Source organism: Thalassophryne amazonica, chromosome 1, assembly GCF_902500255.1.
Source record: "Thalassophryne amazonica chromosome 1, fThaAma1.1, whole genome shotgun sequence".
Classification (NCBI taxonomy): Eukaryota; Metazoa; Chordata; class Actinopteri; order Batrachoidiformes; family Batrachoididae; genus Thalassophryne; species Thalassophryne amazonica.
In genome coordinates this window covers 50,043,345-50,331,702 of record NC_047103.1, presented here as the reverse complement: position 1 = coordinate 50,331,702, position 288,358 = coordinate 50,043,345, and the positions used below count along the sequence as shown (strand labels likewise).

At 41.1% G+C, this 288,358-nt stretch overlaps 5 protein-coding genes, 1 long non-coding RNA gene and 1 other non-coding gene across 12 annotated transcripts; 4 read left to right on the top strand and 3 right to left on the bottom strand.

The window, feature by feature from the left end:
* Positions 1-23,107: 23,107 nt before the first annotated feature.
* On the top strand, positions 23,108-38,544 carry LOC117519369. The gene is made up of 3 exons (XR_004563265.1): positions 23,108-23,188; positions 27,351-27,353; positions 38,534-38,544. It is a non-coding gene; the product is annotated as an uncharacterized LOC117519369 (long non-coding RNA).
* Positions 38,545-76,163: 37,619 nt separating this feature from the next.
* On the top strand, positions 76,164-77,484 carry crhb (corticotropin releasing hormone b). Its single transcript, XM_034169691.1, has 2 exons — positions 76,164-76,368; positions 76,730-77,484. The coding sequence occupies exon 2, from the start codon at positions 76,753-76,755 to the stop codon at positions 77,239-77,241; it is 489 nt and encodes a 162-aa protein (XP_034025582.1). The 5' UTR covers positions 76,164-76,368; positions 76,730-76,752; the 3' UTR covers positions 77,242-77,484.
* A 1,515-nt stretch (positions 77,485-78,999) lies between these two features.
* trim55b (tripartite motif containing 55b) lies at positions 79,000-98,969 on the bottom strand. Of its 3 annotated transcripts, none has more exons than XM_034169669.1 (8): positions 98,474-98,969; positions 97,892-98,061; positions 93,857-94,034; positions 87,443-87,538; positions 82,173-82,406; positions 82,042-82,064; positions 79,855-79,979; positions 79,000-79,748 (listed from the first exon to the last, which is right to left on the bottom strand). In XM_034169669.1, exons 1-8 carry the CDS (start codon positions 98,600-98,602, stop codon positions 79,588-79,590), a joined length of 1,116 nt encoding a protein of 371 aa, XP_034025560.1. In that variant the 5' UTR covers positions 98,603-98,969; the 3' UTR covers positions 79,000-79,587. The 3 variants fall into 3 exon arrangements, with proteins under 3 accessions (XP_034025560.1, XP_034025572.1, XP_034025564.1); XM_034169681.1 differs by having other exon boundaries at positions 93,857-94,031; XM_034169673.1 differs by having other exon boundaries at positions 79,858-79,979; positions 98,474-98,602.
* Positions 98,970-102,808: 3,839 nt separating this feature from the next.
* trnay-gua lies at positions 102,809-102,894 on the bottom strand. Its single transcript is given in 2 exon segments — positions 102,809-102,844; positions 102,858-102,894. It is a non-coding gene; the product is annotated as a tRNA-Tyr (tRNA).
* Positions 102,895-111,854: 8,960 nt separating this feature from the next.
* pde7a (phosphodiesterase 7A) lies at positions 111,855-195,837 on the top strand. Its single transcript, XM_034169656.1, is given in 13 exon segments — positions 111,855-112,190; positions 172,589-172,649; positions 178,933-179,022; positions 180,950-181,107; positions 181,216-181,279; positions 189,442-189,638; positions 189,766-189,834; positions 189,836-189,898; positions 191,784-191,875; positions 192,043-192,187; positions 192,300-192,396; positions 193,758-193,863; positions 193,938-195,837. Coding segments are annotated over 13 exon segments (1,554 nt in total). The 5' UTR covers positions 111,855-112,052; the 3' UTR covers positions 194,212-195,837.
* Positions 195,838-200,063: 4,226 nt separating this feature from the next.
* mtfr1 (mitochondrial fission regulator 1) lies at positions 200,064-219,687 on the bottom strand. 3 transcript variants are annotated; one of them, XM_034169637.1, is made up of 8 exons: positions 219,621-219,687; positions 219,267-219,367; positions 210,133-210,231; positions 207,622-207,755; positions 207,255-207,493; positions 206,722-206,968; positions 201,447-201,630; positions 200,064-201,275 (listed from the first exon to the last, which is right to left on the bottom strand). In XM_034169637.1, exons 2-8 carry the CDS (start codon positions 219,348-219,350, stop codon positions 201,228-201,230), a joined length of 1,035 nt encoding a protein of 344 aa, XP_034025528.1. In that variant the 5' UTR covers positions 219,351-219,367; positions 219,621-219,687; the 3' UTR covers positions 200,064-201,227. The 3 variants fall into 3 exon arrangements, with proteins under 3 accessions (XP_034025528.1, XP_034025522.1, XP_034025535.1); XM_034169631.1 differs by having other exon boundaries at positions 219,625-219,687; XM_034169644.1 differs by having other exon boundaries at positions 207,255-207,490; positions 219,625-219,687.
* Positions 219,688-220,022: 335 nt separating this feature from the next.
* On the top strand, positions 220,023-263,986 carry armc1 (armadillo repeat containing 1). 2 transcript variants are annotated; one of them, XM_034169615.1, is made up of 7 exons: positions 220,023-220,173; positions 231,845-232,051; positions 237,951-238,042; positions 250,961-251,153; positions 252,543-252,659; positions 259,633-259,707; positions 262,024-263,986. In XM_034169615.1, exons 2-7 carry the CDS (start codon positions 231,890-231,892, stop codon positions 262,213-262,215), a joined length of 831 nt encoding a protein of 276 aa, XP_034025506.1. In that variant the 5' UTR covers positions 220,023-220,173; positions 231,845-231,889; the 3' UTR covers positions 262,216-263,986. The 2 variants fall into 2 exon arrangements, with proteins under 2 accessions (XP_034025506.1, XP_034025514.1); XM_034169623.1 differs by lacking the exon at positions 220,023-220,173 and adding an exon at positions 222,306-222,482.
* The last annotated feature ends 24,372 nt before the right edge of the window (positions 263,987-288,358 follow it).

Here is a 288,358-nt window from a genome sequence, read left to right as displayed (position 1 = left end):
TTCACAACATTTTCCCTGACATTTAAGTTACAACTCTTGGTCAGTGTTAGAAGGTGCCATGTTGGAAGTATGACTGTTTATCAATGTTTATCAAAATAAAGGTTTCAAAATAAAGGTTTTGAAAATTAATTCCACAAATTTTCAGAATAAAGGTTGCACATCATCGTGCCATGTGCAAGCCATGTCCGAAAGCTGAGGTCAGTCTGACAAATAGAGAGATAGCAGAAATACCATTTGGTTAGAATGCACAATGCAAAAGTCAAGTCTAAGAGCATGCACTGGTGCTGCGCTTTGCCGCATCCACAACACCATGGAACCGCCCCGGGTCCTGGGTGGCAACCACCCAGGCAGACAACTGGTCCATTCCAACATCTCTAAAATAACCATCTATCTGCCACAGCCATGTGACACGTGCAAAAGATTAAAAACAAAATGTAAAAGATTTAAAAAACAAATAAATGCACTGGCCATATTATATTAGTCCGAGAATGTTTTTTCTTTTTCTTTTTTTTTTAAAAACTGTAAATTCTGGCCATGAGTGCTACCATTTTTGTGCAAAAAGAATGGTTACTGTCATCATCTTTGAATGCATTGTTGCACAATTCTCTGCTAAAGCAAGCTGAAAAAGAAAACAACTTAGATCAAAATACATGTAAAATCAAAGCCATTGGTATAATTTAAATATGAATTTATTGTCTTTCAGACATCATGTTCACTATCACGTTTACTATGCAACAAAGCCCAGTTATCCGAACGCATTAGGGGGTGTGGCCACTTTGAGTGACAGCTTCTGTCTGTGTTGTTGCTGCAGTTGGTCGGAGACTGCTGGCTGTGGGTGCTGTGAAGGCCATTTTATTTCAAATACCTGTACTAATATGGCTTGTTGTGTGGTTAATTGTCCAAACAAATCTAAGGGCCCCTTCACACATAGTGCAAAGTTTGGACGAAGTGCACACTTAGTGCCAATGACGCAGGAATCGTGTGCAAACCGTGTAATGTCGTCCCTGCCTCCAAAGCGTCGTACACCTGTTGCTACAACTATTTGCACACACAAGTGCCTCAAAGACAAAGTGTGCACTGTGTGAACCCATCACACCCTCTTGCGGCAGGTGCCAGCCAAATTGCAGGTGACACGCACGAACATGTAAAACCGTTTGCATGGCACGTAGAAAATGTGTAGCCAGTCACACTCGTCACATGACAACAGACTGCAGATGCAATCCAAAAGTTCGCACTATGTGTGAAGTGGCTATAAGATGCGAGTGTGCCAATATTTATGTTGAGTGAAATTGATGTGTGTTGTAATTTTGGCTGCAAATGGTGTTAGCATTTGTATCAGCTACTGGTAGTTGAATGATGTTAGGTCTTTCATCCATGATTACTGAGGAAATCATCATTTTGAGCTACTAGCGTAGCCACAGCTAGGGCAAACTGACAGAAGCGTGGCTGCCATTCTGCGCCTACGGCCCTCCTCCGACCACCACTCATTCATTCACAGGCAAGGTGGGTTAAGTGTCTTGCCCAAGGACACAAAGGCAACATGCAGATTTTTTGATTGGTTGGGAGCTGGATTCAAATCACCAACCCGTCGGTCACAAGACGGCTCGCTCTACCAACTGAGCTATTTCCGCCCATATATTTACCCATATATGGTTTGGCCCTGTGAAAACACACACACACACACACACACACACACACACACACACACACACACACACACACACACACACACACACACACACACACACACACACACACACACACACACACAGAGGCAACATGGTGACCAAGTAGCTAGTAATGCAGTTGTTTCTGGAGCAGAAGGTTCCTGGTTCAAGACCACCCCTACCTGTTCTCCATGTAATGTGAACTTGCGCCAGGAAGGGCTTCTGGTGTAAAATGTGTGAAACTGTGGTGACCCCAAGTGAAAAGAGGGAGAAGATGAAAGAACTTAAAAGAATGAGTGCTTAAGAAAATGTTCAAATGCCTTGGTGGTCTGAACACGTGTTTCTGTGTACATCAGGCTGTAACTGAGGCATTTTGAAGCAGAACTGATAGTCTGAAGTCTTTAATTTCGCATCTTTCTTCCTGAAAACTGTGTCGGTGTTTTTCTGTATTCGAGGTCTTTACAGTGATTGAATAATCTGTACCGCTCTGTGTAGCAAATCCCTTAACATTTACAAATGATAATACAGGCGCCACAACAGTTTGCATACCTTTGGCAAATGGCAAATCTAATGAATGTTTTTTTTTTCTTTGTTTGTTTTCTGTGATGACAGGATGACTGTGTTGGTCTTTATTTTCTGCTGTTTAGAAATAGGTATTGTGGACAATGCAGTTCGGTGGTCATAAAAGAATTAAGTCCTATATCGGCCCTGAGGCACTTTGGTGGTGGTGCTTATCAATAACTCCACCTGGACAGGGGGGCCAGCTCATTGCAGGTTACTTCCCCAGTTCAGGTTTGTATCCATTTACAGCTGGGTTGACTGGGACAACATAGATTAAGTGTCTTGTTCAAGCACACGGACAGGACGCATGACAGAGATTTGAATCTAAATCTAAATATTGGCAGGCCACCTCCTTATCCACTCAGCTACCTGCCCTTCTGTGGTCTTACAAGCAATTTAAAAATAAAATTGGTTGAAATGAACCAATCCTTTGCGGTAATGTGTGTCCAACCAAGTTCTTTTAGAAACTAACCAACCCAGATTGTTAACACTGCACTCTAAAACCAGACTGGTTAAACTCTCTGACAATATAATTGGTTGGTCCGTTATCGATAGGTTTCAACAGACACACTGGCCAGCCTGTGACAAGTCCAATGGGCTTCTCCATTACCACTCCACTGGGTCAGTGTGATTTATTTATTCTGATTTTGGGAAATGATAGGCTTCTCAGTATGTTGGACTTTGAGTAGGCCAAAGTTACGGATGTTTTTGGGTCATGAAATTGAAAAATATAAACCTTTACTCCAGTGTTAACAATATGGATTGATGTCATGATTACAGACTGAACAAAGCAGGACACAAACTCAAAAACAGGAATGATTGTTCAAAAGGCTTTAGTCATTGTCCAGGCTGGATTCGGTACAACAAGCAGCACAAAGTAACAGTGTCCAAAACATGAGACAATATGCAAGGTCAGTAGACTGGCCAGAGGTCAGTACATAGCTTGACAAAAATGAGGGACAAGGACACATGAGAGCTAGAAACGCAGGCATAGAGCATAAACGATCAGGCAGACACGTGCAGGAAATGAGAGACTTAAGAACAGGAGTAATCAGGTATAATGAGAAGTAGATGAGGAAGAAGTGAGCAGGAAGAAGGCATGACCAAGCAAATGGGAACCAGACACACCCACACCAAGACACACTGAGGGACAAGAGAGTGCCAACAAAAAAAAAAACAGCCAAAACTGCACAGAAAACCCCCACACAAGAATTAACTATAAAATAAAGCTAACAAAATACCTACAACCCCACATCATGACAATTGGTTGCTTTGAACAAGACCTTGATTGGACACATATCAATGCAGAGAATTGGTTAATTTAAAAAAATTAGTTTTTTAAGTGAACAGGCAAAGCTTTTTATCAGCTCGATGTCTTTGTTTGCAGACTCTAAAACTCAAAAAGTGGTTACAGTGGGATTTTTATAATAATGATGATGACGATAATAATAATAATAACAATAATAATAATAATAACAATAATAATAATAGACCCTTCACATATAGTATATTACATGATATAATTACAGGAGGAAAATGCAGTTAAAACAAATTGTTTTAAATAAAGCAATTAAGAAAACAATATTAATAAAAATTATTTTATTACATTAAACCATTAGACCATTGTGAATTAAATAAATAAAATCCCAGCATTATAGAGTGTCAGCAGGTGATAACAAACCTGTGTTGATTCTTGCTTTAAAAATCTTAATGTAACTCAACTTCCTAATTTCTTGGTGTTCTGATGAAGAAAGAATTTAGCAAACTTTTGTGGTGATTTGAATCTGCCCCCCGGTCTCTCAATGAAAAACTAAAAAAAATTCCATCTCACTTATTTATTTTCATTTATTAGTATAAGTATAAAAAACAGCTCAGAATGAACTTTTTTGATGTTTCAAAAAATTTTCAGTGACCAGTATAGCCACACTTTTTTCAACAGCTATCAGGCTTGAAAGGTAGGACAGGCTGGATGCAAATGCACAACGCAGGTACACAGCTCTGTGGAGGAAAAACGTTTACTTGATAAGCAGGCTTAGGTCGGTACAGGGATAGGTAGTCCAAACAAAGCAACAGGATCCAGAACGTCAGGCAAAACGCGTGGTCAAAATGCAAGCAGGTTCTCTTCATAAACCGAGACACGAGGCACAAAAAGCAAGGCAAGAGTACAAGAACAGAGCTGGTAAGAAGGCACGAGGCACATCGAACTGGCAAAGCAGACTGGATCAAACTGGTTTAAGCTGGCTGACGTAAAAAGTGGGGTGGACCTTCATAGACAGAGGAAGAGACAGACGGACAGAGACAGGATTAATGACCTTAGCTATCGGAAAGGGACCAACAAACCTGGGAGCCATCTTATGAGGAACACCCCGTAGCGGCAGATGACGCGTGGATAACCAAACCCGTTGTCCAGCAGAGTAGGAGGGTGCAATGGACCATCTGCGGTCCGCCGCTGCTTTATAGCTTACGGAGAACCGCAATAGGGCCCTCCGGGCCCGGTTCCAAGTTCGCTGGCAACTCATCACAAGACTGAGTGCAGAAGGAACAGATGAATGAAAATCCGTGGAGGGAAAAAGAGAAGGTAGATGAACAAAGACAACGTGAAACGGAGAGAAGCCGGAGGAAACAGTTGGCAAACAGTTGTGAGCGAGTTCGATCCAGGGCAGCTGGGTGGACCAGGAGGTGGGAAATTATGAAGAAAAGATACGCAAGCCCTTCTCTAACTCCTGATTCACGCGTTCAGCCTGACCATTGGCCTGAGGGTGGTAACCAGAGGTGAGACTTGACGTGACCCCAAGAAGCTGACAGAATTCCCTCCAGAAATGGGAAACAAGCTGAGGCCCCCGGTCTGAGACTTTATCTTGAGGTAACCCATGCAACTTGAACACATACTTTAACAAGGATTCTGCTGTTTCCTTAGCAGACAGGAGTTTAGGCAGTGGTACGAAGTGAACCATTTTGGATACGATCAACAACTGTCATGATTACAGTGTGGCGCTTAGAGGATGGTAACCCAGTCACAAAGTCCACGGATATATGAGTCCAAGGCCTAACCGGAATCGACAAAAGTAAAAGAGCACCTGCGGGTGGACGTGTAGAGGTTTTATGCATGGCACAAACAGAACATGCATTAACATAATCCTTGATGTCAGCTAACATCTTTGGCTACCAGAACCGCTGTGAAAGTAAGTACCTTGTTCTCTTAGCACTCGGGTGACACAAAAAACAGCTATCATGTCCCCATTGAATGACTTTCCCCCTTAGTGAAGCTGGAACAAACAACTTGCTAGCTTCGATGTTCCAAGTTAGTGCAGACACAAAACATTTGTCAGGCAGAATCGGCTCGGGAGTGGAATTAGAGGTGACGGAATCATCTAACCGGGAGAGCATGTCAGGCTTGCCATTTTAGACCCTGGATGTATGATAAAACAAAACTGAAACAGCTGAAAAAGATGTCCCACCTAGCCTGGTGCGCGTTTAGACGTTTAGCGGAGCGGAGATATGCTAGATTCTTATGATCTGTCCAGACTAAAAAAGGCAACTGTGCCCCCTCCAACCAGTGCCGCCACTCCTCCAAAGCCACTTTAACCACCAGCAGTTCGCGATCGCCGATGCCGTAGTTGCACTTGGCGGCAGTGAGTTTCTTCGACAAGAAGGCGCACGGGTGTAACCTGTTATCTTGGGGCCCTGTTTGAGAAAGCACTGCCCCGATACCGGCATCAGATGCATCGACCTCAACCACGAACTGCTGGGTGGGGTCAGGAAGGAGCAACACTGGGCCATTGTAAAATGATTCTTTAGGTTCCGGAATGCCTCGTCGCACTCCGGGGTCCGTACAAACTGACGAAGCGAGGAGGTTATGTTATGTAATGGAGCTGCGATAGTACTGAAATTTCGAATGAACTTACGATAAAAGTTGGCAAAGCCCAAGAACCATTGAACATCTTTGCGACTTTTCGGAACCGCCCAATCGCGAACTGCGGCAACTTTCGCCGGGTCCATCTGTATGAGCTCTTCTGAAATCACGAAACCTAAGAAAGACACCGTGGAACAATGGAATTCACATTTTTCAGCTTTGACATAGAGATTATTTTGTAATAAGGTTGATAAAATGGATCGTACCTGTTTAACGTGCGTCTCTAGATTTGGGGAATAAATCAGTATATCATCGAGATAAACAAAAATACACCTATTGAGGTATTTGCGTAATACGTCATTCACTAGATTTTGAAATACCGCGGGAGCATTAGTGAGGCCAAATGACATGACTATATACTCATAATGACCCGTGGGAGTATTAAAGGCAGTTTTCCATTCATCCCCGGCACAAATGTGAACCAAGTGATACGCATTCCACAAGTCCAACTTTGTAAAGATTTTAGCTCCCTCCAAAAGCTCGAAGGCTACTGAGATCAGCGACAAGGGATATCGGTTCTTGACTGTGACGTCATTAAGGCCTCGATAATCAATACAGGGATGGAGTGTTTTGTCCTTCTTTTCTACAAAGAAGAATCCAGCCCCAGCAGGCAAGGATGATGGATGAATTAGCCCAGCCACTAATGATTCTTGAATTTAAGTGTTCATGGCCTTGCGTTCGGGGGCTGAGAGTGAAAATAACTTTCCCCGGGGAGGCATAGCCCTTGGGAGAAGATCAATCGCACAATCATACTCACGATGAGGAGGTAGTGATTTAGCTTTTGACTTACTAAACACATCAGCAAGATCATGGTAACATGTAGGAATTCCCTCCAGATCTGAGTTATGTAAACCAGAAGTTTTAACAGGCTTAGTTAAACAAACATTTGTACAAGCTGGTTCCCAGGACTCTATCCTCCCGAGCGACCAGTCCAGGCGGGGTTTGTGGCGCTGCAGCCAGGGATGCCCCAGGATAACCGGGTGAGTCATTTTATCAAAGATATGGAAACTAATGCTTTCTGAATGATTATCCGGTATGGTCATTTGAACTGACTGCGCCCAGAATATTACTTGGCCCAGCGGGCTGCCATCCACCGCATGGACCACCAAAGGCCATGAGAGGATCTGGCAAGAGAAGATTGCATGAGATTAGAATCAGCACCAGAATCAATAAATACTGGGCAAACTAGGGAGGACGAATCAGACTTAAGTTCAGCATTAATCATATTCTGAGATGAGGGGAGAATTGAGCTCTGACTCACCCACACTACTGTTCTCAGCTGCACTGGAGCACCCCTAACTGGGCAATGTACAAGCAAATGAACGTGTTGATCACAGTAGTAGCACAGTCCTTCCACGCGGCGGTGCTCCTTCTCTTTGTTGGTGAATCGGGCCCTCCCCACCTGCATGGGCTCCTCGGTGGAATTGGAAGGGAGGGCGCTTGGATGACCGGAAGTGGGTGGCCGGTCCATCGTGGTCCCGAGGTGATGGCGTTCCGACAAGGGTGCTCCGACAGTCGGCCATCGGTGCAGATGGCCAAGGCTATTAGGTCGTCTAAGTCTTCCGGCAAATCTGTCGCAATGAGCTGGCTCCTGATGCTTTCATTTAATCCTTGAAAAAACACGTCTTGGAGGGCAGCGGAGTTCCACTTGCTCTTCACGGCCAGAATGCTGAAGTCGATAGCGTAGTCAGCCGCGCGGCGATGGCCTTGCTTCAGCCTCAACAGTTCACGTGCTGCCTCACGTCCAGGAGAGGAGCGCTGGAAAACCTGCTGGTAAAGGCTGCCAGGGAGGAGCAGGATTGCGAGTCTCAGCTCCATTCAGCCATAGCCCACCCTGCTGCCCGACCGGTAAGGTGCATGATGAAAAATGCTTTCTTCGACCGCTCGGTCAGAAACATTGGTGCCATCAATTCAAAGTGCAATTCATATTGTGTAATAAAGGGTTTGACATCCCCTGAGTCACCAGAAACTCTTTCGGGTTGCAAAAGTTGATTGCAGACCTCTGGTACAGGAATGGGAGCTGGTGGGGCAGCTGATACTCCTGGATGTGCTGAAGTTGCGGGAGTCGTTCGGGTCGTAGCCTGATGTTTTACAGCAATTAGTAGCTGCTCCATCCGAGCACTTACTGTGTCCATGAACATACCTTGTCTTTTCACTAGCGCATTGAGACCAGAATTCAGAGCAGCGAGTTGGTCCTCCTGTTGCGGTAATTGTTGGCTGTGGTGGCGAACCACCCGCTGGAACAAATCTGCGTCTGCTGCGTCCATCATGGGCCAGTTCGATCTATTAGGCTTGAAAGGCAGGACAGGCTGGATGCAAATGCACAGCGCAGGTACACAGCTCTGTGGAGGAAAAATGTTTACTTGATAAGCAGGCTTAGGTCGGTACACAGATAGGCAGTCCAAACAAAGCAACAGGATCCAGAACATCAGGCAAAAAGCGTGGTCAAAATGCAAGCAGGTTGTCGTCAGAAACCGATGAGGCACAAAAAGCAAGGCAAGAGTACAAGAACAGAGCTGGTAAGAAGGCACTAGGCACATCGAACTGGCAAAGGACAGATTCAAACCGAGCAGCTTATAAAGCATCCAAGTGATTAACCGAAACACAGAACAGGTGTGTAGGGAAACACCCAAAACCGGGGCGTGGACAGACGGACGGAGACACCTACCACCAAGAACCAAGAGAAAAAGGCAAGAGACAAAAGGACAGAGTAAACCCAAGTAGAAAAGCAGAAAAAGAGACAAACCAAACACCAAAACCACCCCCCACAACCCAGGAGCCTGACAACAGCTGCCATGAGTCTTCCATCCATGGAGTCTGTCAGTTTCGTGATCTGTTGATGATCAACTTTTCATGCAGCAGTGACCACAGCCTCTCAAATGCTGTTCAAAGAGGTATACGAGTATGTATTCATGTTTAAGAAGGGCTCACAAGTCCTCAATAGGGTTTAAGTCAGGTGAGCAAAGGGGCCATATCATTTTTCTGTCATCTCTGAGGTCTTTGCTGGCTGGCCAAGTAGTGGAGTACTTGGAAATGTGATGAAGCTTTGTCCTGCAGAAAAATGATGGTCTTCTTGAACAATGCAGAATTTTTTTCCTGTCCCACTGCTTGAAGAAAGTATCTTCTAAAAAGTGGTAGTAGATTTGAAAGTTGATTTTAAAACCCATTTCCAACCCAAAAAAAAGCCCAAAAGGTATTTCTTGACCTAATCTCGATGTTTGGACTTGTGAGCCTTGTTCAGTGGTGGTCATGTTTCAGCCTTCCTGACCTTGGCCACACCCTCTCTAATTACACAAATACATATCACTTGAGAATGCTTAAATCCAATAAGGATAGATTTAATACAGCTTGAAGTTGAAAAATATGCTTAGAAATGATAAGTTCAAATACTCACTCACCTGAAGGTTGTGCATGCAGTGTAATTTGCATGACTTAGTGTCATTCTTCTTTTTTAATCTAACAGTAAAATGTGTTTCTGTACAAAAACATGGAAATAAAAAATTTTAAGTTTGACCTCTGATGGTACTGTGTCACAATATGCAATAGTTCCAGTTCTTGCTTCTTCTTGCACAAACACATCTGACTTCACTGCATCATGACATATTTCCTAATGTGACAGAGCATCCATTATACGTGCTACTGCGCAAACGCCCCGTGCAGTCATCTGAAAGAACTTGGGTTTTGTGCACATGGCGTCAAAAGGAGGCAGAACATGACTTATAATATGGCAGAACTGTAACTTATTGCCACTGAAAAGTTCCATCAGACATGGCTGACTGAAGAAAGGAAGACTGTGTTTGCTTCACTGATGGCTTTATCTGATTAGTTGTCTACTTTACAATGAATACATCAAAACCCAGGACACACATTATAATATTACATAAGGGCTTTTTGTGGTGGTGGTGGTGGTGGGTGTTTAAAGCTTACATAAATGCAGGAATACCTTTTAAATTGCATATTGGCGACATACTTGATGACGTACTTCAATTTAAATCAAAAAATTCTGTGTGAGTTGAGTGGGCTGTAAGACAGACCTACATGATAGACTTTCACATAGATTTGAGGGGGAAAACAAATTTGATGTCAGCCGCTGGTGTTGTGATTGTTAAATGAAAATTGGGGCGCTGTGGAAAGCTCAAAGATAGACTGAAATTAAAGAAAGACATTTTAAAATTTTCAACAATTGCTAGGGCGTGCCCTTGCTGCTGCTGATAGGTTCTTCTCTTCCAAACATCCTCATCCACAATGAAACTTTGCCTTGTGCTAAATCATCAAGAGCTGACAGAATATGTTGAAAATAGCCTTATAGCACAAATGCACCAAGCATTTTAAAGGGACATATTGTTTCTGTTGACGTTTTATAGTTAAATATGATTAGAGTTACATGTTAAACATCCACAAAGTCTGGCAATTTTACAACACTCTGTGCAGGACCTACCTGGTTGTAAGCAGGGTTTAATTTCAATTTTCATTTTATTTTCATTTATATAGTGCCAAATCACAAAAAAGTTGCCCCAAGGCGCTTCACACAAGTAAGGTCTAACCTTACCAACCCCAAGAGCAAGCCCTGAAACTGCTTGTTTTACACTTATTTGGCATATGTCGCACAAGTCCATATGTACACAGTGGAACCTCGGTTTTAGAACTTAATTGGTTCATAAATGTTGTTCTTAAACCGAGTTGTTCTTAAACAAAAAACAATTTTCCCATAAGAAACAATGTAAAATGGATTAATCTATTACTGGCCCCAAAAAGAACACTGTTTTTACCTTCTTTTTTTTTAACAGTATTTCATGCATAAAAGGCAGACAAAATACAAATAATATGCATAATATCTTAATAATATCATTATAATAATTATAATAAAACAGACAATTTAATTTCACCTTACCTGTACAGAAGAGACCATAAGAACATCAGGTAACTGAACTTCTGAAGGGATCAGATGCCTCTGTTGCAGTGAAACTGGTTGGATTTAATGTTGTATGCTAACAGCATTAGCACTTTTAGCAGCTCTTGGTAGCTTCACCCGTTAGCTCCACTTAATGTGTGATTACTGTAAAAAAAAAAAAATGCAGCCTATAACTTTTAATGTCCACAACAAGGTAAACCATTAGGAGAACCACCACGCAGTCCCCAAAAATATGATTTAATAAACACCCGAAGATGGACTGTCTTGCTTCTTCTTCTGTGGAGTTTATTGGTGGATTGCAAACCAATATGGTGCATTACCACCACCTACTGTGGTGGAGGTGTTTGTGAACCAAGACTTTGTTTGAAATGAGATGCATTTCTCATTAACAAAATATGTTTGTGAACTGATTTGTTTGTAAAGAGAGCCGTTCTAAAACCAAGGTTTCACTGTACTTGTATTTGCTCTGGGTGAAATGTTACTTATCTATGTATGTAGTATGTGGCATGGTTTGTGTTCGCTATGCACAGCCACAGTAAATAAACAATCAGCACCAAATTTGGTATGGTGACTGGTCACCGAATTAAATATCTGTGCCATTGAAAGAATGTAAAAACATTCATTGTTTGTTTTATATAACGGCTAAAATAGATCGTCATTTGATATTTTATTAATTTGTGAACAACAGAAAAGGGACTTACATTTTGGTGTTCTGCTGTGACGTGTAGTCCAGTGATGCTGTGCATTGACTTCGGACTTCCATAAAAAAAAGACTTTGTGTAGTTCCTCAGTCCAGCCAAAAATCAGATCAGCGTTTCATGTAAACAGCTCTTCATGCATCCAGACGGCTTACAGCAGAGTGGATTTTGTGTGTGTGTAGCAGTGTCAGTTAACTCAATCAAACCATCATGTCACTGTCCTGCGCGCGCACGTGCGCGCACGCAACTGGCTCAGTCGAGCTGTGTACCTGTAGGGCTGTAGGAACCAGACTAGAGGTGCCACCTCTCCGAAATGAGGGGGCGTGGCTAACAGCAGCTTCTTTGTATTTAAAGCAACAGGCACAGAGAAAGACTATTTTAAAGACATGAAAATCTATTTTTTAAATGAGGTATCACCTCATTGTCTGTCATATTCTTGGCTACAAATGTTTTATCTGTTTTTAAAATACAAATATTTACTTTCTAATCTGATTTATCTCAGAGGGCAGCTTAGTCACTGAGATCTTCTGCCTTGGGTTTAACATTCAAAGAGGTTCTAACATTAGTTTTTGAGTTATGACACTGTGAATGCCCCCTGACTGCTTTCCGGTGTGGCAGTGGGTATAACTGTCAATGTGGATGATTAGGATGTCTGTCAGTCATTTTAGACTTGCTTAATTATCACTTGGTGAAATATTCAAACTTTTGCATCACATCACATGTCACATTTGAAGCCAGTGTCAGGATTGTATATTCATAATGGTCAGTCTGAGCTTTTAAACAGCAAGAAAACTGGGTACACTTTTCTTGCAATGGCTTTGACCTAGATTTCTTATGAAAAAGCATTTTCCTGTCACATTCTAAACCAATTCCACCAAGTCGCACAGACGATGTCTGTCGCCTATTATATTTTATAACACATTACTCCATCAAAAATGTCTGACAAAAGAAAAGTTATTTTAACAACCGCAAATTATGCACAGAAGCAGAACATTTATTACCATGCACACTGGCTATAAAAATGCTAAATATTTAAAGTGGACATAATGTTAAAAGCATTCATTCAAAATGGGTAAAATACAGAAAATAGGCTTATTCTGAAAAAAACATGTTTCACTACAGTACAAATCAGTACAAATATGATGCCTGATCAAATGTTGAACACAACAGATATATGTTTAGAAAATGACAAGTAACATTTATATTTAGTGAGCTACATAATCTGTGTCAGTACCGAACGGCATAGAACATTTTCTTTTCTTCTTCTTCTTATTTTACATAAAGTAGCACTACAGCAATCAGATGGTCTGTCCAACAGTCCAGGATTCTGGTATGGCTCCAAGGTTTGACTGTGATATAAACTTCTGAAGGTTACTACATCCTCTTATCCTATAGAACTGGTAGCGCGTTCCGTACCTTTTCCCTTTCCAGGTTTGTGTTTTCAATCGGCTAGCTTACTTTCTGTATTATAGGTGAAAAAGAAGTCAGCAGGCTGCAGGGCTTTCTCCACTATGGTCCATTTACATGAACTAATCTTCTGAGGTTCAAATTCAGTGAAGCCTTTTGAAATTAGATTTAAAGTTCATCTCTTCTCCATTATTAATATCTCATGTTTGTTATTGTGTTTTTGCATGGACCTATCCTTAATGTTCCAAATACAACTCTATGCCCTGGCTTTATTCATTTTTTATAATGAGTTTCATGAATGTGATTTAGAAAGCCCCTTTCTTGTTTAGAATTTTTCTTAAATGTATGTGGTAAAGACCTTTGTGACAGTTGGTGGGAAACACTATATTAATTAATAAATAAAGAAATATTACTTTGACTTTGTTCAAATTACCAGCTGACCTACATCTGATTGTTTATGTTTGCAGGAAGGTTTGTATCATATGAAAAAAAAATCCTATTTGCATTTGACTACAAAAACATATGCAAGGTTTGTAATTTTATGTAGATAATATAAGAGTGAGGCTGGTTTTGGGCTACCAGTGTTTAAGATCTGGGTTTGATTCCCGGTCATGCTACCTGTCTGTGCCCTTGGACAACACACTTCACCTGCATCGCCTCAGTTCACTCATCCGTAAATGAGCACTGGCCTTGGCTAGGAAGCAACCTGAGTCAGACTGGTATCCTGTATAGGGGGAGTCATAGACTCTCATTTGCTTTATGTTACAGAATCTGGGGATAAGCACAGATACCAGCGGGCCTCAGGGTCTATATAGGACTTCTTCTGTGTCTTGGGCGCACACACACACACACACACACACGCACACACGCACACACACACACACACACACACACACACACACACACACACACACACACACACACACACACACACACACACACACACACACACATGCAATCCAGTGGATGTAAATCTGTGATAGACTGTCAGCCTGTCCAGGGTGTACCCCACCTCTTGTCCAGTGACCGTTGGGATAGAATTGATTAAGAATTGGACTATTTGTTCGCCTGCAAAGATATCGGCATTGCCAAACACTTCTGTGCAGTGACCTCATGACTCCATAAGCTCTTCACGGGCACCTCTCGATCTCAAAGGCCAAGGACCTGGAGACGTGTTTGTCACTGCCGAGGTTCAATTGCTTCTCCACATGAAGAGTTCAGGTGCAAAACCCTGTATCGCCACCAAACCACTCTTGTTTTAAATAAGGATATTTAAGGTGGATTGATTGAATTGATGGAAGTTGTACATCTCCATGAATCATTCTTTCTTGTTATGAAATGGTTATGGTGCACCGAACAAAATAGCAGAATCTCAAAAATCAACCTTTATGCAGAAATGTGTTAATTAGCAATCTTTAATATATTTGGCTGCAAAACCTGGTATTTCCACCTTCAGTTTGTTTGCAAAACTCAGTAAGTCCATCATTTTAATGTACGCTAAGACAGAGACGCCAAGTCGGCTAAAAGTTTCGTTCCAATGCTCCTCAGTGCGCTCCTACAGGTGTTCCACCTGCTGCTACGCCTGATGTTTGGGAAAACGAGTGAGACGAGAGCCGCATGAGGCCACACATCTGGCTCTCTCTGTCTCCTCCTCCTCTCTGCGCCACTCCATGGCACAGAGCCCAACTAAGCATGCAGTCACAAAGTTCTTCTGGTGTGGATTTAAAGGAGCAAACTGGAGCGATCTGAATTGTTCATCAGCTGGTGGATGAATATGGGTGTGTGTGTGTGGAGACAGTTTGCCTCATTCACAATGTGACAGAACTTAACGATGCGCTGTTACATGGTAACAGCTGACACCTCTGCCTCAAGTCATCACATTCGTGATCAGCGGCCAAGAATGTATACTTCATGGCATTTGTGACGTCCCGTTGTTATGTGTAAACCCAGCATCAGAGAAGCACTTGTGGGCGCCACAATCTTTGCGTCACATGACCAAGATACATGCCAGTGAGTGGTGTGCTGTTCACGGTGTAGTTTTGCACACAGACTGGGATAGCGCTTATGAGGTTCTGCATACAAACCGCATCTTGACTTGCATTTACCACAGGATTTATGGGGTGTTGCAGCAGAATTGATTTTGTTATCAGATACGAGCCTCTGTAAGCTTTCACTTGCAATGCTTATCTCATTTTCTGTGGACGTGGCGTTTACGGGGTTTTGCGCCTCAACTTTTCACATACAGACACACTTGTGATGGCTGAGCCCAGGAAGTTGTTAAAAGCCTTAGTCTTAGTCTTTATCCAGGACATTTGCAAACCAAGACACTCTGATTCCTCATTCAGCTTCTCACGTGCTGCAATCAGAGCATCCACTGACTCCACGTAGATCACTGCATCTTCTGCTAAGTCAAGGTCAGTAAACCTTTCCTCATTAATAACAGCACCCAAGTCACTGGTTTCCACAACCCATTCCATGCAAGCATAGAACAGTGTAGGAGCCAGAAAATGCCCCTGAAGAATGGGGAAAAAAAGAAGAAAGAATCTTGTTTCCGCTCCCCATGGAGGTAACTCTGCCACTACCTTTTGTTGGAAGGTAGCACTCATTATGAAGAGGATGGACAATTTGCTCATCTGACACAGAATCACTGTGAACCACCATGTTTGCAGTGCTTGCAACTTTACACCTGCACACATATTAATCTCTGCCGTTCATGTTTTTCAGTAATTTCTGCTTCTAAGAGGCAGATCAGTTTTAAAGGTTGCATTTAAGTGTAAGCATCTCATTCCCCTACCTCCAGAGGAATCATTAAAAATTTATCAGCTCTAATCATCTAAGAGACTCACCCCCAAACAAAGGGATAATAATTTATGCCTGAACCTCTTCCGGTGCAGCATCACAGGAGAGGATTTCTCCCACAGTGATCAGGTTAGGGACAGTGATTTGTAAATGAGGTGACACGAGTTAACCACAAGCAGTCTCTCGCTCATTTGATGGGTGTTTTCTATTTGTATCAGCGAACATGTGTTTCTCATGATGGGACCTGACACCTCCCCTGGAGCAGCATGCAGGATGAGCAACAAAGAGGAGAGGCTGCAGGAAAAAAAAGAAAAAAAAATCACACCAACGGCAAACTGCATCCTCACCCACTAAAATGGAGTGATGGGAACAGGGGATGATGTCAGATATTCTTATGTTGGATTCTAATCCATGAGTGCAAAATTGATTTCATCAACACCTTTCTCTCTTAAATGGCCAGTTTTTACTTTAGCCATTTTGACTTGTGAGCACTGTCTGTCTGAAATGGATTTACTATTAAGAATTAATGAAAGGAGTTTTAACACCTTGTGTGAGGTGACTTAACAAATGTGTGCCAAAATGGGAAAGTGCCATTTTTGGTAATCATGATTATTTGACAGGATTTCTTTTTTTGTTTTTTTTGTTTTTTTGTGCTCTGCAATAATCAGTCTTTTCACTGGGTGTTTGAGCAAGTGTGCAAATGAAAAAGTAACATTTAAAGGTAGTAAACATACACTTTTTTTTTTTACCTGAGGCCATCAAATATGGCCATTGGGTATTGCGAAGGCTTTGCGTCTGTCCATCCGTCTGTCTGTCTGTGGCTCTCTGCTCAGCATAAGTCCAGTCTTATCACTGCCAGACTGTTGAGACACAGACCTTGGACAAGTTCAAAGATGGCTAACCTTGACCTATTTTAAAAGGTATTTTAAGTGGTTAAAAAGTGACATTCTATTTGAATCTGTTCAGTTTTGTTTTTGAGTGGCAGGCGTGACAGCCAGTCAGAGTAGAGCTGCACCATGACATCAGTGTCTGCACTCTCCAAAATTGCTTCATTATGTGTGTTTATATACATGTTTCTCATATATTATGTAAACACTAGTGAGAAATAAACACTTCTAAGACTGAAAACGCTGTTTATGGAACCTAGTAACACCTCTGAACTTATTTCGCGAACATTAGCATGGTGACATCACTAGGCTGGTCTTCTTCTTCTTTGTCTTTCGGCTGTTCCTGTTAGGGCTCGCCACAGCAGATCAATCGTTTCCATCTCACCCTGTCCTCTGTATCTTCCTCTGTCACATCAACCACCTGCATGTCCTCCCTCAGCACATTCATAAACCTCCTCTTTGGCCTCCCTCTTCTCCTCCTGCCTGGTGGCTCCATCCTCAGCATCCTTCTCCCTATATACCCTGGGTCCTTCCTCTGCACATGTCCAAACCATCTCAATCTCACCTCTCTGACTTTGTCTCCAAACCGTCCCACCTGAGCTGTCCCTCTGATATGTTCATTCCTAATCTTGTCTATTCTCGTCACTTCCAAAGAGAATCTCAACATCTTCAGCTCTGCCACCTCCAGCTCTGCCTCCTGTGTTTTTCTTAGTGCCACCGTCTCTAAGCCGTACAACAGGGGTGGTCAAGTTCGGTCCTCGAAAGCTACCTTCCTGATACTCTTAGTTGTCTCCCTGCTCCAACACACCTGAATTCAATGAAAGACTCGTTAGGAGGCTTTTAATGAGTCTCTACTGGTGGTTGGCTCTCACTGCGGTATTGTATCACTTCCTGTTCCGGAGCACAGTGGTGTTTTGCTGTATCTGTTAGCTGTTTAATCTGCGCAGTTAGATTGATCTAGTTAACTAGATAACGATTTGTTTCACAGTGTAATCTTCACGTGCCTTAACTAAAGCACTCCCTCTGCTGAATCACCTCTAAATTATTTACACATTATTCACTTTGTGTGTTTTTAGGAATCCGCTAGCTTAGCGTAGCTACTAGCTCTTAGCCGGTTTAGCATGGCGGCTTCTCCTGTCTCTCCCGCACTTTTCTGCTCTGGGTGTGAAATGTTTAGTTATTCCTCGGCCTCCTTTAGCAGTAATGGTACTTGTAATAAGTGTAGCTTATTCGTAGCTTTGGAGGCCAGGCTGGGCGAATTGGAGACTCGGCTCCGCACTGTGGAAAATTCTACAGCTAGCCAGGCCCCTGTAGTCGGTGCGGACCAAGGTAGCTTAGCCGCCGTTAGTTTCCCTCTGGCAGATCCCGAGCAGCCGGGAAAGCAGGCCGACTGGGTGACTGTGAGGAGGAAGCGTAGCCCTAAACAGAAGCCCCATGTACACCACCAACCCGTTCACATTTCTAACCGTTTTTCCCCACTCGGCGACACACCCACCGAGGATCAAACTCTGGTTATTGGCGACTCTGTTTTGAGAAATGTGAAGTTAGTGACACCAGCAACCATAGTCAATTGTCTTCCGGGGGCCAGAGCAGGCGACATTGAAGGAAATTTGAAACTGCTGGCTAAGGCTAAGCGTAAATTTGGTAAGATTGTAATTCACATCGGCAGTAATGACACCCGGTTACGCCAACTGGAGGTCACTAAAATTAACATTGAATCGGTGTGTAACTTTGCAAAAACAATGTCGGACTCTGTAGTTTTCTCTGGGCCCCTCCCCAATCGGACCGGGAGTGACATGTTTAGCCGCATGGTCTCCTTGAATTGCTGGCTGTCTGAGTGGTGTCCAAAAAATGAGGTGGGCTTCATAGATAATTGGCAAAGCTTCTGGGGAAAACCTGGTCTTGTTAGGAGAGACGGCATCCATCCCACTTTGGATGGAGCAGCTCTCATTTCTAGAAATCTGGCCAATTTTCTTAAATCCTCCAAACCGTGACTATACAGGGTTGGGACCAGGAAGCAGAGTTGTAGTCTTACACACCTCTCTGCAGCTTCTCTCCCCCTGCCATCCCCCTCATTACCCCATCCCCGTAGAGACGGTGCCTGCTCCCAGACCACCAATAACCAGCAAAAATCTATTTAAGCATAAAAATTCAAAAAGAAAAAATAATATAGCACCTTCAACTGCACCACAGACTAAAACAGTTAAATGTGGTCTATTAAACATTAGGTCTCTCTCTTCTAAGTCCCTGTTAGTAAATGATATAATAATTGATCAACATATTGATTTATTCTGCCTTACAGAAACCTGGTTACAGCAGGATGAATATGTTAGTTTAAATGAGTCAACACCCCCGAGTCACACTAACTGCCAGAATGCTTATAGCACGGGCCGAGGCGGAGGATTAGCAGCAATCTTCCATTCCAGCTTATTAATTAATCAAAAACCCAGACAGAGCTTTAATTCATTTGAAAGCTTGACTCTTAGTCTTGTCCATCCAAATTGGAAATCCCAAAAAACAGTTTTATTTGTTATTATCTGTCGTCCACCTGGTCGTTACTGTGAGTTTCTCTGTGAATTTTCAGACCTTTTGTCTGACTTAGTGCTTAGCTCAGATAAGATAATTATAGTGGGCGATTTTAACATCCACACAGATGCTGAGAATGACAGCCTCAACACTGCATTTAATCTATTATTAGACTCAATTGGCTTTGCTCAAAATGTAAATGAGTCCACCCACCACTTTAATCATATCTTAGATCTTGTTCTGACTTATGGTATGGAAATTGAAGACTTAACAGTATTCCCTGAAAACTCCCTTCTGTCTGATCATTTCTTAATAACATTTACATTTACTCTGATGGACTACCCAGCAGTGGGGAATAAGTTTCATTACACTAGAAGTCTTTCAGAAAGCGCTGTAACTAGGTTTAAGGATATGATTCCTTCTTTATGTTCTCTAATGCCATATACCAACACAGTACAGAGTAGCTACCTAAACTCTGTAAGTGAGATAGAGTATCTGGTCAATAGTTTTACATCCTCATTGAAGACAACTTTGGATGCTGTAGCTCCTCTGTAAAAGAGAGCTTTAAATCAGAAGTGCCTGACTCCGTGGTATAACTCACAAACTTGCAGCTTAAAGCAGATAACCCGTAAGTTGGAGAGGAAATGGCGTCTCACTAATTTAGAAGATCTTCACTTAGCCTGGAAAAAGAGTCTGTTGCTCTATAAAAAAGCTCTCCATAAAGCTAGGACATCTTACTACTCATCACTAATTGAAGAAAATAAGAACAACCCCAGGTTTCTTTTCAGCACTGTAGCCAGGCTGACAAAGAGTCAGAGCTCTATTGAGCCGAGTATTCCTTTAACTTTAACTAGTAATGACTTCATGACTTTCTTTGCTAATAAAATTTTAACTATTAGAGAAAAAATTACTCATAACCATCCCAAAGACGTATCGTTATCTTTGGCTGCTTTCAGTGATGCCGGTATTTGGTTAGAGTCTTTCTCTCCGATTGTTCTGTCTGAGTTATTTTCATTAGTTACTTCATCCAAACCATCAACATGTCTATTAGACCCCATTCCTACCAGGCTGCTCAAGGAAGCCCTACCATTATTTAATGCTTCGATCTTAAATATGATCAATCTATCTTTATTAGTTGGCTATGTACCACAGGCTTTTAAGGTGGCAGTAATTAAACCATTACTTAAAAGCCTTCACTTGACCCAGCTATCTTAGCTAATTATAGGCCAATCTCCAACCTTCCTTTTCTCTCAAAAATTCTTGAAAGGGTAGTTGTAAAACAGCTAACTGATCATCTGCAGAGGAATGGTCTATTTGAAGAGTTTCAGTCAGGTTTTAGAATTCATCATAGTACAGAAACAGCATTAGTGAAGGTTACAAATGATCTTCTTATGGCCTCAGACAGTGGACTCATCTCTGTGCTTGTTCTGTTAGACCTCAGTGCTGCTTTTGATACTGTTGACCATAAAATTTTATTACAGAGATTAGAGCATGCCATAGGTATTAAAGGCACTGCGCTGCGGTGGTTTGAATCATATTTATCTAATAGATTACAATTTGTTCATGTAAATGGGGAATCTTCTTCACAGACTAAGGTTAATTATGGAGTTCCACAAGGTTCTGTGCTAGGACCAATTTTATTCACTTTATACATGGTTCCCTTAGGCAGTATTATTAGACAGCATTGCTTAAATTTTCATTGTTACGCAGATGATACCCAGCTTTATCTATCCATGAAGCCAGAGGACACACACCAATTAGCTAAACTGCAGGATTGTCTTACAGACATAAAGACATGGATGACCTCTAATTTCCTGCTTTTAACTCAGATAAAACTGAAGTTATTGTACTTGGCCCCACAAATCTTAGAAACATGGTGTCTAACCAGATCCTTACTCTGGATGGCATTATCCTGACCTCCAGTAATACTGTGAGAAATCTTGGAGTCATTTTTGATCAGGATATGTCATTCAATGTGCATATTAAACAAATATGTAGGACTGCTTTTTTGCATTTGCGCAATATCTCTAAAATTAGAAAGGTCTTGTCTCAGAGTGATGCTGAAAAACTAATTCATGCATTTATTTCCTCTAGGCTGGACTATTGTAATTCATTATTATCAGGTTGTCCTAAAAGTTCCCTGAAAAGCCTTCAGTTAATTCAAAATGCTGCAGCTAGAGTACTAACGGGGACTAGAAGCAGGATCAGGGAGACAGACACCCTCTCTACTTTTAAGATTAGGCTTAAAACTTTCCTTTTTGCTAAAGCTTATAGTTAGGGCTGGATCAGGTGACCCTGAACCATCCCTTAGTTATGCTGCTATAGACTTAGACTGCTGGGGGGTTCCCATGATGCACTGAGTGTTTCTTTCTCTTTTGCTCTGTATGCACCACTCTGCATTTAATCATTAGTGATTGATCTCTGCTCTCTTCCACAGCATGTCTTTTTCCTGGTTCTCTCCCTCAGTCCCAACCAGTCCCAGCAGAAGACTGCCCCTCCCTGAGCCTGGTTCTGCTGGAGGTTTCTTCCTGTTAAAAGGGAGTTTTTCCTTCCCACTGTCGCCAAGTGCTTGCTCACAGGGGGTCGTTTTGACCGTTGGGGTTTTTATGTAATTATTGTATGGCCTTGCCGTACAATATAAAGCGCCTTGGGGCAACTGTTTGTTGTGATTTGGCGCTACATAAATAAAATTGATTGATTGATTGATTGATTGATTGATTGATTGATTGATTGATTGATTGATTGATTGATTGAGAGAGGGGCTTTATTGAACATGTGCAAATTGTACATAAGACAACAGGATCTTAATAATTAATTAAACAACTGCAAATTATAAGGAACACGATGCTCATACAGCTGAGGGTATTTTAGCATTGCGTGATATTTACATCTATAAAGCTGCATTTACACTACAATGCATAATTCCGATTTTCTGCCTCAATCTGTTTTGAACACCACATTTGCTTTTTTTAAGTGGCCCTCATCTAACACATTTACAGGTACATCTAAAAAAAAATCTGAATGTTGTTGTTCATTCGGCTGCTCCCGGTTTTGTTCAGGGTCGCCACAGCGGATACAGCCACATCCGCAATGGTAATTGGCACAAGTTTTACGCCGGATGCCCTTCCTGACGCAACTCCAGTTTTACCTGGAGAAACACACACAGCCGCTGGTGTTCCAAAGAGGTCTCCCATCCAAGTACTAACCAGATCCTGCTCTGCTTAGCTTCTGAGATCTGACGGGATCAGGCTGACACAGAGCAGATTGGCTGATAAAATAAAACTTGAATGTTTTTTGTCAGTTATTTCAGACTCATTACATATAAACTAAAATGTTTCAAGCACACAAAAATTCAAACCATATCTCCAAATATTGCAAAATTTCATAAGATTAATCCAAAAAGGATTTATAATACAGAAATGTCAAGCTTCTGAAAAGTAAGTTTATTTATGCACTCAATACTTGGTTGAGGCTCCTTTTACACCAATTACTACGTTAATGCAGTGTGGCATGGAGGCAGTCAGCCTGTGGCCCTGCTGACGTGTTATGGAAGCCCAGATTGCTTTGATAGCTGCCTTCAACTCATCTGAGTCTGGTACCTCTCATTTTCCTCTTGACAGTACCTCATACATTCTCTGTGGGGTTCAGGTCAGGAGTGTTGAGTGGCCAATCAAGTCCAGTAATACCTTGGACAGTGAAGTAGTTACTAGTAGTTTTAATACTCTGGGCAGCATCCTGTGCTCTAAAATCTCCTGGTAGATAGCTGTGTTGACTTTGGACTTGATAAAACACAGTGGATTAACACCAGCAGATGACGTGTTCTTTTTGTCTTTAGTCCACGTGAGATGTTTCTGACGTTGTCTCTGGTTCAGGAGTAGCTTGACATGAGGGATACGCAACAGATGTAGTCCATTTCTTGGATACATCGCTGCCTCTTGATTCACTGAGAAAGGTGTGGGTGCAGTACATGCACGCTTACACTTACATGCTCTGCCTCTGCCGTCACATGGACTGCCACAGAGCTTTTCCAATGAATTAGGCTGTAACTAACCCTAACCCTATTTTTCAATCAGGAACTGATTCTGTGGTTACATTTCCCATTTCGACAGAGCATGCACATGTTGTCAGAGGCAGAGTGTGCAACTTGCACACTTTGGTTCCTGTAGCCAGACACTGCATTTGGTTAGCATTGATACATTACATCAAATGAAAAAGAAACTTTGTTTACCTATGTAATATCCCATAGATGGATCTGCCACCTGCTGGATGGTTAATGGATGCTGGTAAATTATGTATAATTACAAACAGTTGTGGCTTAACTCACATATGGTTTGCCTGCTACCTTACACTAGGGTTGCCAACCGTCCCTTGAAAAACGGAATTGTCCCTTATTTGGAAATAAAAGTGTGCGTTCCGTATTGACCTGAAACGGGACGCAGTTTGTCCCGTATTTCTGTGAGAATCAAAAAGTCTGTAAAATGTCAATGGAATTGACTTGCGCTTTATATGGAAACTTACGGTAAATTTGATCCCAGCCTCTCTCCTGCTCTTCACCAATGAGCTGACAGACACGAGTTGACGATACAGAATCACTCTTATCTCATTGGTTGAGGGACATCTGCTCGCAAGAAGATCCCGGACGAGAATCATGAGCCAACGACATCGGACGACCATAACAAATCCGCATGGCTGATACCGACACAGACACCGACACTGGCACTGCAGATACGCCTACGAACAGCAATGTCTGTAACTTCGTTACTCCTCCTCGAAAAAACAAAAAAACAAAAAAAGAAAGCAAAAATACATGGGCAAATGGGAAAAGGAAAATGGCTGGGTGGAAAAGGTGCGCGACAACAGCTATACGAGGTCTGTCCGTAAAGTATCGTACCTTTTTATTTTTTTCAAAAACTATATGGATTTCATTCATATGTTTTTACGTCAGACATGCTTGAACCCTCGTGCGCATGCGTGAGTTTTTCCACGCCTGTCGGTGACGTCATTCGCCTGTGAGCACTCCTTGTGGAAGGAGTGGTCCCGACCCCTCGTCGGATTTTCATTGTCTGGAAATGGCGGAATGAAAAGGACTTTTTTTTCCATCAGAATTTTTTCAGTAGCTGTTAGAGACTGGCACCTAGAAACCATTCGAAAAATTTATCTGGCTTTCAGTGAAAATTTTACGGGCTTCACAGAGAATAAGGACTTTAACTACAGGTTTAAGGACCCTTTAAAGGACGATGCGGCACAAACCACTGGATCATTTCTAAGCTGATGACTCTGTGGATACGAGACCGTCATGTGCTCTTTCTCTGGTTATCACAAGACCTGGACATCAGCCATTTCCGGCAGATTTCACTTTTAACAAGAGATTTTGTCATGGAAAGCCGCGCGGAGGCTTCGCGCGGCACGACCGATTCGCTGATGAAGCGAGACAAAGGAACACCTCCGTTTCAGAGTGTTAGAGGACAAGTTGGGACGTGTCTATCTCGGCTTTCAGTGCTTACCAGTCGAGTGAGTATAAAAGAACTTGTGGAGAGCTGGTCAGTTGGCCGGTCCATGGAGACTGGAATTGACGTCACGTGACTAGCGGCGTGCCCCACGGCGGCCGTTACTGAGGGTGGAGAGAGACCTTGATCCTGTTAACAGAAGCGATGAGGAGAAAAAAGGCAACCAGTGCTTCATCATCAACTGCACGAACCACAAAAACAAATTCTCCAATACTAAAATGAACTGTACAAGAGCCTTAATGTAATTATGTAAAACAAATGTCTATTTTAAAGTCGTTATGCCGCAATTTAATGTCAGTATACTGAGACTATAACTCAACGCCATAAGTTCTTTTCATTAAGCTGCGTTCACATGCAGAAACAAAAATGTTTAAATATATTTATGTCTATATATACTTGCAGCTGTTGTTTAATATGATATGTACATGCTGGTCACAGGAGGCATTTAAATTTGAACAGTGTGGTTGGAGGGGATGGAGGAGGTACTTTTTACCCTGACTGAGGGTCAAAAGTCATAAATTCTGAATGGCTTTATATCTACTTGTAATAAATGTTAGTAAAAATCATATATATGTTGTTGTCATTAAAGACTAGCAGTAATATTACAGTGGAAAAAGCAGCAAGATAAATTAGCACAATGGCAAGGCATACTCAGATTAATATTTTAATACATAAGGATTTTTTATCCAGACATGTATGGGTTCGTTAGACCTTTTAATTAGCATGAATACAACTTACAAGCGTCATTTATAAAAATCCATCGAGAATTATGATGACAGGAAAAAAAAAGTCACAGTAAATGACAGAATGGAATATTTCTCACCAAATTTCCACACTTTACATAAACATTTTTTTCTACCTAGACATGTATGGGTTCATTAGAAAGAGCAATTAAAGGGCTTTAAAACAAGCCTACTTTTATTAAAATCTGTTAACAAATAGTGACAATAAAGTGAGAAAAGCAGCACAGTTTGTTGTAATTTCCCCAGATTTCTGCATTTTACATAAAAGTTTTGTTTTTTCACCCACACATGCATAGGTGCATTGGAAAGAGCTTTCAAAGGGCTTTGAAACAAGCCTACATTTATTCAAATCCATTAAGAAATAGTGATGCTAGTGCAAAAAAAGCAGTCAGTTTATTATTGATGAGCTGCACATTTCCACCCTTAGTAATGGCGCCTTCCTCTCCTGAGTGACGCTAATAGATAGAGGCGCGCATGTCCATTCCAGTCTATATTTCCATGGGCCGGTCAGCCCTGCCAGTGAGGTGTCCCTTATTTATTTTTCAGAGAGTTGGCAACCCTACCTTACACTGAACATGTCATGTGCTCTTTGCTGTGCTCCACCCAGCTGACAGTGGGGAGAAACATGATGGCACGACATGGGCAAATAGTGGATGAGATACACAACTGAAAGGAAAGTAAAACTAGAATTAAAGAACATATAGAAATATAACAAATATAAGAAAATACAAAGTGCGGCTGAGGATGGTGCAAAAACCATTTTGTTGGACCGGCAAATTTGTAATGGCTAATGTGAAACCCTACTTTGAAACATTTAGGTACATTGAAACATTGTTTCAAACCATTGTTTCGAACATTGTTCCAAAGTCTGTAACAAATGGAATGCATGATGAGCTGTGCTAAATGGGTCCTCATGCAACATCAATTGTTTTGAAACACAGACACACACACACACACCACACACACACACACACACACACACACACACACACACACACACACACACACACACACACACACACACTCTCATCTTCAACTGCTTATCCAAGATCGGCTTGCAGGAAGCTGGAGCCTATCCCAGCGTGGTATTGATGCCTTACAGTGACAAATCTCACGCGTAATCACATTCTCACTGGGGAGGCTGAGATTTCGTTGTCAGTGTAAACAATCATTTGCGGGTGATGGAGTGGACAAGCAACAAGCAACTTGTTTGCAACATTGCGTCGTTATGAAGGTGAGTTCAACCAAATATGTATTTAGGTGTTTAAGATAATCATGAGTCTTTAATGTGAGTTTTATAAAAAAAAAAAAAAAAAAAAAAAAGTGCGTTGCTGTTAGGTTGTGTGTCAGGAACCGGTTCTTTTCAGGTATCATTAAGAAATGATTCGATCCATCGACATCAATGGCCTTTTTGCTTAACAATTCCCTTATCGGCCTTCAGAGTGGCCATTGTTTTTGAGGGTGTTTGTCAGGAAAATGATCATTTCTCTACACTGATTACAGACCCTGCAGCAGGTCTTATAATCAACCATTTCTGCAGCATGGTTTGCTTTGAACGTTGAACCAATGAAGCAGTGCTTTGATCTTAATTTTTCCCCACGAAAACCCTAAAGAGCATATGTCTGTGAGTAATATTAACCTTTTTATGTTAAACCGACCGGTTACGCTCTTCTGAAACAGTTGATAGATATATTTATAACTTCAAAATGGGACCAATGCTAATGCCTTAGCATGTATATGACATTTTCAGTGTTAAAGTTAGCATTAATCTGAGCCATTATCAAGCCTCCCTCCCCAGTGCGCAAAAGATTCTGGGATACTCTAAAACCATGAATAGGATGTGAGGCAGGGTTGCTTCGAAACAACATTTCCAAATGTTCCTTTAATTTGCCCCCTCTGGTGTCACCCATCACAAGAAGTCAACCGTCAACCACATGCTAGCTTTACTAGCCCTCATTGACACAAGCAACACTATGAGCAGTGCTTCCATGCATCCTATAATGATTCTCATCAAAATGTTTGACTCAGTTGATTGGGTTGTACTCTGGGACAATAGCTGATAGCTGATAGCTCGTCTCAGACTCCGTCTGCGGAACCTCCCCTCTACAACAGGGTAAAGAGGGCATGTAGCTTTAACGTCATGAGGCTGAAGATCCCTGCAATTCGGAAGACTACTCCAATCATTTCACAGGGCTTCTCAGTCATGCTCCACCATCGGTACATCAGCAAGATTCAGTAGAAGCAGACTGGTCCTTCTCTGTGGCACCATCAGTAAGGTTGCAGAGGACGTAGTTGGCTACTCGAGTCATTTCCATCAAGACTGGTTTGAGCAAATGAGGCCGAATATCCGAAAACTGATTGACCACAAGAGATCTGCTCACCTTGCATGGGAGAAACACTCTACCCGTGCCAGCTTGCGACGATTCCAAAATGCAAAGCAGAAGTGCCAGTGAAAAATCAGAGAAATGCAGAACCTGTGGTGGCAAGAAAAATCAAAGGAGAGCCAGTCAATACGCTGACAGCAGAGACCTCCGGTGCTTCTACGGCTGCAACAAAGGAAATCTTTGGTCCCCGTCGTGGTGGTACAAACATCCTCCAGTCTGCTGACGGGGCAACTACCCTTACAGATGATCAAGCCATCCTTCAAAGGTGGAAGGAACACTTTCAGATGCTTCTGAATCGTTCATCTACCACATCTGAGGAACTTGCTCTGTAAGGTACCCCAACACCCTGTCAGGCATTGGATTTCACTCCCTCCCTCCTACAACTGAGTTTCAGAAGGCATTGAAGTGCATGAAGGCATGGAAGTCCCCCGGGCCCGACAACATCCCCTTGGAACTCATTTCTCATGGGGGCAGAGCCGTGAAGACCAGGCTTTTCATGTTGATCCTGCGCATATGGGAGACAAAAGCCATACCTGCAGACCTGAAGGATGCTACCATCATTACCATCGTCAAGAAGGGGGATCGCTCCATCTGTGGAAATTACCGTGGCATCTCCCTCCTTCAGTAGTGCCGGAAAGATCTTGGGGGCATGGATTCTGCTTGACAGGCTCCTGACCATCGCTGAAGAGGTCCTTCCAGAGTCACAGTGCGGCTTCCAGCCATCTCGTGGCACCACTGACATGATCTTCTGTGCCCGCCTGCTACAGGAGAAGTCCCGTGAACAGCAAAGACCTCTCCTTTTCCTCTTCTGGGACTTGGAGAAGGCTTTCAATAGTGTCCCAAGACCAGCTATGTGGGCAACCTTGAGACATTTTGGCTGCTCTGACCACTTCACGGACCTTGTACAGGCCCTTCACGATGGGATGACTGGCCGCGTTGTGGACAAGAACAGCATCTCTGACTCCTTCCCTATCACCACTGGTTTGAAGCAGGGCTGTGTTCCGGCCCCCACCCTCTTTTCTCTCTACCTTGGGGCCATGATCCACGAACTTCCCGACACGGCCCCTGGCATCCGACTTCGCTGCAGAATGGATGGAGGTCTCTTCAACACTGGGCGCTTTCGTGCCCGCCACCTTAGTTACAGTACGGGAGCTACAGTACGCTGATGACAATGCGACCCCTGCGGACACAGTCGCTGCGCTCCAGGCCACTGTAGATCTCTTTGATGGTGCCTACTCTCACTTTGGGCTTACCTCCAATACTGGAAAGACCAAAATCCTTGTACAGGGAGTCCCAGGCCATCCTCCTCCAGACACCAGCAACGTACGACTCCATGGTGAAGTCCTTGAGACCGTGGAAGCCTTCCCCTACCTAGGAAGCTACCTCTCTAATGACTGCACTATGCACAAAGACATTGATAACAGGATTCGTGCTTCACATGCAGCATTTGGGAAGCTCTCCAACGGGTATTTCTGAACCACAATCTCAGTCTCCAGACAAAAATCATGGTGTTCGAGCCATTGTTCTTTCCATCCTCCTCTATGATTCTGAGTTGTGGGTCCTGTATAAGAGTGATATAAAAAGCTGGAGCATTTCCAACAGCAGAAAATTGTGCAATCTTGAAGATCAAATGGCAAGACCATGTCTCCAATGAATCTGTGCTTCTCCGAGCCAACTTTCTAGCATCAAGACCACGATGGCCCAAAATTGCCTCCGCTGGGCAGGGTACGTCAGAAGAATGCCCGCAACCCGACTCCCCCCCAGATCCTCTTCTCACAGCTGAGAGCCAGACCAACTGAGGGCGACGCTTCATCGCTGTAACATCGACTATGCCAAATGGGAGACCCTTGCCGAAAACCGCACTGAGTGGAAATGCACCATCATTAAGGGAACAGCCCACATGGAGAAACAACAATGCTGTGAAGTAGAGTACAAGAGACAGCAATGTAAAGAGCGGCTTCTCCTTCCTCGCTCACCACCCACTGTTCCCTGCACAAAGTGTTCCCAACTCTTCCATTCTGCTCTGGATCTGAGCAGCCACATACAACATCGTCAACCCTTGAACAACTGAGGTTGATCTGACATGGTCCTTTAGTGCTCGAAAACGAGATTATGCCGATGACGATGATGATGACTCTGGGACATCTTGAAAATTGGCAGGATCCCTAACAACTTCAAAGCTTAGCTACACACAGGTATTGTGACTGTTATTTGGCACTGGTTCGGTGTCTCTGACCACTTCCCAATTAATTCCGGCATTCCTCATGGCTGTTTTCTGGTTCCTATTCTATTAAATTTATGAACTGGATGTTGGGTAAGGTCATGGAGAACAGCGGCTTAGGTGCCTCTGTCAGTGAGGAAACGTTTACTCTTCTTGAATTCATGGCAAGGGACGATGCTGTAATCTTTGAGGAATCTTTGGATACCCTTATTGCAGCACTTCAGAAGCTCAGTGAGGAGTGCTTGGAATTGAATTTGTCCTAGATCAAGATTAAGATCCAGGGCTCATATTGACAAAGAATCTGAGTCCTCTCAGAGAGCTCCCAACTTAGCCTAAAGATTCCTAGCAAGGAATCTTAGCCTAAGAGCGATCCAGGAAGTGTCTGAGAGTAACTCTGAGCAAGGAGTGGACAGAGCTGTGATTGGGTGTCACAAAAAGGGAAAGAGAAAAAAAATGCGCTCCATGCTCCTAGTTATGGATGGACAGTAAATTCAACCTGAACTGTATGAAGAAATGTGTAATTGTGAAAATAATTTTATGTCATGATGAGAAACACGCAAAATTAAATGAATTGTTACACAGCTGCAAAATGTTTGAACATACCTCATTTACATGGCGATATTAATTACCTTATTGTTATGTTTACTCTCTATGCTGGCAATTGTGCACAAGCGATGAGTGTGACATGCTGGTACGTGCTGTAATCCAAGGTGAGAGCAGAGATTGCAGCACACAAGCGAAGTTCTCAAACAGGTGAGTTTAGGCTACGGCTGTTGACATCACTTACTTTAATATTAATAAATGTATGAATGTTATAGAATTTACATGCAATTTATTTTTCCCATAGCCAGGTACCACAATGTTGTGATGACCTTCATCTCAGGCGTTATTGCGTTACTACACTGGGTGGGAAAAGTAAGCTCATTCCTGCTGAGGTCAACCACAAACATTAAATCTGCACAATCAAGCCAGTAGTGTGTTACTGAATCACTGCCATTCAACATATGGAGAATGTCTCTCCTTCCTCTGTCTTTCTGCTGTCTTGTCTGTTTAAGACACTCTGAGGCTTCTTAAAAGTCCTCCTCCCACCTTTTAATAGTTTTCACATTTGGAGCTCTCTTAAGGTCTAAGGTCTTAAATGTTTTAGAATTTGAGTAATTCTAAGATTTTTCTTAGAATGACATCACTAGCACATCACCCTGCCCAGCATGTCTTTTTCCTGGTTCTCTCCCTCAGCCCCAACCAGTCCCAGCAGAAGACTGCCCCTCCCTGAGCCTGGTTCTGCTGGAGGTTTCTTCCTGTTAAAAGGGAGTTTTTCCTTCCCACTGTAGCCAAGTGCTTGCTCACAGGGGGTCGTTTTGACCGTTGGGGTTTTACATAATTATTGTATGGCCTTGCCTTACAATATAAAGCGCCTTGGGGCAACTGTTTGTTGTGATTTGGCGCTATATAAAAAAAAATTGATTGATTGATTGACTAGGCTACTTTTAGCCTTCGTGAATATGTGCCCAAGTCTTTAGGGTGCTGGCGGTTCCTGTCTTAATTTATGATTGTGAGCCAGATACTAACCAGTGACCTAAGGTAATGAGTGGATGACTTTGGTATTTGGTTTCTTTAGATAATCCTTGGGTTCCGCTGGGATGGATTAAATACTCTTCACCAAGCCACTTCAGGATGGGATTGGACTGCTTCTGCTACTCCTGCAGGTAGGATTGGATTTGGGGAGCTGCCACGTGCAGTTAGGGTTGCCAACCGTCCCTTGAAAAACGGAATCGTCCCTTATTTGGAAATAAAAGTGTGCGTTCCGTATTGACCTGAAACGGGACGCAGTTTGTCCCGTATTTCTGTGAGAATCAAAAGTCTGTAAATGTCAATGGAATTGACTGGCGCTTTATATGGAAACTTACGGTAAATTTGATCCCAGCCTCTCTCCTGCTTTTCACCAATGAGCTGACAGACACGAGTTGACAATACAGAATCACTCTTATCTCATTGGTCGAGGGACATCTGCTCGCAAGAAGATACCGATGTCATGAGCCGACAACGGTCGCTGGACGACAATAACAAAGCAGAATGTTCAAATGCCTTGGTGGTCTGAACACGTGTTTCTGTGTACATCAGGCTGTAACTGAGGCATTTTGAAGCAGAACTGATAGTCTGAAGTCTTTAATTTCGCATCTTTCTTCCTGAAAACTGTGTCGGTGTTTTTCTGTATTCGATCTTTACAGTGATTGAATAATCTGTACCGCTCTGTGTAGCAAATCCCTTAACATTTACAAATGATAATACAGGCGCCACAACAGTTTGCATACCTTTGGCAAATGGCAAATCTAATGAATGTTTTTTTTTTTCTTTGTTTGTTTTCTGTGATGACAGGATGACTGTGTTGGTCTTTATTTTCTGCTGTTTAGAAATAGGTATTGTGGACAATGCAGTTCGGTGGTCATAAAAGAATTAAGTCCATATCGGCCCTGAGGCACTTTGGTGGTGGTGCTTATCAATAACTCCACCTGGACAGGGGGGCCAGCTCATTGCAGGTTACTTCCCCAGTTCAGGTTTGTATCCATTTACAGCTGGGTTGACTGGGACAACATAGATTAAGTGTCTTGTTCAAGCACACGGACAGGACGCATGACAGAGATTTGAATCTAAATCTAAATATTGGCAGGCCACCCCTTATCCACTCAGCTACCTGCCCTTCTGTGGTCTTACAAGCAATTTAAAAATAAAATTGGTTGAAATGAACCAATCCTTTGCGGTAATGTGTGTCCAACCAAGTTCTTTTAGAAACTAACCAACCCAGATTGTTAACACTGCACTCTAAAACCAGACTGGTTAAACTCTCTGACAATATAATTGGTTGGTCCGTTATCGATTGGTTTCAACAGACACACTGGCCAGCCTGTGACAAGTCCAATGGGCTTCTCCATTACCACTCCACTGGGTCAGTGTGATTTATTTATTCTGATTTTGGGAAATGATAGGCTTCTCAGTATGTTGGACTTTGAGTAGGCCAAAGTTACGGATGTTTTTGGGTCATGAAATTGAAAAATAAACCTTTACTCCAGTGTTAACAATATGGATTGATGTCATGATTACAGACTGAACAAAGCAGGACACAAACTCAAAAACAGGAATGATTGTTCAAAAGCTTTAGTCATTGTCCAGGCTGGATTCGGTACAACAAGCAGCACAAAGTAACAGTGTCCAAAACATGAGACAATATGCAAGGTCAGTAGACTGGCCAGAGGTCAGTACATAGCTTGACAAAAATGAGGGACAAGGACACATGAGAGCTAGAAACGCAGGCATAGAGCATAAACGATCAGGCAGACACGTGCAGGAAATGAGAGACTTAAGAACAGGAGTAATCAGGTATAATGAGAAGTAGATGAGGAAGAAGTGAGCAGGAAGGCATGACCAAGCAAATGGGAACCAGACACACCCACACCAAGACACACTGAGGGACAAGAGAGTGCCAACAAAAAAAAAAAGCCAAAACTGCACAGAAAACCCCCACACAAGAATTAACTATAAAATAAAGCTAACAAAATACCTACAACCCCACATCATGACAATTGGTTGCTTTGAACAAGACCTTGATTGGACACATATCAATGCAGAGAATTGGTTAATTTAAAAAAATTAGTTTTTTAAGTGAACAGGCAAAGCTTTTTATCAGCTCGATGTCTTTGTTTGCAGACTCTAAAACTCAAAAAGTGGTTACAGTGGGATTTTTATAATAATGATGATGACGATAATAATAATAATAACAATAATAATAATAACAATAATAATAGACCCTTCACATATAGTATATTACATGATATAATTACAGGAGGAAAATGCAGTTAAAACAAATTGTTTTAAATAAAGCAATTAAGAAAACAATATTAATAAAAATTATTTTATTACATTAAACCATTAGACCATTGTGAATTAAATAAATAAATCCCAGCATTATGAGTGTCAGCAGGTGATAACAAACCTGTGTTGATTCTTGCTTTAAAAATCTTAATGTAACTCAACTTCCTAATTTCTTGGTGTTCTGATGAAGAAAGAATTTAGCAAACTTTTGTGGTGATTTGAATCTGCCCCCCGGTCTCTCAATGAAAAACTAAAAAAAATTCCATCTCACTTATTTATTTTCATTATTAGTATAAGTATAAAAAAGCTCAGAATGAACTTTTTTGATGTTTCAAAAAATTTTCAGTGACCAGTATAGCCACACTTTTTTCAACAGCTATCAGGCTTGAAAGGTAGGACAGGCTGGATGCAAATGCACAACGCAGGTACACAGCTCTGTGGAGGAAAAACGTTTACTTGATAAGCAGGCTTAGGTCGGTACAGGGATAGGTAGTCCAAACAAAGCAACAGGATCCAGAACGTCAGGCAAAACGCGTGGTCAAAATGCAAGCAGGTTCTCTTCATAAACCGAGACACGAGGCACAAAAAGCAAGGCAAGAGTACAAGAACAGAGCTGGTAAGAAGGCACGAGGCACATCGAACTGGCAAAGCAGACTGGATCAAACTGGTTTAAGCTGGCTGACGTAAAAAGTGGGGTGGACCTTCATAGACAGAGGAAGAGACAGACGGACAGAGACAGGATTAATGACCTTAGCTATCGGAAAGGGACCAACAAACCTGGGAGCCATCTTATGAGGAACACCCCGTAGCGGCAGATGACGCGTGGATAACCAAACCCGTTGTCCAGCAGAGTAGGAGGGTGCAATGGACCATCTGCGTCCGCCGCTGCTTTATAGCTTACGGAGAACCGCAATAGGCCCTCCGGGCCCGGTTCCAAGTTCGCTGGCAACTCATCACAAGACTGAGTGCAGAAGGAACAGATGAATGAAAATCCGTGGAGGGAAAAAGAGAAGGTAGATGAACAAAGACAACGTGAAACGGAGAGCCGGAGGAAACAGTTGGCAAACAGTTGTGAGCGAGTTCGATCCAGGGCAGCTGGGTGGACCAGGAGGTGGAAATTATGAAGAAAAGATACGCAAGCCCTTCTCTAACTCCTGATTCACGCGTTCAGCCTGACCATTGGCCTGAGGGTGGTAACCAGAGTGAGACTTGACGTGACCCCAAGAAGCTGACAGAATTCCCTCCAGAAATGGGAAACAAGCTGAGGCCCCCGGTCTGAGACTTTATCTTGAGGTAACCCATGCAACTTGAACACATACTTTAACAAGGATTCTGCTGTTTCCTTAGCAGACAGGAGTTTAGGCAGTGGTACGAAGTGAACCATTTTGGATACGATCAACAACTGTCATGATTACAGTGTGGCGCTTAGAGGATGGTAACCCAGTCACAAAGTCCACGGATATATGAGTCCAAGGCCTAACCGGAATCGACAAAAGTAAAGAGCACCTGCGGGTGGACGTGTAGAGGTTTTATGCATGGCACAAACAGAACATGCATTAACATAATCCTTGATGTCAGCTAACATCTTTGGCTACCAGAACCGCTGTGAAAGTAAGTACCTTGTTCTCTTAGCACTCGGGTGACACAAAAAACAGCTATCATGTCCCCATTGAATGACTTTCCCCTTAGTGAAGCTGGAACAAACAACTTGCTAGCTTCGATGTTCCAAGTTAGTGCAGACACAAAACATTTGTCAGGCAGAATCGGCTCGGGAGTGGAATTAGAGGTGACGGAATCATCTAACCGGAGAGCATGTCAGGCTTGCCATTTTAGACCCTGTATGATAAAACAAAACTGAAACAGCTGAAAAAGATGTCCCACCTAGCCTGGTGCGCGTTTAGACGTTTAGCGGAGCGGAGATATGCTAGATTCTTATGATCTGTCCAGACTAAAAAAGGCAACTGTGCCCCCTCCAACCAGTGCCGCCACTCCTCCAAAGCCACTTTAACCACCAGCAGTTCGCGATCGCCGATGCCGTAGTTGCACTTGGCGGCAGTGAGTTTCTTCGACAAGAAGGCGCACGGGTGTAACCTGTTATCTTGGGGCCCTGTTTGAGAAAGCACTGCCCCGATACCGGCATCAGATGCATCGACCTCAACCACGAACTGCTGGGTGGGGTCAGGAAGGAGCAACACTGGGCCATTGTAAATGATTCTTTAGGTTCCGGAATGCCTCGTCGCACTCCGGGGTCCGTACAAACTGACGAAGCGAGGAGGTTATGTTATGTAATGGAGCTGCGATAGTACTGAAATTTCGAATGAACTTACGATAAAAGTTGGCAAAGCCCAAGAACCATTGAACATCTTTGCGACTTTTCGGAACCGCCCAATCGCGAACTGCGGCAACTTTCGCCGGGTCCATCTGTATGAGCTCTTCTGAAATCACGAAACCTAAGAAAGACACCGTGGAACAATGGAATTCACATTTTTCAGCTTTGACATAGAGATTATTTTGTAATAAGGTTGATAAAATGGATCGTACCTGTTTAACGTGCGTCTCTAGATTTGGGGAATAAATCAGTATATCATCGAGATAAACAAAAATACACCTATTGAGGTATTTGCGTAATACGTCATTCACTAGATTTTGAAATACCGCGGGAGCATTAGTGAGGCCAAATGACATGACTATACTCATAATGACCCGTGGGAGTATTAAAGGCAGTTTTCCATTCATCCCCGGCACAAATGTGAACCAAGTGATACGCATTCCACAAGTCCAACTTTGTAAAGATTTTAGCTCCCTCCAAAAGCTCGAAGGCTACTGAGATCAGCGACAAGGGATAGTTCTTGACTGTGACGTCATTAAGGCCTCGATAATCAATACAGGGAGGAGTGTTTTGTCCTTCTTTTCTACAAAGAAGAATCCAGCCCCAGCAGGCAAGGATGATGGATGAATTAGCCCAGCCACTAATGATTCTTGAATTTAAGTGTTCATGGCCTTGCGTTCGGGGGCTGAGAGTGAAAATAACTTTCCCCGGGGAGGCATAGCCCTTGGAGAAGATCAATCGCACAATCATACTCACGATGAGGAGGTAGTGATTTAGCTTTTGACTTACTAAACACATCAGCAAGATCATGGTAACATGTAGGAATTCCCTCCAGATCTGAGTTATGTAAACCAGAAGTTTTAACAGGCTTAGTTAAACAACATTTGTACAGCTGGTTCCCAGGACTCTATCCTCCCGAGCGACCAGTCCAGGCGGGGTTTGTGGCGCTGCAGCCAGGGATGCCCCAGGATAACCGGGTGAGTCATTTTATCAAAGATATGGAAACTAATGCTTTCTGAATGATTATCCGGTATGGTCATTTGAACTGACTGCGCCCAGAATATTACTTGGCCCAGCGGGCTGCCATCCACCGCATGGACCACCAAAGGCCATGAGAGGATCTGGCAAGAGAAGATTGCATGAGATTAGAATCAGCACCAGAATCAATAAATACTGGGCAAACTAGGGAGGACGAATCAGACTTAAGTTCAGCATTAATCATATCTGAGATGAGGGGAGAATTGAGCTCTGACTCACCCACACTACTGTTCTCAGCTGCACTGGAGCACCCCTAACTGGGCAATGTACAAGCAAATGAACGTGTTGATCACAGTAGTAGCACAGTCCTTCCACGCGCGGTGCTCCTTCTCTTTGTTGGTGAATCGGGCCCTCCCCACCTGCATGGGCTCCTCGGTGGAATTGGAAGGGAGGGCGCTTGGATGACCGGAAGTGGGTGGCCGGTCCATCGTGGTCCCGAGGTGATGGCGTTCCGACAAGGGTGCTCCGACAGTCGGCCATCGGTGCAGATGGCCAAGGCTATTAGGTCGTCTAAGTCTTCCGGCAAATCTGTCGCAATGAGCTGGCTCCTGATGCTTTCATTTAATCCTTGAAAAAACACGTCTTGGAGGGCAGCGGAGTTCCACTTGCTCTTCACGGCCAGAATGCTGAAGTCGATAGCGTAGTCAGCCGCGCGGCGATGGCCTTGCTTCAGCCTCAACAGTTCACGTGCTGCCTCACGTCCAGGAGAGGAGCGCTGGAAAACCTGCTGGTAAAGGCTGCCAGGGAGGCAGGATTGCGAGTCTCAGCTCCATTCAGCCATAGCCCACCCTGCTGCCCGACCGGTAAGGTGCATGATGAAAAATGCTTTCTTCGACCGCTCGGTCAGAAACATTGGTGCCATCAATTCAAAGTGCAATTCATATTGTGTAATAAAGGGTTTGACATCCCCTGAGTCACCAGAAACTCTTTCGGGTTGCAAAAGTTGATTGCAGACCTCTGGTACAGGAATGGGAGCTGGTGGGGCAGCTGATACTCCTGGATGTGCTGAAGTTGCGGGAGTCGTTCGGGTCGTAGCCTGATGTTTTACAGCAATTAGTAGCTGCTCCATCCGAGCACTTACTGTGTCCATGAACATACCTTGTCTTTTCACTAGCGCATTGAGACCAGAATTCAGAGCAGCGAGTTGGTCCTCCTGTTGCGGTAATTGTTGGCTGTGGTGGCGAACCACCCGCTGGAACAAATCTGCGTCTGCTGCGTCCATCATGGGCCAGTTCGATCTATTAGGCTTGAAAGGCAGGACAGGCTGGATGCAAATGCACAGCGCAGGTACACAGCTCTGTGGAGGAAAAATGTTTACTTGATAAGCAGGCTTAGGTCGGTACACAGATAGGCAGTCCAAACAAAGCAACAGGATCCAGAACATCAGGCAAAAAGCGTGGTCAAAATGCAAGCAGGTTGTCGTCAGAAACCGATGAGGCACAAAAAGCAAGGCAAGAGTACAAGAACAGAGCTGGTAAGAAGGCACTAGGCACATCGAACTGGCAAAGGACAGATTCAAACCGAGCAGCTTATAAAGCATCCAAGTGATTAACCGAAACACAGAACAGGTGTGTAGGGAAACACCCAAAACCGGGGCGTGGACAGACGGACGGAGACACCTACCACCAAGAACCAAGAGAAAAAGGCAAGAGACAAAAGGACAGAGTAAACCCAAGTAGAAAAGCAGAAAAAGAGACAAACCAAACCCAAAACCACCCCCCACAACCCAGGAGCCTGACAACAGCTGCCATGAGTCTTCCATCCATGGAGTCTGTCAGTTTCGTGATCTGTTGATGATCAACTTTTCATGCAGCAGTGACCACAGCCTCTCAAATGCTGTTCAAAGAGGTATACGAGTATGTATTCATGTTTAAGAAGGGCTCACAAGTCCTCAATAGGGTTTAAGTCAGGTGAGCAAAGGGGCCATATCATTTTTCTGTCATCTCTGAGGTCTTTGCTGGCTGGCCAAGTAGTGGAGTACTTGGAAATGTGATGAAGCTTTGTCCTGCAGAAAAATGATGGTCTTCTTGAACAATGCAGAATTTTTTTCCTGTCCCACTGCTTGAAGAAAGTATCTTCTAAAAAGTGGTAGTAGATTTGAAAGTTGATTTTAAAACCCATTTCCAACCCAAAAAAAGCCCAAAAGGTATTTCTTGACCTAATCTCGATGTTTGGACTTGTGAGCCTTGTTCAGTGGTGGTCATGTTTCAGCCTTCCTGACCTTGGCCACACCCTCTCTAATTACACAAATACATATCACTTGAGAATGCTTAAATCCAATAAGGATAGATTTAATACAGCTTGAAGTTGAAAAATATGCTTAGAAATGATAAGTTCAAATACTCACTCACCTGAAGGTTGTGCATGCAGTGTAATTTGCATGACTTAGTGTCATTCTTCTTTTTTAATCTAACAGTAAAATGTGTTTTGTACAAAAACATGGAAATAAAAAATTTTAAGTTTGACCTCTGATGGTACTGTGTCACAATATGCAATAGTTCCAGTTCTTGCTTCTTCTTGCACAAACACATCTGACTTCACTGCATCATGACATATTTCCTAATGTGACAGAGCATCCATTATACGTGCTACTGCGCAAACGCCCCGTGCAGTCATCTGAAAGAACTTGGGTTTTGTGCACATGGCGTCAAAAGGAGGCAGAACATGACTTATAATATGGCAGAACTGTAACTTATTGCCACTGAAAAGTTCCATCAGACATGGCTGACTGAAGAAAGGAAGACTGTGTTTGCTTCACTGATGGCTTTATCTGATTAGTTGTCTACTTTACAATGAATACATCAAAACCCAGGACACACATTATAATTACATAAGGGCTTTTTGTGGTGGTGGTGGTGGTGGGTGTTTAAAGCTTACATAAATGCAGGAATACCTTTTAAATTGCATATTGGCGACATACTTGATGACGTACTTCAATTTAAATCAAAAAATTCTGTGTGAGTTGAGTGGGCTGTAAGACAGACCTACATGATAGACTTTCACATAGATTTGAGGGGGAAAACAAATTTGATGTCAGCCGCTGGTGTTGTGATTGTTAAATGAAAATTGGGGCGCTGTGGAAAGCTCAAAGATAGACTGAAATTAAGAAAGACATTTTAAAATTTTCAACAATTGCTAGGGCGTGCCCTTGCTGCTGCTGATAGGTTCTTCTCTTCCAAACATCCTCATCCACAATGAAACTTTGCCTTGTGCTAAATCATCAAGAGCTGACAGAATATGTTGAAAATAGCCTTATAGCACAAATGCACCAAGCATTTTAAAGGGACATATTGTTTCTGTTGACGTTTTATAGTTAATATGATTAGAGTTACATGTTAAACATCCACAAAGTCTGGCAATTTTACAACACTCTGTGCAGGACCTACCTGGTTGTAAGCAGGGTTTAATTTCAATTTTCATTTTATTTTCATTTATATAGTGCCAAATCACAAAAAAGTTGCCCCAAGGCGCTTCACACAAGTAAGGTCTAACCTTACCAACCCCAAGAGCAAGCCCTGAAACTGCTTGTTTTACACTTATTTGGCATATGTCGCACAAGTCCATATGTACACAGTGGAACCTCGGTTTTAGAACTTAATTGGTTCATAAATGTTGTTCTTAAACCGAGTTGTTCTTAAACAAAAACAATTTTCCCATAAGAAACAATGTAAAATGGATTAATCTATTACTGGCCCCAAAAAGAACACTGTTTTTACCTTTTTTTTTTTAACAGTATTTCATGCATAAAAGGCAGACAAAATACAAATAATATGCATAATATCTTAATAATCATTAATAATTATAATAAAACAGACAATTTAATTTCACCTTACCTGTACAGAAGAGACCATAAGAACATCAGGTAACTGAACTTCTGAGGGATCAGATGCCTCTGTTGCAGTGAAACTGGTTGGATTTAATGTTGTATGCTAACAGCATTAGCACTTTTAGCAGCTCTTGGTAGCTTCACCCGTTAGCTCCACTTAATGTGTGATTACTGTAAAAAAAAAAAATGCAGCCTATAACTTTTAATGTCCACAACAAGGTAAACCATTAGGAAACCACCACGCAGTCCCCAAAATATGATTTAATAAACACCCGAAGATGGACTGTCTTGCTTTCTTCTTCTGTGGAGTTTATTGGTGGATTGCAAACCAATATGGTGCATTACCACCACCTACTGTGGTGGAGGTGTTTGTGAACCAAGACTTTGTTTGAAATGAGATGCATTTCTCATTAACAAATATGTTTGTGAACTGATTTGTTTGTAAAGAGAGCCGTTCTAAAACCAAGGTTTCACTGTACTTGTATTTGCTCTGGGTGAAATGTTACTTATCTATGTATGTAGTATGTGGCATGGTTTGTGTTCGCTATGCACAGCCACAGTAAATAAACAATCAGCACCAAATTTGGTATGGTGACTGGTCACCGAATTAATATCTGTGCCATTGAAAGAATGTAAAACATTCATTGTTTGTTTTATATAACGGCTAAAATAGATCGTCATTTGATATTTTATTAATTTGTGAACAACAGAAAAGGGACTTACATTTTGGTGTTCTGCTGTGACGTGTAGTCCAGTGATGCTGTGCATTGACTTCGGACTTCCATAAAAAAAAGACTTTGTGTAGTTCCTCAGTCCAGCCAAAATCAGATCAGCGTTTCATGTAAACAGCTCTTCATGCATCCAGACGGCTTACAGCAGAGTGGATTTTGTGTGTGTGTAGCAGTGTCAGTTAACTCAATCAAACCATCATGTCACTGTCCTGCGCGCGCACGTGCGCGCACGCAACTGGCTCAGTCGAGCTGTGTACCTGTAGGGCTGTAGGAACCAGACTAGAGGTGCCACCTCTCCGAAATGAGGGCGTGGCTAACAGCAGCTTCTTTGTATTTAAAGCAACAGGCACAGAGAAAGACTATTTTAAAGACATGAAAATCTATTTTTTAAATGAGGTATCACCTCATTGTCTGTCATATTCTTGGCTACAAATGTTTTATCTGTTTTTAAAATACAAATATTTACTTTCTAATCTGATTTATCTCAGAGGGCAGCTTAGTCACTGAGATCTTCTGCCTTGGGTTTAACATTCAAAGAGGTTCTAACATTAGTTTTTGAGTTATGACACTGTGAATGCCCCCTGACTGCTTTCCGGTGTGGCAGTGGGTATAACTGTCAATGTGGATGATTAGGATGTCTGTCAGTCATTTTAGACTTGCTTAATTATCACTTGGTGAAATATTCAAACTTTTGCATCACATCACATGTCACATTTGAAGCCAGTGTCAGGATTGTATATCATAATGGTCAGTCTGAGCTTTTAAACAGCAAGAAAACTGGGTACACTTTTCTTGCAATGGCTTTGACCTAGATTTCTTATGAAAAGCATTTTCCTGTCACATTCTAAACCAATTCCACCAAGTCGCACAGACGATGTCTGTCGCCTATTATATTTTATAACACATTACTCCATCAAAAATGTCTGACAAAAGAAAAGTTCTTTTAACAACCGCAAATTATGCACAGAAGCAGAACATTTATTACCATGCACACTGGCTATAAAAATGCTAAATATTTAAGTGGACATAAGGTTAAAAGCATTCATTCAAAATGGGTAAATACAGAAAATAGGCTTATTCTGAAAAAAACATGTTCACTACAGTACAAATCAGTACAAATATGATGCCTGATCAAATGTTGAACACAACAGATAGTATTTTAGAAATGACAAGTAACATTTATATTTAGTGAGCTACATAATCTGTGTCAGTACCGACGGCATAGAACATTTTCTTTTCTTCTTCTTCTTATTTTACATAAAGTAGCACTACAGCAATCAGATGGTCTGTCCAACAGTCCAGGATTCTGGTATGGCTCCAAGGTTTGACTGTGATATAAACTTCTGAAGGTTACTACATCCTCTTATCCTATAGAACTGGTAGCGCGTTCCGTACCTTTTCCCTTTCCAGGTTTGTGTTTTCAATCGGCTAGCTTACTTTCTGTATTATAGGTGAAAAAGAAGTCAGCAGGCTGCAGGGCTTTCCTCCACTATGGTCCATTTACATGAACTAATCTTCTGAGGTTCAAATTCAGTGAAGCCTTTTGAAATTAGATTTAAAGTTCATCTCTTCTCCATTATTAATATCTCAATGTTTGTTATTGTGTTTTTTGCATGGACCTATCCTTAATGTTCCAAATACAACTCTATGCCCTGGCTTTATTCATTTTTTATAATGAGTTTCATGAATGTGATTTAGAAAGCCCCTTTCTTGTTTAGAATTTTTCTTAAATGTATGTGGTAAAGACCTTGGTGACAGTTGGTGGGAAACACTATATTAATTAATAAAATAAAGAAATATTACTTTGACTTTGTTCAAATACCAGCTGACCTACATCTGATTGTTTATGTTTGCAGGAAGGTTTGTATCATATGAAAAAAAAAATCCTATTTGCATTTGACTACAAAAACATATGCAAGGTTTGTAATTTTATGTAGATAATATAAGAGTGAGGCTGGTTTTGGGCTACCAGTGTTTAAGATCTGGGTTTGATTCCCGGTCATGCTACCTGTCTGTGCCCTTGACAACACACTTCACCTGCATCGCCTCAGTTCACTCATCCGTAAATGAGCACTGGCCTTGGCTAGGAAGCAACCTGAGTCAGACTGGTATCCTGTATAGGGGGAGTCATAGACTCTCATTTGCTTTATGTTACAGAATCTGGGGATAAGCACAGAGACCAGCTGGCCTCAGGGTCTATATAGGACTTCTTCTGTGTCTTGGGCGCACACACACACACACACACACGCACACACGCACACACACAACACACACCAACACACACCACCACAACACACACACACACACACACACACATGCAATCCAGTGGATGTAAATCTGTGATAGACTGTCAGCCTGTCCAGGGTGTACCCCACCTCTTGTCCAGTGACCGTTGGGATAGAATTGATTAAGAATTGGACTATTTGTTCGCCTGCAAAGATATCGGCATTGCCAAACACTTCTGTGCAGTGACCTCATGACTCCATAAGCCTCTTCACGGGCACCTCTCGATCTCAAAGGCCAAGGACCTGGAGACGTGTTTGTCACTGCCGAGGTTCAATTGCTTCTCCACCATGAAGAGTTCAGGTGCAAAACCCTGTATCGCCACCAAACCACCTCTTGTTTTAAATAAGGATATTTAAGGTGGATTGATTGAATTGATGGAAGTTGTACATCTCCATGAATCATTCTTTCTTGTTATGAAATGGTTATGGTGCACCGAACAAAATAGCAGAATCTCAAAAATCAACCTTTATGCAGAAATTGTTAATTAGCAATCTTTAATATATTTGGCTGCAAAAACCTGGTATTTCCACCTTCAGTTTGTTTGCAAAACTCAGTAAGTCCATCATTTTAATGTACGCTAAGACAGAGACGCCAAGTCGGCTAAAAGGTTCGTTCCAATGCTCCTCAGTGCGCTCCTACAGGTGTTCCACCTGCTGCTACGCCTGATGTTGGGAAAACGAGTGAGACGAGAGCCGCATGAGGCCACACATCTGGCTCTCTCTGTCTCCTCCTCCTCTCTGCGCCACTCCATGGCACAGAGCCCAACTAAGCATGCAGTCACAAAGTTCTTCTGGTGTGGATTTAAAGGAGCAAACTGGAGCGATCTGAATTGTTCATCAGCTGTGGATGAATATGGGTGTGTGTGTGTGGAGACAGTTTGCCTCATTCACAATGTGACAGAACTTAACGATGCGCTGTTACATGGTAACAGCTGACACCTCTGCCTCAAGTCATCACATTCGTGATCAGCGGCCAAGAATGTATACTTCATGGCATTTGTGACGTCCCGTTGTTATGTGTAAACCCAGCATCAGAGAAGCACTTGTGGGCGCCACAATCTTTGCGTCACATGACCAAGATACATGCCAGTGAGTGGTGTGCTGTTCACGGTGTAGTTTTGCACACAGACTGGGATAGCGCTTATGAGGTTCTGCATACAAACCGCATCTTGACTTGCATTTACCACAGGATTTATGGGGTGTTGCAGCAGAATTGATTTTGTTATCAGATACGAGCCTCTGTAAGCTTTCACTTGCAATGCTTATCTCATTTTCTGTGGACGTGGCGTTTTACGGGGTTTTGCGCCTCAACTTTTCACATACAGACACACTTGTGATGGCTGAGCCCAGGAAGTTGTTAAAAGCCTTAGTCTTAGTCTTTATCCAGGACATTTGCAAACCAAGACACTCTGATTCCTCATTCAGCTTCTCACGTGCTGCAATCAGAGCATCCACTGACTCCACGTAGATCACTGCATCTTCTGCTAAGTCAAGGTCAGTAAACCTTTCCTCATTAATAACAGCACCCAAGTCACTGGTTTCCACAACCCATTCCATGCAAGCATAGAACAGTGTAGGAGCCAGAAAATGCCCCTGAAGAATGGGGAAAAAAGAAGAAAGAATCTTGTTTCCGCTCCCCATGGAGGTAACTCTGCCACTACCTTTTGTTGGAAGGTAGCACTCATTATGAAGAGGATGGACAATTTGCTCATCTGACACAGAATCACTGTGAACCACCATGTTTGCAGTGCTTGCAACTTTACACCTGCACACATATTAATCTCTGCCGTTCATGTTTTTCAGTAATTTCTGCTTCTAAGAGGCAGATCAGTTTTAAAGGTTGCATTTAAGTGTAAGCATCTCATTCCCCTACCTCCAGAGGAATCATTAAAATTTATCAGCTCTAATCATCTAAGAGACTCACCCCCAAACAAAGGGATAATAATTTATGCCTGAACCTCTTCCGGTGCAGCATCACAGGAGAGGATTCTCCCACAGTGATCAGGTTAGGGACAGTGATTTGTAAATGAGGTGACACGAGTTAACCACAAGCAGTCTCTCGCTCATTTGATGGGTGTTTTTCTATTTGTATCAGCGAACATGTGTTTCTCATGATGGGACCTGACACCTCCCCTGGAGCAGCATGCAGGATGAGCAACAAAGAGGAGAGGCTGCAGGAAAAAAAAAGAAAAAAAAATCACACCAACGGCAAACTGCATCCTCACCCACTAAAATGGAGTGATGGGAACAGGGGATGATGTCAGATATTCTTATGTTGGATTCTAATCCATGAGTGCAAAATTGATTTCATCAACACCTTTCTCTCTTAAATGGCCAGTTTTTACTTTAGCCATTTTGACTTGTGAGCACTGTCTGTCTGAAATGGATTTACTATTAAGAATTAATGAAAGGAGTTTTAACACCTTGTGTGAGGTGACTTAACAAATGTGTGCCAAAATGGGAAAGTGCCATTTTTGGTAATCATGATTATTTGACAGGATTTCTTTTTTTGTTTTTTTTGTTTTTTTGTGCTCTGCAATAATCAGTCTTTTCACTGGGTGTTTGAGCAAGTGTGCAAATGAAAAAGTAACATTTAAAGGTAGTAAACATACACTTTTTTTTTTTACCTGAGGCCATCAAATATGGCCATTGGGTATTGCGAAGGCTTTGCGTCTGTCCATCCGTCTGTCTGTCTGTGGCTCTCTGCTCAGCATAAGTCCAGTCTTATCACTGCCAGACTGTTGAGACACAGACCTTGGACAAGTTCAAAGATGGCTAACCTTGACCTATTTTAAAAGGTATTTTAAGTGGTTAAAAGTGACATTCTATTTGAATCTGTTCAGTTTTGTTTTTGAGTGGCAGGCGTGACAGCCAGTCAGAGTAGAGCTGCACCATGACATCAGTGTCTGCACTCTCCAAAATTGCTTCATTATGTGTGTTTATATACATGTTTCTCATATATTATGTAAACACTAGTGAGAAATAAACACTTCTAAGACTGAAAACGCTGTTTATGGAACCTAGTAACACTCTGAACTTATTTCGCGAACATTAGCATGGTGACATCACTAGGCTGGTCTTCTTCTTCTTTGTCTTTCGGCTGTTCCTGTTAGGGCTCGCCACAGCAGATCAATCGTTTCCATCTCACCCTGTCCTCTGTATCTTCCTCTGTCACATCAACCACCTGCATGTCCTCCCTCAGCACATTCATAAACCTCCTCTTTGGCCTCCCTCTTCTCCTCCTGCCTGGTGGCTCCATCCTCAGCATCCTTCTCCCTATATACCCTGGGTCCTTCCTCTGCACATGTCCAAACCATCTCAATCTCACCTCTCTGACTTTGTCTCCAAACCGTCCCACCTGAGCTGTCCCTCTGATATGTTCATTCCTAATCTTGTCTATTCTCGTCACTTCCAAAGAGAATCTCAACATCTTCAGCTCTGCCACCTCCAGCTCTGCCTCCTGTGTTTTTCTTAGTGCCACCGTCTCTAAGCCGTACAACAGGGGTGGTCAAGTTCGGTCCTCGAAAGCTACCTTCCTGATACTCTTAGTTGTCTCCCTGCTCCAACACACCTGAATTCAATGAAAGACTCGTTAGGAGGCTTTTAATGAGTCTCTACTGGTGGTTGGCTCTCACTGCGGTATTGTATCACTTCCTGTTCCGGAGCACAGTGGTGTTTTGCTGTATCTGTTAGCTGTTTAATCTGCGCAGTTAGATTGATCTAGTTAACTAGATAACGATTTGTTTCACAGTGTAATCTTCACGTGCCTTAACTAAAGCACTCCCTCTGCTGAATCACCTCTAAATTATTTTACACATTATTCACTTTGTGTGTTTTTAGGAATCCGCTAGCTTAGCGTAGCTACTAGCTCTTAGCCGGTTTAGCATGGCGGCTTCTCCTGTCTCTCCCGCACTTTTCTGCTCTGGGTGTGAAATGTTTAGTTATTCCTCGGCCTCCTTTAGCAGTAATGGTACTTGTAATAAGTGTAGCTTATTCGTAGCTTTGGAGGCCAGGCTGGGCGAATTGGAGACTCGGCTCCGCACTGTGGAAAATTCTACAGCTAGCCAGGCCCTGTAGTCGGTGCGGACCAAGGTAGCTTAGCCGCCGTTAGTTTCCCTCTGGCAGATCCCGAGCAGCCGGGAAAGCAGGCCGACTGGGTGACTGTGAGGAGGAAGCGTAGCCCTAAACAGAAGCCCCATGTACACCACCAACCCGTTTCACATTTCTAACCGTTTTTCCCCACTCGGCGACACACCCACCGAGGATCAAACTCTGGTTATTGGCGACTCTGTTTTGAGAAATGTGAAGTTAGTGACACCAGCAACCATAGTCAATTGTCTTCCGGGGGCCAGAGCAGGCGACATTGAAGGAAATTTGAAACTGCTGGCTAAGGCTAAGCGTAAATTTGGTAAGATTGTAATTCACATCGGCAGTAATGACACCCGGTTACGCCAACTGGAGGTCACTAAAATTAACATTGAATCGGTGTGTAACTTTGCAAAAACAATGTCGGACTCTGTAGTTTTTCTCTGGGCCCCTCCCCAATCGGACCGGGAGTGACATGTTAGCCGCATGGTCTCCTTGAATTGCTGGCTGTCTGAGTGGTGTCCAAAAAATGAGGTGGGCTTCATAGATAATGGCAAAGCTTCTGGGGAAAACCTGGTCTTGTTAGGAGAGACGGCATCCATCCCACTTTGGATGGAGCAGCTCTCATTTCTAGAAATCTGGCCAATTTTCTTAAATCCTCCAAACCGTGACTATACAGGGTTGGGACCAGGAAGCAGAGTTGTAGTCTTACACACCTCTCTGCAGCTTCTCTCCCCCTGCCATCCCCCTCATTACCCCATCCCCGTAGAGACGGTGCCTGCTCCCAGACCACCAATAACCAGCAAAAATCTATTTAAGCATAAAAATTCAAAAAAGAAAAAATAATATAGCACCTTCAACTGCACCACAGACTAAAACAGTTAAATGTGGTCTATTAAACATTAGGTCTCTCTCTTCTAAGTCCCTGTTAGTAAATGATATAATAATTGATCAACATATTGATTTATTCTGCCTTACAGAAACCTGGTTACAGCAGGATGAATATGTTAGTTTAAATGAGTCAACACCCCCGAGTCACACTAACTGCCAGAATGCTTATAGCACGGGCCGAGGCGGAGGATTAGCAGCAATCTTCCATTCCAGCTTATTAATTAATCCAAAACCCAGACAGAGCTTTAATTCATTTGAAAGCTTGACTCTTAGTCTTGTCCATCCAAATTGGAAATCCCAAAAACCAGTTTTATTTGTTATTATCTATCGTCCACCTGGTCGTTACGTGAGTTTCTCTGTGAATTTTCAGACCTTTTGTCTGACTTAGTGCTTAGCTCAGATAAGATAATTATAGTGGGCGATTTTAACATCCACACAGATGCTGAGAATGACAGCCTCAACACTGCATTTAATCTATTATTAGACTCAATTGGCTTTGCTCAAAATGTAAATGAGTCCACCCACCACTTTAATCATATCTTAGATCTTGTTCTGACTTATGGTATGGAAATTGAAGCCTTAACAGTATTCCCTGAAAACTCCCTTCTGTCTGATCATTTCTTAATAACATTTACATTTACTCTGATGGACTACCAGCAGTGGGGAATAAGTTTCATTACACTAGAAGTCTTTCAGAAAGCGCTGTAACTAGGTTTAAGGATATGATTCCTTCTTTATGTTCTCTAATGCCATATACCAACACAGTACAGAGTAGCTACCTAAACTCTGTAAGTGAGATAGAGTATCTGGTCAATAGTTTTACATCCTCATTGAAGACAACTTTGGATGCTGTAGCTCCTCTGTAAAAGAGAGCTTTAAATCAGAAGTGCCTGACTCCGTGGTATAACTCACAAACTTGCAGCTTAAAGCAGATAACCCGTAAGTTGGAGAGGAAATGGCGTCTCACTAATTTAGAAGATCTTCACTTAGCCTGGAAAAAGAGTCTGTTGCTCTATAAAAAAGCTCTCCATAAAGCTAGGACATCTTACTACTCATCACTAATTGAAGAAAATAAGAACAACCCCAGGTTTCTTTTCAGCACTGTAGCCAGGCTGACAAAGAGTCAGAGCTCTATTGAGCCGAGTATTCTTTAACTTTAACTAGTAATGACTTCATGACTTTCTTTGCTAATAAAATTTTAACTATTAGAGAAAAAATTACTCTAACCATCCCAAAGACGTATCGTTATCTTTGGCTGCTTTCAGTGATGCCGGTATTTGGTTAGAGTCTTTCTCTCCGATTGTTCTGTCTGAGTTATTTTCATTAGTTACTTCATCCAAACCATCAACATGTCTATTAGACCCCATTCCTACCAGGCTGCTCAAGGAAGCCCTACCATTATTTAATGCTTCGATCTTAAATATGATCAATCTATCTTTATTAGTTGGCTATGTACCACAGGCTTTTAAGGTGGCAGTAATTAAACCATTACTTAAAAAGCCTTCACTTGACCCAGCTATCTTAGCTAATTATAGGCCAATCTCCAACCTTCCTTTTCTCTCAAAAATTCTTGAAAGGGTAGTTGTAAAACAGCTAACTGATCATCTGCAGAGGAATGGTCTATTTGAAGAGTTTCAGTCAGGTTTTAGAATTCATCATAGTACAGAAACAGCATTAGTGAAGGTTACAAATGATCTTCTTATGGCCTCAGACAGTGGACTCATCTCTGTGCTTGTTCTGTTAGACCTCAGTGCTGCTTTTGATACTGTTGACCATAAAATTTTATTACAGAGATTAGAGCATGCCATAGGTATTAAAGGCACTGCGCTGCGGTGGTTTGAATCATATTTATCTAATAGATTACAATTTGTTCATGTAAATGGGGAATCTTCTTCACAGACTAAGGTTAATTATGGAGTTCCACAAGGTTCTGTGCTAGGACCAATTTTATTCACTTTATACATGGTTCCCTTAGGCAGTATTATTAGACAGCATTGCTTAAATTTTCATTGTTACGCAGATGATACCCAGCTTTATCTATCCATGAAGCCAGAGGACACACACCAATTAGCTAAACTGCAGGATTGTCTTACAGACATAAAGACATGGATGACCTCTAATTTCCTGCTTTTTAAACTCAGATAAAACTGAAGTTATTGTACTTGGCCCCACAAATCTTAGAAACATGGTGTCTAACCAGATCCTTACTCTGGATGGCATTATCCTGACCTCCAGTAATACTGTGAGAAATCTTGGAGTCATTTTTGATCAGGATATGTCATTCAATGTGCATATTAAACAAATATGTAGGACTGCTTTTTTGCATTTGCGCAATATCTCTAAAATTAGAAAGGTCTTGTCTCAGAGTGATGCTGAAAAACTAATTCATGCATTTATTTCCTCTAGGCTGGACTATTGTAATTCATTATTATCAGGTTGTCCTAAAAGTTCCCTGAAAAGCCTTCAGTTAATTCAAAATGCTGCAGCTAGAGTACTAACGGGGACTAGAAGCAGGATCAGGGAGACAGGACACCCTCTCTACTTTTAAGATTAGGCTTAAAACTTTCCTTTTTGCTAAAGCTTATAGTTAGGGCTGGATCAGGTGACCCTGAACCATCCCTTAGTTATGCTGCTATAGACTTAGACTGCTGGGGGGTTCCCATGATGCACTGAGTGTTTCTTTCTCTTTTTGCTCTGTATGCACCACTCTGCATTTAATCATTAGTGATTGATCTCTGCTCTCTTCCACAGCATGTCTTTTTCCTGGTTCTCTCCCTCAGTCCCAACCAGTCCCAGCAGAAGACTGCCCCTCCCTGAGCCTGGTTCTGCTGGAGGTTTCTTCCTGTTAAAAGGGAGTTTTTCCTTCCCACTGTCGCCAAGTGCTTGCTCACAGGGGGGTCGTTTTGACCGTTGGGGTTTTTATGTAATTATTGTATGGCCTTGCCGTACAATATAAAGCGCCTTGGGGCAACTGTTTGTTGTGATTTGGCGCTACATAAATAAAATTGATTGATTGATTGATTGATTGATTGATTGATTGATTGATTGATTGATTGATTGATTGATTGAGAGAGGGGCTTTATTGAACATGTGCAAATTGTACATAAGACAACAGGATCTTAATAATTAATTAAACAACTGCAAATTATAAGGAACACGATGCTCATACAGCTGAGGGTATTTTAGCATTGCGTGATATTTACATCTATAAAGCTGCATTTACACTACAATGCATAATTCCGATTTTCTGCCTCAATCTGTTTTTGAACACCACATTTGCTTTTTTTAAGTGGCCCTCATCTAACACATTTACAGGTACATCTAAAAAAAAATCTGAATGTTGTTGTTCATTCGGCTGCTCCCGGTTTTGTTCAGGGTCGCCACAGCGGATACAGCCACATCCGCAATGGTAATTGGCACAAGTTTTACGCCGGATGCCCTTCCTGACGCAACTCCAGTTTACCTGGAGAAACACACACAGCCGCTGGTGTTCCAAAGAGGTCTCCCATCCAAGTACTAACCAGATCCTGCTCTGCTTAGCTTCTGAGATCTGACGGGATCAGGCTGACACAGAGCAGATTGGCTGATAAAATAAAACTTGAATGTTTTTTGTCAGTTATTTCAGACTCATTACATATAAACTAAAATGTTTCAAGCACACAAAAATTCAAACCATATCTCCAAATATTGCAAAATTTCATAAGATTAATCCAAAAAAGGATTTATAATACAGAAATGTCAAGCTTCTGAAAAGTAAGTTATTTATGCACTCAATACTTGGTTGAGGCTCCTTTTACACCAATTACTACGTTAATGCAGTGTGGCATGGAGGCAGTCAGCCTGTGGCCCTGCTGACGTGTTATGGAAGCCCAGATTGCTTTGATAGCTGCCTTCAACTCATCTGAGTCTGGTACCTCTCATTTTCCTCTTGACAGTACCTCATACATTCTCTGTGGGGTTCAGGTCAGGAGTGTTGAGTGGCCAATCAAGTCCAGTAATACCTTGGACAGTGAAGTAGTTACTAGTAGTTTTAATACTCTGGGCAGCATCCTGTGCTCTAAAATCTCCTGGTAGATAGCTGTGTTGACTTTGGACTTGATAAAACACAGTGGATTAACACCAGCAGATGACGTGTTCTTTTTGTCTTTAGTCCACGTGAGATGTTTCTGACGTTGTCTCTGGTTCAGGAGTAGCTTGACATGAGGGATACGCAACAGATGTAGTCCATTTCTTGGATACATCGCTGCCTCTTGATTCACTGAGAAAGGTGTGGGTGCAGTACATGCACGCTTACACTTACATGCTCTGCCTCTGCCGTCACATGGACTGCCACAGAGCTTTTCCAATGAATTAGGCTGTAACTAACCCTAACCCTATTTTTCAATCAGGAACTGATTCTGTGGTTACATTTCCCATTTCGACAGAGCATGCACATGTTGTCAGAGGCAGAGTGTGCAACTTGCACACTTTGGTTCCTGTAGCCAGACACTGCATTTGGTTAGCATTGATACATTACATCAAATGAAAAAGAAACTTTGTTTTACCTATGTAATATCCCATAGATGGATCTGCCACCTGCTGGATGGTTAATGGATGCTGGTAAATTATGTATAATTACAAACAGTTGTGGCTTAACTCACATATGGTTTGCCTGCTACCTTACACTAGGGTTGCCAACCGTCCCTTGAAAAACGGAATTGTCCCTTATTTGGAAATAAAAGTGTGCGTTCCGTATTGACCTGAAACGGGACGCAGTTTGTCCCGTATTTCTGTGAGAATCAAAAAGTCTGTAAAATGTCAATGGAATTGACTTGCGCTTTATATGGAAACTTACGGTAAATTTGATCCCAGCCTCTCTCCTGCTCTTCACCAATGAGCTGACAGACACGAGTTGACGATACAGAATCACTCTTATCTCATTGGTTGAGGGACATCTGCTCGCAAGAAGATCCCGGACGAGAATCATGAGCCAACGACATCGGACGACCATAACAAATCCGCATGGCTGATACCGACACAGACACCGACACTGGCACTGCAGATACGCCTACGAACAGCAATGTCTGTAACTTCGTTACTCCTCCTCGAAAAAACAAAAAAACAAAAAAGAAAGCAAAAATACATGGGCAAATGGGAAAAGGAAAATGGCTGGGTGGAAAAGGTGCGCGACAACAGCTATACGAGGTCTGTCCGTAAAGTATCGTACCTTTTTATTTTTTTCAAAAACTATATGGATTTCATTCATATGTTTTTACGTCAGACATGCTTGAACCCTCGTGCGCATGCGTGAGTTTTTCCACGCCTGTCGGTGACGTCATTCGCCTGTGAGCACTCCTTGTGGAAGGAGTGGTCCCGACCCCTCGTCGGATTTTCATTGTCTGGAAATGGCGGAATGAAAAGGACTTTTTTTCCATCAGAATTTTTTCAGTAGCTGTTAGAGACTGGCACCTAGAAACCATTCGAAAAATTTATCTGGCTTTCAGTGAAAATTTTACGGGCTTCACAGAGAATAAGGACTTTAACTACAGGTTTAAGGACCCCTTTAAAGGACGATGCGGCACAAACCACTGGATCATTTCTAAGCTGATGACTCTGTGGATACGAGACCGTCATGTGCTCTTTCTCTGGTTATCACAAGACCTGGACATCAGCCATTTTCCGGCAGATTTCACTTTTAACAAGAGATTTTGTCATGGAAAGCCGCGCGGAGGCTTCGCGCGTCACGACCGATTCGCTGATGAAGCGAGACAAAGGAACACCTCCGTTTCAGAGTGTTAGAGGACAAGTTGGGACGTGTCTATCTCGGCTTTCAGTGCTTACCAGTCGAGTGAGTATAAAAGAACTTGTGGAGAGCTGGTCAGTTGGCCGGTCCATGGAGACTGGAATTGACGTCACGTGACTAGCGGCGTGCCCCACGGCGGCCGTTACTGAGGGTGGAGAGAGACCTTGATCCTGTTAAACAGAAGCGATGAGGAGAAAAAAGGCAACCAGTGCTTCATCATCAACTGCACGAACCACAAAAACAAATTCTCCAATACTAAAATGAACTGTACAAGAGCCTTAATGTAATTATGTAAAACAAATGTCTATTTTAAAGTCGTTATGCCGCAATTTAATGTCAGTATACTGAGACTATAACTCAACGCCATAAGTTCTTTTCATTAAGCTGCGTTCACATGCAGAAACAAAAATGTTTAAATATATTTATGTCTATATATACTTGCAGCTGTTGTTTAATATGATATGTACATGCTGGTCACAGGAGGCATTTAAATTTGAACAGTGTGGTTGGAGGGGATGGAGGAGGTACTTTTTACCCTGACTGAGGGTCAAAAGTCATAAATTCTGAATGGCTTTATATCTACTTGTAATAAAATGTTAGTAAAAATCATATATATGTTGTTGTCATTAAAAGACTAGCAGTAATATTACAGTGGAAAAAGCAGCAAGATAAATTAGCACAATGGCAAGGCATACTTCAGATTAATATTTTAATACATAAGGATTTTTTATCCAGACATGTATGGGTTCGTTAGACCTTTTAATTAGCATGAATACAACTTACAAGCGTCATTTATAAAAATCCATCGAGAATTATGATGACAGGAAAAAAAAAGTCACAGTAAATGAACAGAATGGAATATTTTCCACAAATTTCCACACTTTACATAAAACATTTTTTTCTACCTAGACATGTATGGGTTCATTAGAAAGAGCAATTAAAGGGCTTTAAAACAAGCCTACTTTTATTAAAATCTGTTAACAAATAGTGACAATAAAGTGAGAAAAGCAGCACAGTTTGTTGTAATTTCCCCAGATTTCTGCATTTTACATAAAAGTTTTGTTTTTTCACCCACACATGCATAGGTGCATTGGAAAGAGCTTTCAAAGGGCTTTGAAACAAGCCTACATTTATTCAAATCCATTAAGAAATAGTGATGCTAGTGCAAAAAAAGCAGTCAGTTTATTATTGATGAGCTGCACATTTCCACCCTTAGTAATGGCGCCTTCCTCTCCTGAGTGACGCTAATAGATAGAGGCGCGCATGTCCATTCCAGTCTATATTTCCATGGGCCGGTCAGCCCTGCCAGTGAGGTGTCCCTTATTTATTTTTCAGAGAGTTGGCAACCCTACCTTACACTGAACATGTCATGTGCTCTTTGCTGTGCTCCACCCAGCTGACAGTGGGGAGAAACATGATGGCACGACATGGGCAAATAGTGGATGAGATACACAACTGAAAGGGAAAGTAAAACTAGAATTAAAGAACATATAGAAATATAACAAATATAAGAAAATACAAAGTGCGGCTGAGGATGGTGCAAAAACCATTTTGTTGGACCGGCAAATTTGTAATGGCTAATGTGAAACCCTACTTTGAAACATTTAGGTACATTGAAACATTGTTTCAAACCATTGTTTCGAACATTGTTCCAAAGTCTGTAACAAATGGAATGCATGATGAGCTGTGCTAAATGGGTCCTCAATGCAACATCAATTGTTTTGAAACACAGACACACACACACACACACACACACACACACACACACACACACACACACACACACACACACACACACACACACACACACACACTCTCATCTTCAACTGCTTATCCAAGATCGGCTTGCAGGAAGCTGGAGCCTATCCCAGCGTGGTATTGATGCCTTTACAGTGACAAATCTCACGCGTAATCACATTCTCACTGGGGAGGCTGAGATTTCGTTGTCAGTGTAAACAATCATTTGCGGGTGATGGAGTGGACAAGCAACAAGCAACTTGTTTGCAACATTGCGTCGTTATGAAGGTGAGTTCAACCAAAATATGTATTTAGGTGTTTAAGATAATCATGAGTCTTTAATGTGAGTTTTATAAAAAAAAAAAAAAAAAAAAAAAAAAGTGCGTTGCTGTTAGGGTTGTGTGTCAGGAACCGGTTCTTTTCAGGTATCATTAAGAAATGATTCGATCCATCGACATCAATGGCCTTTTTGCTTAACAATTCCCTTATCGGCCCTTCAGAGTGGCCATTGTTTTTGAGGGTGTTTGTCAGGAAAATGATCATTTCTCTACACTGATTACAGACCCTGCAGCAGGTCTTTATAATCAACCATTTCTGCAGCATGGTTTGCTTTGAACGTTGAACCAATGAAGCAGTGCTTTGATCTTAATTTTTCCCCACGAAAACCCTAAAGAGCATATGTCTGTGAGTAATATTAACCTTTTTATGTTAAACCGACCGGTTACGCTCTTCTGAAACAGTTGATAGATATATTTTATAACTTCAAAATGGGACCAATGCTAATGCCTTAGCATGTATATGACATTTTCAGTGTTAAAGTTAGCATTAATCTGAGCCATTATCAAGCCTCCCTCCCCAGTGCGCAAAAGATTCTGGGATACTCTAAAACCATGAATAGGATGTGAGGCAGGGTTGCTTCGAAACAACATTTCCAAATGTTCCTTTTAATTTGCCCCCTCTGGTGTCACCCATCACAAGAAGTCAACCGTCAACCACATGCTAGCTTTACTAGCCCTCATTGAACACAAGCAACACTATGAGCAGTGCTTCCATGCATCCTATAATGATTCTCTCAAAATGTTTGACTCAGTTGATTGGGTTGTACTCTGGGACAATAGCTGATAGCTGATAGCTCGTCTCAGACTCCGTCTGCGGAACCTCCCCCTCTACAACAGGGTAAAGAGGGCATGTAGCTTTAACGTCATGAGGCTGAAGATCCCTGCAATTCAGGAAGACTACTCCAATCATTTCACAGGGCTTCTCAGTCATGCTCCACCATCGGTACATCAGCAAGATTCAGTAGAAGCAGACTGGTCCATTCTCTGTGGCACCATCAGTAAGGTTGCAGAGGACGTAGTTGGCTACTCGAGTCATTTCCATCAAGACTGGTTTGAGCAAAATGATGCCGATATCCGAAAACTGATTGACCACAAGAGATCTGCTCACCTTGCATGGGAGAAACACTCTACCCGTGCCAGCTTGCGACGATTCCAAAATGCAAAGCAGAAGTGCCAGTGAAAAATCAGAGAAATGCAGAACCTGTGGTGGCAAGAAAAATCAAAGGAGATCCAGTCATACGCTGACAGCAGAGACCTCCGGTGCTTCTACGCTGCAACAAAGGAAATCTTTGGTCCCCGTCGTGGTGGTACAAACATCCTCCAGTCTGCTGACGGGGCAACTACCCTTACAGATGATCAAGCCATCCTTCAAAGGTGGAAGGAACACTTTCAGATGCTTCTGAATCGTTCATCTACCACATCTGAGGACTTGCTCTGTAAGGTACCCCAACACCCTGTCAGGCATTGGATGTCACTCCCTCCCTCCTACACTGAGTTTCAGAAGGCATTGAAGTGCATGAAGGCATGGAAGTCCCCCGGGCCCGACAACATCCCCTTGGAACTCATTTCTCATGGGGGCAGAGCCGTGAAGACCAGGCTTTTCATGTTGATCCTGCGCATATGGGAGACAAAAGCCATACCTGCAGACCTGAAGGATGCTACCATCATTACCATCTTCAAGAAGGGGGATCGCTCCATCTGTGGAAATTACCGTGGCATCTCCCTCCTCAGTAGTGCCGGAAAGATCTTTGCATGGATTCTGCTTGACAGGCTCCTGACCATCGCTGAAGAGGTCCTTCCAGAGTCACAGTGCGGCTTCCAGCCATCTCGTGGCACCACTGACATGATCTTCTGTGCCCGCCTGCTACAGGAGAAGTCCCGTGAACAGCAAAGACCTCTCCTTTTCCTCTTCTGGGACTTGGAGAAGGCTTTCAATAGTGTCCCAAGACCAGCTATGTGGGCAACCTTGAGACATTTTGGCTGCTCTGACCACTTCACGGACCTTGTACAGGCCCTTCACGATGGGATGACTGGCCGCGTTGTGGACAAGAACAGCATCTCTGACTCCTTCCCTATCACCACTGGTTTGAAGCAGGGCTGTGTTCCGGCCCCCACCCTCTTTTCTCTCTACCTTGGGGCCATGATCCACGAACTTCCCGACACGGCCCCTGGCATCCGACTTCGCTGCAGAATGGATGGAGGTCTCTTCAACACTGGGCGCTTTCGTGCCCGCCACCTTAGTTACAGTACGGGAGCTACAGTACGCTGATGACAATGCGACCCCTGCGGACACAGTCGCTGCGCTCCAGGCCACTGTAGATCTCTTTGATGGTGCCTACTCTCACTTTGGGCTTACCTCCAATACTGGAAAGACCAAAATCCTTGTACAGGGAGTCCCAGGCCATCCTCCTCCAGACACCAGCAACGTACGACTCCATGGTGAAGTCCTTGAGACCGTGGAAGCCTTCCCCTACCTAGGAAGCTACCTCTCTAATGACTGCACTATGCACAAAGACATTGATAACAGGATTCGTGCTTCACATGCAGCATTTGGGAAGCTCTCCAAACGGGTATTTCTGAACCACAATCTCAGTCTCCAGACAAAAATCATGGTGTTTCGAGCCATTGTTCTTTCCATCCTCCTCTATGATTCTGAGTTGTGGGTCCTGTATAAGAGTGATATAAAAAAGCTGGAGCATTTCCAACAGCAGAAAATTTGTGCAATCTTGAAGATCAAATGGCAAGACCATGTCTCCAATGAATCTGTGCTTCTCCGAGCCAATCTTTCTAGCATCAAGACCACGATGGCCCAAAATTGCCTCCGCTGGGCAGGGTACGTCAGAAGAATGCCCGCAACCCGACTCCCCCTCCAGATCCTCTTCTCACAGCTGAGAGCCAGACCAACTGAGGGCGACGCTTCATCGCTGTAACATCGACTATGCCAAATGGGAGACCCTTGCCGAAAACCGCACTGAGTGGAAATGCACCATCATTAAGGGAACAGCCCACATGGAGAAACAACAATGCTGTGAAGTAGAGTACAAGAGACAGCAATGTAAAGAGCGGCTTCTCCTTCCTCGCTCACCACCCACTGTTCCCTGCACAAAGTGTTCCCAACTCTTCCATTCTGCTCTGGATCTGAGCAGCCACATACAACATCGTCAACCCTTGAACAACTGAGGTTGATCTGACATGGTCCTTTAGTGCTCGAAAACGAGATTATGCCGATGACGATGATGATGACTCTGGGACATCTTGAAAATTGGCAGGATCCCTAACAACTTCAAAGCTTAGCTACACACAGGTATTGTGACTGTTATTTGGCACTGGTTCGGTGTCTCTGACCACTTCCCAATTAATTCCGGCATTCCTCATGGCTGTTTTCTGGTTCCTATTCTATTAAATTTATGAACTGGATGTTGGGTAAGGTCATGGAGAACAGCGGCTTAGGTGCCTCTGTCAGTGAGGAAACGTTTACTCTTCTTGAATTCATGGCAAGGGACGATGCTGTAATCTTTGAGGAATCTTTGGATACCCTTATTGCAGCACTTCAGAAGCTCAGTGAGGAGTGCTTGGAATTGAATTTGTCCTAGATCAAGATTAAGATCCAGGGCTCATATTGACAAAGAATCTGAGTCCTCTCAGAGAGCTCCCAACTTAGCCTAAAGATTCCTAGCAAGGAATCTTAGCCTAAGAGCGATCCAGGAAGTGTCTGAGAGTAACTCTGAGCAAGGAGTGGACAGAGCTGTGATTGGGTGTCACAAAAAGGGAAAGAGAAAAAAAAATGCGCTCCATGCTCCTAGTTATGGATGGACAGTAAATTCAACCTGAACTGTATGAAGAAATGTGTAATTGTGAAAATAATTTTATGTCATGATGATGAAACACAGCAAAATTAAATGAATTGTTACACAGCTGCAAAATGTTTGAACATACCTCATTTACATGGCGATATTAATTACCTTATTGTTATGTTTACTCTCTATGCTGGCAATTGTGCACAAGCGATGAGTGTGAGACATGCTGGTACGTGCTGTAATCCAAGGTGAGAGCAGAGATTGCAGCACACAAGCGAAGTTCTCAAACAGGTGAGTTTAGGCTACGGCTGTTGACATCACTTACTTTAATATTAATAAATGTATGAATGTTATAGAATTTACATGCAATTTATATTTTTCCCATAGCCAGGTACCACAATGTTGTGATGACCTTCATCTCAGGCGTTATTGCGTTACTACACTGGGTGGGAAAAGTAAGCTCATTCCTGCTGAGGTCAACCACAAACATTAAATCTGCACAATCAAGCCAGTAGTGTGTTACTGAATCACTGCCATTCAACATATGGAGAATGTCTCTCCTTCCTCTGTCTTTCTGCTGTCTTGTCTGTTTAAGACACTCTGAGGCTTCTTAAAAGTCCTCCTCCCACCTTTTAATAGTTTTCACATTTGGAGCTCTCTTAAGGTCTAAGGTCTTAAATGTTTTAGAATTTGAGTAATTCTAAGATTTTTCTTAGAATGACATCACTAGCACATCACCCTGCCCAGCATGTCTTTTTCCTGGTTCTCTCCCTCAGCCCCAACCAGTCCCAGCAGAAGACTGCCCCTCCCTGAGCCTGGTTCTGCTGGAGGTTTCTTCCTGTTAAAAGGGAGTTTTTCCTTCCCACTGTAGCCAAGTGCTTGCTCACAGGGGGTCGTTTTGACCGTTGGGGTTTTACATAATTATTGTATGGCCTTGCCTTACAATATAAAGCGCCTTGGGGCAACTGTTTGTTGTGATTTGGCGCTATATAAAAAAAAAATTGATTGATTGATTGATTGACTAGGAGCTACTTTTAGCCTTCGTGAATATGTGCCCAAGTCTTTAGGGTGCTGGCGGTTCCTGTCTTAATTTATGATTGTGAGCCAGATACTAACCAGTGACCTAAGGTAATGAGTGGATGACTTTGGTATTTGGTTTCTTTAGATAATCCTTGGGTTCCGCTGGGATGGATTAAATACTCTTCACCAAGCCACTTCAGGATGGGATTGGACTGCTTCTGCTACTCCTGCAGGTAGGATTGGATTTGGGGAGCTGCCACGTGCAGTTAGGGTTGCCAACCGTCCCTTGAAAAACGGAATCGTCCCTTATTTGGAAATAAAAGTGTGCGTTCCGTATTGACCTGAAACGGGACGCAGTTTGTCCCGTATTTCTGTGAGAATCAAAAAGTCTGTAAAATGTCAACGGAATTGACTGGCGCTTTATATGGAAACTTACGGTAAATTTGATCCCAGCCTCTCTCCTGCTTTTCACCAATGAGCTGACAGACACGAGTTGACAATACAGAATCACTCTTATCTCATTGGTCGAGGGACATCTGCTCGCAAGAAGATACCGATGTCATGAGCCGACAACGGTCGCTGGACGACAATAACAAAGCAGCATGGCTGATATCGATACGGACACCGACACTACGGACAGCAATGTCTGTAACGTCGTTACTAGTCCTCCTAAAAAAAAAAAATCAACCAAAAAGAATGCAAAAATACAGGGGAGAATGAGAAAAGGAAAATGGCTGGGTGGAAAAGGTGCACGACAACAGCTAAGTATTGTAAGTATTGTTTACTTTTCAGACTTTATTTTTTGCACTTTTTATTACACTAAATATGTAAATGTGCACTGTTACATTGTTTTGCACTGTTACATTGTTTTGGATGATGCAAATTTTCTATTGTTTTTTTGTTAATTCATACAATTTTAAGTTAAGCACTACAAAGAAAGATTTATTTTTAAAGATTTTTTTTTATTATTTTATGCTTTGAAGCAGGACAGAATGCTCATATTGAAATTGTGAGTGAAAATTTATTTTGCACTAAAAATAAATTGCTAAATAATCATTTCCACGTGTTCATATCAGAACAAATGCATGTATGCATCTACTTAAATTCAGGGTCAAGTCAACAGTCAAATGGTTAAAAATCATTTCACACAGACGCTGGGAAGGGTGAAGGCAATGGTCGGTCGGCCCTGGCGGTGAGGTGTCCCTTATTTATTTTTGAGAGAGTTGGCAACCCTACGTGCAGTCGACAACCAGGACTTGCATAGTAACCATTTATCGAATGTAGCAGGAGGAGTGTCCTCCTTCTCTCCCATGATTGTCATTTGGTTCACCCAATCCTCGCTAGGGGTGCACTTTAAAACCAGGAGTAGTGCCTTAGTGGCTGTTTCCCTCCTGGCTCTGTAAGGCATTGAGCAGGCACCTTTAGCCGCTCCACTTCCACCACCTGGTTGTTTGCGTCACTCTCTGTGCAGGTACTGTATGTAATAGTGCTACGCTGCTTATCAACCTCATTGTTTTTGTGTTAGCTGCTAATGATTTCATTCTGCAGCACTCCATCGGGCAGCTAGCTGCCAGCCTCCTTCCCTGCACCACCTGGCTATGCGCCTCGCTTTCCGCAGTTCAGGTATGTTGCTGTAATCACACTGCCTAGGGTAAAAGAGGCTATAGCTCAGTATCATATTTGAAACTTTAAAGAATATGGGAAACCCGTATTATTGTGTCATGGGGAAACGTAATCCGCAGGTTGTTACGGCAGCATCATCAGCTGTGGCGCTCCTCCCTCCCTTCCTGTGACAAAACAGCTCTCTTACCAGTATGTAGCTCTACACGTTAGCAATGCACATATTATGGCCTCGCAGCAATTTAATAACTTGTAATGTCATGGAAGATTCCTGGGGTGGACAGCAGCTCCGTGATTGGCTGCACAGGACCGCTGCTGCTTTGCCTTACTTTGCTTCAGCGTGTGTTTGGTACTGCATCTGACTGTGCTAATGTTAGCATACCCTCTGGTGGCTAACTTAGACACCCTCAACATACCCAGGTCTTCTGGTGCTTGTGAGTGCTAGGTTTAGAGGGGTTTTTTTTATTACCTCCGCCAAAGAGGTTATGTTTTCGGTTGTGTCCGTTTGTTTGTTGGTTAGTTTGTTAGCAGGATTACTCAAAAAATCCTCAACGGATGTCAATGAAATTTTTACCAGGGGTGTATCTTGGCCTAACTTAGAAGTTCTTAAATTCTGGTAATGATCTGGAACACGATCCGGATCCAGTAATTTTTTTAAGGATTCTTTATCATTGCAGGATAGGGCCAATTTCAACATTTTTGCATCTAACTTCATGAAGACGGGTCACAAAGTTTGAACAAAAATTAATTTACGACACAACAATAATTTAGTATTTGTTTCTCCTCATTGAATAAACTTATTAGAAAATAAAAAACTTGTGTAGTTCATGCAGTTTCTCTTTATAATACATTTGCTGAAGATCTAAGGCTTTAACCACTGAATCTGAAACATGACGGTAGATGAGTGAAACAACGTGGAATAAGTCTCTTTGCCAAAGGGTATTCCATGTGACGTCAGTGCCCCTATGGCCTTGGCGGAGGTTTGCGCTCTCCGAGTGCTTCTTGTTAATTTTATTGTTCTTTTTTTTAACTGTTTTGTGTTTGTTTTTATTTGTTATTTGTTTGTTTGTATGTTTTTAGCTCAGTTTGTTGGTGGTTAATTTTAAGTTTCTTTTTCGTGAATTAGGTTTCATTTGAGGGATTCCCCTGATAATTGTTTTTTAATTTTTATTTATTTATTTATTTATTTTCAGTAGTTGGGCAACGGTGGTGGTGTAGGGGCCCAGGGTGTTGGATCCCCTCTTTTGGTGTGTTGTGTTTCACCCCCCGCAGGATTGGCCCTTCACAGTGTGAGTGTACATGTGTGTGTCACATGTGACTGGGGTGCTTTTATTTTCTTTAAGGGACCATCACTGCTGGTGTCTCCTCCTCCTTTCCACCGGTAAGCCCTCGCTTCTGAATAACCCCTCTTTTCTTTTGTGTTGATTATTTGTTAATCATTTTTAACCACAAAACTGTCTTTTAATTTTATATATTTAGAAATAAAACCCTGAATTATTGCAACTTGGAACCACGTGTCTGCCTGTCTTTTTTTTACCCTAGTTTGAGAATCTCTCCTTGGTGCCCTGTTATGTAGCAAGATGAAGTCCGGGTTGAAAAGACATTCCCACTAGCTTGGCTAATGGGGAATTCCCCTTTGGCTGATCTGGTAGTTCTGGTCTTTAGTGCGAGCAGTCAGGGGTTCTATCCCACTGCCGTCCCGGCCACAAAGGTCCTACGGTCACAATTGCCGTTGTCGTCAGGATGTGGGTAGTCACAGAACATGCTTAAATGCACCCGTGACTTCGGGACAAAGTCAAAAATGGTGGGGAGATCAGTTCAGTTTATTTGCCATTTGCAGTAAAACTACATTGGAAAAAACGTTGCAAGAGCTTAGTGTGCATAAACATACATTTTAAAAACATGGACACAAAGACATAATAAATAATAAATGAATAAATAGATAACACTTGCCACAATAAAAGCAATAAGAGCAATAAGAGATAATAAAAATAGTAAAGTGCTTGTCAGTCAGTGTGCACAGTTCAAAGCCATCACAGCTTGTGGAAAGAAGCTGTTTACATGGCGAGACGTGGTGCATTTAATAGAACGATAGCGTCTCCCAGAAGGAAGAAGCTCAAATATATTCTTAGCAGGATGGGTGGGGTCATTAATGATCAGTAATGCCCGTGAAAGAAGCCTGCCTTTAAAAATGTCCTCCAGGGCTGGCAGCTCACAGCCTATTACCCTGCGAGCAGAACGCACCACTCTGTTTAAAACTTTTTTTCTTTACATGTAAGATTTCCAAACCATACAGAGATACAGTTTATAAGGAGACTTTCAACAGCACAGTGATAAAAATTTAAAAGAATGTGCTTATTGAGAGTAAACTCCTTAAGTTTACGTAGAAAATAGAGCCACTGTCTGGACTTTTTGGCAATAGTTTGAGTGTTAGCATGCCAGCTCAAATCATTAGAAAGGGTCACACCAAGAAATTTCACACTGTCAACCCTCTGTACCTCTGTGTTGTTAATAATAATAGGCAAGTGAACATTGCTTTTCCCAAAATCAATAATCAGTTCATTTGTTTTGGAAGTATTAAGAACTAAATGATTTTGTTCACTCCACTGGACTACATACTGAACCTCTGACCGATAGTTAGAGTCAGCACCATCTGAATTAACAAGACCAATAATAGTAGTATCATCTGCATATTTGACGGTCATATTATTGGGAAAAGACGCAACACAATCATATGTGTACAAAGTGTAGAGCAGAGGACTTAGAATACATCCTTGCGGAGAACCTGTATTCACAAGAAGTACATTTGAAAAACAGTTGTTAATTTTAACCCTCTGTGGTCTACCAGTTAAAAAGTTTAAAATCCACTTGCAAATGGCATCACATAAGCCAAGAGTTTTACATTTGTGAATGAGCTGCACTGGAACAAGAGAATTAAAAGCAGAGCTGTAGTCTATGAAAAGCATACGGACATAAGATTTTCCTTTGTCCAAGTGCTTATACACAGAGTTCAGCGTGAAGGAGATGGCATCTTCGACACTCCTGTTGCGTCTGTAAGCAAATTGGAGCGGGTCCACAGACACTGGTATTTGATTTTAATATAGTCCAACACCAGACGCTCAAAAGTCTTCATTAAAACAGAGGTTAAGGCCACAGGCCGATAGTCATTAAAACAGGTCACAGGCATCTTCTTAGGTACTGGTATTATGTCTGACTTTTTAAAAGATAAAGGGACAGTACAGTACCGCAGTGACAAGTTAAAAAGGTCTGTTAAAACAGGAGCTAGTTGCTCTGCACACAGTTTGATCACCCGGGGTGGGATTCTGTCTGCTCCAGGGGCCTTCCTCACCTTGGTCCTGGACAAAACCCTTTGGACTTCTTCCAGAGTGATGGTAAGTCCACTCTGCTCAAATGAAAAGACAACAGGCTCAGTGTTCCTAGTTTCAAATCTACAATAAAACTGATTAAGATCATTTGGCAATGAGGGATCAAAGTCAGTAATGTTCGCTCCTTTAGGTTTCCATGTGGTTGCAGCATTCAGTCCCTCCCACATTAGATGTGGGTCATCTGCATTGAGGTAACCTTCCATTTTGTCACCCCAGGAGCATTTTGCGGCTCTAATAGACCGCTCCAAAGAGTATCTGGCTTGCTTGCAAGCAGCATGGTCACCAGATTTAAAAGCCTCAGCACGCTCCTTTAATTTTTGTCTCACATCAGCATTAATCCAAGGTTTCTGACTAGGATGATGTGTGATAACCCGCTGCGAGACACATATATCGATGCAAAAATTAATATATCCAGTAATAGCATTGCAGTATTCGTCCAGATCCTCTGACTGGAGGACAGACCAATCTGTCGCATCAAAGCAGCCTTGGAGTTGAACCTCACTGTCCCTGGTCCAACACTGTACAGTGCGGGTTATTGGCTTCAGTTGTCTACTCCTCTGAATGTATGAAGGAAGCAGAAGAATGGAGGAGTGATCTGACTTGCCGAAGGGGGAGGTCTAAGTAGGGACTTATAAGCTGATTTGACGTTACTGTAACAGTGGTCTAAAATATGTGCCCCCCTTGTGGGGAGTTTCACATGCTGATAATAGTTAGGTGAGACCGTTTTAAAATTACTTTTATTAAAGTCCCCAGCCACAATAATCACTGAGTTTGGGTGAGAGTTTTCATAAGTATGTATGATGTCACTCAAATCACTAAGAGCATCAGAAGTGTCAGCCCGTGGATGAATGTAGACAGCGCATAAAAACATTACAGAAAACTCTCGGGGGAGATAAAAGGGGCGACATTTGATGACAAGGCACTCCAGGTTAGCTGTGCAAGTTTGATTCATTATAACGGTGTCCGTGCACCAGCGTTCATTAATAAAAAAAACACACACCTCCTCCTTTTGACTTCCCGTTGCGTTCTCTCACTCTGTCGGAGCGGTAAATAGAGAAGCCTGGCGGCTGAATGGCAGAGGCTGGCACCTCACTGCAGAGCCATGTCTCCGACAGGCAGTACACGGAGCAATCTCTGGCCTCGCGCTGGGTCTGGATGCGGTTCAGCAGGTCATCCATCTTGTTTGGCAGAGACTGGACATTCGCCAAATAAATAGACGGCAGCGGGACTTTGCAGGGGCATCCACGGAGTTTAACGAGCAGACCTCCTCGCTTTCCCCTGTGCTTACGCTTCCTACGCTGATGGCTGTAGGCGTCCCCATCGTGGAGCTCAGGTCGGCGGCGTACACGGCATTGGCTGTAGGTGTCCCCATCGTGGAGCTCAGGTCGGCGGCGTACACGGCGTTGGCTCCGCCCGGTCCCCTCACTCTGCTCTCGGCTTCCCTGACTTGACTCTTGGCCCCTGTAGCCTCGCATGGGGCAAACATTAAAGTCAGCACACCTCAGTTCAGGGATTATATGGGATAGGCCACCAACTTTATCCCGGATCTGAATAAGTAATTCACGATCATACGTGACAGTGGCAAGTGTTCCAAAAATGAATAAAAACAACATAAAACACACAGCACACAAGTGAGCTCTTGATCTTGCGACGACGCCTTCCCTCGGCGCCATCTTGACACACCAAAACCGCAGCACGTCAGCAGATATGTAGCAAGGTGAAGTCCGGGTTGAAAAGACGTTCCCGCTAGCTTGGCTAACGGGAAATTCCCCTTTGGCTGACCTGGTAGTTCTGGTCTTTAGTGCGAGCAGTCCGGGGTTCTATCCCACTGCCGTCCCGGCCACAAAGGTCCTACGGTCACAATTGCCATTGACGGCAGGATGTGGATAGTCACAGAACATGCTTAAATGCACCTGTGACTTCGGGACGAAGTCAAAAATGGTGGGGATATATGTAGCAAGGTGAAGTCCGGGTTGAAAAGACGTTCCCACTAGCTTGGCTAACGGGAAATTACCCTTTGGCTGACCTGGTAGTTCTGGTCTTTAGTGCGAGCAGTCTGCGGTTCTATCCCACTGCTGTCCAAGGCACAAAGGTCTTACGGTCACACAAAGGTAACCATCTATTGCACTATTCCTTATTTAAAGGCTACAGTTAGCACAGGGTTAGATTAGATTAGATAGAACTTTATTGATCCCTTGGGAAGACTCCCTCAGAGAAATAGAGGTTCCAGCAGTATTGTATAGTAGCACACAAGATAAGAAGTACACAGTTTGTATGTGTTTGTATGTATGTATAACACACGGTTTGTATGTGCAGTGGCATATATGTTGCTTGTTTGGCTATTTACAAGGTGCAGTGCTGAGATAACCTCACATAGGCAGGTTGTCAAAGTGCATATGCTCTACCTTTATGCACACAGCTTCACATTAGTGCAACATACTACAACCCCTGGCAAAAATTATGGAATCACCGGCCTCGGAGGATGTTCATTCAGTTGTTTAATTTTGTAGAAAAAAAGCATATCACAGACATGACACAAAACTAAAGTCATTTCAAATGGCAACTTTCTGGCTTTAAGAAACACTATAAGAAATCAAGAAAAAAAATTGTGGCAGTCAGTAACGGTTACTTTTTTAGACCAAGCAGAGGGAAAAAAAATATGGACTCACTCAATTCTGAGGAATAAATTATGGAATCACCCTGTAAATTTTCATCCCCAAAACTAAAACCTGCATCAAATCAGATCTGCTCATTAGTTTGCATCTAAAAAGGAGTGATCACATCTTGGAGAGCTGTTGCACCAAGTGGACTGACAGGAGAGGATTATCAAACTCTTAAAAGAGGGTAAATCATCACGCAATGTTGCAAAAGATGTTGGTTGTTCACAGTCAGCTGTGTCTAAACTCTGGACCAAATACAAACAACATGGGAAGGTTGTTAAAGGCAAACATACTGGTAGACCAAGGAAGACATCAAAGTGTCAAGACAGAAAACTTAAAGCAATATGTCTCAAAAATCGAAAATGCACAACAAAACAAATGAGGAACGAATGGGAGGAAACTGGAGTCAACGTCTGTGACCGAACTGTAAGAAACCGCCTAAAGGAAATGGGATTTACGTACAGAAAAGCTAAATGAAAGCCATCATTAACACCTAAACAGAAAAAAACAAGGTTACAATGGGCTAAGGAAAATGCAATCGTGGACTGTGGATGACTGGATCAAAGTCATATTCAGTGATGAATCTCAAATCTGCATTGGGCAAGGTGATGATGCTGGAACTTTTGTTTGGTGCTGTTCCAATGAGACTTATAAAGATGACTGCCTGAAGAGAACATGTAAATTTCCACAGTCATTGATGATATGGGGCTGCATGTCAGGTAAAGGCACTGGGGAGATGGCTGTCATTACATCATCAATAAATGCACATGTTTACGTTGATATTTTGGACACTTTTCTTATCCCATCAATTGAAAGGATGTTTGGGGATGATGAAATCATTTTTCAAGATGATAATGCATCTTGCCATAGAGTGAAAACTATGAAAACATTCCTTGCAAAAAGACACATAGGGTCAATGTTATGGCCTGCAAATAGTCCGGATCTTAATCCAATTGAAAATCTTTGGAAGTTGAAGAAAATGGTCCATGACAAGGCTCCAACCTGCAAAGCTGATCTGGCAACAGCAATCAGAGAAAGTTGGAGCCAGATTGATGAAGAGTACTGTTTGTCACTCATTAAGTCCATGCCTCAGAGACTGCAAGCTGTTATAAAAGCCAGAGGTGGTGCAACAAAATACTAGTGATGTGTTGGAGCGTTCTTTTGTTTTTCATGATTCCATATTTTTTTCCCTCTGCTTGGTCTAAAAAAGTAACCGTTACTGACTGCCACAATTTCTTTTCCTGATTTCTTATAGTGTTTCTTAAAGCCAGAAAGTTGCCATTTGAAATGACTTTAGTTTTGTGTCATGTCTGTGATCCGCTTTTTTTTCTACAAAATTAAACAACTGAATGAACATCCTCCGAGGCCGGTAATTCCATAAATTTTGCCAGGGGTTGTACTATAAAGCTGAACTATGAAGAAAACTTCATAACAAAATCAACGTAAAACAGGATGAAAAACATGTAATAACTCTGGGTTGTGTGATATTTTACACCGACTTTCTTTCTCACCAGGTTGGTTGCTTGGTGGACAACACTAAGACAGCGCTGGCAAAAGCAGGGGCTGTCTGATAATCAGGTGAATGGAATCGTAATGGAAGAGGAGCTCAGGAATGAGGCAGCCAACTGCCTCACCTCAGAGAAGTTGTGGTGGATGACATACTTCTCAGCTCGGAGTTAGAATAAACCAAAGTGGAAATTGTGTTGTGACAGTTTGGCCAAAAAAAAACAAAAAAAAAAAAAAACATAGAGTGCTGACACATCATTAAACTACCAATGCTTTGACACAAGAACACATTACAAACAGTAATTGCACACTCAAGCCTTATCAGAAAAAGTAAAACTCACTCACTCTTTGTGAGCGTCACTTTGCAACACACAGCATTTTCTGTTTTACTAGGAATGAACAGTTTTTATCTTACTGTTGAAAGTGCTGCAGAAACCACATTTTGGTGGAATCTCCTGAGGAAGTTATCCTTCCACTTATTCAAGAATGTGAGATTTCTCTCAAAGCCCAGATGAACTCTGCCTTATGTGAATGGCACATGCACCGCCAGTGGTCTGTGAAGGTATCGAGACAATTGAAGTCAGTGTGCTTTTTAAACCATTTTCTTATTCAATATGCATATCTACTATGTACCAGAGATGGATGGATGGATGGATGGATGGATGGATGGATGGATGGATGGATGGATGGATGGATGGATGGATGGATGGATGGATGGATGAGATTTATTGCCATTGTCATTACACGAGTGCAACAACAACAAGATTACGTCCACACTCAAATTACCACAGACAAGATACAGCAATTAATCCACAATTATTACTTGTTTACTGTAATAATTGCACACATCAGAATTAAGACAACACATATACATTTTACATTGTTTATGTGCACTAAACTTGAAACAGTCCATTTTCCAAATTGAGGCGATGTGAGTGTCGGGGAGCCGCAGCAACATGTAGTCGCGCTGCCGCCAGCTTGGGGGGGAATGGGGACCTACAGCAGCTAAAGCTGCGCAGCACCCCGGAGGCGGTAGAGAGTGGGGAGCCGGGATGGGGTGTGGGATTAGGATAGGAGGGGGTGGGGGGAGGTGGGAGCATGCTTTCAGTCTCTGTCAATGTGTGAGTCAAATGAATCAGTTTCTGTTCGTGTCAACTGGAGTTGGAAAGATAAGAAGAAGGAAGCTGAATGTTCACCAAGGCCGTAGAAAGTCTTCTGGAGGAAAACAACGGGGCATTTTGTCCTTAACAACGGGGCATTTTGCCAAGCAGGTCGCTTGTACATGGTGGTGCAAATGTAGTCTAAGATACAACCTGTTTATGTGCACGCCTGTTTATGTGCCCCTGTCCTATAGAGCACTGGTATCTCTGTCACTTCAACAGAATATGTGGATGTCTTACACAGAGGAGAGACCAGCTCAGCGAGTGTGCCTCACAATGCAATCAGGATATCTGTGATGTACGAGGGCTGTCAATAAAGTAACGGTCCTTTTTATTTTTTTCAAAAACTATATGGATTTCATTCATATGTTTTTACGTCAGACATGCTTGAACCCTCGTGCGCATGCGTGAGTTTTTCTACGCCTGTCGGTGACGTCATTCGCCTGTGAGCACTCCTTGTGGGAGGAGTCGTCCAGCCCCTCGTCGGAATTCCTTTGTCTGAGAAGTTGCTGAGAGACTGGCGCGTTGTTTGATCAAAATTTTTTCTAAACCTGTGAGACACATCGAAGTGGACACGGTTCGAAAAATTAAGCTGGTTTTCAGTGAAAATTTTAACGGCTGATGAGAGATTTTGAGGTGAGACTGTCGCTTTAAGGACTTTTCACGGTGCGAGACGTCGCGCAGCACTCTCAGGCGGCGTCATCAGCCTGTTCAAGCTGAAAACCTCCACATTTCAGGCTCTATTGATCCAGGACGTCGTGAGAGAACAGAGAAGTTTGAGAAGAAGTCGGTTTCAGCATTTTATCCGGATATTCCACTGTTAAAGGAGATTTTTTTAATGAAAGACGTGCGGACGGGTCCGCGCGTCGGGACGCAGCCGCCGCGACGCTCCGCCACAGGAAAAACACCTCTGTTGAAAGCCTTAAGGACAAGTTGGAACATGTCCTGCCTGTTAAACAATTTCTCATATACTCACTCCACTGAAAGCCATCAAAAGCCGCCTGGATTTTACAAATGGTTATCAACACGGAGGTGTTTTTCCTGTGCCGCCGCACCGCGTCGGCTGCGTCCCGATGCGCGAATCCGTCCGCACGTCTTTCATTAAAAAAATCTCCTTTAACAGTGGAATATCCGGATAAAATGCTGAAACTGACTTCTTCTGAAACTTCTCTGTTCTCTCACGACGTCCTGGATCAATAGAGCCTGAAATGTGGAGGTTTTCAGCTTGAACAGGCTGATGACGCCGCCTGAGAGCGCTGCGCGACGTCTCGTACCGTGAAAAGTCCTTAAAGCGACAGAATCACCTCAAAATCTCTCATCAGCCGTTAAAATTTTCACTGAAAACCAGCTTAATTTTTCGAACCGTGTCCACTTCGATGTGTCTCACAGGTTTAGAAAAACTTTTGATCAAACAACGCGCCAGTCTCTCAGCAACTTCTCAGACAAAGGAATTCCGACGAGGGGCTGGATAACTCCTCCCACAAGGAGTGCTCACAGGCGAATGACGTCACCGACAGGCGTGGAAAAACTCACGCATGGGCACAAGGGTTCAAGCATGTCTGACGTAAAAACATATGAATGAAATCCATATAGTTTTTGAAAAAAATAAAAAGGACCGTTACTTTATTGACAGCCCTCGTATGTCACAAAAGTCTTAAAACATACTATACAGTTTCAGGCCAAAATGCCACTTACAATAGGGGGAGGTTTCAGGGGCGCAGGTTTGCATATGGACCATAGGGACAAGTCACAACCAATATTTTGGGATGGCAAAATAGTCCCTACCAATATTTAGCATTTTTTGATATAACAAAATCATTCAATATTTTTTTGCGAACTCGATACTAAATTTTAGTCGTCACGTTTTGTGTTTTCGACTTGCCAGAGTGACATGTTGCAATTTCATTGGCTCACGTTCTTCTCACATGAACGTAAACAAAGCGCATCTAGTGGTGGCAGTCAGTGCTTAATTTGTAAAGTGGGAGGTCCAGGAGCGCAGAGGATGGGTGGCTCCGATGCAGAAAAACAAGAAGGGCGGGGCTTGTGAACAATGCTGTGCACCACACTTAAAATAAACTGCACACCCACACAAACACGCACACACACCTTCACAAATGACACTAACACCCTGCCTTTTCCTCAAAAATTACTACATTTATGTTTGCTGTCTGTCTCTGTACTTTTCTGTCACTTTTGCACTCTTTTTCATACTTTTCCCTCGTTTCAAAAGTCACCGAACGCACTTTACCGTAATATATTCAACATATAGCACACTGTTGGAAAGCACGGGTTCTTGGCTTGCTGTCAGTGTTGAAATTTTTCAGAGTGAGGGCTTACATGAGAACTTACGGTAATGAGAATCAGCGGCGCACTAGTGTGAAGCTTCCGTGTTTTTCCTCTGCGTTATGACATCACAGGCTTACGTTTACCGTAATACACCATATATCATTGGAAAGCCCTTTTTTTTTCTTTTCTTTTTTTTTTTCTTTGGCAAATTAGGTTGCCAGATACCTATAACTGCATTATTGATGAAGAGAATAGATTATACATCTTGGTTGCAAAAACTTTTTTTTTTTTTTGTTAGGTCCACAAGTATTTTTTTTGTTGTTGTCTTGTTCTCTCAGGTGTAGGCCTATAGAATAGATTTGTGATTTTGGGTGCAGTTTTGTTATTTAAGCTATTTGTTTGTTTGCCTACACACTTAATAATGTAAATAAAGTGTTAAATTATTCAGCATTATGTCGTCATATGTTATGTATTATGCTGTACTTGTGCGTCTAATGGTATGAGTGGGTTAGGGGGTGGTGGTGGTGGGCAGGGGGGCCGGGGGGGTGGTATTGTCCCTATCAAAGCTGAGACCAAACCTACGCCCTTGGGAGGTTTACATGCACACACAAAACTGTGACATTTTAAGGATATTTAATCAAAAATCCCAACTGCATTTAACTGTAAAAGGCACATTTAATACAATATAACCCCTATAAAGAAAAACATCTACTTTTAAACAACTGATTAACATTCTAACAGCTAGCCTGAAATGGAATAGAAAGTGTGGCTTGATGATAGGCCCCTCCATCAGGAGGTTAGGCTCAGACACCCGCAGCGGAGGTAGTGACGTACAAATATGCAGCAGTAATGAATCACTGGCGACAATGCCATTCTATGAGAATGAGCTGATTGCAGATGAACATACTGAACGTAATACTGGTCAGATGGGAAAGTGCTGTGAAACTGGATACAGCAAGACAGTCTGTCTGCACTAAATTTCATCTGCTCCATTTGCATCTGCACTCTTGTCACTTTTGCACAGTTTCTGACAATAAGTCACACACACACACACACACACACACACACACACATACACACACACACACACACACACACGTTGCACTGTTGCACCAGTCTGTTTTTTTTTTCATGCTCCTGTGACGAAATTAGTCAAATTTTCATGCCGGGGCTTCTTTAAGCTCACTATTCCTAACCCTACTCCCACCCCCAACCCTAACCTTAACCATTACCTAATCTTACTCTTTCCCCCCCCACCCTAACCATAACCCCCCCGACCCCCCCCCTTTCACTTTTAATTTCGTGCAGCCAACACGGAATGAATTAGAATGAATTCGTGCTGCCGTGACGAAAATAAGGCACTTTTCGTCACAATATCACAAACCAATGCAACAGAAGAAAACTCTGAATGCCAGTCTTCATTCACCCTCTCTTTTTTCACGAGATAAAGAAGAAATCATTTTAGAGCGTTTTCCAAACCCAAAACGCCAGCAGGTGTGACACCTATGGGCCCGCTGTACACGGCGGCAGTCGCACATATGACTCATCTCGTCAGAACTGAAGTGCTTTTTGTCGGAGGCGTCCACGGTGCTTTGTGCGCATGCGATAACGCGCAGGCTCGACGTGAGAGTCGGAGAGTCGCGCTTGAGGGCGGCTGTATAAAAGTCCGCCCAGCATCTACTTTTTGAGTAACTATTTGCGTGTTTCTTCACTGAAGTGACGGAAGGCGGCGTCTCGCCATCTACACCTGGCAACATACGCGCGGCTCCTTTCACTGGACCTCCTCTAAAGACTGAAGGTAAACAACTTCTTCTTCTCTTTATATTTATTCTACGTTTGTCTGCATGAGTTTGTTTTACTCCAAACGATTCTATAAAATACGGACAGTTAAGTTAGAAAATAAAAAAATAAAAATCCAGCCTGTCTTTACGCACGCATATTCCACAGGACAGCCAAATTAACAAGACCCATTTTTGCTGATAATGGTTAACCGTGAGGGATTTGATCAGAATAAATGAAGCAAAACACTTTTATCTATAATGATTAAACCGTTATTTTAATCTAGCTCCTTCCTTTCCGTGCGTAAATTCGCCATTACGCACGAAACTTCAAAGGAAAACGCAGGGAAATGACCGTGCCGTCTTACTTCTCCTCCTCAGACTCCTCCTGCTGACAACCTGACATGAAGTTCAATTTACTTGGCACCGTCGTCATTCTGCTTGTTGCCTTCTTACCGCGCTACGAATGCCGGGCTATTGATGGTCCCGGTGGTTCCCTGCGCGTGCCAGCTCCACACATCCAAGCCTCCTTGCAGGAGCAGCAGCAGGAGTCCAGACCCATCCTGGAGCGGCTTGGTGAAGAGTATTTCATCCGACTGGGCAACGGAGATTCGAACTCTTTCCTGTCGTCGCCAATGTATCCGGACAGAGCGCAACTCCAGCTGACGCGACGCCTTTTGCAAGGCAAAGTTGGCAACATCAGAGCGCACATAAGCGGCTTCGGAGACCGCGTGGATGACTCGATGGAGAGGGGAAGGAGGTCCGACGACCCGCCGATATCGCTGGATCTGACCTTCCACCTGCTGCGTGAGATGATGGAGATGTCCAGGGCTGAACAGCTGGCCCAGCAAGCGCAAAATAACAGAAGAATGATGGAGCTATTCGGGAAATAAATGCTCCTTTCCACGTCTCCAAAGATCTGCCTAGTCCTTTCTCTTCTTTTTTGTTTGTTTTTTGCCATTAGCACAAAAAGTGCTCTGTACTATATCGTGCAGCTGTCATTCTTTTATATTTATTCTCAAACAGGGTTTGACTTCATTCTGCATTCTTTTAACACATAATATTGGCATATAAAAAACTATGACTCGCTGTATTTATTATATTTATGTTTGTAAATAAAATAATGTGCAACCAGTCATTTTTTGTTGTGCAAGAGAACGTCTTATCTATATTTTGAAATAAAAAAATGAAAAGCAACTCTTACATTTCTCTGTGGAAATCCTTACATATGAGAAAATATCAGTCTCCCTTAAAATATTGATGAAAATCATTTAAAATATGCCAATAAATTACACGTGAGTTTTGACCACATAGTTTGCTGTTTCTTGATATAAAGGTTCATAAATGGACAAACCAAAGTAGGTGGTAAAAACTTTGTAGGGGACAAATGCATCTTCTACCTATACAGGTAATAATTCTGAAAGAAATTCTCTATATTCTGAATATAAAATTCAGCATATTGTAACCAAGCTGCAGGAAATTTGTGGCTTTCACTGCCCCCCCCCCCCCCAAAAAAAATAAAATAAATAAATATTTAAAAAACACCAGTACCTGCAAATATTTACCACACTGTAAAATCAGACATGTTGTTTCAACTCAAAAATGTGAGTGAAAGGACTGTCTTAAAATTATAAGTTAAGCAAAAAATATATTTTGTTAGATGTTTGAAGAACAAATTCTATATTTTTACACTTAACGTAAGCTTTTAAGGGAACCCTTTCACTCACATTTCTGAGTTAAAACAACATGCTTAATTTTACAGTGCACAGATATTGTCCACAGTTTTGCAATTTCAGTGGCTTTAAACTCCCCCCCCCCCCCCCCCCCCCCCCCCCACACACACACACAAATAAATAAAATAAATTTCTCATTATAGCAAGAGGCAGCTGAAAGAAGCACCACTAATGAGAGTGTAAACAAAAAAACACTGAGTGCACATGCGGTATGATCCTTGACCCACAGCGTTGGTGTAAACTAAAGAAGACTCCTGGCTGTGAGTCATCCTATTTGGTTTGGCCTACTTACCAACTTAGGGCTTATGGTACTGCATGAAGCCCATTTGTTAAAACTCCAGCAAAGTGAAATCCTCACAGCTGAAGACCTGAGGCTCATTGTGCGTTCGTGCATCCAGGTTAGAGAAGTGAAAGACCTCGTACCGGCTATAACAGCATCATTAATGTGTCTTCTATCGTGGCTTTGTTTGCAGAAGAAAGAGTGCAAGAAACTAGATAAAGGCCTGGGGCCCCCAGCCTCCCTTGAAATGACATGGCTCATGACTAATCTTAAACTGCGTGCAATACTCCATATGTAATTATACTGATTTTAGTCTTAACAATTTTCTGTTTCTCTATAAATCATTATACATCTGGGGTGCTTAGGTCCACCCCCAGACACACACACACACACCAGGTATTTTTTGCCTGGATGCCCCGGGATCCCTTGGAAGACTCCTGCTTAATTATGGTCAATATTCCAACCTGATTACAGCACTCATTTCCTCATTTCATACTTAACACTTTTCAGTTTTCACAAAAATTATTGTTGGTGAAGTGTTTTGTTTTTAAATGCAATATGAAAATATTCACTTGAAAAACAGTGTTCATACAAGTCGGTTTTAATGAAGCATAATATTGACCAAAGATATTTTTCTCTGCAATAGGAAAATATATTTATATTTGTAAGCTATATAACATAGAATACAGCACCTAACAGCTGAAATGTCACAGTGCCAGTTCATAGTCTGGTGTCTTTCTCAGAAAGTGTTTCACTCATAAAAAAAAAACAAAAAAACAAAACTATACAATAAGGAGAAAATCCTGAGGCCATCTTGTCAAATGATGTAGTTTAAATAGTGAGTCACAAAAGTACATAAAAATATATATTAAATGAATTTATTCTTCAAAAACCAGTGATTGAAAAATATAAATATGTTTTCAGTCAGAAAACAGATCACTCAGGGAGTAATTGTGCACGTGAACATGACATCAACTAAGAGGAGGCTGAGTAGAGTGCATACCTCCACCAAGACACAACAGGTCCTTAAACCGTATTAATTCAACAAGATTTATGACAAATGGAACCTCTTTGCAGTTCCTGATGTTGTATGTACAACAATATTTGTCTGTTGCAATTCAAACTTTCCCACCAATGCAGATCTAAATCTACCACTTCCTCCCAATATGAGGAAAAAACAAACAAACAAAAAATCCACAGCTGACATCAGGGCCAATGGCTGGCAGCTAGGTCGAGGTAGCGCTCCTGGGTGTGTGAGGGGAGGAGTTAATCTGCTGGGGGGATGCGTCTGTAACAGCACCGCCTACTGAAGCAGGCAGTGCTGCCTCTGTGTCCTCAGCGCCCGCCTCTCCATCCTCATCCTCTTCCTCTTCATCATCATCATCATCTGCAGACAGACGTGCACAGGAGGAAATAAAAGCCAAAAACACGCTAATTAAATTAAATTAAATGAACACGTGGGGAGTGAGTGTAACGTTTCTGTTCCTTCTGACCTCGGATGAAGTCAATGCTGCACAGGGCTTTGCCCTCTTTTTTGAAGTCTACGCTGTAGTGGTCCATATTCTCATAGCCACGCTCAACTTTGCCCAAGTGTGCTGTACTGGACGCATCTGCAATCCTGGTAGCAAAAGATATGTTTAAGTTTTTCAAACATGTGTTGAGCACAATCATAATTTACTTTCTAGTCATACTGACTAGAACCTACACAAGAAAACCAACAATCAATGTCATCAGATGGGCAACACTAGTGAGCAGTCTCAACACAACATTGCTAGTTTCTACCTGATGCAGTCATCATTTCTGTGCTCTGCACCTGCTTTCTTTAAAATGTGAATGCGGCTGCACTCATCTGTTTGCCCATGGGCAGGTTGGTATTAAAATGAGGTGTGGTCAAGCACAGTGTCAGTGCATTGCCTCTGTGAGAAAGCAGAATGCAATTCCATCATAGACCACCAAAATCTTGGTCTAAGGTCAAGCGTGGCACAATATTCAGATATGTATGGCAAGTGTGGGTTCATGACCCATTTACACTCTGCTTTGGTACACAAAGATGTGCACTGGTGCATTAAAATAAGACAAAACTGCATTGAAAGCATAAATAAATAAAAGCAAACAATAATGGTAAAAGTTGCTGCAATGCTTCACCTCAGGGAGCTGTGGCAGGTGACTGCCATTCTTGCTCACACACTTTGATGCTTTCCTGACCAGAACATACAATGCGGGTGAAGTGGGAACATCAGGAGGAGCCCACTGTCCAACAGATCTTCAACTCACACCTCTGGCGAAGCTTTTCTGGCATCCCTGTGTAAGTTGGGAGCTACTGAACCAGAATGGGAAATGTTCAAAGCTTCCACTGCTGAAGCTGCAGCGGTGAGCTGTAGTCTGAAGGTCTTAGGTGCCTCAGGTGGCAGCGAGCCTCAAACACCGTGGTGGACACCAGTGGTCAGGGAAGCCATCTGACTGAAGAAGGAGTCCTTCTGAGATATGTTATCACGGAGGACTCCGGAGGCAGTTGGTACCGACAGGCCTGAAGGGAAGCAAAGCAGCGGGTGTGTGAGGAGTTCAAAGTAACTATGGGGAAGGACTTTCAGTCAGCACCAAGCTGCTTCTGGCAGGCTGTGAGGCACCTCATTAGAGGAAAACATGGAACCATCCAAGCTGTATACAGTAAGGATTTGACTCTTTTGACCTCAACTGAGGAGGTAATTGGGCGCTGGAATGAACACTTTGAGGAACTCCTACATCAGACTGAAACGATAGTCAAACCTCTGATTGAAAAGGAACAATGCGGGTTCCGTCCTTGCCGTGGAGCAACTGACCAGCTCTTCACTCTCACAAGGATCCTGGAGGGTGCCTGGGAGTATGCCCGTCCAGTCTACACGTTTCGTGGACTTGGAGAAGGCGTAAGATCAGGTACCCCATGAGATATTGTGGGAGGTGCTGCGGGAGTATGGAGTGAGGGAGTCCCTTCTCAGGGACATCCAATCTCTGTACTCACAAAGCGAGAGCTGTCTTCAAGTTCTCAGCAGCAAGTCAGACTTGTTTCCGGTGGGGGTTGGCCTCCGCCAGGGCTGAACTTGGTCAATCCTGTTTGTGATATTCATGGGCAGGATATCGAGGTCTTCAGTTTGGTGGGCTCAGTGTCTCACCACTGCTTTTTGCAGATGATGTTGTCCTGCTGGCTTCATTGGCCTGTGACCTCCAGCACTCACTGGGTTGGTTCACAGCCAAGTGTGAGGCCATGGTTAAAAAGCAAGAAACCAATGGATTGCCTTCTCCGGGTAGGGAATGAGGTCTTACCCCAAGTGAAAGAGTTGAAGTACCTCATGGTCTTGTTTACGAGTGAGGGGGCAATGGAGCGTGAGATTGGCCAGAGAATTGGTGCAGCAGGGACGGTATTGCATTTGTTCTACTGTACTGTACTGTACTGTACAAAAAGGGATCTGAGCAAATCCAAGGTGGATCTGCATGTAGAATTGGTTGAGGTTTTACGCCAGATGCCCTTCTTGACACAACTCCACATTACATGGAGAAATGTGGCAGTTGAAGTTTGAACCAGGAACCTTCCACACTGAAACCAAGTGCACTAACCACTAACCAGCAATGGGGGCTCAATTTTAAGGAAGAACACACTCCCACGTGAAAGTGGGGACAATATATACATAAAGAAGAAGACTCACTTTTTGAGGAGAGGCTTTGTGTTCTAAGAGAGAATGAAGGGAAAAAACAGAATCTAATGAGAAACCTGATGTCCTGATAACGCTCACGACTTCTCAGCACTACAAAACACATGTGTATTGTTAACTCTGACCTGCAGGAAAACTGCCATCTCTGGTTCCTCCATGGTCTGGATCCCCATCTCCACTACTTTACAACTCTCCTCCAAATGGTCACCATACTTCCGGCTCAGGGCACGGATATAATTGACCTTCTCTTCCTGCTCGGCCGTCACCCTCTGACTCATCTCCCTCTTCTTCTCCTCCAGGATGGAGTAGAGCTGGTCAAACTTCTCACACACCAAAGTTTTCTGCCTTCGACTGTTCTCCTACACATTCATGACAATGGACACATGGTGACAAGAGACACACACACAGAAGCAGAGACATTCAGATTCATTGTGGTTTTGTAGATGACAGAAGTACACTGATTTTAGTTTGAAGGAACAGCAGGACATTCAATACCAACACTTTAAATATCACCATATTACTACCAAGCAGTAAGATATTAACTACAAATAATGTACGTGCAGGGAGCACAGGAAAGCTCATTCTGCAACTTCGTGCTGAGTGCTGGCAATAAGAGTGACACACGTGGGACTGGAGCTACGTTAGCTTCATATTTATTAGGTGTAACTTCCATGCAAGACCTATTGGAAAGCTGTCTGATCTGCTTCCATCAGTTTCTCTGCACTGTTTTGATGTCAGTGGATGACAGGCAGAATTGTGTGTCGACTAAATTCATGTAGATAAGCATATAACAAACAACAAATAAAAACCCTAAAGTAATACTGAGTGTGACATAAATATTCAAATATATCAATATTTTTCCTGCATTATTTAATATTTAGTTGTACTGCTTGTTTTTTGCTATTCAATAATTGGAGTCACATACTGTATAGAGGTTTACATGCAACTTGTGCAGAAGAAAATTTTCATATTAACAACAGATAATATCTATATTATAATAGCCAAGTGGCCTCTGTGTGCATGCGTACGTGTGTATAGCTTCAATCACATGGAAACCGGGGAGAGGTGCATTTGCTATTTGGTATGCTTATGTATTTTGTGTCAAGGATGAACGCTGCAAAAACGGACAGTTGATAGGGCAAATACTTTGGGAGAAATGAGCAGTTTTATTTAGCCAGCATACAATGGATGTTGTGCTGCAGTGCATCTTTGGAGTTTGGGGCTTGGGGGTTTTAAATGTTGTTTTTCTGGTTCATGTTAGTTTAACAGTGTTGTTAATGTTATTGATTTATTGTGTTTTTGTAGTTCAGTCGGTGTAATCAGGTTAGTTAGTTAGCTAGTTTAGCTTTGTTGTTGGTACCATAAGGGAGAAGTGTATTGTGTTTGATGTCTTCTGCCACGTCTCTGTTTGTGTCTAAAATTAGAAGCACCTGCTTGCAGCAGAATGCGGAAAAGACAAAAAGCTGGCGTGTGTGCGTGCTTGCTTGTAACTTTGATCACAGAGAAACTGAGGACAGCTGACATTTTCCACTTGGTGTGTTTATGTATTTTGGGTCAAGGATGAATGGCGCCAAAATGGAACATTGATAGGACTAATGTTCAGGTTCAGGTTCAGGTGACTTTATTTGTACCTGTAGGTAGATTTGTCTTGCAGCAAACAGAAAAGAGCGTCCATGTTAATCAGGCACATCAATAACAATGAAAACACTGAAAACACTAATAAAGAACATATCCAAAACAAAAGTATAACACAGACACAACCGGGCACTCACAAACTTACTGAACCACTAAAAACAAGCATCAGGAGAAGCCACTAAAAGATGGCCAGCATAAAAATTGATGTGCAAAAGGCAAATAAATATATAAATATGTGCAAACCCTGCTAAGATTTATTCAAATGCACAATTGCCACTGGGACAAAACTACTCCTGTAGCGTTTTGTCCTACACCTTGGGACTTTGTACCTACGGCCAAACGGTAGGACCTGAAATTTGTTAGCCAGAGGGCAACGTTACAGAGGCTGTAATTGTTTGGTATACAGGGACTCTAAACTCAGCTGTGACTCACCATTCAGCCGACTGGACCACTGAATAATCTGACCCTAGCTGTTCCTATTCTTCAGTGTCAGACTGCCAAACCATGCCACCAAAGAGAAAGATAAAACAGATTCAATAAAAACACGATAAAATACTGTTAACATGGTTGGGGCGATGTGGAAGTAGGACAGCTTCCTGAGGCAGAACAAGGGCTGGTGCCCCTTCCTGCACCAATGTTTTTGGAGAAGCTATGGATATTAGTTAACATTGCTAACTACATTCTGGAGTCACGTGTCATTCCAGCAGGGGGCAGTAAATCATCTTTATATTAAAAGCGTGAGTGCCTGCATCCTCTTAATTAGTAAGTTTAATGTTAAAGTACATAACCAGTGCTCCGGTAATCTGACCACCTTTTTTTTAGTAACAAGTAATCTAACGCGTTAATCTTTCCAAATCAGTAATCAGATTACTGTGCGTAGTCAGATGACTGTGCGTTACTATTATTTTTGCATTGTGGGTCGATAGCAGCATTAAACTTGATCCATGGGCAGGGGGTCGGGGTTCGACTGAACTGCCCACTTTAAGCGAGCTGTGAGCTTTTCATCCGCGGTTTTCTGCAGCAGCTACGACTCGTCCTCACCTCTTAAAGCACAGTGACAACAGCACACCTGCACTGAGCTTTACAAAGACATTTTTATGCTTTTTTCTCCTTTATTTAGAATTCTGAGCTGAGCCGCTCCATCTAAAACAGCTAAAAGCAGCTGATCCTCCGCGACGTGTCAACAACTAACACTATTTTCCACTCAAATGCATCTAAACTCTCTTTCTGAGGACCACAAGATGTGAAAACGCAATAAAACTTTCTTACCTGTAAATCTGGTCATGTTTTCTGCATAAATAAATGTTATCCATTCTTTGTGCTCAAACGCCAAAGCAGGGGCGAATCCATATGGAATGGTGGTGTGGGGGAGGGATGTGCCCCCCCCCCCCACACACACAACACCCCTAGATTAAAGGTCCAGTTTTGAAGTCTTTTTTTACTACAACTACTAATACTACTTATAATAATAATAATAATTTTGACAAGTAAATGTTTAGAGAGAATTTAAATGTTAGAATTTAATAGTTACATTTATAAACAATGTAGGTTAGAAATTGCAAGTTTTACTGTTACAGTGCTGTCAACTGTTAAATATGAGGTCAAGAAAGAGGTCTTTATTTTACTTTTTATAAAACAAGTATTTATTTTCATTGAAGTCAAGAAAGGGTGACTATAAAGTGAGTTTTGGCAAAACAAGTATCATTGTCATGTTGAGGTGGCAGAGGGTTGTTGTCGGCAGCGGGGGAAAGTAACTAAAAAAGTAACTAGTAATCTAACTTAGTTACTTTTACAACTGAGTAATCAGTAAAGTAACTAAGTTACTTTTTCAAGGAGTAATCAGTAATTGGATTACTTTTTCAAAGTAACTGTGGCAACACTGTACATAACATAATTGTAAATACATCAAAAATACATGGATGCCACAAGTGAAAACATTTATTTTCATTGTGGTTCATTTAAAAATCAAATGACAACATAGAATAAAATAATAATAACAATACTGATAATAATAGTGTGTATAAGATAACAAGAACCTAAACAATTGATAAATACATTAAGATAGTAAATTAACATTAAAAATTACGTAATTAGCTGGAAATCAAATCAAATCAAATCAAATCAATTTTATTTATATAGCGCCAAATCACAACAAACAGTTGCCCCAAGGCACTTTATATTGTAAGGCAAAGCCATACAATAATTACGGAAAAACCCCAACGGTCAAAACGACCCCCTGTGAGCAAGCACTTGGCAGCAGTGGGAAGGAAAAACTCCCTTTTAACAGGAAGAAACCTCCAGCAGAACCAGGCTCAGGGAGGGGCAGTCTTCTGCTGGGACTGGTTGGGGGGCTGAGGGAGAGAACCGGGAAAAAGACATGCTGTGGAGGGGAGCAGAGATCAATCACTAATGATTAAATGCAGAGTGGTGCATACAGAGCAAAAAGAGAAAGAAACACTCAATGCATTATGGGAACCCCCCAGCAGTCTAAGTCTATAGTAGCATAATTAAGGGATGGTTCAGGGTCACCTGATCCAGCCCTAACTATAAGCTTTAGCAAAAAGGAAAGTTTTAAGCCTAATCTTAAAAGTAGAGAGGGTGTCTGTCTCCCTGATCCGAATTGGGAGCTGGTTCCACAGGAGAGGAGCCTGAAAGCTGAAGGCTCTGCCTCCCATTCTACTCTTACAAACCCTAGGAACTACAAGTAAGCCTGCAGTCTGAGAGCGAAGCGCTCTATTGGGGTGATATGGTACTATGAGGTCCCTAAGATAAGAAGGGATCTGACTATTCAAAACCTTATAAGTAAGAAGAAGAATTTTAAATTCTATTCTAAAATTAACAGGAAGCCAATGAAGAGAGGCCAATATGGGTGAGATATGCTCTCTCCTTCTAGTCCCCGTCAGTACTCTAGCTGCAGCATTTTGAATTAACTGAAGGCTTTTCAGGGAACTTTTAGGACAACCTGATAATAATGAATTACAATAGTCCAGCCTAGAGGAAATAAATGCATGAATTAGTTTTTCAGCATCACTCTGAGACAAGACCTTTCTAATTTTAGATATATTGCGTAAATGCAAAAAAGCAGTCTTACATATTTGTTTAATATGCGCTTTGAATGACATATCCTGATCAAAAATGACTCCAAGATTTCTCACAGTATTACTAGAGGTCAGCGTAATGCCATCCAGAGTAAGGATCTGGTTAGACACCATGTTTCTAAGATTTGTGGGGCCAAGTACAATAACTTCAGTTTTATCTGAGTTTAAAAGCAGGAAATTAGAGGTCATCCATGTCCTTATGTCTGTAAGACAATCCTGCAGTTTAGCTAATTGGTGTGTGTCCTCTGGCTTCATGGATAGATAAAGCTGGGTATCATCTGCATAACAATGAAAATTTAAGCAATGCTGTCTAATAATACTGCCTAAGGGAAGCATGTATAAAGTGAATAAAATTGGAATAAAAGGATTGAGTTCTTCTAAATCGCATGCCATTCCAACTCATTACAGAAACTTTGCATAATTTATTACCACCCTTGAAAAATGTCAGCTACCTAATTTATACACACTACCCAATCCAGAGTCCATGGATCCGCACGGGCAACACGCTAGTGAATATATATAATTGGTCAAAGTGACACATGGAGTAAAATTATTCAATACCTTCACTCTGACCTGGACATTGTTTGTGTCTCTATGCAGGTGGGTGCAGGTGCACAACCATATAAACATGGCAGGAAATGCTGAGGCAGCTGGACACTGACCTCTATGACACGACAGGCCTCCTCTAGCTGACTAATGATGCCTTGCATCCTGTCGTTGTTACCGACCATCATGGCAATCCCGTCACTCAGCTCCGTCTGTCAAGAAAGAGAAAATAAGTCTGGGTAAAAAGCAGGGCCAGTGCTAGCCATTTGGGTGCCCTGAGCACAAATGCATTGTGGTGCCTTCCCCCCCAAAATGAACACTAATTCAGAATTTGTCAGTGCAGTTCTTTTTATTTCAAAAATAACTTGTCAATACTCAATATTAAATTAATATTGAGTTATTATTTTAAGAAAAATTTATTAATGTTGGGAAAACAGCTGCAAATAAATAATTTTGCATTAACAATGGCACCAAACATGACAAGAAATAAATATAACATTTTAAATAAATAAATACATCACCATTATTTAAAAAAAAAACTGATTTGTGCAACCACAGTAGACTGAACATTGCACTGAACTTTGTAAACACAGAACAAAGTATTAAAGTATTTAGACTTGTAAACATACATGTAAGTGATAATATGCAGATAATGTGGAGACGAAATTTGCACTTATTAATCTCAACCTAGCACATCTGTCCAGAACGTGGTTTAGAGTCCAGCAGGCGCAGTGTTGGCGGGGGAGCAAAGAGGAGAAGTCAGTGCTTTTAAGTGTTGCACATCCACGACAGGGTCAAGTCAAAAGGATAAGTCAAAGGTAGAAGAGGTGCAAAGATCACAACTTTGTGAAGAATAAAAGTTAAACAGGTGCACTGGAAAACGTGTTTACCCCAAATCACACTAACAGACTGAGTCCAGATTCCAAAACAACAACAACAAAAAAAGCTCTGCTGTTTCTCTGTTTCACTCACAGGAGAGGATGGAGACAAGCGCATGTTTTTATCGTACCTATCGAACCCGTCCGCACTTTCTTTCATTACAAAATCTCCTTTAACAGTGGAATGTCCGGATAAACTGCTGATCCCGACCTCTTCTGAAAGTTCTCTGTTCTCTCACGACGTCCTGGGTCAACAGAGGCTTAAATTTGGAAGCTTTCAGCTTGAAACAGGTAGACAGCAGCGGCTCAGGGCGCGTAGCGATGTCCCACTCCGTGGGCAGTCCTTAAAGCGACAGCAACAGTCCATAATCTCTCATCAGCCGTTAAAATTTTCACAGAAAACCAGCTGAATTTCTCGAATGGTGTCCACTTCGATGTGCCTCACAGTTTTTGAAAAAATTTTGATCAAGCAAAGTGTCAGTCTCTCAGGAAGTTCTCAGACAAAGAGATTCTGACGGGAGGGGTGGACCACTCCTCACTCAAAGCCAGCCCACAGGCAAATTACATAACCGACAGGCGTGAAAAAACTCTCGCATGCCCATTAGGGTTCAAGCTTGTCTGATGTAATCGCACGTGATTCAAATCCATATAGTTTTTGAAAAAAAAAAAAGGTCCGATACTTTTCTAACAGACCTCGTATTTCCTCAGTGCAGCGAAAAAAGTCACATCAGACTTTTAGCAGCAATCTTCCACTCCAGCTTATTAATTAATCAAAAACCCAGGCAGAGCTTTAATTCATTTGAAAGCTTGACTCTTAGTCTTGCCATCCAAATTGGAAGTCCCAAAAACCAGTTTTATTTGTTGTTATCTATCGTCCACCTGGTCGTTACTGTGAGTTTCTCTATGAATTTTCGGACCTTTTGTCTGACTTAGTGCTTAGCTCAGATAAGATAATTATAGTGGGCGATTTTAACATCCACACAGATGCTGAGAATGACAGTCTCAACACTGCATTTAATCTATTGTTAGACTCGATTGGCTTTGCTCAAAATGTAAATGAGCCCACCCACCACTTTAATCATACCTTAGATCTTGTTCTGGCTTATGGTATGGAAATTGAAGACTTAACAGTATTCCCTGAAAACCCCCTTCTGTCTGATCATTTCTTAATAACATTTACATTTACTTTAATGGACTACCCAGCAGTGGGGAATAAGTTTCATTACAGTAGAAGTCTTTCAGAAAGCGCTGTAACTAGGTTTAAGGATATGATTCCTTCTTTGTTATGTTCTCCAATGCCATATACCAACACAGTGCAGAGTAGCTACCTAAACTCTGTAAGTGAGATAGATTATCTCATCAATAGTTTTACATCCTCATTGAGGACAACTTTGGATGCTGTAGCTCCTCTGAAAAAGAGAGCCTTAAATCAGAAGTGCCTGACTCCGTGGTATAACTCACAAACTCGCAGCTTAAAGCAGATAACCCGTAAGTTGGAGAGGAAATGGCGTCTCACTAATTTAGAAGATCTTCACTTAGCCTGGAAAAAGAGTCTGTTGCTCTATAAAAAGCCCTCCGTAAAGCTAGGACATCTTACTACTCATCACTAATTGAAGAAAACAAGAACAACCCCAGGTTTCTTTTCAGCACTGTAGCCAGGCTGACAAAGAGTCAGAGCTCTATTGAGCCGAGTATTCCTTTAACTTTAACTAGTAATGACTTCATGACTTTCTTTGCTAATAAAATTTTAACTATTAGAGAAAAAATTACTCATAACCATCCCAAAGACATATCGTTATCTTTGGCTGCTTTCAGTGATGCTGGTATTTGGTTAGACTCTTTCTCTCCGATTGTTCTGTCTGAGTTATTTTCATTAGTTACTTCCTCCAAACCATCAACATGTCTTAGACCCCATTCCTACCAGGCTGCTCTGTTGTGAAAGTGTAGGAACACGGACCCACAACAGGGGGCGCAATGAACGGACAATGGAGAAAGTAAATAACAAGTTTTACTGTTGTGAAAATGCACAACCAATACAACAATTGACAATTTGGGTTTACACCGAATTCCTCTGGTGTCGTGTGGGCAGGCTCGAAGGTAGGAGACGTCCGTCTCAGTCGAACCGGAACCACCCAGATCTCCTCTGCCACCGAACCCCGGAAATACTGGAACCGCCAAGTCCCGAATTCCCAGGTGGCCACTGCCTCCACTCGTCGGATCCGGTACTGCTGGCAGGAGAGAGCAACAACACACAGATGTGGATGCGACAGCACCCAGCCACGGAGAGGGGAGAAGCCGCCTCCACCTCTTGACAATATACAGCAGGAAGGTGAGTACTTATCCAAGCAATTTAGCTGTTAGTAGTCAGCAGTCCTGAAACGGTTTACAAATCTTAACTGGTTATTCAGAATATGAAGGCAGAGAACGTTACCTCAGTCTTAAGGCGATATCTCGGCACTGAGGTGGAGACGCCGTCCTCCTGATATACCTCGGTGCTGAGTAGAACAGCTGTGTCTGGTGATGGGTGACAGCTGTCACCCAGGCTACTCCCATGATGCGGCAGCGCCCTCTGGTGCCTGGAGCCCGCACTCCAGGCAGGGCGCCCTCTGGTGGTGGTGGGCCAGCAGTACCTCCTCTTCAGCGGCCCACACAACATGCTCAAGGAAGCCCTACCATTAATTAATGCTTTGATCTTAAATATGATCAATCTATCTTTATTAGTTGGCTATGTACCACAGGCTTTTAAGGTGGCAGTAATTAAACCATTACTTAAAAAGCCATCACTTGACCCAGCTATCTTAGCTAATTATAGGCAAATCTCCAACCTTCCTTTTCTGTCAAAAATTCTTGAAAGGGTAGTTGTAAAACAGCTAACTGATCATCTGCAGAGGAATGGTCTATTTGAAGAGTTTCAGTCAGGTTTTAGAATTCATCATAGTACAGAAACAGCATTAGTGAAGGTTACAAATGATCTTCTTATGGCCTCAGACAGTGGACTCATCTCTGTGCTTGTTCTGTTAGACCTCAGTGCTGCTTTTGATACTGTTGACCATAAAATTTTATTACAGAGATTAGAGCATGCCATAGGTATTAAAGGCACTGTGCTGCGGTGGTTTGAATCATATTTATCTAATAGATTACAATTTGTTCATGTAAATGGGGAATCTTCTTCACAGACTAAGGTTAATTATGGAGTTCCACAAGGTTCTGTGCTAGGACCAATTTTATTCACTTTATACATGCTTCCCTTAGGCAGTATTATTAGACAGCATTGCTTAAATTTTCATTGTTACGCAGATGATACCCAGCTTTATCTATCCATGAAGCCAGAGGACACACACCAATTAGCTAAACTGCAGGATTGTCTTACAGACATAAAGACATGGATGACCTCTAATTTCCTGCTTTTAAATTAAGATAAAACTGAAGTTATTGTACTTGGCCCCACAAATCTTAGAAACATGGTGTCTAACCAGATCCTTACTCTGGATGGCATTACCCTGACCTCTAGTAATACTGTGAGAAATCTTGGAGTCATTTTTGATCAGGATATGTCATTCAATACGCATATTAAGCAAATATGTAGGACTGCTTTTTTGCATTTGTGCAATATCTCTAAAATTAGAAAGGTCTTGTCTCAGAGTAATGCTGAAAAACTAATTCATGCATTTATTTCCTCTAGGCTGGACTATTTTAATTCATTATTATCAGGTTGTCCTAAAAGTTCCCTGAAAAGCCTTCAGTTAATTCAAAATGCTGCAGCTAGAGTACTGACGGGGACTAGAAGGAGAGAGCATATTTCACCCAAATTGGCCTCTCTTCATTGGCTTCCTGTTAATTCTAGAATAGAATTTAAAATTCTTCTTCTTACTTATAAGGTTTTGAATAATCAGGTCCCATCTTATCTTAGGGACCTCATAGTACCATATCACCCCAATAGAGCGCGGGAGGCAGGGCCTTCAGCTTTCAGGCTCCTCTCCTCTGGAACCAGCTCCCAATTCGGATCAGGGAGACAGACACCCTCTCTACTTTTAAGATTAGGCTTAAAACTTTCCTTTTTGCTAAAGCTTATAGTTAGGGCTGGATCAGGTGACCCTGAACCATCCCTTAGTTATGCTGCTATAGACTTAGACTGCTGGGGGGTTCCCATGATGCACTGAGTGTTTCTTTCTCTTTTTGCTCTGTATGCACCACTCTGCATTTAATCATTAGTGATTGATCTCTGCTCCCCTCCACAGCATGTCTTTTTCCTGGTTCTCTCCCTCAGCCCCAGCAAGTCCCAGCAGAAGACTGCCCCTCCCTGAGCCTGGTTCTGCTGGAGGTTTTGTCCTGTTAAAAGGGAGTTTTTCCTTCCCACTGTCGCCAAGTGCTTGCTCACAGGGGGTCGTTTTGACCGTTGGGGTTTTTCCGTAATTATTGTATGGCTTTGCCTTACAATATAAAGCGCCTTGGGGCAACTGTTTGTTATGATTTGGCGCTATATAAGTAAAATTGATTTGATTTGATTTGATTTGATTTTACAGCGCAGTGGATTTGTTTTGTGCATGTATGTGTGTGGGCGCGCGCGTGCAGAGTGCAATGGTACCAAACTTATGGAACCAAATTTGCACTCTAAATGGAACCAAATTGCACTCTAAATGCAATGCAACACAAATGGGATGAATAATCCATGACACGTGAATTACAAAGCACCAGTCAAATGACAAGAATCCACTCAGCCTCAAGCCTTAAGTCTTATAATATTGGGAATATTATAATTTAATTTTCCTAAAATTTTTGATTTTGTGGGATATCTCACTTTACCCCACAGCATCTCATTTAAATGTATTTGGTGGATGACAGAATGTGATTTTGAAGTTCATTTCAGGGCTGGTCAGCTATGTGGTTTCAACCATAGCCATGAGGGAGCACCAAGTGCTTGGCTGACCTGAGACAAAGATTCCAACAAACTACCAAAGGGCTAGAGTTTTATAATCAGTTACATGTGATTGTTTACAAAGCTCAAAACTATTCATCAGAGTGCCCGAACATGTCTTTGCACTCACAGGCAGAGGAAGCACCTGTGGAGTATTGTTTTTGGTCCTGTCCGTCCATCCACTTATGTATGAACAAAACAATTCAAAGAATTTTCTTCTGCTTTCCACCTACCTTGGTGGACTACGGGTCAGTCAAGGACAAAGTGATTTTATTTTTAGAAAAAAATCGATAATAATCAAGATCACGGGCCAAAGTTGAAATTTAGGGTCAATGCTTACATAGAGAGAGGATATTAAAGATGGCTATTCCGATGAACTATTATGGAATCTCAAATAACTAATTTGCATGAGTCTGTGTGATAGAATGCAGGGATAGACAGTGGGCCTCGGGACCTGTAGAGGACTTCGTTTTAGGACGCAATGTCCAAAATGGAAGGCATGGATATTGCAATCTCTGAGTGCTCCCACTCGTCCTTAGCTGCATTCTACAATTTTCAAAATGTCACATTACCAATGAGAGATAAAGCTCTTTAGGCTTCTATACCTGGTGATTATGGCTTAACTTGAAATGAAAAAATAGGTGACACACTAATCTTCATAAAATAATGGAATGGGTTAGTGGATATGGTTGAGGGGGTGGGGGTTTCAGTACAGTCTAAGGGTGTACAGCACTCACCTTCTTTGTCTGGTAGATGCTTGTAATTGGTGCCACCTCACAGTCTTTGTGAGATCCGAATACCTTACACATGGAGCATGTGGGCACACTGTGGGTCACACAGTAAATATTGATCTTTTCATCCTCGTGGATATCACACATGGGTGTTTCTTCCTTTTTCTCTGGTGCTGGCTTGCTGCTGTTGCAGGTATAAAATAATGCAGGTGTATTTTCACATATTACCACACACAGTCATGTTGCATTAACAATAATACCCCCGTCACACATTGCCAGAATTACGCAGAATGCCATCAGAATGACGAATCAGCCCCGAGTGTGATGCACATGTTCGAAACCCTCTGGGCATCATTGAGATGGGACACCTATCCAGCAGTGGTCCATGTGCAATCTGAGGACCATCTGACCACAATTTAGATATCCCGATGGTGGCAAAACGGGATCCGAAACGATTTCAGACCTCGAGCTGGATCTGGCATGGCAAAGCCTGCCGGTATGACCGGCACCCCACACACACACACACACACACACACACACACACACACACACACACACACACACCCCAGAGCGCAAAGGAAGTATTGAAATGTATGTGGCACACTTCATCTTGATAATAATTCATAATTATTATCATGTACAGTGAATGTGAACAGTGGCTATCAAAACGAAAGCTCCCTGCGCTGTAACGCAGTAATGCGTCATTGCACACGTCAGGCTCGGAGCTGAACGGTTCTCACCGCAGAAATATTTGATCACCTTCTAATTCTGTAGGAGATATGATATGGAACTGTTGTGCCAGGCCGTGACAGCATTAATAAACATGAATCTCACCTCCAACAACGGTCCAGGAGTGTTTCACAGTGCGGACATGGACGTGGAGCCGGACCTCAGCTTGTGGTTAAAATCCTCTCACGCAAAATAAAAAATAAATCCCATGTGATAATTCAACCATAGTCTAGAAATGTGTTGTGCTGCTGAAGTGAGCCAAAACACACACATACAAAAAGAAATTAAAGTTCCCTGGAAAGGCTCTCCGTCTGATGCATGGGACTGCTTGGCCCACTGCCATCAAACTGTCCAGTGGCATGCGCATGCGCGCACGTGCACCCTGCATGCGCTTAGTGGCTCATGCAGTGTTATGCATACACACACACACACACACACACACACGCACAGACACACGGCTGAGTGATAATTTCAGCCCCACGTGTGTGTGCGGGGTGCACGTGTGCCACGCACGCTGCGCACTCGTGTTTTCCATCCATACATTTGGATATCAGGCAGTCTTCAGTGCCTGGGCGTCTGACTACAGTCTGTGTCATCTACCTGTTATCTACATGTGCTTTGGATACCATCATGCAGGTGTGCACGAGGTAATCCGGATGCATTCTGACACTGCTGACCACGCCTCTTTTCCTCCCGACTGTGTTGGTTTATGGCAATATTTGCCATGTCGAGCATGGTTCCTGCACATTCTTGCTATGTGTGACGGGGTCTTAACAGAGATATCACCCAATCATCACTCTTATTATCTTATTATCTGATCTTGATTAAATAGTATGTTGAGAGTCTTGACGATATAAATTTAAATATTTGTATCTGATGTCAGTCAAGCCTCTCAGTGACATGATCAACAAGTCAGATTAGGGAAATGATCTGTGATCACCCTTGTCATCCACTCCAACTCTGACCTGCGGTATTTCAGGCTATCCAACACAAACAGAATGATAGCTGTGTGGAGAAATCTGAAGAATTTCTCTGATTATCATACAAGCATTAAATTGGACTCATATACATATAAAAATACCTCTCCTTACTGAACTGAGCTAGCTAGACGGCTGCAAATTATTTGCAGCCAAGATTGGACTCCTAAGCCATAACTGACAATGGAATACACGTTTCTTCCATCTTTAGCCAAGAGTAGATGGCTGAAAACTCAAGCAATGGGTGCTCTACTGTACCCCTATTCCAAATGCATACTAGGTCTAGTAAAATGTGTAAACATACCATTATGGTATAAGTTAGCATGTTAGAACATGTGATTAAAATTCTGTGTTAAATTATGCCCAAATGTAGTTTACCATGTACAACCCCAATTCTAATGAAGTTGGGGCGTTGTGTAAAATGTAAATAAAAACAGAATACAATGATTTACAAATCTTCTTCAACCTATATTCAATTGAATACACCACAAAGACAAGATATTTAATGTTCAAACTGATAAACGTTATTGTTTTTGTGCAAATATTTGATCATTTTGAAATGGATACCTGCAACATGTTTCAAAAAAGCTGGGACAGTGGTATGTTTACCACTGTGTTACATCACCTTTCCTTCTAACAACACTCAATAAGCGTTTGGTTACTGAGGACACTAATTGTTGAAGCTTCGTAGGTGGAATTCTTTCCCATTCTTGCTTGATGTACAACTTCAGTTGTTCAACAGTCCGGGGTCTCCGTTGTCGTATTTTGTGCTCCATAATGTGCCACACATTTTCAGTGGGTGACAGGTCCTGTCTACAGGCAGGCCAGTCTAGTACCCGCACTCTTTTACTACGAAGCCATGTTGTTGTAACTCATGCAGAATGTGGGTTGGCATTGATGGTGCCATCACAGATGTGTAAGTTGCCGATGCCATGGGCACTAACACATCCCCGTACCATCACAGATGCTGGCTTTTGAACTTAGTACTAGTAACAATCTGGATGGTCTTTTTCCTCTTTTGTCTGGAGGACATGACGTCCATGATTTCCAAAAACAATTTGAAATGTGGACTCATCAGACCACAGCACACATTTCCACTTTGTGTCTGTCCATTTCAAATGAGCTCAGGCCCAGAGAAGGCGGTGGCGTTTCTGGATGTTGTTGATGTATGACTTTCGCTTTGTGTGGTAGTACCACAAAGTGGTGATCCTCATCCCATCTTTGCTTGTGAATGGCTGAGCCTTTTGGAGATGCTCCTTTTATACCCAATCATGACACTCACAATTAGTGTCCTCAGTTCCCAAACACTTACTGTTATTAGAAGGAAAGGTGATGTAACACAGTGGTAAACATACCACTGTCCCAGCTTTTTTGAAACGTGTTCCAGGCATCCATTTCTAAATGAGCAAATATTTGCACAAAAACAATAAAGTATATCAGTTTGAACATTAAATATCTTGTCTTGTGTATTCCATTGAATATAGGATGAAGAGTAATTTCAAATCAATGTATTCTGTTTTTATTTACATTTTACACAACGTCCCAACTTCATTGGAATTGGGGTTGTAGAATTTTGAATAAAACCTAGAAAACTGGTCAACATTACAAAACGGTAGTGATAGTGAAACCAGCTATGCTGTACAGCTTAGAGGTGGTGCCTCTAACAAAAAGACAGGATGTGGAGCTAGAGGTAGCACAGATGAAGATGTTTCCATTTTCCTTGACTTTGATGAGGATGGGCAGGATTCAGAATGAACATATCAGAGGGATAGCAAACATTGGACGGTTTGGAGACAAAATTACAGAGATCACATTGACTGGCAATGTACAGAGGAGTGATGCAGGGTATATAGGGAGAAGGATGCTGAGGATGGAGCCACCAGGCATAAGGAGAAGACGGAGGCCAAAGAGGAGGTTTCTGGATTAGGTGAGGGAGGACACCCTGATGGTTGGTATAACAGAAAAAGATGCAGAGTTACAGGGTGAGATGGAGATGGATGATCTGCTGTGATAACCCCTAACAGGAGCAGCCAAGAAGAAGAAGAAGAAGTAGAAGAAGAAGTAGAAGAAGAAGATGATGATGATTATCAAGTTGTCTGAAAATGTATGGGATACCATGTCATGATAATGGGCGCCCATTGTCTTAGAGTTCATGTTCTCTTTAGAATTACCTCTCCAAGGTGGGTAAACATTCCAGTATTTGTGCTTGTATGACAGTTCAAACCTTCCTCTTTATATCTGTTTTGCTCTTAAATCTGGTCTTGGGTTGGGTTTTGACTGGTAAACCATGAAATTAACTTTGGGCCATTATCACCATTTTATCAACCTGCCTCACCTGCTGGAGCCCTGCTTGAACATGTCAATAATATTCTCAACCAACAAGTTTCTCTGCAGCCCATAAACACCATGCCGGTCCAGTACCACCTCGTGCCTGCAGGACGGACATCGAAATCGGCCACCGGACGTCAGTGAGCCGCTCCTTGTTGGAAGATATGGATTTGAAGCCTGAGAACCAGCACACATGAAAACTAAAGTTAATGTGACATTGCACATTTTAATAGTTAGATCATCTCATCATCCAAAATGAATAAGATTAAGGTGCCACACAGTGGAAGAAATACAAATTATAAACCTTTTTAATAAATCTGATTACAAATCCACCATTCAAATTTCTGATTTTCAAACTGACACAGCTTAAAAAATGAGTTTTCACAAAGACAGCAGCAACATCTAAACTATGTACTTACTATTTTCTTTAACGTTAAAAAGGATGGAAGATAATTCAGTTACATATATGTATGTAAACAACACAAAAAATTAAATTTCAACACTAAAACAACAATATTCCTCACAATAACAATCATGTTTTGGTAAAGGAAAGAAATGTAAAGATTTCTTTTTTTGTTAATGTTCTTACCTGGAAGACGTCATTGGCACATTTTCTACAGAGGTTATGCTGACAGGGGAGGATAACAACAGGCTTTGCAAACATTTCCAGGCATATGGGACAAATCAGCTGTTTCTCCAAGTTCTCCATGGTATTCATCTTTGGACAAAAGCTTTAAGCAAGACAATAAAGACTCCCAAAGTCAAATTTAACAACGCCACAGCTGGGGAATGTGAGTAAGTCCGCGTCAAGCCGTTGCTGTAGTTAGGCTGAAGAACAGGCCTCTTGTTTTGGCCTTGGCAGGCTTCTTGTTGGTGTCACTTCTGTTTTTAGCAGCTTATTGCTGTCACGTCACAGGTTGCCATTTTTACCTTGCCCTTATTTGAAATGCAGGAGGCAGGACACAACAGCTGCCTATCAGCCTTTTTATCCTCCTCCACACTCATATATAACCAGTAACTTGTATACTGTAATGTGTGCTTGTTTAAATCTTTGTGCACATGTAGCAGCAATGCCTGTTTGTTTGTTTTTTAAGTGAGAACATACAAACATTATGTACAAACATTACATAGATTTTGCTATGTTCAAACTTTATTTTAAACAGTCAGTTCTTAAAATATTGTCACGCTGTACTTTTGATCACAGCCCAGAGCATCAAAGAACTTAAAAGGGCCATTTTGTGTGAAATACTTTTTTACCCTTTACAGTTAAATATACACTGCAGTTTGAATTTTATGTTAACTGCACAGCGTCACAGTTCCATGATGACTGTGCATGCAAATCATTTAGGTATGGTGGACGTAATAAAATCATTGGCATTCATTTATTTATTTGTCTGTCTCTTAGCAGGATTACATCAAAACTACTGCATGGATTTTGATGAAAGTTTTGGACGGGGATCCTGATCCAGATTCTGGATCAAGATTTTACTTTATATAGGCTTTGAAGGATTACGTCAAAACCACTTAACAGATTTTCACCAAATTTTCACCACACACTGGTGTTAGGCCTTGGAAGACTCCATTAAATTTTAGAGGTGATCTGAATCTGGATTCTGGATTAGGATTTCACTTTGTAGACTTTTAAGGATTACGTCAAAACTACTTCACATATTCTACCCAAATTTGCAACACATATAGATATTAGGGCATGGAAGACTCCACAGAATTTTGGAGGTGATCTGTATCCTGGCTCAGGATTTGCTGGGAGTGATCCGGATCAATATGCAGGTTCTGTAGCAGAAAGATACAACAACACAATGTAAAACCAAGATCAGGAAGATACTATTTTGCTCCAGCTTGTGAATTAAATATCATCTTGCAAAATGTTTCCTATCATGAATTTGTCAATGTATTTCTCCTACACCTTTTCATAATGTTGTGCAGGAATTGGCCCACTGGTGTGGCGAGCATAATGGAAAACTATGTTGGTCCATGTATGACTCCAGAAAGATGAAAGCTTTTTAACATTATAGGCTTTGCTTTTATTGTAATTTTTCACTTCTAGTTGCTATATTGTAATATTTTGCATTGAATCACAGCTAGCAGACTCAGAATAGCAAGATTTACTGCTGCAGAAGCCTTGAGGCAGACATTTAATGACCAAAGTGAGGTGATCAGGATCTGCCTGCAAGGACAGCAGGTGGAGCTAATGTAAGACCTAGTGCTGGTCGCGCTAGAACTTGTGTGTGAGCCTGTGAAAGAACCAGAGGCCAAGAACTGCCCCCAGTAGGCCTACCAGGTGATCAGTCTGTAGGAAACAATAGACGTCCTGATCAGGACAACATTGACAGGCCATTCACAGGCAAAAATGAAACAATATCAAAAACAAATCATTCTCCTGTAGGTCGGCGTCTTCAGCAGCACATCATCAGACATCCAGTCTTTTTGCATTAAAAAACATAATTAACTGCATTATAACATTTTAAAATATCTGTCATAAATAAAGGAAGCAGCTTAGGTATGATAAACACAAATAGAGCCATTAAGAAAAAAAAATTCCAGTATAAAATGCAATGGGGTTATAAATGGCTCCACTCTGTCACTTCAGCAGCTTAAAGGTTAAGTGAAGTGTGAGTGGTGGATGGTGAAGTAGAAGAGGTTCTTATTTAATGTGGGTAGCCAACGAAAACATTTTAACATTATTAGCAATTTTTTTTTTCCAGAAAGGCCCACCATGCTCATCTCTCCACCTCCCCAGCACACCTGTTCAAAATGCCAGTTGGGAGCTTGACTCCGATCGAGAAGTGAACCCACACTGCAGGCATCACAGTCCAACATGCAAGCCATAACTACCACCTGGGAGCTGGCAGCCTGTGTTGGGTAAAATGGTCTATCTCATGGAACTGTAGTGGATGAGTGCCAAATTTAATTATTTTAAAGATATTAGTTCAATTTATGATCTTGCAGGAAAATCATGCTATCTGAAGTACCGACTAGTCAAAAATTAGTCAACTGGTTGGGTACTAGCTAGGCATAGTTGACGATTACGACTACTCAGTGCAACTCTAATATTTGCTCTGCCAACAACATTCCAAAGACAGAGGACAACATTTGTGCAGCAGCACCATTAAATGCACAAATTTTAGTGTTTCATGTTTGCTGCAGTTGTCCACATTGAACTAATAATAACTCTTGCTGAGTCATCCATTTAAATGTGTTTCTAGCTCACTTAAAAAGCAAATGAAAATGTTTGTTTTCAGCACTGTGTGCATTTCCGCTCAGCTTTGAAATGAGTGCTTGCAGCTATGATGATTTAACATTCAGAAGCTGCAGTAAGAACTGCACTACCAACAAAAGCCTCATTTACTTCATTAAAACTGGGATCTTAACTGAACAAATATTTGTTTTCATTTCTTTGTCATAGTAACACAGTGCATCTACGGGCAGCACAGTGGCTTAGTGGTTAGCACTGTTGCCTCACAGCAAGAAGGTCATGGGTTCGGCTCCCACCTGTGGAGTTTGCGTGTTCTCCCTGTGTTTGTGTGGGTTTCCTTCAGGTGCTCCCACATCTAAAGACGTGCAGGTTAGGTGAATTGGAAACTTCATAACTGTCTCCGTCTCAATGGGACTAACCTGGTTAACAGTGGCAGCGCCAAGGGGGGGGGCTTGGGGTGGCTTAAGCTCCTCCAATAATGAGCCAAGCCCCCCTCAGCTCCCCCAATAATTCTGCCAATAATGTGAATAGCGACTGACATATTTGTGGATCTCAACTGCAGTTTTGTGCTGAGAATGTCTCAATATTGCATAACTGAGTAAAGTGATGAATGTGTGTGTTTGGTGATCCACCAATGCTGAATCACCCTTCACAAACAGAATTTTCAGTTTTGCAAATAAACATCTATTTGTAAAAACCCACACACAAGTTACAAATCAGAAATTTGTGTTTGTGGATCACAAAGCACGTGTACAAATCAAAGGATATTTGGGCTAGATTGTATACAGACTTCATAAAGAATCACTTTTTGGTATATTGTTTACAACTAAGTTTCTCTGGCTATATCTTTTACTTACTTTTACTGAATGGTTATGACCTCGGTGTTAAATAGGCAATAAATCTTTGATATAGACGATTTGCGTAAAGTTGATTCCATGCATTGTCTTGAGCACCATTTCAATGGATTCAGTTTGTATACCTATGTGCAAGTTTACTGAACTTGCAATCATTTTAAGCAATGTGTGTGTGCATTGATACATTTTAGAGGCGCACGGGTGACTAAAACATATACCTTGGTATTTATAAAGCAATTTACTATATATTGTTCATTTCGACGACATTTTGTGGAGCCCCTCCAACTTTTACCCCAGCCCCCCCCTAACAAAAAATTTCTTGGCGCCACCACTGCTCGTTAAATTAATATTGATGTTTCTGAAGTATGCAGAGATCACTGCCTTTTAATATTATAATATATATATTATATTATAAATATAATATTTATTTATTTATTTATTTTGCATAATTAGTTTAATTTAAAAAAAGAGCATTATCTCTGTTGTTTTGTCTTATTATTATTTAACATACCAATTTATATTTAAAAACACAGCAGTCATGTTTTGGTCTAGTAGTGGTTAAGCATTGTTTTGGTCTAGTGGTTAAGCGTTGGGGTTGAGACAAGAGGATCCTCGGTTCAAATCCCAGCCTGACCAGAAAATCACTAAGGGCCCTTCAGCAAGTTCCTGGTGTGTAGTGGGCCCCTGGCATGGCAGCAGCCTAACAGCGGGATGAATGTGAGGCATTATTTGTAAAGCGCTTTGAGCGTCTGATGCAGATGGAAAAGCACTATATAAATTCAGTCCATTCACCATTTGAGTAAAAAGAAAAGCGAAGAAAATAATCTTTTCAGACGAAGGAGAAAAAAAAAATTTCTCCTTCGAGCCGGATTCGAACCAGCGACCTAAGGATGTCTATGTTTCCACTACAGTCCTCCGCTCTACCAACTGAGCTATCGAAGGAAATCTACAAAAATGATGAGACATGGGGCTTTTCTGACTCATACAAACCCGGTGGCAGTGATACATTTTATTTTGTAATTAAAGGAATACTGTATCGTTTTGTTTCTTACTGCGAAATTCTTTCTACCTCTCCACCACAAAGTTCTGCCTAAACGACTTAACGTCGCCATATTACGACGGTACAACACACCAACCACTGCCTTTAATAATAATAATAATAATAATAATAATAATAATAATAATAATAAAGTAATAATAGTCAACCACTTTACTTTTGAACATTTGGTTCGATTTCACAGTTTAATACTATTTTACGTTTGTATTTTGGTATTTGAGAAGGTAAAGACTTCGCCGTTCTGTTAACGTCCGTGTCCACCCAAACGTTCGTATGTAGCAAAAGTGAAATGACCGTGGAAATGTGCGGTGCGCCAGCCACGCAAAAATCACTGCTGGCGTACGCAAGACACGGACATGTGACGATAGGACGATGGGCGCGGGTACACGTCACATGCGCTCGGGTTGCATTGATTATCTGTTGAAAGATTCGGGTTTTTAATGACTTCCTGGACTCAGCCATCAGAAGTGTATCTGTATGCAGAGAAGGAGTTAACTTGTAGAGACATTCACTTATCTCAACAGTGACATAGATGTGTCTGGATCCTTGGCCTTCGAGATAAAGAGCCGATGTCAATACTTTTGTAGACCAATGAGGTACCTGTTTTGCTGTATGGTTGTGAGACTTGGACGCTAACCAGTGACCTGAGGCCACAACTGGATGTCTTTGGTACCAAGGGTCTTCGAAAGATCCTTGGATACTGCTGGAAAGACTTTGTATCAAAGGAGGAGTTACTGAGAGACTAACATGAGGAGTATCACTTTTTGACATGGCCAGTTTTGACATTTTGGCCATGTGGCCTGTTTCTCTGTACATGATCCAACACGCAGGTGCCTGAGTGTTGAGGACCCCAGTAGCTGGAGAAGGCCAAGGGGATGTCAACATTTCACCTTGCTGTGGCATATACTGTAGATGGTTATTTTAGAGGTGTAGGAATGGGCTGGTTGTTTGCCTGGGTGGTTGCCTTCCAGGACCCCGGGGCAGTTCCGTGGTGTTGCGAATGTGGCGAAACACAGCACCAGCACATGCTCTGAGACTTGACCTGACTTAAACAGATTAGGGTTTGATGCAGATCCAGAATCATTTTCATAATTGCTTTAATATAATTTCTGAATGATTTTCATATTATGTAACTGTCCTCCATCCCTGCCTCCCTAAAATGTCATCTTCCAGAACCCTGTGATTAGTCGCAAATCTTTACAAGCAGTTACCTGTCTGTCTTTAGTTTATGTTGTGGCCATTTTGGATGTTAAAATACACCAAGATGGCCCAAATTAGGAGGTTCACTGGTCCTCACCTCAATCTATCAGAACCCAAAATTTCAGAAATGAACATACGCTAATTTTTTGCAGTTAATTACAGAAATTTTGCAGACCCACTGACTGATCCCCATTAATCCTGTGCTTGCCCTCCTGATCACAACAAATAAATAATATACTCCAACCAGCTGTTCAGTTACAGCTTTTATTAGGATGTGAAATATCTTCATAATTAAAGCTCATATTCATTATTATAAAATTAAAGGATCAATAAATGGAATAGTTTTGACTGTGCTGAATGCTTTGTCTCCAAAGTAAAGGTCAAACAAGGTCAACATCCTTTGAATTCTATGACATGTGACATATGTTACCCTGTAACATGATAACTAAGCATGACAGGTGGTGCAAACTATTCCGTTTTAGAACCCTATTAACCCAAACAATAATTTGCATTTTTTTTTTTTTTTACTGAAATTGGAGCAACTTTAATATTTGACCCCTGTACAAACTGAAATTGACCTTTGTCACCATTTTTGCTGTCATAGATAGTCCAAAGTATACCTTTTTTGGAATCGTTATGATCAGACAAGTAATGTGATATAGTTTTCAACATGATTGGAGCATTTTTAAAGTTTGACCTCTGTGTAATTTTTCATTGATTCCTACCTGGCTACAGCTACCACCCTGGGATGGCTATCATACGTTTTTGTGTAGGCCATGATACACTGAGGCTGGATTATAAGTGTCGTTTTTTTCCTCTTAAGTGGTACCGAAAACCTGCTTGGCCAATGGACTATTACAGAAAATAAACCATGCAAACGATGGAACTGGATTAGAATGGGAATAACCCCCTCGTGTCCGAAGATTTTTGGACGTTAATGCCGGATTACGATCGCAAATATCTGTTTTACCTTAAAACTCAATTTGCGACCATAAAATCTAGCATTAACATCTGCAAATCATCAGACACAACAGAGTTATTCCCGAAATATGTTTCTGTACTGACTCATTATTCACTAAGAGATCTATAGGTTGTCTATGAGGTGGCTCTGAAAGAATAAAATACAAGATTAGTTAAAGTGTTTTCCACAACCCAGTCTCACAAGTTTTTTTTTGTGCTCCCATCACGAAAATGTGACTCATTTTGTGACTGTTTTTTAAAATCTTACTATTACTAACCCTAACCATTCCCCTCCCCCTAACCATAACCATAACCTTCAGACCCCCTGCATTTAATTTCGTGCCCCCGTCACGGAATGTATTCGAATGAATTCGTGTTCCCATTACAAAAATTTGGCACTGTTCGTGACAATATCACGAACCAATAGATGAATGTATATTTCGTGAAGCTGAATCACGACATGCCGTGAGATATGATGTAGGTTTTCCACTATAGGTCCTGAAGGCGAGCTCTTGTAAAACATACTGGGCTTTTCCGCAGTGAAGCCCGCCATCTAGTGGCAGCTATAGCACAGTATGACGTTGTAATTATCGCCCACGACGGCTAATGTTATTATAGAAAAGAATAATTATTTTGTATTTAAATCCTAATTTGACCAATAATATTGTTTTGTGGGTATGTATGTTTCAGTAACTACGGATTATATGGAATTAAACGATATTTGCTACTTTAACAACACCGACAAAATAAAAACACACATTTAGTAGAGGAGACTCACTCACTGATTTAGGAGCTTAATGTTCTACAGTTTGGCCCATTATTATAACCAAGTAGACGATTGTACGGTCGTGTCAAATCCACCCCCCCCCCCTTTTTTTTTTTTTTTTTGTTTTTTTTGATCCCACAGGATCGGACGCTGTCATTGTAAGTGTTACTTTCCACCGCAAGATGGTGCTACATACATGCCTCAATACTGACGTTTGATAGGCGCCTAATACAGAAGGACACTGCATCATAAAATTCTATCAGTTTATATTAACTGATTTATTTAAAATAATAATAATAATTTGAAATAAGAATGTATAAGCACAGCAAGAAGAACTCTCAATATTAAGAGAGTTGTACCAAATCTAACTGGAAAACAATTATTATTAATTAGATAATAATAATAATAATAATAATAATAATAATAATTCTATAATTATTAGAAAATGTGCAGTCATTATACCACGTGAAATATTATCAAACATTAATTAGCTTGATAGGATTGTCTTCCTATTGTGGTATGATCTATGTATGAATGTAAGCCCCATGAACATGGAATATTACAGCAAAGATCACAGAGATGCTGTGTGGTCAATGAAGCCAGTGATAATTACTCCAGTGTTGTCAGAGAGTAGCAGATAAATCAATTAGGCGCATCACAGCGGAGAACAATCCCTCTCCAGAGACTTCTCAATGAGATTGGAACCAGGGGGAATGGGGCAAACTAGTTCTCCAGAGCACTACCTGTGACCCCAAGGACGTACTATGATCATGTTTTCTTTGCAGAATTCCTGATGGAAATGACAGCAGAGCTTAAAAACAAACAAACAAAACTAAGGCATGAAAACTAATGCACCTGCAATTTGAGTCCCGTATGTGTAAAGTGGGTTGCGCACACATGACAGCCCATTGACATAGTCATACATCAGATGGAACAGGTTTAGAGATGACTGCCAACAACAGGTTTGTAAACTCTGAATGCAGCAACAATAGACCCACATGGATCTGAGCTACCTGATCTACCTGTTGGCAAGCATCAACTGCAACAAATGGTTGTCTTTTCAGTTTCCAGCTGAGGAAACAAGTGTTTATCCAGTTGAGTGTACTACAAAGGTTGCAGTGAAGGTATTCCACAATCTCAAAATAGATTTAAAGTTTTATCATTACTGTATTAGGTAAATTAAAATATTCCCCCAACCATAACTTCTGTTAATGCATGGGTACATGTGAAGACTAGTTTAGTATTTTTCTGGACTCCAGTGGCCACTTGCATTTCATGAAAGTGTACAAAAAAAAAAAAAAAAAAAAAAAAAAAAACTGATGCATGGATGTGTTTTATTTGAGTTGGGACTACATATATTTATTAGATGGAAATCCTGCCTATAATTGAATTGAGTTCATCCAGTGAGTCATTTTTTGAGTGTATACATTAAACATTCTTTACAAAAAAGACTTTACACTCTTTTGGTATGACTAAATTGACTATATGAGAATGAATGGTTGTGTAGAGGCTTGTAATAGACCGTTGGATTGATATTTGGATATTCACCAGTTTCTTATTTCCGTCACTGTTGAAAACAGAGTAAGGGTGCATTCCTGAAAGGTTTTCAGCCACAATATATTTCTGAGAGCAATCACAAATTGTAGATCTTGGATCACAGATCTCCAACAGCTCTAGATGAAAATTTTGATCTGGATTATTTCAAACATGTTCGAATCACATGTATGTGTCTGTCGGTCTGTCCAAAGCTAGAGCTCAGTCATCACTGATTAGATATCTTTCATATTTGAGTTGATTTAATACCAAACTCTGGTCCAATGTCAGTTGTACCAACATCTGGATACATTCCATTGAAATTTTTAGTGACAGAAAACAGAATTTTTCAGCATTTGGCAAAGATTTCAGCAGCCATTTCGTGAAATTATTTACTGTTTTGTGTTCCATATTTGTGTGCATAGTTCGCTGTCACAGTTGACATTGTAATATAACAATTTTAAAGCCTTTATAGATGTAGGTAAGTAAGATGGATATAAAATGTTTTATTTTTGCACTAATTTTGTTGGGCATTTAGTGACAACCTACTGGTTGTGTGAAAACTATGATGTGTAGCAAGCCTTACTGGGTGTTTAATACAAACAGAGGGGTATATGAATCACATTGGACTAATCTGACTAATATCACAATTAGGAATATCAGAAAGAAAACCAATATGGTTCAGTGAGCTTTTTAAATCATTCTATGATCTGATCCTGCATCCAGATGATCTTAAAAAAGTGAGTAGTTAGAGGAATAGTTTAGGACCAGTAAGACTTTTGGCCATATTGCCATTGTTTAACATAACAATTTAGTAAAATCCTTGTTTACATGAGTTTAAATGGTAATATTGCAGCAGTGGGACATGTCTGGGCTTGTTCGGGCAGGCACATGTAATCTAGGCCTTTTGTTTGAATGAAATTTATGACACCTTGTTCCTAATTACAGGGTTCTGGTGGTCACAAAGACAACTATTGCTAGTTCACTTATAATAACGAAGACACACATACTCAAAGTCAGGGCGCCAATTATTTCCAAGACAGGGCTAAGTCAGGGGGGGTATAAGAGTTTTATTTTTAACTTCAGCAGTTTGAAAATTTAAGTAAACTCACAGTAATATCATACTTCAGTGAGCTATTCTATTGACCATTTGCAGTGGCTGTACTACATTTTGTCTGTGTGTGTGTGTGTGTGTGTGTGTGTGTGTGTGTGTGTGTGTGTGTGTGTGTGTGTGTGTGTGTGTGTGTGTGTGTGTGTGTATACACTTGTATATTAATGATGGAGGAGGATCTTGATTATGCCTTCACTGAGACTGAGACTCACTGTCACCATGGAGCATGGACATTGTGCACTGGCAACAGGGAATTATTTTGCCTACACTTCACATCACATGCCCACAATTCTGTGTGCAACAAACGCTCTCCATATTGAAAAGGTGGCAACAACTGGATTTGTCATGGAAACACTTTGTGATCTGACAGGAATATGCAACCTGGATGTTCACATTTATGTGCCACTACTGCAGTGCCAAGGAGCAGAGCATTGACCAGATCATATACAGTGCCCTCAAAAACTATTGGAATTCTTGGTATTTCACACTTTTTTATTTGTTTATGCCACATCAAAAACAAAAAATAGAAAATAAAAAAATTCTAAAATTGTCTTCCTTAGACTCAAACTGAAAGCAAATCTCTACAACTTGATATACATTAGTTAAAAATATAAAAGCCAAGATGATGGGTTGCATAAGTAATGGAACGCTTTGGTATAGCACCTGTAAATAACTGGTTTATTGCCAGTTTTCTTTAGACAAGTCAGGGGATGGAAACATGAACATTTCCAAGTCACTGAATATGTCTTGGACTTTATTCACATCAATTATGAAGAAATACAAACAGCATGGCACTTGATGGTAAATCTGTATGGAGTAGACAGTTCTCAAAAACTGAGTGACTGTGACTGTGCAAGAAGGAGAAGAGTGAGGAAAGCCATCAAGACTCCCCAGAAGAAGTTATAGGCTTCTGTAGCTGTGATTGGAGAAATTGTGCATAGTGCATGTTTGCATTTTGTATCCCCATGTATACAGCTTTATGCTGAAATGGCATAGAGGAGGATTTTCTTTTACAAAAACATTGAATCTAGGCTTGAACTTTCAGGTCTTCTTTTTAAGAAAATCCTCCTCTATAGACTGCGTATAGAGAAGCAAACACTAGTAAGTTCCTTCAGCTGGTCCCTTGTTTTGCACTCAGGGTCCAACAGCAAATCCAAGGTGGATCTGCATGTCAAATTTGCAGAGATTTTACACCAGATGCCTTTCCTGACACAACTCCATATTACATGGAGAAATGTGGCAGGGGCGGGGCTTGAGCCAGGAACCTTCTACACTGAAACCAAGTGCACTAACCACTTGGACATCCAGTAGAGGTGGGCGATACTGGGAATTTTGGTATTGATCCGATACCAAGTAAATACAGGCCCAGTATCGCCGATATCAATACCAGTACCGATACTTTTTCATATTTAAGCTTCATAGATCCAAAGGATCGAAAAGGCCTAGGATAGCATTTCGCCAAACATTGTACGTGACAAAATACTTTATTATCACAATCAACATTTTTGTTTAAAAAATATCAACACAACTTAAAACAAAATCTCCTGAGGTGGAGGGCGGACAAACCACAATATAAGGGTGCGCTCTTACAGAGAGTAGACTTTGATGAATTTGTGTGTGCAGCAGTCAGTGCATGCTGGAGAGAAAAAAAGCTTGAGTATCGATCTTTTTACACGAGGATCGTTCAATATCAATACCAGCGTTGGTATCAATATTATCGATATTAGGATCGATCCACCCAACTCTAACATCCAGCTGTGCTGCATGATGCGAAAGGTGGAGTAAGTATGTCCCTTTTAGCTTGCTGTATCAGCATGGCGGTGCAACATGGCTGCCTCCATGAGGGGACCCGCTTTCATTTAGACATGAATGTAACATTATAAAAACACATCAATTCAGTATGTTGATAATTATACATGGATGAACTGACGCTATATTCTGTTTCTGCCAATAAACGCCTCTAATTCCTACACCCTGCAGCTTTAAATATTTTTTCCCTTTAATCTGCGTTGCATCTGTCACTGACAGATAAAATCTCCAAACTGTCTGTAGACATGCCTCAAGTAACAAAGCCTCATGAATGTGGAGCAAACTGCCTCTTCAGACTGTCGGAGCTTCAATAATGCCTAGCATAAATTTCAAACTCTCCGTGAGTCTCAGTTCCTAAGCAGTATGAGTCATGAGAGGAAGGTAATCACAGGCAATGATGTGGACCGCCGCAGGGCAAGCCCCGTCGTGGAGGAATACCCTTGAGAAAGTCCACGCCGTCTGAAAACGACTGCTCATCTAAGGCTTGGAATCGCCCTGACTCGACAACCAATCCCCTAGCTCCGCTTATAAAGCCTAAGCGCTTTTATCCAATCAGCTTAGCGGTTACATCTTCTGTCTCATCGCCATTGGCGGAGTTGACACAGAGGGAGTTTTTTTTTGCGCGCTCCAACAGCACCATCTCTGGCAGGTGGTGTGCGCTTTTAAAACCGTGCGGTAGTGCTAACGTTTAGGTAGGTAGTTGTAGGCATTTGGAAGCATTTTTTGGTTATTTTTCTGACTGTTTTTTTTTGTCTTTTTTAAGCATTTGGCTTAGCTTTATGATTATTTTTATTATTATTTTTGGTGTGCCGCGCCGTTCCGCCCGTGTGAAGCCCAGCGGAGCCGCAGTGAGTGAGATATATAACGTCGGGATTCCCCCTCTGTCTCAGTCTCTCTCACACCGACACTTTGTGCTTTTCAGCGCTGCATTAAACATCATGCAGCCGGTGAAAAAGGACGGAAAAGCCCTACGTGTTGATTATATTTCTGTGCCGGCGTGAGTCCGAGCACACAGCCTCTCTTGGACCCGCCGGTGCCGCAGACAACATGAGACGTTGAGGACGTATATACATTTTTTTTTTTAAATTCGATTTTTTTTTTTACATTTTATTTTTATTTTATTATTTTATTATTTATTTTTTGGGGGGAGGGGGGTGGTCGTGCCTTTTGTTTTCTTTGCGGGGAATGCGGATCCGTAAACGCCGCGGAACACAAATTCAACGGACGTTTCTCTTTTTTTTTTCCTTCTTTTTTTCTGCTTTGAAAATGAGGAAGCGTTTTGATGAAGACCCAGAAAATGGCAAGAAAAAGGTCTCGTCGTTCGTGGGCCCGGATTTGAGTAAAATGAGAAGGAAAGGAGTGTGATTTCCCCCCCCCCCCCCCACACACACACACACACACATATATATATATATATATATATATATATATATATATATATATATATAATTTTTTTTTCCCGTCTTCGACACAAAAGGAGGTAAAAACTGAGGCTCTGGACAAGTTTGGAATGGCTCATGATGAACAGAAATAGTTTCAAACTCGATTCTAGAGCCTTTTCCACTGTACTGACAGATTTTGTTTTTGGGCTTTGACATTGCATCTGTTTGTTTTCCTTTTGATTTTTTTTATATTTTTGATCCGGATCAAGCCCTGACTGTTCAATGGAAGTATGTTATCAGCTGCCGGTTTTGCCTCTGGACAGGCCGGTTCCTAAGCACGTCCTCAGCCGGAGGGGAGCCATTAGTTTCAGCTCCAGCTCGTCTCTGTTCGGGGCTCCTGATCCAAGGCAGCTGTCACAGGTAAAAATCATATGGAAAAAGAAAATCTTCATTCTTATCTCATCACATATGGGTATGATGGGTCACACAGGCCTGAACATCAGCAGGTTGTTTTTTTATTTTTTAAACAAATGTATGAATAATCTGCAGGAATCTTGCAGGTGGTTGTTGCATATCTAGGCCCTAATGTGCACATTATCTGTCAGAAGTAAAACCTACACTTTACAGTCATCATACATACGTTTCCCCACAGATACAGGCTTACTTTAGTGTGCACGAACAGTGATTCCTCAGGTTGGTATACCTGTTCATTTTTCAGGAGGAAAGTGCCACCCTCTTATTTAAGTTATGGTAACATCTTTTGATGCAACACTAGAAACAAATCATTGAGTCCTGGTGGAGTCTCCCTTCATACCATCATGCATTTGGAAACTGTTTGACACTTATATGACAATTATGTGTTGGTAGTGTCGTTAATTTCTTATCAGTCAATCAGTCATACCATCATGCAGGAGTTACGATCTGTTGAATGTGGTATACGAAGTAATTGTCCTTACTTAACAGGTATTATAGGGGAATTTTTTTAAACAACCCCTAGTCGTAGGCGTATTTGAATAAGACGCTTAATCTGCATTGTTCCAGTCTACCCAGCTGTAAATGGGTACCGACCTTAGCTAGCCAAGTAACCAGCTATGGAATGGCAGCTGTAGCTTCTCGTCCACTTCATGCTGAAGTTGGATATCCGGGACATTGGTCATGTGACCTGCATAGCAGTTTTTTTTTTGTAAGTGAAAACACAGCAAACTTTGTAGCAGTTTTGTAGCAGATCAAGTGATATTGGAGTTGTGTCGCTGGCTGTACAGCCAATTAAATACAAAATTAGGCCCTAAAGCAATTGACTACATTTTTCTGCTGAGCACAAAGTAACACTGTCATCTGATTTTAATAACTCCCTTCACATTTAATCAGTAAGATGCTGTCACTCATAAAACAATAGTGCAAGTTTGACCAGTTCAGTTCGGATTTCGGGCTTTCACTAAGGGCTCCTTCACACATAATGCAAAGTTTAGATGAAGTGCACACTTAGTGCTCATGATGCAGGAATCTTGTCCAAACCGTGTAATGTCGTCCATGCCTCCAACGCCTCGTACACCTGTTGCTACAACTATTTGCGCACACAAGTGCCTGAAAGAAAAAGTCTGCACCGTGCGAACCCATCACACCCTCTCGCGGCAGGTGCCGGCCAAATTACAGGTGACATGCATGAACATCTAACACCGCTCGCATGGCACTTAGAAAATGTGTTGCCAGTCGCACTCTTGGCACGACAACAGACTCAAGACAATCACTTTAGCACTTACAGAGACATTTGTCTAAGTCCCACACGAGTGTGGTTTTGGTGTGTGCACTGAGATGACAGGAGGTGCGTCCTCCCATTGAAGCGGTTGTGGAAATCTGTGGATCTGGACATTCCAGGTGGACACCACGTACTGTGTTTGGACGGACATGGACAAAAACTGCCCACTGTGACTGGCGTGTCTGTTTGCTGTTATCAAGTGGACCTAAATAAAAACATATATCACTGTGGCGACGTGCTGCAGCGAACAAGCATGCACACAGCGCGCACATGGACAGGCTGCTCCAAGGTTGAAATGGACCGTCAGATCAGAACACGCAGCAGGTGATCTCACTGTCACGTCACCCACGTGAGCTTTGTTCCACATGATACGGTGTCCTGGGGTGCGTCGTCTGCAAGGTGTGCGTGTGGCCGGTTGGACACGCGCCAGCAGATGTGGACATGAATGAGACACGTGAACTGCTTCTCATTCATGTCATTTCATGACTGTATGTCTGTGACCATGGGTCATCTACAGAGGAACAGATGGATCATATTTGTATTGCTCGCTTGATAAATGCTGTGATCGCTCTCTCGTCTTTTTATTATGAAATAATGCTGAATTTTTGTGTAAACGATTGTTGTACAAAAGCTTCAGATATCTGTCGCTGAGATAGATGATGACTAGAGTGCAGTTTTAAGCAGAAATGAGGCGATAATTGGTGAATTGCTGTGACGCTCTGAAATGGCGCATGTACAATGGTAGTGCAGTGAAGGTAGGGTGGACCGATTTTTAGGGGGAACCGTTCGGTCGGCGACACCGGATCTTTAATCAGAAGCAGCAGGTCCACAATTTATTAATCAACGTCCGTCAAAGCCATTTAAAAAATGTCAGTCATAACTCGCCTTTCTGCTGATTAAAGTCGTTAACCGGGACTTGTGTGTTGTTCCGGGCAAAAAATGAGAATCATGCGCCATTTCACACCGGACAGTTTTTATTTGTTCCTCGTTAACGTGCCTTTTTCCACTGGGGTGGCCCATGATGATTTTCTGGCGTGGATATCTTCCACTTTGCTGGCTTGTAAACTGAAGTTATGTTCCCTCGTGTAAAGGAAAGATGATAATATCCTCTGTGTGTTGTTGTGGGACTTGACTAATTAACCTCCTTCAAGCCTCTCTGTTCAACTTTCTCTTGCTGCTCTTCTGGTCAGGTTCCGAATGTCCAGGTGCTCGCTTGCTTCGCGCTGTCTGCTGGAGCATGTTTGAAGCACGGCTACTTTTAGAAAATCACTAATAAATACAGACACTCTTACTACGAGAAAACAACAGTAACGTGATCGTGATGTCACGCCGTTTGCGAACTCCTCACCAACAAAATTATCCTGGTACTGATAGCTCATTTTACACGCTAAAATCATCCATTTTTCATCTGAAAGCATTTGTGCAACACACACTTTGACCAACAGGGAAATGGTGTCGCTGTTGTTATGACAATCACGCAACAATGACATAAGGCCATCTTCCTCCATTCCGTACTCTTAATGTTTCCCATAATCCCCCTAGCGGCCCCCGCGCATCCCAGAATGCACCGCAGTGCCTGCAGAGTTACGGCATCTCACAGCGCACGTAAACAATGGCTAGCGAGGATGTGGACGGCCTTGATCCAGCAAGTTCACAGGTGATTGTGATGCTGACACGTTCTCCCAAGTTGAGACGGTTATCTAGAGGAGGTGTAGCACCTGTGATGAACTTCTGCTGTGCCCTGATGTTGTCTTGTTGTCCACACATCACAAGGTTTGTTTACATTGTGCCCTGAACTGGAACTCCGCTGAAACTGACCTCTCGTGTTAGTCACAGGCCACGAAGAGACGCAACATTCACAACTGCAAAACAGCGAATGGAATCTGGGGATAAGCACTGGCCCCAGCGGGTGTCACTGCCTGCGTAGGACTGGCTTTTTGTTTTCTAGTCATATTAAAACATGGCTTTGAAACACTGATGCCAATACCTTCGCAGAAGAATGACTGTCCATTTCAGCTGGGCCCTAATGTTTTCTGCCAAACTGTATGGTTGTTTGATCTCAAGGCTTAGAATGTTTTCACTGACGTCAGAATTATGCGTGTGACCCAGATGTTTGGCCATCTCAGCAGCATTGGCGAGTGAACACGAGATCGCGGAAGTGCATGTTCTACTCCCTCGGATGGCGAAAGCTCACGACAACATCACAGAACTTCTTGAGGCAGCCCTAAGATATAGAGATGGCCTCAGCAGTGAAGCATGGTCGCAATACGAAATGAAAATGAAATAAATTGGTAGTTAATAACATTTTAAAAAGGAATAGTTTGCACCGATCTGTCCTGCTTAGTTATGTTATAAAGGTAACATATGTCATAGAATCCAATGGACGTCGACCTTGTTTGACCTTTACTTTGGAGACCAAGCACTCAACACAGTCAAAACTATTCCATTTATTAATCCAATAATTTGCATCACTTTTGACCAATATTGGAGCATCTTTAACTTTTGACACGTGTACAAACTGAAACTGATCTTTGTCACCATTTTTGCTGTTTTTACCCCATAACTCCATTGAATTCAGTCATAGATAGTCCAAACTATACAAATAGATGAAGAATTAGTCTCTTTCAGGAACTGAATCAGTAACTTCTTTCACATGTTAATCTTACCTGATACCAAATGTGCAGAGCAGGATGTCATCCAGGTTTTTCCCATCAAAATTTTGTTGTAGTCACGCTAACAGTAAATATCTCAAGTCTTTGCTGAGTTTGTCCACAAGATTCGTCCTAATTCCTTATCACCTTCAGCAGTCTATAGTAATGCAGGTCTGTCTCTCTGTCTGGCCTATTGTGGCAGCTGACGTCGTGACAGTAATTCACCATGATGGCGTTACAACGCAAAGAATAGAGGGTGGTAAACAAGAGTTAGTGGAGTGGAAAAATCTCTATTACACAAGGACTGGATGTCCTTGGTACTAGCTCTCTTCTGAAGATCCGTGCGTGTAGCTGGAATGACTTTGTGTCAAATGAACACTGAGGGAGACTCTTGAGAAGTATCACTTGCATTGTGAGGAAACATCAGACATGACATTCTGCCCATATTGCGGTTTTTCTGGGCAAGATTTAGCATGCAGGGTACCTCAGGGTAGAGGACCTCAGCGACTGAAGAAGGCCAAAAGCACTCTTGTGTTTCACTGGCTGCAGCAGATATATGGTTACTCTCAGGACATGGGGATGGACCAGGTGGTTGCCATTCAGTACCCAAGATGTTTTCATAATGTAGTGGATTCATTGATGTATTGCACCAGTGTATGCTCCTAGATCTGACCTGCCCTGTAGTAATCATTCTTCTGTGTTGTAGTCAACTTTGACAATTGCTTTACTTGTGAAATTAATTGTAAAATTAGTTTAGGAAGGAATGATTTAATGAGTCAAGCCATCAGCCCTTCCAAAAATTACAAAAAATAATGTAAGGCAATGCTAAAATACCCTTGACTGTATGAACATAAAAATAGGAAACAATGTGACCTTTTGACCTCTTAAAACAGGCCAAGGTTAGCTATCTTTTAACTTGTCCAAGGTCTGTGTCTCAAGAATGTTCCCTGTGAATTTGAAGACCCTGGCAGTAATAGGACTGGACTTATGCTGAGCACTGACAGACATACAGACGGATGCAGAGCTCTCAAGTCTCATGCTGAAAAGCGGTCTGTCAGGTCTCATGCATTCGGCGTGAGACTCAACATGTTGCCACACTCATGCTAATGCATGAAATTCTGAAACATTTCACTACTTTGACCTGCAAGACGAGATTTGGTGGAAAATAACTCTTGAGCGTATCTCAACTTGATAGCTCTGCAGGACGGATGGGCGGATGCAAGGCCTTCGCAGTATCCGATGGCCATATTTTGGCTTCAAGGAAAAATGCACCACACTTAAAGTAATGCAAGTAACCAAGTTTATAACCGTTGATAGGTTAGGGGTAAAAAGTGTCTGGAAAAATGCAGGCAGCTTATCTCCAATTTCTGTGGTGTGAAGCAGACGAGAGTCCACGGCTGGTACCCATTTCACAGCTATGTGGGCTCGGGATGGGTATTGCTAAGATTTTATCTATCGATTCCGCTTATCGATTCGATTCCCTTATCGATATTGTCTGTGTAATAAAAGTAGGCTTTACAGGTTTTCTATGTCAGCATAATTTTATTGAGTCTTAAATTAAATAAATATGAAATTGTTCACTGGATCCTTGATCTCTGGAAATGAATAAACTTTACATGGTGGATCCTTGATCTTTGGACATAAATAGAAATAACAAAATCTGTAGTTTTTGTCAAAAGAATTTCAGACATTGTTGGCATGATTGTCTCTCCATACATCTGAACTGAACTCAGACGGCTGCTGGAGTCTGCAGCCATGCAGTCTTGGTCTGCTGCACGTCAGCGCGGGACGTCTCATTTTGGGAGGAAAAAGCATTTTGATTGATTGCAGTTTATTGTTTGTATTACAATGTTTGGAAAGAGCCTTCTTTTGATTTAAACGGCGATTCGCTTTGAAGTTATTAATTCTGAGCGGCACAATGTTTGGAGCAACGGAACGGAGGACGATTCTTGTTTCTTTCTCGCAACAAGACAGGAGTCCCCATTAGTCTATTTAATCTGCACAAAGGTAACTCAAGATTGACATATTTTAATGGCTTTGAGAGGGGCTAAGAAGCGGAGCTGCCGCTTCTGAAGAGGAGTGAAGCAAAGATCCAACAAAGCGGTGGATCGGAGCACTGATTCATTGGTTCAAGGTTCAAAGCAGAGCCGTGCTGCAGAAACGAAGGTAGAGAAATTATCATTTTCCCGACAAACACTCTCTAAAACAACGGTCGCTCTGAAGAATCCATAAGGAAATCGTTAACCAAAAGCATGTGGCTATACGCCCAACCGTTGGTTCAATAAAGTAAAGACGCAAGCGTATATGCCCAACCACAACTGACCAATGAGCGCGCTTGTAAGCTCACTTCCGGTTTCAATGCGGGAGGGAAAAAGGGCGGATATTTTTTCGCCGGCTGCGGGAGGGTTTGCACCCCGTGGAGGGGCAGAGATCTAAAGCAGTTCTGTTTGGCTCATCACACCCAGGGAACTGTGTCAAACTAACACCATCTTACAGCCAACAAGCAGCATTTTGTTCAAAAACTGTTCTGTCGTCATTAACAGGCTTCTGTTCAAAATGCTTATGAAGTTTGTCTGTTTTGATCATTTGCGGTGTTTTCGCAGTAATTAAAGACTGCGCTGTTAAATGTGTCAAACATACGCCACAATAGAGCCTTAAAAAGTGGTGTAAAAAATATAGTTAGATGCACAAAACATGTCAAATACATGATCACGGTTGGGCGAATAAGGTAAGACATTATATTTATCTGCCCAACGGTTGGGTGTATAATGTTCAATATATGACTTATATGCCCAACGGTTGGGCGTATAGCCTTTGCCTAAGCAAAAAGCCCATTGATGTCGGTGGATCGAATTATTTCTTAACACTACCCGAAAAGAACCGGTTCTCAATAACCATCCCTAGTGTGGACTAAAACAATGCAGATCAAGTTCTTTTCCAGTGACACAAACAAGTAGCAATAGCTTGACAAATAATGCTGAAGCCGGTCAGTGTCCGGCTGTTCTGTTAACAGGGGTTACTTGTCGTCACATTCAAAAGAACAGAATGAAATCTGTGGTAACATCCATGTTTTGAAGCCCATTCTCATGCTGTGCTGGGCTTTATTTACACTGTTTGTCAGAGATGTGCTACTTTAAATAAATACAAAAAAACCCTCTCACATTCCTCCTCAAAATAATATCTTTGGAAAATATGTCCACCTAATAAGCAACACTAGTCATGTGACTGCATCCTTGCAAAAAACACATTTTAACCATCACTGTCAAAGTCCAGAAAAAACACAGATTTCTTACTGTAAAAAAATTCAGTTTGTCCCCATTCATTTCAATAGAATGACTCCAGAGGCATGGCCTGAGGTGATGTCACCAAAGTTCATATTCCTGACAGCTTCAGGTTTCTGAGCGTTTATCAGGCAGGTGAAATCAAGCTAATTTCCCCATGTTTAAGATTTATTTTCTCTGGGCATATGGTAACAAAAATGAAATGCATCAATATTTTCATAATTGTTTTAGAGTAATCAGTTGACATTTTATTTACTGGTGATGTGGGCTTTAAGATGGGGTTGGCATTGATTATGAGTGAAGTCGTAATGAAATAGCAAAGTAAAATCGATGATCTCTGTTTGTGCCTATGTACATAAAAGCTCAGCAAACATTAAGAAAGAAGCTTGATACTGCCAAAGAATGCAAGAGTACAGTTGTATACAGCAGGTTTCCTGCTGATCTTTAAAAAGTCTTGAAAGGCAATGAATTTGCTCATCTAAAACATAAGGCCTTAATTGGCATTTAAAATGTCTTAAATCGGTCTTTCAAAATTCTTAAATGTTAAGACATGGATAGTTGGGTTTTATTTGTGTTTTCTTCTGACATTGCAGTTAAAAAATACAAAAATACGAGGGCTGTCAATATTTGTGTTTTCTTCTGACGTTGCAGTTAAAAAATACAAGGGCTGTCAATAAAGTATAGGTCCTTTTTTATTTTTTTTCAAAAACTACATGGATTTCATTCATATGTTTTTACGTCAGACATGCTTGAACCCTCGTGCGCATGCGTGAGTTTTTCCACGCCTGTCGGTGACGTCATCCGCCTGTGAGCACTCCTTGTGGGAGGAGTCGTCCAGCCCCTCGTCGGAATTCCTTTGTCTGAGAAGTTGCTGAGAGACTGGCGCTTTGTTTGATAAATTTTTTCTAAACCTGTGAGACACATCGAAGTGGACACGGTTCGAAAAATTAAGATGGTTTTCGGTGAAAATTTTAACGGCTGATGAGAGATTTTGAGGTGATACTGTTGCTTTAAGGACTTCCCACACAGTGGGATGTCGCGCAGCGCTCCCAGGCACCGTCGTCAGCCTGTTTCAAGCTGAAAACCTCCACATTTCAGGCTCTATTGATCCAGGACGTCGTGAGAGAACAGAAGTTTCAGAAGAAGTCGGTTTCAGCATTTTATCCGGATATTCCACTGTTAAAGGAGACTTTTTTTAATGAAAGACATGCGGACAGGTCCGCGCGTCGGGACGCAGCCAGTGCGGCGCGACGTGCGGACAGGTCCGCGCGTCGGGACGCAGCCAGTGCGGCGCGACGTGCGGACAGGTCCGCGCGTCGGGACGCAGCCAGTGCGGCGCGACGTGCGGACAGGTCCGCGCGTCGGGACGCAGCCAGTGCGGCGCGACGTGCGGACAGGTCCGCGCGTCGGGACGCAGCCAGTGCGGCGCGACGTGCGGACAGGAATCCTCTGTGTCTGAACCCAACTGGCTGCAAAGTGTTAATAAATAAATTTAATTTATTTATGCAGTGCCAAATCATAACAAGCAGCCTCAAGGCGCATCACACAAGTAAGATCTAACCTTACCAACCACTAGAGCAAGCACACGGGGCAGTGGTATGGGAAAACTCCCTCTGATGATATTAAGGAAGAAACCTCAAACAGACCAGACTCAAAGGAGTGACCCATTGCTTAAGCCATTCTAACAGTTAGAAGTTTTGCAAAGTTTTACAAAGCTGAAGAAACAGAAAATAGAAAAACAAACAACAACATAATATAAAGAAGATGAGAGGCTAATACAGGTGTCAGCACCACAGACGGGGGTTGTCCATGCAAATGCAGACTGCAGCATGCAGCACTCGCCTCAGGCCTTGCACCTCACAATCTGTCTGGACCCTTCAGTTCGGATCCATCCGTCGTTTGTACCTCGGACAGAGAGAAAAAGAGCAGAATCATTCAGTTGGAAAAACCAGACCCAAGGTACAATTCATCAGCAGTAAATCAACAGGAAAACAGAGAAACCACCAAGGCGATCACCGGCCGCCAGCGCCAAACCCCACACACAGACTCAATATCCAGACAGATCCTTGGCCAGGACCTGCTCCACTGCCAACAAAATTAATCCAAAAGGATATGAAGCACGGCACCACACCACACCAGCGTGCCAGCCATACGAGAGGCTGGCATGAGTGTTGATTTAGTTGTTTTAAAGGGAGTGTTTACTTTGGGTCATGTATGAGTTTTTGTATTTATTTATTTAAGGTAATGTCTTAGAGATTTATTTCTGTTTGGAGGTTAAACAACATAATTGCTTTGCATGTATGCTTGTGTGTCAGAGCTACAATTGTGACTTGGTGACTGAGTGTTTGCTTATTGTGTTGTTCAACCCCGTTTATACTCGTCTTCAGTTAAAACACACATTGAATTGTTTAAGTGGAACTGATGTGGTCAGTTCTGGGAGCACGCATTGGTGTCGTGTGTTCCCACAACACCATGGCACCACTTTGGGTCCTGATGGCAGTCAACCAGCTGACCAGCTGTCAGAAAAATGATCTTTTTGAGCCCTTACATTCAGCTTTTTGGGGTTATCATTCCACTGAGACTGCCCTTACAAAACTGGCGAACGATCTATTGACGGCCATGGATACAGATTCTGCATTGCTGTTACTAGACTTGAGCACAGCTTTTGGTGCAGTTGACTGTGGTATTTTGCTGGATAGAATAATTATTATTACCCGAGGCCAACATATGGCCATCGGTTATTGCGAAGACTTGGTGTCTGTCCGTCCATCCGTCTGTCTGTGTACAGCATCAGTCCAATTCTATTACTGCCACAGTGTTCAAATTCACAAAGAACATTCTTGGGACACAGACCTTAGATAAGTTCGAAGATGGCTAACCTTGAGGTATTTTGAGAAGTTAAAAACTCACATTCTGTGTGAACCTGTTCCGTTTTGTTTTTGAGTGGCGGGCGTGACAGCCAATCAGAGTAGAGCTGCACAGTGAGGTCAGTGGCTGGCCTGTCCAAACCCGCTTTATTTTGTGTGTTTATTACGGGTGTAACGATACATGTATTTGTATTGAACCATTTCGGGACGGGACGTTTGGTTCGGTACAGGGCTGTACATGGGTAAGTTCGCGTTGCGTGTGTTTACTGTAATTTCTGGACTATAGAGCACACCTGAATATTAGCTGCACCCACCAATTTTAAAAAGAGAGAAGAAATTCTACATAAATACGCCACACTTGTCTATAAGCCACAGGTCTCCATGTTGTAACATAAGATCTTTACACAGAAAGATGTTAGACAGAAAGATGTTTTTTTTAGCTTTTAATTAAATATGTACCGTAAATGCTTTTTTCCCTGAAGTGTTACACGTAAATATTGACACGCATGGCATCCAGCGCGTGCACAGTGTCCCTGCTCCACACGGAGAACTGAGTAATTTTATAACTTTTTCTTGAGATTTCATTGTGTGTACAGCCAGGATCGCATGGAGGCTGTGGTAAATGAGATGTTATTGAGGCGCAGTGACTTTTTCAAGACAGAGAACCGGTGGGGAAGGAGTAGGGAAGAAGGCTTTGCTCCGCTAACTGATCTGACTGTGCAAAGTGCTGCAGAGTGACTTTTCTTCACTAAAACACACAGATAACACCTTATATTTACGCTGCGTATATGTGAATTTACACCGCATGAGGAGCGCAGTTTTCAGGAAATCAGTTGACATATTTGTTGTTTATTTGAGAACATTTTATTTAACTTATTTTACTATTATTATTTTCCTGTTTATATAATGTTACAATAGATTGTTGGTTTAAACAACAAGCAAATTTAGGTTTTGCATTTTGTTCCCATACCGTACCGAAAATGAACTGAACTGTGACCTCAAAACTGAGCTACGTATCGAACTGTGATTTTTTTCTGTATCGTTACACCCCTAGCGTTTATATGTATGTTTCTCATATATTATGTAAAAGCTAGCAAGAAATAAACACTTCTAGAACTGAAAACGCCATTTTTGGAACCTAATAACACCTCTGAACTTTTTTTTCGGATGTTAGCATGGTGACATCATAGGCTGGGAGATAGCTGCAAAACTCTGTTTTCGTTTGTTTGTGTGTGTGTGTATATATATATATATATATATATATATATATATATATATATATATATATATATATATATATATATATATATATATATACTTTTCTTTGTCATATATTATGTAAAAGCTAGAGAGAAATAAACACTTCTAAAACCGAAAATGCCATTTTTAGAATCTAATAACACCTTAGAACTTATTTCGCGGACGTTAGCATGGTGATGTCACAGGCTTGTAGCTAACTTCCTATGGAGTTAAATTTGTCTCATTAATACCAGCAAATGCACTGAGGGTGATCTACAAATATTCCTTTCTTTGTATAATTTCCGCTTTTGTCAAAAGCTTACGTAGATGCACATGCAAAGCCTCCTGCCAATGCTGTTAAAACGTAAATATTGTTTTTGATTGATTAATAGAGGGGCTTCATTGAACATGTACAAATTGCGCACAAGACAATGGGATCGTAATAGTTAATAAACTGCAAATTATAAAGGACACAAGGGTCATACGGCCGAGGGTATGTTAGCATTGCGTTATATTTTTTTGTTTTTGTATTTCTGCAAGGGTGCTTGCATAGTTGAGATCTTATTTGACAGGTAGAATGCAATGTGGTCATTATAATGGCCTAGCTGATTTCTCAGATAGGAAATTTGGGGTACCCCAGGTATCTGTTTTGGGCCCACTGTTGTTCTCCCTCTATGTTGCACCTCTTGGCCAGATTATTTGGAGTCGTGGAATCAAATTCCACTGTTATGCTGATGATCGCCAGATGTATATGCTGGTCTCGGTATGCAGTGTCTCTGATTGGACAACTGGAAGCTTGCAGTGGAAAGACTGAGATGACTGCTGTTGGCCTTGCCAGACTGAGACATCTTTCTGACCAGTTAACATTGTCGCTTGTTGACTGTGTACAGTTGCGTTCAAAATAATAGCAGTGTTTTTAAAAAGTGAGTAAAGCTCAAAATCCTTATAATGGCTCTTATTTCCATACACACAAATGCATTGGGAACACTGCGCATTCTATTCCAAACCATAATATGAAGAATCTTTTTTTCAGATTTGTTACTTTACAGAAAGTTGGGGGAAAATAAATATTAGGCTGTTCAAAACATTTTGCTTTCTATGAAAAAAACAGATGTCAAGCAGGTGGTCCTTATTTAAGGACCATGGCAGCAAATATTGTACATGCTGGTTGTTGTACATTTCTCTCTGAAAATCAGAGTAAAATAGGTTATTCCAGACACTGTTCAGAAGAACAGCATACTTTGATTAAAGAGTGGATTGGAGAGGGGAAAATGTCTAAAGAAATGCAGAAAATGATAGGCTGCTCAGCTAAAATGATCTCATATACTTTAAAATGGCAACCAAAAGACAAGGAAGAAAAACAAAAACCATTTGAATAGACCAAAGAATAGCCAGAATGGCAGAGACTCAGCCAATAATCATCTCCAAGGGTGATCAAAGAAGGTCTAAAGTTACCTGTGAGTCTGTAATGATTAGAAAACACCTATTATGAAGCCAAACTATTGGCAAGAAGCCCCATGCAGAGTCGCATTGTTGAAGAAAAAAGTGCTGAAGAGGTTACAACTTGTCAAATAAGGATCATGGATCAGGTTGAATACATCAGAATACTTGATGAGGTCATATTGTCTTATGATGAAGTGGAAATGCCCTTGAAATGGGTGTTTGAACAAACTAAGGACAATCAAAAACACCAGCAAGCAAGCAGCATCTTGGTTCCAGAACAACAACATTGTTATGAAGTGGCCAGCCAAATCCCTGGATTTTAATCCAGTAGAAAACTTGTCGGGTGACATCAAAAGAGGCAAAACCAAGAAATGCTGAGGAATTGTGGAATGTAGTCCAATCCTCCTGGGCTGGAATACCTGTTCACAGGTGCCAGAAATGGGTCGACTCTGTGCAACACAGATGCAAAGCAGTTCTCAGAAACAGTGATTATACTGAATATTACTTCACTGATTCACAGGATAGATAAATCTTCAAGCATTTTCCGTTTATACAGTAAATGTTTGAGTTTGTAAAGAAAAATGTAGACACTGCTGCTGTTTTTGAACATTCGAATTAATATTCCTTTATGTTCAGTTTCTGTAAAGTAATAAGAAATTTGATAATTTTTCTTCATGTTTTGATTTGGAAAAGAATGTGCAGTGTTCCCAATGCATTTGTGTGTGGAAATAAAAGCTGTTATAAGGATTTTGAGCTTCACTAACTTTTCAAACACGCTGCTATTATTTTGAACACAACTGTAATTAGTCAAAGTGGAAAAAGTTAAAAGCCCCGGTGACCTTTGATCCGTTATTGTCTTTTGATTTGCACATTATGGAGGCCATTAGGATGGCCTATTTTCATTTGTGTAGTATCGCAGTGATCAGACCTTCCCCTCTATGGCAGATGCAGAAATTTTGATTCATGCCTTTATGTATTCCAGAATTGACTGTCTACAGATGGTACAGCATACCACTGCTAGAGTTTTGATGAAAACCAGGAGATGCCATCGCATCACACCCGTTCTAGATTCCCTTCCCTGGTTCCCTGTGACTCTAAGAACAGATTTCAAGGTTTTGTTGACTTGTAAGACTATAAGTGGTCATGCACCCAACTTATGTGTCTCCTCTGGGGGTCTGTACTGGATCATGGTGTTATCAAAGTAAGACGTTCGGTACATGTACTGGTTATCCCCTCCTGTTATGTTCGGTATATCAGCAATGGATGTGGCGAGTTGTTGCTCTGCTGTTTTGTGCAGCATTTCAGAGTTGAAGAAAAAAAAACTGTGTTGTCTTGTTGTGTCTCACAGTGCGGTGGTGATACAACAAACAAGAGCGGCACACCCATGGTGAATTTATTTAAAAATAAATAAGCAAAAATACTAACACATTGCCTTTTTCGCCACATACACCCAAAGACTCTTTTTGAAGATGGCACAAGATAAAAACATGGATAACACCTTCTTAACTGTCAATCAGGTATCGCTTTCCACATAAATACACAAGTTCCCCATTCTTCATGCTCACAGCCTGTGCAAACCAAGGGCTTACCCTGCCTGAAAGATGATGGAATGACCCCCCACAACACCCATAGAGTAAACTTCCACATTTTAAAGACATTTTTGAATATACTACTGTTTTCTTTTTATAGCACAAACAAAAAATAAATGCTATCAGCACATCCACAGTGCACAAGTTAGCTTGGTGAGTAGCTTTTCCTACTGCTCAGCGACACATGTAGATGAAATATCTGTTAAATACTTTTTATACCAAAGTAACTTGCTTTCATAACAGTCCTTGAGGTGTTTTGTGTGTGTGAACATCTGTTCTCAGACAAAATGCTGGTTTGGTTTTAACGATCATTAATTAACAGCCACACAGCATTTTTAGAAGTTTAACCCTGTCTAATAATGCTTAATTCATGATGCTTTTCATCCAGATTTTAATGTTCAACAAGCTTGTCTAAATATATTAGTCCTAGTTTTGGTTCCGTTCATCCTTGACCCAGAATACATAAACATACCAAATGGCAAATGTCAGCTCTCCACAGTTTGTGCCTATTCAAAATCACATGCATGCACACAGAGCTTTTTGTCTTTTCTGCATTCTGCTGTAAGCAGGTGCTTTTAATTTGACAAACAGAGACCGTGGGGAAAGCTTTAAAGCGCTACACCTTTCACTTATGGTACTGGGAGCAAAACACTTAAGTCATTCATAGTAACAGCAACATAACACTTGACTAAACTAAACCAGTTGAACTACAAAAACACAATAAAGCAATAACACTAACAACACTGTTTAAACTAATATAAGCCACAATATTGACATTCAAAACCTCAAAACACTGAACTCCCATGGTGCATTGCAGCTCAATGTATGTTGTCTGCTGGTTAGCTAAAATTGCTAATTTCTCCAAAAATATTTGTCCTATCAACTTTCTATTTTTGCAGCATTCATCCTTGACACAAAATACATCAGCATTCTAAACAGCAAATGTCAGCTCGCCCCGGTTTCACCGCGATCAAAGCCGCACGCGCACACTTGGCTATTATAAAATTTCTGTCATAGTTTGAGAGTTTTGAGGGGTGATATAAAAAAAAAGTTATACCTACCTGCCTATGCAACCTATGGCGATTTCTGACGTTAGGCTCTCATAGAGCCTCTTCTGTCAGCTCCTCTGCTTCTTCACACTCACTGTCCAAGTCTGAGTGTGGACGAGTTCTGTTCCTGGTGTCCCTGGGGTTGAGAAGCTCCTCATAGTGGTAGTGCAGTGGTATATGTTTGCAGTGCTTGTCAAGGCGGTTTTTGAAGATGTTGAGAGTCGGTGCATGCATGCGGTGCATACATTTGATTCATTTAAATTAATTAATCTCAAAGCTTTTAATTAATTACATTAATGGTTTAGCCTGACAGCATGAATATACACACGATATACATATACGAGGTCTGTCAATAAAGTATAGGTTCTTTTTATTTTTTTCAAAAACTATATGGATTTCATTCATATGTTTTTACGTCAGACATGCTTGAACCCTCGTGCGCATGCTTGAGTTTTTCCACGCCTGTCGGTGACGTCATTCGCCTGTGAGCACTCCTTGTGGGAGGAGTCGTCCAGCCCCTCATTGGAATTCCTTTGTCTGAGAAGTTGCTGAGAGACTGGCGCTTTGTTTGATCAAAATTTTTTCTAAACCTGTGAGGCACATCGAAGTGGACACGGTTCGAAAAATTAAGCTGGTTTTCGGTGAAAATTTTAACGGCTGATGAGAGATTTTGAGGTGATACTGTCGCTTTAAGGACTTCTCACGGAGCGGGACGTCGCGCAACGCTCCCAGGCGCCGTCGTCAGCCTGTTTCAAGCTGAAAACCTCCACATTTCAGGCTCTATTGATCCAGGACGTCGTGAGAGAACAGAGAAGTTTCAGAAGAAGTCGGTTTCAGCATTTTATCCAGATATTCCACTGTTAAAGGAGATTTTTTTAATGAAAGACGTGCGGACGGACGCAGCCGGCGCGGTGCGGCGGCACAGGAAAAACACCTCCGTGTTGATAACCATTTGTAAAATCCAGGCGGCTTTTGATGGCTTTCAGTGGAGTGAGTATATGAGAAATTGTTTAACAGCTGGACATGTTCCAACTTGTCCTTAAGGCTTCCAACAGAGGTGTTTTTCCTGTGGCGGAGCGTCGCGGCGGCTGCGAGCTGACGCTGCAATCCGTCCGCACGTCTTTCATTAAAAAAATCTCCTTTAACAGTGGAATATCCGGATAAAATGCTGAAACCGACTTCTTCTGAAACTTCTCTGTTCTCTCACGACGTCCTGGATCAATAGAGCCTGAAATGTGGAGGTTTTCAGCTTGAAACAGGCTGACGACGGCGCCTGAGACCGCTGCGTGACGTCTCGCTCCGTGGAAAGTCAAAGCGACAGTAACACCTCAAAATCTCTCATCAGCCGTTAAAAGTTTTCACCGAAAACCAGCTTAATTTTTCGAACCGTGTCCACTTCGATGTGCCTCACAGGTTTAGAAAAAATTTTGATCAAACAAAGCGCCAGTCTCTCAGCAACTTCTCAGACAAAGGAATTCCGACGAGGGGCTGGACGACTCCTCCCACAAGGAGTGCTCACAGGCGAACGACGTCAGCGACAGGCGTGGAAAAACTCACGCATGTGCACGAGGGTTCAAGCATGTCTGACGTAAAAACATATGAATCAAATCCATATAGTTTTTGAAAAAAATAAAAAGGACAGTTACTTTATTGACAGCCCTTGTGTATGTATGTATGTATGTGTGTGTGTGTGTGTATATATGTATATATATATGTGTGTATATATATATATAAATTTCTTTTGTTTTCTTTTTTCAAATTCACAGGGATCATTCTTGGGACACAGACCTCAAAGATGACCAGCCTTGATCTATTTTAAGAGGACAAAAGGTCACATTCTGTTTCCTACTTTTATGCTCATATAGCTGAGGGTATTTTAGCATTGCGTTATATTTTTAAACATCTCAGTTTTTCTCATGCATTTTCTCTGCCCATCTTTGCTCCTTAGACAGCCTTTTGTGGATACTGCTTTTGTACCAAATCATGATTATAATCACCTTTTAACATCTCCTATTTGAAATGTCATTGCTTTTTTTTTTTTTCAGCTGCCCCTCTTTGTTCATTGGGATTTACCACAGGTTTTATGCCAGATGCCCTTCCTGGCACAACTCCAGTTTTACCTGGAGAAATGAGCACAGCCCCTGGTCTTCCAGGGTTTCCCATTGAAGTACTAACAGGACCTGTTCTGCTTAGCTTCTGAGATCTAATGGGAACCGGTGTTGCCGACCAAACGGTCCCCCCTAAAAATGGGTCCGCCCTGCCTTCACTGCATATGCATTATTCCAGACCACAGCGTCGTTTCTGAGTGTTAGCAGCATTTTGCAGATTATCGCCTCATTTCTGCTTAAAACTGCACTCCAGTCTACATCTGTCTTGGCGACAGATAGCTGAAGCTTTTATACAACAATCATTTCCACATAAATTCAGCATTATTTCATAATAAAAGACGGGGAAATGATCAGACCGACAGCAGCAAGACGTGCTGCTGCGCCTACGTCATTTTAGAGTGTCAATAGCGACTCACAGATTATCACCTCGTTTCTGCTTAAAACTGACTTTAGAATGATTTAAGAGGTTTTACTTTGTCATCTGATGGTTAATAATTACATTGTTCCCTTGATGTTGAGAGTTGGTCTCAGACGAGCTGCTGTTGTCCCAAATGACGTATGCGTGATGAAGGTGGGGGGGGGGGGACCGTTCGGTCGGAGACACCACCATACACAGAGCAGACCGGCTGCATTGTGTGTTTTGAAATAACACATTTAATTTTTACCTCATTACTAGCCTTAAATTGTACCAATCCCAACATTTTGTTTTTAATGTGTTGCAGGCCTGAAATGTAGGAACGGATGTTTATTAACAAATTAAAGAAACATGAAATATCTTTCATTCATACTGCAATGAAATAGAAGTCACATGTAAGTGTGCTTTTTCCCCCCTTCCTCTTTTTCTTATGTTTCCATATCACCCCAACTCTTTCAGATTTGGGGTTGTCAGATACAGTTGATTCTTGGCTTCTTGGGCGCAATGTCAGACTTTTCATGCTACTGAACAAACAACTGTGACTGACTCCTATTAAGTATGATCCTGCCAAGCACCTTACCTGGTACAGATAGCAGTGTATTACCCCTGCAGATGTTCTGATCCAGGCAATCAGGGGTGACTCTTTCCGCTCCAGAGTGGAACAACAAGTCCTTTCTTCTAGTCCAGGTGAATGAAACCAGTCTCCCAGTTAAAAACAAAGATTGCTTGCAATGCCAGGAAGAAAGCATCTCCAACTTCCTAGAGAAATTCAGCATCAGTGCCACAGATTTCTTGAGCTTTCCAGCCCTTTCAGTGATCTGCAAATGACTGGTGGTTCGGCCACCAGAACCCTGGCTCAGGAGATGTCCTGACTGGAAGATCAGCCTTGTCCAACTAAACTAAACTAGTAGTAAAACTCAACAGGACAGTACAGAAGAGTCATCTGTTGGAACTGAGCCATTGTACTGTTTGACTCCTTTGTAACCAAGCCAATGCTTGCTCAACTACAGATGGTGAGTCACCTGATCAAAGATATGTCTGACTAATGCCTGCCCTCACAACCAGCTTTCTCAGCGCATTGTACAACCTGAAATTTCCACCAAGCCATGCCGTGTAACTGTCCTCAGATACGAGACGCTTCCTCTGGTGGGCATTGCTAACTCCGGTGGAATCTCTTGCCATTTTTTGGGTCCTCTTATGGACGAACTCCCACATTTCATTCAGGTCACTAGTGGTCAGTAGAATACTGAAAATCTACACTCAGTTAAAAGTACACTTGCTACCCTTTTCATAAATAAATAAATAAAAATCTTGAGAAACCTACTCAAGTTAAAAAGTATTGCATTAGTATATTACTCAAAGTACAAGTTACTTTATTCAGTTTGAGATATGGGTTGTCTTCTCACATTTCTCATGAAAATTCTAAAACCTGGAGGCCTCATGTACATTGACTGACTTTGTTTGGACTGTTATCGCTCCAGCAAGGTAAAACGTTTATGTGCACCTCATCACGATGCATGCACACACAGGTTGTGCTACACTGATGCATTTTGTACTTGTTTCAGAATAATTAGAACAGAAATGCATGCGCTGTTATTGGCCTAACCTTGTTGCATTGCTGAAAACGTATGCGACATGTGCTCTCAGCATGTCTACACATATTTCCATTTTAAATGTAATTTTGGTTCAGTGCAACAAACTATGGGCAACTGTTCCCCAACTCCACTGTGCACTCCAACAATGCAATTAAAATGAAAATAGTGCTGTGGGAAATTTTAGTTGATCACAACTAGAAAGTAACACTATTTGGACATCTCATGGCCCTTTTATAAAACATACCTCTGCTTTATCTAAGCCATCAGATGATTCTTCAGTCTGCTTGTGGAGGTTGAAAAATCAGTTTATAAAGTGGAAATAATAGTTTATTGGAAGGAGGAGTAAGTGCTCAATCGCCTAACTTTTTGTTTTTCTAGATTTTGGAATAAGAAAAACTGGTTAGATGTGACAAAGGATTACTGCTGCTGCCTCTTGTTCTGTCTTCTGTCATTGCAGTAGCATCAGTCCAAAATCCGGTGGTGCTTGTTTTCATTCATGGCAGCTGCGGAGGTGTTGCGTGCTGTCTCCACCCAGTTTGGAACTGACTGGTTGTAGTGAAGGTATTATGGCAAATGTACTGAAGTGAAATGATTAGTGACTCCAAAAAATTGAGTAAGAAATTCTATACTTTATTTAAAAAAAGTGGAAAGTGCTTGTTCCTCGTGCGTTACTACCCCACCCCCTGCAGGGCATTAACTGTGTCTGTATCAGCACGTCCTACATCCAGGTTGCGTGCAGACTGTCGCAAAATTGGCACTGAGCAGACGGCAGTCTGCAGAACATCATCTGAGCACTTCATGAAGCCACAACACGCCTGTGGTCATAGCTCACAAACTGGGCACTTCTGTAGATCCTACAGTTTTTTTGTTTTTTCCCCCTTCCCCAAAATTGACAAAACTGAAGGAATATGCATTTGAACAGATAGCGTCACTCTGCTTTCATCACAGAGGAATACACTTCTACAAATATTGTGTTTTGGGCTCTCTCTATTACCATAAGGGTGCGTTTGTCCTTGGTGGCCGCTGTGTTTTTGTGTGTGGTTCCGCAGGCCTGTTGTTTGTGGAAGCGGAGCAGGATGAGCATTGCAGAAAGAAGCAGTTTGGCATGTGCCCAGGCTCTGTGGGCAGTGGTTTGGCTCAGTGCCACACTCACAGATGGCTGGAGTCTGTCTTTTCTTTCTTGTTCTACTCCTGCTCTTTCTTTTTGTTTCACATCTCCTCCAGCTCCCTCCCCCCTCACAGATGACGCCGTTTCCTCTTGTAAATGGAGAACCAAAGAGCAGGCTTGAAGAGATGACAGCCTCAGAATAATATGTCATTCTGTGGCTGAAGTATGCATGTGACTGGGTGTTAATATTCTGCAGAAGAGGCGCTGAAAACAGCAGTGATAGTAAATGCATTTGGTCATTTGTTTTATGTCGTCTGCGCCACTGCTGTGTGTTTTCACTACATGTTGGCTGCTTTTTGGTTAAATCCTTAACATAAAGCGGAAGGTAACCTTCAGATTTGTTTGGGTAAGTAATGCATGCTGTTCCCTGCAGGTTTCTTTGAAGTGTAAACACAAATTAGACAGATTAGATTGGGGCAAATTGAAAGAACTTCAAGTACAGGACAAGGAGTTGGCCAAAGTTGTGAGTCATAATGTTCCCACCCAACAACAGAGCGCGCACACACACACACATATACGCCGCATCAAATTTTGCCAGAAACTGGGCGACAGCCAGGTGGAAACCATTCGGATGATTCAGACGGCTTTCGGTGACGATCCTATGGGCATCACACAGATTAAGGAGCGGTACAACCGGTTTAAAGGCGTCCGCACAATGGTGGAGAGTGAGCCACGCTCCGGTCGGCCATCAACATGTTGAAATGACCAGATCATTTCCAAAGTGAACGCTGTGGTGATGCGGGACCGTCGTGTGACTGTCCAAGAAATTGCAGAAGAGGTGGACATCAGCAATTTTTCGGCACATTCCACTGTGACAGAAGATTTGCCATGAAAAGAGTGGCGGTGAAAATCATGCCCATGGCTTCGGCACGAAGCTGCCGACGGCGGAACAAAAGCGCCTTTGTGTTGAAGTCTCACAGGACATGTTGTGACATGCCCACCTCTTCCACAATTTCTCGGATAGTCACACGACTGAAAAGTCACCGAAAGCCGTCTGAATCATCTGAATGGTTTCCACCTGGCTGTCGCCCAGTTTCTGGCAAAATTTGATGCGGCGCTGCTCCAGTCGTTCCGTCTTTTTCCTTGAAATGAAAATCCGCTGAGCGCGCTGCACAGGTCCCACACAAAAGCTGCTTACCAGGAAATGATGGAGTGAAAAAGTTTACGCATGCGCACGATGGTTCAAGGTTTGCTCATGCAAACACATGTGATTCAGATCCATCAGGTTTTTGAAAAAAATAAAAAGGTCTGATACTTTTCTAACAGGCCTCGTAGTTTAACTGTTATGAGTTAATGCATAATTTGGTTTACAATTAAAAGGAAAATCATACCAGGTCCTACTTCCACGTCATATTCTATTATTTCAGCATGATCATTGATGGTTCAAATGAAAGGTTGAATCTAGGATAATTTAAATATGCACTAATTTTGAGATTTGTTCTTCCAGGAGATGTTGAAAATGTATCAGTGGATGAAAATTTAATTTGGTTTTTGGGGCCCCACAAGGCCCGAGACCTTGGCTCCTCGGGTGTGCGCCCCCCAGACCCCCTGCGAATTTTCCTCGGATTTCACAATTTTCATTTCACAGCCCTGGTTCACTTATCAAGGCGTAGTGCCAGTTGTTAGCCCCTCACATGTGGTGATTTGGTCTTCTTATTTCTTGTTTAAGGTGAGATAGTCATCGCTGGTTTTAAACTGTCCTGAAAAATACTGGTTTCAAAACAGTCTTATTAATTTTTTGGTCATGTGGGGCATTTCTCTGGGCATGATCTAATGCACAGGTGCCTCAATTTTGAGGATCTCTGAGGCTGGAGAAGGCCAAGGGGGAGGCCCATGTTTTACCTGGCTGTGGCAGATAGATGGTTACTTCTGAAAGGTGGGGATGGACCTGTTTTGTGCCTTGGTGGTTGCCATCCAGGATCCAAGGTGGTTCCACTGGTGTGGTGGCTGCAGCAACCACAGCAACAGGGAGAGCGCAGTCGCCTACATGCAGTCTATAGAAGACCTGAAAGTTCAGCTACAATTTGCTGGAAGGTACATCTGAGATACAAGCCTTGATTTGATGTTTTGGTGAAAGAAAATCCTCCTCTATACCTCTTCATCATGAAGCTGTATACATGGGGGTACAAAATGCAAACATGCACTTGACACAATTTCTCCAATCACAGCTACAGAAGCCTATAACTTCTTCTGGGGAGTCTTGGTGGCTTTCCTCATTCTTCTCCTTCTTGCACAGTCACTCAGTTTTTGAGAACTGTCTACTCCACACAGATTTACCATAGTGCCATACTGTTTGTATTTCCTCATACCTGATGTAAATAAAGTCCAAGACACAATGTTCATGTATCCATTTCCTGACATGTCTGAAGAAAACTGGCAATAAAACTGATTATTTAAAGGTATTCTACCAAACCATTACTTTTGCAACCTGGCTTTTATATTTTTAATTAATTTATATGAAGTTGTAGAATGTTGCTTTCAGTTAAGTTTAAGGAAAATAATTATATAATTTTTTTATATTGAGAAGCCGGATTTACTTTTTGTATTTGAAATGACATAAACAAATTACACTTTAGCAAGGCACCGTACAGACAGACTAACACACATTCAGTTTAAAGCTTCCAGTTCGCCTAGCCTGCATTTCTGGGAGTGGGAGTAGGAAGGAGCCCACACGAACATGGGGAGAACATGCAAACTCCACACAAAGGACCAGGTGGGAAGCGATCCCAGAATCTTCTTGCTGTGAGGTGACATTGCTGGCAACATGTGAGACAACATTGCATTGATCCAATGAATCAGAATAGTATACATGGTGATCATTTTTGTTTTAATTTTTCTTTTGTCCTTGTAAAAGAGCAGCAGACATCTCTTGGACTGCTCAACCTTGGTGTAGGAATCTGCTGTACTCGGTGGCCTTCTAGGTTTTCATTGGCTTTAAATGGCTTGTAACTGTCTGACATGTTTCATTGAGGTGTTTATTTTATATGCTTAATAAATTCATGATTATGAGTTCATACAGCCATTAAAATGCAATAATATACAACCCCTGGCAATAATTATGGAATCACTGGCCTCGGAGGATGTTCATTCAGTTGTTTAATTTTGTAGAAAAAAAAGCAGATCACAGACATGACACAAAACTAAAGTCATTTCAAATGGCATCTTTCTGGCTTTAAGAAATACTATAAGAAATCAGGAAAAAAAAATTGTGGCAGTCAGTAACGGTTACTTTTTTAGACCAAGCAGAGGGAAAAAAATATGGAATCACTCAATTCTGAGGAAAAAATTATGGAATCACCCTGTAAATTTTCATCCCCAAAACTAACACCTGCATCAAATCAGATCTGCTCGTTAGTCTGCATCTAAAAAGGAGTGATCACACCTTGGAGAGTTGTTGCACCAAGTGGTCTGACATGAATTATGGCTCCAACACGAGAGATGTCAATTGAAACAAAGGAGAGGATTATCAAACTCTTAAAAGAGGGTAAATCATCATGCAATGTTGCAAAAGATGTTGGTTGTTCACAGTCAGCTGTGTCTAAACTCTGGACCAAATACAAACAACATGGGAAGGTTGTTAATATACTGGTAGACCAAGGAAGACATCAAAGCGTCAAGAAAGAAAACTTAAAGCAATATGTCTCAAAAATCGAAAATGCACAACAAAACAAATGAGGAACAAATGGGAGGAAACTGGAGTCAACGTCTGTGACCGAACTGTAAGAAACCGCCTAAAGGAAATGGGATTTACATACAGAAAAGCTAAACGAAAGCCATCATTAACACCTAAACAGAAAAAAACAAGGTTACAATGGGCTAAGGAAAAGCAATCATGGACTGTGGATGACTGGATGAAAGTCATACTTAGTGATGAATCTCAAATCTGCATTGGGCAAGGTGATGATGCTGGATCTTTTGTTTGGTGCCGTTCCAATGAGATTTATAAAGATGACTGCCTGAGGAGAACGTAAATTTCCACAGTCAATCAATCAATCAATCAATCAATCAATTTTTTTATATAGCGCCAAATCACAACAAACAGTTGCCCCAAGGCGCTTAAGTCTTTGAGTCTTAAGTCATTGATGATATGGGGCTGCATGTCAGGTAAAGGCACTGGGGAGATGGCTGTCATTATATCATCAATAAATGCACAAGTTTACGTTGATATTTTGGACACTTTTCTTATCCCATCAATTGAAAGGATGTTTGGAGATGATATCATTTTTCAAGATGATAATGCATCTTGCCATAGAGCAAAAACTGTGAAAACATTCCTTGCAAAAAGACACATAGGGTCAATGTCATGGCCTGCAAATAGTCTGGATCTTAATCCAATTGAAAATCTTTGGAAGTTGAAGAAAATGGTCCATGACAAGGCTCCAACCTGCAAAGCTGATCTGGCAACAGCAATCAGAGAAAGTTGGAGCCAGATTGATGAAGAGTACTGTTTGTCACTCATTAAGTCCATGCCTCAGAGACTGCAAGCTGTTATAAAAGCCAGAGGTGGTGCAACAAAATACTAGTGATGTGTTGGAGCGTTCCTTTTTCATGATTCCATAATTTTTTCCTTAGAATTGAGTGATTCCATAATTTTTTCCCTCTGCTTGGTCTAAAAAAGTAACCGTTACTGACTGCCACAAATTTTTTTCCTGATTTCTTGTAGTGTTTCTTAAAGCCAGAAAGTTGCCATTTGAAATGACTTTAGTTTTGTGTCATGTCTGTGATCTGCTTTTTTTCTACTGAATGAACATCCTCCGAGGCCGGTGATTCCATAATTTTTGCCAGGGGTTGTATATTTTTAAATTTTATTTAACCAGATGAGTCCCACAGAGATTACAAAATCTCTTTTACAAGGGAGCCATGGCCAAGACAGCAGTCACAGTTTAGAAAATCATAACCACGCATAACAAAACAAAGTCTACAGATGCAGCTCAACAGTACTAGAAATAATCAGACTTTACATGCATTAGGTTAGGAAGGGAAGCGGTTACAAACTCCAATAGAATCTGCTTCCAGTCCCTTTAGAGCCCATTTAAAAGCCCTGAGTGAGGTCAGCTCTTGGAGTGGCAATGTATTCTGGAAGAGATTCCAAGGAGCAGTGGCAGAGAAATTAAAAGCTTGTTTACCAAGTTCAGTGCGAACCTTTGGAACAGACAATAAAACAGTCAGGCTGTAACTACTGGTTTTAAGTGAAATATATTTGCAGATGTAAGAAGGGAGCAGGCCAAGGATGGACTTATAAATGAAGTGTACCAATGTGCGAGTCTTCTTTTGGTTCGAGAAGCCCACTGTACATTGGCATAAAAAGTGCAATGATGAGGTGGGGAGGTGATGGTCGAGTGATTAAGTGATGGGCTTGAGACCTGAGGATCCTCTGCTCAAACCCCAGCCTGAACGGGAAATCACTAAAGGCCCTTGGGAAAGGTCCTTAATCCCCAAGTTGCGCCCGGTGTGTAGTGAGCGCTTTGTATGGCAGCACTCTGACCTCGGGGTGTGTGTTTGTGCAAATGGGCGAATGTGAGGCATCATTGTAAAGCATTTTGAGCATCTGATGCAGATGGAAAAGCGCTATATGAATGCAGTCCATTTACCATTTTATTTAACATGATAAACCTAAGAGCGCTATGGTACGCAGTGTCCAGTTGGTGCAAGCATTGTGCAGAGGCATGCATTTACAGCAGATCACTGGAATCAACGAACTGGGGGAATGTTGCCTCCAACTGTTGTTTTCTAGAGCTATAGTTAAAACAAGACCTGTTTCTAAAATTAAAAACCCATCTTTTATCTCAGCTTCTTTACAAGGTTTTCAGTATGAGATTTAAAGATAAGCACTCATCACCTCCAAAAAACCCAGCTCAAATACTTGTATTGTGACATAGTTTCAGTATGTCTGCCTTGGAGTTTTGATGTAAGGGAGAATACTGTATTTTCTGCATTATAAGTTGTGTTTTGCTTTTGTTTTTTTTTGTTTTTTTTGTTTGTTTTTTATTTTATTTTATTTATTTATTTTTTGCTAGTTTGAGAGGTCCTGTGACTTTGATGCATGGCCACTTTTTTCACTGGAGCGGTGCAGTTACATGACTGAAAATCAAAATGCTTTATTCTTGCTAAACTGAAGATAATGTGGTTCGAATGCTTCTACACTAAAAATGTGTAGTTTTGAGTTGCTTTTAAATCAGATTGGACTGAGTTTGAGGTAATTCGTTTAAACTGTAGCATGACAGTGTAGACGAAACTGGTTTTGACTGTTTCTCCCAACATAGTAAAAAAAAAAACCAAAACCTCAATATTTGGGGATTTTGCACTGTTTTGTCAAAACAAGTTCTGAGAAACTGTGATAAGCTAAACGATTAATCTGTTACTCATTAAAAATCAACACTCCTACAATGGAAGTAAGTGTTAAGGCCCGGTCACACGGCGTTAGTTGAACGAAGGAAAAAAGTCACAAATCATCGAGAAAAAGTGGATGAATGAGCCTGGACTTCTCCCATCACCGAAAAGCCTGCGAATGCGCATAAAAGACTGAAAAGAAAGCAAAACTGACAAAGAAAAAAAAAGCGAACAGCGACCTTGACACTTTAAAACAAAATCAAAACGACACACCAGTGATCATTTCTGCAGCGAGTCTGTGCCGTCCACAGCCACCTGCAGCTGTATTGTCTTGCAACATGTGCGCGCACACGGACGCCACAGCCAGAGACATTGAGAGGCTGGAGGTTGGATGAAGTTGAACGAGAATCAAATGGAACGCTGATGGTACGGGAACTACGCAAACGATGAGGAACTGTCGAAGTAGAAAGCAAAATGGAATACGGATGAATTGAGGTTGTCGTCAGAATTCATTCACATTCATTTTTCAACAGTTTGAAAATTTTGACGAAGCGCCAGCTACAGAAAAGAAGCTGGATGACGGTTAAACAGTGTCTCTGAAAGTAAACATAAGTTCAGATTTCTTGTTTTGTTTTGGCTTCAGTGTCCTTCGTTAGTGCCGTGTGACCGGGGCTTTAGCTGTGGCTGCACAGAGGAGGTTCCACATGCATATTCCACACGGTGTGTGACTGGCTGGCTGTCTTGATTGGGGACCAGTAATGCACATAGTCACGTGGTTCTTGATGTGCAACTGTAAAATCCAGTTAAGACACAAGAATCAATATTCACATGCATGGTATTGATGGGCCCTGAGCGGTCACATGGCTCTTGGTGATAATGGCAGCTTAGAGTGGAAACGCTGATCTGCTAGTCAAGTCTAACATATCGTAGTTGATGTCAACAGTATGTTGGCCGCTGACCTTTGATCACCTCTAACTTTTTAAAGGAAAATGAGAGCTGTGTGTGCAGGAACAGCAGATAATGATTCATCCACATGCTACATGTTTGTATTTAGAATCTGATAAAGGAATATGCACATACGCACTATCTGAGGGAGTCACTTTGTTGATTTTAACTGAACCGATAAGGTGTGTGTGTGTGCGCGTCTAGTACCACTGGCTTGACGTAGGTTCAGGATGTGGTAAGAATGCTGAAGGAGCTGTTCAGTCTGAGTGAGCTTGGCGTTTCACAACCTTTTTACAAAATCATTAACTCTTACGGTGCTGGCGTTGGCGCTTTCTCTGAAATTTACTAGAATGCTTTTTATTCTTGTGTGTCTGTGTTATTTTGCAAAAACTGGAGTCTGGCTTCACATGCTGGCTTCATTCTAATATATACACAGTCTTTTTGTATAGGTCTGATTCTTTGTCTCTCAGGGACTGCTCTTATCACATGACCTTTCTGTTTTTGTGCTGCAGTGTTAAGTGCAATCGGCCATGAGAATGTGGCTCCACACGTCAACACTCTAAGAAGATACCTTGTCAAGGGCCAACTGCATTGAGTATTAATCACAAACAATCTGCAGCTATAAACTGTAGAGGAAGTGAGGGAGAGATCATTTACTCTTATTTGTACTTTAAAAATACCAAACTAGTTTCCTCAGGCCCGCTGGTCAGAGATCTGCCTTTGTTTGCCCTCTTTTGAAGGTCAAGCCGTCCAAGAGGAGCATTAAACACGATCTGAGAAGTAATTGGAGCCTGAAGATGTTGTTTTAAATGAATGAAATTCCACTGCGGGGTACAACCTGAGAGAACATGCTCCCCCTCCCCCCGTGCTACGTGTTTCATAGAGCTCTGCTAAAAGCACAGTTATGTGAAGCCTGTTCACACACACTTTAAGAAAAGCTTGAAGCATTTTCATGACCCTTATTACCTGTCAGTTAAATAAACAAAGCAGCTCATCAAACATGATGCTGTGTTCTGCACCAGTGACGGCACCAACCTGACTGAGGACACAGTTTTTATGTACATTAGTGCTGCTTCCTTGTTTTCACTCGGGGTCGCTGCATGTTGATTTAGCACAAGTTTTGTGCTGGATGCCCTTCCTGATGCAACTCCACATCACATGGAGAAGTGTGGCAGGGGTGGGGTTTGAATTAGGAACCTTGTGCACTGAAACCAAGTACACCAACAACTTGGCTACCACCCCTGCATATTAATGCTTTCAGTCAATTAAAAATTTTAATTCCGTGATTGTCCATAATTAATCTCCCCCTCTAGCTGCCACTTTATCGTGGTGGGGGAGTTTGCGTACCTGGATGATCCTAGGAGCTGTGTTGTCGGGGGCTTTGTGCTGCCTGTAGGGTCTCCCAAGGCAAACAGGTCCTAGGTGTCGGGTCAGACTAAGGGCAGTTCAGAACCTCCATGACCAGTAAAAAAAAATCAAGGCCCGAGATGTCGCCCGGTATGGCGGAGCCGGGGCCCCACCCTGGAGCCAGGACTGGGGTTGGTGCTCGCGTGCGAGCGCCTGGTGGTCGGGCCTTAGCCCATGGGGCCCGGGCGGGCTCAGCCTGAAAGAATGGCGTGGGCCCGCCCTCCTGTGGGTTCACCACCTGCAGAGGGCAGAGGGGGCCATGGGGGTCGGGTGCAGAGAGGATTGGGTGGCGGTCGAGGGCGGGTGGCCCAGCGGCCCGGTCCATGCTCACAGCCCCGAACCCAGTGGTGGACACCGGAAGTAAGGGATGCCTTCAAGATGAAGGAGTCCTACTTATCTTTGTTGGTAGGTGGGACCCCAGAGGCAGCTGACAGGTACCGGCAGGCCAAGCGTGCCGCAGCCTGTGCGGTTGAAGAGGCAAAAACTCGGGTCTGGGAAGAGTTCGGGGAGGCCATGAGGAGGACTGTCGGTCGGCCTCGAATAGATTCTGGCAAACCGTCCGACGCCTCAGGAGGCGGAAGCAGCTTTCCACCAGCACTGTTTACGGTGCGGGTGGGGAGCCGTTGACCCTGAATGGGGATGTTGTTGGGCGGTGGACGGAGTACTTCAAGGATCTCCTCAATCCCATCGTCACGTCTTCCAAAGAGGAAGCAGAGACTGGGGACTCAGAGGCAGACTCATCCATTATCCAGGCCGAAGTCACCGAGGTGGTTAGAAAGCTCCTCGGTGGCAAGACTCCTCGGGTGGATGAAATCCGTCCTGAGCACCTTAAGTCTCTGGATGTTGTGGGACTGTCTTGGTTGACACATCTCTGCAACATCGCGTGGCGATCGGCGACAGTGCCTGTGGATTGGCAGACCGGAGTGGTGGTCCCTCTGTTTAAGAAGGGGGACCAGAGGGTGTGTTCCAACTATAGGGGAATCACACCTCGGATTCAGGAGGAGCATTGTGGTTTTCATCCTGGTCGCAGCACACTGGACCAGCTCTACACGCTCCATCGGATGCTCGAGGGTTCATGGGAGTTCGCCCAACCAGTCCACATGTGTTTTGTGGATCTGGAGAAAGCATTCGACCGTGTCCCTCGTGGCACCCTGTGGGGAGTGCTCCAGGAGTAGGGGGTCCGGGGTCCTTTGCTAAGGGCTATCCGGTCCTTGTACGACCGCAGGAGCTTGGTTCGCATTGCCGGTAGTAAGTCAACCCTGTTTCCAGTGCACGTTGGCATCCTCCAGGGCTGCCCTTTGTCACCGGTTCTGTTCATTATTTTTATGGACAGAATTTCTAGGCGCAGCCAGGGTGTAGAGGGGGTCTGGTTTGGGAACCACAGAATCTCGTCTCTGCTGTTTGCGGACAATGTGGTTCTGTTGGCTTTGTCAAATCAGGACCTTCAGCGTGCACTGGGGCGGTTTGCAGCCGAGTGTGAAGCGTCCGGGATGAAAATCAGCACCTCCAAATCCGAGGCCATGGTTCTCGACCGGAAAAAGGTGCTTTGCCCTCTTCAGGTCGGTGGAGTGTCCTTGCCTCAAGTGGAGGAGTTTAAGTATCTCGAGGTCTTGTTCACGGGTGAGGGACGGATGGAGCGTGAGATCGATAGACGGATCAGTACAGCATCTGCAGTGATGCGGTCGCTGTATCGGACCGTCGTGGTGAAGAGAGAGCTGAGTAGGGGGGCAAAGCTCTCGATTTACTGATCGATCTACGTTCCGAACCTCACCCATGGTCATGAGATTTGGCTCATGACCGAAAGAACGAGATCGCGAGTACAAGCGGCCGAGATGAGTATCCCCCCCCCCCCAATAAAACAAAACTGCACCTTTCAGAGTGGCCTTTTATTGTGGACAGTCTAAGGCACACCTGTGCACTAATCATGGTGTCTAATCAGCATCTTGATATGGCACACCTGTGAGGTGGGATGGATTATCTCAGCAAAGGAGAAGTGCTCACTATCACAGATTTAGACTGGTTTGTGAACAATATTTGAGGGAAATGGTGATAGTTTGTATGTGGAAAAAGTTTTAGATCTTTGAGTTCATCTCATACAAAATGGGAGCAAAACCAAAAGTGTTGCGTTTATATTTTTGTTGAGTGTATATTGATCTCATCAATTTCACTGCAGAACTGTATAAGTGGAACTAGGCTACTCAGAGTAACTGTAACTGAATAATGTTTTAGTTGTTAAATAATTTTTGTAAAAAGATATCTTCAAGTGGACCTTTACTCAAAGGGGGTGGGAGGAGTTTCTTACACTTCCCTGTGGCTCCACCCCTGTGAATTGTCTCTGTAAACAGGAGTTAAACAGATGATGTCGAGGGAAAACCTCTTTTGTGTAAATCATGACCTGATTGGCCAGGAGGAAGGTAATGTCCCCAGAAACAGACGGCTTGTTTTGAAGTGATGTGTGTTTTTAAACTTTCACCATGGAGGGTTTAGCCTGTTGTAGCTTTGAGCCTGTTAGCGCTCAGTGCTTACATTGTTTAGGGCCCCATCACACGTAACATGATTCAGGTAAAATGGCAAACAAAGGAGGAATTTCATGCCACTCGTGAAAAATCAGAGCCGCCTCAAACATCTCATGCACCTGTCGCCACAACCATTCACACACACCAGCGACTGAAAGACAGCGAGTGCCCATTCGATCCCCCTCTCGGCAGGTGTCAGCCAAATTCCAGGTGCCACACACGAACATCCAACACCACTCACTGGACACTCAGAAAAGGCGGGACAGTGTCTTGGCTTCCCCCTCAACACATGTGGCCTGCGTGTATCCCACTTGCATACATGCTGATATTTACTATGTACAGACAAGATCACATGGGGACCGCCCAGCCATGTCTGAGTGCACACAGCACAGCAAGATGTCACTCAGCTGATCGCTGGCCAGCCACTCACTGACGGCTCAGTGCACACGACGTGTTAAATTAAAAACACGGCGAACCCAGCCAGGACAAGTATATAAATTACTATAACTACATACACAATTACATAACAAATAACTAAAATAATCACAGAAACAGAAAGTGACACTTTGTTCTTTGGGCTGAAGGAACAGGTGGGCGTGTCTGCAAACAGCAGCCGCTTTTGAGCTCTCTGGACCCGGACATGACATTACAACACTCCACCGTGAGGTGCGTGCATGTGCTTGCTGTCCTCATGTGGAAATACATAAAAACATATATTGCCTTTTCAATGGGCTAGAGCGAACACACATCGGCAAACTGTGCCAGGTGAAAAGGACTGTCAGATCATATGTACACTCAGCTGGCAATCTGACTGTCACGTCAGCTATAGTCCACATGACGCGGTGCCTGTCCTTCGGCATACCGGTCACTGGACACGTGGGGCCGGCTGGACACGGGGCCAGCAGATGTGGACATAATAAGAGTGCACTGCTTCATTCATGTCATTTCATGACTATACATCTATGACCATGGGTCATATACAGAGGAACAGAAGGTTCATACTTGTATTGTCCACTCCATAAGAGGGATTAAAAATTATAAATTGCCGTGTTTTATTATGGTGTATGGTTTTTATTTTTTTTCTCCACAGCAGCAGCGCAATGTGGTGCCACATGTTCCAGCTGCTCGCACTGTGTTCATGTACGCTCGTGCACAAAACTATCGCCTCCTGTATTGTGCACATGTGTCAGAGCATGTGTCCCTCGCGACAGCAGGTAGAATGTTTCGTGGTTCCCCATTTCACTTTTTGTTTGCGGATTTTTGGCCGGTTCCTGCTTCTTTTGCCCAACTTCGTTTTATGTGTGAAGGGGGCTTTAAGAGCTGACACTGGGCTTATAGTGTATCATGGTTCAATTCCATTTCATGGAGTCACTGTTTCATACAAAATAAATTTTCGATTCAAAAGATTTTCAATTAAAAAAAATAAAAAATAAAAATTGATGTTTGATTTTTAAAACAATTCAGTACATAGAGCTGCTAGTTTCAGTATCTACTCAAGTGTGCTAAGGAAGGTAGTGTGGCAAATTATGCCATGAAAGCAAAGTGACTAATAGAATGTAATTTTATATTTTGAATAAAGCAATGTAAAAAATGCAAATCTATGAATTTATCATGATGGTTTAGAGGTGCAGGTCTCACTCTACAGTACCCGATTAAAAATTAAGAATAGGATAATAGAAACTATTTCAGAATCTATCTAGGTGCACAGTTTAGGGGTGCAGAAAGAAGCAGTGTGCCGGCTACAGGGGGTTTAAACAAGCAATACAGTGAGTTGAGTCAGGCACAGGTTCATGGAAAGTTGGAAACCAACACCAAGGAAAAGAAGCTATTACTTAAAAAAAAAAAAAAAAAGAAGCTACCATTTAAACAAGGCAAGAGATGGTATAGGTTGCATTAACAATAATGTCAGGCAGAAAAGAAAATGTATTATTGTAAAGAAGCAAAATCTAATCAGATTTCTAAGGTCAAAATATAGTATTTGGTTCTCCAAAATGAACTAGAATGCATTATTTAAGGTCTTTTTTTTTATGCTATGTGCAATGTTGGTTGGCGCTTAAATTTTTAAACACCAAGATTTTTCTAATTTTTGGACACACAGAAGTTCAGTTTCTGCCTAAAACTATTAGAGCTGCACCGAACTGATTACTAGTACCCAAATTAATGGATATTTTGTGATTTTTGTCAGCATTATTTTTAATTGGTGTCATCAAAAAATGTTTCTGGTCCGGCGGGGGTTCTGCATTGTTATAGCAGGAAAAACTGATTAATCATGTTGACTGTATTGCACAATCCATATTGTACTGCCCACCTCACCGCCCATCACTTCACTCAGATGACAACTAGACTTCATCTAGGGTGTTTGAGCATGCAGGGGTTGCGGCGTGTTAACGCACTCCAAACCTGTCCTCATTTATGGCCTAGCACTCAGCTACTGGAATGCGCCATCCCAGCAGCAGAGTGCTGAGTCCAGCTGCTTTTATCTTAGAGAATTTGGGTGTGTGTGCTGTATGTTTATTCCACTTTACAAGAATGCTGCTTGCTTCCTCATTTATTTGACCTACACTGACTGAATGATAATAGGTCTGTCCTCGGCCAACCTAGGTCTTATTAATGCTGAATGACATGAGGAATGCAGATTGTTTGACACAAGGAAGTGTGAGAATGTGTCACTCTGCACTGGACAGTTAAATACCATTGGAGGGGGGAAGTCACATTACTGGCTTTGATGACAAAGCTAGTGTGGAACCGCCACTGAGTTGGTTTTGATTTTAAGACCTTGCCTACATATACCAGTGTGCACGATCTCCACCCACCCCTCCCAATACACACACCAGTTTTGGCCTTGTGTCCACACTAACCCTGCCGTTAAAATTTGCCAATGTCTTCTTGAGACCCCTCAGTGTTGCAGAATTATCGTGTTATTATAAGTCGTTGTTTAATATCATACTGCCCCCCCCCCAAAAAAATACATTTAATAAATAATAAAAAATGGTGCGACCGAATTGTCATGGTGCAACCAAATGAGAAAGCTAGTAGCACCAGTGCATCAAGTGGAAAAGTTAGTTTGGATCCATGCTAATTGCATAAAACCAGCGACTTATGAGCTCAGCTAAATGTTATTCAAGTGGATAACATCTGCGGTGTATTATGCATGTTACCTTCTACCACCACTGATAAGGATTCACTGCCTGTGAATGTTATCTTTTTAAGAGGATCCTTGGAATGAAATACAGATGTGTACTTGGAAGTTGGTGTTCATCACTGAAATGAGGTATAAATATTCCTGACACTTCTGAAGACTTTTGCAGAAATATTAGCTGTGCTGTCTCCTTGGTGAATGCTACATTCCTGGATTCTCTGAATCTCATCCGCGATGTGATTTCCTCAACAATGAATGAGCTTTGATGTGGTAAAGCTAAGAGGACAAATTACTGTTGCGTCAACATTGCTTTAGTTAATGTAGCCAATTACCATGTGGTTATCGTGTCAGAAGATCTTCAGGATGGACTGTATGTTTCTAATGGCAACAGCCAAGACAAATTAGTTAGCTACAACAGAAACTTGAGTATCTTTTGACTATTGGCTGTCCACCTGAAATACACACGGATATAAACACACTACAATTTATGGTTGGAGGTAAATGAGACCTTTGTCTGAAAATGCCTCTAATAAGTCATGTTTAAGTTATGGTTGTCACAAATGTCCCTGCCCAGGCTGATGGTTTTGTCTCCGATCATATGCACATAGGCGCCCAAATCCATCATGTACGTCTTGCATTTTTGCTCATGCTGTGAAGGATGCCTGAAAACTGTTTCCCTGCACAAAGCTTCCTGAAGATTGTTTCAACAGTATTTGACTGTGTAGGCATGGGCTGGTGTGATTTCGTCGGTATGACAACCGTAGACAAAAGTTAGGCAAAAATACCACGGCACACAATATTAGCAGTATTGCACACCACTGCAGACATGAGTTCAGTGTTTGATGTAGACATTCTCTTCTGCTGCATATCTAGTTTGATGCTGATGAAAGCCATAGTTTTTTCTTCTCATTTTAAGTTTTAACAGTGATGATTACACTGATTCAAAGAGCTAATCACTGTTTGTTGAATTAAGACAAATTGTTGTGTTGTAGCACATTCTTTAATTTTGGCATAAGTTGATGGGGGGGGGGGGGGTATGTCGTACATTGGAGAGAAATGTTGTTGTTAATAAGTATGTTGTTGGGTCTGACAGTCTGGCTTTACAACGAAGAAGTCAACCATTGATTGCATCCTAGATCTTTTGTGCACTCATTGAACCCAAGTGCAAACCTTGGCAGTGCTTTGTTGCAGCCTGTGTTAATGGGCTCAATATACGCATCACTTCTGCGTTTGACGGAAAGATGTTATGACATTTCCGGTCAGTGACTTTATGCGAATGAAACCCGTAGTGTCTGTGTGACATATGTGTTCTATTAATATGTTTAGTGTCCATACTCAGCATTAAACTATGTTACCATTCTTATTGTAATTTATTACGCTACTGCTCCATGGCTCTAATACTTCTGTAGTAATCTGAGAAATACGGTGGATACTTTAATTTATCTTATGTCGTCATCAGCAGCAATCCGCTCAAAACAGAATTTGCTGCTAATGATTATCTCCTCAATTTGTTTTCGGAGCCTTGCTATTTGTGCTGGGAGTTCTTCATTGTGGTCAAGAGACAAATCCAGTGCTGCAGGCTCATCATTGGCGCAGTCATCATGGTCGGGATATTCCGTGTCCACAAACAGGTCATCAGTCTGCATTGTTTCTGTGTTGGGTCGCTGTTGGGTCAAAACGTGCCCCTATGTGCGATTCATGATTAAACGGGGAGGAACGGCGCTCTGTGGAATAGCCCCATAACGTAGCCCAGCTCCTCCCTCAGTCAGCCTGAGTTAAGGCACCTTGACACTTGCATGAATTTAGCCCCCGCACTGCTGTGCAGTTTGTCGTGCCAGTGCCACCTGCTTTGTCCCGCTGGATGCTGTACTTTGTGCAGTTGGACGCTGCATTATATAAATTAATTATTTTGTAGCGGATTAATCATTTGCTCTCGGAGCTTGGCTGATGAAACCACCTCTAATCGCTCCAGGAATTACAGAGGAATTTTCTACAGCTGCTGCTTGTGTCCTGTGCTTCATGATGTGGAGAACACATTTGGAATAGTATGAAAGGTAATCATATTGTAATGGCTGGGTTAAAACAGTTGCATTTTCATCCATTCTTATGAGTATCTGTAAAATTATGTTTATTATAGATTTAACATCTTGTCATAATTGTTCAGATGTGCTGTGATGTGCTGGTGCAGTGACTTGCACTGACACAGGGTTTTTCGAATAGACGATGCAATGTTCACGTCTAGTTCACAAAATTAATGCATGCCAAAGATTTTGAACATTTCAAAATTTGCACTTTACATTCTGATGCCAGATTGCATGCCAGTGCAGGGATCAAATCTGTGCAAGTCTCCAGGTGCCTGTAGTAGTGAAAGTGACTCATCCCCCCCACTGAATTTTCAACAGTCAGTCAGAGGAATCTGTCAGTTTTAAAACTGATCTCCTTAATGGACAGCAATGTTCGGTTCTACACAATCAGTAGTGACATTACTTTTGGATTTACTAACTTTAGATCATTGGCCACCAAATTACTTCTAATTGCATTGAACTGTAATTAACGTAGTCATCTTTGTGATGGATGGTTAAGTCTTGTTAAATATTCTCAGTTGTGTTACAGATATTTTGTCAATAACATATTTTTTATATTTTTAATAACATATTGACTTTTAAATTAATCCACTATTGTCATAATGGATTAATAGTTTTGAATCACTTAAAAATGTTTGTTTTTAAATGTGGACACGTTCTGGTTTATTTTACTAGTTTCTTTTCCTGTAATCTCATACTGGCCCACTCCTACTAAATGATAAATCAGATGATATGCGGGTAATCTGTCTGTAGCACCTCTCACTAGGTTATGGCTGAAATCAAAGCCTCACTTTGTCCATCAACAGATGGACAAAACAAGAGAATTTTTCTTCCTTTTTTTTCTCCTGTTGCTGGTGCATTGACTTAAAGTGGATGTGCTCTACCTTCTTTCTGCTTGTCCAGTTGCAGTTGATAATTTCAGATAATTACTGTTTGCTTTGTTCAACATCACCTTGACTATAAAGTAGCTGTTAATAGAGATATGGAACAGATACTCAACACGCTGTTCAGGCCATTGAGGTTACTCAAGGTCAACATTGCTCATGTCGTTAGGAACTGTTTAAAAGTTGTCAGGAAATGGCCAACATTCATGCCCTGTTGTTGCTTGGGTTTTGACATTCTGTGAACCTTCTGATCTCAGAAGCCTGGGTGCTGTGACCCCTGGCAGAGAGCCTTAAAGCTGAGATAAGAAACAGAGCTGTAATGTCAGTGAGTCGAAATGCAATGGTTTAGAGCAGTGATTTTCAACCTTTTTTGAGCCGCGGCACCCTTTTTGTATTTACAAAATCCTGCGGCACACCACCAACCAAAATAATATTATAATGCTATTACCTCTGGTTTTGCGCAGAACCCAATTATCGCAATAGAAAATCGATACAGAAAACACCGCATTTCGAAAATCCTCAAGCATTTTGCACTCTGATCTCAAGTAGGGCTGTCACGATTACGAATTTCTGGAGACGATTAATTGTCAGACAAATAATTGCGATTGACAAATATATTGTCTTTTTTTTTTCTTTTTTTTCCCTTCTTTATATTCTACTATTGTAGTATAATTACACAACTCTGGAAGAACGTTTGGCTTCTGTGAGTGGAGAAACTGGGAATGGTGCAACATTTTTATTTTTATCTTCATTTTACATACAGTCCCAACTTTTTCTGATTTGTGGTTGTTTCTGTTGCATTTCTGAAATTGTTTCTCCTCATCAGTCACGTTTTGTGCTTAAACACTGCATTAAGCTCAAGATTGAACAAATAAATACCTTTGGAAAATAACAGCTGTTAAAGTTCAGAGTTCTCACCTGCTTTTTGTGATCTCTGCGTCTGAACATTGTTTTGTTTTTTTTTTGTGGCTCAGTTCATTCATATATTCTCATTTTTTTTAATATGTTTTTAAAGATATTTGACCATTTATTTCATCTCATGATCTCATAAATTCAGCATACGACGCACACATGGTGTGAACAGGACGGTAACGGCAGAATCACACCTTTAGAGAAAGTTCAGAGAGAAGTAAAGGCAGCTTCATGTTTCCGTTTTGTTAACGTTCACTTGGGTTAAAATCCTCTCTCTGCTCCGTGCTCGCTGCGCACTGAACGTGTCGTGCCTGCATTCAGGAATCTCCCTCACCCACCCCCTCCCTCGCAGTCTGCAGCTTGTTAACTCCGCGCGCGCGCACATACACAGGCACTGACACACACACCAACAGCTCCGCATTTTAGACGGCTTTTGAAGGAGACGGCACTGTTTTAATCGGCCGTCAGCCTCCTTGTTATTGTCCCGCCTTAAGACGAGAGCGAGGCTGCAGCACACAAGGCTGAGTCGTTTTATGCTTTATGGATAAAATAAATAATTCATGGTAATCGCGAATATGAAAAATACCCACGGCACCCCGGTTGAGAATCACTGGTTTAGAGTACAATGAACAGACTGTTACACAAAGATACTGTAAACAAAATCAAATTTCGGTTATTCTCAGAGTGTTGTGACCCAGCACTGAAATTCAAGTTGTTCTGTTAATGGACTGTGCCCTTGTTATGTGGAACACCTGAGCTGCTCTGTGACATTGACTTGCTGAAGGCTAGAACCAAATTTTGGGTCTTTTTCCTCAAAAGAAAGATGGGCAATTCTATGAAAAATGGGACATGACAAGGCAAAAATTATTTTTATAGATTCTGAGGGTGCAAAGGGTGCAACTTACTTTTAAAACCCCTAACTTTAAAATAAAAGTTGAATTCATTAGGAAATATCCCTTTCCCACATGAATTTTGACTGTCAAATGATTAAATTGCAACCTGATTAGCATGTAAAAATAGTACTGTATATCACACGCACCATCCATCAGAAACAAACCTGGTGTGTTTAAGTGAAGGAGGGTGAAATGTTTTCAATCTTGCTCCATGGCAGCACTGAGCACTGCCTGTTATCACTTTGTCCTTATGAAACAGAGTGAGACTGATCCTCTGTCAGACACACGGTGCTCTTTTATACAGGAAAACTCCTACAGAGTCAACTCATTTTATTTATGTAGAATATTTTTTCACACCGGGAGCAACTTGGGGCTTAACCTCTTACAGATTCAAAAACATAATAAAAAAACATTGATATGTAGGGCTGAAATGATAATTGAGTAATTCGAGTAATTCAATTGCAAAAAATGTTTGAGGCAAATTCCATGTCTGATGAAGGGCTAGGCCCGAAACGTCACCCTCGGTGTTCATTAAAGACTTGTTTGGGAGCTAACCGGCTGTGCGGATCTTCACTTCATTTTTTGAGGCAAATTCTTTGCCTCGAGGCTTTGTTTATGTGAGATGGGATTAAATGTGATCTTTAATGAGCTTTAAATGTGAGCTGTTGTACATACGTCAGGCCTGTATGTGGTGCTGTAACGCTCCCACAAAAAAAACAAGAAGCCCATGGAGCATGCACATAACCATGGAAATAGAGACTGGAATGGACATCATGTGACTAGCGGCGTGCCGCACGGCGGCCATTACTAAGGATGGAGAGAGCACCTTGAACCAGTTAAACAGAAGTGAAATTAGGGGAAAAAAGGCAGCCAGTGCTTCACCATCAACTGCACCAACTACAAAAACAAATTCTCGAATACTAAAATGAACTGTACAAGAGCCTTAATGTAATTATGTAAAACAAATGTCTATTTTAAAGTTATGTCGCAATTTAATATCGGTATACTGAGACTATAACTCAACGCTATAAGTTCTTTTCATTATGCTGCGTTCACATGCATACAACTATGGAAACAAAAATGTTGAAATATATTTATGTCTATATATATACTTGCATTGTTGTTTAATATGATATGTACATGCTGGTCACAGGCGGCATTTAAATTTTAACAGTGTGGTTGGAGGGGATGGAGGAGGTACTTTTTACCCTGACTGAGGGTCAAAAGTCATAAATTCTGAATGGCTTTATATCGACTTGTAATAAAATGTTAGAAAAAATCATATATATGTTGTTGTCATTAAAAGACTAGCAATAATATTACAGTGGAAAAAGCAGCAAGGTAAATGAGCACAATGTCAAGGCATACTTCAGATTTATATTTTAATATATAAGGATTTTTTATCCAGGCATGTATGGGTTCGTTAGAGCTTTTAATCAACATGAATACAACTTACAAGGCCTCATTTATAAAAATCCATTGAAAATTATGACAGGAAAAAAAAAAAAAAAACATCACAGTAAATGAACAGAATGACTTATTTTCCCCAAATTTCCACACTTTACATAAAACATTTTTTTTTCTACCAGACACATACGGGTTCATTAGAAAGAGCAAGTAAAGGGCTTTAAAACAAGCCTACTTTTATTAAAATCTGTTAACAAATAGCGACAATAGAGAGAGAAAAGCAGCACAGTTTGTCATAATTTCCCCAAATTTCTGCATTTTACATAAAAGTTTTTTTTCACCCACACATGCATAGGTTCATTGGAAAGAGTTTTCAAATGGCTTTAAAACAAGCCTACATTTATGAAAATCCCTTAAGAAATAGCGACGCCAGTGCAAAAAAAGCGGTCAGTTTATTATTGATGATCTGCACATCTCCACCCCTAGTAATGGCGCCTTCCTGTCCCGAGCGACACTAATAGATTGAGGCGCACACGTCCATTCCAGTCTATATTTCCATGCGCATAACTAATGTAAGTGCTAATTGATGTAGCAGGTGACGCTACATGTTTACAAAGCCGCACGATGAGTAAAATAAAGCCTTAAAGAGAAAGGGTCCGCGCTGATTGTCTGAAACGGATTTATTGCGCATTTAAAGTGAAGCAGTGTATTTGGGGGGAAAAAAAAACACTCCACTGGTCATTCTCCACCTATGCAGATGAAGTGAAAGGACGTGCACTTTAAAATGAATCATGCTCAACTATTCGAGGAAAAAAATGCCTATATTCAGATTCAAGAGTTTATCAATATGCTGTAGAGTTAATTTTTCAATGCAGCTGTTGTGGAAACGCTGCACTCCATCGCCGTTTTTCAAAGGCTGTGTTATTCGCCAAGTATCCACAGAAAACAAGGAATTTGACTTTGGTTTGAGCTGCTCTCTGTATGGTATGTATAAATATACACTAAACACTGAATAAATCACAGTAATAAACAGTGCAAATGAAATGTGCAATAAGAGGGAAAAAATGTCCTGTCCGTAGACTGAAGATTTCACAGACCGCCTGGGCTTATGGTTCGGCAAAGCTCCAAAACTCTTAATAATGTGAAAAAATAAATTGCCCAGGAAAACGGAGAGAGAGAAAACACCCTAAATTTAATGATCTGCTTGATGGCACAATGTTGCTATGCCATTGCTTAGGGAGAGCCCTGCCACTACTGATATTGTTTAAAAACACAAAAGTACTTTTTATCCGATTACTCAATCGATAAAATAATAGAATAATCGATTCCAAAAATAATCGACAGCTGCAGCCCTAATGATACGGACCTGTCAGCAAATCCATGGACCCCTGAGGGTTTTTAACCCTCTGGATTCGAATGACATGCCCTTGCGTAAAAAGTCACATGAACTAATTAAGCGGACGTAACACTCAATCTGCTGCACTCTGAGGCTCCCTTTAAATGTGTGTTGAACATGGAGACTTCAACCTTTAACAAAATTTAAAAAGTGCTATAATAGGCCTAGTATAACTTGACTTATGAGTATTTTTTTCGTCATGCGTTTTCAGGAATATTACTGTCATTTTTGGCTGCGTGTTTATGTACACACACGCAGCCAAAAGTATCATTTCCTTCTCTACTGCAGCAGCAACAGCAGTGGGAAGAAATATGACTCCTTCCTTACTGGTTGGCTCCCGAAATTTTTCACCAATCAGAAGTCTCTAACCCCACGTGTGTTTGATCACAGCCCACCCACACCACGTGGGTCTGATTGCGTGTTTGTTTTCTCTTTGTTACTGGTGGGAAGTGTGTGTGGTTAGTGTTTTGATGTTGTTTATGTTTGTTTTGTAAAAATGGGGCATTTTATGAACGTGGAGCAAGCGCTTCAGTTATTCTTTGAACTGGAGGAAGAATGAGTGCACAGCGAGTTGTCAGTCTGAAACAGACAGTGAGGATTCTGGTGCTGAAAGAGATGATCCCTCTTTTGTTCTGGAGGAGCAACCAAAGCAGGGATCCACCAATGTGCTCATGGAGATCTGAAGAGAGAGTGGGAGCTTGCGCTTCTGTATCCAGATCTCCGCTCGGACGCGTAGCAGAGATGAGCCCCAGCACTGACTGCTGGAACAAGGAGGAGGATGCAGACACTGGTCCAGCAGTAAGCAGATTTATGCTCGGAGAACACCAGGAGTCCAGGTTGATACACTTTCCACCCAAAGTCCAAAGAGCTTTTTCATTTGTTTTTTTGCAATTGACACAATTAGAACAATTTGCGCCAACACCAATAAAATTGTTGCAAAAAATAAGGCTTTAGTGAAAAAATACAACTGGACAGACACTAAAATGGAAGCTCTGCACAATTTTTTTTGGACTTCCGATATACATGTCATTGGTGTCACTGCCAAGTCTCCAGGACTACTGGAAACAGTCATATGTTGTCTGTGCCCTTCGAAAGTAATGTCCAGAGACAGATTTAGATCGTTATTCTGGAACATGCACCTCAGTAACCCAGATGAGGATGTAGAAAATGATAGAAAAAAGGGAACAGCAGGTCATGACAAACTGTTTTGAGTCAGGCCTCTTTATGATGACATCCTCAGTGCTTGCTAGGCTTATTACCACCCGAGGAGGGAGCTGGCAGTGGATGAAAGGATGGTGGCAACAAAGGCGAAAACTGGAATGACTCAATATTTGAAGGACAAGCCAATAAAATAGGGCATGAAACATTTTGTGTTGGCTGTTTCAAGTAATGGCTACACACTCAAGTTCACCATTTACACTGGCAAGTAGGGCTGCCACGACTAGTCGACGTAGTCACAACTATGTCGACTATTGAAACCGTCAACAACTAATTTAGTAGTCGACGAGTCATTTGCTTTGAACCAATGAAACAGTGCTGTGATCTGCTGCTTCATTGGATCTCTGTTTCGCTCCTCTTCAGAAGCGGCATCTCTGCTTATCCCCTCTCAAAGCCATTAAAATATGTCAATCATGAGTCACGTGTGGATTAAAGTGACTAACTGGGACTCCTGTCTTGTTGCGAGAAAGAAACGAGAATCGTCCTCTGTTCCGTTGCTCCAAACGCTGCGCCGCCGAGTGAAGTCAGAAAGAAAGAGAGTCCGCTCGGAATTAATAACTTCAAAATGAATCGCCGTTTAAATCAAATGACACCTCTTTCCAAATGTTGTAATACAAACAATAAACTGCAGTCGATCAAAATGTTTTTTTTTTTTACTCCCAAAATGAGACGTCCTGATGTGTAGCAGCCCAAGACTGTGTGGCTGCAGACCTGCAGACTCCATCAGCCAGCTGAGCTCAACTCAGATGTATGGAGTGACATCCATGCCGTTAATGTCTGAAAGGAAATGCTTTTGACAAAGACTACTTTGCAACAAAAATATTGGATTAGTATTATTTGTATATGTATTTCCCCATACCTCAATGCAGTAGGTCATATGTATATGGAACAAGCAATGAGTGATATAAAATAGTTAATGAGTGTTGGGAAATGAAATCTCGCACTTTATGCAAAATTGCAATGGCTTTTGACATTTTAGATTTAACAAAATTAATAAGCGTTTTCCAGAACAGTTCATCATCAATAACACCACCAAGAAATTTTGTATCAATTACAGTTTCAATTTCAGTATCATTTAATGATAAATTTCTGCAGGAATTCCTGGACTTGTTTCCAAATATGATACACTTTGTTTTCCCATAGTGGAGCGATAATTTGTTTGAATCAAACCATTGTTTAAACTTCTTTATACCATGGTCAGTGAGAATTCCATGTCTAACTGGCGTGCATTATTTTCATGTATACGCACACGTAGTTCGGCGAGTTAAGTCACTGTAATATCACTCTGCTCTGGTCATCACCACAGCAACACGCAAATCATTTGGCGCAGATCAGCTGTGTTATGACAGAAACACGATAAAACATGGATTTCCAAGTGAATTTTAAAAATTTTGGCAAAAATAAAATGTTTGAGGAATGGGAAGAGAAGGAGAGCAAACGAGAAGAACAGCAAAAGCAACAGCATAAAGAGTTAACATCGGACAAACTGGACAAGATTGAAGATGGGAAAGAAGAAGAGAACGGTTGCCAAGGATGAAAATATCTTGAGACTGGCATAAAATAGTCCCAAATACTTACGCATTTTTTATCAAGTTCTGTTAACTTAAGTAAATATTTGTGTGTTGGCTCACTGTGTGGGACCATGGTATAAGCGGATTAAACAACTCAAAAGCCGTGCATTATACGGTTTGAATGTGCTTTGCGTCGTGCTGTTTTAGACTCTGCATTGTGCTTTCAAACCGTATAATGCATGGCTTCTCGTTGTTTAATCCTTACGTAGCTCCTTCTCCATCATTTCCAAGGTCTGTCCCAAGCAAACCCCACTACAAAATGCTGTTGTATCATCTGCAAACAAAGTACAACTGATGGACTTGGAAACCGAACATATGTCATTAATGTACAGAAGAAACAACAACGGCCCCAGAACTGAACCCTGGGGCACCCCACAAGTGATTTTCATGAGTTCAGAATCTGTCCCACCAAGCTTCGTTTCTGTAGCTGGCGCTTCGTCAGAATTTTCAAACTTGAAAAATGTGAACGAGTCCTGATGACAACCTCAATTCGTCCGTATTCAGTTTTGCTTTCTGTCTTGACGTTTCCTCATCATTTGCGTTGTTCCTGTACCTTCAGCGTTCCATTTGATTGTCTTCCAACTTCGTCCAGTGTCCCAGTGGATCAATAACTAAAGATCCGACGAGCTGAATGTGACTTGTACATGTGTGGGACGAACAGCAGTGTTTTCATGCAGAAACAATAGCGGCAAGAACATTTTATCAGCTACTGTAACTATTTACGCATGTTGCAGCCAGAGACGGGTGCAACGTGCGTGTGCGCGCACACATTGCTGTAGTGAAGACAAACTTGTTGTCAAGACAACACAGCTGCAGGTGGCTGTGGAGAGCACAGAGTCGCTGCAGAAATGATCAGTGTCAAGGTCGCCGTTTGCTTAGTTTTTCTTTTGTTAGTTTCGGTTTTGTTTCGGTCTTTTAATGTGCTCTGCACTCGCAGGCTTTTCGGTGATGGGAGAAGTGCTGGCTCATTCATCCACTTTTTCTCGACGATTTGTGGCTTTGTGACTTTTTTTTTCCTTCGTTCAGCAATCGCCGTGTGGTCTGGCCATAACATAATCTATGTATACAAATTATATTGTTGGTAAATAATGAGATTTTGTGTGTTGCAAAATGCAATTGTTAAAAATTTCTGTTGCTTTAAGCTGATATCTTTTTCGTTGGTCCAGAGAGAACCTTGTGGAAAAAAGTGGTGCTTCTATCTGCCGAGTCATGGCAAGTGTAACATGTGACGCTAAGCCATCTGACTATTATACAAAACCTGCATATACAGGCAAACCCATGCATATGTGCACTCCATCTATAATGCCCACACTAACGACTGGTGCTGTGTGTACACACAAGAGATTGTTGACACTCAAATAAAGCTTTACAGATTACCCATACTGACGCCAGATGTTTGCTCCTCAGTAAAATATTAGCTTTGGATTGGCTGCTGTCATGAGTTTGAAGGACAGATATGTACAGGTATATATGTGTGTTTGAAGGTGACTTGCTGTAATGTTTAGAATGTCTGTACATTTGTGTGTGTTTTGTTAAAGCACAGTTCAGTTACAGTGTTCATGAAATATCTCTAGACTATACGCACATATTGCCTGCCCTGCTGCTGTCATCTGGTTTAGCTGCTACTGTACGTAGCCATAAGACCAAGAAGATTTTCATCCATTTCTCACAAGTTTTACATTTTCAGCATTACAGAAATTGTTTTGCAGGTTTACAGAAAGGTGTGAAAAGATTTCATTATCCTTCAGAGCTGAGAGGCAAAGAGGACCCCAGCAGTTTGAGTGTGATATAGGACTGCAACTAATTATTATTTTCATTATCGGTTAATCTGTTGATTATTTTCTCAGTTAATCAATTAGTTATTTGGGGTGTAAAGTGTCCAAAAATGGTGAAGGGCGTTGATCAGTAGTCAGGTTTCCATTGCAGTTATGCACAAAATAAATGGTATTTTCAAGCAGTTGACGTCCACGTGTACCATGCCATGTTTAGAGGAAGGTCGTGTGACTTTTCATGTGATGTGACATGATCTAAATGTGAGAAATGCATTTCCATTACATCTTTGCAAAATATTGCTTTGTGGAAATGTCTGGAAAAACACCTAATAAAAATGTGCCCCCCAAAATGGACATGTTTCCATTGATTGTGTGTTTGTTCTTTGCAGTTTTAAATTGCTCTTGGAGATTTGTAATAGAAACTGGCTAATGTTTCCCAAAGCCCAAGATGACCTATTTTAAATATCTTTTGTCCACAACCCAAAGTTAAGGAGCAAAGAAACTGAACAAGCTTCTAAAAATGAAACAAAAAAAATTATGAATTGTTCTCATTTAAGAAGCTAAAATTTGCAAATTTGGACATAAAAAAGGCTCCATGATTAATCGATTATTGAAAATATGTTAATTTAATAGTCGATTTAACATCTAATTCAAGTAATCATTGCAGCTGTAGTGTGATAGAAATGAGGAATTTGACTTTTCTGAAGGCCAGTGCTGCAGTCAGCTAACCATTTAATTTAATCATGGCCTGCTAAATTATTTAAGCATCGTTATCGTCTTTTGTTCTTTACTTTGTGTTATCGTGTTTGTTTGAGAACAGTACGTGGGCAATGTGCCCCAAGGTTGAGTAGCTCTTGGGCTTCAGTGTGTTGCTCAAACTTGCTGTACTAACTTGTATATTTTATCGAACATTTCTGGGGGTTTTTTCTCATACACACAATTTAATTTGCTAATTACTGACTTCCATACTAACAGTTTAGATGTCTTTCACTACAAATTATTGGACATCTGTGTCTAGTTTGGAGACTAGGTGTACTAAATGTGCCCTATTTCATAACCCTTTTTGAAATGCCTGGTGCTATGTGATCTATATTTTGTTAATCTACTGGAATTATCAAACAACTTCTTCTGAATAAACAAACATGAAGATCTCTGTTATAATTTTGCAAATGTGTGTGTAAAATAGAACAGGTTTTTGCAGAAGTCAGAGTAGATCATTGGTACTGCCAGCATTTAATTCACCTTAATTAATGAAATTGCCACTTACTTACTTTTAGTTCCTTTTTAAACATGATTTGGAGTGAGACAAAATGTAGAGGTTATATAAAGTTTTAAACACCTTGAATACTACCCAATGAGGAAAAAAATATTAAATGTGAGTGTGCACAGTAGCACTTCAGTCTTTGCCAGTATGAATTGGATTTGGTGGGGAGGTGCACTTAGACATGCCAGCACCTCTCTGCAATGGGTAAATTGGTGTTAAGTGTATGATCACCCACTTGGCTAGTTATTATTCTACCTTCCTCTTACCTTGGAAGTGGAAAGTTGTGACTTGAAATTGCATCAGTCATAACCTCTGTACCTTCAAGCTAGATAAGTGGGAGTTGCAGTTGAAGCAGATGGTTAATCCTGGTTTACAGATGCAGCTTCATGAAGTGAATGTCACATGTAAAATCTGCCAAAATCTAAGTGGTTTTCAATCTGTGGCAATCCAGATCTTTCAGAAAATCCATCAAGCAATAGTTGTTTTCCCAGGAAATAACTTCACTTTGATTGTGGCACAATGTACTATGAAAATTAGCAGTTTATCTTCATGCAGGGAGTTGGGTGTGGTGGTACTTGGATACTTTGGCTTGACTGAAAATATTGCTTGGATCAACGGGGTTTTATGATTTGATGAAAAATTAATTGCGATTATTCTCAGAATATTGTGATTGTGGTAAATGTGTGCAGTTATAATCCTGTTTCTCTAGCTTTCAAATCATGAGCGAAATATCACGAGATGTATTTTACAATTTATTCAGTAACTCAGAGTATGAAATAAATTGGCTGTATTGCTGTGTGATGTAGGATTTTGGAATAGAGTGGAAATCCTCGACCACAGAGTGGTGGTAGGTTTATTAAGAATCCGAGATAAACATTTTGGGGCACTTCTGTTACACGTGTCACTAGTGGTGTAACTGATCATAGTTGATCCGTACAAACAGCTCCACTACTCCCACGATTCGGCACACAGTGATCCACAGTGACTCTGTTTCTCCCCATTCCGTTGAATGGGAATGTGTGTCCAAAATTTAGCATATATGTTCATAAAAAAAAGTGAGTCCCTTTGGCTGCTCCTTTGTTTTCACTCTGGGTTGTAGGGCTGCAGCTATCGATTATTTTAGTAATCGAGTATTCTATCGATTATTCTGACGATTAATCGGATAAAAAGTACTTTTGCTTTTTTAAACATCAATAGTCCAGGGCTTTTCCTAAGCAATGGCACAATACTCTGTGTCAAAATCTTAGTAAATCAGAAGAGACACGCACATCCAAGATGTGTTTAAAAAAAAAAAAAAAGTGTGCTGGATCAAAAAGAGACAAATATCAAAGCAAAAATCCCCGCAACCTGAGTGCTCCCATGCCAAAAGCTTTATTTGGACACAAATGGCAAAATAGCTGTGCCAAAATCTTGACATTTTGCTGAAATGGCAATGGGATGTGGTTTCTGTTTTGTTTTTTCCCCAACTTGTAAAATGTAACCTTTTTTTTTTTTTTTTTAGGTTGGTAGACTGGTTCCCTGCATTTTTTTAAATCCCTCTTTCTGTGCATTTCAGCTGGAGGTTGAACATGCAAGCCTTGCAGTCAGGTTTTTTTTATTATTATTTTATTTAAGTTACCGTGTTTGTGAAGCGTTGTATGTTGCCCAAAACGAGCAAAAACTAAAAAGTGGAACACTAAGTGCAAGTCTGAGCAAAACACAGAAGAAAGAGTGGACTTTTGCTGAGAGGATCTTTCAGAAACTTTGTCAGTCTAGCCGGGGACGGAGCTGTGACTCACCCAGCCTCTCACACCGGGCAGAGAGAGAGAGAGAGAGACAACAACCGACCACCCAGTCAGTAGTCACTCCCCACGTCGAGCGAACCATGTGTTGTGTTTTTTTTTTAAATACACAAACACACAGCTTTGCTTTAAATGTGGAGTCAGTCTATTTCAGATGATCAGCGTGGACCCTCTTTCTCTTAAAAAGGTTCATTTTACACCGTCACGTTGGAAAGCGGTAGCTTTAGGTGCTAATTTGATTAGCATTTACACGGCTTATTGGCATGCCCTAATCTGTTTTTTTTTTTTTTTTTTTTTTCTGGGGATGTTACAGCACCACACACAGGCCTGGCATATGTACTACAAAGTTAAACAAAGCTTCAAGGCACAGAATTGACCTCAAACATTTTTTGTAATCGAATTATTCGAGTTACTCGACTAATCATTTCAGCCCTACTGGGTTGCCACAGCGGCTCCAACGTGGATCTGCATGCTGATTTGGCACAAGTATATATTCATAATTGTATATTAAATACAACCAAATATTCACTCAAAAGTAAAAAAGTATTACTTTAGATGTTATGAACATCAATGCTGACTGGCATCAGTGCTGAACGGGGGTACCAGAAAACTTGACTTTCTATTTCTGGCTACAGGGGCTGCAGCATTATGTCATAGGCCAGCAAGTTGAATAGTTGTCATCAGCAATCCAAAACTGGAGCAGTCTTTAAACATTCAGTCGAGTTCATCAGTGTGGTTACGAGTCAGTGAACCAGCTGTCCGCTTACGTCGGCTCCGTGTGGAATGGGTAACCCAAGTCGAGGGTAGCCTCAGGAGAGAGAGTGTGGCCTGGAGGGGAGCCAGCATGTGTGAAGTGCAGGGTGAGGTGAGCCAACACCTCAGTGTAGTGTCAAGCAGCTGTCTGTCCACAGAACATGAGCTATACTACAGTTACCAGAGTCAAAGCTGCTACAACTACCGCTGTGTATGTGACTCATACTGTTGAAGCTCCCTCATACTGACCGACACTGTTGGCACTGAATATTACTGTAGACACAAACCCCGCACAAACTGATCAACAGTGTTTTGATGGTTTTGTGGCACGCTGCATGTGCCACCACTGCTCTGCATCCACAAAGTCCATGAAGTGTCACTATGTCTGTGCCACAGTCTGGATCTACAGTCTGTCGCTTGTCTAGAAACCTGTAAAAATAAATCAGCTACTTACTGAGGTCTACAGAACCACTAGAACATTTTCAGTCATACATTTATTAAACTTTATTTAGCAAAAAGTAGTTTCCAGACGTATCACATTAACTACAGTTCAAGATTGGACACAATTTTCAAATTAAGATATTCATAATTTCTGGAGTTGTCCTTGTTTTGGTAGTTTATGTGGCCGATAAGCCAAAAAGGCATGTAACATTTTATCTCTCCACAAATTGAATGTTTTGTGGTTCACTGCTTATATGGCAAAGCATTTTCTCAAAAAATACCATTTACCTCTGAATTATCAATGTTCTTCTGTGTACATCGATAACTCATTAATATACAAATAATGAATGTTTATGAGTTTAGTGGTATGAATAATTCATGAGGTGAAAGCTGGAACATACCATTCAACGAGGCGAAGTCGAGTTGAATGGTTTGTTCCAGCTTTCACCAAATTGAATATTTGTTTCATTGAAAGAATGTAAAAACATTCATTATTTGTTTTATATAACGGCTAAAATAGATCCTTGTCATTTCATATTTTATTAATTTATAAACAACAGAAAGGGGACTTACATTTTGGTGTTTCACTGCTGCTGAAGTCCATATTGTAACGTGTAGTCCGGTGATGCTGTGCACTGACTTCGGAGTTCCATAAAAAAAAGACTTTGTGTAGTTCCTCAGTCCAGCCAAAAATAATGTCAGCTTTTCATCTGAACAGTTCTTTATGCATCCAGTCGGCTTACAGCGGAGTGGATTTTGTGTTTGTGTTACAAAAACTAGCAATGTCGGTTAGCTCAATCAAATCATCATCTCACTTGTGTCGTTGTCTCATGTGCGCGTGTGCTCAGACAACCCAGTTGGCGCTTGTGCGCGCGTGTACTAAAAAAAAAAAAGACTGTACTTCCTTAGTGCAGCGAAAAAAAAATCAAGGCAGAAATTAGTCCAGCTTTTCATTCTAGCTTCCTGCAAACAGATGGCTTACAGCGCAGTGGATTTGTTTTATTTTTTTTTGTGTGTGTGTGTGCAGAGTGCAATGGTACCAAACGTATGGAATCAATTTTGCACTCTAAATGGAACCAAACTGCACTCGAAATGCAACGCAACACAAATGGGATGAATAATCCATGTCATGTGACACAAAGCACCAATCAAATGACACGGATCCACTCAGTTGTTATATAATATACAAATAATTAATGTTTGAGTTCAGTGGTATGAATAGTTCATGAGGTGTAAGAGGGAACATACCATTCAATGAGGCGAAGCTGAGTTGAATGGTAACGTTCATTATTTGTTTTATATAACGGCTAAAATAGATCCATGTCATTTTATATTATATTAATTTACAAAAAAACAGAAAAGGGACTTACATTTTGGTACCTCCTCAGTGCAGCAAAAAAAAAGAAAAAAAAAGTCAGAAATTAATCTAGCTTTGGTGCGTCACTGCTGCTTTGACATCAACAATCCAACACAAACTTTAAATAGGAGTCCAAAAATAATTCTGACGATGAAGTCCGCCATGCCATGCATCAAATCCTCATCCATCAGCAAAACAGACTCTGCCGTGTCAGTCTTAAAGTTAAGCTCTGCCCGGCTTGTGAGCGTGTGCGCGGTGCGGGCTCACACAAGTGGGAAGGCACTTGCGCTCGCGTGTACTAACAAAAAGATTTATTTGTGTGTGTGCGTGTGCGCGCATGCGCAGAGTGCAATGGTACCAAACGTATGGAATCATATTTGCACGCTAAATGGAACCAAATTGCACTCTAAATGCAATACAACACAAATGGGACGAATAATCCATGTCATGTGACATACAAAGCACCAATCAAATGACAAGGATCCGCTCAGCCATTATATGAAGATAGTTATTAGAAGACTATGCTCGTGTCAGATTTGAAGTTCTGATTCCAGACACGCAATTTCCTTTATTTTATGCAATCCTTAGTCATGTAATTGGTAAGTATAGCAATACAGACTGAGCTGTAGTATATCTTTTTCAAGTGGTCCAAGTACATTTTTGGTGAATAACTATTGGGCTGCATCTCTGTTAAGGAACTGTAATCAAAATCTGTAATGTAGACACAACACAATCCTGTTTTAAATAACACACAAATTGAACTGAAAGAACAGATGACCAACAACATAAACCTGCTTTTTCGAAGGCTGTAACTTTTTTTATCTGGCGATTAAATTGGAACTCGTACAACTTGTGCTATGACAACCATTGTTTTTGTCCGTTCAAACTAATGACTCGCCTTAGCAGCAATACTGATGTGTGGATGCAACTTTAAACTGTAGGAACACTGCAGAGACTTGTGCGAAAGATTTACTGGACAAGTAAACCATGTCCCTTTGACATTTACAAGTTTCTACTGTGTTGCTGTTGCTACAAGGTGTGTAAAAAGTCAAGCACAGACAAACTCAGAATTGGGAATGGATCGGGATGCACAGTGCCAGTGCAGGTCGGTCCCTGGATTGGCATCAGAACATTCCTTTTTGTGACTTGTCAATCAGTTCCCAATTAATTTTCATTAGTTGTATTACTCTGTCACATTTTACATTGGGTTCTTTTTTGTTTATAAATTTATCTTGTTTGATCATTTCTGCGTTCTTGTCAATATGCTAGTTGTTAGAGTGGATTTAGATTTTGTCAGAGTTGCGTGTGCTATTTATGCTGGATATGTGTTGTTGTCTTCTCCCATTTGCTCTTTGTCTTTAGACACACCAAAGCAAATTCCATTCAAAACTGTCAATGCTTATTGAAGAGCGTAATGTCAGGAGACCGGCAAACAAGGCTGCTCACCCCTACACCACTCTCCAGGATGTGCAAGACAACTTTGCTTTCCAGCCAAAATACCATTTCTAGGGGTGTAATATTGATCTGATACCAATCAAAAATCAATTTTTAAAGTAATAGATATGACTTTTGTCAATACACAGACTACTGAATCGATCAAAATGTACCATGAATCAGTCAATGGATCAGTTTTAAATGGCATATCTCACTCCACTCATCACTATCTTTTAAAAAATTATATACCAGATTATGAATTGTTACTTACAACTCTTTAGCTTGTGTGAGTCCTGTTGTAGTTAATAAAAATAAAATTAGCCATACAGCATCTGAAAAATACACACAGATTGAGACCTATTTTTAGCCATAAAACTGACATAACCTCAGGTGCTGACTGTTACCTGCCTGAAGGTCACTCCACCTGTGTTCAGCTACAGTTCATTTCATGATTTACTCCAGTACACACTGTCAAACTGGGCTATTTTTCAGTTTTTTGTTTTTTTTTTGGTCTCCAAATGTAGTATGGCTTTAATTTTCCTTTCAAATCAAATTCTGGTATTTTGCGATCATCAAATGTCCATCTCGTCTCGTTGTAACTCGTGGTGTATTCAGAAAAAAGTAAAAACAACATTGCATATGTTTCAGTAAGACTGAATGATAATAATGATTACATACCAAAGTGGTCTCTCCGATTTTACTCCTGCTGTGTTCACACACACAGCCATATAGAATTATTGTTCCACTGTGTGACGCTACTCAGGAAAAATGTCCTTGGGGGCTCCCAGTAGCGCTTATGGCGTGACATGACTCAGCAGCACAAATGACAAACACAGCCGGTTCCACGGTTTTGGGAGAGGAAACATGCTGTCTACCTAATAATCAACATTAGTCAGATGACTACATCCTTGCAACATACACATTTTAACCATTTTGACGTATTCACCGTTAAAGTCCACAAAAAACACTGATTTCCAGAGGTGGAAAACTCCGGCTTCAGAAAGTAAAAGCCCTACCATGTATTGCTTCTACCTGTGCACCCAAAACAGGTGATCTCAGTAATTAGGTCATCCACCTGCCTGAAGAGTTGAACGAATTACAATCAGCAGGTTTATTAGGAAGAGGGAACAAATATGTGGTTGGACTTTTACTTTCTGAAGCCGGAGTTTTCCACCACTGCTGATTTCACAATGTAAAATTTTGTATTTTCCCTCATCCATTTTAGGGGTGGGACCTGAGATGATGTCACCAAAATTCATATTCCTCACAGCTTGATGATTCTGAGTGTTTATCAGAGGCAGGTGATTTAGAACAGTCAGTTAATTTGACTATTCATTTACTAGTGATATGCACTTTAAGGTTATAAATTGGTCAAATCACTCTTGTTATGCTGCTGCTTCTGCATCTTCGAACTCTCAGAATAGTTCAAAGGTTGGCATGAGGTGCTCATGACAGGAATATTTATGTAGATAAAAACAAAATCAACATGTCTGATGAATAAATATACATTTTAGCTGTTAGCACTTTAGGTTTGCTTCACAATTTAATACTGTCATACCAGTTCCGGACATGAAAATTATGCTGTGCTAACAACAGCTGGCCTCTTCTTCTTGGCTTCTTCTATGCTGGGCTTTCTGCTACTGTATGTGGTAGGGGTAGGACCACAGAGCTAAAGCTTAACCAGTTTATTGATCTTTGCCATGCATGGATTGAGTCAAGCACTGCAATCATTAATCAAGCTGAAACATTCTGCTGCCCCGCCCACATTCATTGTCGAGAGTTGTGCTGTTTCTCCATTTTTCTTGACTCACTCACTCACTCACTCGTCTTCAACTGCTTACTGCAATTAAGGGATGGAGGGGCTGGAGCCTATCCCAGTAGTCATGGAGTGTGAGGCCAGGTATACCCTGGATCGAACACCAGTCTGTCACAGGCAATGTTCTTGTCAGTTTTCAAAAACAAAACAAAAACAATCTGAATGAATTGTATTTAAATTTTTGTGTCTGATTCAAAATATCTGCAGCTAAAAGAGCTCAACTCATTAGCTCATTCTTGGCATGATATACTCAAGAATATTGGGCAGCATGGTGGCTTAGTGATTAGTACTGTTGCCTCACAACAAGAAGATCATGGGATCAATTCCCACCTGTAGCCTTTCTGTGTGGAGTTTGCATGTTCTCTCCGGGTTTGCGTGGGTTCTCTCTGGGTGCTCTGGCTTCCTTCCACATCTAAAGGCATGCGGGTTAGGTGGAAATTTAAAAAATTGTCCAGGTCTCCCTTAAAGAGCTCTCTATCTCAGTGGGACTAACCTGGTTAATTAAAGGTTAAATTTAGCTACACAGAGAAATGATCAGTAAGTATTTTGATATCATATCAGCCACGTTATTTAATCAACACCTTTTACTGGACTTTCTATGATTGGGGAAAAAAGTCACAGACATATATAAAATAAAATAAAAAAAAAAAATCACATGACTGCTTTTGGTGCTCCAAGTATCCACTTATCACAAGGAACTCTGTGATCTGCATTATACCAAACGTCTGATAGTATTATAAGATTCAACATTATAAAACGGTTGATAGGAGGTGGAGCTGACTGCTGTTTGCCACAAGTGAGTTGACAAAAAAAAAAAATGCATAAAGCTCTAATCAAATGCGCATTGTTTGGACACAGAAAATAATAACAAGAAGATTGTGGCATAAAACAGACAGCCGCGCCTCTTGTCTGATGCACAGCAGATCCGCTCTCACCTGCAGGGGAGAAAAAAAATGTCTCCTCCCGTCCCACTCCTTGTCTGGGGGGGGGGGGGGTAAGAAATTAGGATAGAGAATTATTGGTGTCTGAAATTGCATCAGCTAGGCCTTTCGTGATAATTTGAAATATAAAGATGACGATAATTTGGCCTTCATATATGGCACTCATCTCCTTTCTCTCTGCAGGAGGCGGGGTCAGCCCTGCCCCAGGTAGAGCAGAGAGCAGGCGAAACGGTGTTTAAAGCAAACAAACAAACAAAAAAAAACACTGCTTTGCGTCAGTTATGACCTCTGCTTTGCTTTAAATGCTCAGTAAGCTATTTTAGATGATCAGCGTGGACCGTTTTTCTCCTCAAAGGCTTTACTTCACTCTGCGTCACGTTGGAAACCTGTAGCTATTGTGCTAATTTGATTCGCGCTTACACGGCTCATGCATGCTCTACTCTTCTTCTGTTTGTTTTTATGGGGACGTTACAGCGCCACACACAGGCCTGGCATATGTGCTACAATGTTAAACGAAGCTTCGAGGCACCGAATTTACCTCAAACATTTTTTTGTAATCGAATCATTTGACTTACTCGACTAATCGTTTCAGTCCTATTTCCCTGTATGAGGTCAGTCTGCTGCATGCGCGTTTATGCAGACAACTCAAACAACTTACAACACCAATTCCAATGAAGTTGGGACGTTGTGTAAAATGTAAATAAAAACAGAATACAATGATTTGCAAATCCTCTTCAACCTATATTCAACTGAATACACCACAAAGACAAGATATTTAATGTTCAAACTGATAAACTTTGTTTTTTTTGCAAATATTTGCTCATTTTGAAATGGAGGCCTGCAACACATTTCAAAAAAGCTGCGACAGTGGTATGTTTACCACTGCGTTACATCACCTTTCCTTCTAACAACACTCAGTAAGCATTTGGGAACTGAGGACACTAATTGTTGAAGCTTTGTAGGTGGAATTCTTTCCCATTCTTGCTTGATTTACGACTTCAGTTGTTCAGCAGTCCGGGGTCTCCATTGTCATATTTTGTGCTTCATAATGCGCCACACATTTTCAGTGGGCGACAGGTCTGGACTGCAGGCAGGCCAGTCTAGTACCCGCACTCTTTTACTATGAAGCCATGCTGTTGTAACGCGTGCAGAATGTGGCTTGGCATTGTCTTGCTGAAATAAGCAGGGACGTCCCTGAAAAAGACGTTGCTTGGATGGCAACATGTGTTGCTCTAAATCCTGGATGAACCTTTCAGCATTGATGGTGCCATCACAGATGTGTAAGTTGCCCATGCCATGGTTTGTTGGTTTTCGGCCTTGCCGCTTACATGTAGAAAGTTCTCCAGATTCTCTGAATCTTCTGATTATATTATGGACTGTAGATGATGGAATCCCTAAATTCCTTGCAATTGAACATTGAGAAACATTGTTTTTAAACTGTTAGACTATTTTTTTCACGCAGTTGTTCACAAAGTACTGATCCTCGCCCCATCTTTGCTTATGAATGGCTGAGCGTTTTGGGGATGCTCCTTTTATACCCAATCATGACACTCACCTGTTTCCAATTAAGTGTTCTTTGAGCATTCATCAACTTTCCCAGTCTTTTGTTGCCCTGTCCCAACTTTTTTAAATGTGTTGCAGGCATCCTTTTCAAAATGAGCAAATATTTGCACAAAAACAAAAAAGTCTATCAGTTTGAACATTAAATATCTTGTCTTTGTGGTGTATTCAATTGAATATAGGTTGAAGAGGATTTGCAAATCATTGTATTCTGCTTTTATTTACATTTTTACACAACGTCCCAACTTCATTGGAATTGGGGTTGTATTACAAAAGGTGATGTTTTATATAAATTAATGTAGGCTTTCACAGATGGGATGGTCACCAAATAGCGATGCTGCCTACGATGATTTTAAGAGTGAGGGTTTATGAGATGCTGTCATTTGTGCAAAATATAGAAGGCAGTCTGGCATGAGAGCCTGATGTTGAGAGTATATCAAAAATAAATCAGTAAATAAATGTGCACTTACTGAACTAGTAACTTTATACAATTAAAATGATGAGATGTAATCCAATTTGAAGACATTTAATGGAAAAAAGTTTAGTTACACTGTCAACAGTAGGAAAAACTCACGTGCCTCATGCAGCTCTGTATGGAAGTTTTGTAGATGACAGCAAATGCTATGTCCATCCAACATTAATATGTTTTTAACATTTTAAACACTGCTTTGTTTTTTGTTTGGTTTGAATGAAACATGTATTTGAAGGTAAGCAATGCCATTTCTGTCTTAATCTAATTTATTGTGGAAAATTAATGTCCAAATTAAAGCAACAAAGAATTTCATCTCATCACTTCAAATTGAATTATCCCATAATAATAATAGTTTCTGAAAGGCATCATGACATCTATCTAGATGCATAGGGAATTGTTTTATAAGGGAGAGATGCACACGTCTAATCATGTATTTGTTTTCCTTGGTATATGGTTGTGCAATAGTCTATATATTAAAAGCTCACAGCCAAACCTTATTCAGCTTTTATGAATCAGACGCTTGGTGCACAATTCAACTCATCTTGTAGTCTTTGTATGATGTAGCTGCAAGAACTGAGTTTTTCTTAACGGCCTGACCTTGCAAGGGCAGAATGGACGTCATTACTGAATGAGGAGCAGCAGGTAAAATTTATATCAGGTGGTCTGCAATGTTTTTAAATTATTTGTTAAAATAGACATCATTTCAGGTTAGGTTAATGTAAAAGTGACAATCATATGTGCTCCTGATAATGTTGTAAACTTGTTAATCTTCATCTCTAGTGGTTCCCAGCACCTTTTTAGTCCATTCAAATTGTGTTCACAAGCTGACGTCTGATTAGGGAAAGTTTTTTCTTTTCCTCCTACACTTGCATGCATTGTTCGCTTTTTGTAATTGAGCCACACTTTGAATATGCCATTGTGAGGCTGAAAAATAGCAGGGAGGAAAATCACCTTGAGTGGTGTTAATCTTCTTGAATGTGCCCCAAAATAAACAGTGTTTATGAAAAACATGGCGTGTGCCAACAAAACACGTGTGTTTCTCACATGATTGGTAGCAGTGGTGTGAGTGCCTTATCATCCTGACGATATGGCGCTAGAACACTTATCAGTAACTGTGTGTGTGTGCGTGCGCACTTGGCAGATTGTAACCAACAGTAGCAACATTACACCACCTTCCACTCATCAAACGATGGATTTATGAAGTATTTACAGAGTGTTAAATGAAAAATGTGCTGTATATCATGTTGCTTGTGTCATTGGCTTAACAGCCACAGGTGTGAAGTGGTCTTGTTCCAGAAATAACTACAAGACTTTAGTTGTATGAACTTTTGACAATTGTTGGTGTTCTTTCTTTGTTTTTTCAGAGACGAGGGGCCATCTCCTATGATAGCTCAGACCAGACGGCACTCTATATTCGTATGCTAGGTAAGTATTTCTGCACTGTTCGTGCATGCACATTCTCTAAATGCATACAGACATTCCAGACATGAGCTGGTTTATTTTCTTCATGGCCATGCCCATTAATACACAATAGCTTACAAAGTATGGACAAAAAGAAAAGGGCTAAATGCAGTAATGGATGTGGCGACATTAATTCATTTTCTGCCACTTGTCCGAGTCTGGATTGTGGTGGCTGCAGACCAAGCAGCTCCGGTCTCTATATGACAGAAGTAGGAGTTGTGTTTGCGTTCTCGGGATTACATTGCACCTGTTCCCAGTGGGTGTTGGACTCCACCGGGGCTTCCCCTTGTCACCAATCCTGTTAGTGATGGTAGATGGACTGCATTTACATAGCACTTTTCCATCTGCATCAGAAGGGTCAAAGCACTTTACAGTAATGCTTCTCATTCATCTCACATTCACCATTCACACAGACATACTCGCACACCAATGTCAGGGTGCAGCCATGCAAGGCTTTCACTACATACTGGGAGCAACTAGGATTACGGACGTTGCCCAAGGTCCCTTAGGAATTTTCTGGTCTGGCTGGATTTTAAACTGAGGATCCTCTCGTCTGAAGCCCTACGTTGAACCACTAGATCATCATCTCCCCATGTGATGTTCAAGGACAGGATTTCAAAGTGCAGTCAGGGACTGGAGGGTGTCCAGTTTGGTGACCTCAGAGCTGCATCTCTGCTTTTTGGAGATGATGTGGTTCTGTTGTCTTCATCAAGCTGTAACCTCCGATGTGCACTGAGCAGGTTTGAGTCAGAGTTTTGAAGCGAATTGACTGAGAATCAGCCCCTCCAAATCTGAGACCATGGTCCTCTGTCGGAAAATGGTGGATTGTCCTCTCTGCGTCAAGGGAGAGTTATGGCCCCAGGTAGAAGAGTTTAAGTATCTCAGGGTTTTGTCCACAAGTGGGGAGTAAGTTGGAACATGGGATCGACAGATGGATTGGGGCAGCATGTGACATTTTACTGATGCTGTACTTAACTGTCGTGGTGTAGAACGAGCTGAGCCAGAAAGCAAGACTGTCGATTTATGCACCTGTCCTTACCTATGGTCATGAACTTTGGTTAATGACTGAAAGAATGAGGTTGCAGATACAAGCGGCGGAAATAAGAGTCCACTGTTGGATATCTGGCCTTACACTCCTGAACAGGGTGAGAAACTTCACTATCCAGGAAGGACTTGTTGTAGAGCCACTGCTTCTTTAATCAAAAGGAGCCAGCTGAGGTGGTTCAGGCATCTGGTGAGGATGTCACCTGGTCATCTGCCTAGGGAGGTCTTCCAGGCATGTCCAACTGGGAGGAGGCCCCGGGGAAGACCCAAGACACGCTGAAAGGATTATATTTCCCAGTTGGCTTGGGAACACCTCAGGATCCCCTACAAAGAGTTATAGGACTTGGCTGAGGATACAGAAGTGTGGGATGAGCTGCTTGGTCTGGATGTAGTGACAATTATGTAGAAATGCAGTGAACATCCAGAGTCCACTCAGTACTTCAACTTTTGGTTCTGTATTTGTCACAATGGCCTTAGGCTGTGTGTGTGTGTGTGTGTGTGTGTGTCTTTGACTTGTGAACAATCCTAGAGTTGATTTGAAGATACATAATGTTTACAATTGTTTCATGTAGTCTGTGCACATATACTAGATATGTGCACAGAAAACTTGTAATTGTTTAGTTTGGAAAATAGTAAACAAAATATGGAAGAATTATGGGCTTTTTTTATTTGGTTGTTTTGTTTTGTTTTTTTTTTGTTTTTTTTGTGAAACAAATACTCCAAACCCAGATATTAAATGTACAATTCATTCATTCATTCAATTATTTTTTTATACCCACTTACGTCGGTCAAGGGTCATGGGGAGGTTGGAGCATGTCCCAGCAGTCATAGGGTGTGAGGTGGTGGGGGAGAGAAAATTATAAGAATGGAGAATAGCAAACCCAAATCTGTGGCACTTTTACTTGCATAACAGATTGCCCATTAGTGCTACTATTATACTATTAGTGCTTACTATTATAGTTGATTAATCTTTCTGATTATATTTTCCCAGCACTGCCCATGAAGCATAGAAAGTGGCTTGGTGACTGGAGTGTGTGTAGCTCTGCCACAGAGACTGAATTAAATTTATTTACCAAGCATTGCAATCAGACTGGACATTTTTTGCTTCATCAATATGGCTCCAGTGGATAATGATGGCATTTCAGGCTTTCCATTGGTTCCTGTACTTGGGGTCAAGACCCCAAAAGAGATTGGGCTAAATCTGACAGTAAAAAGTAAGCTCCTCCAGATGCTCCCTTGTTTTTTCACTCTGGTTGCCACGGCAGATGTGGAGCTGCATGTTGATTTGGCACAAGTTTTATGCCGGATGCCCTTCCTGACGCAACGCCACATCACATGGAGCAATGTGGCAGGGGTGCGGTTGGCTGCATAGCTGCTACCCCTGCCAGTGTTAATTCTGGTAGTACAGTGGTCCCTTGTTTATCGCGGGAGTTACGTTCTAAAGCTAACCCGCAATAGGCGAAATTATTATTATAAATTATTTACAATTATTATACATGTTTTAAGACGGTAAAAAACCCTCACTACACACTTTATACACTTTTCTCAAACAGGCATTAACATTTTCTCACTTTTCTCTCCTGTGTAAATACTCTTTTTTTTTTTTCCTTCTTTTCATCAGTCCACAGCACCTTATTCCAAAGTGAAGCTAGCTTGTCGAAATTTGCTTTAGCATACCTCAAGCGACTGTTTGTGGCGTGTATGCAGAAAAGGCTTCCTCTGCATTACAGCATCATACAGCATCTCTTTGTGCAAAGTGCGCTGTATAGTTGAATGATGCACAGAGATATTAGCAGCAAGATCATGTTGTAGGTCTTTGGAGCAGGTCTGTGGCTTGACTATGACTGTTCTCACCATCCTTCACTTCAGCTTATCTGAGATTTTTCCTGGCCTGCCACTTCAGGCCTTAACTAGTACTGTGCCTGCGGTCTTCCATTTCCTCACTGTGTTCCTCAGAGTGGAAACTGACAGCTGAAATCTCTGAGATAGTTTTTGTATCCTTCCCATAAACCATGATGTTGGACAGTCTTTGTTTTCAGGTCATTTGAGAGTTGTTTAGAGGCTCCCATGTTGCCACTCTTTAGAAGAGATGCAAAGAGGGGAAACATTTGCAAATGGTCACCTTAAATACCCTTTCTCATGATTGGATTCACCTGTGTAAAGAGGTCAAGGGTCAGTGAGCTTACCAAACCAATTTTGTGTTCCAATAATTAGTGCTAAATGTATTCAAATCAATAAAATGGCAAGAGTGCTCAAATTTATGCTCCTGCCTGATTTTGTTTAAATAATTATTGCACACTTTCTGTAAATACTGTAAATTTCATTTCACTTCTCAGATATCAGTGTGTTTGTCTGCTATATGATATATTTAACTGAAATTTCTGATCCAGAGAACCAATGATTTATAAAGGAAAACAATGAAAATTATCAGGGGTGCCCAAACTTTTGCATACAACTATATACATATATATATAATGTGTATGTAGTCAGTGTGACTGGTTAATCCACTTCCTCCCCCTTTGCTTGTGCACAGATTCTCCAACTGTACTGCAACAAAAAAAGAGGATGGACCAAAAATGCAACAAGGATGTGTTTGATATGTGATGCAATGCAAACGTACTTTTAGTGTGTGGTTAACCAGCCTTCGGCTCATACACAATAAGAAGGTTGGAAACGGATACTTTGATAGTTCTGCAAAACCATAACCAGTAACACTGTTGTCTCGTCATCGTCTGTCTTATTGCTGCTGTGATGTTTATAGAATAGGAAGAATGCATTAAAAAGCTCTATGGACTTCGGTTTAACAAAATTGAAATCCTGTTTACTGTAGCAATACACTAAACAGCAGTTTCTACATGTGGCTGCAGGGGCTTTAGCATTTTAACTGCCTGTGATGCCAGTCTCGTACATCACCAGCATAAAGCATCCATCTCTGCAGGTTTTATATTAAACTGAGTGTGAGGAGAGGTGCGCAAATGCAGACTGGTATTTGCCAGGCCCAGGGTTCCGCCAAGTTAATGCTGATGTGCTTTCAAATAGCAGTACTCAGAGCTTTCGCCACATCAGTTATAATGACATGACCTACATCTTCCCCAGAGCATGAGCTCTAATGCACCACAGGGGGAAACATGGACCCTGTGACTCTCACACCGCACTAATCACAAAATGCACACTCACAGGTCCTGGCACATTCATCTGCAGATGTTTACACAGCATGAACTTTATTGTTCACCTGGCCATACCCCCCCCCCCCCCCAAAAAAAAAGAAATATGGCACTTGCATCATTCCACTTGTCACATTCAGCAACTTTACCAAATAATGTTGAGCACTGTATTGCTTTGATTTGTAATTCTTAGTTTTTGGTATTTTGATAGGAGCTTGTGTAGTATTCAGACAGCTGTTTTCAAGTAAGTAACATGATGTATTGGGGGGGGGCACACTCACGTGACTGCTTTGATTTGTAATCTAATGCACATATGACTCAATCTGAAGTGCCATGCTGGAAACATACCATTGCACCATTCAGCACCTTGATCAATATATTGCCATCTCGAGTCTTGCTTGGAACGACACACTTGGCATTTTACTGCATTTTCCCATCCTGTCACTTCACTGTGCTCTCAATGCTCATGACCGCAGTCCACAGACAGGTTGGCCTCCGTCTGTTTGGACCACATCTGGAGCACAAGCCTGTCCCCGTTCCTCTGCCTGAATACTAAAACGGTCATAGATGGACAATTGATCACTCTGAGGCTTTGAGTACTAATAGTAGAGCAGACTGTCCTGACATGGCATTGCATGCTCGGCCGTTTGATGACTTCTCTGTCTGTCGAATTTCTCTTGTGTGTCTGCCCGCACATGGACTGTATACACCAGACCTGGATCAAATGGTATTTGCAGAAATCACATCCTGTGCTTGGAGGGCTAAAATGATGGGTTTTACTACACTGAGCCAGAGACGAGCTGAAGTTTGGCCCCACTTTCACTGTGCAGTATCATGATAATGAAAGGGCCTCTTTCATCAGTCTTACCGAAACACTGAAAAATGATGGGTGAGAATTTCTGTTCTCATGGAAAAACAAAAAAGCTTCTAGAGCGTTCAGTTGCTTACCCCATATTCCCTGCAGAATTTGTCACAGTGGTTTGATTAGTGAGACAGTCATGGAAATGCATGTTTCTGCCCATCAGATCCAGATAGCTGATATGGATCATTTAATGTGTGGTGAACTTGAGGAAGAAGAAAGGCCTTTATTGTGTCCTCTGCATTTAACCCATCCTTATTACAGTTAGACACAATCCAACCACTAGGAGCAGTGGGCAGCCACAGTCTGGCGCCTGGGGACCAACTCCAGATGGAGAGATGCTGCCTTGGTCAGGGGCAGACACTAAATTTATTTATTTATTTATTTATTTTTTTGAAGATGGGGTGAGAGGTTAAAAATTAAAGTAAGAACATGCAGGCCAAAATTTAAAATGACAAAACAAAGAAAAAAAAATCATCTCTGTAAAAGAGTCAATTAAAATGGGTATAATCTGGATCCTTATCCGGAACTTTGAGTTTTGGATTACAAGTAAAGGTTTTTTTTTTACATCAACAAGGACAAATCTTGAAGTAACAAGTCACTGCTTTTATTTGTTAAAAAAAAAAAATACTTGTGGCAGCTCAGCTGTTTTAGAGTGGTGGTGTTCAGAGACATTCCAGAAGGAACCAAGAGGGTGCAGGTTTTCTTTACAGCCATTGACCCCATCAGGTGATTTTACTGGTGAACATCACTTTGATCAGATACGATGACTTAGTGAATGAAATGTTGCATCCTCTTGACCTTTTCTAGAATGTCTTTGGATACCACTGCTTTAGAATATGATCCAAACTTTTTACTTAAAAAGGCTGATGAAAGAAGCCCTGTGATTGAAATTTCTGACCGAAACTAGTGAAAGCAACACTAACTTAACAATAAAAAATAAAATTAGCAGGACTTCAGCTCTGTGTTTGATGGTGTTGGTAAAGTTAAAATAGCAGAGACTGTATTTCTTTATGACTTAACATTGTCCTGTTATGAATCCCATCCTGGTGACACGTTTGGGGCAAAATTTCAGTATGTCACCAAAACAATTTGTGAATACTAGTTGGCCAAGCACATTCAGAGTTCTGCCTTTTCCAGGAGCTTGACTCTTGAGGAAATAAGTGTTGATTTCTTCTAGGAGATGTGAGAGTGAGAAGTCAGGTTGGATTTGAACCGGAACGAAGAAGCTCCCACCCGTACTTGTGCATTGACTTCCGAACTCTTCACAGTGAGTATTCATCACAGCCAGCTGCTCCCACGGGGAATCAAACATTAGGAATTTAAGGTGCCTTGACACTTGAAAAAATTTGATTGCCACACTGGCACGCAATCTGGCATGCTGGTGAGTAAACTCATCATAAACATTGTTGAACATTTTGAAATGTTCTAAACTTCTGGCACACATTAATTTTGTGAACTAGATGTGAACATTGCGCAACCTAATCGAAAACACTGTCACTGCGAGTCAGTGCGTCTTCATTGCCGTACTGCAGCGCATTTCAATGAGACGTTACGTCTATAATAAACAGAATTTACAGATACATTATCTAACACATAAGAAGTAATGACAATGCAACTGTTTATCAATCCATTATAATATAAATATTATAAATAATTACCTTTGAGACTATTCCAAATGCGTTCACCACCATATGCCGCGCACGAGAGAAGCTACAGGTGTATATAATTTCTCTGTGATTCTGGGAGTGATGAGAGATGGTTTAATCAGCCAAGCTCTTAGAGCAAATGCATCATCTGCTACAAATGATTACTTTATATAATATGGCATCAAATGGGACAAAGTGCAAAGTCCAGCGGGACAAAGAGGGTCACATTGGCACGATGAATTGCACAGCAATGTGGGGATCAAATTCATACAAGTGTCAAGGTGGCTTAGTTTGAAGGACTGTTCGATGTTGTGTACAGCTTTTGTGCAGCATTTTACATAATGATGAAAATGCGCAAATGTGTTATTTTACTAACCCTGTTCAGCACCTTGACCTATGACAAAATTATGAAAACCTGTAAGCTAAAATGCGTCACTTCTGGGAGAACCTTCAAGTTTTAAAGTAATTCGTCAGTAGGCAAGAAGAGGATTTGTTTAGTTTTGGCAACAGGCACAGTTTCCTGTGTGTGAAGTAGCTTCCCTCTGTGGGCGAAGAGCTGTGGAGAACAGCGGGTAAAAGACCAACCTGAAATCAGAAAAGCTCCCCCCTTAAAAAAAAACGTACTTATTTATTTTTGTCCACTTGAAAAACAATTTTGTTTTGGTGCAAGTTTTTTTTACCTTTTAAATAAAATACCTTGTCAAAATAGTTTATTTTCATTGCCATTGTTGAATCAGAAAATGTCCAAACTCAAAGCCAACTTACAGAAAACATTTTAAAGAAAGTAAGTTGTACAAAGCAAATGATGGCTGTATTGTGTTGAGGCAGAACTTGCTCAGAAGAGTTTATACAAGTTTATAATAGTGTTACAATGAGCACTAAAATGCACATTTTGTAAAAACAAAAAAAAAAAACTGAATGAAAAGTCCTTGATGGGAATAAAATAGATTTGAGACATGGAAGTGTTGTCCACAGATCCTGGAAATTTTGAGAAGAAAAGTTTACATGTGAAAGCTAATGTCATTCAAATGTTTGTCAGTGTTCAACTCCACAAGCTCCAACTTTAATGAGCTGTGAAGGTTTCGCAGGAAAAATGCACTTAGCGGAAGATCAAACTCACTAATTCATGCACCAGTGCAAATTAATACACACTGTGCTTTGGCTTAATCCCTCACATTTGTGATTGCTTGATGACGCTCTACAAAGAAGTAGTGTGTGGTAACATTTTGACCCCAGTGTAATCCCATCTCATGCTGACGTACTTCCGGACTGCAGCCACAATTTATCCAGACACAGATCCTTTGTTTGGGGTGTGTGTGTGTGTGTGTGTGTGTGTGTGTGTGTGTGAGACCACTGATGAAGTATGCATGGTGTGTGATTCCAGACTAAAAGCTTAAGAGCAGGCATCTGTCAGCAGTGTCTGTTGTGTTCCTTTGTGGGTGGCGGATCCCCCATTGAATTTTTAGGGTCTACATAATCTCCCCTGTGAATTCCACCCCCCAAGATTTATTGTAAAGCATCTTATTTATTAATAATGTGCATGTGCAGCACGGCTGTCCTGTGGCACAGTGGGCTCTGCTCCTGAAAGGAGGATCCACCGGCTGCTCAGCTTTCAGAGGTACTTGCACTCGTCCCGCCTGCTGCGAGGAATTCCCCAGCAGATCCCCCTCCACATTCTCGACGAGGACTACACTGGACAGGCCCAAGTATGACACGCGATCCATTATAATGAAGTCTGTTTGGAATCATACAGGAGTTGCTTTGTTCAGATGAAACATCAAAATGGTTTTGTGTGTTTGTTTTCTCTCTTCTAGTGCATGCTGGAAAAAGTTGGGAACTGGAATTTTGACATTTTTGTCTTTGATAGATTGACAAATGGTAAGTATACTACAAAACAAGTATTCATCGTAAGTTATGGTGAATGCCATGACAACAGGGAAATTGCAGCATTCACTCACTTTTAGATACAATGTGTAACCAGTGGTGCCACCTATTGGGTAACAGATGTGGAACATTTATTCAACTTTGAATTGTACTACATCTTTAGCCAATGACTGATGGGATAGCTCCCCTGAACATTAAATGGAATAAATGGGCAGCACGGTGGCTTAGTGGTTAGCACCTTTGCCTCACTGCAAACTGTGATTCCCAGCTGTGACCTTTCTGTGTGGAGTTTAAATGTTCTCCATGTGTTTGCGTGGGTTCCCTGTGTGCATGCGGGTGTCAGTGTGTTTGTTTGTCTATATGTGGCCCTGCGACAGACTGGCGTCCTGTCCAGGGTGTACCTCGCCTCACACACTGACTGCTGGAAAATTGTAGGATGGATTATACTGGATTAAAGAACACATACACCTTCAAAAAGAACCAGCCCCTTGTGATTTATTGTGCTTCTGGGTCTATTTTACCATTTGGGGGGATCATTTTTAGGAGAGGGAATCTTGTTCTTTGATTTGCAGCTGCAATTGTGTTTGATAAGTAATGTTAATTGTAGATGTAAAGCACATTCAAACAATTATCACAGAGTTCTTTAACATTAATTACAGTGAAGTGCCAAGTAAAAACACGTTGGTTCAACCAGTTAAAATATACAGTTGTATGTAAATGTTTGGGCACCTCTGATTCCATGATTTTTCCTTTATAAATTATTGGTGGTTTGGATCAGCAATTTCAGTTAATATATTCTTTGCTTGCCTCTACTGGTGGTTGGCTCTCACTGCGGTATTGTATCACTTCCTGTTCCGGAGCACAGCGGTGTTTTGCTGTATCTGTTAGCTGTTAATCTGCGCAGGTAGATTGATCTAGATAACTAGATAACGATTTGTTTCACAGTGTAATCTTCACGTGCCTTAACTAAAGCACTCCCTCTGCTGAATCACCTCCTAAATTATTTACACATTATTCACTTTGTGTGTTTTTAGGAATCTGCTAGCTTAGCGCAGCTACTAGCTCTTAGCCGGTTTAGCATGGCGGCTTCTCCTGTCTCTCCCGCACTTTTCTGCTCTGGGTGTGAAATGTTTAGTTATTCCTCTGCCTCCTTTAGCAGTAATGGTACTTGTAATAAGTGTAGCTTATTCGTATCTTTGGAGGCCAGGCTGGGCGAATTGGAGACTCGGCTCCGCACCGTGGAAATTCTACAGCTAGCCAGGCCCTGTAGTCGGTGCGGACCAAGGTAGCTTAGCCGCCGTTACTTTCCCTCTGGCAGATCCCGAGCAGCCGGGAAAGCAGGCCGACTGGGTGACTGTGAGGAGGAAGCGTAGCCCTAAACAGAAGCCCCGTGTACACCGCCAACCCGTTCACATTTCTAACTGTTTTTCCCCACTCCACGACACACCCGCCGAAGATCAAACTCTGGTTATTGGCGACTCTGTTTTGAGAAATGTGAAGTTAGCGACACCAGCAACCATAGTCAATTGTCTTCCGGGGCCAGAGCAGGCGACATTGAAGGAAATTTGAAACTGCTGGCTAAGGCTGAGTGTAAATTTGGTAAGATTGTAATTCACGTCGGCAGTAATGACACCCGGTTACGCCAATCGGAGGTCACTAAAATTAACATTGAATCGGTGTGTAACTTTGCAAAAACAATGTCGGACTCTGTAGTTTTCTCTGGGCCCCTCCCCAATCGGACCGGGAGTGACATGTTTAGCCGCATGTTCTCCTTGATTGCTGGCTGTCTGAGTGGTGTCCAAAAAATGAGGTGGGCTTCATAGATAATTGGCAAAGCTTCTGGGGAAAACCTGGTCTTGTTAGGAGAGACGGCATCCATCCCACTTTGGATGGAGCAGCTTCTCATTTCTAGAAATCTGGCCAATTTTCTTAATCCTCCAAACCGTGCTTCCAAGGTTGGGACCAGGAAGCAGAGTTGTAGTCTTACACACCTCTCTGCAGCTTCTCTCCCCCTGCCATCCCCTCACTTACCCCATCCCGTAGAGACGGTGCCTGCTCCCAGACCACCAATAACCAGCAAAAATCTATTTAAGCATAAAATTCAAAAAGAAAAAATAATATAGCACCTTCAACTGCACCACAGGACTAAAACAGTAAATGTGGTCTATTAACATTAGGTCTCTCTCTTCGAAGTCCGTTAGTAACTGATATAATAATTGATCAACATATTGATTTATTCTGTCTTACAGAAACCTGGTTACAGCAGGATGAATATGGTAGTTTAAATGAGTCAACACCCCCGAGTCACACTAACTGCCAGAATGGCTCGTAGCACGGGCTGAGGTGGAGGATTAGCAAGCAATCTTCCATTCCAGCTTATTAATTAATCAAAAACCCAGACAGAGCTTTAATTCATTTGAAAGCTTGACTCTTAGTCTTGTCCATCCAAATTGGAAGTCAACTAGTAATGACTTCATGACTTTCTTTGCTAATAAAATTTTAACTATTAGAGAAAAAATTACTCATAACCAGCCCAAAGACGTATCGTTATCTTTGCTGCTTTCAGTGATGCGGGTATTTGGTTAGACTCTTTCCTCTCCGATTGTTCTGTCTGAGTTATTTTCATTAGTTACTTCATCCAAACCATCAACATGTCTATTAGACCCCATTCCTACCAGGCTGCTCAAGGAAGCCCTACCATTAGTTAATGCTTCGATCTTAATATGATCAATCCTATCGTTATTAGTTGGCTATGTACCACAGGCTTTAAGGTGGTAGTAATTAAACCATTACTTAAAAAGCCATCACTTGACCCAGCTATCTTAGCTAATTATAGGCCAATCTCCAACCTCCTTTTCTCTCAAAAATTCTTGAAGGGTAGTTGTAAAACGCTAACTGATCATCTGCGAGTAAGGTCTATTTGAATAGTTTCAGGTCAGGTTTTAGAATTCATCATAGTACAGAAAACAGCATTAGTGAAGGTTACAAATGATCTTCTTATGGCCTCAGACAGTGGACTCATCTGCTGTGCTTGTTCTGTTAGACCCTCAGTGCTGCTTTTGATACTGTTGACCATAAAATTTTATTACAGAGATTAGAGCATGCCATAGGTATTAAAGAGGCACTGCGCTGCGGTGGTTTGAATCATATTTATCTATAGATTACAATTTGTCCATGTAAATGGGAATCTACTTCACAGACTAAGGTTAATTATGGAGTTCCCCAAGGTTCGGTGCTAGGACCAATTTTATTCACTTTAAACATGCTTCCCTTAGGCAGTATTATTAGACGGCATTGCTTAAATTTTCATTGTTACGCAGATGATACCCAGCTTTATCTATCCATGAAGCCAGAGGACACACACCAATTAGCTAAACTGCAGGATTGTCTTACAGACATAAAGACATGGATGACCTCTAATTTCCTGCTTTTAAACTCAGATAAAACTGAAGTTATTGTACTTGGCCCCACAAATCTTAGAAACATGGTGTCTAACCAGATCCTTACTCTGGATGGCATTACCCTGACCTCTAGTAATACTGTGAGAAATCTTGGAGTCATTTTTGATCAGGATATGTCATTCAAAGCCTATATTAAACAAATATGTAGGACTGCTTTTTTGCATTTACGCAATATCTCTAAAATTAGAAAGGTCTTGTCTCAGAGTGATGCTGAAAAAGTAATTCATGCATTTATTTCCTCTAGGCTGGACTATTGTAATTCATTATCAGGTTGTCCTAAAAGTTCCCTGAAAAGCCTTCAGTTAATTCAAAATGCTGCAGCTAGAGTACTAACGGGTACTAGAAGGAGAGAGCATATCTCACCCATATTGGCCTCTCTTCATTGGCTTCCTGTTAATTCTAGAATAGAATTTAAAATTCTTCTTCTTACTTATAAGGTTTTGAATAATCAGGTCCCATCTTATCTTAGGGACCTCATAGTACCATATCACCCCAATAGAGCGCTTCGCTCTCAGACTGCAGGCTTACTTGTAGTTCCTAGGGTTTGTAAGAGTAGAATGGGAGGCAGAGCCTTCAGCTTTCAGGCTCCTCTCCTGTGGAACCAGCTCCCAATTCGGATCAGGGAGACAGACACCCTCTCTACTTTTAAGATTAGGCTTAAAACTTTCCTTTTTGCTAAAGCTTATAGTTAGGGCTGGATCAGGTGACCCTGAACCATCCCTTAGTTATGCTGCTATAGACTTAGACTGCTGGGGGGTTCCCATGATGCACTGTTTCTTTCTCTTTTTGCTCTGTATGCACCACTCTGCATTTAATCATTAGTGATTGATCTCTGCTCCCCTCCACAGCATGTCTTTTTCCTGGTTCTCTCCCTCAGCCCCAACCAGTCCCAGCAGAAGACTGCCCCTCCCTGAGCCTGGTTCTGCTGGAGGTTTATTCCTGTTAAAAGGGAGTTTTTCCTTCCCACTGTCGCCAAGTGCTTGCTCACAGGGGGTCGTTTTGACCGTTGGGGTTTTTCCGTAATTATTGTATGGCCTTGCCTTACAATATAAAGTGCCTTGGGGCAACTGTTTGTTGTGATTTGGCGCTATATAAATAAAATTGATTGGAATGATATATATAGCAGACAAACACTGATATTTGAGAAGTGAAATGAAGTTTCTAGGATTTACAGAAAGTGTGCAATAATTCTTTAAACAAAATGAGGCAGATGCATCAATTTGGGCACCCCAACAGAAAAAAATACATCAATACATCAATATTTAGTAGAAAATTGCAGAAATAACAGCCTCTAAACGCTTCCTGTAGCTTCCAATGAAAGTCTGGATTCTGGTTGAAGGTGTTTTGGACCATTCTTCTTTACAAAACATCTCAGGTTTGTTGGTTTCCAAGCATGGACAGCCTGCTTAAAATCACACCACAGATTTTCAATAATATTCAGGTCTGGGGACTGAGATGGCCATTCCAGAACGTTGTACTTGTTCCTCTGCATGAATGACTTAGTAGATAGATTTTGAGCAGTGTTTAGGGTCATTGTCTTGTTGAAAGATCCACCCTGGCGCAACTTCAACTTTGTCACTGATTCATGAACATTGTTCTCAAGAATCTGCTGATATTGACTGGAATCCATGTGACCCTCAACTTTAACAGGATTCCCAGTACCTGCACTGGCTACACAGCATGATGAAACCACCTCCAAATTTTACTGTAGGTAGTAAGTGTTTTTCTTGGAATGTTGTGTTCTTTTTCAACCACGCATACCACCCCTTGTTATGTCCAGATAACTCAGTTTTAGTTTCATCAGTCCACAGCACCTTATTGCAAAATGAAGCTGGCTTGTCCAAATGTGCTTTAGCATACCTCAAGTGACTCTGTTTGTGGCGTATATGCAGAAAAGGCTTCCTGTGCATTACAGCATCATACAGCATCTCTTTGTGCAAAGTACGCTGTATAGTTGAACGATGCACAGAGACATTATCTGCAGCAAGATCATGTTGTAGGTCTTTGGAGCAGGTCTGTGGGTTGACTATGACTGTTCTCACCATCCTTCACTTCAGCTTATCTGAGATTTGTCTTGGCCTGCCACTTCAGGCCTTAACTAGTACTGTGCCTGCGGTCTTCCATTTCCTCACTATGTTCCTCACAGAGATCTCTGAGATAGCTTTTTGTATTTTTCCCCTAAACCATGATGTTGAACAATCTTTGTTTTCAGGTCATTTGAGAGTTGTTTAGAGGCTCCCATGTTGCCACTCATTAGAAGAGCTGCAAAGAGGGGAAACATTTGCAAATGGCCACCTTAAATACCCTTTCTCATGATTGGATTCACCTGTGTAAAGAGGTCAAGGGTCAGTGAGCTTGCCAAATCAATTTTGTGTTCCAGTAATTAGTGCTAAAGGTTATTCAAATCAATAAAATGACAAGGGTGCCCAAATGTATGCACCTGCCTAATTTTGTTTACATAATTATTGCACACTTTCTGTAAATAGTAGAAAGTTAATTTCATTTCTCAAATATCAGTGTGTTTGTCTGCTATATATTTAACTTAAATTTCTGATCCAGACAACCAATGTTTTATAAAGGAAAATTATCAGGGGTACCCATATTTTTGCATACAGCTGTATGCACTAAATAGTATAAGAAATTATGACAACAAGATCAATAGTATGTTTATGGATGCAAATGGTCAGGTGTGGGAACATGCTGATGTTGCGCAATACTGCATTCCCCAAACCATGGCATCCCAACCTCCCAGGCAGACAACAGTCCTTTCCCAGTTCTGAAAAGTAACAAACTGCTGCAGCCAGGTGAAACATAGCCATTCCCTTGGCCTTCTACAGCTGCTGGAGTCCTTAACCCTGAAGCACGTGTGTGCTAGATCATGTTCCAAGAAACATGCCACACAGTCAAAATGTCATACACAACAGTCCCTCATAACTAGGGATAGGTATTGCTAAGGTTTTATCTATATTAATGCCATTATCAATCCAATTCCTTATCGATTCCCTTATCAACACCTCTTGTGAATTTTTTGTGTACTAAAAGTACGCTTTGCAGGTTTTCTATGTCAACAGCATTTTATTGAGTCTTAACGTAAATAAATATGAAATTGGTCACTGGATCCTAGATCTCTGGACATAAATAGAAATAAATTTGGTAGTTTTTGTCAAAAATGTTTCCTTTCAGGTGTAAATGAGATGTCAAGATCAATGTGTCATAAAGAAAGGAGAACGTCTAATTTTGAGAGGGGGGAAAAATGATTTCGGTCAGTTGTAGTTTATATTACAGTGTTTGGAAAGAGGTCCTGATTTAGAACAGCGATTCGCTTTGAAGTTATTAATTCCGACTGGAATCTATCTTTCCAACTTTACTTGGCAGAGAGACGCACAGCGTTTGGTGCTGTGCAGTTAGTTCCACAAAAAAGGAGATCATTATTATTATTATTATTATTATTATTTCCTTTACCTGATGGACAACTTACATGCAAAGTGTTTCCAGCTCACGCCAGAGAACCGTTGCGTAAAACTCCAGTGTGGAAAGGAGAACGATTCTCATTTCTTGCCTGCAACTAGACAAGATTCATAGTGAGTTTAATCAGCACAAAGGTGACTGACGATTGACATCTTTAAATGGCTTTGAAAGGGTTTCTTGAAGAAATTGTGGACCTGCCGCTTCTTAAAAGCAGAGAACCAGCGAAGCAGCGGGTTGCAGTGCTGCTTCATTGCTTCAAGCAGACCGCTGCAGAAACAGTAGGTCTGCAATCAACGTAGAGAAAATATAATTTTTCTGATAAACACCCTCAAAAACAACGGTAGCTATGGCGTAATGTGAAGAACTGATAAGGGAATCGTTAAGCAAAAAGGCTATTGATGTCGGTGGATCAAATAATTTCTTAATGATTCTTAACAGGAACCTTTTTTCGATACCCAACCCTACTCATAATCATAATAAATAGTCTTTATCTAGCTTTCCCCAAGTAATTCATTAGACATGGAGTCATTCCAGTGGTACCCAAGTATTCTCTGATGAGACCTAATGCTAAAAACATAAGTTCAGTGGTATTCATTCAACTGTCACAACCACAGAGCAAAGCTATTCTCACACAGAAAGCATGTGCGTGTGCATGGTGTGTTAGTTTGAGCCATTGACATGCTGTACTTGCCACACATACGCCGGCTGCCACCATTATTGGCAGGTGCAGGAATAGTGCATAATCTGCTGCTTCCTGGCCAGTGTTTTATCAACTTTGTTTGTTTTTCCATTTTATCATGGATTTGGAGTGTCTCAGCAACCTGTTGCTTGCTAGTATGTCACACAGATGGCGTATGTGTGGCGTGATAGTGGTGTGTAAGGAGTGCCCACGTGAATAGGGAAGTTGAGGGGCGACTGTTTTGAACATGACCACACCTCCGAGCTGTGACGTGTTTGTGGCAGATAATTGTAAGTTGGCTGGTGAGTGCTGCACGTGCCTCTAAAGGCCATGCACATGCCTTCTGTGTGACATGGACTTAAGATGGGAAACACCAGGACCCAAAAGACTTGGTGGATACGCCAGTGAATTAAATTACAAGACATAACTCGAAGGGTACTTGGTTGAGTCTCTGTAGTTCTGTTAATATGATTCAAGTCCTAAAAAGCCTCATTAGAAGCAAATTAAATGGCAAACGAACAAATGAACTTTTTTCCCCTCTCCCATAGGAAACAGCCTCGTCACACTGACCTTCCACCTGCTGAACCAGTACGGCTTGGTGGAGCTCTTCCAACTGGACATGGTGAAACTCTGGAGGTTCCCTCGTCACGGTACAGAGGATTACCACAGCGATAACCCGTACCATAATGCAGTGGCCGCTGCTGATGTCACACAGGCCCTGTACTGCTACCTACAGGAACCTATGGTGAGACGTCTTCATTGGGGTTGGAAGGTACTATTTAAATTAGTTTGTTGAGCTGAAAGCAGCAATATGTGGATTATGTTCATCAACCATAATACGTTTTTGTGTAATCGTCTTGGCCTGAGTGCAGCTCTCCAAATCCCTGACTTCCTATGACATCCTGCTGGGACTGTTAGCAGCCGCCACTCATGACCTGGATCAATCCCGGGGTTCATCAGCCTTGTCTCATCAAGACTGACCACTATCTAGCGACACTGTACAGGGTGCGACACACACTCGCACTTTGGGTGCTTTCACAACCTGTAGGTTATTCATTGCTCGTAGTCCCCTATCACCGCACCCACTCTACACTTCTGCCTGCAATTAGATGTCAGAACACTTAAAATATTGCCATAAACCAAAAACATATGTTAACATGGTGCCCCCAGAACAGTCAAGGTCATAGAGCAATGCACACTGCACTTTGGCGCCACACTAGTCACCACCTTTGTTTTTTTTTTTTTTTTATTTTATTTTTTATATTTATTTCATTCATTTAAAAAGAAAAACGAAAAGCAAAAAACAAAAGCACCACAATACCAGAATGAAAAGGAGCAGAAAGAGAACAAGTCTTATGATTTCTGCCCCTTTAACATACAATCTTTCATATACAGCATCATAGTCAACATTATTTAACAGATTGCATTTCTTTAACTTGTCACATACCACTGACCCATTTCATAATTATGACCAGAAATTAATAGATTACATCACTGACAGGTTACATTTAACTTAAGACACTCCAAACATTATTAACAGTTTACAGGTTTAGTAACAGTAACAGTTAACAGTTTAGTCCTTCATGGTGGACATCACTGGTATAGAAATAAATCTTTCACTTATGAATTAGTTGCAAAACTCTGCTCCTGAGTCTACAAAAAAGCTGGTTACAGAGCTTAGCATTGGGGGGCAGTGTTGGATTGCTTCCTTTCGGAGTTGACTTGATTTAAAAAGTGCTCTACAAATTTGTCACCATGATTAGATGTTATAACTGATTTATTACATTGTTTGATCAAATGGAACATACAAGTGGCTGGACAAGCTGGTCAGGAAGGCCGAGTCAGTGTTGGGAAGGAGCCTAGTCCCACTGGGGATTGTGGTGGAGAGTTGCCTGATGGGCAGGCTGCTGGCCATCAAGAACAATGCCAGCCTGAAATCCTGAAAGTGCAGAGCAGCAGTGGTAATGGGCGGCTTATCTCCCTGCGCTTGCGGACTGAGCGGCACATGAGTGTCCCCCCCCCAGCCATCACACTGTTCAAGAACTCAGTGAATGGCAGAGGCTCCTGAGCTGGCTGCTGCTGCCCCCTGACGCCCCTCATGGGCACTGTGCAGTGGACTGATGTCCCTCTATTTTTAATGATTTATTATTCATTTATTCATTGATAACATTTTTAATCTTATCATATTTTAATATTTGTAATATTTTATCATCATCATTTGTTCACTTTTTAACTTTTAATGTTGGGTTATCTGTTTTTTTTTTGTTTTTTTTTTTAATCTACCTGAATTTCCCCTAGGGGATTAGTAAAATATTTCCCCTAGGGGATTAGTAAAATATCTATCCATCTTTGTGCAGTGGGACAAAATTGAGTTTGAACTTTTGAGCTATGGTGTATATAAACTTGTGTTTGCGATTAAGGAACCACAACATACATGAAATGGGTTACAAACAAAACCACCCCAGTGGGACAGTCTTTGCGGCAATGTAATGACGTGGGTCCAATGTTACCATGGTTACCCAAAGTGCTTGCTTATTGTACCGCCTCCTTCACAGCTCCCTTGTTCCACATGATCATGGTCCAAATGTAATGGTAGGTTTCACATTTGAATTCATACAATTATTGCAGCCACGATCAGAAAACGATCCAATTTACCATCAAGTGTTTGTTTTTGTTGCAGTTCTTTGCTGGGCTAGACTAATTCATTTATACTGGAGGTATAAATGAACCAGGTAGTATTGACATCAGTTTGTTTGACAGTAATTAGAGACATCAGGTCTGAAAGCACCCTGCTGCAACTTTATCACACTTACAAATGTACTGCAGTGAGAAACGGCCCACAAGTGATTAAATTCAAACGTATGCCCTTTGGCACGTCTTTTCCATGCAGAATACCTCAGTTCTGGAAAACCACCACTGGAAGTCAGCAGTGGGCTTGCTCAGAGAGACTGGACTGTTCTCTCATCTGCCTGCAGAGGACAGGTTGGTCTGACTCGGACAAAAAAACAAAACAAAACACTGTAGCAGATAACACCCATCACAATCTGTTCTTTCAAAAGATTCTCTGCTTTTTGAAGTCTCAGAGGAAATGCCGGCAGATGCTAAATAACCTCATCATTTTGTCAAATAATGCACTTTGTGTTCCTCAGTCTGAACCTGGAGAGGGAGTTGGGCTCCTTAATTTTGGCTACAGACATCAGCAGGCAGAACGAGTACCTGTCCAGGTTTCGAATGCACCTAGACAAGGACGACTTGTGCTTGAGCAGCGCCAGCCACCGCCACTTCATCCTGCAGGTCTGTTACCTCGTCCGTCACATGTACGACATTGACACGAAAGCAGGACTGTGTTTTTGGTTGTTGTGCTTTTTGGTTTTTTAAAACGCTGTTTGATTTCCACTGCACACAGATGGCGCTGAAGTGTGCCGACATCTGTAACCCCTGCAGACCCTGGGAGCTTAGTAAACAGTGGAGCGACAGAGTGACGGAGGAGTTCTTCCAACAAGGTTATTTTTTCCTCTCTGCGGCCTGCATTAACATGTTCTTTCAGGCCTTTGAATCTGTGTTTTTTTTGTCCTTTTTTGTGGTTTGCCAAAACCATATACAGTAAAACTCGCCTAAACTGTCATTGTATAAACCAGATATTCGCACTTGCCGGACAAAAGCAACAGTCCCAGTGCTTTTGTATGGTTTTTCATGCAATAAACACCGTATATAATGGTAATTCAAGGCCAGTGATTATTGACAAAATACTGCTTGTTGTCTGAACTGTAATATTGTTACGTTTCACACATATGTGAAACTTTGGCAAACCAAACTGCTTTAGATCAGAGCCCTCTGCGTGGTGGCGAAGCATCCCTGGAGCCTGATGTGCACCTGTAGTGTGTCATTTTTACGTTTTCACTCCTTCCTATCCCATCATATTTTAAAAGTTTTGCAGTGCACACACTGTTCATGGATCAAATACGTTTTGACAGAAAAGTCCGCAAATATGACCAATTTTACAAGAAGTTAGAAAAAGCGGCTCATATGACCTGTAATTCATGGAGGAAAATTGTACGTACTATATCGTGGTTTTGAGGTTGATGATTGCTTAAAGAAGTACAGCTCAATGAGGAACACATTAATCCAGAAAACCCGCTGTTCCTGTGGCACATTACATAAAGACATGATGGTGAAGTAAAATGGTCATGCTACTTTTACGACTAGTCAACATACTAAATACCTATACTATAATCTTCCTGTATTATAATTTAGGTTTAAAAACCTACTCTTGTATATTATATAATACCATATTTTTTGTATATGTTGTTTATTACCCTTAGTTATTTATCATTTCTATATATGATGTATTATCTTCTTATGTCTTATTATGTATTATATATATCCTTTTTCTTGAGCCGCTTGGGGGGGCAGGGAGAGTTCCCATGGGATAAAAAAGCTTTTCAACCTACCATCCCTGGTCTCAAGACCAGGCACCTAGTGGCTCTACTCTACTCTTTTCTACTCTTCTATTTACTCTTCCTTTTTAGATATTTAGATATACCTTAGTATACTAGTATAGTTTCACCTAAAATTGGAATATAATATATAAGATATTACCTACTGAATTTTCATGTGCACATCGTCATTGCATGGCCACAGAGTTACAGTTGTAGAAGTATAAATCAGGCTTTAGGATTTTAAGGTACCACTCCGCAGCAGACTTGGAAACAACAGATTTTATCCGCTTTATACATGTAATGGATTTTATCCGCTTTATACATATAATGGATTTGATTATAACGGACAAAATTCGCTGGTCCACATGAATCCATTATAGCGAGTTTTACTGTAATTGTGAAATGTGGTTGATTTATTTTTTTAGGGGACATTGAGAAGAAGCACAAACTTGAAGTCAGCCCACTTTGTGACAGAGAGACTAACACGGTTGGCAACATTCACATTGGCAAGTACTACTGGTAATTTATTGCATTTATTAGTTGGTCAAATTTTGGCCCTAATCTGCATATCCCCCCTCCTCCTCCTCCCTCTAGGCTTCATGAACATACATGGCGGAGCCGCTGTTTGCAGAGTGGGCCCGTTTCTCTGACACGCGTCTGTCCCAGACCATGCTTGGCCACATGGGGCTCAATAAGGCCAGCTGGGGCGCCTTGCAGCAGGAACAAACATCTGGCTCAGAGGAGGTGGAGCCCAGCACAGCCGAGGAGGTGGAGCCCAGTGCAGCCAAGGCTGAAGATGCACAGCAAGGCTGCGACACAGCTCCAGCCAACGGAGGAACAGGCTCCAAAGAAATACCTCAGGGAATCAGAGAGTCCTGATACTGCTCATGTGCTTTTTCTCCTCAACATCTTGACCCCCGACCCTGGCCGCAGGGCCGAAACCACACACTGGGGGCTGGGTGGGGCGTGGCGGCAAGGGATTAAGGCCTGCAGCCGAGCCACTGCTCCACCTGATCCGACAACCTTGTGTGTTTTGATGCTTTTGCCTCCCATCTTTATAAAACCACTGATTTTATTTATTGACTTTTAATTCCCCTTTTTGGCATAGAGCAATACATAGATACCTCATTTGGCAACTGCTGTATTTTTTATTTGCTTTATTTATTTGTCCACTGTAGTTCCGCATTACTGACTGAACACCATTTTTGTTGTTGAGTTAAAGGAGAAAGCAGTATAAGTTATAAAAAAAAACTATCTGGTATTTTGAAGTGCCATTTGAAAACAAAGATCTGAAGAATGAACTAAATTGATAGAAACAACTGGAGTATTTGGACATGAGACCCTCCAATAAGACTTTAGTGTAATGTTACGTTGCATCTGAAGATTCGTCCTCATGTAAAAACAAGAAAAAAAAAATTGTGACAAGCCCAGTCCTTTGCTGCCTCTACAAAGACTGTTTACCGCGTATCATTTCTTTCCTTGAACTGAAGTGAGTCACGTCGGCTCCAGTTTGCCTTCGAAGCACAGATGTGAAAAAACCACTTGTTTGGACCACCATCCCACTGTTGAAGCCATGAGCAGAACCTTATCAGACCCACCAGATGCCATAAGCAATTCCACGTGTGCTGCAACGTGTCAACTCATTGCACTCCTGAATGCCGACGGCGGTGAACGTGCAGCTTGTTTTTCATGAACCTCCCCCCCCCGTGAGATGCTCTGTGATGGTGTTGCTACATTTTTGTCACCTCTTCGTCACCTTTCAGAATCTTCCAGTACTGGTTGAACTTTGGGTAGCTTTTCCTCCCAGACTCACCTGGAACGCGCTCAGGGTTTTTCCCAGTCTCTTATCGGGGCGGGGGGTGTGTGTGTGTGTGTGTGTGTGTGTGTGTGTGCGGGGGGGACTGAGTGCACGTAATACGAGGTTGTCATCCCTCCCCACGGGCTACAATCTCTTCTCCTGAAGAAGACTCCTGCAGAATGTCTCTCACAGCCACATGCAACCTAACAGCCTGCCGTTTGATGCCTTATAACTATGCACAAACTATGCTAAGTGACCAACCAACTCCTGTTCCCATCAAGTGCATGTGTGTCTTGTCTTTGAATGCACTGTCCAATCCCTTTGCCTTTTTGTTGTGAGGAAAAACTCCAGTCTCTGTTTCTTTTAATTTTTTTGTTTGTTTTTCGTATGGACATGGAATGGTCACGCACTTTGAACATTCCATTTCGGTGTGTTTTGGTTTGTCTACTATGATTGTGTATAGTGGCACAAATTGTGTTTGTGTTGAGACATTTTTGAATGATAACAGGTGCTTTTCTTACTTTAGCTGATTTGTATTTTGCTGTAAGTGCTGTAAGACTGTTGATAAAACTGTTTACAATTTGTCGCGACAGCCATTTTTGGAAAGACTTCATTGTCGAGCCAGATTTTGTAAAACGCTTTGCTGTATTGACCTTTTTGATACATGCCTGTTGCATTTGAATAATAAAATGGGTTGTTGACAAGTTCTTGACTTTCTCAAGTGGATGAAATCTAACAGCACACGTTAGCAAAAATTAAGTGTTGTTGTTGTCCATTCGGCGGCTCCCGTTTTGTGTTCAGGGTCGCCACAGCGGATACAACCAGATCCGCATTGGTAGCTGGCACAAGTTTTACGCCGGATGCCCTCCCTGACGCAACTCGTTTTACCTGGATAAACACACAGCCGCTGGTGTTCCAAAGAGGCCTCCCATCCAAGTACAAACCATGTCCCACGCTGCTTAGCTTCTGAGATCCGACAGGATCAAGCTTACACAGAGCAGATCTGCTGCAAAAATTAAACGCATTGGATTCTGCAAAATTATCAACTTTTTAAGTTGCATATGGTTTGATTTCATGTTTCACATCCTCAAAGCTCAACAATCCCCTCTGCAGCTGGAGACTTGCTTTCAAATTTTAGGCCTGAAAACACCCACAAGTCCATGGGAAGCAGTCTAAGAACCACACTGGAGAAATTTTCATTACGATTTTTGACTTATGAAGTACACTAGTTTAACTATGTTGTAAATTTTCCAACTGAAACTTTTCGTAATTTTGCCTCTGTACACCAACACAATTGAGATGAAACTGAGTAAAATCAAGATGCTTCCAACTTTAATTCAAGGGGGTTTAAATAAAATACATTACCATTTAGAAATTACAGCAAATTTTATACAGCAATTCCATTTTAGAGGCCAAAAGTAATTACCTTCACCAGTGAAGTTGGACCTGTTTGTTGGTTAGTTAACAGTCTCGTGGGTACAGTTCTGCACCTTTTGCCATAAAATTTGGACATATGGTTCAGGTCATCCTAGAATAGTGTGAATTCATTTTTTTAAGGTCATAGCTCAAGTTTCAAGGTTACACAAAAAAATGAAACATAAATCGCATAATCAGCCATCACTTGGGAACTACTCGCTGTAGAAACTTGGAATTTGGCTCATGTTCTTAGGGAGATGCTTTCTGATTTAGTCAAGGTCAAAGTTGACCTGAAAAATTTATATTCTGTATTTAAATCTGATGTGTGGAAGTGGTGTACTGGGTCTTAAGAGTACAGTGAGTTTGCTTTTCAAGGTCACAAAACATGAAAAATGCATAATCAATTTAGATCTGACTTTAACATTTTTGAGGTGTCATTTTGGTCACTGTTTAGTTGGGATTTTTGAGTGGAACCACTTGCAGGACATTGTTGGCTTCATGCCAGAACTCTTTCAGAAATGTTTGATCTGTCTTTAATTTGACCATTTCAAGTTCCAGTTCAGTCAATGTTAATTTCATAGTGTGACATCAAAAGTAACTACTCTGTTGGTGGAGGTACTCTCACTCTCTGAGCACAGTTTGACAAGCTAACAATTATGAATGAGTTGTTTATATCTGAAAAAAAAAAAACCTTGTGCAGTTGGCATGAAACCTATGGATGTGACAAAATAGTCTCCTCTGATGAGACGGTTTGCCAGGACTTTACTGCAACCTGCTTGTTTGTGGGGTTGCCAAGTGATTTACTTGGTCATTGAAGAATATTCCCATTTCTTTGCCTTCAGAAGCTCTGATATACAGCAGTGACCCAGCTCTGTTGACAGCCATGTATGCCCAGACTACAACACTATCTCCAACATGTTGACCTATGCAGCACACCTCAGATCATGAGCCATTTCTTTCCTTCACCATCCCGTCCCCATCCGGTAAGTCTGTCTAAAAAATTTTGTTAGATGGGAATGGGCATTTTTTTTTTTTTGGTAAAGATGAACTAGGCCTTGCTGCGACCAGTCTTCTCTGTGTAAGCCTGGTTAGTACTTGGATGGGAGACCTCTTTGGAACACCAGGGGCTGTGTGTTTCTCCAGAAAAAACTGGAGTTGTCAGGAAGGGCATCTGGTGTAAATCTTGTGCCAAATACCAGTGCGGTTCTGGCTGAATCCACTGTGGTGACCCCTAACAAATGGAGCAGCCAAAAGAATGACAACATGAACTAGGCCTTGCTCTTTGAGTGGTACCAGTGGTTTGCACCTTGTAAATGATGGATTTACAATTGTGAAGGTGTTCTCATGTGGCGGTTTTCTTCAACAAGGAATGAATTAATCATCATCCACTTAAGTTATGTTCTAACTTTTAAGCCTTTCAGCATTTAGCTGACTGGCACATTCAGTCGTTTCAAGAATGAACCAAATTGTTGATTTCTAGTTTACATTATGGTTTTTCGGTCTTCTTCCTTCATGCCTGATACCATGTTGAGTTCTGATGAACAGCTGCGTAATAAATTACATTACCCTCCACCCCGCCATTTTAAATTGCATGAAATAAAGGAACAGGCCTCACCTGGTTACTTAACTTCTTAATCAATTGTCAAATTATGGTCTGTGAAAACGTTAAGCCTGTATTGTCACTGGTGTACAGTAGTGTTCAGAATAATAGTAGTGCTATGTGACTAAAAAGATTAATCCAGGTTTTGAGTATATTTTTTTGTTACATGGGAAACAAGGTACCAGCAGATTCTCACAAATCCAAGACCAAGCATTCATGATATGCACACTCTTAAGGCTATGAAATTGGGCCATTAGTAAAAAAAAAAAAAAAAAAAGTAGAAAAGGGGGTGTTCACAATATAGTCGTGTGGCATTCAGTCAGTGAGTTTATCAATTTTGTGGAACAAACAGGTGTGAATCAGGTGTCCCCTATGTAAGGATGAAGCCAGCACCTGTTGAACATGCTTTTCTCTTTGAAAGCCTGAGGAAAATGGGACGTTCAAGACATTGTTCAGAACAGTGTAGTTTGATTAAAAAGTTGGAGAGGGGAAAACTTATACGCAGGTGCAAAAAATTATAGGGCTGTTCATCTGCAATGATCTCCAATGCTTAAAAAGGACAAAAAAAAAAAAAAAAAAAGACGTGTAGAAGAAAATGGATAGAATAATAACCAGAATGGCAGAGGCTCACCCATTGATCAGCTCCAGGATGATCAAAAAGAGTCTGGAGTTACCTGTAAGTGCTGTGACAGTTAGAAGATGCCTGTGTGAAGCTAATTTATTTGCAAGAATCCCCCCGCAAAGTCCCTCTGTTAAATAAAAGACGTGAAGAGGTTGCAATTTGCCAAAGAACACATCAACTGTCTAAAGAGGAATGGAGGATACTTTGTGGACTGATAAGAGTAAAATTGTTCTTTTTGGGGTCCAAGGGCCGCAGACAGTTTGTGAGACGACCCCCAAACTCTGAATTCAAGCCACAGTTCACAGTGAAGACAGTGAAGCATGGTGGTGCAAGCATCATGATATGGGCATGTTTCTCCTACTATGGTGTTGGGCCTATATATCGCATACCAGGTATCATGGATCAGTTTGGATATGTCAATATACTTGAAGAGGTCATGTTGCCTTATGCTGAAGAGGACATGCCCTTGAAATGGGTGTTTCAACAAGACAATGACCCCAAGCACACTAGTAAACAAGCAAAATCTTGGTTCCAAACCAACAAAATTAATGTTTTGGAGTGGCCTGCCCAATCCCCAGACCTAAATCCAATTGAGAACTTGTGGGTTGACATCAAAAAGCTGTTTCTGAAGCAAAACCAAGAAATGTGAATGAATTGTGGAATGTTGTTAAAGAATCTTGGAGTGGAATAAGAGCTGAAAGGTGCCACAAGTTGGTTGACTCCATGCCTCGCAGATGTGAAGAAATCATGAAAAACTGTGGTTATACAACTAAATACCAGTTTAGTGATTCACAGGATTGCTAAAAAAGCAGTTTTGAACATAAGTTTGAGTTTGTAGCGTCAACAGCAGATGCTACTATTATTGTAAATACCCCCTTTTCTACTTTTTTTTTTTTTTTTACTAATAGCCCAATTTCATAGCCTTAAGAGTGTACATATCATGAATGCTTGGTCTTGTTGGATTTGTGAGAATTTACTGGTACCTTGTTTCCCATGTAACAATAAGAAAAATATTCAAAACCTGGATTAATCTTTTTAGTCACATAGCATTACTATTATTCTGAACACTACTGTACATTTGTTATTGATTTTTGTAAAATCCTGAATTAAAGCTAAACATTTAGACTTCAAGCACATCTTTAGTTCAACACCATTGTGGTGATGTACAGACCTGTAGTTTACTTAAGCAGTGAATGACTTAATACAAGTTACTTCTCACTGATCCAATGAGAAGTAAAGTAAATTTCATAATAAAACCTCAGCCCTGCCTGCTAACAGATTAAAGACAGCAAACCTTTACAAGCCATAAACTTTATTGGAACATTAATAATTCAAGGTGTCAACTCTACTGTGCAGTAAAGAAACTTCCTAATGCCCAGTTCACCTTCCCTTTAAAATGCACAGATTTGACTCTGAGCACCAATTGTGAAAATATGAACAGATGATTTACAGACATTTAAAAGCAAAGTACTGTGTGACAGCATGTTCTGTACCGCCAGGAACCTATAACACCAACGGGTGAAACACTGAAGTATATTTGAAAGCAGTACTTTGGCACTTTTGTGTAACAAGGCAGCATTTCTTTGGTCTATAGAAGAATGTTGCCAGAAACAACTCATACACAGACGCATCAATGGTTACAAAACCATGACACATCTACATACAGTTACAAACAGAAATCTTAATTTTGTGTGGGTGTACCAATATTTTTCTTTAGTTTAAGCAGTGTATCAGGGATGTGACACAAAAGGTTAAGTTTGGCATTAAAATATGGAATACAGGAACAGATATGGCTTCATAATTCAAAAGGGAGACAACATGAACTAAAAGTGAGATGAATGTATTGCAGCATTGAGACCAAGACACACATGCACGCGCGCGCACACACACACAAGAGCGATTAGCTGTGGTGACATAACTTACCCAGAAACACCAGCTAAAGAACAGGATCCTCTCAAACCTGACCCAGCTCTTATACAACCAGAATTAAACACAAATCTACAACATAAATATTTAAAAATCAATATTTACTTAATCATTATAAATATGTTAACCTTGATCATAAATTACAATCAAGACAACAAAACACAAATTCCACAATAAAAACACTTCCTTTGGACTCTTGATGGAGTAAAAGAGAGAATGTAAAACTCAATTATTCTGTATAACCACTAAAAATTCTGTAGTGTTGTTCACAAATGCAGGTGGAGTGCATCTGTTTCACCATCTTAAACAGACTTTACTAAATCAATGGGCAAACAATGTGTTCACTTTAAAACATGCTTGTAAAAGGGAATGCTAAAACAAGTTATAGAAGTGCAAAAAACAGATGTTCTGGAATCATCAGATGCAACACATGACTGAGATTTGGAGAGGTGCATTGGTTTCCCTCATACTTCAACAGAGGCAGTTGATTTTAAAAGCAGTTCATTGTGTTCACATCAGGCTGGGCCTGCACATTACAGCACGTTTCGTTTGCCAGTTGGCTTCAACAGGTGCTGTCCAAACTGCAAAACAGAAAGACTAAAGTTCAGAAGAACAGACCCTCTTACAGTTAAATGCCCACCACAAAAACATACACTATGCTTTTTAAATAAACTCACATAAAAGGAGTTTTATACTACTTGTGAAAATGCTAAATCAAAAAAAAAAAAAAAAAAAAAAAAAAAGTCTCTCACCAAAGGCGTCTCTGTTTGAGGTTTGGTCTGTGGGAGAGGGAGTTTGAATTCCTGCATGGAATCTTGTACCTCACTGTCACGTCTGTACTGATGGGCAAACTTGCGTTTTAGGGCTTCAGCGATGAGGGCTGCAGCATCTGGAGGCTCGCTGGGCTTTGGTTTGGCATCAAGCTCCCCCAAACGACTTAAGAGAGGAAAAACATCAAGTCAAAACAATGATTAGAATGTGACTGTTTACTGTAAAAACACTTCTATCAAGCGCTACTATCAATGTGTGTGTGTGTGTGTGTGTGTGTCTTGTCCGATTTCCGCACTAGTCTTCTTGAATGGTCAGTTCTTATGAACAGTCTACTACAGACAAGGACCGTATACAATTACTACTGCTTCTTCCTACTCCAGACAGCTTTACTCATACGTTACATTTACATTTCTTAACCCCTTAATGCCTGAATTTATATAGCTGTATATAAAAAATGTTTTGTGTGTGTTTTTGCCTTTAAGAAGATGGTAAATAATGTTGAGATTATTAATTTCATTTTTGCACAAAAAACAGATAGTAATATTGGGTATTCTGGTATGACTTTATGTTATAATAATAATGATGGTAGTTGCAAATTTGGCGACAACATGCATACAGGTCAATTTGATAAGTTGCATATTTGAGTCAGAGATTGTAGCATATATGCGACGATGGGTGTTAAGGGGTTATTGTAAACTCCAAAACAGACACTGACTTTGAAGGTTTCCTGTAGCAACCTCTCACTCACTCAACCTTTAAAAAAAGGACAAAAAAAAAAAAAAAAAAAAAAACAAACAAAACTGAGTGATGCTTTACTGTAAATTCTTGGCAACTGTGTCTGAGGCTAATGTTGATATCACCTCTGCTGATTTTTAGTTCATGCAGATGTGCCATTGAGCACTGACTGGGATTATCTTCCACATCCAAGACTTGTTCACTTGTGCCACACTTTGCCTCAAACAACAACAGTGGCCGGAGTGAAGGTTGTGAGTCAATTGAGAAATGTTCAAATGGATAAGATGAGGTGGTGAATAATCTCCAGTGGGCATGCACTGAAGCAGTTCTCGTTCCACTTTGTTACTAAATTTTCCTGTACGTACAGCAGATGGGGAAGAAGTGACAGACAACGTGCCAGATTTGCTTCCATTTCTGGGAGAATTTTACACCAGCTTTATCCTGCAACACCCACAGGACATTTCAGAATTAAATTCAGTTTTCTTGCATGGCCATCATGAAGGAAGTGAGGAAAACCAGGAACACAGATGGTTCCCCTCGATGCCAACTGAGTCTTCATCAAGATGAAAGTGGTCCATAGAATGAATAGTGACTCTGAAGTAACATCAAGTTATGACACTCACAGAAAAGATTATCTCCTTGCTGACATCTGGTGCTGCTGAGCCAATTTTCTACTCACACTGGATATTAATATAATAATATATTGTTTCTCTGTAACTGCAGCTCTTCAATTTGATCCTGGAGTTCTGGAAGCATCCTATGAAAGGATTAACCCTCTGGGGTCCAGGGACTATTCTCGATTTTACCATACTTGACATGAGTAATTCCCTTTTATGGTACTTTTTTACTGCAGTGGATCCAGAAAGTCTTTACAGAGCTGCACTTTTTCCGCATTTTATGTTACGGCCTTATTCCAAAATGGATAAAATTAATTTTTTCCTTAACATTCTAACTTTATTTAAGTTTATTGATTTAAAAAAAAAAAAAAAAAAAAAAAAATCACATGTACATAAGTATTCACAGCCTTTGCTATGATGCTCAAAATTCAGCTCAGGTGCATCCTGTTTCCACCGATCATCCTTGAGATGGTTCTACAGCTTAATTGGAGTCCACCTGAGGTAAATTCAGTTGATTGGATATGATTTGGAAAGACACACACATGTCTACATATAAGGTCCCACAGTTGGCAGTGCATGTCAAAGCACAAACCAAACATGAAGTCAAAGGAATTGTCTGTAGGCCTCTGAGACAGGATTGTCTTGAGGCACAAATCTGGGGAAGGGTACACAGTCATTTCTGCTGCTTTGAAGGTCCCAATGAGAACAATGACCTCCATCATCCATAAATGGAAGTAGTTCAGATCCACCAGGACTCTTCCTAAACCGGCCACCTGTCTCTGGTGACACACTCTGCCAGAGCTCCAGCATTCCTCTGTGGAGAGAGAACCTTCCAGAAGGTTCTCCTCAGGCCTGTATGGTAAAATGGCCAGACAGAAGCCACACCTTAGTAAAAGGCACATGGCAGCCCACCTGGAGTTTGACAAAAGGCACCTGAAGGACTCTCAGGCCATGAGAAACAAAATTCTCTGCTCTGATGAGACAAAGATTGAACTCCTTGGTGAATGCCAGGCATCATGTTTGGAGGTAACCAGTCACCATCCCTATAGTGAAGCATGATGGTGGCAGCATCATGCTGTGGGGATGTTTTTCAGCAACAGGAACTGGGAAACTAGTCTTGATGGAGGGAAAGATGAATGCAGCAATGTACAGAGACATCCTGGATGAAAACCTGCTCCAGAGCGCTCTTGACCTCAAACTGGGGCGACGGTTCATCTTTCAGCATGACAATGACCCTAAGCACACAGCCAAGATATCAAAGAAGTGGCTTCAGGACAACTCTGTGAATGTCCTTGAGTGGCCCAGCCAGAGCACAGACCTGAATCTGAACATCTGGAGAGATCTGAAAATGGCTGTGTACCGACACTCCCCATCCAACCTGATGGAGCTTGAGAGGTGATGCAAAGAGGAATGGGCAAAACTGCTCAAAGTCAGGTGCACCAAGCTTGCAGCATCATATTCAAGACTTGAGGCTGTAATTACTGCCAAAGATGCATCAACAAAGTATTGAGTAATTGGTGTGAATACTTACGTACAGGTGATTTTAGTTTTTTTTTTTTAAATCATTAATAAAATTGCAAAAAAAAAAAAACAAAACAAAACAACAAAACCCTTTTTCATGTCATTGTGGGATGTTGTGAGTAGAATTTTAAGGGGAAAAATTAACTTACTCCATTTTGGAATGAGGCTGTAACATAAAATGTGGGAAAGGTGAAGCACTGTGAATACTTTCTAGATGCACTGTATAATGCCCATGTGTTGCACATCAAAACATTCAGAACAATATCAGATTTCACAATATGAGTCACATTTGTTAACAAAACTGTATGGAAAAATAATTTGATTCAAACTGAGGAAAAAAATAATAAAATTCCGTTTTGATGCAAGGAATAACTTCAAGTGTCGTTGGCCGCAAAAGTGGTATATATATATATATATAAAAAAAAAAAAAAAAGGTAGATCAGTGTATAACAAATGTTAAATTAACATAAGTAATTTCATTTGTAGAGTCTGTTATTGTCACTCTACCTTACCAAATGTCAGAGGTATAATGCCCATGTGCTACATAACAAAATGTTCAAAGGAATCTCAGCTTTCAAGATGCGAGACATATTCATCTAGAACACTATAGGAAATTTGTCTCTAAATATGAAAAACAAGACTGCTCTGAGAGTGCGATATCCCCCACTGGCTAATGCTGCTTTTGTACAAGTGTTTGCTACATTCTGGTAGTATTTCAAGATATACGATAGTTGATTTCAGAATGCAGATACCATCTTATGAAACTGGCAGTATCTAGGTTTGTTAATCTAGGGCCATAACTCTGTCAAGATGTATCAATCTTGTACAATATTACAACATGCATATTATCAACCTATAACAAGGAATTGTACCACATTCCCCAAAATTCCTACAATAAATGTAAGAGGAGTTGATTTCAGAATGCAGGCACCCAATCATGAAACTGAAAGATTTGTTAATCAAGAGCCATCACTCTGGTAAAATGTGCCTAACTCAAACAATATGATAATAAACATATTACTAACCTATAACAAGGACTTGTACCAAGTTTCATGAGACAGAGACACAACATAATCCACCTCCAGGCCTTTAGCCAGTGGAGGATTAAAAGACAAACAAAAAGCTAAACTAAAAATTTTATTCCATTCTTTAAATCTTTAGCAAAAATAGTTTTATTCATGAGGATGAACTGTTTTGGTGCTAGAAATGGTTTACCAAAGTGTGTGTGTGTGTGAGAGTGAATAAAAGCGTGGTGCAACGCAGCAGCTCCAACCAGTGGAAACTGCCAATGGCAAGAGACGCATTCAAATTCTACAATGAAATAAAATCACTCGCCAGGTCCAGCTAAATGTTCTGTCTTCAGTCTATCCAGAAATATCCTTCAGTCATGAAAAGTGGAAAGCCCCTAACAAAAAACAGTTTGTTTGCTCTGTTTGGGAAAAAGTAAGCTTATCAAATGATCTCTCCACATGTTTATCCCATGACAATTTTCTTTGTCTGTGGGGCTACATAAAAATTAAGTGTTTTCAGGCTGATAAGACTGTTCTTTTAGCATTTAGTGGTACGTTTCGGTGTGAATCCTCCACAGAGATGCTGTGCTCTGTCTGCAGCATGGAAAGTGAGACAGACAGGACTTTCTACAGCCTGTTGGATTGCTTTTGAATCAAAGATTAGTCTAAAACAGGCATTTAAACAAGAGGTGACACACTATAGTTTCAGGAGGTGGTTGAATGAAGTCTCTGTGACAATCAGTCATTGATGTATTAAAAAGAAACACGGCAAAAAACAGAGTTGAACATGTCTGTATACCTGTGGACCCTAGAGAGTTAAAGAAAGATGATGTCATATGTTCTGGACAGTGTAAATCCCACTGAAATTGTGGTATTTGGGTAATATATACATAATGTGTAATAATAAAAAAAAAAAAAAATAAATTAACTAAATTTTGAAGTGTGTTATTTCACATTCCATTTAAAACCTTCAAATTTTAGGTGACTACAGGACAGTCTCAAAGAACTCATCAGGTGTTCACTCCCTATGCTGCCCCCAACTTTAAAACCATTGCAAATGAGCAGCATGTAATGCTGGTAGAAAGACATGACAACAAGTTTCCAGACTTCCCCATTCCAAAAAACACACACACCATAAATTCATCACTCATCAAATCAGAGGTGCTCACATCAGTTCCTGGAGGACACCTGTCCTACAGGTTTTTATGTCTACGTGCTGTACTCACACCTGTTTATTTAATTCTTGAGTTTCCTAGCTCCTCATTAGCTGAACACACCTAGAGTTAATCAACTGTGCAGGGGGAGAAACAACATGCATGGAAGGTACCTTCCAGGAACAGATTTGAGCAGGACTGACCTACGTAGACACGCACCTTTTGACTGATCGCAACTTGACTTTGTTCAAGTCTTTTAGAACGTCGAGCATGTTGGGAATGTCAGCTGACTTGAACGTGGAGTCCAAACCTGTCTGCCTGTCCGTTTTCTTTCCTCTCCGCTCCTTTATCAAGTCGATTGCTGAAAAGGTCTGTTGACTCAAGGGCGGGGGAGGGGGGGGTGGAGGAGGAGGGTGATGCAGGGTGCCACAGGGTAGAGGGGGAGGAGGTGCCCCTACAGCTGAAGCTTGGGTCAAACAAAGCAGTGGGGGGAGAGAAGAAAGGCAGTGATAATATGAGGTTCTGCTGCCATCTGGTGGACACATTATGTTATTATAATTTGGGGAACCATGCGTGCGCGCGCACACACACACACACACACACACACACACACACACACACACACACACACACACACACACACACACACACACACACACACACACACACACACACACACACACACACACACACACACACAAGCTTATGCAGACATTCAAAACACAAAGAGAGAAAGCTTGTGTTGGACAGACCTGGCTGTGCGATCTTTTCCTGAGCCAGGACGATCTGTGCTATCTGGGCTCTGAGTTTGGCAAGTTCAGTCTCTAGGGCACTGATTTTCTCAATGGTTTCGTTGTTAGCAGTGGTTGACCCCTGAAGGTCCAGAGCCTCACTGTGCAGGGTGGGTAATGACCTCTGGCGAGGAAAGGGTTTCTTCTGAGGACGAGGCTGACAGGCTCTGAACACAAAGCCTTCTGGCAACGCCAACCTTCTTCGGTAAAGTAAAACACTATTACAGATTAGCAAGAGAATCTATAAACTACTGAAGGAGCCCGTTCTTAAATAAGCTTATCTCTCGGTGCTGGAGATGAACTCTTTCATTCTATACCACCATCTTACCTGGGTCTGCCAAAGAAGTCTTCTTCATCATCCCCATCCTGTTCGATCCAAGTGATGTCTGCCAGAGATGCAACCAGAAAGCCCTGCTGCCTGGTGTCAGTCAAAAAACCTGCATCCCCCGTGTACGGATGAAGCTGTCAAAGAGGATGACCAAATATGTTCAACATTCAGACCAAAATTGGAGAAACATGCCAGAACACAAGTACAACATTGTATTGAAGGCCTGAAAGCTGGTGGTAATCACAGTAATGGGAGTGGGTTCTCAAAGACTCACAACAATAAATGCAGTCAGAAAATGCTGTTTTTGAGCTATACCAATGACTATTATATTCATTTACAAGAGCTGCAGTGCAAAGCTCAGGCAGTAGAGTGCACACAAACCAAAACTCCTATTTTGTTTTAATGCAAATGTCTCAACTTGTTACACAAGAACAATTTGGTGAGCTGAAATATTCTGCAAATTGTGTATAAGCACTTAGTGGAAAGCATCTTTTACCCTGATCATGTGGTACAACAATTTTAATTTCAAGAGACAGAATAAACTGGAATAAGCTGCAGAATATTATAAATAAGGCTTCCAAAATTTAAGAAAAACCACAAAAACAACTCAAAATTTTGAATGAACTCTTTAAGATGTAAAGTTGACAGAATTATTAACCCCTTAATGCCCGAATTTATATAGCTGTATATAAAAATTGTTTTGTGTGTGTTTTTGCCTTTAAGTAGATGGTAAATAATGTTGAGATTATTAATTTCATTTTTGCAAAAACTAGATAGTAATATTGGGTATTCTGGTAATGACTATATGTTATAATAATAATGATGGTATGTTGCAAATTTGCGACAACGGGCATACAGGTCAATTTGGTAAATTGCATATTTGAGTCGATGGGCGTTAAGGGGTTAATGAGCCATCACATCCACTGTATAGAGAATTTGAACATGTACCCTCAGGGAGACAATACCCTGTAGATTAATAAAAGCAAAGAGAACTATCGAGAAGAAATCCTTTGTCCCATGAGCTCTTAGTTTTAAATGAAGTCAGCATCCAGTAGACCTGGGCCCCAGGACTGTTCTCCTGACTTTGCAGCAGGTTAATAATGTAGTATGCAACATCCCCGCAAGCTGTATTATTACCATTATTATACCTTGTATTTTTATACTTACCAAATCACAACAAAGCACCTTGATGCAGCTTTGTTGTGATTTGATGCTGTATAAATGAAATAAATTGAATTATTATAGAAACATATATAGGCTGACTTGTGTATTTAGATATGTTTTTTTTTTATACAATACAAAGTGCTTTCCCAAAACACACAATCACTAGTTAATTAAAACGATTATTTTATTGTTGTGCGCTGCAATGTATGGCATTTTTTAAACATGTTTCATTGTCAAACCAAATGCCAATTTTCACATTGTGGACAATAAAGTTGTCATATTCTAAAAATGGTTCTCAAGTTTCAAATTTGTCATTGAGACAGATTACAGACACATCATGCATTGCGTGTTAGCTAGTGTTTCTTACTTTTGATGCCTTACAGAAAATCCATTATGCTGAATGCCAAGCCAAATCCACACCTTCATTATTTGTTTCATCTTTGCAGTTACTGTTATTTGGACAAACACATTTTGGGCTAAAATATCTATTTGAAGAGTCAATACTTTGTCAGAAAAGATTAGGTCAGTCACAATGACTGTACTGGCATTTGCACATAATGTAGATTCAAGAGTTGAAGAAACACACCAAATTTGACTGTCAAAGCGATCACACCAGAGCTTTAGTGGTAACTTAAAAAGGCACTTTTCAGTTCATCGCCACACTTTTAATAAAGAGTTCAGTTAACTCAGCACAAGCTTGTTGTGTGCTGCTGAACAAACTGACCTAAAGCGTACATACTCCATTTTCCATAGCAAGGGAGGGTAGCTGGAGACAGAAGAAAAAGAGAAAGCACAGGTTTGAAGGAGAGAGAGAAAGTATTTTCAGTTTTTAGAATTGCATGCCACGGAAGAGAAAATCCTCAAGCATTCCATTTCCTCCATAATATTATGCAAGTTTGTGTATTCCTGCGTAAAATATGTATATATTGTATGATACCAATCAAGTTCAGGGTTCTCTGAACATTTTTTTTTTTTTAAATATCATTAATTACAAAGTGAAAACAAATAACATTTGGCATTATAAAAAGTAAAATATGTACCACTTATTTGACCAGGGGTGCACAAACATCTTTCCCAACACACACTCTATGTTATAATAAAGCAACATCTTTATTACGAATACGTCACTCACTGCTTATGGTGCAAAATATAGAACAATATAGAAGATGAAAACAAAGGGTTACCTTTTTTTTTTTGCTCACATTGCTGTGATTATAACTCACAGAGACAGAAGAGAAAACAGAACTAAGTTGACCATTTTCATAAAAACGATGGTATTCGAAAGAAAGAGACATGCCTGTCAAACATACATGTCCATAGTCAATGATCTTGAAGCACTTTGCTTACCTGAAAATGGACCCTGGGACAGGGTTTAAGAGGAAGACTGGTAGCTATTCTCCTCACTATACTTCTTGAGGACCCATACGGCTTGGCTGATCCAAAAACCTACAAAACAAAAACTCCATGAAAAGTGATACAGCGACAAGTAATTTAGGAGAAAACACACTTCAAACAGCTGGTTTTCTGTGAATGAATAAGATCGGTTTAGCTTCCTGGTGTACCAAGAACTTGTCAGAGTTTGAGAAACTGTCACTGCTGGTTTTTTTTTTTTTTTTTTAGATTTTTAGTGTGTGTGTGGGGGGGGGGGGGGGGGGGGGGGGGGAGGAATACACTAGCTCCACAATATTACTGAATACATATCACAACACATAATTACTCATTCACAATAGTTATAGGAAAAGTAATCCGTTGGTGAATGTTTACCTTGGAAAAAAAAATATTGTAAAGTATCAATTCTAATTGTTGAAATGATCAATTTCCTACTTATTTTATGAATCATTATGATTCTTCTGCAAGGTCTTCCATGCAGTAGATAACATTTCATGGTATCACAATACTAAAACAAAACAAACACCCCACCCTCCAAACACACACAAGTCAATACAGGCTTCACAATACCTGATGCATCGTTCCACCCCTCATTTTGTAGTACATTAACAGTGTGTTTATCAGACACAGACAGACAGTCACAAGGGATAAATGATCCACTCCAATGAAACTGTGGCCAGTTTACAAAAACATGTTAAAATATGTTAAATTGCATTTCAGGCTTTTTTTTTCCCCAACATAAGGGGGCTCCCGCCAGTCCCCAAGGGTGTAGCATAGACGAAATTGCTCTATTTCATTTATGTATGGGTCAAATGCGACCATACACCCTGACCAGTTTGTCAGTACACGTCAACAGCACCCACCATACACTGATCTGATCTTAAAGCCAGAGTGTGGCATTGTGGCTAGCAACTCCAGTGAGCCACATAGAATAACTGCTGTGCACAAAAGTATTGCTAAGAACTGTTTATTGTGAATCTGCTGAAAATAAAATTAATGGTAAATCGCACATTTCACTCAGTTTTTACTGTTAAATTCTTTCTTAAAAATGTGCTGAGCCCTAATCATACTCACACAAGCCACTGAATGAATGAGTGAATGTTTAAGCAAGTGAGGAGCTGGTTTCTTTGACCTCTAAAGCTGGGCAGACACTGTACGATATTTTCAATCGTTGTACTCGGCTCCAGCTCAAACTGTACGACAAAACCGCAGGGTGTAAAAGTTCAGAGCGCACGATTTATGTTCTCACACTGTATGGCCCGATGCTCTGATGCAGATGTTCAAAAAACACGTCGGACTCGTGTTTCTGGAAGCAAAACGCAAACAGAAGCTTTTTTTTCCTTTTAAACTTTATTTACATTTCTTATTTTTACAAAAACTCCCAAACAGATGATCACTGTTATGCTCTCTCGTAGACGCTTGTAGCACTGCTTCAACAGCGCGACACCCTCACGAGGGCCGACTAGAATATCAAACAGGTTTGATTTCATCAGGAGGTGGTCATGGGAGGTTAAATGCAGCTCATTGCACCATGTATACTACACAATGCAGGACGCACGATTAAGAAACTCTGTGCGATCCAAAAAATTCTCGCACAAGTGAAAAATTGGCTCAAAAAGGGCCAAAACTTGCACAGTGTAAGCCCAGCTTAATGTAGGCTAAAGTGATGGTCTCAGCTTCCTGAGATGTAAAGGACCCGCTGTTCACAGGCAGCCTTCTAAAGTGCCAAACTACAAATGCAGTGCACCATTTCAACTTGTTGAGGAGGCTACTCAAAGCTGACAATAGAGATTGCCCAGAATAGTAAATGAAAGGTATCTTTTCCATCAACACAAAGCCTAAACTCACAAGGCAGAAGTAGCCACAGCTGCTGTGCAAGACTGTGGCTACTAGCTGAATGACCAACACCATATACCTGGGGGATGGGGGAGTGGATAGGAACAATTATTGAATGAATGATGCATGTGCCACTGAAGTAGACAAGTGGTCTAGAAATCTGTGAACATGCTCACAAAATGTTACTGCCACACACACACGAATGAATTTATTCAGCACACGCAGGCTCAACAAAAAAATCTCATAAAACAATTCCACAAAAAAAAAAAAAACTTATATATACCCACCCTTTTACCATCATATATATGGTCAAAGCATCTGTCTAGGAAATAATTTATGGCTGATAGAAAGATGAAAGGTGGAAGTCTTCATACCAATGTCAATATTGGCCCTGCATTTGTCAGTCTACCATAAAGTCGCTGCACCTGTTTGACACTGTTGGTCTGTGCCAAAACAAAATTTTTGTTCTTCATCCAAATTTCTCTATGTTGGACGACCTCCATCCATCACTTATGTTCTCCACCCCCCTTCCAAATAAGCAAACAACAAAGAGTCAAGTAATTAGATCAATTAATTTTGTTGTGAACAGCATATGATTGATTCTGATGCGATGAATGCTTCTAAAACGTCAGTAGCGTGCTTGTCTACCTTCTAGTGTTTTTGGCATCCTTGGAGTTCATATTTCCACCAGTTTCCTCCTCTGTGAACTCAGTATATTATACACACACACACACGTACATATATATACACACATACATATACACATATTAGCAGTGTCATTGTATATTCATGTCACTTTAGTTAAGGTGTAATACAGGGATGAGAATGGCAAAGAAAAAAAATTCTGAAAATCAGCGAGGGCCTGAGGGTCGCTGTAGATATCTAGTCATTTTTGAATGGTTATCTATTAAAGAGTAAAAATGGAAGGAAATCAACTGTAAAGCTTGAAAGAAGTTTCTGTAGGAATTATTTATCCATAAGGGCTTTCTGCCAGGAGCTCTGTCTAGATACATTTAATTATAATAACTCTGCTAACCACCCCTTTGAATCTGAAAATGATCCTGATACCTTTTTCAGTGAGAATATTGTGAGACAGTGCAAATATTTTACAGAAGAACATTCAAAATTATAAAATCAATGATGAAGATTTTTCATTATACATTTCAACAGCAGAAGTCTTTCTCATAATCTGTCCACTATTAATGATTGTTTGAAAACATCCAAAAAAACGTTTTTGTTATTGCAATTTCAGAAACATGGTTAAATGAGGATAATAAAGATCTGGTATATCTTGATGGTTATGAATTGTTCCTGGTTAATAGGCAGACGAGAAGGGGCGGAGGCGTTGCATTGTTTGTAAGGTCAGATTATAATTGTAAACTCATTAACAACATGTCATTTACAGTGGACAACATCATGGAATGTGTTACCATAGAAATTACATCTATAAACTCCAAAAACATAGTTGTTAGTTGCATTTCCAGAGCTCCTGGGACAAATATTGACATCTTGAAGACATTATCTTAGGAATGTACAACAAAATCAACAGAAATAAGCATTTATTTGTCTGTGAGATTTCAATATAGATTTTTTAAACTCTCACAATCATCCACAATTACCTCATTTATAAACACCTTGTACTGTTAGGACTGTTTCCAACCATCATTCATCCTAGCAGAATAACTATGGATACAACAACTCTCATTGACAATATTTTAACTAACGTTATATCCGGTAATCATAGTGGGGGACTACTGGTCAGTGATATCAGTGATCACTTGCCAGTTTTCTCAGTCTTTGCATTGGAGGGTTGTTGTATGTATCGAAGCAATATCAAATTCATGAGTAGAAAAGTAACACCTGAAACAATTGATAACTTAAGGGAGGATTTATCAAGTCAGAACTGGTCAGATGTTTTTGTTGATGATGTTGACAGGTCATATGATGCTTTCATTTCCATTTTTTCCAGTTTGTATAATAAACACTGGCCATTTGTTGACAAAATATATAGAAATCAATATAGCAACAAACCATGGATAACTAAGGGGCTTCAGAGGGCATGTAAAAAGAAAAACGTACTATATAAACAATTCATAAAACTACGAACTAAGGAAGCTGAAAGTAAGTATAAAACATATAAGAATAAGTTAATCAATATCATGAGACTCAGTAAAAAAAGATATTATGAGTTACTTGTCAAAAATAGAAATAACATCAAAAACACATGGAACATATTAAATGAAATAGTAAAAAAAGAATAGAGTAACTAGAGATTATCCTTCATTTTTCAGAGTAACAACGAGTCTATTGCTGAACACTTTAATGAATACTTCGTTAATGTGGGTAAAAATCTTGCCAGTAAAATTGACTCATCAACTAATAACTTCTGGGTAAATAATTCAACGTTTAACAAATCTGTTTCAATGTTCATTGGTGGTACTCATGAAAGGGAAATACTTGATCTGGTTCATGGTTCAAAAAGTAAGAAATCGACTGATTTTAATAATTTGGATATGGCTTATTAAAAAAAGTAATTGATTGTATAGTAAAACCGTTCAATTATATTTGCAATATGTCACTAAGTACTGGTAAATTTCTTTCTCAATGAAAATAGCCAAAGTAATTCCTCTGTTTAAACTGGTAAGAAACACACATTTTCTAATTATAGACCTATATCACTCCTGCCACAATTTTCCAAAATTTTGGAAAAAATATTTGCTAAAAGATTAAATGATTATTTACTGAAGCATAACATCATTTGTGAAGAACAATATGGATTCAGAAGGTCTCGAACTACATCACATGCTTTGATGGACTTTGTGGAAAGTATAGCAACTGCAATTGAACAATAAACAATACACAATAGGTGTTTTTTTGATTTACAGAAAGCATTTGACACAATTAACCACGGAATACTATTAATTAAACTGCAGAAATATGGAATCAGAGGTCTGGCATATGAATGGATAGCTAGTTATTTACAAGGCAGACTTCAGTATGTTCAATTCAATAATACAAATTCTGAACTCAGGGATGTCACATGTGGGGTGCCGCAGGGCTCAGTGCTGGGTCCTTTGTTGTTTATAATCTATATAAATGATATAAGTTGAGTGTCGAGTTCACTGAGATATGTCCTTTTTGCGGATGATACAACTGTGTTCTGTAGCGGTGAAAATCTTGAACAGCTTCTGGACATAGTGGAGAAAGAACTGGAAAAATTTAAGGTTTGGTTTGACGCTAATAAGTTGTCACTCAACCTTGGGAAAACTAAATGTATTATATTGGAAATAAACAGGCACCCAATGTAAAAATTTAACATTAAACAATAAGGAAATTGAGTTAGTAACAGAGAATAAATTTTTAGGTGTTATAATTGATAATAAACTTAGCTGGAAACCACATATAAATTATGTGAAATCAAAATTGTCAAAAACTATAGCCATTTTGTATAAAGCCAAAGACCTACTGCCGCAAGAAAGGTTACTTACTTTATATCATTCTCTGATGGTACCATATATGACATATTGTGTTGAGGGGAAACACTTACAAATCAAATACCAATCCAATATCCTTTTGCAAAAACGAGCCATACGAATCATCTGCAATAAACAATATCGTGAACCAACTCATTCTCTATTTGTGTCTTTAAATTTATTAAAATTCATAGATTTGGTCGATTACATTACAATTCAAACTTTATTTCGAGCGAAAAACCAAGCCTTACCGAGACATGTCCAGAGTCTGTTCCGATTGAGGGAATCCAGATATAGTTTAAGAGGTTGTGCAATTTTTATGAAACCACCAGTAAGAACAAATGTAAAGGGTTTTTGTGTGTCTGTGGTTGGGGTGAGGAAATGGAACAAATGTTCAACAGAGGTTAGAATGAGTAGTACCTTAGTAAGATTTAAGAAACTACTCAAAAAGAACATCATGTCTAAGTATCATAAAGAAGCAAATATAATTTGATTTATATGGAATGTTCAATTTATAAGTGGGACTTATTGTATATTTGAATGTGTGGGTATGTATATGCGTATGTAGATATACAGATATGGGTAGGTGTATATGTATATAAGTGACTGTGTATATATCTATGTTTGTAAAGTATATACGTATGTATATAGGTATATATGGCACAGCCCAAGCAGAGGGTCACCCCCAAGAGCCTGGTCTGCTTGAGGTTTCTTCCTTATAGGGAGTTTTTCCTCACCACAGTTGCCTAGTGCTCGCTCTGGGGGTTGGTAAGGTTAGTCCTTACTGGCGTAAAGTGCCTTGATTCGACTTTCTTGTGATCTGGTACTATATAATTATAAGTGAATAGTATATTGATGTGTATGTCTGTGTGTCGACATGTAGTAGTGAATTTGTATTTATGTAAATATGACTGATTAGAATTGTTGGACTTGTACTAGCAGGGGTGGGCGCTAATAAGCTTTGCTTCAGCCCACACCCTTTCGGACTCACTAGTTTTGTCTGTGTTTGTTTGTGGAATTGTTCATTTTTTTTCTATTTGAATATTTTGTGTGCCAAATAAAAAACTTTGTCACTAAATACTTGAAAGACACTAGACTCATCAAAAGGATTTAGTCCTGCTACAACGGACTAATGCAGCAGGTGGTAGCAATGCAACAATGAGGATGCCAGCTGCCATTGTACACCACAAAAGAAGAGTTTGCTTGTTTTCTCCACACGGTCACGTTTTGAGAAAAAGCGCATTTCGTGTCAAAATAAAGCCATAAAATACATTTTTTTTTTAATTTAGTGGTTTTATATGATGAATAAACGGAATGTGGAAACAAATTTTTATGAAAATCCGTATACAAACAGAGGTTTTGCAGCGCTGAATTTCACTTCAGTATGTGCACAGTATAAATAAGGGTGCCACTCTTAATAATTTCAGTGATTGTAAACACATTTTAACTGCATGAATAGAATTATTGGACATGCACCTGAGCACTGAATGTTCGGTCGCTGACCAATGTCAGAAGCTCAGCACTCCTGTTACCAGTACGAGTGCTGTGGTCTTTGCGGCTCGCTGCGCCTCTTCCGCTCTCTTCTGGAGCCAGGCAGATTAGTCTGTTTAATATTAACTTTATGACATGTTTCTTCGTCTTGCAGTGTTCTTCCAAGGTTTTGTTGATGAAATCCAAACATAACGTGCAGAGGGTTTTACCGGTAAGCTCAACCTTGTGGTCCACTTAAACCTTTTTTTTTTTTTTTTTTTTTTTACACACCACTATCGATGTCTTTAACGCGGTCTTCATCCTCAATCTCTGTAATTCTGGCCATGTTACAGACGCAGCTCGACAGACCAAAAACTTGCAGAAATTCAAAACGTCCATATCCAAGTACGTTAAGTGACTTTAGATTTACAGAGACTCTGATTGGCTGAAAGTTTGTTGTTGTAGAAAAGTAACCAATGACATCTCGTGTTTTAGCTTGCAGTTTCAGCAATGCGGTTCCGTGTATATGAGGAAAGGTTTAACAAGTATGGCTGGCCGCGCTGCACCTCCACCCCTCACCGCAATTTTTCTCAACGGATTTACGATGATCTCAGAAATGGCCCAGAAATCCAGAAAAAGTCAGAAATCCACGGAAGATTGTCATCTCAGGTAATAAGTTGCATTGCATTGTGTGTATGTTGTCATCATTCATTTTCATAGAGCAATTTGTGATATTCATGAGACTCACGTGAATGATGATAAAAAAGTGACAGCATGCTGCCCTTCCAGTGCCTGGTGAGAGAAATCGCTCAGGACTTCAAGACTGACCCCTGCTTTCAGAGCTCCGCTGTGATGCTCTACAGGAGGCCAGAGAAGCTGACCTGGTCGGCAGCTTGCGGATCAGCAGCTTGGTGGATTTCTGGTAGCGGTGGATCTCTCTCAGCGCCACAGTGCCAGGCCTGTAACGGCGACGCTTCTTCACACCGCCGGTATCCGGAGCGCTCTTCCGGGTGGCTTTGGTAGCGAGGCATTTCCTCTGAGCGTTTCCTCCGGTGGATTTACGGGCGGTCTGCTTGGTTCTGGCCATATTAAGCTTACGCTGTGAAACTGCCGGACACTTCGTTACATTGTCATTAAATTAATTATCCGGTACAACATACGGATCCACTGAACAAACTGTTACACATCGATCACGATAAACAGCTTTATCTCGAGGGTTTAAAGCCTCGTAATAAGCTTTCATTCTCTCTATTTTCTTTCACACGCCAGCCGCGTAGCAATCCACGATGGAGACGGGACCAAATCGGTCACGTAATTGAAAACCCTCTATATCTCTCATTAGAGGTGGGCGATACCGGGAATTTTGGTATTGATCCGATACCAAATAAATACAGGCCCAGTATCACTGATATCAATACTGACACTTTTTCATATTAAGCTTCATACATCCAAAGGATCCAAAGACCTAGGATAGAATTTTGCCAAACATTGTACATGACAACAAAATACTTTATTATTACAATCAACATTTTGTTGAAAAAATTATCACTCAATCAACTCAATCAATCAACTTTTTTCTTATATAGCGCCAAATCACAACAAACAGTTGCCCCAAGGCGCTCCATATTGTAAGGCAAGGCCATACAATAATTATGAAAAACCCCAACGGTCAAAACGACCCCCTATGAGCAAGCACTTGGCAACAGTGGAAAGGAAAAACTCCCTTTCAACAGGAAGAAACCTCCAGCAGAACCAGGCTCAGGGAGGGGCAGTCTTCTGCTGAGACTGGTTGGGGCTGAGGGAAAAAGACATGCCGTGAAGGGGGGCAGAGATCGATCACTAATGATTAAATACAGAGTGATGCATACAGAGCAAAAAGAGAAAGAAACAGTGCATCATGGGAACCCCCCCACAATCTACGTCTAAAGCAGCATAACCAAGGGATGGTCCAGGGTCACCCGATCCAGCCCTAACTATAAGCCTTAGCGAAAAGGAAAGTTTAAGCCTAATCTTAAAAGTAGAGAGGGTATCTGTCTCCCTGATCTGAATTGGGAGCTGGTTCCACAGGAGAGGAGCCTGAAAGCTGAAGGCTCTGCCTCCCATTCTACTCTTACAAACCCTAGGAACTACAAGTAAGCCCGCAGTCTGAGAGCCCACCTCTATCTCTCATGTGTCTTGACGGTCAAATGCCATCACGAGATCCTTATCTAAACTTATGTCCCCCCAAAAAAATAAATAATCTGTGTCACATCGCGAGTGGAACTGAATCAGGATCAAGAATGACAGAATCAAGTATTCATTACTGTAACATACCAGGTCCATTTCGATCCGTGTGTAGTCTTTACTCATTGCTGTCGGCGTTTTTTTCCACACATAGAAATCAACAGCTGAGAGCATTAACACAATAGAGCAATCTGGAGAAAAATCAAGAGTGGAGATTTATAATATATAAAGATACTTTGAAAACAGCAGTATAGAGGCGAACACGTTAGCTTAACAAGCTAACTAAGGAGCGGGTAGTTTGGCTAACATGTTGTAGCAGGCTAACTACACTAAAACTTTACCAAACACTGAGTAAACTATCAAGGTTTATGAATGGAACGTCAAATTTTACACATAGAAAGCTACTTTACGCTAATACTCAAAAATAACTTTATGTCTACGTACTTACATTGCTTGTCAATTTTCAGAGTTTTCCACCTTATCGAAGAGACGTCTGAATTCTACATTTACAACTGAAAAATGTGGGAGAAACTTTGTAAAACGGTTGAGCCAATTGGGTGCGTGGGCGGGGACTACTATAAACCACCATTGGTCATTCACATTGATTGACAAAATGTATCACCAACTGAACTTGACATTTTAAATCAGTCTTTTCGGTGATTGGTTACGTAGTCTGTCCATCAAAATATATCCTGCCACTGACGCGCTACCTTGGCTGTATGTGTTCGTTACCATGTTCTGAATATCCTAGTGGAGCGGTGTTTAGAGTTGAACAACTGGAATTCATAAGTGGGATGTCTCTATCGACAAAACAAGCGCACCCCTGAATGTGCCACAAAACCTAAACGCTGGACGCACAGCTGCTAGTGTCTGAAGAAAGGCGCGGGCCTGGTTTTTGACCAGTGTACTTATTTTGAGTACGTTATAAGCTGTCATTGGTATTTCTGAATACGTCGCTGAAAATTTCTGATGAAGTTAAACAAAACGGAGGAGAAAGGTATCCTGCATGTACTGTTAATTAGCTAGTGACTCATGTAGCTTAGCTTAACTTAGCTTGTTCCACAGGGCGAGGTTAGCTTGGGGTCGAACAGCAGATGTGTCATTCTGGAAAATAGTTTAGGGCAGTTAGCTGTAAAGCGTAGCCACCTTTTAGTTGTGCGCTTGTCCTTTGATTGCTGCTTCAGTCTTGTCAGGGCCAGTGATTATTATGATCAAACTTAGACCGTTTAAAAAACACATTTCAGAGTTCATTTTTATTTATTTATTTTTACTTAGCCGAAGCGCATCAGGGTTTACAATCGAAGTTGTAGCAATGAGACAAAAGTTAGAAATTTATTTTGAAGAAACGTCTGTAAGACGCAACTACAGACGGTTGCCCAGTTCCGGATCACCTTTTTTAAAGTCCCGCTATACGGAGCCATAATGCAACTGTCCTTTAATTGTGTATTGTTGTATTGGGTATTTGGATGTTATTTAGCTGAAAAAGTCTGGGTGGAATAGCGCTTCTACTTAAAGTGTGAAGCCACATCATGTGTGGTGCAAACATTTGCCAGAAATGGATCACTTTTGCCGGTTCTGGATCACGACACTCTGCGTCACTTTGGGTTCATTCCTGGCATCTAGCTGGAGCCCTTCTAATGCAGAATGATACACACTGTGTCCGAGAATGTGTTTTGAACACAAAATGATAGAAATTATATTTATTAAATGAGAATTTACTCAGTTTCGAAAAGCGCCGTTATACGTTTTTTACGAGCAAAAAATGAAGTGTGGAGGTAAGATTTCTCCCGAATTAAAAAAGTAAAAGCCCCCACATTCATGCCTAGTCGTGATTTTGAGATTGAGATGACCCCCAAAGTACACATGGCTCACAACTACAGACCCGAGGCTGCTGCTTCAGTGATTCGCAACTGGCAAATTTCGCGTCGGAGATAAATGCGCGCAGCAATTAAACAGCAAGGCATAATACACTGACATTTTCTACCCAAGAAGGTAAGTATTTTCCCACTCTAGAACCAAAACACCGAATGGCTAACTCACCTTTGCTACGTTTTAGAGAGCGTTACTTTCAAAAGGAATGAGTGACAAAAAGCGCGCTTGTCGTCGTTTGTAGACAAAACATCAGTCTTCCATTGGTACCAAGTATTAGCTTATTTGTGCTGATTACGAGAAACGGCGGCGCAAAAAACTACAGCAGTGATCCGGAACTGGGCAAGTGACTGTATCGATCAAAGAATCCGGCTATCAGCGTAAATAAGTGAATTGTTTGTATTTGTTTAAAATCAAAGAAATTACTGAGCAGTAAATGGTTCAGCTTCTTAAATCAGAGGATTTTCAGCGTTTCTGTTTATGTCATCTTTCTTTTTAAAAGTAGTTTATATTTTTAGTTGAGTTTTCATACAATAGCAGTTGAAGCTTACAAAAAAGAGCCATGCCTTGTGAACAATCAAAACACACCCTTATAGAAGAGGAAAGAATATGGCAGAAAGTAAGTAGAGAATATAAAAATAATAACAGAACAGCACGGTGGATTAGTGTGTGAGACGTTGCCTCACAACAAGAAGGTCCTGGGATCACTTCCCATCTGATCCTTTATTCCACTTCTAAAGAGATGCAGCTTAGGTAGGGTTCAGGGTTGGGTATTGATTCAAATCTCAAGAATCGATTAATTTCCGATTCTTAAGGACATGTTGCACCACAATCTTAACAATTTAGATTTAGGCTGTTAGTGACATCCGATGCTCCACTGGGATTATTGTGTGCACTTCTGTGTCCGGTTTCAAAGTATATGGCATTAGCAACAAACAGCTACGGAGACTTACGAAAACAAAGTACTCGTGAGTACTCAAGTGTTTCCGACAGGTGACATAACTGTTAGAAGCGTCCCAGCATGCACTTCAATGCCCCGTTCACAGCGGGCCTGCTTCAAGTTGCATATGCTGTGTATCTAATAACGCAGGAATGTCTGCATCAGTTGCACGCAGCAGGGGGGGAGAAGCTTGAGGAGGTGAGAGTGCCAAGGAGCTGCAGCGAAACTAATGAGCAGGTGTGCGCTCTGATTTCTTTTCTAGGTATCTTTCTTCTTGTGCAGACGCTGCAAGTGTTGCACTCTGATTTCTCTTCAAGTTTCTTCCCGTCACCGCGGGAGTTGCAGCCGGTGATCGCGTGCAATGCATCCGTGAGGAGAAGTGGCGATGTCTTTCCGTGAGGACACTGGATGTGGACATGTCCTCTACCCTGCGATCAGTCTGTGAGCAGGAGTTGATGGACTTTATTTAACACAGTCGTGAGAGAACTCATAAGGAGGTGAGAGTGCCGAGGACCTGCAGCCAGGCTGCATGATTTATAGCTCGGCAACAATGGAGCACAGCAGGAATCATAAATTGGCGTTGGGTAGCGTTATATTGTGTGGTTGTGGCATCCAGTCACGTTAAGTACTGTTATGTTGCCTCAACTTGCGTGAAAACTACTTCCTTTCTGCATCCAGTGCACAAGGCTGAAAATCAGTGAAAAAATTTAACATGTTTAATTTTTTAAAACATGTTTAATTTTTTGCATCTGTTTCGCGTCGCCCTTTGCGTCCTTCAAGCTATTGTGGGTGTTAGCCTGCATCAATTCGGCGCTAAGTTGCATAACTTGGCGTCGTCATGAAGCCACATGACGCAACTCAAAGCAGGCCCGGTTCTTACTGTGCCTTAGTAAGAACTGAGGCACAGTTAATTCCAAAGTTTACATAAGTGTGATGTCGTGTTATGATGACTCATTTTAAGTGATAACTGTTCATTTTGATGAGGTCATGGTAAAAGCAGCAGCCCCGAGAAGATTTAGTGCAGCTGTGGCCATGAGTCATAACGCAGCCTGTTTAAAAAAAAAAAACAAAACAAACCAAACGCTTATAAGTTTTGTGTATAACTAAAAAATCTAATATGTGGGTGATTCTTTAACTACGGGCACTATTGGCCTTGTAAATGTAATTTCCACCACACCATTGCCTTACAATATAAAGCGCCTTGGGGCAACTGTTTGTTGTGATTTGGTGCTATATACATGTGCGCTGATGTCACTGTTTATCTCCATAGAAACTACCCAAACAATCTGTCATACAAACCATTTAAAGGGACATTACAGTGTTGTGGTGGAAATTACAGCAATAGTGTGGGACAACTACATTTTGTTAAAAAAAAAATCGCAACAGTTGTATGACATTGAATACCCCAATTATGTTTTGATTATTTTACTGATATTTTATTCAGAGATATTTTAAAACATTAGAAAAAAACGTTTCTTTACCATTCATTTTATCATTGAAGATCAAAAGTCTGGGGTGGGACAAAGCACAAAACAGCAATATTTGCATATAACGATGCTGGAAAAAGGTGAAAAAGTCATCATAGACTACTAGAACAAATTTCTTAACACACTTTCATTGTAAAGATAACTATAAAAGTGTGAAATTTCCTCTTTTTTCTGTTTTTCATACAATATGATCAAAGGACATAAGTGCCCGTAGTCTAAGAATCACCCATGTATATCTTTGTCATCATGTTGCCTGTGAAAGTCACAGAGGACATTCCATGGACATGTAAAAAGTGGCAAACAGTTGACATGCAGGTTAAAACAGCTGCTGTACTGTTTTAACCTGCTTTGACAGATTGACAGTTTTATGACATTTGAGAGAGTCTGTAATATTGCTTATATATTGTTCAAATTCAGCCAGAAGTCCATGTACAACCCCTGGCAAAAATTATGGAATCACCGGCCTCGGAGGATGTTCATTCAGTTGTTTAATTTTGTAGAAAAAAGCAGATCACAGACATGACACAAAACTAAAGTCATTTCAAATGGCAAACTTTCTGGCTTCAAGAAACACTATAAGAAATCAGGAGAAAAAAAATTGTGGCAGTCAGGTAACGGTTACTTTTTTAGACCAAGCAGAGGGAAAAAAAATATGGACTCACTCAATTCTGAGGAATAAATTATGGAATCACCCTGTAAGTTTTCATCCCCAGAACTAACACCTGCATCAAATCAGATCTGCTCGTTAGTCTGCATCTAAAAGGAGTGATCACATCTTGGAGAGCTGTTGCACCAAGTGGACTGACATGAATCATGGCTCCAACATGAGAGATGTCAATTGAAACAAAGGAGAGGATTATCAAACTCTTAAAGAGGGTAAATCATCACGCAGTGTTGCAAAAGATGTTGGTTGTTCACAGTCAGCTGTGTCTAAACTCTGGACCAAATATAAACAACATGGGAAGGTTGTTAAAGGCAACATACTGGTAGACCAAGGAAGACATCAAAGCGTCAAGACAGGAAACTTAAGCAATATGTCTCAAAAATCGAAAATGCACAACAAAACAATGAGGAACGAATGGGAGGAAACTGGAGTCAACATCTGTGACCGAACTGTAAGAAACCGCCTAAAGGAAATAGGATTTACATACAGAAAAGCTAAACGAAAGCCATCATTAACACCTAAACAGAAAAAAACAAGGTTACAATGGGCTAAGGAAAAGCAACAGTGGACTGTGGATGACTGGATGAAAGTCATATTCAGTGATGAATCTCGAATCTGCATTGGGCAAGGTGATGATGCTGGAACTTTTGTTTGGTGCTGTTCCAATCAGATTTATAAAGATGACTGCCTGAAGAGAACGTAAATTTCCACAGTCATTGATGATATGGGGCTGCATGTCAGGTAAAGGCACTGGGGAGATGGCTGTCATTACATCATCAATAAATGCACAAGTTTACGTTGATATTTGGACACTTATCCCATCAATTGAAAGGATGTTTGAGGATGATGAAATCATTTTTCAAGATGATAATGCATCTTGCCATAGAGCAAAAACTGTGAAAACATTCCTTGCCAAAAGACACATAGGGTCAATGTCATGGCCTGCAAATAGTCTGGATCTTAATCCAATTGAAAATCTTTGGTGGAAGTTGAAGAAAATGGTCCATGACAAGGCTCCAACCTGCAAAGCTGATCTGGCAACAGCAATCAGAGAAAGTTGGAGCCAGATTGATGAAGAGTACTGTTTGTCACTCATTAAGTCCATGCCTCAGAGACTGCAAGCTGTTATTAAAAGCCAGAGGTGGTGCAACAAATACTAGTGATGTGTTGGAGCGTTCTTTTGTTTTCATGATTTCCATAATTTTTTTCCTCAGAATTGAGTGTTCCATATTTTTTTCCCTCTGCTTGGTCAAAAAAGTAACCGTTACTGACTGCCCACAATTTTTTTTTCCTGATTTCTTATAGTGTTTCTTAAAGCCAGAAAGTTGCATTTGAAATGACTTTAGTTTGTGTCATGTCTGTGATCTGCTTTTTTTCTACAAAATTAAACAACTGAATGAACATCATCCGAGGCCGGTTGTGATTCCATAATTTTTGCCAGGGGTTGTAAATTGGGGGCTCTTTTCATACTCTGCATCATGAATATGGAGATTCTAACAGATGTGATCAGGTCTGGAGCAATAAAACGCTGAGCTGCACGTTAAAACAGCGTGCTGCACACACACACATCCAGACTCTCTCAAAGTAAAAGAAAAATTCTTTCATTGAAAGGAACACAAAGCAAAAGATGAAAAAAAAAAAAACATTCCACTCACCCTACTGTAAAGATTTCCAAATAAGTCCACAACAAAAGAAGCCCTCATGCATGCATCGCGCTCAGCAATCACTAGCCAAGGAAAGGGTGTGGTAGTCCTCACTAGGATCGACAGCCAGAGATCATTTTCAAATTTCTATGGATAGCTGGATAGCTGGCTAGAGAATAATGTCCAGGTCCACTTGCCCTCAGGTTCTGATCGCGTGCGCACATAATGTCCTATCCCAGCTCTGCTCAACTTTGTCATGACTGTGGCATGTTAGATAGAGTCCATTATCTTCTGAAAATAGCGTTTTCTTACTTTTTCCATATGAGACATACATCTGCATGTCCAGGTACATCCATGATCACAAAAGCACTAAACCAGCATCCTGCCATACAAACGACAGTGTCATGACACTTTAGGTTCCAAAATACGACCGACTCTGAAAAAGTGAAGAGTTTTGGGGTGAAGTGTGTCGTCTCCTCTGTAAATCCGAGCCATCACTTTCATATAAAAGCTCAGAAACTTCGTTATCGAACATAACCACATTTGTTTCGATCTGTCTGTCTGTGAGACGTTTTCCAGAAATGTATCTTAACTCAGCCAGCGAGAGGAATTAAAAAAAAAATCACAGACCACTAATTATGAGGGCATGTGTGCAGAGAGACTTCCAGTCATGAATACTTTGATGTTGTGTTGCTAACTGGGATGTTAAAAACCATGTGACATGTCTTTTAAGATTCAGAATCAATTATTTTGATCCGATATCGATTTAGGTTACTGTTATTAAAACTGTTTTTTGAGCTGTTACCTGATTGTCTAGTTATGCAACATATTAATACTGCTTCACAAAATTTGGCCCTCAAAATGCAGGCAATAGTGTCTCAGGTAGTTATAAATTAAAAACTTTTCAGAGGAATAATGGCCCCGGTGTCCCCTACAAAACACGCACCTGCAGCGCTCGCTGTGTGCCGTGGGTGCTGGAAAACGGCTGGGGGGAAGGTTCTCCCACAGTTGACACCAGAGAATCTTCATGCGCTGTCCCACGGAAATGACACATTATGAGAATGAAAATATCTACTCTGTGAATATAAACCCGCAACATCAGACAATTAGAGTCCCGGTGTCGCAGACCAAACGGGCCCCCCTAAACATCGGTCCGCCCTGCCTTCACTGCGCATGCGTCATCTCTGCGCGTCAGCAGTGGTGCACTGATTATCACCTTGTTTCTGCTTAAAACTGCACTCCAGTCATCATATATCTCAGTGACAGATATGGAAGCTTTTGTACAACAATTATTTCCACGTAATTCAGCATTATTCATAATAATACAATAACATGCTTTTGGAGTGTGGTATGCATCTTCAGAGGCCCGACGTTCATGCCCAGTTGCCCAAATGACAGATATTCGCCCTCGTCTATCTCGGGCGAATATCTGTCATTGCGGCAACGGCATGGACAGAGGGACTCAGAAAATGCATACCGCATGACAACAGCATGGTATTTGCATTATTATCACTTCAAGATATACACGTACACGTTAATATAAGTACACGTTACGTGAGATTCACAACACATAACGTGTACATAAAAAGTTGGCTCACTTTAAACTTTTGTCGTGTTGGCTGGTACCGCGCTGCTCTCCATATTCGGCAGGGCGTCCTCAAAAAGCTGGGCTGCTTTGGCTGCTGTTCATTGTCGGACTATCCATAATAAAATCATTCGGAATATCCATATTGGGACCAAAACACACTTCTCGCCTTTTCATGTTATCGTCTGCAGACAGTTCTTGGTTGTGCAATGATATGACCTCATCACTTTATGCACAGCGGGCAGGTATTGGGGTTACCCGCCGACATCTGAGCCTGATGTGCAGCTGCTGCTGCTGCACCTGTGTCTATTCAGAGCAGTCAGTAGCGATTCTCCGATTTTTGCCTCATTTCTACTTAAAACGGGCTCTTTTCTGCTTAAAACTGAGTTTAGAATCATTTAAGAGGTTTTACTTTGTCATCTGATGGTTAATAATCACATTATTCCCTTTGATTGCTTTGGGTGTAGAGACTCCATCTCAGACGTGCTGCTGTGGTCTGAAATGACGCATGCACAGTGAAGGCAGGGTGGACCAGTTTTTAGAGGGGCCGTTCGGTCTGCGACACCGTAGTCATGAATGACATCTTTAAAATGGCTTTGACAGAGGTGATGAATAATTGTGGACACTCTGGTTCTAAATCAGAACCAGCGCATCCACAATCAATGTAGAGAAATGATCATTATTTTTCCCAATTCACACCCTCAGAAACAGCGTAACGGTCCAAATGCAGCGTAATTTTTTCAGGCACGCTGTATAATATATATACAAGGTCTATTAGAAAAGTATCCAACCTTATTATTTTTTCAAAAACCATATGGATTTGAATCACGTGTGATTACATCAGACATGCTTGAACCCTCATGGGCATGCAAGAGTTTTTTCACGCCTGTCGGTTACGTCATTCGCCTGTGGGCAGTCTTTGAGTGAGGAGTGGCCACCCTCTGGTCGTTTTTTCATTGTTTAGGAATGGCTCAGAGACTGCTGCTTTGTTTGATCAAATTTTTTTCAAAACTGTAAGGCACAACTGAGTGGACACCATTCAATAAATTCAGCTGGTTTTGGTAAAAATTTTAAACGGCTGATGAGAGATTTTGGTATGTTAGTGTCACCGTAAGGACGGCCCACGGCGCCTGACGGCGATCTGCGCTTCGAGGCGGCAGCGTCTCGCCGTTTCAAGTTGAAACTTCCACATTCAGGCTCTGTTCACCCAGTAAGGCATCAGAGAACAGAGAACTTTCAGAAGAAGTCGGCATGAGGAGTTTATTCGGACATTCCATTGTTAACGGACATTTTGTAATGAAAGAACGTGCGGGCAGAGTCACATGTCGGGCCGGTCCCGACTACGGGGGGTCGCGACAGGAAAAACACCTCCGTTGGAAACCTTAATGGGCAAGTTGGAACATGCCCAAGCTGTTAAACAATTTCTGTTACTCACTTGTTGAAAGCCATCAAAAGCCGCCTGAATTTTACAAATGGTTTTCAACACGGAGGTGTTTTTCCTGTCTTTTCTGTTTTTCCAGATTCACCGAGTCGTCACGGAAACGACTCGGCAAATTTGCGCGCACGTCTTTCATTAAAAAATGTCCTTAAACAGTGGAATGTCCGCATAAAGTCCTCATGCCGGCCTCTTCTGAATCTTCTCTGTTCTCTCACGACGTCCTGGGTGAATTAAGCCTTAAATTAGGATGTTTTCAGCTTGAAACAGGCCGACGACGGCGCCTGGAAGCGCTGCGCGACGTCCCGCTCCGTGGGAAGTCCTTACAGCAACAGAAACACCCCCATAATCTCTCATCAGCCATTAAAGTTTTCACCAAAACCAGCTCAATTTCTCGAATAGGTCCACTCAGAGATTCTCACAGGGTCCAGAAAAAATTTTGATAAAGCAACGCGCGCCATCTCGAGCAGCGTGTGAAACAAAGGAATTCAGCCGAGAGGGCCTGAACACATCTCACTCAAGGCCTGCCCACAGGGAAATGACGTCACCGACACGCGTGAAAAAACTCACGCATGCGCACGAGGGTTCAAGCATGATTGACGTAATCGCACGTCATTCAAATCCATATAGTTAAAAAAAAAAAAGTGTTGGTTTCTTATCTAATAGACCTCGTGTATGTGTATGTATGTATATATATATATATATATATATATATATATATATATATATATATATATATATATATGCGGGTATAGAGAATAAGTGAATTAATAATAAATTATATAGCACCTTTCAAGATAAAATCCCCAAATCCTTCACAACACAAAATAAAACAAAACTAGAATAAAAGACACAAAATATCAGTATCATTTAAAATAAGACAGAAATAATAATTGAGGGCTACCCAAGCTCCAGTTTAAAAGGATGAGTCTTCAGATGCTTGTTGAACAAATTCACAGATCGTAAACTGAAGGGCAGAGTTCCACGCTGTTGGGGCCACGGCAACAAAGGCTCTGTTAACTTTAGTTTTTAATCTACATGTAGGAACAGATAACAGGCCTTAATCAGTCCAAGTCCAAGTGGTGATGTATGGCTGCAAAAGTTCACGAATATATTATGCAATTAATGCGAGTTTGGCGCAGCACTTGCTCTTATGGTAGACAAAGGCACAAACCGGAAATGGCACAAAACAATCCGGAAATGGCACAAAAAAAAATCACAATCTAGAAATGGCACAAAAAAATCTGCCCATAGGGGACAAAGCCACAAATCGGACAACATTGTCGTAAAAAGCCGTAACAGCTCCGCTTTGAAGCTTGAACCAATGAAGTAGTGCTCCGACCCTCTGCTTCGTGGGTTCTCTTCTTCGCTGCTTTTCAGAAGCGACAAATCCACTTCTTAACTCCTCTCAAAGCCATTTAACGATGTCAGTCATGAGTCACCTTTGTGTTGATTAAAGTCACTAACTGGGACTCTTGTCTTGTTGCAGGCAAGAAATGAGAATCATCCTCCATTCCGTTTGACCAGCTCCGAACACTGCGCCGCTCTCTGCCAAGTCAAGCTAGAGTTCGGTCTGAATTAATAACTTCAAAGTGAATCGTCGTTTGAAATCAAATGACACCTCTTTCCAAACGTTGTAATACAAACAATAAACTACAATCGACCAAAACCTTTTTCCTCCCAGAATGAGAAGTCATCCATTCTTTATGGTTTACATTGATGCTGACGTGCAGCACAACCGGCTGAGGTCAGCTCGGAGGTATGGAGTGACATTTATGCCTTAATGTCTGAAAGGAAATGCAAAATCGGTAGTTTTGTTTATTTCTATTTATGCCCAGAGATCAAGAATCCCAGTGAACAATTTCATATTATGTATTTTGCGACTCAATAAAATGTTGTTGACATATAAAACCTGTAAAGCCTACTTTAGTACACAGAAAATTCACAAGAGGTATTAAGGGAATCGATAAGGATTCGGATCGATAAGCGGAATCGATAATGGCATCAATATCGCTAAAAATCTTATCACTACCCATCCCTATTTGTGAGTATTCCTAATGTTGTGATTAGCTTACCTGAGCATTTTAAAATAGAAATATTTGAAAAAACATCCATTTCACAGTACTAAAATCCTAAATTGGTCATTTTTTTCATAAAGAAAGGCCAGAAAAGCTGTGTGACACTTGCAGCTGTGATTCTCAATTATTTTCAATTATGCCAAAAATGTATGTGGGACTGATCTCTAATTCGAAAGACAAATATGCCTGCTACAATTTCAGTTTTTTAAATTAAATTTCATCGCTACAAAAAAAAAAAATCGGAAGCAATGTGATAAACTATTGAACACAGTGTTTCCTCTGTAATTTGTCTTTTATTTCTAAGTTTCAACTATAATTGAAATCTCAAGGAACAGGGAGAGTATAGCATAGAGGGTGAACAGCTAAAAACTTCTTTCTTTACATTATTACAATATTGTCGTTAAAAAAAAAGAGTTGTAATGACAGTTGTGAAGTAGCCTATCATTACTTTGAGGTTCTGCGACCATTATTCAGTTTTAATTTATTGTTTGATGATATATCCACAGATAGTGAAGAGCTTTGCTCATTAATGTCAGTGATATCAAACATTACAAGTGAATATTATACAGTTAATACAAATGAAGAAATTAAGGACACAAGGTGGTATACCAAGGATGGCGTACTGGAGAATCCATCAACTATGAGATTACTTAAGAGCTGGCGATCAATAGAGATCTGTCCACATTTCTAAACTTGCTCAATTTAAATGCAAATTCTATATTTTCATCATTTTGATTGATAGTCAGTTACTTGACAAAAGGAGTAATTGTGGTTGGGCTACTTTTACAATGTTCCTGCAATGTGTGGACTGTGCATTTAAGCTACAGATTGATTGATAATGAAAACTGTAAATATGTGTGGCAGTAAATGCAGTGCCATTTGCCCTCTGTGCTAATAAACAGCCATTATGAATGGCTTGAAGTTGTACTTACAGTTGCTCCATCTTTCCTTATTGTTGATTTATTAGGAAAGATCCTGGTTTGATGTCTGTGGCAACAAGAGAGGAGGCACCATGAGTGCGGAGGTGGATGCCCTGACTGTGGTGAACCAATTGCGAGATCTCGCTGCAGACCCCCTGAACCGAAGAGCCATTGTTGAAGATCAGGGCTGTCTCCCAGGCCTCATCCTTTTTCTGGACCATCCCAACCCACAGGTTATCTACTCTGCACTATTGGTGAGCAATATCATTTACATTTTTCTGTATGCATAGTTGTAAAAAATAAAAATAAAATAAAGAGACACATATATGGTGGTTTATATATCGGATTGTGTGGCCCTACAGTAGATATGGGCTTTTAATGATTTCCTTAAACTGTTCTTTTGCCAGTGTGGAATGATTGTACAGCATACATCATTAATGACTTTAAAAATATAAGAATTGGTTGCACAGGTTCATCTTAACAAAAGAGATTGTGCTTGGTTGCCCACAAATGGAAAAAAGAATAAACAATAAATAAAATAAACTTAGATGTAAGTACCAATCTTGGTTATTTATTGTATTATTGTATGATGTGTGTATTTTTCATATTTTTATGTCATTTTTTTTACACTAAATAATGAATTTTGAGTTAAAAAACGAAGCAGAAAAAAATGTTCTGAAAAATCTTTAAACTTTTCTTTCAAAGTCTGCTGTGAGTGTCATTGCTGTGGTTAAAGGCATAACAGCGGACACTGTTTTCCCCAAAATATGCCTAAAATCTCTTTCTGAGGATGACATAATGTAAATGCGCTGATAAAACTTTCTGACCTCTCAGTCAGTTCGCGCATTCCACATAAATACACAAATTCTTGATTGTTCCTGCTCAGACTGCTAACCAGGGGCGAATCCAGACAGAAAGGGTGTGTTGTGGGGGTATGTGCCCTCCACAACAACTCTTGATTAAAGGTCCACTTTTGAAGACATTTTCATACTGCTACTATTTCTAATAACAATAATAATAATTTTAACAACAAAAATGTTTAAATCAGTATTACTCTGGGCCTATGTTTTGCTATAGTTTTGAATTAAGTTTAATTGATGAGTCATATAAAAATAAGTTTAGTTAATTTAACTTTTATGCATAACTAAAGTAAATTACATAACTAAATTAAAGTAATATCTAAGTAATGTTTGGGGATCTAGCTTTAAAATCAGGTTACTTAGGATGAGGGAATCCAAAAATATGAAAATTATTACAGCTTTTGTGGTTATTAATCTTATCAAACAAACATGTAGGTTGTGATATCAAGTTTGATTAAAGGCAAAGAAAAGGTGAAAATGTACAAAAGAAAATACAGATGCAACAAACATTAAGCAGCTAAATTGAAGGGGATCGGGATTAGTAAATAGTCATCAAAAAACCCTCCAGAATTCACCCCTGGGCATCAGAAACCTAAAGTTTTCTAATCCCCCCCACTGACAAGGGTCCACTTTCATAAATAAAAGACCCCCCCTGCCCCCCACGATTTTAGATCCTGGCTACAGGCCTGAGATTTCAGTTGGTATTGAACAACGTAAAAGCTCTAGACAAGCTGTCCCCATATGGTGTATCCAGAAACTTTTGACAGCGCTTCACTTAGTCCACATTTTGTTATGTTACAATCTTATTCCAAAATGGATGAAATTATTTTTTTCCCCCAGAATTCTATACACAATACCCCATAATGATGATGTGATAAAAGTTTTGTGAGATTTTTTCCAACTTTATTAAAAATAAAAAAAACTCAAATATCACATGTACGTAAGTATTCACATCCTTTGCTGTGAAGCTCAAAATTGAGCTCAGGTGCATCCTGTTTCCACTGATCATTCTTGATGTTTCAACAGCTTAATTAGAATCCACCTGGGGTAAATGCAGTTGATGGGACATAATGTGGAAAGGCACACACCTGTCTACGTATAAGGTCCCACAGTTGGCAGTGCATGTCAGAGCACAAACCAAGCATGAAGTCAAAGGAATTGTCTGTAGACCTTTGAGGCACAAATCTGGGGAAGGGTGCAAAAACATTTCTGCTGCTTTGAAGGTCCCAATGAGCACAGTGGCCTACATCATCCATAAATGGAAGAAGTTCAGATCCACCAGGACTCTTCCTAGAGCTGGCTACACGTCTAAACTGAGTGATCGGGGAGAAGGGCCTCAGACGGGGAGGAGACCAACAGCCTGATGGTCACTCTGAGCTCCAGTGTTCCCCTGTGGACATAGGAGAACCTTCCAGAAGGGCAATCATCTCTGCAGCCATCCACCAATCAGCCCTGTGTGGTAGAGTGGCCAGATGGAAGCCACTCTTCAGTAAAATGCCCATGGCAGCACACTTGGAGTTTGACAAAAGTCACCTGAAGGACTCTCAGACCATGAGAAACAAAATTCTCTGGTCTGATGAGGCAAAGATTCAACTCTGATGAATGGCAGGTGTCATGTTTGGAGGAAACCAGGCACCATCCCTACAAGCATGCTGGTGGCAGCATCAGGCTATGGGTATGTTTTCCAGCGCCAGGAACTGGAAGACCAGTCAGGAGGAAGAGATTAATCCATCAATGTACAGAGACATCCTGGACAAAAACCTGCTCCAGAGCGCTCTTGACCTCAAACTGGCGCAATGGTTCATCTTTCAGCAGCACAATGAGCCTAAACACACAGCCAAGATATCAAAGGAGTATCTTCAGGACAACTCTGTGGATGCCCTTGAGTGGTCCAGCCACAGACCAGACCTGAATCTGATTGAACATCTCTGGAGAGATCTGAAAATGGCTGTGCACCGACGCTTCCCATCCATCCTGATGGAGCTTGAGAGGTGCTGCAAAGAGAAATGGACAAAACTGCCCAAAGATAGGTGCACCAAGCTTGTGGCATCATATTGAAGAAGACTTGAGGCTGTAATTGCTGCCAAAGTTGCATCAACAGAGTATTGAGCAAAAGGCGTGAATACTTACGTACATGTGATTTCTTAGTTTTTATTTTTAATACATTTGCAAAATATTCAAAAACTGTTTTCATGTTGTCACTATGGGGTGTTGTGAGTTGAATGTTTGAGGGGAAAAAATTAATTTACTCCGTTTTGGAAAAAGGCTGTAACCAAACAAAATGTGGAAAAAGTGAAGCGCTGTCAACACTTTCCAGTGTTGCAGACCGAACGGTACCCCCCCAAAAATCGGTCTGCCTGCCTTCCCTACACATGCTTCGTTTTGGACCACAGCAGCACATCTGAGATGGAGTCTCTTCACCCAAAGCAATCAGATGGATTAATGGTATTATTAACTGTCAGATGACAAGGTAAAACCTCTCAAAGGGGATAGAGAATCAAAATCATCTTTTTCATGTTTTTGGTGTTAGTTCAGAGTCTCCCCACTGTGGGGAATACACACGAAGTGCCAGCAAGTTTCAGAACCTCTGTTTCAAGTATTTCTCCTTTTTTGAATTGCCCCTAGAAAACAGGCCAATCCGTTTTTGAGAGAAAACTTACGTCACTTTTTCACCAATAGCCCCCACACACACACACCCACACCCACTCCCTTTCACACACGCCCCTTCGAAATTAATTATTCATAAGGTTGTGCCCACCCATTCGTAACACTCGAAGAGAAGCAATGGCGAGCTACAGGTGTGCTTTCCCAGGCTGTTTTAGCGGACTACGATCTTCCCACGGAAAGCAGTGTACGCGATCACTGGCTTTTATTCATTTTTAACTGCATCCCCAGTACATACAACCGCCGACTATTTCTTTGCTCTGCGCATTTCACGGAGGACTGTTTCACAAACCTTGCACGATTTTGAGCTGGCTTCAGTCGGCATTTAATACTCAGTAGAGGGTCAGTTCCGACTCTGCAACAAAATCAACCCCAGCAATCAGTACAGCCTGTGAGTATCACATTTTCTTTTGTTTTAAATTTGTGTTGCGCCATATTCCTGTTGTAAGAATTGCATGTTAGAATGGCACGTTAGCTCTGGTTCATTCCTCTAAAGGGAATGAGCTAACCCATTAGCAGCTAGGGATGTGTATCGAGAACCGGTTCCTTTTGGGTATCGTTAAGAAATGACTCGATCCACTGACATCAATAAGCTTTGTGCTTAACGATTGTTATCGGTCCTTCAGAGTGGCCGTTGTTTTGGGGGGTGTTTGTCAGGAAAATGATCATTTCTGTATTGATTACAGACCCTGCAGCGGGTCCGGAAACAACTTTTCTGTAGCGCGGCTTTGCTTTGAACCTTGAACCAATCGAAGCAGTGCTTTGCAGATTGAAGCAATGCTTCGATTATTCTTTCTTTCTTTTGCTTAATTTTCTCCTGCTAAAACCCTAAAGAGCATACGTCTGTGAGTATTATTTACCTTTTCTGTGTTAAACCGACCTGTTATGTTCTTCTGAAACAGTTGATAAATGTATTTTATAACTTAAAAACGGGAACAATGCTAACGCGTTAGCATGTCTATGGCATTTTCAGTGTTAAAAATTAGCATTGCAGCTGTCATCACGTTCGGGTGCATTTGTTTTCAAATTGTAATATTTCTTAAATTTATTTTTGTTTATTTACTAATAATCTAATGATTATTATATATAATTTTAGAGAAAGAGGCAAAAAAAAAAAAACCTGAATAGAAACACAACAGAAAATATAAAAGCAAAGTCAGTTTTAAGCAGAAACTCCGTGACACTTTGAAATGACCGACGTGCAGTGAAGGCATCAGCTAGCAGCTCGTGTAGCTGTGGCGCTCTGATTGCTTCATCTGTCTTTTATGATGAAGTAATGCTGAATTTATGTGGAAATGATTGTTATACAAAAGCTTCAGATATCCGTCACTGAGATAAATGATGACTGGAGTGCAGTTTTAAGCACAAATGAGGTGTTAATCTGTGAATGGTGGCTAATGACGCATGCGCAGTGAAGGCAGGACGGACGATTTTTAGGGGGTTCGTTCGGTCGGCGACACCGGCTGCACTATAAAATATGTTTATCCTGCAGTATTTACATAATGTGTCTTTCAACATATTATGGAAAGGCTCCATAATATGTTGGCTGCACTAGAAAAGAGCAGCAATGGTTTGTGAGTGAAATATGATCTTGTTCAGCAGGAGAACAGTTTGCTGATTTCTTTGCTGACTCCACCTTGTTTTACCTTAAACTCTAGGACACAATTGCTAAATGGTTTCTACAAAAAGGTAGATGGTGAAGAGTTTATGATATAGCCGTGAAATTTTTTTTCAGTCAGATTTTTTTTTTTTTTTTTTTTTTTGCTTTAATTAATCCCTGAAAACATCCTGTCAAACGACACAAACGATGCCTGTTCCTGCGCGGTGCTGTAGCATACGAATCTAATCGCATGTTGTTTCAAACTTGCGTCCATGTACCATTTTTTTTTTCTGACTGCTTTGCACAAGTTACATCGAAGGTGATTCTATGTATTACTGAAATTGCAGGTTAAAACAGTTTAGTGTTGCGATTGTCAATAAGTGAAGGACTAGTCTTGTACCAGTTTCAGTTTGATATCTTGCTAGCTATTGAAATAATCACACTGGAGACAGAACATTTCAGCCAACCTTGCTAAACTAGGACAGATAAATAACACACAATTGAACTCTCATGGCTTTGTATTCAGTTTGAAACTCTGAGACTTTTTATAATTTATTTTTAATGGCTGCTCATGGCCCACCTGTATTACCTTCATGGGCCACACTTTGGGAATGCCTGAATTAAATGAGTAATCCATAATCAAAAAATTGGTATATTAATCAACTCATTGTTTTAGTAGAGCATGAAAAGAGAGAGACACAGGAGAAAGTTGGCGTCTTGTGGCTGGTCTGTTTTCTGAAACAAAACCAAGCAGTGTTTGTTGTTAAACACAGTGCACAATCTTAGTCCTGCAGTGCCTCGTCAACTGGTACCTGAGTTACGTGCAGAACTGTGGCTTTATGTAACGGTCTTTGAAGGTGACATGTGAAGTATAAACACAGGGTCAGTGCATGTGTTTTAGAATGGTTATGTAACATTTAACTGTTGTACACTTATTCTCCATTTAGACCTCTCTTCGTGACGATACTATGTCAGGGCCTGTCAGCTTTTGAAGGGTGAAAAGATAAACGGCTGCTAATGTCATTTCAGGCTGTGCGCTACCTGGCAGAATGTCGAGCCAACAGAGAGAAGATGAGGAGCGAGCTGGGCATGATGCTGAGTCTGCAGAATGTCATGCAGAAGCAAGTCACTGCATAAAACACACACACACACACACACACACACACACACACACACACACACACACACACACACACACACACACACACACACACACCTACCTTCCCTCCCTCACTGTGCGGTTTCTTTACACAAAACCTCAGCATAGGATTCCTTCTCGCTGCAGATTTTCAGACAGGATTGTGTCCTTCACTATGCCATGTCATAGTGAATATGATTAATGTTGATACACAATGGAGCCATAAACAGTTTTTCTACATGTTGCAGATATTAATGCGTGTTGCCACTTCTCTACAGTTTCTCGATGATTTGTCTTGAGTGTTTTTAGTGGTGTAGGTTTTTATGTTCCAGAGTGTAGCAGATTATTGTGCACAGGTCAGTCATGTTGTACCCATGGCTTTAAGCTGCTTTATTATGCCCTGCGCGGTGCTTGGGCTGCGAGGCGGGGCATATGGCATCCGGGTTGTCTGTCCATCCGTCTGGCCGCAATTCATTCGCCACAACGTAGCTCGGCACCTATTGCTCGCAAAAACTTCATATTTGGTGGGTACATGCCTTGGAGGAGTACTTTGCATGGGTTCGAAGGCCAGTGACCTTGACCTACTTTTGAAGGTCACCAGTGGTCACAACTGTCAAATCCTTTGCCACAATGTAGCTCGGCACCTATTGCTTGCAGAAACTTCATATTTGGTGGGTACATGCCTTGGAGGAGTACTTCGCATGGGTTCGAAGGCCAGTGACCGTGACCTACTTTTGAAGGTGACCAGTGGTCACAACTGTCAAATCCTTTTCCGCAACATAGCTCGGCACCTATTGCTTGCAGAAACTTCATATTTGGTGGGTACATGCCTTGGAGGAGTACTTCGCATGGGTTTGAAGGTCGGTGGCCTTGACCTATTTTTCAAGGTCACCAGTGGTCACAACTGTCAAATCTTTCGCCTGAAATTTGTTCGCCGCAATGTACCTCTGCACCTATTGCTCGCAGAAACTTCATATTTGGTGGGGACATGCCTTGGAGGAGTACTTCGCATGGGTTCGAAGGCCCATGATTATATTACCAATAGTTGCATTTGTTCGAAGGCTGCTGACTTTTTATGGTCACTGTTGGCCACATCCTCTAAATAAATATAATGTCAGTCTCCAATTTTTCCACTGTATATCCCAGTTTACATCAAACACATGAGGGTTCAACCAAATACCTACCCCACACATGTACATATTACTGCACTTTACATGGAAAGTAGTACTGCGTGCAGGGCATTTCATGACGAATGTCTCTAGTTTATTTCTTTATTTTTATGTTTTTTTGCAGAACCATGGTACTCTTTCATTTCTGTAAAGGATACACTGAACCCAATCTGTTGGTTGTTGCTTACAGCACTACTGTAGTTAAAATTTGTACACTGACCCTAAGCGAGACAGAGCTGAACAAGGACATGAGAGTCCCGTTTGCTGTGTGTTTCTGCATAAATGTGCACCAAAAATGACCATAAAATTCAGGAAAAAGCATTGCATAAAATATTATCGTATTTTTCAGACTATAAGTCGCACTTTTTTACATGTTTTGGCTGGGGGTGCGACCTATACTCCAGAGCGACTTATAAATGAAAAATATACTGGTAGATTCTGAATTAATTTACCGTAGTAAAACAATTTTACGTGACAGAATCGCACTATGTTTTAAAATGGCCCCCGGAAACAGAAATGCAATGCATCATGGGCACTGTAGTATGGCGGCCGCCCTATAGATCACGCTGGTCGTGATAACCAATCAGAGAACAGAACACTGGACGCGTATTCCTCACCTCACCCAGACAATGATTGTGAAACAGCGTGTGAAGCAGATGAACACGGTGCTTGCTGTTATTCCGGGAGGGCTAACAAAACAGCTTCAACCCTTGGATATCAGGGTGAGCAGAGTGTTTAAGTTGACGCTGAGAGCTGCGTGGGAGCATTGGGTGAGCTATGGCGGAGGATTAGCGTCTGCACTTGGAAGCTGCTGGCGTCGACACCACGGGGAGGTCATGAGCTGCGCAGGTAGGTGCTGCATGAACATCGGCAGCTGACACCTGGTGTGTACTATGGTCCACAGCGGGTAATATGTTAGAAGAGAACTGTTCAGCAATGGTGCAGGTTATGGTTCGGCTCGCAGTGTGGTCCACAAAATACAAACATATCTGTAGGTAAAATGCAGCTCACGAGAGGGCACTCAAGGCTTGTGTGACTGTTCCTGTGACTTCTGACTACCATAGAAAAATAAAAATTTCAACATTACTGATAACTTAACAAGACAACGGAGAAGGCCCGAAAAATGCCACCAAAAAGAAAATCATTCTCTGCGGATTACAAGTTGCAACTGGTGAAATATGCATCCGAAAACCGTAGCTGTCACAATATTATCATCTGAACTTTTCATGTTAAGTTAACATACCTGTATGTCCATGCGACTTATAGTCCAATGCGACTTATTTATGGTTTATTTTTCTTTATAATGGATAAAGTGGCTGGTGCGACTTATACTCCAGTGTGACTTATAGTCCGGAAAATACGGTAATCATGATTCAAGTTATACTAGGCCTATCAACAGAATTTAAAAACTGGTATGTAGTTTGATGTCCGCACTTTCAACACATATTCAAACAGAGACTCAGACTGTGGTAGATTGGATGGTACATCCGCTTAATTCGGTCATGTGACTTTAACACGGAGGTGCATCAGCCGACTCCAGAGGGTTAAGTCAGTAACGTAAGGCAAGGATTGGATGTCTTTGGTACTAGGTCTCTTTGGAGAATCTTTGGGTACAGCTGGAATGTATTTCTGTCAAATAGTTTCGTAAGGAGAATGATGAGAAGGATCACTTACATAGTGAGGGAGCAATAGCCATTTTGGCCATGTGATGTGTTTCTCTGTGTATGATCCAGCACGCAGGTGTTGCTGCATTGAGAACCCCAGCAACTGGAAAAATGCCCAGGGGACTTGCGTGCTTTACATGTGACAGATAGATGATTACTTTTGAGTGGTCGGGATCGACCATTTGTCTGTGTGGGCACTTCCATGGTGTGATGATTAGGGTTATGACAAATCTCAAATTTATTAGCCTGGGGTTATTAATGATGAACTTTTACCTAAAACTCACAAAAATGACTTTGGCTTTGGCAGACCTTGAAAAAATCTCCCGCACCTAAGACTGTTTCATATTTCACATTAAAACACCTAGCAGCTCAAACACTCTTTATTATAACATGTCAGTTTTGCATACAATACACATGAGGAATGCATGAAAATGAGTACATATAGCATTTGTAGTGTTTTTAATAGTGTTTCAGATTTGTGTATTAGTGTTAATAAATTTGCTATTAAGATATTTGTCTGTTCTGCAAGTAGAACGAACTTCCTCCATCAACTTTACAGCTCTCTCAGCTACTATGTTGGAGCGAGGCATATCAAGCACTGATGGTTCCTTTTTCCAGTGAGTAGAGAAGCATTTCACAGCTTTGGGACACTTAAGTTTGGATATTGCTAACAGCACGTCTTCATAATCCATCTCTGAATAGTGTTGGTTAGAAAACCAGGCCTGCGACCATGTAGTTGCAATGAAATCCCAAGTTACCCTCAGCTGTTCTCGTCAATTTGGAAAAAGGAAAAATGCAGTAAGTGCAAAAATTCCTCGTGATTCCACCTGGCACTGTGAAGTGATGGCAGCTTGTGCCATTTGATGCGAGGCCATTTTTCCTCCATTTTGTAAAACGTGTATGCTTCACAAAGCTCAAAAAGGAATTTAAAATCATCTCTCCAGCCAAGGTTCTCATACTCAGGTATCACTTCTGTGGCCATGTATGCATTTTGCAAATCATTATACTGTTCCAAAATGTCATCAATAAACTCGTAGTTAATGTTAGGTGACTGTGACCGTATAGGAAAAAAGAAGTCCAACACATGTCGCAGAACAAGATCACGAATGTGGTGTTGGCACCCGATGTATTGAGGTTCATCTAATCCCTTGTCTCGAAATGTCCTCGGAAGCCTGGCTACTACACCATTTTTGCGCCCAGTATTGACTGTTGAGGTGTCAGAGATGATCATCTGGATACTGTTCCATGCATTGTACTCATCAAGCAGGTCCTGTAGTGGTATATAGATGTCTGCAGCAGTTCCACTGTCACAAGCCAAAATGCCAAGTTGTAATGTTCTTCTGTCATTTTTCTAGCACACAACTTGGTACGCCTTATTGTCAATTTTCTTACCATCAGAATGCAAACAAAATTTCTCTTCAGAGATCAGTTCCATGAGGCGGTTCTTAACTTGTTCTGCATCTCTGATTGTTCGACTCCAGACAACAGACTGTGATGGTGTTGGGACACTAACTCCATCTTCAGCCAGACTTTGAAGCACCTGTGACGCTTTTCTGGTTGACAGAGTGTTTAGACACCAGTTTGGCAGCAGACTTTGAGTGGCGTGTTCAATTTAATCTATTTTACCTTTATTTTTGTATTTCTTTTAATTATTGTTTATTAATATATTTTAGCAATATTTATTTGTATATATTTTCCTGTTGCTTCTTGATACTTGTTCATTCTTTTCTTGTTATGTTTTTTTTTTAATAGTATTGTGTAAACTCATGTATTTTTAAAAGTGATGTGGTGCTAGGTGCGGGTTTTTTTTTTTAATGATCCAATGAAATAAACTTCAAAAAAGTCATCTATGGGTAAAAGTTCATCAAATGCAACATCAATCAATCAATTTTTTTTTATATAGCGCCAAATCACAACAAACAGTTGCCCCAAGGCGCTTTATATTGTAAGGCAAAGCCATACAATAATTATGTAAAACCCCAATGGTCAAAACGACCCCCTGTGAGCAAGCACTTGGCTACAGTGGGAAGGAAAAACTCCCTTTTAACAGGAAGAAACCTCCAGCAGAACCAGGCTCAGGGAGGGGCAGTCCTCTGCTGGGACTGGTTGGGGCTGAGGGAGAGAACCAGGAAAAAGACATGCTGTGGAGGGGAGCAGAGATCGATCACTAATGATTAAATGCAGAGTGGTGCATACAGAGCAAAAAGAGAAAGAAACAGTGCATCATGGGAACCCCCCAGCAGTCTACGTCTATAGCAGCATAACTAAGGGATGGTTCAGGGTCACCTGATCCAGCCCTAACTATAAGCTTTAGCAAAAAGGAAAGTTTTAAGCCTAATCTTAAAAGTAGAGAGGGTGTCTGTCTCCCTGATCTGAATTGGGAGCTGGTTCCACAGGAGAGGAGCCTGAAAGCTGAAGGCTCTGCCTCCCATTCTACTCTTACAAACCCTAGGAACTACAAGTAAGCCTGCAGTCTGAGAGCAAAGCGCTCTATTGGGGTGATATGGTACTACGAGGTCCCTAAGATAAGATGGGACCTGATTATTCAAAATCTTATAAGTAAGAAGAAGAATTTTAAATTCTATTCTAGAATTAACAGGAAGCCAATGAAGAGAGGCCAATATGGGTGAGATATGCTCTCTCCTTCTAGTCCCCGTCAGTACTCTAGCTGCAGCATTTTGAATTAACTGAAGGCTTTTTAGGGAACTTTTAGGACAACCTGATAATAATGAATTACAATAGTCCAGCCTAGAGGAAATAAATGCATGAATTAGTTTTTCAGCATCACTCTGAGACAAGACCTTTCTAATTTTAGAGATATTGCGTAAATGCAAAAAAGCAGTCCTACATATTTGTTTAATATGCGCTTTGAATGACATATCCTGATCAAAATGACTCCAAGATTTCTCACAGTATTACTAGAGGTCAGGGTAATGCCATCCAGAGTAAGGATCTGGTTAGACACCATGTTTCTAAGATTTGTGGGGCCAAGTACAATAACTTCAGTTTTATCTGAGTTTAAAAGCAGGAAATTAGAGGTCATCCATGTCTTTATGTCTGTAAGACAATCCTGCAGTTTAGCTAATTGGTGTGTGTCCTCTGGCTTCATGGATAGATAAAGCTGGGTATCTGCGTAACAATGAAAATTTAAGCAATACCGTCTAATAATACTGCCTAAGGGAAGCATGTATAAAGTGAATAAAATTGGTCCTAGCACAGAACCTTGTGGAACTCCATAATTAACTTTAGTCTGTGAAGAAGATTCCCCATTTACATGAACAAATTGTAATCTATTAGACAAATATGATTCAAACCACCGCAGCGCAGTGCCTTTAATACCTATGGCATGCTCTAATCTCTGTAATAAAATTTTATGGTCAACAGTATCAAAAGCAGCACTGAGGTCTAACAGAACAAGCACAGAGATGAGTCCACTGTCCCAGGCCATAAGAAGATCATTTGTAACCTTCACTAATGCTGTTTCTGTACTATGATGAATTCTAAAACCTGACTGAAACTCTTCAAATAGACCATTCCTCTGCAGATGATCAGTTAGCTGTTTTACAACTACCCTTTCAAGAATTTTTGAGAGAAAAGGAAGGTTGGAGATTGGCCTATAATTAGCTAAGATAGCTGGGTCAAGTGATGGCTTTTTAAGTAATGGTTTAATTACTGCCACCTTAAAAGCCTGTGGTACATAGCCAACTAACAATGATAGATTGATCATATTTAAGATCGAAGCATTAAATAATGGTAGGGCTTCCTTGAGCAGCCAGGTAGGAATGGGGTCTAATAAACATGTTGATGGTTTGGATGAAGTAACTAATGAAAATAACTCAGACAGAACAATCGGAGAGAAAGAGTCTAACCAAGGAAAATGAAAGTTTTGAAAAAAGTTTTGTAGTCATAACCCTAGTGATGTGGTAACATGTGACACAGCACATGCTCCCAGACTTAACTTGGCTTGTAATCAGTAATTTGTTAACTACTAGCAAGGCTTTCCCCAATGCTATTTTGTTTGGAAATGCCCAAGCAGTAAACTATTGGGATGCACCGATCTCGATATCAGAATCGGCCCGATCCCGTATGTATGTACTTGTAATCATAAAACTGCTCTGATACTAGACACCCGATACTCATTTACAGCAGTGCGATGTCAACCTCTCAATGCATTGTGTTTGTATTGTGGGTTGATCGCAGCAGCTCGTGAGAGGCGGAGGTCATGGTTAGGCGGAACTGCCCGCTTTTCCAAAGAAGCATTTGATGCTGTGAGCTTTTCATCTGTTTTCTGCAGCGCAGCTCTGAGTTGAGAACAGTTGTTGTCTCTCAAAGCGCAGTGACAGCAGCACACCTGCACTGAGCTTTGCTAAGACATTTTTAAGCTTTTTTTTCTTTAAAACTCTGTGCCGCTCCGTGTGTGTCCTCGCTAAAAACAGCTGATGCACACGCATTAACAATGCTTGTTTTTTCCACCCAAATGTGCCTAAAGTCTCTTTCTGTGGATGACATGGTGTACAAAAATACTGAAAAACGTAAAACAAATTCCCTACTGCTCAGTCTGGTCATGCTTTTTCCATAAATACACGTCAATTCTTCCTGCACAGGGACAAATCCAGGCGGAAAGGGAGGGTGTGCTTCCCCCTCCACACCCATAGATTAAAGGTCCACTTTTGAAGACAGTTTTTCATACTACTACTAATACTATAATAATAATAATTTTAACAATTAAAATGTTAGAATTTAATAGTTACATTTATAAACAGTGTATATTATAAATTGTAAGTTATACTGTTACAGTGCTGTCAACATTTAAATATGAGGTCAGCAAAGTTGTCTTTATTTTATTTTTTATAAAACAAGTATTTATGTTCATTGAAGTCAAGGAAGGGTGACTATAAAGTGAGTATTGGCAAAACTGGTTATCATTTTCATGTTGAGGTGGCGGGGGGTGTTGTCAGTATCTGTTGAAAGTAACTAATAAAGTAACTCAATCTAGTTAATCTTAAAATTGAGTAATCACTAAATAAGTACTCAGTAATATAAGTTACTTTTCAAAGTAACTGTGGCACCACCGGCGCTCATAGACATAAAGTTATTGATGCACTGTTTCAGTTCTGTTCATGGTGCAGTATATTTTGTAGTGCTGAAGTCCACAGGTTTCAGTGAGATGTCTGGCAGTGTCATGTTTGTTAAGAAACACACGGTTAATGTTAAAGCACAATTTGTGTTGTTGTCAAAAAGTGAAGTAGCATGATTTAAGTGAAATGTTTGTAAGTAAAAACAAAGCTAATAGTATTGGTAGCAGTTGCAGTAAAAAGTAAGGAGCAACTGATGAATAAAACATTTTCAAAGTCACTATTATTAAGGTATCATTAAGTATTCATATCGGTGCTCGGTATTGACACGTACCCAAATGTCAGTACTCGTACTTGTAGCCGGTCTAGGAAAAGTGGTATCAGTGCATCCTTAGTAAACTTCAATGGCGTCAGATAACACCATGCTAGAAATACAAATAGTTCATTTCCTTGACTGTCTGCTTGAGGCTGGCTCCAAAACAGAGCACATTCTCATAGGAGTCCATGTTAAAATGTTCATTTTTAGAGCAGAAATAAATATGTTTACATCCTGGTATAAAAATGGTCTTGGTCTCTATAGATAGTTTCCTCCTCCATGACAATTGTCGGGGGGGGGCTGATTTTTAGTTTTAGATGTTTTAAGCCATAAAGTTCTGTAAATTTTGTGGGCTTGGATGCTTTGAGTGACAGTGCCTGAGCGGAGCATCTCGTCCTCTCACTGTGACTGTGTAGCTCAGGGTCCATTCAATGCGGCTGCTTTTTGTGGAGATTGTGTTTGTTTTGTTTGGAGTATTTTATTATAATCACCTGGAATAACACGGCTTGTTTTGTGGTGAAACATTCTAATGCATCACATCCCTGCTGCAATATCTGCGCAGAGTGAAATTCTCCTCTGATTTAAGCGCTTTTAGGAGCTGTCGGTAGCTTCATCTGCTGTCGGTAGCTTCATCTGTTAGGTTCAATTAATGCAGAATTACTGAGAAAATAAGCAGCACGTAATTTTTAATGTCCACACCAAAGCAAATCGTTAGAACAACTACCGTGCACTCCACCAAAATATGATGTAACTGAGGTTAGCCTGGTAGCTTACATGGTTCAGACTGAAAGATAGGGGTGTATTCAGGCTTCTTTTGTCACACAATGAAAGCATCTATGGTCCACCTCTATATTAATTTATGGGGTTGGCGTGACCTAGCCAAAGTCAGCACTGCCACTGCTGCCAACATGGCAATACCCAGATATGGGCTTCATATAGGCTTTTCCGTTGTCCGCCGCCAAAAATCGGTCCACCCTGCCTTCACTGCGCATGCATCATGTCTGAGCGTCAGCAGCGATTCACCGATTATCACCTTGTTTCTGCTTAAAACTGCATTCAAGTCATCATCCATCTCAGTGACAGGTATCTGAAGCTTTTGTACAACAATCATTTCCACAAATTCAGCATTTTTTCATAATAAAAGACCTATCATAGAGCGCCACAGCAGCACATCTGAGTCTGATGTCATTTTGGAGCATCGGTAGCAACTCACCAATTACCGCCTCCTTTCTGCTTAAAACTGTCTTTAGATTGATTTAAGAGGTTTTACTTTGTCATCTGATGGTTAATAATCACATTATTCCCTTTGATCACTTTGGTTGTAGAGATTCAGTCTCAGACGTGCTGCTGTGGTCCAAAATGACGCATGTGCAGTGAAGGCAGGGTGGACCAATTTTTAGAGGGGACTGTTTGGTCAGCAACACGGGTCTCTATGGAAAACCTATGGACGACATCACACAGGCTTTGTCCAATATATTTATAGTCTATGCGAATGCGGGGTCCCCCCCCAAAAAAAAAAAAAAAAAATAAGAACCAAGGCTCCGTGGCAGTTTTCCTAATCCACTGCTTTTTATTGTTAGCGCCCTTTGTTCATGCGGCATGCTAGTAGGTTGTGTAATTCAGATGTTTCCCCTGCAGCATAACTCTTTACCCAGCCTGAAGAAAGCTAGTCAACTCAGCAAGTAATATGGCATCAGGAGGAGCCCTGCAGTAACAGCAGCAGCTTTGTCTGCTCACAGTCCACTCAATGTGACTTTGGTTAGAGGTCGATCATAGCTGGACTGAGTGGGAGCACATGGCTAAGAGGGAGTGTCTGGTGTGGTTACACCAACAAAAGGTGTGAAAGTCATTGTTCTTCCTTCAACACTTAAAGAAACACAGCTCTTAATTAACTTGTATACAGAGAGTTTTTTAACAGCAGACCTGTTATTTGTCAAATGAAGAATGTTTTGCCTCCTGCACGGCTGACAGCCATCTATAGAGCTGGGTTGCATGATGCTCCCAGAGGGGGTTGCTCTGCCACAGAGCTGATGTCACATGTTGTCATTACACACTGAGGGTTTACTTTGTGATATATACAACAGGGGAGTGCCACAATCCTTCACATGTTTCTGGTACTAGAACCGGAACTGACCGCAAGTGGTTTCTGCAGGGAAAGATGCTGCCCTCCAATTTTATTATCTGTTGCAACACCCCCCCCCCCCCCCAAAAGAAAACAGTAGATTTAATAGGGTACCGCAGTCTCGTTTGAACGCTGCGTGATATTGTGGGATTTGACCACTTAGGGGGACCTCAGCTCCGTTGCGCAATATATACACAGCATAATTTCACACGGATAAATGGTGTACTGTTTTGTTTTCGGCTGCAATCACCAAAGCAGTTGCGAAAAGTACACAACTTTTTTTCGGTTTCCAGTGGAGAAGAAAATGTGAGGCAGCAGGGAGACATCATGTTGGTAAATGTTAGCCTACACAGCTAATCAGAGTAGCTCTGTTCTCTCGCCTGCAAAACCGCCTTGACATGTTTGTGCTCCGGGTCATGAACAAACCGCAACACATGTCTACTTTCCCACCTCATCGTCACGTTTTCTTTGCATTTTCACTTTGTTTGCGTGTAATTTGCCCAAAAACCCATTGAAAATGCCGTGGCAGGTCCCCCAGAAAGAGAAATTATGTCATATGCATCATATTCTCCCCCATTTAGCGCCCGCCCTCAAACAAGACTTTGGTCTCCAATTAAAACTCAGGATAGACGTTATGGTGGTCTCTTTGCAGATTGTGTCGGACACTGCAGTCATCTTTCCCTTTAAAAAGAGATCATACTTGAAGGGAGGTGATGGTCTAGTGGTTAAGCATTGGGCTTAAGACCAGAGGATCCTCGGTTCAAATCCCAGCCTAACCGAAAAATCATTAAGGGCTCTTGGGCAAGGTCCTGTGTGTAGTGAGCACCTTGTATGGCAGCACCCTCACATCGGGGTGAATGTGAGGCATTATTTGTAAAGCGCTTTGCAGCGCTTTGTAAAGCATCAGATGCAGATGGAATAGCGCTATATAAATGCAGTCCATTTACCATTTGCTTTGAGGTTTGTTTGTGTATGAAGAGTTTTGGGATACACAGTGTTGGATGCCCCTGCGTCCTCTTTTGTGTGAAAGTGGGTGCCTGTTTCTGGTGTTGAAAGATCACTTGGTGATGTTGGCTGTGACTGGCCCCCTGTGGCAGCAGCTGGCTCCTTGGTCTTCAACATGAAGCCAAGACTAGATTAGATTTATTTGGCCTTAAAGGTACATGTACATAAAATGCATAAAACAACCATTGTTGAGGAAAACACAATTAGTTTATTTATTTATTTTTTAATTTATTTTAATTTATTTAGCACCAAATTACAACATAGTTGCCTCAAGGCGCTTCACACAAGTAAGGACTAACCTTACTAACCCCCAGACCAGCAGTGGTAAGGAAAAACTCCCTCTGAGGAAGAAACCTCAAGCAGACCAGACGCAAAGGGTTGACCCACTGCTTGGGCCATGCTACAGACATAATTTACAGAACAATTCACAATAAAGCTTAAAACGTATTTACAAAACACAACTTTTACTAATATTAACCTTTCAATCCTAAGAAGAACATCCTGAATGGATTCATTGGTGCTTATAACTAATTAGGTGTTTACTCCACTGATTTCAGTTTAAGGTTGGATTTATAATTTTTGACTAATTTTTATGAAGCATGTCTGTTTTGTATTAGTGTTTCTTCTTAATACTGACATCTAGACTCAACAACTGCACAATAAACACGTGTTCGGTTGTATTTGGTATATATAATAGAGCACTTTTACAGGTAGTCAGTGAACACACTATTTCTGAATTATTGTGTTATTCTGATTGCAACTTCAACTTTAAGCAATTCACACAGTGCACTACCTCAGCAGTGACATTCGTGTCTCTGGGCCCTCGGCTTTTGAGTTTGGGAGAAGCCTTTGAAGAGCTTATGGAGTCATGAGGTCGCTGGACAGGGAAGTTTGGTAATGCAGACATCTTTCCAAGAGAATGAAGGTCTAAATCTGCTGGCTCCTGGTGCTTCCCGTCTTACTGTGTGGTTGTAATGCTTGGGTGCTAATCAGTGATCCAAGGTGAGGAGTAGTTGTCTTTTTAGAGAATCCTTAGGTACCAGTGGAAAGACTGTGTTAAATGAGTCATTACTTAGGGAGAAGAAGATGAGACCTTTCACTTGCATTGTGAGGTTGTCAGTTTGACCATGTGGTACATTTCTGTGGGCATGATCCAGAGAAACCACCAGGATCCATGATCCTGTTTCCTTAGTGTTGAGGACCTCACCAGCTGGCGAAGACCATGGGACCCACATATTTCACCTGCATGAAGAAGCTAGACGGTCACATTTGAGAAGTAGGGATGTACTGGTTATTTGCTTGGGTGGTTGCTATCCAAGACTCGGGCAGGTCTGTGGTGTGTTGACTTGTGTTTGTTGACCAGACGTGACTTTCCTTGTTTCTTCATTAGGCATGTGTTGTACGACTCTTTTGCCCTGGAGTACTGAACTCAGCAATTCAGTTGACACATTGAAGAGCATGACATTTGTTATAACAGTTGTTTCCTTTTCTGAAGTTCTTGTGGTTCCACACACAAGCCTGCTTACAATTTTCTTCTTCTCTCACCGAAGGAGTACATCCCCTGGGGAAACCAAACTGCTGGCGTCTGAGATCTATGAAATTTTGCAGTCAGCTGGTAAAGAGGAGGCAGCACAAGCTGAAGCAGCTGCAGCCTCTTGTCAGCGTAAAGCCCATTTCTTTCTGGGCTCCAACAACAAGAGGGCCAAAACTGTGGTGCTGCACATCGACGGGCTGGATGACTCTGTAAGTGTTCAGAATATCAGATCACCTAGCATCCATCTGTTACATCATTCAGATGCACAACATTCAGAAGCGGAATAAAGTCTGATAAGCGATGCATTTAGTTCAGATAAAACCTTTTCTCGGCTAATTGTTTTTTCTGCTGTCATCGGAGTGATGGGTCTTAGTGTGAGTGGTCAGGATGTAAATGTTAGCAATTGAACAGCAGGGCATTGAGATTGAACCTGAAAGCTGCTCTGCAGGAAGCTTCCACCTAGCAGGATTATTTTCAGCAGACAGACGGCCCCCCTCTGTTACTCCAGCAAAAACACAAAGACCACGGGAGCTGGAATCAGTCATACAGTGCATCCGAAAAGTATTCACAGCGCTTCACTTTTTCCACATTTTGTTATGCTTCTGCCTTATTCCAAAATGGAAGAAATTGTGGATTGGTGCATCCCTAATTTTGTTTGCGCTCCCTGAACGGGATCCACTGGAGGTGCACATACGGCTCATCAGTGCCACAATCGGGACATGCCGGCAGGATTTGCCGTGCCTGACCATGGCAAATTACCCTCAAACGCGATCAGACTCTTTCGAAAGCTGTTTTGACGCCATCAGGACATTTAGGATGCAGTCATACTGCGATCAGACCGCACTCTGACCACCGTTTGACGTTTCTCCAGTTTGAATGCAGCTCGACAGTGATGTGCATGTGCACTACATTCGGGCTGGCTGTGTGATTGTCCCCGACTGTGTGGCATGCACTCCAGAATGCTGTACAAGGATTCCGAATGCAGCTCGAATTTGTCCATCTGTAGTTTGAATGTCCATTTGTGCAGCATTCATGCTCATTCGTGCTTTAGTGTGATGGGGAGGTGCGTGCAGACACAGTCGAGACATTCAGCTAGGATTCAACATGCTCAAACAAATTGAACAGTCCCTTACACTCTCTAGCTGCTTTGAATTGTGTACAAATTGCCGTCCGAATATTACGACTGCAGTCAGATTGTGGTAGGACTGCACCTCGACCGCCGTTCAGTTGTTTTCCAACACGAGCGTAGAGTGCATGTGCTCTGGCTGCACGAATGTGACAACTGCTGTGAGAATGTTGTACGAGGAGTTCGAATGCAGCTCGAATTTGCCAGTGTGGCGCTTGAATCCTCATTCGTACGGCATTCGGGCTCTTCGTGCTCTAGTGTGATGGGGGTATAAAGGATACCATCCTACATATTGCTTTAAAAAATGAAAGAAATTTTATCTTTTTTTTTTATCTTTCTGTTTCTGTATGTCTGTTTGCAACAACTGAAGTTAACCTTTTATGCTCATATTGTATGTAATTTACTTGTGGTAGCTTCTGTAAATTTTCCATATTTATAATTGAAACATTCATTTGGTTTCTGTGTGTTCCAGACTCGAAAGAACCTCTGTGAGGAGGCTTTGCTGAAGATCCGAGGAGTTATCAGCTTCACCTTCCAGATGGCTGTTAAGAGGTGTGTGGTCAGGATCCGCTCTGACCTTAAAGCTGATGTAAGTGTTTGCCAAATCACTAAAAATCACTGTAAAGCATAGTTTATGAAAATGTCAGTTTCTCATTTTAACAGGCATCCTGTTTCCAAATGTGGAGATTACTTTTTTCCTTTTTTGGAAAAGACTTGGAGATAGGTATTAAAGGCACTGCGCTGCAGTGGTTTGAATCATATTTATCTAATAGATTACAATTTGTTCATGAAAATGGGGAGTCTTCTTCACGGACTAAGGTTAATTATGGAGTTCCACAAGGTTCTGTGCTAGGACCGATTTTATTCACTTTATACATGCTTCCCTTAGGCAGTATCATTAGAAAGCATTGCTTAAATTTTCATTGTTACGCAGATGATACCCAGCTTTATTTATCCATGAAGCCAGAGGACACACACCAGTTACTTAAACTGCAGGAATGTCTTTCAGACATAAAGACATGGATGACCTCTAATTTCCTGCTTTTAAATTCAGATCAAACTGAAGTTATTGTACTTGGCCCCACAAATCTTAGAAACATGGTGTCTAACCAGATCCTTACTCTGGATGGCATTACCCTGACCTCTAGTAATACTGTGAGAAATCTTGGAGTCATTTTTGATCAGGATATGCCCTTCAATGCGCATATTAAGCAAATATGTAGGACTGCTTTTTTTGCATTTGCGCAAAACAACTTCAGTTAATTCAAAATGCTGCAGCTAGAGTACTGACAGGGACTAGAAGGAGAGAGCATATTTCACCCATATTGGCCTCTCTTCATTGGCTCCCTGTTAATTCCAGAATAGAATTTAAAATTCTTCTTGTTACTTATAAGGTTTTGAATAATCAGGTCCCATCTTATCTTAGGGACCTCATAGTACCATATCACCCCAATAGAGCGCTTCGCTCTCAGACTGCAGGTTTACTTGTAGTTCCTAGGGTTTGTAAGAGTAGAATGGGAGGCAGAGCCTTCAGCTTTCAGGCTCCTCTCCTGTGGAACCAGCTCCTAATTCGGATTAGGGAGACAGACACCCTCTCTACTTTTAAGATTAAGCTTAAAACTTTCCTTTTTGAAAAAGCTTATAGTTAGGGTTGGATCAGGTGACCCTGAACCATCCCTTAGTTATGCTGTTATAGACTTAGACTGCTGGGGGGTTCCCATGATGCACTGTTTCTTTTTATTCACCTCTTTTTGCTCTGTATGCACCACTCTGCATTTAATCATTGGTGATTGATCTCTGCTCTCTTCCACTGCATGTCTTTTTCCTGATTCTCTCCCCTCAGCCCCACCCAGTTCCAGCAGAAGACTGCCCCTCCCTGAGCCTGGTTCTGCTGGAGGTTTCTTCCTGTTAAAAGGGAGTTTTTCCTTCCCACTGTCCCCAAGTGCTTGCTCATAGGGGGTCGTTTTGACCGTTGGGGTTTTTCTGTAATTATTGTATGGCTTTTGCCTTGCAATATAAAGCGCCTTGGGGCGACTCTTTATTGTGATTTGGCGCTATATAAATAAAATTGATTTGATTTAATGTCAGACAAGTATCATCTGTTTAAAAAAAAAAGTGTCCATGAATGTGGGATTTTCAAATAAAAATGCACATTCTGCAGAGAACAGGGATGTGAAAATTTTGCGGTTCAGTGGTGTAATGGATCACAGTTTATCTTTTATCCCTATGGGACCACGCCCTCCATAGTTCAGTACGCACATGAACCACGAATTAATTGTAATGTTTATATAAGTCTGATTTTTGTGTCATTGTGACTTGATTTGTAAAGTGAGGGCTGTGTTAATTTTGATGCAGTTGACAGTAAAAAAATCACTGTCTGAATTGAAAAAATGCAGCAGCCACACGCTCACACAGCCTGTATTAAAAACAAAAAGGCCTCACGAGAGAAGAGCTCCGCTGCAGCTTGCACAGGCAGCTTTCATACCTCACATAGACAACAGGCTCAGCACTTCTACATTCAACAAAAAAATAAATCTCCATTAACATTAAGGACAAAGTGTTTGTCACCTCTTTTCTGTGCAGCTGTGAGCCCACTGAACCGAGGATCGCACATGAAGTGTGTGTAGTTTGTGTTTTCTGAAATTCCAGAAAATGACAAGTATTCCGGGCAGTTTCCATGCGTCTGCTCATCAGGGCCACTGATCTGAATGAGTTCTGGTCAGTGTGTAGGATGAACGTATTTATCCAGAAAGGGTTATAAATCAAGCTATTCTTCTCACCAATGTGGACATCATCTCTTGTTTAAAAAAAAAAAAAAGTTTGTTGTAAACTCAGATCAATTTTGCTCCTTTTCTCTTTTTTGTACTTTTCATGATTTTGGCAAAGGCTTTTTTTATTCACAGATAATGTTCATGTTGCAATTTAATCTTTCATTTTATTTATTTATATATATATATATATATACACACACACCCGCTTACCAATTAGGGATCACCGGGGTAGGAGGGCAGGATCCTATCCCAGCATTCATAGGACATGAGGCAAGGTACACCCTGGACAGGCCACCAGTCTGTTGCAAGGACACACCCCCTACATTCAATTTTTGTTCACCTAAAGCCGGGTTCACACGGCAGGATAATTAGGCCGATATCGGACCCGATCCTCCCCTTCCGACAATCGTAAGGACGCCCCGACAATCATGATGACGTCAAAGATAATCTTATCAGATATTCCTGTCGTATGTGGTGGGTTAAGAGCGCTCTGATCTGCTTGGAAGGGCGTCAGTAGCGCTCCGATTGCAAATCGGAGATATTCAACATGTTGGGTTTTTTTGGCCCGATATCGCAGCGTGTGTTGTGTCCTCCGACCACAAACGAGCTCACAGCCTGCTGAATGTGACGTGCAGCCAATCAGAAAGCGAGGTGACGGACGTACGGAGCGGAAAATAAAATCAAAACAGCTGTTCTGACTTACCAGAAAGTCCGGTGGTTGCGCTGTCTCCACTTCTTTAAAGAACGCCTTTCCTTTTCCTTTTTTTTATCGTTTTTTCCCTCTGTTTTAAATAGTCCACAAAGTACCTCCGTTTGTTTACTCTGAAGTCACGTTTAATCTCGAGAGATTTTGGCGAGATTTCCTGTCTGAACTGTAAATGTTTATGTGTTAAATCTGTTCGTGTGTGTGGTGTTGTTGTTATTACCGTGTGGCTGAACACCACACACTGTACGACCAAACCTGTTAGATCCATGATTTTTTTATCTTCACGTGTGTGGTCTCTCAGGTTTTGGAAACCTAAAGATAATTTTAAAATCCTGTCGTGTGAACCAGGCTTAAGGTGTATGTCTGGATGTGGGAGGAAGCCAGAGTAACCAGAGGGAATGCATGTAAATAGGGGTGTAACGATACACAAAAATCATGGTTCAGTTCATTTTCGGTACAGTATGGGAACAAAATGCAAAGCCTAATTTTGCTTGTTGTTTAACCAACAATTTATTGTAACATTATACAAACAAGAAAATAAAATAATTGCTAAAATAAGTGCTGCCTGGTAATAAGTTAAATAAAATGTTCTCAAATAAACAACAAATATGTCAACTGATGCTGTCAATTGATTTCCTGAAAGCTGTGCTCCTCATGCGGTGTGAATTCACTCACACACACACACACACACACACACACACAGTGTAAATATAAGTTCTTACTTGTGCGTTTTAGTGACGTAAAGTCGCTCTGCGGCACTTTGCTCCGTCAGATCAGTTAGTGGAGCAAAGCCTTGTCCCCCCTCCTTCCCCACCGATTCTCTGTCTTGGTGCAACAAGTCGAAAAAGTCACACCGCGCCTCAAAGTCTCATTTACCACAGCCTCCGTGCAATCCTGGCTGCACACACAATGAAATCTCAAGAAAAACTTATAAAATTACTCAGTTCTCCGTGTGGAGCAGGGACACCGTGCGCCCGCTGGATGACGTGCTCGTCAATATTCTTTCTGTCTAACATCTTTCTGTGTAAATATCTCATGTTACAACATGGAAACCTGCTGCTTATAGACAAGTGTGGCTTGTTTATGTACAATTTCTTTTTTCTTTTTAAAATTGGTGGGTGCGGCTAATACAACCCCTGGCAAAAATTATGGAATCACTGGCCTCGGAAGATGTTCATTGTTTAATTTTGTAGAAAAAAAAGCAGATCACAGACATGACACAAAACTAAAATCATTTCAAATGGCAACTTTCTGGCTTTAAGAAACACTATAAGAAATCAGGAAAAAAAAATTGTGGCAGTCAGTAACGGTTACTTTTTTAGACCAAGCAGAGGGAAAAAAAATGTGGAATCACTCAATTCTGAGGAATAAATTATGGAATCACCCTGTAAATTTTCATCTCAAACTAACACCTGCATCAAATCAGATCTGCTCGTTAGTCTGCATCTAAAAAGGAGTGATCACACCTTGGAGAGCTGTTGCACCAAGTGGACTGACATGAATCATGGGTCCAACATGAGAGATGTCAATTGAAACAAAGGAGAGGATTATCAAACTCTTAAAAGAGGGTAAATCATCACGCAATGTTGCAAAAGATGTTGGTTGTTCACAGTCAGCTGTGTCTAAACTCTGGACCAAATACAAACAACATGGGAAGGTTGTTAAAGGCAAACATACTGGTAGACCAAGGAAGACATCAAAGCGTCAAGACAGAAAACTTAAAGCAATACTCGTATGTCTCTGTGACCGAACTGTAAGAAACCGCCTAAAGGAAATGGGATTTACATACAGAAAAGCTAAACGAAAGCCATCATTAACACCTAAACAGAAAAAAACAAGGTTACAATGGGCTAAGGAAAAGCAGTTGTGGACTGTGGATGACTGGATGAAAGTCATATTCAGTGATGAATCTCAATCTGCATTGGGCAAGGTGATGATGCTGGAACTTTTGTTTGGTGCCGTTCCAATGAGATTTATAAAGATGACTGCCTGAAGAGAACATGTAAATTTCCACAGTCATTGATGATATGGGGCTGCATGTCAGGTGAAGGCACTGGGGAGATGGCTGTCATTACATCATCAATAAATGCACAAGTTTACGTTGATATTTTGGACACTTTTCTTATCCCATCAATTGAAAGGATGTTTGGGGATGATGAAATAATTTTTCAAGATGATAATGCGTCTTGCCATAGAGCAAAAACTGTGAAAACATTCCTTGCAAAAAGACACATAGGGTCAATGTCATGGCCTGCAAATAGTCCGGATCTTAATCCAATTGAAAATCTTTGGTGGAAGTTGAAGAAAATGGTCCATGACAAGGCTCCAACCTGCAAAGCTGATCTGGCAACAGCAATCAGAGAAAGTTGGAGCCAGATTGATGAAGAGTACTGTTTGTCACTCATTAAGTCCATGCCTCAGAGACTGCAAGCTGTTATAAAAGCCAGAGGTGGTGCAACAAAATACTAGTGATGTGTTGGAGCGTTCTTTTGTTTTTCATGATTCCATAACTTTTTCCTCAGAATTGAGTGATTCCATATTTTTTTTTTTTCCCTCTGCTTGGTCTAAAAAAGTAACCGTTACTGACTACCACAATGTTTTTTCCTGATTTCTTATAGTGTTTCTTAAAGCCAGAAAGTTGCCATTTGAAATGACTTTTAGTTTTGTGTCATGTCTGTGATCTGCTTTTTTTTCTACAAAATTAAACAACTGAATGAACATCCTCCGAGGCCGGTAATTACATAATTTTTGCCAGGGGTTGTATTCAGGTGCTCTGTATAGTGTGGAAATTACAATAAACGCACGCAATGTGAACTCACCCGTGCACAGCCCTGTACCGAAATGGTTCAATTCAAATACATGTATCATTACACCCTTACATGCAAACATGGGGCAATCACGCAAACTCCACACAGAAAGGCCACATGTGGGAAGCAATCCAACAACCATCTTGCTGTGAGGTAATGGTGCTAACCATTAAGCCACTGTACTGGCTCAACAATTAAGCAAGTCAGTAAGTCCCTTCAGCTGCTCCCTTGTTTTCAAACATGATCACCACAGCAAATCCAAGGTGGATGTGCATGTTGATTTGACACAAGTTTTACAGCAGATGCCTTTCCTAATGCAACTCCACATTACATGGAGAAAAGGGCAGGGGTGGGGTTTGAACTGGGAGCCTTCCGCACTGATACCAAGCGCACTGACCACTTGTCCAATTCTGTGAAACATTGGACACTCGGTTCTCATTCAGGTTTGTTGTTTTCGGTACACATTAAGTTCTTGTTCATGGGCGTCTTTATTACTGGTACAGTATCTCAGAATAACTAACTTGTGCTGATATTTCATAGCCTGTAATTGAAAGATGGATGTGACTTTGTTTCTCTACTCAAACGCTGAACATTACTGTAGAAACAGGACTTGCTATAATCCTTTTAATTGTCAAGTCCAACTTTGTATAGTAATTTGTCAAACTCTTTCTCTATTCGTAAAATTGAACAAATCTTTTACTGCTGTGCACATGATGGACATACCTTTGGGGACGGATGTATATCATTTACTGAATTGCCATGACTTGTAACCAATAAGTACTCAGACTGCTGTATTTCACAAAATTGTCTCAAATCTTCTCATGAAAGTCTCATGATGTTTATTCAATTCATTGGTCTAAAATGCAGGAGAATGCATTTCAGCGCATCTAGAACTCTTTAGATTCCGGGGCCCTAGGCAGGCCACAGGCCCCCAGCCTCAGGGTTTCCTTGGATTTCTCTGTTACTGTGTCACATCCTTGAGAGAAAGATGCTGTTTGGTTATTGCTGTTCATGACAGACTTGTAAACAAGACATTATTCCAAACTCCTGTTACATTGCCTCACCCAAATTAGATACATAAAGTTATTTAAATTAGCATAGTCTGTTTTGCATACCTTTTGATATTTGTCTCATTATTTATAATATGGTTACTGGGGTAAGCATTACGTTCTCCATCCATGATTTTGTGTAGCTTTTAATATTTAATTCCCCGTAAAGTAGTATTCTGTATGAAGTAAAAAAATTTCACATGAAAATAAAAGTGTTTGTTTCTTGCAGGCGTTGGGCACAGCAATCAACTCCACTAAAGTAATGACAGCTCAGCAAGTGGTGAAGACAGAAGATGGAGCAGAGGTAAAAACAGATATAAAAAAGAAAATACCAACAACACATAGATTGTAGTATATATTCTGTAATACAGAGTGTATACATCAGTGGTGTATCAGTTTGTGAATTGTTTTGTACTTTGTGTCAGTAGCATGGCCCAAGCAGAGGGTCACCCCTTTGAGTCTGGTCTGCTTGAGGTGTCTTCCTCAGAGGGAGTTTTTCCCTTACCACTGTCGCCTGTGTGCTTGCTCTGAGGGTTGGCAAGGTTAGACCTTACTTGTGTGAAGTGCCTTGGGGCAACTTTGTTGTGATTTGGCGCTATATAAATGAAAATAAATTGAAATTGAATTGAGTGGTGTCCAAAGTATTCCAGAAAGGTCCAAGAGGGTGCAGGTTTTATTTGCAGCCACTGACTCCAGCAGGTGATTTCACTGATGCTCTCATCCCATCTGCTCAAAGTGATGTTAATCAGTGAAATCACCTGCTGGAGTCAGTGGCTGCAAATAAAACCTGCACCCTCTTGGACCTTTCTGAAATACGTTGGATACCACTGGTATACATTGCATTTTATCCCAATATCAGTTTGGCTTTAGTAAATTTCAAAGCACTATGTCTGGTGCTTTCTAGCTAGTAAGTTACGTTATGTTGGCACATTCGACCACAGATATTGTGTTGTTACAGATCACAAGTGAAAATGGTGTCCTCAACTAAAACGTATCGATTTGTCTTGGGAAGAAGTAGATTAGTTTTTGAACAGTGTGTACAGGTAAATAGTACAGGGTGGGCCAATAAAATGTTACCACTTTTTTAATTCGTACAATTTCCAACATAACAAAGATTTCTTTTTCATTTTCAACATTTTCAACATTCGTCAGGAAATTCAGAGAATCCTCTTGAGATGTGTGGCAATGTCATCACAAACTTCAATGTGCATGTTGCAGCTGTAATCCAAAGAACAGGAGCGTGAATTGAACATGTCATCAATTATTGAACTGTGAAGAAAACAAGAGACAAAGTGGGAAACCTTTTTTATCAAATGTTAATTTGATGCTTCTGTTACAAGTCTGTAAATAAAATTTTTGAATAATTTCTCATTTCAAAAACTTGTGTACGATCAAAAAGTGGTAACATTTTATGGGCCCACCCTGTATTTTGCCTTCCTTATAGGCTGAAACAGTGCACCTCAAGGTTGCATTTTAGAACCACTTCTTTTTTCATTACATGTAAATGGCATGTTAATTGTCTTACTGCTGATGATACTATATACTGCTCATTTTAATCTAAACACTAAAGTCTCTACAAGTTATTTCTAAGATCGTTTAGACAATCTGTTGTACCATCACTTGGTTCTGAATGGCGTTCAGAATCACTAAAACTGTTGTGATTACAAATGAACAATTTTTCTACTAATTCTCCCTTGCAAGTTAAAATTACTCTAATTTTGGTTAAAAAGTGATGCAAATTATTGGTTATTAGGTTTTTAAAAAAGGAGTAGTTTGCACCATCTGTTATGTTTATCATGTTACAGGCAACAAATGTAGCATCATAGACGCCAGTGTACATCAACCTTGTTTGACTGTTTCTTTAGAGATCAGGTATTCAACACGGGCAAAACGATTCAATTTATTTATCCTGTTAGCTCAGCCAATAATTTATATCACTTTTTTACCTAAATTGAAGCAACTCTTTTTGGTCCCTGTACAAATTGAAATAGACTTTTGTGACCATTTTTGCTGTTTTTACCCCGTAACATCTAGTCATAGATAGTCCAAAATATACCTTTTTGGAATCCTTACAATCAGATAAATATGGTGGCATACTTTTCAAAATGATTGGAGCATTTTTAAATGGTGACCCCTGTGTGTATTCTTTCATTGGCCCTAAGATTACTACTGTACACTTTGTGTAGGCCATGGCATACTGAGACTGGATTGTAGGCGTCATTTAGTCCCCATAAGTGGTACGGATTAGGTCAGAATTAGCTTCTGGCTTATGGACTATGGGTCCTGGATGGCAACCACCCAGGCAGACCACTGTAAATGCAGTGTGGTGTTCAGGGGTCATCCATTTCACAGCAGTGTCCAGGTGCAAAAAGCCAGTTTAAGCTGTATCATTTAGTTCATGTGTAATTTGGCCAGCAGGGGGCAGACTACACTCAGTCATGGTAGTTATTCTGTTGTCAGGTTGTGCTGTATGTTACTCCTTTAATCTTATACAGTAGTTTCTCTATTTCCTGCATGTATGTGCTTTTGAGTGATTACATAATGTTTACTGTCTTTACATTTTTAATCCACTCAGTTGTTTTTTTTTTTGTTTGTTTGTTTTTTGCCTTTGTGCTTGCAGCTGATTGTGCCATTCCAGGAGGACCCTGCAGTGGTGGTAGAGGAGAATACAGACATCCCAGACTACCTACCTGAGGACGAGAGTCCATCAGTGGAACAGGATAAGGCAGTGACACGTGTAGGCTCCATCACAGATGGCATGGGCTGGCTCAGCACGGCCGCTAACTTTCTATCTCGTTCCTTTTACTGGTGACCTCCTCTTTCATTCTCTGCTCCCAGTATTTTTTATTTCCCCCATAAAAAAGGTACCATCCAGCTGCAGCCTTAGAATCTGTCAGCCTCGTCGTGGACTAAAGCTCTCATCACCTCAGTCTGTCCTTCACTAGACTCCCCCCCCCCCCCCCCCCCGCAAAGCACACAGAGTCCAACTATGCGTGTGCAACAAGTGTTGGGCTTTCCAGTGGAAACTACAATAACTATATGTTGTGTATATACTGAGCTACTCAACACAACACTGCCTGTATGCACACAACTATATATACTAGCTGCATATGTATCTAACAGGATGTCGCCAGATGAATTCCAATCAGCCATAAAACCAAATAAGTGAGGGAGCTGCAAATGTGTACAGCAGAATTCAGTTGTGGCAGACGTAAGTGATCTGAGGATAAATGTTTGTATGAGTTTGAATGCTTTTGGCCTGTCTTCTCTCCGTTCCATTTCCTTTTCTATATGTTTTGCCTGCTTTTATTTTCTAAACAGGCAGATTTTTATTCTTTATTTTCAAGTCTTTTTTTTTAAAGCTTGCTATGTATCTGTCAATCTTCATTATGACTGCATTTTGTGTGCCTTTTTTCCATTTGTAATTATTTATTTATTCATCATTGTAACTTCAGACACCAGCAGAAGGCTGCAGCCCATTCAGCAACTGACTCACATGAGTTAATTTCCAGTACAGTAAGACTGTTGTATACAGAAAAGGGAATCGATGAGCTCGTTGACTGATTATTGTACCACACCTGTTTGTGTCATGAGTCAAAACTCTGACCCTTTGGGGGGGGAGTCTGGCAGGAAAGGTGGCAAATCAACTAAAGTCTCCTTGTTTCTGTGGCACAGACTTCAGGCTACCTCTGTTTTGAGTGCGCTGTTCCACATCAGCATTATGGTCTTGTCTAGCTTTAGCTGCATCCTACATCAACAATCACTTTGACGCCTGCTTGTCAAGTTTTTACTGCATTAGCAGGAATCTCACTGACATTTTTACAGTGTTACAGGCCCACTTGTTTTAAAATTTCACTTTAACCAGCAGTGTCCTTAATGCAAAGATCATGTTGGTGTGTGTGTATATATATACACACACACACTGAGTGTGGTTATGTAGATTTTGTAAATGGTGAGTGATAGCCTACAACCGTCTTACACCATTTTGTTTAAAAGGACATTCTGTTATTCTGTGCTTTTTAAAAAAAAAAAAAAAAATCTGGTTTGCATTTTATGTGAACATCTATATTTCTTTGAAAGCAAAGTAGGCCAAAAACAACGAGTTCTCCTGGTGGTTTTGCTGTTACACATCAGACACTAAATTGTTTTCTCCTCTGCCTTTTGTATGTTTAACAATTGTATAAAATGTTGTCAAGACAGCCTTTTATGATTTTGTTGTGTGGAAATGTCAGCTTGGTTGAGCTGAAACTGTTACTGGAATGCCACAGAATGATGTTCAGCTGAAAGCAATAACTCTTGATGCGCTGACTGTAATAATTATAATTCAGGAACAAAAAAAAGAGTTAATAATTTATCAGTATTAAACTGTTAAATGTTTGTTTTCTGGTTTATACAAAATTTTAAGTTGCTTCATGTAATATAGTTTTAATATGTATTGGCACAGCTCATACAACAAAAGAAGACGAACAGTGTTTTAGTGTGTTCTTTATGTTAATTGTGTACATGTCTCTGTCTTTACACATCTGGATAATTAACTAATAACCATTAATGACTTCCTTCAAAATAAAATTTCAGGTCAACAGACTTCATCTGTCATCAACTGTAACATTGCAGTGCAACTCTTAAAAATAGTGTAGGTTAACAAACTTTTAAAGCAGATTCTGAAAAAAACACTTGCCTCCTGTATTTTATTCTCATCAGAACCTTTTTTTTTTTTTTTAATTATTAAATGGTTCCTCATAAGGTGTGCAGTGATCGCACCAGTCCTGCAGTCCTTTGTCAAATCACTGAAGGCAGCAAACACTCTTTAGTGACCATATTTGAGGATGCCCCAGGGCAGTCCTGTGGCCCTGCGCACCGCCGTCCCCAACCTCGGTGCTGGTAAGGCACAACAGCAGCCAGTCCCAGCTGGAAGCCCTGGAGCCACTGCTGCCAAGCCTCCAACATGATGCCGTACCAAGCTGGAGAGTCAGATCATGTCGCCCTGCTGCATCATCTGAACAGAAGGTGACCAGAAGATAAAGTTAACACTGGCATTTATGCACAGAATAGACACATTTTAATGGACAATTGTTACATTCATGTCCTGCAAAATATTTGTGATGCTTAACCGTTTAATGACATTACAAATGTATTTATTCAAATTATTTGGATAGCACCGTTACAGGTGTGCAGTTGATTTGCAGGCGAAATAGGTTGAGACTGTGGCTCAAGACTTCTCATAAATCACCACTAGAGAGAGACAGTAGCCCTGATAAATTAGAGCACGAGGTCAAAACATTTGATGACAGCACTTGTACTGTAAGTAGGCCTGATTATGCTGTTGACAGACTTATAGAAAACAATACTTCATCCTAGTTCTATCAGTTTGTGCGCTACCCACTGTGACTGTTAACATGCTCTGTGTGTAACATAAACTGCTGCATGTGCAGATGTTTGCCAAGTAGACCTGAGGGACTAAAAGTTAATACACTAGAAAATTAAGATGATGGTTTTACAAATAAATTCCTTAAAATCTTGATTTCCTTCACAGTAACAATTAATATACAAACAAAATGAAAGATGCCACCTAATGCATAATTGTGACAGGTGTGGACTGATTTTAAATAGGTAAATTTGTTTTCATGGCTTTTTCTGAACAAATAGTTGTGGTTCCATGAAAATGTTGCACAAATCCTGTAATTTTGTGTGCATGTGAAAACTCGAAAGCAAATTTTAGGCCTGAAAATGTTACAATTTGGTGATGTGTAACAAAAGTCTAGATTCCTGATTGCTCCGTGACACTGACAGTCTCAACAAATGGAGTTTACTCGGCTGGTCATATTTGGCCTCGTTCTTCCAGTGGTGATTCTGAATCAACATTTAAGAGATGGTGGGGGCTTTCATCATGGCTTGTTACAGCCAGAAAAGGTCTGTTGAATTGCTTCCAGTTGTAAACATATAATTTATGATTTGAGAGGAACATTATTATTTGATAAAGACTCAAACTACTGCAAAAAGTCATTGCGTTTCTGTAAAAGGTGTAAATATTTGGAATAACTCCTGATAACATTAAATTATTTGGTGCTTTAGTTGGCTTTAAAATACTTTGTAAAATAATATAATTTCTTCTTATAGTATGAATAATTAAATTTAAAGCTTTTGTATGATTGCCTTTTGAGTTGCGTGTTGTGCCTTATTGTCTGTCTTATGATGAGAAATTTCAGTTCATTGATAATTTGTGCTGTGTTCTTTGTTGTTTTATTTATTTATGGTAAAAGGAATGGGTGTACATAAGCTTTCGTTTCTGCCTAAACCCCATCGGCCGCATGGGTTGATTGCGAAATTGTTTGGGTTTTTTTTTTTGTTTTTTTTTTTTGTTTTTTTGATAAGGTTTTTTGTGTTAAATCTGTGTGTGCTAAATAAATTCATTAAGTCGCTCGTATTCACAATTTTGATGAGCTCTGTCAGACTCCCGGCCCCTACGACCCAGCTTGTGCTGTGTAGTTGCGGCCCAGTCTAAGCTTGACATCCAATTTTCACACCAAGTACTTAAAAAAAATTACCACAAGATATATCCTGAGTTCAGGGAGGATTTGACTGGACTGTACAAAGGTTTGCCTGGGTTTACACTGTCTAATTTATATATAAACTGCCAAATGAAAGTTACACAAAGGTGCATCATACGTCATTCTGAGCAAGTACATTAACAGTTTTAAGGAAAAACTCCCTCAGGTGTTTGGTTTAAGGAAGAAACCTTAAATAGACCAAGTGCAGTGGGGTGACCATCTGCTTTGCCCTCACGACCAATAACAAGTAAAACAAAGCACAACAAAGAATTGTCAGACATGCAGAAACAGAAATGTTGCAGCTGAGCAACCATATACATATGGAGTCCAATGGTCTCAACAACAGATGGCTCAAAGCACATCCAAAGGGTGAATAGCAGAGTTTCAGCAAGTGAACAAGGCATGTCAGTGATCAATGCCAAATCAGTCACAGAAGGAACATTCACCAGATTTCATCCATATGATGCTTAATGGCAATATGTGCCGGGTAGAGGTGGATGGACACTGCCAAACAAGACCAGATGACAGCTGTTTGGAGAAATCACCTGAGGTGTTGCGCGCAATCAGCCTGTAGCCCCAAACTCTGCCAAATGTGAGACCCGCTAAACTGGTCAGCCCCTAGAGGGGGCGTGGCAAGCAACAGCTCCTTTTCACTTAAAGCACCTTCTAAAGAAACACACAGTGAGGTGTAATACCTGGAAAGGTTGCCTCTCCATCACATAATGTCCTTCACATAGTTTGACCTTTAACCTAAACTGTGTCTTCAGGACGTAATCTGCAAATGCAATCGAAGAACATTCAAAAACTTTATCCTTGGTTCAAACCCATGGAAAAATTATGCCTATGAACATTTTCAAACTTTTTAAATTCAGGACAGTTGTTATAGTCTTTCTTGTGTTTGAATGAGCCACCTTATATTTCCTCTGTTGACATCCCGTCATCCACATAATCAGACACAGTCATTGTCCTCTAAAGCCGTATCAGCCGGGCTGCATACATGTGCATAAATACATTGTATCACCCTCCCACCTGTGTGTGTGTGTGTGTGTTTGCATGGTTAATCTGCACGCAGCGGAGTGGGCCTGATGGAGGGTAGATAGGTGCAGCTCACAGCATTGGGGGCTCTTGAGGATTTTTATTGGAGGTTCAGCTCGCAGTCAATGGGATCAGCCGTAAATCCCGCTCAGAGTGTGGCAGGAAATGATGTGACTCTGGCAATTTATGTCAAATAACTTTTGAGGATGTGTGAGTGTAGCGATCAGCGCTGCTGGGGCGGTGATAACTCTTCAGCAGGGGTCTCCGGTGAAGATTTAATTGAGACATTTTTCTTTATCTGGAGCGAAGCGCCTGAGCCGTGTTGTTGTGTAACGAGATGTAATGTCTCTCTTTATACGGGGGTCAACATCCAGGATGAGGGAAGGTCACGGGCTGAGTGTTTGAGCATCCAATTTGCTCACAAAACGCCCACTCTACAGGGAGCTGCTTAAAGACACCGAGTACATAGTCCACATATCACAGACAGGAATGACACTGGAAGGAATTTAATGAATCTGTGCAAGTTCATATGTAGCCTTTGCCAATGTGTGAAAGGCAAATAAGTACTGTTGGTCCTTCCCTGGGATAAAGAAAAAACAGGAAGGAGAAAGTGTTTGTCACCATGGTAGGTTGACATGGGATCACAACATGAAAAAGTGACAGAATAACAGTTTTCAGCCTTTGGGTCAGAGTTCCACAGGGTTAGGTCAGATTTGGGAGTATGTGTGTCACCACAAACACCACAGTACAGAATCACCTTGGGTCTTGGATGCCAATCATCCAAACAAACAAGCAGTCTATCCACATCTCTCGAAAGTAACAAACCAATTCCAGCAGCTGAGGTCCTCCACACTGAGGCAACTGTTTTCTGGACCAGGCCAAACAAAAGTCCCACATGGTCAAAATGTCATTGCTGACATTCCCTCACAATGCAACTGATACTCCTCATCTGAGTCTCTCTAAGTAACCAGTCGTTTGACATAGTCAGTCATTGCCTTTTTTTCACCAGTTAGTGTCCAAGTCTCACAACCAAACAAGAAACACCAGGATCCTAAAGACTTGGATGTTTGTTCTCCTCCAAATATGCTATCATTGGCAGCTCTGGGCAGGAATCTGACTCATCAGCTTTTGCCATGGGTCTCTTAAAACTGCAAAGTACTTAGAGACATGAGTGTCACTGGTGAGATAAGTGAATCTCTCCCCATTCACCAGAGACAAATTTTTAATTTAACCAGGTTAGTCCCAGGTTAGTCCCACTGAGATCGAGTTCTCTTTTGCAAAGGATACCTGGCCAATTTCCAATTACCCTCACCTGCATGTCTTTAAATGTTGGGATAAACCAGAGCACCTGGAGGGAACCCATGCAAACACGGGGAGAACATGGAAACTCCACACAGAAAGGCCAGGTGGGAATTGATCCCACGACCTTCTTGCTGTGAGGCAACCGTGATAACCACTACACCGCTGTGCTGCTGATATGCTTCTAAAGGCTCAGTTTAAGAAGTAATTGAAAACCTGTGTCATGATCCATCTTTGCATGAGGTGCGTGGATGTGCTCACATCCGGTTCCTGGTTTTTGTTTCTTTTGAGTTTTTTATTTACCCTGTGTGGTTATTGTTAGTTTTGTTCTCCTTCTGTGTCCTCCTTCCACCTTCTGGGACAGACTGTGTTCTGATTATGTCCATTTCCTCAAAGCATCCTTGTGGTTTCTCTTGATGGCTTTGCTGCACTCTTGTCACTCCTGCGTCATTCCCCATGTCAGTGTTTATTCTGTGTTTACTGTGTTTTTTTCTCTCACTTCTTACAGTGATCTCCACTTACTGTGTCGTCCTCTCCCCCCCGACACACACAGAGAGCAGTTTCAGTTTCATGCAGTCTGCTGCTTTTATATTGTTCTTTCATGTGTCCTCTGCCAGATTGTTGTGGTTTCATACTGCATTCTCGCCGTGGTTCTAGTAGTACTTTCAGTAATTTCCCAGTGCATCTAATTCTTTTTTTTTTTTTAGTTTTTACTTCTAGTGTTCCTTTGAGAGCATCATTTGTGCTCCAGTTATTTCTATATTAGACTGTAGTTATGTATTTTAACCTCTGAGTTTTTGCCTCATGGACATTGGTGATGTCATAGAGAGTATTCCCAGTGCTGGCTATTGACTATTGTGATGTATCCTGACCTCTGAATTTGGCTTAACATCTCAAGCATTGAATAGCTGTTTCCTCCTCGTGTTCCCAGTGAATATTATTGGTTATTCAGAGACTCCTGTGTTGTGATCTTTGCAACTTATACTAATTTCTATCTCAAGGTGTTAACCGGTTTAACGTAAACTGGGATTTTGTGCTGTCTGAAGATCCTCTGTAGTTTTTACCCTACTCCTGCTAAATAAGGGAGAGACACTCCTCTTCTTCTTGTTTCTGTCTTGACAGAACAGCCTTGACATCTTTCACGGGCATCCCTCCCAGTCACTGGTTCAGATATGTCGATGACACATGGGTTAAAATCAAGCAACAGGAGGTTGAGGACTTTACAGAACACATCAACTCAGTGGACTCCAATATCAAGTTCACACGTGAGGATGCCAGAAACAACCATTTAGCCTTCTTGGAATGTGATGTTACGATTGGAGAGAACAGGCAGCTCCAGACAGGGGTTTACAGAAAACCCACGCACACTGACCAATATCTGCTCTTTGGCTCAAACCACCCCCTTGAACACAAGCTCGGGGTGATCAGGACTCTTCAACACAGAGCCCTACAGGTGCCCACAACTGCAGAGGGAAGTGCTAAAGAACAACAACTTGTCCGGAAAGCTCTCACAGTATGTGGGTACCCACGATGGTCCCTGGACAAAGTGCAGAAGTCCCAGAGAACAAAGAGACCAGATAGACAGGAGACAGAGACAAGAAGAAGAGGAGTGTCTCTCCCTTATTTAGCAGGAGTAGGGGAAAAACTACAGAGGATCTTCAGACAGCACAAAATCCTAGTTTACTTTAAACCGGTTAACACCTTGAGACAGAAATTAGTTCACCCTAAGGACAGGATCCCTAGTTACAAACAGAGCAATGTAATGTATTCTATCAGATGTCAGGAAAACTGTAACACACACTACATAGGTGAGACTAAGCAACCTTTACACAAAAGGCTATACCAGCACCGCAGAGAGGGCGCCAGCGGACCTCAATCCTTAAAGACACTAACCACACGTTTGAGGACAAGGAAGTTAAAATCTTAGCCAGAGAGAAGAAATGGTTTGAGAGAGGGGTCAAGGAGGCATTCTATGTGAAACAGTTGAAACCCAGCCTTAACCGGGGAGGGGGTCTGAGACACGCTTTGTCCCCTGTTTACACTGGGGTACTCAGGTCAAAGCAGTTTCAGGTTTTTGTTCATGGTAATGAGTCATTCACGTCATCAGGAGAGTCGTCAAGGGAGCCGGCAGGAGAGGCGTCCATCCCATCATTAGGAGGGACAGCTGCCCTGTCATTAGGAGGGTGTTAACTAGAGCATGATAGGTGCTAATTAGAGCTATTGTTTAGTCACTAGCCTATAGCAGTCTGCCTCTTGGTAAGAGGGGTCTGGTTAGGTTTAAAACTCCAGCTTTTGTGGCTTCTGTTTATTCTTCTCTACAAGAGTCAAGACAGAAGTCAGACTACCAGAGCAAGAATTTTAGCTGAGGAAGCTTCTGCGATTTGAAGCAAAACATCCTCACATCAAGCAACCCAGTCCAGTTGAAGATTCAAGCTTCTCTACAATGTAAACTTTGGAATTAATCCAAAGTTACATTCCTTTGAAGCGCACGCTGGGACGCTTCTAGTTGGGACATCTCTTGTCGGAAACACCCGAGTACTCACGAGTATGTTGTTTCTGACGTCTCCGTAGCTGTTTGCTGCAAATGCCGTATACTTTGAAACCGGTCATGGAAGTGCAAAAAATAATCCCGGTGGAGCATTGGCTGGTCACCAACAGCCTAAATCTTAATTGTTATGATTTTGGTGTGACATGTTATTTAAATATATATTACAAAAATAAAAATCTGTGTAAATTATTGAAAAATATCTAACTGAAGTCTGACAAGCATGCCCAGTCTCTGCTCGAACAGTGCTGTCTATTGGAAGCATCATGATTAAAAACTGACTTGTATTAAAACATTTTTAAGATTGGTGTTTCTTGCCTTGCCTATGTGGGCATTTGTGTGCATGCTGCTTTTGCTGCAGCAGTTTGCACGGGGCCCTGATGAGATGCATGCCCACACAGGCAGCTCATAATTGTGGCCATAGCTCATTATTATCCACTGGGGTGGTGGGGGTGAGTCTTATCCTCTGACACTGCCACGTCCTCCCTGCGACAGCCAGTCCAGGCACTGATTGGTGGCATGAAATATTGCCAACCAAAATTAAAAGGTCCCAGTGTCAAAATAATTCATGATATGCATATCTTCCCTGCTTGATGAAATCGCTGATATCTGGATTAGGTGGATAATAAAAGTGATCAGGCGACAGTTAAACTGTTTCAGCACCAGCAGAAGGAGGAGGGGAAGCATCTCCTCTACGAGTGAAGAGAGGTGAATTGCAGGGTCAAGGTGGAACAAGTGTGTGTGTGTGTGTGTGTGTGTGTGTGTGTGTGTGTGTGTGTGTGTGTGTGTGTGTGTACGTGCACAGGGTGGCCAAACTCTGTCAAGTTGTGCAGGCTGTAGGTACCTACACACCCAGACCTGTGATTTGAATATCAGCTGTAATTGTCCCAAAACAGGTCATCATTGGATCTGCCTGCTGCCATTAGGGCCCAACAATATGGTGTGACATTCATATTTCCCTCAATGACAGGTTATTAGGAGCCACAAGCACCAGGCACATAATTATGCACTATAACGTTGCCCTGTAATATGAAGTGATAGCTGAGTCTTGGTGAGCGAGGATGGAATAGGTAAAACCCAACTGCTGTAAAATGATTATGAAGATAATACAGCTATGGTATCAGTTAGGAAGGATTGAAAAGTCAAACTGAGAGGAAAGTAACAGACTGTATTTATTTCTTTATTCTCTATTTTAACAGGTATATAATTGAAGCTTTATGTTAATCATTGTCAGCCTCCCACAATTTTATCTGTACAAAAGGCACATGGCAGCCCACCTGGAGTTTTCCAAAAGGCACCTGAAGGACTCTCAGACCACGAGAAACAAAATTCTTTGGTCTGATGAGACAAAGATTGACAAAGAAAGACTCTTTTTCTTGAATGCCAGGTGTCATGTTTGGAGGAAACCAGGCACCATCTCTACAGTGAAGCATGGTGGAGGCAGCATCATGCTGTGGGGATGTTTTTTCAGCGGCAGAAACTGGGAGACTAGTCAGGATTGAGAGAAAAATGAATGCAGCAATGTACAGAGACATCCTGGATGAAAATTTGCTCCAGAGCGCTCTTGACCTCAGACTGGGGTGACAGTTCATCTTTCAGCAATACAATGACCCAAAGCACACAGCCAAGATATCAAAGGAGTGGCTTCAGGACAATTTTGTGAATGTCACTGAGTGGCCCAGCCAGAGCCCAGACCTGAATCTGCTTGAACATTTCTGGAGAGATCTGAAAATGGCTGTTCACCAATGCTCCCCATCCAAACAGATAGAGAAGTACGACAAAGAGGAATGGGTAAAACTGCCCAAAGATAGGTGCACCAAGCTTGTGGCATATTCAAGAAAGCTTGAGGCTGTAATTATTGCCAAAGATGCATCAACAGAGTATTGAACATAGGGTGTGAATTCTTATGTACATGTGATTTCTTAGTTTTAAAATTTTTAATAAAATCCACAAAAAAAAACCTTTTTCATGTTGTCATTATGGGGTGTTGTGAGTAGAATGAAAAAATGAATTTACTCCCGGAAATCACATATTTTTAAAGAATTTATTAGTAAATTATCATGGAATATAAGTATTTGGTCACCCACAAACAAGCAAGATTTCTGGCTCTCACAGACCTGTAACTTCTTCTTTAAGAAGCTCTTCTGTCCTCCTCCTGTTACCTGTGTTAATGGAATCTGTTTGAAATTGTTATCTGTATAAAAGACACCTATCTACAGCCTCAAACTGTCAGACTCAAAACTCAACCATGGCCAAGACCAAAGAGCTGTCAAAGGAAGAAAATTCTAGACCTACACCAGGCTGGGAAGAGTGAATCTACAATAGTCAAGCAGGTTGGTGTGAATAAATCAATTGTGGAAGCAATTGTAAGAAAATGGAAGAGATACAAGACCATTGATAATCTCCCTCGATCTGGTGCTCCACGCAAGATGTCATCCCGTGGCATCAAAATGATCATGAAAACAGCAAGCAAAAATCCCAGAACTACACGGAGGGACCCGATGAATGACCTGCAGAGAGCTGAGACCAAAGTAACAAAGGCTACACACTACGCAGGGAGGGACTCAAATCCTGCAGTGCCAGGTGTGTCCCCCTGCTTAAGCCAGTACATGTCCAGGCCCATCTCAAGTTTGCCAGAGAGCATATGGATGATCCAGAAGAGGATTGGGAGAATATCATGTGGTCAGATGAAACCAAAATAGAACTTTTTGGTAAAAACTCAACTTGTCGTGTTTGGAGGAAGAAGAATGCTGAGTTGCATTCCAAGAACACCATACCTAAGTGTGAAGCATGGGGGTGGAAACATCATGCTTTGGGGCTGCTTTTCTGCAAAGGGGACAGGATGACTGATCTTTGTTAAGGGAAGAATGAACGGGGCGATGTATCATGAGATTTTAAGCCAAAACCTCCTTCCATCAGTGAAAGCATTGAAGATGCAACATGGCTAGGTCTTCCAGCATGACAATGATCCCAAACACACCGCTCACGCAACGAAGGAGTGGCTCTGTAAAAAGCATTTCAAGGTCCTGGAATGGCTGAGCCAGTCTCCAGACCTCAACCCCATAGAAAATATGTTGAGGAAGCTGAAAGTCCATGTTGCCTCGCGACAGCCCCAGAACATCAGTGCTCTAGAGGAGATCTGCATGGAGGAATGGGCCAAAATATCAGCTACAGTTTGTGTAAACCTGGTGAAGACTTACAGGAAACGTTTGACCTCTGTCATTGCCAACAAAGATTATGTTACGAAGTATTGAGTTGAGTATTTGTTATTGACCAAATACTTATTTTCCACCATAATTTACAAATAAATAACTTAAAAATCCTACAATGTGATTTCCTGTATTTTTTTTTCTCATTTTGTCTCTCATAGTTGAAGTGTACCTATGATGAAAATTACAGACCTCTGTCATCTTTCTAAGTAGGAGAACTTGCACAATCAGTGGCTGACTAAATACTTTTTTTAACCCCACTGTATCTCAACCAATCGTTTGCATCACAAAATTGGAACAACTTTAATGTTGGACCTGAAATTGTCACTATTTTTGCTGTTTTTATGCTATAACTTCATAGCATTCAATCATGGATAGCCCAAAACTGTCCATTTTGGGAATCCATGTGATCAGACAAATAATGTGGCACACAGATGAGGACAAAATTATTAGCCACCCCCCCATGAAATTTAACATTTCTTCAAAATTTTCCCAAGTGCTTTTTTAACAGAGCAATACATTTTCAACAGATCATTTGTAATCACCTTAGTATTATTTTGGATGCTTACATTATTTTACTTTGCATACAAAACAAAATTATTTCACAAACACTAAAAACTACCAGGGTCAAAATTATTAGCCCCTCTGTTCTAATGTCAGTTGTGTGCTTTTTGGTGGATAACAGCCTGCAGACATTTGTTCTAGTTTCTCAGACGCGTCTCCTGAGGAATCCCAGCCCATTTTCTTTGGTGAATCTCTCAAGCTCCTCCATATTTGTTGGTCTTCTGGCATGGACCTTGGTCTTCAGTTCACCCCACAGATTTTCAATGGGAAGACAAATCAATGACCCAGACTCAGTTTTGCTGCTGACTGCTTGGGATTTTCTTTCAAAATCTTCACATAGCCTTCTTTCATCTTGATTCCTTTGACCTTGCTTAGGTTTGCATGCTTAATGGCTTTCTGACAGAAAGTTCAGAATGTCCATTTTTAACTGCAGTGATGGTGAACATGCGTGAATAATAGGGATGTGAATTGTACAACAACTCATGATTCAATTCGATTCCGATTCTTGGGGTGACGATTCCATTCAGAATTGATTTTTGATTCAAAGAGCTCTGAGAAATAGCTATATTACTTTAAAAATGTTTATGTTTAAGAAAATGCAGCTTTACAAGGTTAATCAAGTGATTCTAGGTGTAAATGTACTTATCTGCTTTGCTCGTTCAGAGTTGGCTGCCAGTTTAGTGAAGCGCTGGTCAGTAGTCGGCAGATAACGCTGCTCCACTCTTTTAGCTCCGGGTGATGGCGTAGCATGTGGGCTTGCGGATTTGAAGTGTTTCCGAAGTACTTGACTTTCATTTTGCAGATGTTACACACTGCATAAGTCATGTCAAGCTCCTTCTTACGCAGCAAATAATAAAATCCAAAATGCGCCGAAACATTTGCCTTCAGCAAAGACGGTGCTGGCTGAATTAGCTCTTCGTCCGCCATGCTAAGCTACAGCCACCGAACTTTGCAGTTCATGTGTTTGAAGCACGCGGGACCACCCCCCCTCGCAGGGACGCTGTAGTACGGAAGCCGTTGCCTGACAAACAGTACACGCAGCGAGTAAGCAAGAAAATGTTTAAAAAAATGCTTTTTAAAAATCGATTCTTGAACATTTTGGATCGATTCAGAATCGTAATAAATAAGAATCACGATTCGGACGTGAATCGATTTTTTCCGACACCCCTAGTGAATAACATCCATGAAAAAAAAAACATCCTGAGGTGAAAAAGTAAGGTGTGACTTTCAAACTGTGACACTAAAGGCCTGTTACACAACATAAGAGGCTGTTTGAGGCCCCCGCGTTCCTCTTTAGAACAAGTGGATGTTGTGATGAGCAATGGATCCATCTGCTGTAACCCTCTCCTCCAACTGGTGTGTGAATATGATGTAGCGTGTAGGTGCTACAAGTCAGAGTATAATAATTAATAAAATTTTAACACTGACACCTGGAAATGACCCCCCCCCCCCACCATAGTTTGATGTTGGTGTCGTGGAAGATGAGCTGCAATGCTATTTCTTTCCATATAGACAAGGCAATACTATTTGACGTTGAATAAATTATTTGAACAAAAGCATTGAAACTCAAAGCTGCGTTTCAGATTTTGGGCAGAGGAAGCCTTTTTGTTAAACTGTTGGCCAGAGGCTCGTGTAATGGCGGGTTTGTGGCAGGGCTGCTGAACAGAAGGTCTACTCTCTCTCTCTCTCTCTCTCTCTGCTGGCCTCCCCCCTCCCCTTTCATAACGGTGGCAGATGGCTGCAGATGAATCCCTCATAATCATGTCAGGACGGCTCCTCCGATCCCAATTCATCTCTTTAAACACATTTCATCAGATGGAGAATTACACAAAGATAAAGGCGGCCGGCAGACAACAAAAGCACACAAAGATTGTCCTTGCAAACAAGTGTTCGTCGTCCCTAACACCACTTAATCATTTGTGCTCCTGTTATTGCTCCTCACACCCTCCACCCCATGTGCAATCAGCTCTTCCCTATTTTCCTCCTCTGCCACTCATTCACTCACTTTATTTATGTTTTTCCATACCGTTAATTGTCTCCATCCCCAGCTACTGTCTGTGCTCATTAAGCATAAATCTTCCTAACAAGCTTTACTCTCGTCGCTGTCACTCTCCCTCTTTTTTTTTTTTGCTTTTTTTAACGACAGGTGTGGATAATCCTCTCTTCATTGAGTCTGTGTTTCTGATGGCTGCCCTTTTTTTTTTTTTTTTTGGTTGGGTGATAATTTGCCACAAAGTGAAATGTGATTTACCCCCCCCCCAGCTGCTGTGACCCAGTGTCACCCATCCGCATGATGCCGTTAATTGTGGATCAGGTGAAGTTTGTCTCACCTCATTTCAGGGCCATGCTCTGCTAGGGCCATTCTCCCCACTCAAAGGCCACATAATTTCACAGCCCCCTACTTCTCATTAATCCCCCCCGAGTGGCTGCTCTCCAGTTCCAGATCACAGATATGTTTTGCTCTTGTTTTCTGACTCGCTGCCCTTCCTGTTCCACCCATTCTTCCTCTGCCTCAGTGTGAGGCTTCTTCCCAAACCGTCAGTGTGTGTTCTCATATTTCTCCTAAGGATTCTTTTTAGAATTCCAACATTCCTAAAGGACAACTTTGTGTGTTTATGTCATATTATAACATCATTAGTAATTACTTTGCGCTTGTCTTTAACAGTTGCGCTGCATGTGAAAAATCCCCTTTAACACAAATTGCTGAAAAGGAAATGCACAGGTGTAGAGTTGAAATTATACAATGACTACTTAATAGAATGTTGTTGCATTGTTTGGCGAGTGTGTGATAAGTACTCTGGAAGTCGCTCACGTGGAACCCCTTGGGGTGCCGTGTAAGCTACACAGACATGACTGAATCTGTGGATAACACTGCGACTTAACTTGCCCAAAGAAGCGTGCACAAAGTTCCATAAACTGGGACTTGGTACAGGTTCAAATTTCAAGATTCAATTCTGATTCTTAAGATTCAGAATCAGTTATTTGTTTTGATTTGATCTGATCTGATATTGATTTGTGTTAGTGTTACTAAAACTGTTTTTGAACTGTTACCTGATTGTCTAGTTATGCAACATATTAATATGAGTATTATATTGACATTTGACAGCAAATTAATGAAGTATTTATTGGGAGTTAATAATGATGGCTATTTCTACACTCTTCTGTGTTTTGGCCTGATGCCTCGTTTCTTTGGGCTTTAAAGCAAGACTGTAACAAAGATTTAAAAAACTATGGCTTTACTTCACAAAATTGGCCCTGTAATGCAGACAATAGTGTTTCAGAGGGTTATAAATTAAAAACATTTCCAGGAGAGAATGTCCCCAGCCCCTCCTACTCACGCCTGCAGTGCTCGCTGCGTGGCACACTGCAGGAGAACGCGACTGTGGGAAAAGTCAGGAGAACTTTTCGTGCAGCGAGCGCTGGGAAAAGTGCACACCACAGGACCTTTGTGTGCTGTCCCATGGAAAAGACATGTTATGAGGAATGAAAAGAACTCTGTGAAATGCTGGATGATTCTCTTTTCTTGCCTGCAACAACAGACAAGAGTCCCGGTAGTCACAACATCTTTAAATGGCTTCGACAGTGGTTGATGAATAAATTGTGGACCTGCTGCTTCTGAGAGAGATGATCATTTTCCTGTTACACACCTTCAGAAACAGTGTAACGGGCCAACTGCAGTGTAATTTTTTCTGGGAGTTGGCAAGAACCCTGATATAAAGTGTGTGTGAGTGTGTGTGTGTGTGTGTGTGTGTGTGTGTGTGTGTGTGTGTGTGTATGAGCACACACACACACACACACACACACACACACACACACACACACACACACACACACACACACACACACATATATATATATATATATATATATATATATATATATATATATATATATATATATATATATATATATATATATATATATATATATATATATATATAATCGATGTTTGGATACATGAATCGATCTGTGGGAATTAAAATGAGAATCAATTTAAAATGAGCAAATCCGATCTTTTTCTTTTCTAATACATCACACCAGCACTACCATAAACGTGCTGTGACAGTCAGAGCAATAACATTTTTCTGGTTGGTAACACAAGCTTCACACTATACTATCGCAATGTTCATACAACACTTTTCCCCCTAAGCCCATAGTGTAAGTGGGACTTCACATTTAGTCATAAATGATAAATGGACTGCATTTATATAGCGCTTTTCCATCTGCATCAGACATTCAAAGCGCTTTACAATAATGCCTCACATTCACCCCAATGTCATGGTGCCGCCATACAAGGTGCTCACTACACACCAGGAGCAACTAGGGGATTAAGGACCTTGCCCAAGGGCCCTTAGTGATTTTTCAGTCAGGCTGGGATTTGAACCGAGGATCCTCTGGTCTCAAGCCCAATGCTTTAACCACTAGACCACCACCTCCTCAGTCGTGTGAGATTTATGCACCATTGAGCATGTGAATTCAGTTTGTAACATGCATATATATATATATATGTCAGATAAGACAAATGCTAGCTTCAGCCACTAACTTTAGTTAAGCTGAAACTTAAGTTAGAAACGAGCTAACATTATTATTTAGTTGTAGACAACACAATTTAATTCAGAACCTCAGAAGGTGAGAAAGTGTACTAAACATGCTACATGGAGTTTAAATCAGAAAAGGTTTTGACAATATAGGAAAAAAAAAAAAACAGACTGTGATCTTTAAACTTGTGGTTTGTGTTTCATTGCAGACCGTATGAACCCGAGATGTTTCATGTTTTGTGCGGTCAACTTCATTTCACTTTGATGTACGCTCATTCCTGCATGTAAGGCCTGCACCACATAAAAAAACAGTTGGCATGCTGAAACATTTACCACTTTTGTAATGTTGCCATTCCTTCTCACAACACCTAAGACATTTTGACATTAAGGGTACCAAGTAATGAAATGTTTCAGATGTTATTTTCTCCCATTCTTGCTGCAAACACATCTGAAGTTGTGCAACAGTATGTTCTTGTTGTTGTCATTTTAAATTTCTCCACACATTCTCTATTGAGGACAGGTAAGGACCGAATAGAGGCCTGGCCAGTGCCCATACCCTCTACTTGTGCAGCCATGCATCTGTAATTTGTGCAGAATATGGTTTTGCATTGTCTTGTTGAAAAGTGCATTGGTGTCCCTGGATAAGATGTTGTATTGAAGGCTGCATATGTTGCTGTAAAATGTCAATGTACTTTTCTGCATTAAAGTTGCTATCACAGAAGCGTAAATTACTTTGGCCAGGAGCACTGACACAACCCCATACCATGACAGACCATGGCTTTTGGACTTATTACTAATAGCAGTCTGGCTAATCCTTTTTGTCTTTGGTCCAGAGCACACAGTGTCAGTTTCTTCTGAAAAAGATCAGGAATACAGATTCATCTGACCACAATACACATTTCCACTGTGTAATGGCCCAACCCAAATGCATTCAAGCCCATAAATCAATTTCACTTCTGGACAAGGTTAACATAAAGCTTTTTTCCATAGTAAAGCTTTAAGTAACATTTGTGAATGTAACTCCATACTGTAGTGCTTGACAAATCTTTCCCAGAGTAATCCCTTGCTCATTTGGTTATATCAGCTATTGATGCAGTGCCGTTTAAGGGATCAGAGATCATGGATATTCAGCTTTGGTTTGCTGTATTTCCCTTTACACACTGAAAATTCCTCCAAATTTCTTGAATCCTTTGATGATACTATGCACTGTCGAGGGACAAATGTGCCAATCACCATTTTCCAATATTTTTTGTGGACCATTGTTTTCAAACATTTCTATAATTTTCTCATGCATTTTTTGACAGACTGGAGATCCTCTTCCTATCTTTGGTCCTCAGAGTTAGCTTTTTGTAGATACTGCTTTTATACTAAATCATGATTCCAATCAGTTGTTGACATTGCCTGTTTGAAATAACATCTTTTTTCACCTCATACTAGCCCTCAATTGTCCCTGCCACGCTTTTTAAAAGAATTGTACTTTCTTAATTTTTAAATTTTTATTATTTACATATTTAATTTATTTTGGTTTGGGAGAGGGGGTGGTGGTTGCAGGACTTATGTGCAAGAAAAGATGTATACTCGTATTAACAAATTAAATGAAGTTTATCACACAAAACATGAAATGTTTTGGGTTCACACTGTCTGCAGTGAAACAGAAGTAGAGGTAAATGTGAGGATCATTGCATTATTTTATTTTCTTTATTTATATTTCATATTTTATGTTTTTTTGTTATTGTTTTTTTTGTTGTTGTTTGTTTTTTCATTTTCCATATTGCCCCAGCTATTTTCTAAATATGGGTTGTACATTAACCTACTATAGCATCCTTTGGAGCCACACACTAAACTATACCCTGAAATGAGTCATTGCAATTATGGGAACGTGGCAGGCAGATGAAATGTTCAGCTAATATTAAGAAATAGTGTGGTACACTTTAGGATTGTCTGAAATCGTATTACAAGATTCTTTCAGGCATTAATATAGAAAATATATTCAAATAAATGCATTATATGTTGAAAGGATATATAATGTTCCACCCCCCTCCCCCGACCAAAGGCTGTTTTACCTTTTTTTTGGGTGGGGGGGTAACCCTGTAATTTGAATCATGCAACATCATCAAAACCTGTAGTAAAGCTCTGGATGAACTCAAACTGCATTTTCTTCTCAGCCTTAAATATGCATAGTGTAGTTATAAAAACACTTCAGCACTTAAAGTTTACTTACAGCATAATCTGCAAGCGATATTATTAATTTTTTTATAGTGACTATTTGTTACTGGTACTCCTACTGTAAACCTCCACAGAAAATTCAATATCCATTTTTACTCTTCATTGTTGGGGGGAGCAAAAAAATATGGCCATCAGGTATTGTGAAGACATTGTGTCCGTCCGTCTGTCCAGTTCTACTACTGCCAGGGTGTTCAAATTCACAGGGAACATTCCTGAGACACAGACCTTAGACAAGGTCAAAGATGACTGACCTTCACTTATTTTAAGAGTTTCCTATTTTTCTGCTCATACAGCAGAGGGTATTTTAATATTGCTTTATATTATTATTTGCTATGCTGCGGATTTAAAAAAAACAAAACAAAAACTTAACACATGCTCGACATTAGCAGTAAACAAACTGACCAGCGTTAACTACAAAGACTGATGCGTGTTTGACAGGTCAGGTCTGGGAAGAGCAGTGGGACTAAAGTGATGACTTGATTGGGGGAGGTGATGGTCTAGTAGTTATTGTACAGTGCTTTGAGCATCTGATGCAGATGGAAAAGCGCTATATATTTGCAGTCCGTTTACTATTTTGATTTCATAAAAGCAACAGGGTGAAGACTCTTTAAATCCAGTGAATGAGTGATGAGAAACTGTCGGGACTACATTTAGGTGTGTAATGCCAGTACGCATGGCAGGACCCAATCTAATGCGATGCCTCTGCAGTGCGTGGGTCTCTGCACAAATTGATTAAATCTGAATATCTCCAAATCACAGAGTGAACACAAGTTCAGATGTGGACTTCTTTGACATATGTCATTGAAAATGAGCCATTTTGAGCCTAGATTTTTCTTACAGCAAATTAGTTTCACCAAGTGTGCATGTAGAATTTATAATTACCTACAGTAATAAGAAGAAACTCAATTACTGCATATTTACGACAGCAGCGGAAGCGATTAAAAATTAAAACATGGGACTATTTTAACATAATTAACAGAATCGTAACACATTTTAACATTTAGAAATCAAGAAGAAAGGAAATTTTTAAAATGACAAATCCAAAGTAGAAATCACAACGTTATGCCTTTAAATGTGGCTTGGGTTTTTCTCCTTTTTCTGTCACATTTCTCCACTCCTTTGTCACCACTCTGTTTCCCATCTTTCCTGAGTTCTCTTTTTTCTTCTTCTTTTTTTAAACATTTGAATCAGAAGCTATAGTGTACCCTCGATTGTGAATAAAATGGGCACCAACAAGCATCAGTGATGTTGCCAGCATCGCCTTCCCTTCCAAACCAACTCTACACCCAGCTGTGTTTTAAAATCATCTGTGTAGCTGAGAAAAACCTGCCATCTTCAGATTAATTAATGTCCAACAGAACAAATGCATTGTGCTTTGTGTCCGATCAACACAACAGCAAGTATTCCCCTTCCTTCCTGCTAAACTTTCTGTGGAATCATAAATTATTCATGAGAAAAAGATGAGGATCTCTGATTAACATAAAATAACAATTTGCTAATTTATGGAAACTCCTAATTACTTGCTTTATTTGCCATGACCAAATTAAATATTCATAAATGTGTGATTGTTTCTTTGATTTTTCTGATGCTCAGTTTAATCTACTATTTTTGCTCAACAGTAGCAGGGCGCCAGTTTGCAGCAAAAACAAAAATGCAGGCGAGAACACTGTCTTTGTTTTTAACTCTTTCATTTCATGGGCATTGTGGTGGCCAAGTGGTTATTTCCAGAGCAAAAGGTTCCTGGTTCAAGGCCACCCTTGTCCGATCTTCATGTAATGTTGAGTTACGTCAGGATGGACATCCGGTGCAAAATGTGTGCCAAATCAGCATGCAGGTCCATCTCTGATCGGCTGTGGTGATCCTGTTTAGAGGGGGACGCCAAAGGGACTTGCTGATCTTTCATTTCAGCATGTCTCTGTTTTATATAATCCATGTGCTACAGTATGTTTATGGATTGGTGTCTACTGATGGTCATGTTAGTTCAAGAAAATTTTGCAAGATAAAAGGCTACAACAGTTGATGCTGATGTGAGTTAAAGGGGTCATATTGTGCAAAATTGATTTTATTTACATTTCACAGAAATTTGTGGTGGAGGTTCAAGTTGAACATCTTCAAATTCCACAATTTTATTACTGCATGTAGAATTTTTTTTCTGCTGTACATGTGACAAAAGGCTAAAAAGGCTGATTGGACACTTCTGTGACACTTGTCACAAATGTTCAAACTGATAAACTTTATTGTTTTTGTGCAAATATTTGCTCATTTTAAAATGGATGCCTGCAACATGTTTCAAAAAAGCTGGGACAGTGGTATGTTTATCACTGTGTTACATCACCTTTCCTTCTAACAACACTCAGTAAGCATTTGGGAACTGAGGACACTAATTGTTGAAGCTTTGTAGGTGGAATTTTTTTCCATTCTTGCTTGATGTACGACTTCAGTTGTTCAACAGTCCAAGGTCTCTGTTGTCGTATTTTGCACTTCATAGTGCGCTACACATTTTCAATGGGTGACAGGTCTGGACTGCAGACAGGCCAGTCTAGTACCCGCACTCTTTTACTAACAAAGCCACGCTGTTGTAACACGTGCAGAATGTGGCTTGGCATTGTCTTGCTGAAATAAGCAGGGACGTCTCTGAAAAAGACGTTGCTTGGATGGCAGCATGTCTTGCTCCAAAACCTGGATGAACCTTTCAGCATTGATGGTAACATCACACATTAGACCACAGCACACTTTTCCACTTTGTGTCTGTCCATTTCAAATGAGCTTGGGCCCACAGAAGGTGGTGGCGTTTCTGGATGTTGTTGATGTACGGCTTTTGCTTTGCATGGTAGAGTTTTAACTTGCACTTGTAGATGTAGCGATGAACTGTGTTAATTGACAATGGTTTTCTGAAGTGTTCCTGAGCCCACGCGATAAGATCCTTTACACAATGATATCGGTTTTTAATGCAGTGCTGCCTGAGGGATTGAAGATCACGGGCATTCAATGTTGGTTTTCGGCCTTCTCTGAATCTTCTGATTATATTATGGACTGTAGATGATGGAATCCCTAAATTAAATAGTAAACCAGTATTGATCAGTATGTGTGATATTTGTACGTATTTATATTTGCAAACTGTTTTTCTTTTTTACTTTCACTTTTGATAGTCTGTGTGCTTCTTGCCCTGTGTGCTTCTATACAATGCTGCTAGAACCTCAATTTCCCTGAGGGAGTCTTCCCAAGGGATTAATAAAGTTCTAGCTAATCCAACTTCCAGCCCCATTCAGTGATGACAGGTGGCGCTCCTTGTTGTCACACTTGTGACACACAGAACCCGGAGTTAGCGCGTTCATTCTGTTTCTCTGTGGTTGAGACAAACCCAGTGACCCAGTGAGTTGGTTTGCATTCTGTTGGACACGCCCATGCAGACTTTGTAGATGGAGATGTGACACCTCTGTCTTAGAAGAGGGAGCGTGGCTCGCAGCAGCTCCTTTCCTTTAAAGCGACAGGCCCAGTAATAGGTTGCCTCTGTGGTCTGAAAATGAGCCTTTTTTCAACTCATGAATGTCTCTGGAGTGGTTTTGACAACACTTTTTAAGAGTAGCTGACTGAGAAAATTAGCAATGGGGTGGAAAGTCGGGGTTAGCGGATCTTGACAGAGCTCTTCACACATGCTTATTTAGGTGAAAAATAGCATTTTCCAAAGTATTTTTGAAAAATTTAATTTGGTTGCCATGGAAATGAGCTATGCTGAAAAAGGGGCTAAATTAGCCATTGTGGCCACTCAGATGGTCGCATTTTCAGCACTTTTCATGTGCAAATCAGAAAAAGATTCCCTAGACCTATACATGAATGGTACACATCCCTGAAATGTGCATGCTGTATATTTTCAAATGAGGTGCAAAATACATACAAGGTCTATTAGAAAAGTATCCGACCTTATTATTGTTTTCAAAAACCATATGGATTTGAATCACGTGTGATTACATCAGACATGCTTGAACCCTCGTGGGCATGCGAGAGTTTTTTCAGGCCTGTCGGTTACGTCATTCGCCTGTGGGCAGTCTTTGAGTGAGGAGTCGCCCACCCTCTCGTCGATTTTTTCATTGTTTAGGAATGGCTCAGAGACTGCTGCTTTGTTTGATCAAAATTTTTTCAAAACTGTAAGGCACAACTGAGTGGACACCATTCGATAAATTCAGCTGGTTTTCGGTAAACCAGCTGCACTTCGAGGTGGCAGCGTCTCACCGTTTCAAGTTGAAAACTTCCACATTTCAGGCTCTGTTGCTCCAGTAAGTCGTCAGAGAACAGAGAACTTTCAGAAGAAGTCGGCATGAGGAGTTTATTCGGACATTCCATTGTTAACGGACATTTTGTAATGAAAGAACGTGCGGGCAGAGTCGCATGTCGGGCCGGATCCGACCGTGGGGGGTCGCAACAGGAAAAACACCTCTGTTGGAAACCTTAACGGGCAAGTTGGAACATGCCCAAGCTGTTAAACAATTTCTCAGATACTCACTTGTTGAAAGCCATCAAAAGCCGCCTGAATTTTACAAATGGTTTTCAACACGGATGTGTTTTTCCTGTCGCGGCGCACACAGATTTGCCGAGTCGTCACGGAAACGACTCGGCGAATTTGCGTGTACGTCTTTCATTACAAAATGTCCTTAAACAGTGGAATGTCCACATAAAGTCCTCATGCCGGCCTCTTCTGAATATTTTCTGTTCTCTTATGACGTCCTGGGTGAATTAAGCCTTAAATTAGGATGTTTTCAGGTCGAAACAGGCAGACGACGGCGCCTGGAAGCGCTGCATGACGTCCCGCTCCGTGGGAAGTCCTTACAGCGACAGAAACACCCCATAATCTCTCATCAGCCGTTAAACGTTTCACCGAAAACCAGCTTAATTTCTCGAATAGTGTCCACTCGGATATTCCTCACAGGTCCAGAAAAAATGTTGATAAAGCAACGTGCGCCGTCTCGAGCAGCGTGTGAAACAAAGGAATTCAGCCGAGAGGGCGGGACCACATCTCACTCAAGGCCTGCCCACAGGGAAATGACGTCACCATCACGCGTGAAAAAACTCACGCATGCGCACGAGGGTTCAAGCATGATTGGTGTCATCGCACGTCATTCAAATCCATATAGTTAAAAAAATAAATAAAAGGGTCGGTTTATTATCTAAGAGACCTCGTACATGCCCATAAAGTGAAAAGAAAATATTTGCGTTTTATAACGTGACCTCTATTCAAATTTTACAAGTTTGAAAAATTCAAAATATTGTCAATATTGTCAATTCTCTACTTTTAAGATTAGGCTTAAAACTTTCCTTTTTGCTAAAGCTTATAGTTAGGGCTGGATCAGGTGACCCTGAACCATCCCTTAGTTATGCTGCTATAGACGTAGACTGCTGGGGGGTTCCCATGATGCACTGTTTCTTTCTCTTTTTGCTCTGTATGCACCACTCTGCATTTAATCATTAGTGATCGATCTCTGCTCCCCTCCACAGCATGTCTTTTTCCTGGTTCTCTCCCTCAGCCCCAACCAGTCCCAGCAGAAGACTGCCCCTCTCTGAGCCTGGTTCTGCTGGAGGTTTCTTCCTGTTAAAAGGGAGTTTTTCCTTCCCACTGTAGCCAAGTGCTTGCTCACAGGGGGTCGTTTTGACCGTTGGGGTTTTACATAATTATTGTATGGCCTTGCCTTACAATATAAAGCGCCTTGGGGCAACTGTTTGTTGTGATTTGGCGCTATATAAAAAAATTGATTGATTGATTGAATTTTCCTTACGTGACTGCCAGTGTTCGGACCATGGTAGGCCATTTTGCTAACATAAATATGAAAGGTAGGTTCGTGAGCTACACATTTATGGGAAAAAATCCAATTGCATCGGACCAAAGGAAAATTTGTGAACAATTCAGTCTTTGCCCAGATTCAAGTATTGTTAAATTTTGAAGAAACAGTGTAAATGGCTATTTTGATATGATCTTCCAGAACGTGAGAATCAACCTATCATTTTGTCATCATATGTCATTTATAGAGTGATCCCTGTAGACCATGATAGCATATTAAAAAGTTATTGCAATTTTGTTTCAATCCCAATATGTGTCATATACATCTCACCATATTTGGCTAAAACGGAAATTTGAGCAAATGTGATCTTTCAGAATGTGAGGATCAACCTATCATCTTGTCATCATGTCATTTATAGAGTGACCCCTGTAGACCATGATAACACGTTTTAAAAAAAGTTATAGCAATTTTCTTCCACTGCCCATGTGTGTCATATAAATTTCATTTTATTATCATGGAACAGAAATTTGACAAAAAACGGTGAAAATGGTTAACTTCACATAATCTCATAGAATGTGAGGATAATCCAATCATCCTGCCATCATATCTGATGTAAATAGTAATCCCTGGAGAATATAAAAACACACTAAAAAGTTATTGCAGTTTTACTTCAATGCTGATACGTGTCCTTTAGATGTAACCATATTTCGCCCAACAGCCAATTTTGAAGAAACTGAAGTAATGAAATTCTTGAAACAATCTCACAAAATGTGAGAACCACAAGTTTCAAATTAACATACACAAGTTAATAATACCAAGTGATAACTGATAACTCACATGTAACTACAAACTATTGACAAATGCACACTTGCAAGTCACTACAACCAAATGTAGGTCACAATAACACACAGTTAAGGACAAGTCACCACCACCACCAGGTGACACAGACTTGGTAAGGAAAAGAAGCTGGTGCTGCAACAATATATATCATACACACAAAGAGTGACAACTGGACACAGGGTTCATGACACAATGTACAATCAAAACACAGCGCAACGTGTAGACTCTGGCAGGGTGAACATTACTGTAGAGCGTTGGTAACACTCTCCACAAGTGACGGCAGTCCACCTTCTGCTCCTGCAGCCACACAGTCAGCAGCCTCGACAGGGTCCAGTGTTGATTACATCAAACAGTATACAGCAGAGGGGGCAGCACAGTTT

Bases quoted from the DNA above. Each gene is read 5' to 3' on its own strand.
- mtfr1 (XM_034169637.1), bottom strand. From the start codon at position 219,350: ATGCTCTCAGCTGTTGATTTCTATGTGTGGAAAAAAACGCCGACAGCA. The intron at 210,232-219,266 runs GTATGTTACAGT...TTTGTTTTGTAG, and splicing joins CACGGATCGAAATGGACCTG to GTTTTTGGATCAGCCAAGCC. The intron at 201,276-201,446 runs GTGAGAGACTTT...TCTGTTTTGCAG, and splicing joins CTCAAACAGAGACGCCTTTG to TTTGGACAGCACCTGTTGAA.
- trim55b (XM_034169669.1), bottom strand. From the start codon at position 98,602: ATGAATACCATGGAGAACTTGGAGAAACAGCTGATTTGTCCCATATGC. The intron at 98,062-98,473 runs GTAAGAACATTA...GCTGGTTCTCAG, and splicing joins GTGCCAATGACGTCTTCCAG to GCTTCAAATCCATATCTTCC. The intron at 79,980-82,041 runs GTGAGTCTTCTT...TTTTGCTACCAG, and splicing joins ACAAAGCCTCTCCTCAAAAA to GATTGCAGATGCGTCCAGTA.
- armc1 (XM_034169615.1), top strand. From the start codon at position 231,890: ATGAGTGCGGAGGTGGATGCCCTGACTGTGGTGAACCAATTGCGAGAT. The intron at 232,052-237,950 runs GTGAGCAATATC...ATGTCATTTCAG, and splicing joins TTATCTACTCTGCACTATTG to GCTGTGCGCTACCTGGCAGA. The intron at 238,043-250,960 runs GCAAGTCACTGC...CTCTCACCGAAG, and splicing joins CTGCAGAATGTCATGCAGAA to GAGTACATCCCCTGGGGAAA.
- crhb (XM_034169691.1), top strand. From the start codon at position 76,753: ATGAAGTTCAATTTACTTGGCACCGTCGTCATTCTGCTTGTTGCCTTC.